Source organism: Gorilla gorilla, chromosome 7 (assembly GCF_029281585.2).
Source record: "Gorilla gorilla gorilla isolate KB3781 chromosome 7, NHGRI_mGorGor1-v2.1_pri, whole genome shotgun sequence".
NCBI classification, from domain to species: Eukaryota; Metazoa; Chordata; class Mammalia; order Primates; family Hominidae; genus Gorilla; species Gorilla gorilla.
In genome coordinates, this window is record NC_073231.2 from 141,260,583 (window position 1) to 141,548,940 (window position 288,358).

Here is a 288,358-nt window from a genome sequence, read left to right on the forward strand (position 1 = left end):
CAGAAAGAGAAGGAAAATTATGCATCGAGGAAGGCCCTGAATGCAAGACTAAACAAACATGCGACAACCAAAACTGGGGTCAGAGGCCTGCTTTCCAAACTAGGTCTTAGGGGTGGGTGGAAATCGCGGGAGCTGCTCTATTGAAATTTGCTCTGGCTTCTGGGAGCCACATGTCCTGTCCAACATCCCCGCCCCCCACAACTCCCCACCACCAGACAAAAGAATTTCTCTTGTAGAAAAACAAGATCAGAAGACCATAATTGTTTAATTGTTTGTTGTTGTTTTCCTTAAGTAAAACATGGCAAGTGTATGTTAATGTATTTGGGGAAAGGGAGATTTGGCTGGAGGGCACAGGAGGCTGGATGTGTATGCTAATTGCATGTTCTCTATTAAATCCTCCAGGTCCCTAAAGCTCCCTCCTCCCTGGCACAATATCACAGAGGTCTCAGAGGCTGCTTTGAGGCTTTTGCAGAGGCTGGAAGACAACCCTTTGGAGTTCAGGTATGATGATGACTGAGTTTTATTCTGGCCCCACGGTGATGGGCTATGCCACTGAGCCTGCCTTCTCCTGGAGAGAAAGGTGCTGATTACAGGTGGCAGGGTGGGGACAGCACAACAGGCCGGCCAGAAGCTCTGGCCCGAGCTAGATTTGGACCTAGAGGGCTGCTCGCAAATGAGCTCAAGCCTTGCATGCGCCTGTCAGCCACCGGCATAGACTGTTAGGGGCTTTTTGAAGTAAGAGAAATATATCTCCCAGCAGCCTGGGATGGAGGAGATAAAGGAATAAAGATTGAAGTGACAAGGCACAAAGTGAACAGCTGCTCCTGCTGGTTTGGCAAAAGGAAGGGTGGAGAGGTTTAGGGAAAGATACACCCTGAGCCTTAAAGGTGCCATCAGGGAGCATGGCCTTCCCACAGCCACGGTTCACTGAGGTATGGCAGCGTAGTGTCGAAGGGACCTTCCAGGCAGCTTGCACAAGCCTCTCCTCCTCCAAGGATGGAATCTCCCTGCCACCCACACTGCCACGTCTCTGCCCGATTCCTTCATGAAGGGCGACAATGCCTCCCGGACACACACCCCATATTTCCAAGGCTCTGACAGCTTTGTCCTCCTCATGCAGCCTTCAGACAGGCGCCCTCCCCACCTTCCTCCCAGCACTCCGTCGCTCCCGCTGACCACCATCATGCTATACCATGCTGGGTTTTGAGGGGTGAGCTGCTAATGGGAATGAGTGTGGCTTGTATCATGTTTAGGAGGAAAGCATCCCCATCGGGTATCCAAAGGCTGGGGTTTAGCTCAGCTCCCATCTGGCTCTGCAGCTATAGGAAAGTTGCTCCTCTGCTTTCAATCTGTTATCCATCTATAATGGTGGGATGACCTGGGTGATCTTTGAGTGCCCTTGTCCCTCCAGCCCCAGTAATTCTGTCTCCCTGGTACCACGATCACAAACTGGATATTGAGCTGATGAGTTTGACCCAGCATGGCTCCTCTGATGCCGGTAGGCTTGGTGTTTAAGGCAAATTTTAATTATAACTCTAGGAGGGTGCAGCACACATCAAAGCACATCACAGATAAAATAGGAAGTAATTCATCAGAAAACAAAAGCTGTGAGCTCTGGAGACAGAGAGTAAGGGCTGTGTTAGTTTCCTCTTGCTGCTATGACAAATAACCACAAACTTAGTCGCCTAAAACAACACGCACTTACTCTGTTATAATTCTGGAGGTCAGAAGTCCAAAACAGGTCTCACTGGCCAAAGTCAAGCTGTTGGCAGGACTGTGTTCCTTCTGAGGGTTCTAGGGGAGCGACCATCTCATCCTTCCAGCTTCTCAAGAGGCCTCCTGCACACCTTGGCTCATAGCAGCTTCCCTCATCTTCAAACCAGCAGCGTAGCACCTTCCAATCGCTCTCTGACTCGGACAATCACTCTCAGACCTCCCTCTCTACAAAAAGGATCCTTGTGATTACATTGAGCCCTCCCAGATAATCCAAGATAACTTATTTATTTTAAGTTCAGCTGATTAGCAATCATGACTCACCAAGCCTCCACAATTGCATGAGCCAATTCCTTAAAATAAATCTCTAGACAGAGAAATGGATAGATAAACAGGTAGATAGGTAGACAGATAGATAAATAGATAGACAGATACACACACACACACACACGCGCGCGCACACACACACACACACACACACCCTATTGGTTCTGCCTCTCTGGAGAACACTGACTAATAGAAACTCCCCCAAATGTATTATAATAATTGTCTAATACCTGTATTCCTCATTAGATTATAACTTCCATGTGGCAGAAAACAGGTTCTGTTTTGCTCAATCTGAAGCACACAGGGTACTAGTCAGCATCTGCCAAGACTCACAGCTCCGTGAGTTATGATGCTTTCTTCAATGCTGCAGGTTGGATGCAGGTTCACCCTTATATGTGTTTTCACATTTAAAGATCCAGCCAATGGAAGAAATGTATAATCCTCTTACAGGGGAAAAAGCAAGTAATTGAGAAAAATACAATCTACACTATGTAGGATAGTGCCTGACATAAATATTATTTATTGAATAGTGGTATAGATGAGCTCCCTCTATAAAAGAGGAGAGAGTTGGGAAGGATTGGGTAGGCCCTGTACATTACCATCTCTTTTAATCTTCATAACAAGTTTTCCAATAAGGACTTGTAATTTCTATTTTGCAAACGAAGTAATTGTGGGCTAGAGTGAACATTAAATCCAGTTCTCTCTGGCTCTAGCGTCCAGACTCTTCATCTAATCTTTTTACCCTGAAGAATTATTGGGAGGATAAAGCATGGCAAAATGTTGTCTTAAAGGATTGACATTTACTATATAAGCACAAATTATCATTAGCAGTGGGAAGTTTGATTAATATGAATATGGACTACAAAAACAGTAAAAAGCTGATAGATTAAAACTCTCAGGCCCTTTATATCTTATGAATGTAAAGAAATGCTTGAAGTGAGAGCTAGAATCCAGGTTTCTCCTCCATCCAGGTCCTTTCCTACCACATCTCTCTAGGCCAAAGCTTCTTTTTCCTATGGCAACATGGAGTAGTTGACATGTAACTGGCGAAAATTGCATTTGCTTTTCACCGTCTACTAGGATAAGAGAGGCAATGATCCAGTAATCCAATTGCCAAGTGTCAATTTCATTTGAGATAATTGCTGATAAAATCAGAAAGAAAACTTCAGCAAATCTGAAAACAGATTATGGCAGAATTCAGTGGCACAATGGGCTGATATTAAATATTGTTTCAGTGCTTGGGATCAGACTTCATACTGACTCTAGATGAACACTGGGCCGCGGGATTTGGATTAAAGCCAGGCAAAGCCAGGTCTCCTGTTATTTATGGTACTTGGATTCTGAGTTGGAAGCAGATTCCTAAAGCAACCTTACCTGTTTCCACCTGAAGCTCACAACTATTACAGATTTGGATTCAAGAATAGCTTGACCTGAAATTGCAGTAATCTCACTGTCTGTGCCACTTATGTACTCCTGCCATCATTCCTAGCCTCACGTCCTAGGAGGTGGATATTACTTTCTTCATATAACTGCTGAGAATTTGATTCTTGCTCAAGTTCACATTGATAATAAGGGACAGAGCTAGAATTCAAACCTAGGTGGTTTGTTTTAAGGGACTTGATCTCCCTATTGGACCACACTGCCTCTTAATACGTTCTGAATGATGGTAGCCATATCATATAATTGAGGGTCAAAAATCTACCTTGGATAATCCTATTTAGCTTTCTACTATGATTAGTTTAATTTTATTACTGCCACAGTCCGCTTCATAAATGCAGCACAGAAAAAGCCGAATGTAATTAAAATAGCTAACTATTGAAACAGATGTGCATCTGCAAAGCTGAGCGCCAATTGAATTTTTAAGCTACATATCGTATTTTATATGCAAAAACATCTCCATTAATTTGTTCATTCAACAAACAATTATTAGTGCCTTGATGCCAGCAGTCACTTTAATAGATCCTGGGAACACAGAGATGAATGTGACCCTGTATCTGTTTTGAGAAGCAGAGACTTTAGTGAAGGGGGATGACCAAAGAAATCATGTGATGACAAGCCTCCTCCTTAGTCACCCCTCTCCTTTCCACCCAAGACCACCCCTCTCACAAGGCTTCTATCCCAGAGCCATCTGCAGTCCTTTCCTGCTCTCTGGCCGTGCGCATCCACACTGTCCTGAGACTGTGGCTCTGTAAGCTCATCCTTGTCTTCTCTGCAAGGGTCCAGGTTAATTCTGAGCATCAGTAGTGGCTTCTCTACTCACATGACCCAAAGAGACCTGGATGCAATAGTCAGACATATTTCCACTGCTTCCCTTGCCTCATGGAAATCTAGCACTTTCCTATGCAATTTCTGCTAAGTCTAGGGGGCTTACTTTCTCAGAGCTTCTTCAGCCTCTTATGCTCTTATTTTATGTGCTGTTTCTGTCCTACATCATGCTGACCTCAACATGAAAGCAAGCTCATTCCTAATTTCTGCATGCATGCACAAACACACATGCATGCATGTATGCACACAAAATGCACACATATGTACACAGAGCACACATATGCTCACATTTGCATGAATACACATACACACAAGCACACATACTATGATGGATACTTTCATGTGTCAACTTGACTGGGCTAAAGGGTGCCCAGATAGTTGGTAAAACATTATTTCTGGGTATGTCTGAGGGAGTGTTTCTTAAAAAGATTAGCATTTGAACCAGTAGAGTGAGTAAAGAAGGTCTGCCCTCAGTAATGTGGGTGGGCAACATGTAATTCATGGAGGCCACAGATAGAACAAAAAGGCAGAGGAATGACAAATTACCTTTATCTCACCTTGTGCTGGGACAATCACATTGTCCTGCCATTGGACACTGGAGCTCTTCAGGACTTTGGACTCTGGGACTTCCACCGGTGGCTGCCAGGTTCTCAGGCCTTTGGCTTCAGACTGAATTACACCATCAGCTTTCCTAGGTTTCCAGCTTACAAATGGTATATGTGGGACTTCTTGACCTCCATAATTGTGTAAGCCAATTCCCATAATATATCTTCTCTTCTATATCTCTCTGATACATTCTGTTGGTTCTGTTTCTGTGGAGAACCCTCACTAATAAATGCACATACACACACACAAACACACACACACACACACACACACACACACCACTTATAATAAGCATTCATGAGTTTGGTAAAATTTACTGAAGATTTGGCGCTGCAGGTGCGGGGGGTGGGGATAGCATTGCACACCACACAGCTCCCAGCTATCTTATTTTCCCACCTGCCCTCCTTCCTGCCATCCCTACTCCCTACTATTCCTCCCAGGATTGTCCTGGGATACTCTGGATTCTTCTTTCCTTTACACAGAATAATTCAGCTCCCACCCCCTGCATGTCCTCACATACCTATCCTGTCAAACCTAACAAGCAGAGCAAAAGGCCTTCCACATAATGCTTTCACCTTCTATACACAGCCCTTGTAATTTTAGCTTAAAAAACTTGTTTTTCTACATGCTGCACTTGTGGATTCATTCACTTAGCAAATTCACTGAGCAACCCTGTGCTAGCACTGTGCAGGGGCAGTGAGATGCAGCAGTCAGTGGGACACTCAGCCCCTGCTTGCTCTCAAGGAGCCCATTGCCTGGCAATTACAGCATTCAACTGCCTTGGTTAGTTTACCACAGGAAGGGGCATTAGATGTCCCAGAACTTTCCACAACCAAGGTGTTGCTCTCATCACAGCCTGACCTTCAGCACAGCTTTGCCCCTACTCTGTCTCTTTCTGCTTCCAGATGAAGTAGTCCTTGGGGTCCCCAGAGTGACTGGCAGGTGCTCCAGATGTCCACTGAGCAGGCCGAAGGTTGGGGCCAGAGGAAAAAAGAAGCAGACAAGTGTTGGTGTCCAGAGTTTCTTGCATAGACAATGAGACAGATTGGTGGAGAGAGTGACAGGGTATCCTGGATGAGGCAGGGAGGCAGGCAGCCTCAGGAAACCCATTACCAAGAAGCAGGCCAAAGGCCGCAGTGGAAGCACCAGGCAGCCCAGCCTTGGGAGAGGGAGGGAGGCAGAGGAGCAAGGGCCACTGGCTGGGTAAGGCCGAGCCACAGATCTGTGTACCTTCCCTCTGCATAGCACACAGGGCCTCTCCCAGCATTCATGCTCATTCTTGGAACAGAGGAGGACTGCAGACGGCATTTTGTGGTTTTAAGGATACTTTGGGGAACCATTTGGAAAATAAATTAAGCATTGGCAATGGGAAAAATCACTCCAGAAGCGAATTGGATTTGGGCCTTCCTAGAATGGACTTCTGAAAGTAGGGCCTAAAGATTCTTTCTAAGAGGACAAAGCTGCTGTTTGTGAAGACAGAAAACTTTGGGAAACTTCCAGGGGAGCCAGGTAGGAAGCAAGTGATGGTTTCTGGGCCCACGGAGGAGAAAGACTGAGTCAGTGTCCTCCAGGAAGATGTAAACATGCACACACTGATCCCTGCATGTAGGGATGGAGAGCAATGTTAAGGGCCAACTTAACGACTGCTAGCACATGTCCTGTGAATTAACCCATTTAATACCCACAGCAACCTATGAGACAGGCCTGGGGCCACAGCACATAGGGAGACCCTTACCCCGTCTTCATCCTTAGTCTGTCTCTTATCACGAGGGGGCAGACATTCAATGCATGGACTGTCCAGTCACAAGTTGAAGCTCAGTCCAGAAACCTGTTGCAATCAGCAGCCCCTTGGACACCCTGCAGGCCTAGGAGTGTCATGGCACTGTCTGCCCTGGGAAGGACAGGCCAGGGAAGAAGCCGTGTGGGCCCTGCAAGGCCATGGGTTAGAGGCTACTTAGGCCAGGAATTCCCAAGCTCCTCACACCTAGAATGTGGTGTGGCAGCGGGTATGGAGGATCCCGGTGAAACGTGCCCCGGTCCCCAGAGAAGGATGTGGCTGAGGAGGCCAGAACAAAGCTCTCCAGAGCGTGGCCTGGGCTGCCCTGATCTAAGGCAGTACAGCTTGTTATCATTGGCTCCATTCTCACAGATGAGGAAACCCAGGCCCCAGAAGGTCAAGTAACTTGCGCAAGGTGAGGGAGCTAAGAGGAGGCAGAGGTAGGATTTGAACGCAGGTGGTCTGACTGGCTCTTACAGATGGCTACCCCTGCCTCCCAAAACCTCAAGGCTCACGATAAGTTTGTGTGGGGAGGGGGGGTGGGGGGGTGCGGAGGGGGGGTTAAGCAATTACTTAAAAAAATTCTGTTTATTCATTTTGGGGGTTACATAGTAGGTGTATATATTTATGGGGTACATGAGATATTTTGATACAGGCTTTCAATGCGTAATAATCACATCAAGGTAAACGGAATATCCATTACCTCAAGCATTTATCCTTTCTTTGGGTTAAAAACAATCAATTAGATTCTTTTAGTTATTTTTAAATGTACAATAAATTATTGTTGACTGTAGCCGCCCTGTTGTGCTATCAAATAGTAGGTCTTATTCGTTCTTTCTAACTAGATTTTTGTACCTATTAACTATTCTTCCTACCCCCACCCCACTATCCTTCCCAGCCTCTAATAATGATCCTTCTACTCTCTATATCCATGAGTTCAATTGCTTTAATTTTTAGCTCCCACAAATAAGTGAGAACACGTGAAATTTGTCTTTCTGTGCCTGGCTTATTTCACTTAACATAATGATCTCCAGTTTTATCCAGGTTGTTGCAAATTACAGAATCTCTCTTTCTCTCTCTCTCTCTCTCTCTGTCTCTCTCTCTCTCTCTCTCTCTGTCTCTCTCTCTCTCTCTCTCTGTCTCTCTCTCTCTCTGTCTCTCTCTCTCTCTCTCTCTCTCTCTCTCTCTCTCTCTCTCTCTCTCTCTCTATATATATATATATATATATATATGTTTGAGATGGAGTCTTGCTCTGTCACCCAGGCTGGAGTGCAGTGGCGCAATCTTGGCTCACTGCAACCTCCGCCTCCTGGGTTCAAGCAGTTCTCCTGCCTTAGCCCCCTGAGTAGCTGGGATTACAGGTGCCTGTCACCATGCCCAGCTAATTTTTGTATTTTTAGTAGAGATGGGGTTTCACCATGTTGGTCAGGCTGGTCTCAAACCCCTGACCTTGTGAACCACCCGCCTCAGCCTCCCAAAGTGCTGGGATTACAGGCGTGAGCTACTGCCCCCAGCCAGAATCTCATTGTATTTATGGCTGCATAGTTATCCACTGTGTATCTATACCACATTTTATTTATCCGTTCACCTGTTGATGGACACTTACGTTGCTTCCAAATCTTGGCTATTGTGAATAGTTCTGCAATAAGCATGGGAGTACAGATATCTCTTTAATATACTGATTTTGCATCTTTTGGGTATATACTCAGCAGCGTGATTGCTGAATCTTACAGTAGCTCTATTTTTAGTTTTTTGAGGAACCTCCAACTGTTCTCCATAGGGGTTACACTCACTTACATTCCCACCGACAGTGTATGAGGGTTACCTTTTCTCCACATTCTGGCCAGCCTTTGTTATTGCCTGACTTTTGGATGAAAGCTATTTTAACTGGGGTGAGATGATATGGCATGGTAGTTTTGATTTGCTTTTCTCTGATGATCAATGATGTTAAGCACCTTCTCGTATACCTGTTTGCCATTTATATGTCTTCTTTTGAGAAATGTCTCAACCAAAACAACCCACCAAAGTGAAAAATGTGTTTGAAATGTCAAGTTTTATTTTAAAAATGTAAAGTTTGCACACTAGACCAAAATATCCCAGTATTTGCTTTAACTTAACAATTATGTTAAATTACTAATATTAAACACAACCCATACTCCAGGAGGGGTTTCTGTGTTGTGCTGTGTCCTGCTCAGCATGCTGCTAAGCTCTCCCAGTTGAGAGCATCACACAATGAGTGACGGAGGTCCACTGAGGGTGTAGGGCAACTTGATTAGATGTCTCTATTGAATTAAATTTTTTTTCTCTTGGATTATCTACACTGATAAAATTAGCCATCAACTTCCTCTGTTTTGAGGAGCATACACCAATGGCTTCTGACCACAAATTTTTATTCTTCAGTCCTATATGAGGCCATATAGGATACAGGAAAATGGTTATTCTCAATAAATTATAAAAAACAATAAAAACTGTGTGCATTTGGCCTGAGTGGAACAGGAATCTCCCTTATGCCCACCTGTCTTTCAGGGAGGGGGTCCCACTCATGGAATTGGTCAGATTCCAGGCAGGTGATTGACTGCACCCTGCAGGTCAGGACATGAGTGTGACCCTGTTTGCTCTCTCTCTCTCTCTAAATGGGTTCTCGCTCCCTCTTCTCTTTTACATCCACAGTAGAAGTAGTAAGAGGTGCTCTTTCCTGGACTTACAGGTGATGGTCAAGAGGTGATAAGATTGGCAGTCTGGTTTGGGGGTGGGGTAGTAGAAACCCCCTGGACTCCTACTTGAGGCCACTTGGCTTAGCTCATTTTATCAGAGTGCTTTGCTTTGGGGGCTGGAGCCCACATCACTAGGCAATCAAATCTCACATTTAGTTTTGCCTCATACTGTTTCCTGTGTGTACGTCTCCCTGTGGATTTTGTGTGTATGTCTTGTGTTTCTCGTGTGTATGTCTCCCTGTGGATCTCACTGGAAGGATGTCTCTGGCTTGGACTAAGATTCCGATGCGCCTGTACTCCTCAGCCATAATATCATCTTAGTGCCTTGGAAAAGCACCCCAAGCCCAGCCTTATTCCTTTATTCAAAACATGTGTATCGAGCACTTACCATGTGACAGGCGCTGGGAATACATTAGAGAAAGAAGGTGAAAACTGCTAGCCTCATTTTAGGGGACAGGGAAGACACTTGATGGCAAGATGAAAAGGTAAATTATATATTATGTTATAAGGTGAAAAATGCTAGTAGGTGTGATGAAAATAAAGCAGGGCAGGGGGACAGGGTCCAGTTTTAACTGGAGTACTCAGGAATGGCATGACCCGGAAGATGACATTTAAGCAAAGATTCAAAAGAGGTGAACCCAGGCCAAGTGAGTTGTGGCTAAGAATCCCTGAGGACAGAAGGCAGGTTCTATGCAAATGCTGGGGGCAGGACAGGGCCGGATGTCTGGGCCAGGAAGAGAATGGAGGGCCAGGCCAGGAAGGGCCTGCAGGTTTTTTCAGGACTGTGGCCTTGACTCCCGGTGAGATGGGACCCACTGAAGGTGAACACAGTCTGAGGTCTGTTTGCAAAGGTGCCCCCTGGCTTGCAGAGTTGAGGAAACAATCTGGGGAGCAAGGTGAAAAGCAGAACAGTTCAGAGACCAGCAATTCCTGAGAGTCTACAGTGAGGTCATGAGGCATGGTTGATTATAAATTAATTTTGAAAGTAAAGGCAACATGGTTTTTTGATGCATTAGGTGTGGAGTATGAGAGAAAAAGAGTTTTCAGCCTGTGCAGTGGAAAATAGGACTCATCCTTGAACTGAGATGGAAAAAATTGTGAAGGCTCAGGTTTGGAGGGCAATTCCCTTATACTTCATCCTAAATAACATAATTGTTATTTACAGGGGTACTGTTTTGGAATTGGAATTGGGCTCTGCCTGTTAGTAATGGTATAAACATGGTTAAATCATTTAACCTCTTGAGGCTCCATTTCCTCACCTCTCACCGGTACAATGGGAATAATACCTTACAGGTTTGTTATGCAGACTGGCCGTAACTTGGTAAAGTGCCTTGCGTGGTGCCTAACACATAGGGGATGTTCGATTAATGCTAGCTGAATGAATGCTTGAATAGAAGAATGAGTGAATGAGTGAAATGCCTGTGGACATGATAATTAAGTAAGGAAAGGCCAGAATGTGAAAATTAAGCAGGAAAGGCCAGAATTATGTATGCTGTGTGTTCATTCATTCCTTTTTCTACTGTGCATTTAAACACATAGGAAATTTGTAGGCAGCTGTGATTCCTAGTTCAGCCAACATTCTGCAAAAAGGTGCACTGCTTTGGTGGTAGATTTTAAACCTGTAAGAAAATGGGAAAGCAGTTGGTGACTTTCTTGTCCTACCTTGTTTGGCGATGAGCCAGGAAGACAAGGCAGCAATTGTTTTTTATTTCTTAACCAATTCTCCAGACAGAGAAAGCAGGCTGTTGGATTAAAGTGTTTTACTCTTCTTCTCATTGGCATCCTGGGCTGTCTACAGCTGGTCCAGTTTGTTACCAAATAATGAGATGGATTAAATTATCTACTGGAACATAATGGGTTAGTTGCTTAAGGGATAGAGCCCTGTTTTTCGCTTTTTCTTCTATCCCACATAACAGCAAACCTGAGCAGGTAGAGTAGGTGCTTAACAAATACACGCATGGAATTTGGTTCATTTAGCAACCACGTGTCAGGGAACAATGCCAAGCTTTGGAGTTATAACTCAGAATGTCACCCTCCAGGTGGTGGAGGTGCTAATATTCTTACTGATTGTAAACAGGTAATGGGCACCTGTTACGTGTCAGATCCTATAGGAGACCTGACTATGATGTAATCTCAAACCTTCACAGTAATCCAATGAAGTATTATTATCCCTATTTTTAGGATGAAGACACAGAGGCTATGAGAATTAGACGATTGGCCCACAGTCCCACCATTACTATGAATCAAAGTCAGTATATTAACTTATGTCAGCCTGACAATTTTCATTACATCATGAAAAGAAAAGCCTCACTCCCGCTTGAATAAATATTTCCTCACCAGCCTGATGAGTACAGTGGGACCAGACTCAAATTCCGTGGTTCTCATCTAGCAAGTCTCGGTTTATTTCAGTTCAATTGGCTTTCTTATTTAAGCAAATAGAGGGCACCAGGCGCTGTTCCATGCACCGTGCAGAGACGAGGAAGAGACTAAGCCCAATCTATGGCTGACGTCGTGTCTGGGTGAGTGGGAACCCCAGCGTCATCCTAAGTCCTGCAGGGGCTTTGCCAGCTCCGAGAGGATACACAACAGACAAAGGTGCAATGGTTTATCAAGCTCCCTATTCCCATTTCCACCAAAAATATTGAGATGTTTTGATATTTTGAGTGAGAGGGAAATGGATAGAAAAATGAAGAGACAGAGGGAAGGAAAGAAGAAAAGAACAGTAAAAGGAAGGAAGGAAGGAAGAAGAGAAGGAAGAAGGAAGGAAGGAAGAAGAGAAGGAAGAAGGAAGGAAGAAGGGAAGGAAGGGAGAAGGGAAGGAAAGAAGAAAGGAAGAAGGAAGGAAGAAGGAAGGAAGAAGGAAGGAAGGGAAGGAAAGAAGGGAAGGGAAGGAAAGAAGGAAGTAAGGGAGAGAGGGAGGGAGCAAGGAAGGAAGGAGGGAAGGAAATAAAGAACAAAGGAAAGAAGGAAAGAAGAAGGTAAGGAAAGAAGGAACAAGGAAAGGGAAAAAGGAAGGAAGGAAAGAAAGAACAAAGGAAAGAAAGAAGGAATAAGGGAAGGAAAGAAGGAACAAAGGAAAGAAGGAAGGAAGGAAGGTAGGCAGGCCTACTGAAGGAAGGAATACTAAATGCCAACTGTGTGAGAGACTCTGTGCTTGGTGACTCATATGAAGGAAGGAAGGAAGGAACGAAGGAAGGAAAAATGTGAGTTACTTCTATCAGAGAATTTCTGTTCAATGTAAAACAAAGCCTCAGGTACAAAGAACAAAACCACCACGGTGAAAACTCAGAGATCAGTTAGCAGAGGAAGACCATATTCAGGGATTTGAGACACATTCCAGAGATAACGAAAATTGTGTTATGAGGACTCTGCCTATTTTAAAAATTCCTTCGCAGCCATGTACCATAGAGGGGGAAAAAAGAGGGATCAGATGCAGGATGGGAAAGCACTTTGCATTGGAAAAATAATGGTGTCGATACCCTTCAACAGATCTTCAAGCAGTTTGTTTCTTGGCTTAATTAATTGTAGATTGCAGAGAACTTATTCTGTGACAAGACTCTGTTCAATTGACATGACTACCTAATGAAATATAGATTATTTTATACTATTTCAGAAATATCATCTACTAGATGTTGATTATATAGACATTAAAACAAGCGTGGGTTATTTGGCCATATTTTTCTTTCCTTGAAATTTTATCCTCATAGGTCTTCAATCAATTGTTTTGTTCTGTGTTTCTTCCTGTTAACACAAACCTCCTTTTCAAAGTTAAATTATGCTGTGGAAGAAGAATGCAGCTTTCAAATATTATAACAAAACATATATGAGATAAATAAATATCTATATATTTAGCATAAAAATAATTCCCAATTATTTTGGGGATGGTAAATGAAATCACCATCATTGTTTTTTGTCAATGATTCATAACGGAATCAGAATAAAGGAAAATATTCAGAGGGTGTCTATTTCAATAGATTTAATAAAATAAGTTCATAGACCATTGGAGGTAGGAAGATCTTAGAAATAGCCTTATTCTATATTCCATCGTTTTGAAGATGAAGCAATTAAGCAAGAGAGGCCTATGACAATGAGTCACAAGCTCTTAGGCCTCCAGTGAGGTAGGTGGAGGACTCATGACAAAGGGTTCTCCCTCTAGCCTGTCCCTTTCCTGAGCATCTGAGTTAAATGGGCCACCCGCTGTTCTTCATTCAGAGCATTTATCACCACTTCTCGTTTCCATATTGATGTGTGAGCTTATTTGTTTCATCTATGTCGTCCTCAGAGAGAAGCACCGGGAAGATTCCATGAAGCCACAGCCATTTCCCTGTTGTACCTCAGGCCAGGCACATGGTGCTCAATGATTGCTGAATAGATAAATGAATGAATGACTGAGACACATTCTGATCATAGTAGACGTAGAGATGATAACCTGAATTTTCTGAACACCAGTTATAGGAGGAAGAAAAATAACACCTTTTTTGGCTCACATAGATTTCACTTTTATTCAAATGGATGTGATTTTTTTTTTTACGTAATTGACTTTCTAGATCTGATATATAACAAACTATTAAGTAATTTCACATTCTCTTTCACACTCGGAGCTGCAAAAGCCCTGAAACTTGATGCTTCTCATGAGTACAGGAAAGTATGCCATGTATTTAAAGCCCTCCCCACCTCCACCACCTTAAAAATTCTCCAGATAATAGCTACAGGCATTTTTTTTTCTAAATGCTGAAACTGATTATTCATAACTAGTTTTCCTTTCCTTTTGTGTTTTAAACTACCACAGCTCAGAACAAATTAGCCCAGTATGAATTTGTTGGATATGAAATGTAGGCAGATGGCTTAAGTCACTTATATTAAAATGTAGTGTTTGAACCTATTAATGGAAATACTTGCCACAAATTCAGGGCTACAACAGTGATGAGTCATTTGTTCATCTGTTCAGCTACCATTTACTGAGAACCTCTGGGCTCTGGCCTCCAGCAAAGCACAGCCCAGTAAAGGGGATGGGTGAGTGAGCAGCAGGCGGCCATGCCATGAGGAAGCCCAAAGCTCTGGCAGCCCAGTGGAGGGGCACTGCCTCCAGGAAGGGCATGGCAACAAGATGAGTTGTGAAGGAACAAGTACAAGTGTGAGGGAGCCACAGGAGGAAGGAGGGGAGTGTGGTGTCAGTAGGGGGACAGGAAAATGATCCTTTAGAAGGGAGAACAAGGGCAGAAAAATGTGGCTGTCCCAGACCCTGGAGTACAAGCATGAAGCAGACAAGCTATAAATGCAGCTATATTAGTCTGTTTTCATGCTGCTGATAAAGACATACCCAAGACTGGGTACTTTATAAAGAAAAAGAGGTTTAATGGACTCACAATTCCACGTGACTGGGGAGGCCTCACAATCACAGTGGAAGGCAAAGGAAGAACAAAGGCACATCTTACATGGCAGCAGGCAAAGAGAGAATGAGAGCCAAGAGAAAGGGGAAACCCCTTATAAGATCATCAGATCTCATGAGACTTATTCACTACCACAACAACAGTATGGGGGAAACTGCCCCCATGATTCAATGATCTCCCACCAGGTCCCACCCACAACAAGTGGGAATTGTGGGAGCTACAATTCAAGATGAGATTTGGGTGGGGACACAACCAAACCATATCAGTGGCTCACAGTCCAGGGGCTAAGGGACAAGTCAACAGACAATTACATTATAATAAGATGAATGCTTTGTCTGGGGAACTTCAGGGAATTAGCCCATGCCTAGGAGGGTCTCCATGGAGTGAAGAGGAGAGATCATGGTCATACATAGACCCTGCTCAAATGAGCGGTTACGTGAGCTCAGGAAGTCTTATGATGGGCCTGGGAAGACAGGCTATGAATACATATAGGGGTAATTCTCAGAAGGAAAATTTCACCATTTAGTGCAATGCCTCATCAACTGAGAAACTGAATAAGCTTTGGCCTCAATTTCTTTATCTGTGAAACAGGAATGATAATATCCTTTGATAGACACTACACAAAAATCCAATTTCAAGTACTGCCCCAGTCCCCAGCCCAAACTCAACATTCCCAATGTTTTGGCCTCTTGACATCTTCTCAGCTTTCTTCTCAGAAATCTGTCTTAATTCTTGTTTCAGAAAACGTGGCTTCTTCAGGAAAAGTACTGTTTTAGCTCAGAGATTATTCAGACATTACTTCCAGCTGTGAGGAATCAGTGCAATGCACTCATGCTGGAATCACTGGAATTGTCTCTCTTCCTCTCCCTTGCCTCTCATGCAATGTCATCAGGACTTGACAATTTACCAAGTCCCCAGATCTGTACAATGCACAAAGGGAGATAAAGGAAAAAGAATAAAAGAGGAGGGAAAAAGGGAAAGGACAGGAGGGAAGGGAGGGAGGGAGGCAGGTGCAATTTCAGCCCCTTGAAAAGGTAAATCTTTCGTAAGTTAACAAAAAGACATCAGGACTAAGTGTGGCTAAGGTCCTGGTTTTTTCAGATCACTTCAGATCTCTGTGGCCTGGAGCAATCCAGTACTTTCCTGAGAGAAGTGAATACGAATCAAGAATAAGACTGAGCACAATAGGTGTAGGAGACTGATCACATAGGAGAATGTCCTCTCCTGAAGGAAGTCCACGCGTGGGCCAGGGACACAGGAAACAGGCTGGGACACCCTGGGCAACCAACTCCTCAGGGATGCATGGGCAGCCCCATCACTGAGCAAGTTAGCACAGCCTCAGTTCTCAGAAAAGAACAGAATGGGGAAAAATAGAATCCTCTTTACTGAGATATTGTGAAGAGTAAAGAGAACATTCATGAAAAAGGCCTGGGTTAGAAGAAGTGCTCCACCCACTGGTTGGCTACTGTGATGATTCTGGATTTGACTGGTGAAACGGGCAGGACCGAGGGTTTGGAGTTAGATCCGCTTGGCTCTGAAGCCCCCAGACTTACTGGTTATGTGTGTGATCTCAGGAGGCAATCGTTAATTTTGGAGGATGCTTAGCATAGAAGAGCAGATGGAGAGATAGAGAGCACCCCAGGATTTGTTAAATGCCTACTGTGTGAGATACTCTGCACTTGGTGACTTATGTGAGTTATTTTATTTAAAATCTTCTGCATTGATAATGTTCTCTCTGTTATTGCTATCCCCCGTTTTTATATAATGAACATTGTAGTTTTCATTTTGTAGATGAGGAAACTGAGCCTCAGAGTGCTGACATGACTGGCTGGAGGACACACAGCCGGACAGCTGCAGAGCTGTTGGAACCGCAGTTGTCTATCCCGGAGACCCAGATTTGCTCTGCCGCATCTCAGATTTGACCCTCAGATTGACCCTCTGCTGGCCATCATGGTCAATTCCTTCACATCTTAATGGTTCCCTCGTCAAAGGGCCTTTCCCTCAGCACTCCACCTAATTTTGAGATGCTCCCTGAATCATCTTTATCATTGCACTTGGTCTTTCCCTTTCAGAGAACTTACAACAATCAGCAACTACATTCCTTTGTTACCATAATAAAAATATGAAACTAGGGTTTATTAAAGATGGATATCATCCGAATATTATTCTAAGCACTTTTCTTGTATTATCTCCTTATATTTCACATCAGTCTTATGAGGCCAGCTCTTAGCAACTAACATGTTAGTTTATTTCATTCCATAACAATGCTGTGAAGATGACACTGATATTTTAATTTCTTAGATAATGGACCTGGGACACAAGAGGCTAAGTAACTCCCTCAAGGCCATAAAGCTAGTAAGCAGTATGCATGCCCCTCCACTAGACTCTATGCTTTTTGAGGGCAGGGAACTTGTTCCACAGCCTGAAATAGTAGCAGGCACATCATAGACAGTCAGTAAACACTGGAGTCAATATAGAGATGAGTACCAACGGAAAAGAACACAAAGGAGTTATGATGCTAGCGATGAGATTTTTTGTGTGCTCAGAAACAGTTGCTGTATCTCTGACTACACTGATTTATTATGCTGATTTACTGAGCTTTGTAAGTGCCCAGGTGCTGGCTTAGGTGCTGCAATCTGGGGAGCAGTGTGGGTGTGTGTACTTGTGTGCATGTGCACATGTGCTCATGTATGTGCATCTGTGTATAAGTGCATGCGTGCATGCATGTGCATGTGTGATGGGAAGATAGGTTAAGGTTGTGGAATATCTGTTGACTCTTAGTTCACCGTTATGAAGTTCTGGCAAAGGGACCAGAACTTGAAACTATATAAGCCTATGCCGCCCCCAGGGAGACAGACCAGCCACAGAAGGAACTGTTTTCTTGGTGCAAAGAAGAGTTATGAAGTAGAAGGAAATGATGGAAATGGGTTAATAGCCTGAGTCAGAGGAATATTAACTTTTAATGCTATGAGCAGAAGGGAGCCATTCCAGGCTATGGAGCATCCATTCAAATCATTTATGATATATTCCCCAAAACCCAAAGTTCTATGTGGCTGGAGTAATAATAGAAGAAATTGTCAAACTAGGCATGGCCAAATCGCACAGGGCCTTCCTGGCTCAATAAAGAGTTTGGTCTTCACCTAAACCAACAGCACTGGAGACCCCTGAAGGGTTTTAAGTAAGGATGAAATAACCAGACTTGCATTTTTAAAGATCAGTCTTGGTACAGTGTAGATAACGGACAAAAGGGAGGCCAGAGGCCATGAGACCAGTGAGAGGACTGTGGAGAAGAGAGAGTAGGAAGAGAGAAGTGCAGTGAATCCAGAAATATTCAGAAGGAAAAGCAACGGGAAATGCTGACAGTCGCCGTGGGGGTGAAGGGGAGGGGTGGTATTCAGGTTTCTTGAATAATGGAGAGGCCATTCATTGAGACAGAGAACACTGAAAGAGAATAAGAGTTGGAGACTAGGAGAAGAAGAATAAAATAAAAGCTATTTGTAAGAGGATGGACAACTATTTTATGAAAGGTAGAGATACAAAGGCAAAAACAAGACCACAGTAATCCTTTAATCAGGGATTTTGTTTGTTCTAAGGGGTCTTAGGCTAAATGGAGGGGCCTGTTATAAGAGCAAACTTCACATCTTGGAGAAACTATTAAATGACTGACCACGACAGCTCTCCTCACACAGCCTCAGGTTCTCGGCTAATTTTAAAGGCCTGTCTAGAAGCAAATTTTCCAGCACTAGGTGTATCTCTGTGGCCTTTGCTTGAAGTAAATTGTTCTCATGTCATTAAAACTTAAAGCTTCTTCAACAGAAGTGGCATTATGCATTTGGAACATAATGTTTTATTCCTCCCTATGTTTTAGAAAATCTAGAAAATAAATCAGTGCAAGAGCAATTCCTGGAGATGTTTGTCTTTATCTACTTTATATATACAGTCTGTTTGATTTGATGAGAAGCTTAATTTTATTCAAGGGGACATGAGCTTACTATGATGATTATCACTTACTGAGCCCATACAGTGTGCAGGCAATGTATGTATAAAATATTACTTAATCCCAATACTTTTGTAAAATCAATATTTACCATTGAGGAAACTGAGGCTTAGAAACGTTGTCACTTGCTAAAGGTTATCCATGACCTGGCACTGAAAAGCTGAGCTCCAAAGTCTGCATTTCCTGCTATGCCTCCGAGGAAGTGACCCTTTTGTTCAAAGTAGAACAGTAGAGACTTCTTTCTGATTAGCACAGGAAGGAAACATTGCCACAAATTGCTTGGTCAGGAAAACAAATAAACCCCGATGGACATTTGGCTTCAAACTTGTTGATGCTTGACTAACTGATGCCTTCTGTGAAATTCAGTCTCCAAAATTAGATTTTATTTTAGACTTTCTCTATATTCATAGACGTTCAAAGATGAAAGGTAGAAGGAAACCACTCCCATTAACTAAGTAACTGCTATATGCCTGTAGGAATATTTGACATAGGAATTATCCTCATTTTATAGTGAGAAAATGGAGGCTCAAAGAAAGGTGAAATAACTTGACCAAGTCATACAAACAAGCCAGCAAAGGCCGGGCGTGGTGGCTCACACCTGTAATCCCAGCACTTTGGGAGGCTGAGGCGGGTGGATCACGAGGTCAGGAGATCACGACCATCCTGTCTAACACAGTGAAACCCCATCTCTACTAAAAATACAAAAAATTAGCCAGGCGTGGTGGCGGGCACCTGTAGTCCCAGCTACTCAGGAGGCTGAGGCAGGAGAATGGCGTGAGCCTGGGAGGCGGAGCTTGCAGTGAGCCGAGATTGCACCACTGCACTCCAGACTGGGTGACAGAACGAGACTCTGTCTCAAAACAAACAAACAAACAAACAAACAAAAACAGGCCAGTAAAGACGGAGCAAGAATTTCATTCCAGTTGGCTAATTCTATTATCCCTTGATCAAAAAATATTGCCAAGGCTTTGTTTTGTCTATGAGAGTTTTAAAAAATCAAATTATTCTCAGGCTATAGAATGTTAACAGTGGATTTGAGTGACTTGTATCAATGTATGGCCTCTTGATTTTGCTGACTTAAGCATTTTCTATCTTTATCCTGGACAGTCAAGCACAATTTTTGTTTGATCTCAGCACCCAAGAGAGGACAGTACTCAGACCAGTACTGAACTCTAGGGAAATCAATTGGGCAAAATTTGTTTACTGAACTGAGAATTTTCTATTCATTTAAGAAATCTTTATAAAGCATTTACTATATGTCTTGCCCTGTTCTGAGCACTTTCAAATATACTAATTTCATCTTCAGTGAGGATGAGGTAGGTGCCATTGTAATCCTCTTTGTACAGGTGAGGAAACTGAGGCATAGAGATGTTAAGTAACCAGCTCAAAATCACACTGCTAGAGTGAAGCTGGCTCTTTAGTTAGGATCTTAACTGCTATGCTAGGCAGCCCTATACTTGGAAGAAACCCAGTTATTTCTTGGGCAGAGGCGTCGGGGATGCAGCTCTTGTGCTTTCCTTTGCCTGAGGACTGTGAGCCATCATCCATGGGCCCTACTGTATCCTTTATTCCTTCTCCAATGCCCCAAACACTTGCTTGTCTTGGATCTAACAGGGCAAAGGAAGTTCTTTCAGAGCTCAACAGGGTGCTGTCCATGTGCCCAGTTCTGATCAGGCCTCACGTTTCCCTTGAAGGAAAGAGGAAGGGAGTTCAACAGGTATTGAGCACACACTGCGTGCAGCTCGGTGCTTTACATATAATTGGGGACATTGAGTGTTGGCAAGTGCCACACACTGTCCCAATTACTTTTCATGTCACTGAACATTTAATTCTCACAATCACATTACATGGCGGGGACAATTTCTCTCTGTTTTGTGGATAAGGAAACTGAGATACTAAAAGATTAAGTAATTAGCCCAAGGACGCAGAGCCTAAAAATGGCAGAGATGGGATTTGAACCCACAAATGCTACCTTGAGAACCTGAGCTCCTAGCCATTGTGTCTACAGCTTCCACAGGGTAGCAGAGGCATAGAAAACACACCACTTTAATATTCACAACTACCTAGTGAGGTGACCACTTTTCCTCCCGTGATACTGATTAGAGAGCTTGGTTCAGAGTGGCCTGTTAACTTGTCCTAGCTCACATGATGAGTTAATGAGAGAGGCATGGAGTGAAATTCTGGGAGAGCCCAGAAACTGTGCTCTGTCTGTGGCACCAGGATGCCTCTCTGTCTCTGGCTTCTCAACCAGAAGCCACGTGTATGCATAACCTGAATGAGGATACCAAACACTGCAGGGAGAAAACATAATTAACTAGAGTAGAAATCCAGTAAGCCAGTGCCAGATGTTTCAGGTAAAATTATTTACTACAGCACATTGCAAAAGGGTTTGGTCTTCTTTGCCTCCTCTAGATCTACTCTCCACCTTTTTCAACCACAGTCTCTACCCTCAGAGGCTTGCCTTTATGGAATACATCAGTTGGGCTCCCCTGATCCCTGACTTCGGTTCCAACTCAGCCAGTGGGAGGCATTCACAGGAGATCAGAGGGTGGAAGAGTGAGGTCAGGGTGTTTAGTGCCTTGGCTCCTTCCTGGACCCGCCCCTGTTCAGCAGGGCTGGTGTCTTCTATATTCAGCCACAGCTCCTGCTGGAGGCCTGCTGCCACCTCCACAGCTCTCTCAGGTTCTGACATCTGCTCTTTCCTGGCCTCTTTAGGCACAGGATGAGAAGGTCTCCCACTGGTGGCCTAGACGGCCAAACTCTTCCCTTTGTATCTCTTTGCCTTACCCACACCTTATAAATAGCTGTTTATGAAACTCTCTTTAATGACTCCTTTTGAGTGCACCATTTGTTTCCTGCCAAGATTCTGACCAATATATGAAATAATACGATACAGGAAAGAAAACACAAGATTCACTGTAGCACGATAAGAAAAAACTCAGAGGCCAGGCACGGTGTCTCACACCTGTAATCCCAGCACTTTGGGCGGCCGAGGCAGGCAGATCATGAGGTCAAGAGGTTGAGACCATCCTGGCCAACATGGTGAAATCCTGTCTCTACTAAAAATACAAAAATTAGCTGGGTATGGTGGCCTGCGCCTGTACTCCCAGAACTGGGGAGGCTGGGGCAGGAAAATCACTTGAACCCAGGAGGTGGAGGTTGCAGTGAGCTGAGATCCCGCCACTGCCCTCCAGCCTGGTGACTGAGCGAGACTCCATCTCAAAAAAATAAAATAAAATAAAAAAGAAAAAGTTCAGAATAGTTTTTTGGAAACTATGTGCTGGGGGAAACAGCATTTTGTATGCATTAGTTCATCTCAGCCTCACAATTGGCCTGTGAAATGGTCATAATATTGATCCCACTGTGAGGCTTAGGTTTTCAGTAACTCTCCAAGAGGAAACAAGACCATATCTAGGTGATGCTGAGGTTCACAGTGCATCTGTTCCGGCTCAACAATGAGCAGAGGCATAGTGGAGAGACGAGAGCACAGGGAGTCAGCATCTCAAGAAAGACCTCCAAGCTACAGCTGAGCCCATGGAAACATCGTTGGTGCCTGTAAGAAAGAAAGGGCCACAACAGGGGGCGCACACCTGCCTTCCATCTAGTCTCCCTCTTGGTTGCTTACAGCTAGTCCCCATCCAGCACTAACTTGAGCCACAGCTTCTCCCTCAGCCCCACAAAGGAGGGACTTCCTGCTCACGCCACACCTTGTTCTGCCTGGAAGACTCTACTTCTTCCTAGTACCCAGAGTCCACTCAGAAAGGCAGTCCCGTCCTCCTGCCCTCCCTTTCCTGTATGTTCTGATTCCCTGGGTCATACCTGGCTGAATTGTAAGATGCAATACAGGAAAGGGAGTTTTGTTTTCTTGAACCAGCAAAAAATGTACAACCCTATTGTTTTATTTCTTTAAAGACTGTGAGTGCCTCCTCCAGATCATCTGAGAATTTGATGGTAGTTGTACAGTAATAGAGCCAGGAGTTGAAGTGGTCGTGATAATTGCAGATGCCACCTCGGATAGAGGCTGTCAGTTGCTTCCTAAACATCAATTGTCCTCTATTCCTTACTGAGGAACTCTACTTTTGTTGGAGGATGCGATGTGCCCAGGGAAAACACTATAGTTACCAGTTCTGACCCTTGCAAATAAGGGTATCCATGTGTGATACAGTTTGGTTAATGATACTTAAGCAAAAGCCATTTGATGAGGCTTCCAACAAGGCGTCCTATCAGCTGCACAGACTCAACAGGTGCTGCGAATTTTCCCTTTAGCTCTTTCCCTTTTCCTTACTCCTGCCTGGAATCAGGTCATGATGCCCATGGTGGAATGAAGACAGCCCATTTTGGCCCCCTAAGTTTGATGAAGCAGAAAGATGGCAGGGGCATGGCACACTAACAACATCTTGTAGCTGCTGCCCCTGGCCTGGGCAGCCTACTCTGGGACTTCATGGGGAGGAGGGTAAGACAAGGGTGAGCCTATTTGGTTAAGCACTTACAGGTGTGTTTTCTAATCCACGTCCCAGAATATCTTCTTCTGACTCTGTACTGCCCAGTACCACAGCCACCAGCCACATGTGGCTAATGAGCATTTGAATTGGGGCTCTCATTAGTGAATAACTGGGTTTAATGTTATTTTAACTAATTAAAGTTAAATTTTAAAATGGAAGCAGTGTAAGTTTTTTTTCATCAAACACAATTTTATAGTTTGGATAGAACCATATTTTACCTTAGGTGTTGAAAATTTTACATTGGATTGACATGTACTGTAGGTGCAAACTACACATCAGATTTCAAAGACTTAGTCAAAGTAAATAAGAATGTAAAATATCATTAATATTTTAAAATTATTGATTATATATTGAAACAGTATTCTGGATATATTGGATTAAATAATCCTATTGAAACTAACTTCATCTGTTTCTTTTCACATTGTCAACTGGCTTCTAGAAAATTTAAAATTAAGCATGTGGCTCACATTAATTTTGGACAGTGCTGCTCTACTGATGCTGCACACATTCTGTGCCCCTGGAGTGTCAGGTTCTGCGATAAACACTTTAAATACATGCCACTCATGGAGGTCCTAAAGTAACTGTTTGCAGGGGAGGGGGTAATACTGCCTTCATTTTGCAAGTGCAGAAAGAGAGGCACAAAGAGGCTGCCTTGCCCTAAAGCTCCCAGATTATTAGGGGCAGGCGCACAGTGGTATCAGACTCCTTAACTTGTGGCCTCAACCGCCATATGCTCAAGGGTAACTTACTCTTGAACTGTGCACAGATCATGATAGTCTGTATATCTAAGTTGCTAATGCTTGCAGACCAACAAGTATGGCTACGAAGACTGAGAGAGAATTTGCTCTCAGGATAAGATTTGCCAGAGGAAGCTGGAGCGTTGCACATGCCAGCTGTCATTAGAGGTGTGATAAAGTTGATCGAGGTTGCCCAGGTATAACCAGTAACCGCAATCTCTCCATTAACAACAAGCAATGGATTTTGAGGCATTCTGTCTCCCCTTGGTATAAATCCAGACATGGTGGTGATGAGGGCTGATATTAGTGGGAAGGCTAGTGCTACGCTAGAGAAACGCCAAAGAATGAAATTCACAGAGACGTTCAGTGAGTTTGCAGTTGAGTCACCAACAAAAGTTGACTTTGATTTTGAGAAAAAATGTTTCTCTTGTAATTCAGTGATCTAACTTAAGTCCACAATCTCAGCTTTATGTCCATTCTTTTTCCACAGCCATTTTTGTTAAGTTTGTTTCTTCCTTTCTTAACTAAAGAAAAACACAAGCCCAAGCTGTCATTTTTCTATGAAACCTGGATGTGTTCACATTTGCAGTGGACACTAAACACTTTATCACCCCCTTGGTAGCTGTTCGGACACTAAGGGTAACTTGACACTGACAGAAATATTTTGTTTCTGATTATTTTGCCAAACTCAGATATGTGCAGTTTTGCTGTAAAACATTCTAGTAATGTGTACAGAATTGTTTCGTGTGTATCTCTATGCATCCTGACAAGAAATAGTGGACTAGGAGATGGACACAGATATTTTTACTACTGTGGCAATAATGTTTTATATTTCGACAGTGCTTTCCAAATCACAGCATCTTCCAAAGCACCAGAGGTGGTGATAACTTGATGTATTGTTGAAATACAGCAAGTACTTTGGCACTCCAGCATCACATATAACCTTTTACACCAGGAAGCAAAGGATGGAGGGTTTTTGCTGCATTGAGAAAAATAATAAAACACACTTCTGTGATGGTTATGTCCAAGAGCTTAGAGCACTTTTCAGGGTTTTCTCTGCAAATCTTTATTATTCTCATCAGAAGTCAACAAACAACTGCTATTATCTACCCTTTACAAGCTCAGAAATAGGGACAGAGAAAGCTTTGGATTCTGAAAATATTACCAAGTCAGGCAGTGACGGGGTCAGATACTGGCCCTGTCCCCTCTCATCCTTGGCTCGTCTGTCCCCACCTGCCTGTGTACAGGATGGCCAGCTGACCCTGGACACACCAGTTCGCGTTATTTTCCATCATTACTTTTTGTGCTTATATTTGAAATAGAGAAAGACTTCACATTGAGAAATGTCCCTCCTTTAAGCTTGCCTTATTTTTTTCTCTCACTCCTCCTATTCTATATACCTTTCTTTAATCTTCCTTTGGTTCTCCTGTCTTCTTTTTCTCCATCACATTTTTCTTTCTCCTCCCCTTTTCTTTGTCTTTTTCCATTTTCACTGTCTTCCACATAAGATCATCCTTCACCATCCTCCTTCCTAGGATGGAGTTGCAATCCTATCTGGGGTTTCCTTCTCAAACTCAAGTGGTTATCAACCCCAAAGCAAACTTTGTGGGGCATGTGTCTCCACATGTGGCCACTAGGGGGTGTGTGCACAATATCTGTGTGTGTGGTTTTTTATTTATTTATTTATTTTATTTTTTTAACCAGAAAGACAGAGCCAGGATGGCTCGATTCTCTTGTCAAAGAAGAGAGCTGACGAGAGAAACTGAGGTTTCCATCCACCAAATACTGACAGGAGGGTATAGATTTGCAGGGCAGATGGATACAGAGACAGAAAGACAGGTGTCTTCAGGTATGTGAGTGACTGGGATTGAAGGTCTGATTGTATCCATCCTCACATTGGGTGGAGTGTGTGTTTGTGTGTGTGTGCACGCATGCGCGTGCGTGTGCATGTGTGTGTGTATACGCATGCAAACATGTGTCCAATTCTCCACTTACTATCTCTGAGTCACTTAAACCTTCTGAGCAACAGTTTCCTCATCTCTAAAAAGTGGTGGCTTGTGACTACCTGAATGAGGGAGCTTTTTGGAGCTTGTTTGAGAAAAATACAAGAGAACCACTCATAGACCAAATAGTCCTTGGTGAAAGCACTCCAGATCTACACTGGGCTTTGAACTGTGTGAAGCCTCCCAACTTTGAAGAGTTGCTTTGTGTCCTCCCCGACTCGTGTCAAGGCTTTTCAGCCACAGTTACAAGTTTTGAAAAAGTATTTCCTGCTGTAACTGACTGGAGTCAGGGATTAGAGTGAACACTCTTGTCTTCCTCCCTGACACGATTTCTAGGTAAGGATGTGCCATCTTTTGGTGCCCGCCTTACATGACAAATGAATTGGCCTCAGATGGCTGGGTAGCATTGCTGTTCCGGGACTGCATTTTGGGAGACACGGATCCAGAAGGAATGCTGAGTGCTTGCTGTGAACTGACCTCTGGACCAGGCACTGGGGCTGGGCAGCTGAGCAGGCTCTGAGGACAGTGTGAAGGCAAAGGGGTCCACAGATGACGAGGACCAGATGTGTTAAGTGTGAACAGGAGCACAAACAATGCTGGTGGAGAGGACAGAGAGTGGAAAAGCTTTAAAATGCACATGGTACCTATGTGAGCTTAATGCTTCAGTTTCAACCTCAAAATGATCCTGTGAGGAGGATCGTAAGCAAGGCAGCTGGGGCCAAGCCGAGGTCTCTCTGGCCTTTGGTACAGTCGGATTAGGACTTCACAGTATGGCACTGCAGAGTTTTGGAGTAACTGGGATAGGATCCACCTTTCTTAAACAAAACGAAGAGGAAGCTTGTAGTGTGAACAGCAGTGAGAAGCTTGTAGTGTGAGCAGCAAATATGAAAACTTCCTCATAGACACACTCCCTACATTTTGTGTCTCCTCTGATGACATTGAGTTTGCTGCAGCTGTGTCTGACTTATTGCAGTTAGTGTCATAAAGGCCAGGGACTTGTCTTTCTCTCCCCAGGAGTCAGTAGGTGGGGGAAGAGGAGACAGGTGTGGATTCTGGCAGACAGCGCTATGGCGGTGGGCTGGGGCCACAGGGACCTGCTGTGTTTTCTGAGATGGCCCAGTGTCACTGAGTGGGGTGGGTTTGGGAAGTACCCTTTTGTCTCTGGGGCTGAGAAGCTAGTCCCAGACCTGGATGTGAGAAGAAAGAACAGCCACAGTTCCTTATTGCAGTGCGGGGCTTCCCGTCCAGACCTGAGCACCTGGTCAGTCTAACCACAAACTCTGCAGATGGAGTAAGCAGCCCCAGTGCCCTGGCCTTAAGGGCCTTTGGAGAAGTCTGTTCTGTCCATGGCTATGTCCCCTGTACCCAGAGCAGTCTCTGCACATAGTACGTGCTCAGTGAGTACTGGTGTATTCTAGAGAGACCTCTTTCGGCCTGGAAGCCAAAAGACCTGAGTGTGAGTACTACCTGCAGCTGCTTGCAGGAAAATCACCGCCTTTCCCAAGACCTGATTTCTCCTTTTCAAAAGAATCAGAGGGTTAGCACCTGCAGGACGGTGATCTCATGAAGATGAGCAGAGTGTGCAGCACAGCATGGAGGTGCCCCACAGCCAATGGGTCAGCCAGGTTGGAGGGTAGGGACAATTTCCTGAGCATCTCACAGAGACATTCATCTCCCTCCTCCCCGGAGGACCCTGCATGAGCACTCACAGCGCTTGGCACCTGCCCTCTTGGAAGGTTCTCAGAGAAGGAGGGTCTGGAGCAGAAGATTCAGTGCCCTTGCTGTCAGTTTCCCAGTGCATAGCCCTCCTCCACAGCTGCTGGTGGACTGACTCTGCCAGCTCAGATCAGGGAGGGATGAAGAGCCAGTCAGGAGTGTCCCAGATTGCTACCTGGGAAGGCAGAACCAGGAAGGGAGAGAAAGAAGGGTCAGAGAGTCAGGTGGGCCTGGGATCCCCGCTGACAGCTGTGGAGCCTTAAGCAAGGTGGTATTAAACTGTCCCGGGCCTTAGTTTCCTTCTTTGTAAGTGGTGATCAATAGAATTTTCCTTACAGGGTGTTGTGAGAACCATAGTGAATCCTAAGTCATAAACATAGGGCTGGCACTTAATAAAAATAGTGATTACTCAAGGTCTGGACTGTCACCGGGGCAGATGGTCTGAATGGAAGACACAGAGGGAGAAGAGCTGTTAGAAGAGAGAGAGTCTAAGTGTTCCGATGAAGCCGCTGGGCATCCAGGCCCCATTGTCCTCTTCTAGCCTCATCCCAGACATTCTCTGTCCCCCTTTCCCCCTTTACAAGCAGCTTTCAGGGAACCCTACCATAGAATGTAAGTCCTGTGACACAGGAATATAAGCCAGAGGTGTATGCTTCCCTTCAGTTGTAAAAGGAAAATACATTGTCCTATGAGTCCCTCCTGTTGTCCGGCAGGACTACTGGCATACCCCTGGTTTTGGGGGTGTAGACTGGGAAGCTCAGGCTCTAAGTTAATTAACAAAGTGGCATAGTGAGGCAGGTAGCAGCCAGGATGCAGCCATCCACACCCCTGCCCTTCTGGGTGAGGGTGGTTTGGGAAGTGCCCTTTTTGTTTCTGGGGCTGAGAGGCCAGTCATAGACCTGGGATTGAGAAGAGCAGCCACAAGCAGCCTACAAGCCTGACGCTGGGCCCAGGTCAGAAACAGGTGCGACGGTCACAGGTCCTTCACTCAGTTGGCCAGGCCGGGGCGAAGCACCATGTCCAGCAGTGAGGAGTCCACAGATGGGTGTCTGCCCAGCGTCCCTGGAGTTACAGCTGAAGGGAAGGCGAGGGAGGCTCAGAAGGCCCAGAGAACAGCCTTGCAGCTGGAAAAAACCCAAAGCAAAGATCAGCTCAGCATTTCCGATAGGCAGAACGCTGTTTTGGGTATTTCATTATGAGTTGACATATTTATTCTCATGAACTTCTTATGAAATAGGTTTGGTTGTCATCTCCACTTGACGGATGAGGACCCTGAGGTGAAGAAACTTGCCCAAGGTCACAGCTAGTGAGCAGCAGACCCATGATTCCAAATCCAGGCTGTTTAACCCCAGAGGCTTTGCTTTTAACTGTGCCATTTTTCTGCTTCTTGCAAGTTGAGACTGAAGAGAGCCACGAAGAAGACTCTTACTGGGGACTCTGAAATGGCACCTTACCCGGGGGGAGGAGTGGAGCCTTGAGAGTGAGGGCAGTTGAGTACTCGGGTCTGGGACTTAGAGCTTCCAAGATTTCTACCACCTGCCACTCACCTCGGGTTTGTAAAGCTGCCTCCATTTGCATTGGGAGTGCGGGGCCTGCCTGGGGGACTGTGGCGATTGTCCTCAGGCTATTGGCTGAGAGTGGTATGCCACTGACTTATTCCTCCAAGAGACATTTCCAGTACCCTCCATCCCTGCCCCCTGTACTACACACTGGTGACCTTCCCCCTCAAAAACAAAACTCAAACTCTGTCCCTGATGCTCATGGTCTACTGAAAACAGAATTACAGCTGTCTGTGAATGACCTCTGACCAAGCTGGGGGGACACAAAGAAGGGACTTGTGACTTGCTTTGCCAGGGAGGTCCTGAGAGGCTGTCCAGGGAAGGTGACATTGAGGCCGGGACTTGAGCTGGGTGTTTGAAGGCAGGAAAAACGGCAGGGCAAGGACTGGAGTCCTTGGCCTTCCTGGGGGACGTTTATTCCACATGCCTCGGGAAATCTGAAATGGCCTTGGAGAGCATTTGCTGGGGGTTGGGGGTGGGCGGAAGGGGACAGAGAGCATTGCCACCGACAGGCGGGGCGTCCCAGGGCCTCTCCCCAGGAGCGGATGAGCTCAGACGCGGCTCACTCAGCTGTGTCCAGGCACAGCCGGTTTATGACCTAAGAGAATGACAACCCAGGAGCAAGTCGGGATGACAAAGACGCCCAGAAGGGCACGCGCTTTTATGTAACCGACCTCTGAGCTGGCTGATCTCAGGAGGTTGGCGCTCTGAGCTCAGGCGCGGAGAAAGGACGGCGCCCCTGCCTTACTCTCTTATAAATACGGGGGGACAGCAACGCGACATAACTTAGAGAAGTCCAGGAAGCTTTAGAGAGCAGGGCGGTACCGCTGCTATTCCTCAGAGCGCGACTGGGGCGAACTGGGGCGCCCTTCCCAGCTCCAGCTCGGCCCTTGTCCCCTCTTCCCAGGATCACTCGCTGGGTGACCTTGGGCGAGCCACTTGACTTCTCTGAGCCCCAGTTTCCCAGTCCGTGCATCTGAAAGGCTGTAACAGCGTCGTGAGGCTCCCCACTCGGCCCTCAGGGCCAAAGGTGGGCGCCGGACACGCGGGAGGGGCCCTCGGACGCACCCCTTCTCGCAAACGCCCGGTTAGTCCCGGCGGACTCGCAGCGGAGAGCGGCCCCAGGAGGCGGCGCGCGGCGGGGTGGTGGGCGCCAGTGCGCAGGCGCGGCGCGGCAGGGCGGGGCGGCGGGCGCGGGGCGGGGCGGCGGGGGCGGGGCGGCGGGCGCGGGGCGGGGGGGCGGGGCGGGGCGGAGGGGGGGGCGGGGGGGGCGGGGCGGAGCCGGGCGGGGCGGGGCCGGCGGCGGGCGCTGGGCGCTCCGCGCGGTGGCTCAGAGTGCGCGGGGCGGCGCGCGGCGTGCAGGTCTCAGCTGTGGCTCGGGTGTTGGCAGGTGCTGGCGGGACTGGCGGGGATCGCCGTGGACTGCCTCAGGGGCGCCGCAGCCCGCTCGGCCCGAGGGCCCGCCTAACCGCGCCGTCCGCGCCCGCTCCTCCTCGGCCCGCGCCCGGAGCGCGGGGGCCGCCGGCGCTGGGCACTCGGCGGCCACCGGGGATCGGGGCTGAGCGGTCGGTTCCCGCCCCCGTGCCGCCGCCTCCGCCTTCCGGCCGACCGCCCGGCTTGGCCGCCGCCGCCGCCGCGTCTGGCCCCCGGGTCCCCGCCGCTGGGGGCGCGGGCGGGGTCGGGGGTTGCCGGGCGCCGCCCCCCGTGCGCCTGGAGTCCACATCCCGGGCCCGGCGGCCGGCGAGCATGGAGGAGAAGTACCTGCCCGAGCTGATGGCGGAGAAGGACTCCCTGGACCCCTCCTTCACGCACGCCCTGCGCCTGGTGAACCAAGGTGAGGCGCCGGCCGTTAACTGCCGGCCGGCGGCGGTTGGGGGCCGGGTGGAAACGCGGGGGCCCGGGGGGCCCCTCCGTGCCCTCTGCTGTCAGCGGACGCGGCGGAGACGGAGGCCCGGGTGGCCCCCGGGGTCGTTTGCACGGGGACCTGGGAGGCTGTGGGACACCTAGGGGAAGACCCTGATGTGAATTTTGGGGACTTGGAAGGAGAAGGCTGGGGTGCATGGGTGAGACTTGAAGGAAATCTTTGGGGACTCGGGGACACCCAGGGGAAACTTCTGGGTGGGGGATAGCGACCATCTGGGGGCTTCGTTGGGGACGAGGTTGAATTATGTCATGGAAGGGGAGCGTGTTGGACTCGGGGAAGTAGGGCGTTTGGTTTGTCGAAGGTACTGGAGAAAAAGCTGGAGGAAAATGGAAGGACTTGAGGGACTCAAATGCAGAAGAGGTGGAGGGAACAGGTGCCTGCATTGTTAGCGAAGTTTGGGGACCTTGGAAGAGGGTTGGGGTCAGACCCCAGCACCTGAGAGGAGAGAAGCTCCGTGGTCCCAGGGGAGGAGCCCAGTTCCCCATCCCAGCCCTTTGTCTGTCCTGTGTCCAGGCTCCAGCAGCCCTGGCGGGGCAGTCAGCCCTCCCAGGGGATGGGCAGCCCATGCCAAGCCTTGCAGGCTGGCCCTTGGAGAAGTCAGTAGGGGAGAAGAGGCCGGCAAAAGAGCACCGTTCCGGAGGGCGTTGGATTGGGTGACCCTCATTGGTGGCTGGCTTGAGGTTCGGAATAGTGGTGAAGGGAGTTCTTGCCATTTTCACGCGGCTCTAGCCAGCTCAGGGTGTGAAAGGTCCTAGGAAGTACTGCGGGTCAGGGATACAGAGGTTTCTGGAGGCACGCCTACCCGGGACAGTGTTCCCCAGGCTTTCTCCTCCTGTGGCTTCCTGAATCATCTGCTGGCATGCACGGTAAATTAAGCCTTCCTTCCCGGGAGCAGTCTCCTACTTTTCCTGGAATATGTGTTTCAGATGAAGATGGGTGTGGGTGCCACTGGTCTGTCTTTTCTCTGGGAAATGGCAGCAACATGATCTGGTCAGATCTGTTACCTTTTGTAGGAATTACTGTGCACTGACAGTCTGTGGTTCCCTAGATGAATCGGATCTGCTGCTCTTAGTGCTCGCCCTGGCTCTTTTATTGTTGGAAGTGAAAGATGAGGCAGACATATTCTATTTGTGTATAGTTACCTATATTTTAAAACAGTGACCTCCAGTTTTTGCCTGTTTCAACCAGTTCTTCAGAGTAGAGTGTGTGTGTGGTTGACCGCTGGTGGAGGAGAGACTCTTTACTGTCTCCAAGAATTTAAGAATATTTGAATTGTTGAACAGAAATAGACTTACGGAGCTCCCTCATTTTATTTTAATTGCAGGCTTATTTTTATTTCTTTAATAAAATGGGCTTGTGAAAAAGTGAATGGGCATGCATTCCTAAATAAAAGAAAAAAATTTAAGTTTTATTTCTATGCCCTCTGAACAGTTCTGCAGTTGAGTTTGTACTCCTGTGCCTGATGATTTACATGTATCTTTTATTGCCTGCTGGGCTGTCATCTCTGTGAAAGACATTTCTTCATACATTGCATGAGATCCGTGGCATTGGAAATATTCTGGACTGTGGACTCAAGTGCATTTTTCCTAATAAAGAAGCTGAATCAAAGTTAGGTTGTACTCAATTAAGGAACAGTTAAACTGAAAGTACAGTGCGTTATCTTATTTTAAAAGTCAGAATTATTTTCTCTGCCGTGTTGCCATAGTATTGTGTTGCTAAAACGTCCAAAATTCTTTTGGATTCTGTGTTTTTACCAGTGTTAATGGCTTCCAGTTACTTGAAACAGATATTTACTGGGGAAATGTTGCCATTTAGTGTTTTTTAGGTATTCAACTTGATAAACTTACTTTTCATAGAAGTAATTCTTATAAGAAGTATATTTCTTGCATGTGAAGGAAGGAGGAGGTGCTGCTCAGAATCTTGTCTTACTGTTAATTTAGATGACTTCAGACCGAAACATTTTTCTCTTAAATCACAGGCTGATATTCGGAATGCAGAGCTTTATCATTTAAAACATTAATTACACTCTTATGTAACTCCAAAATTACAAGTGTTTTAAATCTGAAGCTACATGATTATGAGGAAGCTTTGATTTTAAATCCAACCATCTTGTTATGGGCTATTTTTTCTTATTTAGTTATATTTGTGTTTGCCTCTAATGCAACTGTGTTTTCAGCAGTTATTCACATTGGAGTTGGTATTTCGGCACTACATTGTAGAATGGGCCAGCATGGCAAACCTTAGCGTGCCATGTAATAAATATGTTTTATGGTTTCTCTAAACTCTAACAAGGCCTTACGTTTGCATAGTATTTTAAAGTTTCCAAGGCGCTAGTTTTGTCCTCAAACTTGCATTCCGGTAAGGCAGATGTTCATGTCTTCTCTTTTCAGGAAGGCAGCTGAGGATCCCAGCTATCTAAGCTTTTGGGCAACTGAGATTTAATTTGAAATCTCAGGTCTTCTGTCTCTGAAGACGTTGTTCTTTCTTATTTTGCCTTCCTAAAATGTTGGAATGAAATACTTCTCACTTGCTAACTTCAGACCCTGCAGAAATCAATATAATTAGTATGATTGTTTCCAACTGACTTAAATGTATAGGAAATAATATATATCCTTTAGGAAGTTTATCCTGATTTTTACAGAAAGTTTCTGTCTGCACTTGCCTTCTTTGAAGAAGCAAACATTCACGGTAGATTTATCTTCCAGGATTTTGATGCTGAGGCCAAGAGGTGGTTTTGAATTAAAGCCCTCCTGTGACTAGTGTATTAGTTTAATAATCAATGCATTATGATAATGAAGCAGTTTATAGATGAGGTGTAGTCGTTCTTTAAAAATTCAGTGTTCGTAAAGATTGATCAACTTCCTAACTGAATTACTCTTTTTCTTTCTTGAGCTAGGATGACAATAAGAGATATACTCCTGTCTGGTATACATTGGCTTTTATATTTTTCCAGACTTGTGTTTCATCGTGGGCACTGATTGCTGATTTTATTTTCATTTTACCAGAATAACTGGTTCTCCTCCTCCACCTCCTAAATGAATTTGTTTCCCGAATATTTATTTATTTATTTTTTTGAGACAAAGTTGCCCAGGCTCTGTTGCCCAGGCTAGAGTGCAGTGACACAATCTAGGCTCACTGTAACCTCTGCCTTCTGGGTTCGCGCGATTCTCCTGCCTCAGCCTCCCGAGTAGCTGGGACTGCAGGTGTGCGCCACCATGCCTGCTTAATTTTTGTATTTTTAGTAGAGACGGGGTTTCACTGTGTTGGCCAGGCTGGTCTCGAACTCCTGACCTCGTGATCTGCCTGCCTCAGCCTCCGAAAGTGCTGGGATTACAGGTGTGAGCCACCGTGCCTGGCCTCTGAATTTGTTTCTCTAACAAAATTAGTGGTTAATGTTTATTTGATGTTAAAAGTCAGTCAAAGAAAATAGGCTTTGGGATCCCACTCCGGACCCCGCCTTGGTGCCTGTAGGGTGAATTGACATTGCAGTTCTTGCCAAGGAGAGGTTAATTGGAGATGAAAGTGGTGTTGCATGTTTTATATTTGCTAGTAGGGGATGTGCTGACTCTTACTAAAAAACATCTTTAGAAATGTCTTATGCATTATAATTTAATCCAAGTCTCTGATATTGGTTTGGATGGTTTTCAATACAAACCAAGTAACCATTAAATAAGATTACATAACGCTGTATTTTTAATTATCTGATATAATGTATGGATTGGTGGCTGGCTCACTGCCAAGTTACACTTAGTTGTCGTTGATTACAAGAGAAAGTGGAGCCGAGGATTCAAGATTAAGGTGGTCCAGATTTGTGTCTAGGTTGATAAAAGTTTTTTGTTGGTATATCAAAATGGTTTTTATATCAGTTTCTCAAATATTACAATTCTTAGCATTACTTAGAATAAATATGGGGGATAAAAATATATTAAGGAAGGATTATGATTTTATGTACATCTCTTTGTAATCCACAAAACCCAGGGGCTTAAAACTTGATTTTTGGGGACCCCTTTTGGAAAACATTTCGGATTTGCTTGAATGTCACAGACTTGTAAAGTAGAGAATAAGAATGAGAACTGCAGAACTGTATTTAGGTATGGTGCCTTCATGCTATAGTTTGTGATTTTCTGTTTCATCCAAACGAGGATGTGATTATTTAGTTTTTAGTTTTTTATTGTTTTTCTTTGTGTTATCAGTTTTTTTGTTTTGTTTTTTAAGAAAATGCGATCACTCACAGTGTTAGATATGCCATTTCTGAGTTTTATACAGTGTATTATGATTAAAAGTGACCCAGTGATTGTGAGTTACAGGGTTTTGGTATTGGACATTAGTAACAGGCTTATAGAGAACCTGCCATGCTGGTTCTCTGTGTTGGGTCCCAGGGGTAGGGAGGAAAAACAGTCTGCACTGGTGAGAAGCTCCTGCTCTCCTCTGTGTGCGTTTGAGAATGAATTTTCGGTTTGTAGATGCCCTCTTTCCTAAGGAACATCTTAGTCCTTCAACTATGCTGAAATATTTAATGATTGGATGGCTTAGATTTCTGTTAATAAATCAGCTTGTGGACATTTTTGAGGCACTTGTTGGTACTGGGTCATGTTTGTAATCTCGATACTGGTAACAGCTCAGAGATGGAGAGGTTATTAGCCTAGTTCTTCAGTTGTAGAAACCAAGATTCTGACAGCTAAAGTGACTTGCCCATGGTGACATGCTTATAATAAAATGTCAGAGTGAAGGGTCAAACTTTGTTCTTTTACAGGTCCATTGTAAGCTTTGTTCTTTTACAGGTCCATTGTAAGCTTTGTTCTTTTACAGGTCCATTGTTCTTTTTACCATGTCCTACTGACTCTCAGTAACACTGAGAGTCTAAAGGGCTAAGTTACTGGTCAACCTGTGATGGTATAATTAGTGAATGATAGAAGGAGAATCAAAACCCTGGCTTTTTTATGTGCAGTTTGTTTTTCCTCTAGCCTGTGCTGAATTGAATGATACATTATGTAGCATCCATTTTCATACTTCATTCTTCACATTTCTGCCCTAAGATAAGTCCTCTGAACTTTTTCAAAATGGGTTGGATTGCCTGTTTTCTGGTGTCACATAACACCTGGTGCTCTTACGGTGTGATCCTCATCACACTGCTTTGTTTGGATCTTTGTCTTTCTTGGTAAAGAGTGAGTTCCTCGGAAGACAGGGCCTGGTCTTTCCTCTGTATCTTCAGCACCTAGCATACATCTGAGCACAGGGCCCTTGGGAACTCCTGTCTTCATTTCAGTGTTACGTGTTAATTATCATTAAGGGTAGCAGAATCAGAAAGTGTATTTGGAATTTAGCAGTCAGTAAAGAGCTTTGCTTCTTACAGCTTTAGAGGACCTGAATTGGAGGTGGGGATGAAGTCAACAGTTCTGCCCATATCAATGAAAGAAGGTTCTGAGTGAAATGCAGGGTTGAACAAGCAGAAAAACATCCCAGTGCTCTTTAAATGTGGTTGCACAGTAGGGATCCTTCTCTGGGAGATAATGAGAAGATGTTGTCAGATCTGCTTTGAATCAGATGTTTATTTACTTTTATTCTTTCTTAAGGAATTTATGAAATCACTGCACTCTCATCAATTTGCTCTCCTTCTCTAAACTCCTAATGATGTTTCTCATGACAGATTAAAAACAGAATTTTGGAAGCCCTAGTCACATGCCAAATAAGGTTTCTTACCTGAGAGTTATCCGCAGTTTCAGATGCCAAAGGGAAACTCAGAAAGCCAGAGGAGCGATTGAAACCGCAAATTGAGTGCCAACAGCAACTTTGATATCAAAAGCCCCATTTGCCTGTTGTCACCAGTCCCACTGAGTGAAGATAGAATGACTTATATCTTCTACCAAAACAATAGAAGGAGAGTGTTCCTTGGCGTTGGGGATGATGATTATAAAAGCCACCAATTTGAGGCTCTTCTGTGCCAGCTGCTTTCTGTGCATTCTCTCTCATCCCCTCAAGATCTTGCAAGGTAGGAGGTTTTATTCCCTGCATGCCTCCTTTATTTTTTCAAATGAGGCCTCTAAGGCTCAAAAACACTAAGTAACTTGCCCAGTCAAGGTACACAGCTTATAAGTAGTCAGGCTGAAATTTTAAACCAAGTCTGCAGTGTTTTGTTAAGATACTTTAAGAAAAGAGGTAAAAGGACAGAACTCAACATTGTTGTTTTTAAATAAATGTTTCATTATAGCAGAAGCCTCTTAGGAATTTCCATTGGTGATTAATTTTTAAAAGGGGTTACTGAAAATGTGTTTTACCAAAAAGGCAAGCTCACTTTTTTTCTCCTGTGCTCTCCGGCAGTCTTCAGTAGGCATTCAAAGTAAGGATTTTTAAATATGTATATATTTCAGTGACCAAAAAGAAAATAGAAAAATATTCCATCTAGAAAGCCAGTGAAATTCTTGCTGAAGTTCTGTCTCTTGAGGGAGCCTCCTAGAGGTGCAGTGCTCTTTGTATTTTAATACTTTGCTTATCACAAAAACAGTCGAGAGTATGATATCAGGGATTTGTAGTCAGTTTATGGTATATTTGTGAATTCTTCATTCTCTAAAAATAGGTTCACAAAAGAAAAAAAAGTATTCCCACAGATAATGCTTTTGGCTTTCTGGAAGGGGGGAATATGTTTAAATATACTTGCCCTGCAGTTGCTAATGATAGTAGCTACCATTTATCAAGAGCCTTTTCTGGTTTACGTGCTTTATGTATGTTATTTCATTGAATTAGTTTAACAGTCTTAAAAGAGTAAGTCATTTTACCTTATTTTATAGATGAGAAAACCGAGGTCAGGAAGGTCACATAATTTGCCTAAGAACACATAGCTAGTAAGTGGTGAATCAGGATTCAGATCCTTGTCTGCCCAACACTATGACACTATGTAGGGCACCTGTTAGCACCAGATAGAGGTGGAAGTTTTGAGTATGTCTTGTTTTTCATGTTTTACTTTTGTGGGGAATTTGGATTATGCAGCTCTTCAAATTAAATGCCTAGTATTGGACTGGGTGAGCAGGGCAGTTGCATACCGTACAGAGGGCACACAGGGGCATGGCAAAACGGCATAGGAACTTTCTGACCAGTGGCAACATCTGGTGGGTAGCATTTACTTGGGAAACAGTGTTACTCAACAAGGAATGAGCTGGTGCGGAAAGAGCCATGTGATTACAGGTGACAGCTTTCTAGTCTGTAATCCCCTGCAAGTTACTTTATTTCTCAGAGCCTCAGTTTCCCTGTCTGTGAAATTGGGGACCTTATGCCTTCTTTGTAGGGTTGCTGTTTTAGACGTAAGTACAGTGTCTAACACATAGTAGGTGCTTAATAAACGTTACCTGCAATTTTTATAAAATGTTGTAAGACAGATGTGTGAGTATCGGCATCACTTTTCAGATATAATGTATATGATACAAATTCAATACATAAATCATCTACTTTCATTTCTTAGGGTAATTTTATGTTGTTAGAATTATTTTAGTTTTCCAATCCAGGAAATATTGAAGGAGAAATTCAATCTTTAGGAAGCTTCTTTCATTAATATCATACACAAAATTAGCAGCAGCTCTGATTGATTTTTATTATGCTATTCAAGACACACAGCACCTGAAGCTTAAATTAACAAACGAAGCTTCCATAAACAGTTTTATGACTGCATATCTTAAAACATGTCTGGACACCCAGCAGCCTCTCTCCACAAGCACAAGATACCTTACTCTGAATTGGTAAGCTGTAAATTTCCATAATTTTTTACATTTCCATAATTTTTCACCAATCAGCCCCTGCTGCTATTTTAAGAATTTTAAAAGGTGCTCCTAGCATATTATTGATGTTCTTCCTTGATATGATAAAGGGCAAGAGTATGTGAGGGCACCCTTTTAAATGTCTGTTTTCGATATATATCTTACACTTGGGGTCACTGTTGATTCGAGCTCCCATGGGAGAAAATATAGAAATTATGATGAAGATAAGGGGCAGTTTTCATTTTCATCATTTTTCCTTGTTCTTTCTCTGCTTCAATGTTTGTGCCGTTTGTGCTCTGCTTTTCTTCCACTAGATGGCGCTCCACATAGCTAGGTTACCTTCTTTCTTTCGCATTGGTAGCTATTTCTGAACTGAAATGAGTCTTGATCGATAAACGTGCATTGCTTTTGATTTTCATGCATTGGTATTTTTCATATTATTGATATCTTAAGAGGCATACTTGCTAATCAATATTTGCAGAAAGCCATGCCCTTTTTTGTAGCCACCATTGCTCAAGCGGCTAAGGTATGCCTGGCACTGTAGCTAGGTTCTTCACACATTTCTTCATTTAATCCATGACTTTCACGTGAATTTAGTTTTGTTGTTCTCATTTTACAGGTAAGAAATGGAGGTTAGAGGGATTTATAACTTGTTCGAGGTCACAAAGCTAACTTACATTATAGGGATTAGTGTGCCCTAAAGAAAAGTATACTCCAAAAACATTAAATTAAAAGCTTTTGTCAAATAACTTGTTAGGATAGTCTGACTTACGGTTACTGGCCATGGTAATATGTTTATTTTGGGGGAAAATTATACTCCTCACAGTTAATTTGCTTTGGAATATATAAATCAAATTCCCAAATCTGATTTGTATAAGAAAGCACACAACAGTAACAAAAGATTTGTCAGTTGGTGTGCAAATTTCTGCTTCCTCTTGCCTTCTGTTTACTGACTTGAGTGGGCTGAGACTTGATGAGTACTAGCTATAAAATGTAGGAGGAATTTTGGACAAAGCCAGGCTTCCTGTTTTAGTAACTTTTAGCAGGGCTGAATGCTGTTAACGAGTCCCCAGGACTTAAAAAATTTATCATTTCATTTTATTCATTTATTCAACACATATTTGTTGAATTGCTGAGTTGACCTGTGTGTTCTGGACCATGACTTTACCTCACCGAGCCTCTATTCCCTCATCTGCACATGGCAGGCAGGATGCCACCTCAGTGGTTGTCATACATTTTAAAATAACTAAAAGAGTATAATTGGATTGTTTGTAACAGAAAGGATAAATGCTTGAGGTGAGTGATACCCATTTCCCTGATGTGATTATTATGCATTGCATGCCTGTATCAGAATATCTCATGTACCCCATAAATATGTACACCTACTGTGTACCCCCACAATTAAAAATAAAAATTAAAAAAGATTAAATGACAGTGGTTTCGTATTTGTTTAATTTCACTATAAATTTTTAACATAGAATATATTCGTTGTATCTAAGATGAGATTATTACACATATATTTCTGTTCCTCATATATTATCTTTTACAAATGAATACTTAAATACCTTGGCATGTATTTATTAAAAATAAGGGCCTTCCCTTTCATAACTGTCATACAATGATCCAAATTAGGAAGTTTAACAACCACACAGCGCTGTTATCTCATCTACAGTTCACATGCTGATGGCACCAGTTGTTCTGGTTTTGTCTTTTACAGGACCCAAGTCAAGATCACACGTTTCGTGTAGCGTCAGGTCTCTTTAGGGTTTCAGTTTGCAGTAGCTGCTTTGTCCGCCTTTGCCTTTCGTGATAGGCATTTTGGAAAACTATACAAAAACTATGCAGGCCAGTTTTTTGTAGAATGCTTCTCCATTTAGGTTGTCTGATGTTTCCTTAAAATTAGATTTGTGTCACACACTGTCTTGGCAGGAATGCCACCGAGGTGATGGTAGGTCCTTCTCAGCCCCTCATACCCGGGCACACCACGTCTGTGTTGTTATTGGTGAAAAGTTCAATCACTTGGTTAAGGTGGTGCCAGTTTTCTCCTCTGTGAAGTTACTACTTTCCTTTGGTAATTAATTAATACTTCTGTGAGGAGATATTTTAAGACTATGTAAATAAATATCCTGCTCCTCATTAAACTCTGCCTCACATATTTTAGATGCATTAACATTTCTTACCTGAGTTATTACTGTGATGGTTGTAAAATGGTAATTTTCCACCAGTCATTCCATCTACATTTATTGGTTGATATTCTACTGAAAAGGAAACTTTTCTGCTCCTTCTTTCTCCCTCTTTCTCTTTTTCAATCCCTCTCTCCCTCTTTCTTATTCAGTCGTATCTGTCTTCTAAAGTCATGCATTTTTCTTTAATTCAGTGGGTTATAATCCTTTACTATCACTGTGTAAATTGAAGCTCACATTGTTTAAGATTTGGCCATTGAGGGCCCTTTGCTCTGGCTCCTGGGTCCATTTGAGAGGATCATCCCCTAAATTGGCTTAGTATTTTTTTAATCTCTGTAACAGCAACTTGTTCTATGCTCATCTTGTTCTTGCTCTGCCCTAGCCCTCAAATGAGCCATTTTCCCCAAAGGTGCCCTGGTTTCTTTTAGTGTGGAATGTTGTTTAGAAGCCGAGATCTAGAGTGCTGGTAGTCATTGCTTTCAGGCTGTTTCATGGACAGCTGGGAAGCAGATGCCTATCTGTGGCTGTACCTTCATTGTCTTTATGCTAAACTCTATGCCTAGGGACAGCAAACTTTTTCTGTAAAGGCTAAAGAGTAAATAGTTTGTGGGCTGTGCATTCTACTCAACCTCTGCTGTCGTAGCAGAAAAGCAGCAACAGACAGTATGTGAATGAATGAGAATAGTTGTGTTCTGATAAAACTTTATTTATAAAAACAGGCAGTGTGCCGTGGGCTGTGGTCTGCTTACCCTTCCCTGCTCTCAGCAGAGAAACTAGGAGCCCAGGCTTTATTACCAAACTTGGTAAAATTCATTTGTACCCATGCCTTCTAAAATAGGGGCACAATAAAAGTTATTTGCATGAATGAATGATAATTGTGGGCTCTTTCTATTGCGGACCTCTCATGGCTCTTTTGGACATCAGTCTCTTATGACTTGTCAATTTGTTCAGGTCCTTATTTAAAGATGAGAGGCTTTTAGAAACATAATGTGCACAATATGCAAAATAATACTGAGAAAAATGATTTTATAAACTCGTGAGGGTATTTTTCTTGTCATGATGAAATAGTTACCTTTCCCTAATGAAAGCATATCTCAAGGCATAGCCATACTGCAGGCAGAGCACATGGCCCCTGCTTTGGTCTGGTGTTGCTGCATTCTGCGTAGGGTCAGCTGAGAGGCACGACTCCAGCACCAATCAATTGGGTGAAAAATTTCAAAATTATACCCCTTTTATTGTCTCAGAACTGTGTTTCTTCACAGTTTTCTTTATGTAATTTATTGCTCTAATTCATTCAAAAAAGGATTTTATTACAGCAGTGAGAAATCAGGGAGTGATCCCATTCTCAGAGAAGAGTATGCCATTAGGAAGGACCGTCTGTTTTTTTTGAGACGGAGTCTCGCTCTGTCGCCCAGGCTGGAGTGCAGTGGCGCGATCTCGGCTCACTGCAAGCTCCGCCTCCCAGGTTCAAGCAATTCTCCCGCCTCAGCCTCCCCAGTAGCTGGGATTACAGGCATGTGCCACTATTCCCAGCTAATTTTTGTATTTTTAGTAGAGACAGCGTTACACCCTGTTGGCCAGGCTGGTCTCAAACTCTTGACCTCGTGATCCACCCGCCTTGGCCTCCCAAAGTGCTGGGATTACAGGCGTGAGCCACTGTGCCCGGCCAGGACCACCTATTGTTAATGCACAGAGACTGCCATCAAGGTGATGTCTGACACTGGAAAGAAACCAAGTGCTAGAGTACATCGCAGCCGATGCCAGCAGCTTGAGCATAAAGATGGAGGTTCATTCAGTTTAATGTGTCTCTGATGACTCTAAAATAAATTAGGCTTTAATTACTGCTTAAATTTTTATTTAATTTGAAAAATTCAAAAGTCGATTTTAAACCTGTTGGTGCATAGCTTCTTTGGTGTTCAGCAGGCTATTCATCTTCCTGTCTGTGAGAAGCAGCATGAGGTTCTGCTTGCTCCTTTCTCTAGAATCCGAAGGAGTGGTTTAGCGTTCTGGGTCACAAAACACTCCTTGGATCTGTGGAGCATCCTGGCGTGCTGATAAAGGAAACCGAGCAGGCTTCTTTCCTCCCGTGGCTTTTCTTCTGGGTCTTGAAGTGCCTTATAAGATTTTGATTTAACAAGTTTTACTGTTTTTTTTTTGTTTGTTTTAACATGAGAAGTACTAAAGTGTCTCTTTCTCTCTTACGCTCATTAGGAATGTCTCCTTTTTGACATGCTGCCCATCGTTTGGTGTACCACCAATTCAGAACCAACAGCGATAATCCCCTGCCCTGTGTTACACGGTTTCTAATAGCTTCAGAGAATAAGGAGACAAAAAAAGAAAGTCATGCCATTAACAGTTGATTGATTGTATTCTGGATTGTATTTTTCTCATCCCTTTTTCCCCCTTGGTCAGGGTTTTGCTGCTTTTTTTTTTTTTCTTCTTCTTTCCCTGAGACAGAGTCTTGCTGTCTCACCCAGGCTGGAGTGCAATGACGTGATCTTGGCTCACTGCAACCTCTGCCTCCCAGGTTCAACTGATTATCCTGCCTCAGCCTTCCAAGTAGCTGGGATTACAGGTGCCTGCCAGCACACCCAGCTAATTTTTGTAGTTTTAGTAGAGACGAAGTTTCACCATGTTGGCCAAGGTGGTCTTGAACTCCTGAGCTCAGGTGATCTGCTTGCCTCGGCCTCTGAAAGTGCTGGGATTACAGGCGTGAGCCACCCTGCCCAGCTGGGTTTTGCTTCTTAAATGGGCGAAGGATGTGTTGCTACCTATGGAAATAGTAAGCTTGAATAGCTTCAGTTTCTTCATCTATAAAATGGTCATGAGAGAATCTGTGTAGCATGTCTGGTGTATCTGTAAGTACTCAAAAGTTAATTAGGCGAGTAGGACAAGTTTTCTTGTTTTCCTCCTTCATGGAGCCTAGCATGGAATACTAGGCCCAGAATTGATACTCGTTGTATACTCCTTGAAATGTTAACTTAGAAGAATCTGCGTGAATTCTTGTCTCACCTGTCTTAGGTAGGGCGCCATGTTACTTCCAATAAAAGGTCCATGGCAGAAAGTAGTCTTTTAGGTTTGGAGAGTGAACATTAAGGCAAAAGAGTAGCATAATCTATTCAGGCTTCAGACTTTTAGACCCTTTCAGGAAATCATTATTTATAGACTTCTGGGGGAAACACCCCTAAGAGAAGACTGGTTGGGTGTCTGTTTCTCCACAGTCTTTCCTACTGGATTGGAGGAGTTGCTGTTATTTCTCCCCTTATTCAGTAAGGATCACATGCTTAGGCTGGGCTAAGTGCTGGGATGCAGAGCAAGCTAATACTTTATCCCTGCTTAAAGAGTGTTCAGCTCAGTGGGGAAGTGGCCAAATTAAAAGACATTTATATTGTGGGGTGGAAGGGCTGTAATAAAGACAAGTGCACACGGCACTATGGTGCTGCATGGAGCTTTGTTATTCCGATCTGGTGAGGGAGTGGGGACTTGTGTGTGACTCCTCACATAGTGGTAGAAACATCCTGGGCTCCAGAGTGTGGTGGAACTAATGCAAGTTCACTTCTCAGAGTCTCTCTGCTTAGTATTAAACCATGGCATCTCTGAGCTCGTAGGGCTCCCTGTCTGGCTTACAGTGTGCAGTGAATGCGTCCCTGTTCTCTTCGCTCGCTCTCTGTGTGCCAGCTACTAGTGTAGTACCGTCCTCTGTGCATGCAACATTGCATTTATCACACTGCGATTGTGATGATTGGGTGAGAGTTCTTCCTCCAATGAGAATCCAGCTACCTTACAAGCAGGGAATCTGACTCATTACCTTTGATTCCTTCTCCAGTGCTCAGCGTGGTGCCTGGGAGATAGTGGGCACTCAGTAAGTGTGTGTAGAATGAATAGCCAGTTGGTCTCAGCTTCCTCACTGTGGATGACAGCAATGAATTCATTCTTTCAGAATGCAAGTGAAAGAAGATTGAAAAAGTGTTTTCTCTTTATTAGAACTTCTGGATACTGATTTTGAGGAGAGATCTGCCATTTTTCAGATAGGTGTACCAAGAGTGTTCACTCTATGGCAGTGTGGGTACGAGCCTTGGCTCTGGTACTCAGACTCAATTGGAGGTACCCCTCTGTCACGGAAGAGTTACTGGGCCCAGGTACATACCTTCACTGCTCTAAACTCCAGGTTTTCACTTTGTAAAATAGGCACGACACTACCTCCCAGACACCAGACACGCGATGAGGATTCAGTGACCTGCATCAAGATGGTGCCTACTACACTCCAGGCCCTAGAAAGCTGGGGCATTTATCCTTGCTGGGTCTCCAGTGCCCAGACCTGTGTCTGAAATGCAAAAGACAAACTGTGTTTGTTGAATGAATGACGTATGTGAAAGCTCTTCCTAGCAGTCTTATTTGGAGAATAAAGCAAATGCAGGAATGTGTGGAGAAATGGGACAAGAGGATTAGACAGGGACTAGGATGAAGGGCCTCATGCATGGCTAAGGAGTGCGAATGTGTTTTAAGGTTCTGGATCACAGCTGAAGGATGTCATGCAGGAGAATGGCGTGCTCAGCTCTGTTTTAGATGGATCGCTTGTGGGTACTGAACAGGGAGGTTGAAACGTTTTGTATTATGTGAGTTTAGAATTACATGTGGTCTTTCTAGACACCAGCCTTACTAAAATGCATTGCCCTGCCTTTGAAGTTGTGGCTGAGGATGAGATCACTCAGGGAGTGTGTGGAATCAAAAGGGAAAGGACGGGGGAGGGATCCTTGTGGCTCTATCACCATTGAAAGGTTGGGCAAAGGAAAAGAATCCCTCAGTTCTTCCTTTCCTTGCTTACTTAGCATGACTAAATAAAAAGTTTACTGAATTCTGTAAATTACACCTAGAACTGTTTATTTGAAAAGCTTTTTTTTTTTTTTTTTTGGTGATGCATTTTTTAAGTAGGAATCTTAAAACTCATTACTTCCAGTGATGCTTACCTGTATGCTTCTTGAGCCATAAGCTGATGAGAATTTGGAGGAGAGACCTTTGGTACAGAGAGCTCAGCAAGTATGGTGGAGTAGCTGGGGTGTCACAGGCTCCTCCGTCCGGAAAGCTTCCTGGCTCCTCAAAGCTTCTCTTCATTGGTGACCACGTGGCTTCCAAATTGACTTGGACTTGGTTCACACTTTCCATTTAGATGATGTGCTTTGTGGCTTCCCATCCGCACCAGCATATGCATGCTGAAACTGCTGCTTTCGTTCTGAATGTTTTTGGTTAGTGTTGCTACTTCTTCTGGTAGTGGTTGGACTTAGATCTTCATGTCCTGAATATGAATCCTGTTGCTTGATGAGGTCTAGGTCATGCCTCGGGGATACTCTGAGGATATATGTGGAGTGCAGAGACAACATTCTAGACAGATATACACTTTTTATTATTAACAAACTTTGGCCACAACCTTTGATGTATAAATTGCCGGATTTCCCCAGTCCTTTCATTGCGGCTTTGGACAGGAGCAGGCTCACTTGTCTGCTTCAGGCTGCCTTTCTCTTGGGTTGCACCTCAGTTCTTATTTATTTATTTATTTTGAGTGGAGCATAGGGGCCTCTTCCAAAATGGGTAGAGCTCAGGGGCTTTCTTATTGAAATGGCCACATGATAAAAACGGGCTGAAAAAGGAGAGTTCCAGGAGAAAAGCCCAGAAAAGGGCCCCTCCTCAGAAGACAGCCTTTAAGCCTCTTGCTTACTGCATGGAAGCCCCACCTTCTAGCACTGAGGCCCGGTCTGATCTTCCAGAGGAGTTGGAGGAGTCCATGAGAATGGCCACCATTCTTGCTTGCTGCTGCTGATGTTGCAGTTTTGAGAGAACAGCAGGATCCTTGTTGTCCTCTAGAGACTTGAGTCTATCACTGACATTTTTTCAGTTCCTTTGCTCATAGACCATACGAGGAATTAGTGATGTGTCAATTGAGAGTTCACAATCTCATTGTTCATTTAATTCACTTTAAAGTTGTCAATTTCTGTGTGAGTAACCTGTAAAAGACACCTTTCCAGAAAAGTTTTGCCGTCTGTTTGAAAAAAAAATCTTTATAAACTTTCCTAAGTATCTGGATTTGGATTCCTTATTTGGAGAGAAAATGATGGCCCCAGCTCACATCACATTTACATAAATAAAGCAGTATTTCTTCTGATTAAACCAAATCCCAATATTCACAAGAGATTTCATACCACCAACTTTGCCTTGAAGCCTGACACATGCAGTATGCATGAATCGAACCAGATGCCCAGTGGAAGTATGCAGTATGTCTTGTTTAGTTTCTAAGAATTCAGACTTCATTTGAGTTGGCTGATTCTCCTAAACTCAGGTACTTCTGTGCTATGCGTTATCTCTTTTTGAACACCATTGGCCCAAAATGTTAATGAGCCAGTTTATATTGTTTAATAGTCTCTAAATTCTTTATGGCAAGTCCTTGAAATCAAGCACTGTTAAGAAGATCACTCAATTTAGTTTAATAAGTTATATTCTTAAGAGATTTTATTTTAGAATGAGGTGTATCTGTGTAGGAAAAAAATGCTTTTTCTTTTTTCAAGTTTCAGATTCAAATGTTCTTTGAGACCTATTTGAAATAAGATGGAAAAACAAAGTGAGAGTATATTGGTTTTCTATGGCTGCCATAACAAATTGCTACAAATTTGGTGGCTTTATGACCATGGGGTTCTGGAGCTCAGAAGTCCGCATGGCTCCCACTGGGCTCATGTTAAGGTGTGGGCGCTGCTGTGCTCCTTTCTGGAGGCTTTAGGGGAGAGTCTGTGCCTGAGCTTTCCAGCTCTGGAGGCTGCTCACATTCCTCGGCTTGTGGCCCCTTCCTCTGACTTCATAGCCAGCAACTCCAGGCTTAATGTTTTCGCTCTGCCATTTCTCCGCTCCTCTCTCTTCCACCTTTCTTTTCCATTTGTAAGGTCCTTTGTGCTGACATTGGGCTTGCCTGGATAATCCTGGATAGTCTCCCTATCTTAAGGCTAGGTGGTTACTAACTTGGTTCCATCTGCAGCCCTAATTCCCCTTTGCCATGTGACTTAACATTTACAGGTTCTGGAAGTTAGTATGTGGATGTCTTTAGGGGAGCCATTATTCTGCCTACCACAGAGGTATGACTGTTTGTGGCAAAAAACTGTTTATCAAGTACCTAGTGTATCTTCAGCCTGTTTTGTTTTGGTTTTTGAGACGGAGTTTCGCTCTTTTGCCCAGGCTGGAATGAAGTGGTGTGATCTCGGCTCACTGCAACTTCCACCCCCTGGGTTCAAGCAATTCTCCTGCCTCAGCCTCCTGAGTAACTGAGATTACAAGAGCCCACCACCATGCCCAGCTAATTTTTGTATTTTTAGTAGAGACGAGGTTTCACTATGTTGGCCAGGCTGATCTTGAACTCCTGACCTCAGATGATCCACCCTCCTCAGGCTCCCAAAGTGTTAGGAGTATAGGTATGGGCCACCACGCCTGGCCTTCAGCCTGGTTTTAAATCTCAAATTATACATCAGCGGTCCTAGAGACATTAAATGACTTGTCATTGTCACATAATTATTAATAATAATGATCTGTGATTTGTTGAGTTCTTGCTAAGTGTCAGATACCATACCAGGACATTTGTAGGCCATATTTTTCCCAACCTCAATATATCCCTCTTCGATGCATGACATAAATTCCATTTTACAAGTGAGAACACAGGCTCTTCTGGAAGTTGTGACTGATGCAGTGTCACATGGCTAGCTGATAACCAAATGCTTCGGACTTCATCAGTCTGATTCCCAAACCCATGCTGTTTCTACTAAATTACAGTAGATTAAAATGGAGGGGCCTTATGGGGTTACTTTGTCTTGCCTCCCACATCACAGTGCAGTCTTATCTGGACAATCTGTGTAGTATTCAAAGTGCCTGTCAGGGTATTTGTCAGGTTGTTTGGTATCATATGTCAAAATGACCAGGTAGTTAATTAATTGACTTGACACATTTTCTTTGTTTTCCTTCCATCTTCCCACTTTTTTGTTTTTTTTTGAGATGGAGTCTTGCTCTGTCACCTAGGCTGTAGTGCAGTGGTGCGATCTTGGCTCACTGCAACCTCTGCCTCTTGGGTTCAAGCGATTCTCCTGCCTGAGCCTCCTGAGTAGCTGGGATTACAGGTACGCGCCACCACGCCCAGCTAATTTTTGTGTTTTCAGTATAGATGGGGTTTCACCATATTGGTCAAGCTGGTCTTGAACTCCTGACCTCATGATCCACCCACCTCAGCCTCCCAAAGTGCTGGGATTACAGGCATGAACCACGGCGCCCAGCCCCCATTTTTATTAATAAGAATATATTGTGCTCCTCTTTAACTGCTGCATTTGTTCTTCCCCCAAACACTGTCTTCTCATCTTAATACACTGCAGTTTGGAAAATGGAAATCAGTATCCTTGCACTTGCTTTTCCCTCTGCCTTTTTGTGCTAGGTGTGTTGTATTATCTAAAGCACCTTTTAAGTAATAACACTGTTACCATTGAGTAGATGGGGAAACCGAGCATCAGAAAGGCTAACTAACTCTCAAGGTTATGTAGTATGTAGTAGAGCAAGAACTTCAATTTGTGTCCATTTGGTTTCAAGGCTCTGTAGCTCATGGCCTCAGAAACTTTTCACATTAGGTGGGTAAAAAATATATAAAAATACAGAGTAAGGATAAAAAAGGTAAATGACATTGAAAGATGGGAATAGAGGAAATGTTGAAAGTATAGTAACTTATTTGCCACGTGAATTATACCAGCAATTGATATAGTAGAAGTTCAGAAGAGAAAGATTATTTTAGGCTGTGGTCATTGTTGATGGCTTATGAAAGAGAAGAGATTATTATTTAATTTCCATAAAATTTATTCTGGGATATTCATAATCAGAAATAAAATATGTAATAATGACAATGATAACTACTATTTATTGCACATGCAATTCCAGGATCTGTTTTCCAGATCTTTTCATATATTATTTAATCTTTGCAATAATGTATATAGGTTACATATACAGATAGATAGATAGATACAGCCATATATATTGATAGATAATAATTATCTTATAGATATTGTTTTATAGATAATGAAACTAAGCCTGAGAAGTTAAATCTTAGTGTTTACTGATATGTAGCAGGGCACTATTAAAACTGAGCTCTGTTTTGACTTCAAAACCTGTGCTTTTTTTGCTGTGCTGTAAAAAGTGTATCTTATTTACAGATTTTTGCTTCTGTTCTGCATATTCAACATGGTCACTTGAAATGATTTCATAAAATATTGGAAAAATGTAGAGAAACTTAAAGTTTCTGACATAATAAGTAAACAGATGTAAAGAATACTCAGAGAACACAAATATACATATTTAAAAGTAAGGCTAAAATGTGCTTGACTTATATTGACCCTGATGAGCTCAGTGACATGAAACAAACTAGGACTTGATTCAGTGATTTGTTTCCATTGCTGTCTGCAGTAGGTTGAATTATGGCCCCTAAACATGTCCTTATCCATTCCCCACAGTTTGTGAATGTTACCTTATATGGTAAAAGGTGCTTTGCAGAAATGATGAAAAATCTTGAGATGAAGAGATTATCCTGGGTCATTTGGGTGGACCTGTTATCACAGTGGTCTTTATAACAAGGATGTGCAGGAGTCAGTCAGATAGGAGTATCACAACAAAACCGGATTGGCGTGATGTGGCCATAAGCCATGGATGCTGCAGTTTTCAGAACAGGGATACCGTGTTCAGATGTGTCCTCAGTATCTGTCCATGGCTTGTAAGGAACCGGGTGCTCAGCAGGAGGTGAGTGGCTGGTGAGTGAGCATTACCACCTGAGCACTGCCTCCTGTCAGATCAGCACCGGCATTAGAGTCTCATAGGAGTACAAACCCTGTTGTGAACTGCACATGTGAGGGATCTAGGTTGCATGTTCCTTATAAGAATCCAATCCCCCTGCACTCCTGTCTGTGGAAAAATTGTCTTCCATAAAACTGGTCCCTGACACCAAAAAGGTCAGGAACTGCCGTTCTAGAAGATGGGAAGGGCAAGGAAAAGGATCGGAGCCTCTAGAAGGAATGCTGCCTTACATACCCATTTTAGATTTCTGGCCTTCAGAACTGTAAGATAATAAATACATTTTTGTTACTGTGTTAAACCACTGAGTTTGTAATAATTTGTTATAGTGACAACAGGAAACTAACACAATGGCTTTAAATAATTATGAACTTTTTAATAATAATAGTTGGAGACTTCAATACCCCACTTTGAATGATGTATACAACAACTAGGTAGAAAATTAGTAAGGAAATAGTAGATTTGAACAACATCGTAAGCCAACTAGACTCAACAGACATCTGTAGAATCTGCCCCCTGGTAACCACAGGAAATGCATTTTTCTCAAGTGCACATGAGGTGTTCTCCAGGATAGACCACATGCCAGTTCATAGAACAAGCCTCAGTGAGTTTTAAAGGATTGAAATTATGCAAAAGATATTTTCCAACCACAGTAGAATGGGATTAAGAATCAATAACAGAAAGAAATTTGGGAAATTCAAAAATATGTGGAAATTTACAAACTCCAAAATAACCAGTGAGCCAAAAAACTCATAAGTGAAATTAGAAAATATTTTGACATAGATGAAAATGAAGACACTACATGTCAAAACTTAAGAGATGCAACAAAGCAGTACTTAGAGGAAAAGCCCTATATTAAAAATAAAGGTAAATCTCAAATAAGTTACCTAACCTTCCATCTTAAGACACTGGAGAGCAAATCTGAAATAAGCAGAATGAAGGAAATAACACAGGTTGGAATGGAAATTAATCAAATAAGAGAATAGAAAATTAATGGAGAAAAGTCAACAAACCGAAAGGTGGTTCTTTGAAAAGATCAACAAAATTAACAAAACTTTAGCTACATGGACTAAAAAGAAAAGAGAGAAGACTTATGTTCTGTAGATATCTGTTAAGTGTAAAATTAGGAATGAAAACAGAGGACATTCCTTCTGACCTGATGGATACAGAAAGGATTATAGGGAATACTACGAACAACTATATGCTAATAAATTAGATACCTTAGATGAAATGGACAAATTTCTTGAAAGACACAAATAACTGAAACTTGAAAATCTGAATATACTGGTTTATAAATTGTTAAACAACAACAAAAAACCTACTCGTTTAGAAAAGCTGAGATCCGGGTGGCTTCACTGGTGAATCCTAGCAAACATGTAAGGAAAAATTCTTAATTCTTCACAAACTCTTTCAAAAATCAGAAGAGGAGGGATTGCTTCTGTCTTAGTCCTTTGGCATGCTATAACAAAATTTCTTAGACCGAGTAATTCATAAGCAACAAAAATGTATTGCTCAGAGTTCTGGAGGGTGGAAAGTCCAAGATTAAGGTGCTGAGAAATTCCGTGTCTGGGGAGTGCCTGTTCCTCATGAATGGCACCTTCTATGTGTCCTCACATGGTAGAAGAGTGAAAGGGCAAACAGGCTTTCACAAGCCTCTGTTGGCATTAATCCCATTATTCATGAGGGCAGAGCCCTTCTGACTTAATCACCTCTGAAAGACCCTACCTCTTTATACCATCACCTTGCAAGTCAAGTTTCAACATATGAATATTGGGGGGACACAAACTTTTAGACCATAGAAGCTTCCCAACTCATTTGAGGCCATTGTAACCCTGGGTCCCAAGTCAGAAAAAGACATCAGAAGAAAACTACACATCAGTATCTCTTATGAATTTAGATGAAATCATCTTCAACAAAATATGAGCAAACCAAATCTCAGAACATATAAAAATGGAGGATTATGCATCATGACCATGTGGGATTTATCCTAGGAATGCAAGGTTGGGTTAGTATTCAAAAATCAAGTAATAGAATACCTCATATCAAAAGAATAAAGGACACAAACCTCATAATCATTTCAGTGGATAAAGAAAAAAGCTTTTAACAAATTCTGACCGCTTTCATGATTAAAAAACACCCAACAAATTAGGAATAGAAAGGAACTTCTAAAAGCTGATAAAGTACAATATATGAAAACCCACAGGTACCATTATATTTGTGAAAGGATCAGGAACAAAGCAAAGATGTTGTCTTTACCACTTCTATTCCACATTGTCTTGGAGAGTCTAGTCAGGGCAGTTGGGCAAGAAAATAAAAGGCATATAGATTGGAAAGGAAAAGGTACAACTAAGTATTTGTAGGTGGTAATCTTGTGTGTAGAAAACAAGGAATCCACTAAGAAACTACTAAAACTAATTAATTTTGGGACATTTCTCCTTCCCCCTCCCCTTTGCATTTAAATTCAAAATGGAATATTTCTTCTGATAATAAATGTAGTATATACTTTACTGGATTATAAGTTTCCAAGATTCTTGTCTGTTTTGTAGAACCCTGTGTAAGTACCACCTGTACAAATGTCTAGTACATAGAAGGCACTCTTTACATACTTGAATGAATGCTTATTATAGAAAAAAAGTGGAAGATGTAAAAAAGGTAGAAAGAAAAAAAGAGAAATGTGCTTTCCATAAAGCAATCAATTTGAGATAACTATTGGTTATATTTTAGACAATTTTCTTCATTCTCCATATGAAATTTTATATTAAGTTTAATATTCTGTCGTAGTCATTTTCTTAAGTCGTCAGAAAGTTGTGAATACTGTTTTTCATAGCTGTGTAGTACTTCATGTTACATATGTCATCATATTGTTAACTGATTCTTCACTAATGAGCATTTCCAGTTTGGGAATTATTAATAATCCTGATTTGTCTGTCCTGTCTTTACACTCTGTCCATCTCTGTTCTTACCTTGATTAGCTTCCTAACCACCAGCATTATTCTTCTCCCTTTTCAGGTTTGCGATTTAAAAGGTAGCAGTGCAACAAGCAAATCCAATGAAGTCATTCTTTTGTTTAAAAATTTTTCATTAGTTATCAGATTAGATCTTCAAGATTGTTTTAGGATGGTATTCACTGCCCTGCTTACCTGTCCAGTCTTATTTCTGCCACTCCTCTCTTTGACCCTGAGGTTACAATCATGCTGGATTTCTTGTCTGATTCATGAAAGCCACGATATATATATATATATATATATATATTTAATGTAAGCCTTTTGTGTACTTTTTTTTTTTAATCACAGGTGCTTTTTTATCTTATGTGCATATCAACTCATATTCTTATGGACTCAGTTCAGGTGTTATCACCTACAGGAAACTGCATTGTCACCCACTTTAAAGTATGGCTTGAGTACCCACTTCTGATCTCTTAGAGCATGCTGCATACCTCTGTCATAGTCTCTGTCACACTGGATTGGAATCTTCTTTATGTCTCCCCTGTAGAGGGTATGCTTTGTGAAGGCAGGGACTGTGTATGCACGGTGCTTGAAACGGAATAGGTCTTCCATAAACGTTTATTCAGTAAATTCTGCAGTGAAGCTGTTTGTACACAAGTCTACCAGCCAAATAATTTCTTTAGGAGAGCTTTTTAGAAGTTGAATAACTAGGTCAGATTTAATCAACATTTTAAAGGTTCTTGACTTACATCGTCGACTAACGTTGTCAAATTGATTTATAGATGAGTTGTATTAGTTACACTCTGCCATCATTGCATGTGAGCACTTAAGTGGGGCCTTCTAAATCATATTTTGTAGTAAGATCTGTTAAGATAATTGGTGCTGTCACTGCTTGGGCCATGGCTGTTTAGGAAGATACCAAGTAGAAAGCATTTATTTGGCAGGCTTGCAGCCTTTCACCGTTTACCAGTGCCTGATAATGGGAACAAAATGTGCCAAACTAGAAAACTGAAGGTTTGGTTTTCCATTTCCCGTCCTGGTGTTTGGTTGCCTTTCAAATAGAATTTGTTGTTCCTTGATACTGTTAAATGGGCAGAGAGCTTTCTTTGGCACTCAGCATAATGATCTAAACAGTAATAGGCACACTGCCAGAATAAATGCTTTTCAGAATTTGGAAAAGCTGTTGGAGAAGCACTTCTTTCTGGTTTTCTTCTGGGGTTTGTGAAGTTAATAAAAGATGTCATTAATGTCACTGGACGTTACATTAATGTATAACCTCAGAGTTGCTGATTAACTTATTATAGTGGCTAAAGTTGTCCGTAGGCAGAAAGAAAAATAATTAACAATAATATATGCAGTCTTTGGATTTGCATTTGATAAAACCTGGAGTAGGATTACAGAGCATTTCCCAGTGTTGCCCTGGGAAATGGTAAATGGTCAGATTTTTCTTTTTTAAGCCTTAGTACGTAAGAAAAGAGGGGGAGGGTAGAATGAGCTCTTGGTTACCAGACTGGTTTCTGGAAGAAACCTCATGTCCTCTGAAATAATTCTTTATCAGTTACATGCTCAGATCGTCCTTATGCTTCTGCAGACCCAAATGTACCTACGTATCATCTTTTTTTCCCCAATCTCCATTTACTTTTTTGAGTTTTTGGGCGTGTGTGTATGCTGGGGTGGGTGAGAGGTGGCATTAGAGACTGGAAGCTTGCTGTTTGAGATGATGATTTCATTGTTTGGACAAGGGGTCTGATAGAATGGATATAAAATGGGCTCTGCACCTATTAGCTGTGAGGATTTGGGCAAGTTAGTCTACCTCTGCAGCACTTTGCACCTCTGAAAAGTTGACTAACACCACCTAGTAGGTAGCAGGGATGTTGGGAGGTGTGTGTGAAGGTCAGTGGCAGTAAATGAAGTATTTGTGAAGCACCTTATTAAACTAGTGCCTGGCCAGTAGTAGGTGCCCAACAAATGTTAATTCCTTTCTTTTTCATAAGGCTGTTTCCATCAGAACATCTAGGAAAGAACGATGTGCGTAAAATAACAGGTAGTGCTTTGTTGTTCTCATGCTTATTCCTGGAGACAATATCGTTATTTGTTTTTTTTGTTTCTCAGCATTTCTAGACATCAAGTATCTTTCTCCGCCCCCCAACCCTGTATCTCTTTTGCATTAAAAAGAAAGGTCAAAACTGAAGGGTTTTCTCTATGGAATTGTATTTATTAATTAAATACTCTTTGCAACTGGCTGATATTTGAAAGTTGCTGATTATATTTATGGACTCTTTTCTTTTACATTAAACATGTGGCACAGTGGTCTGACCTGTCTGAAAATATCTTCTTCTCAAACCAGTAATTATTACAGTTGCGTGGTACAGCACTGAACCCAAAGCATGATGGATTGTGGCAAGTAAACACATTCTGCTGCCATTAGTGGTTTGCTGTGGTTTGTAACTGCCCATGCTGGCTGTCATTGCCGTCAGATTGGGGTGTAGTAAGATGTTGTCATGGTGGCTATGGGAGAAAATGGAGGGAATTTTCTGCCCTTCGGAATCTGAAACTAATTAGTCCCTGGAACTAAATAGTATAAAGCATAGACTTCAGATTCGTACTCTGAGTTTGCATTATTCTTTACTTTTCCTTTATGAACAGAGGAGGATATTCATGTCATGAGGGTATCATATCCTTATGATAGAGGATATTTGTGTGATGAGGGCATCAGCCTTAGGTGCCTGGTTCTGTCCCCTGCATGGCTTCCTCCTGTCCATCTGCCGTCTCTTGCAGGGCTGAACTTACTCTTCCGGATTTGGAGATACTTGGAGTGTTTGATGCTTGAATCCTGTCATGACCTGCTTATTCTCTCTCCCTATCTAGGGCTGTTGGGACTGTCTGTTTCTGGGCCTGGACAGGACATTTTTAGATATGCTTAGAGCATAAATGAAGAATTCCCATTGGTTTTGATGTAAGATGACTTTGAATGTTCACTATTTTTGGAAGACAGGATAGCATGGTGATGAAGATGAGGCCTCTGGAATTGGACCGCTTAGGTTTGGGTCTGTCTTATCCCTGTGGCTTACTAGCTGTATGTCCTGGGGGAAGTAATTTAACCCCTCACTACCTACATTTCCTCAGTAAATTAGAGGTAAAATGTGGAATACGTAAAAATAACCACCACAAAGAGTTAATGTGAAGTAATATGCTAACATATGTAAAGCACTGAGAAATAAAAATAAAATCCTAAGCCACCCAACTGACTGGGCAGACCCCTCTTGGCCAACGGGACCCTAGAAAAACTTTAAAAACTAAGTTTCCCAGCCAAGATAAGATGGAAGGCCGATCACGCCTTAGTACACTCCCTTCCTCACCATCGCTAGACCTTCTTGCCTAAGAGTTAAACAGGAACCAGCCCTGGAAAATGAAGAATGGAAGACTTTGGCTGACTCACTGCCTGACACCTGGGCTAGGCCCCTCCTCTCCGCCGGCTGTGCCTGGCAGCCACCTGGTTGTGGTTACAGAGCTTGCCTCCTGAGACCTGACCATTGCCATGAACTGGCTCTGGCCAGTTTCCAGAGGTTGCGCACAACCCGCCTCTGTGTCTAAAACTTCACCTTTGGACATTTAGAGCCTAATTTTACTGCATTTTAATGTTAACTCTCTACCGCAAAGTGAACATGGCATTTATGTAACATGTATGTTTGCTCATTACACATATGTGACTCCCCTTTCATGAATATTCACAGCTCCTCCTATAAGCTGTTAAATATGTATGTTTGGCCAACTTGCTTAGCATAAAACTTCTGTTCTCCCCTTTCTTCCTCAAAGTCCTGCTTTAGATTTCAGCCAGAGGCTCAGCCTGCAGGTTGCAACCCTTAGAAAGTTCTCCTTTCCAAATTTATATATTTTAAGTTGACAATATTTATTGCCTGGGAGGTAGTAACATTTATTAAATGCTAGCTATTATTATTATTATTTTATAGATGCTATTTGTCGAGTGCTGTGCCAACTGTGGAGCACACGAAGATAAGAAATAGCTCCTGACATCAGAAACTGCAGTTGACCAGGATGTGTACAGTGGCACTGTATACAGTGTGATAAATGCTGTGTACAGAAAAAACCCTCTCTCTCCATCTCAATTATCCTTCTTACTCAGTTCAGTTTTCTTCAGTGCGCTCCTTTGCCATCTGACACATGATCCATTTATCATGTCTGTCCCCACTACAATATCAACTGTGTGTAAACAGCACTTTGTCTGTTTATTGCTATATCCCAGCACCTACAGCAGTGACTGACATGAAGGAGACATTCAATAAAAGATATTGAATGAATGAATATTGAAAGTGCTCTGGGAAGAGAAAACAATAAATTAATGTGGATGAGACAAGAAAAATTACACAGAATGGTAGTTTTTAAGTTGGGCCTTACAGGATGAGTAAGAGTTTGCCAGGTATCTACACGGTAGAGAAGGACATTTCAGCCAGAAGAGCCAAGGTTTAGAGATAAAGTATGACAGTCTATGGCATGAGTGAGGGGAACGGGTCACACATGTTGTCACATCGGATCATTTGAGGGCTTGTTTTCCTGGATATTCATTTTTCTATTTGATTACTTTTTGTCAATCCCATGTTCTCATCTAAGTTCTTGCTTATTGCAGGAATTTTTTTATATGATAGGTTTATTTTTCTGTGTGAAGTTAATTTGCAAAATACCAGCTATTCCTCAGTGATATAATCACGCACAAATAGGACTAAATAATGATGATAAAGATAAGGGTGATGACGATGATGATGGCATTTGCAAAGTCCTTCACAGTGCCTTCACCCAAGCATTTTCACCTGTTACTTCATTTTAGCATCCTGGTAACACTATGAGGTATGCAGGATTGATTGGCATTTCAATGGCATTTCAAGTTTATATATATATATACATACACGTATATATATATATACGTATATATATATATACACATATGTATATATATACGTATATATATATACACATATGTATATATATATATACGTATATATATATATATATTATTTTTCTAGAGCCTCAAAATATAATGTTTACAAAGATACACCAGGCAAGAATCCTTTTAATACTACCAAGGGCCTTAGCTCCCATCTGGTGTCTTTGTTGTTGACTTGTGTTAGGCAGTAAAGCAGTCTGGACCAGAGGGCATAGAGCAGCATGCCAGAGACTCCATTTAGGTTCCCAGTCAGCTTTCTGAGAGTGGCCGTATGCCCAGTCATGAGGCACTCCTGGGCTCATCCTCTTCATGTGGTCTAATGGTTTGAGAAGCGAAGTAGAAGAGGTCAGTGAGACGGGGGTGACGAGGTGAGTCTCTTTCCAGTACATTTCTAATCACTTATTTTTCTCTTTAAAGGTACCATTTTTTTCTCTAGAATGGAAGCTCTATGAAGGAAGGGTTTTTGTATTACTCACTTTTGATTCCAGATAGTCAAAACAGTACTTGACATGTAGAAAATAGCAAACATTTTGGAGGAATGGATGCTAAATAGGTGGTAGCTCAGTTTGTCTACAAGTAGTAGTACATTTTGCCCTAGGGCTCATCTGAGCTCCAGTTCTTGGATAAAGGGGAGATGAGGGAAATTTACACACAGCCCAGAGATTAGAGGTTTGCTAGTAGGAAAGGCAGATGCTATCTTCATTTTCTAAGTGAAAAGACTGAGACTTAGAGAGGTTAAATAACTTGCCCAGGGTTATATGACAGGTTAAGTGGAAGAACTATTTTCAATCCCAGGTGTCTGATATCCAGTTGAATGGCTTCCTCAGCTTCATTAGAAAGGATTACTAATATTTGTTTATATGGAATCTATGCATATTTAGATATGTATGTCTTGTGTTTTGTCTCCCAGATGTTTTCAGCATATTAACACAGTTTGAATAATATTCCTTGGTGTTGTGTACATTCATTAAAAATTGACATGCTTAATTGTGACAGAAATTGATGTGGAGAAATATTGTTATCAGATAAGATCAAACATGAAGCATACTGCACACAAATACTTATTTTAAAAAAATATATCTGATGAAAGATACATGTTTAAAAGACTCTTGTCTTTTATTTTATTTTCTTAAAGAGGATGGTTTGAGCTAATGTTTGGACAAAATTATTTTTCTCTCCTATCAGGTATTTTGACCATAAACCTTTAGACCTATTTAAAACAAATTTTCTTCCTTTATTCTTTCCTTTATATTTCTTTAATTTTTCTCAGCATTCTATATCTTTTAAATGTCATATATTCATTGTCTAAGTATATTTGTTATTTGACACCATTTGTATTTAACATTACATGTAACACACGCTTCTTATGTTTGCTAGGCTGTAGTATTTGTTCACAAAAAGAAAGATATTTTAACAGCTCAATAAATGAAAGAAACGTGGTTCCTCCTGCAACCTATCATGTATAGCTGGTAAAGCTACTTATTTAGTAAGTAGCTTAGAGGTGCTGCTGGTTCCCAGGAGGGCCATTCTTGTGCCTCTTTCTGCTCATTGTTGGTTTCCTAGCACATGGTGGGCTTTAAATGTCTGTGAAATAAGTGAATTTATTAAATACCTACTATAGTAGATACTGTTCTGGGCTAGACAGAGGAGAGGAGGGGAATAAAGATGATATTCTGCTTTCAAGATGTACATAGACATGAAAAATACATTAAGAGAATAAGGTGTTACCATGGTGATCCTATCATGGTGGAAGCGTGCCCCAAGCATGGGGAGAGCCTTTGGAGAGCACAACTCATGGATATGTTTGGAGGGAGTTTTCACAGGAATGGTACATTTGAGATTGTGTTGAAAGTGTAAATGGGATGGAAGGAGAAAAGGGAGACAGGATAATAGCACATACAGAGTCCTGGAGCCTCGATAGTCCATGGTGGATTTCACAATGGTGAAGAGTTATGGGTGGATGGCTGCTGTAAGGAAGGGAGAGAGTATGAGCAAGAACGTTCAATGTGACTAACTCCACCTGGGTATCTGTACTGATTAATGGAATGTGGACATTGCTCTAAAAGCAAGCAGAGTAATCTTTGTAACTCTGTTGGATTTAAGGGATTGTTCATAAGATGATTAGATCTTGTTACACAGCAGTGCTTCAAAAATTATATCAAATCATTGTTAAAAATTTTAATTTTAATGTGTTTTATTGTTTTCACAAATTGGTGCTGTGTGTGCATGTGCATAGGTGCATATGTCTATATACATGTGTATGTATAAGTGTGTATGTGGGACATCAGTATTCAGAAAACATCTCTATATAGTATATAAGTATGTTTATATGTAAAATTGCATATATAGTTATATGTAAAATTATGTATTTTATATAGTTAGATATATTTGATTTTAACTGGTACATGTGCTGATACTGATCATGCTTTGCTTAAAGGAAGATTACTACCGTATTGATTTCAGAAACAGAACTAAGTGGGGAATGAATTTTTTAGGTCTTTGGGTTGTTATTGCCAAATTATTGAATAAGTAGCATTGTCAGGTATACGTGATGAGTTGCAGGAGGAACCATATTTATTTCATTTACTGGGATGTTAAAATAACTGTCTTATTGTGAATAGATACTGCAGCCTGGAGAGACAAAAAGTTTGCAGACCAACTTCAGATTCAGCTTATTAGGAGAAACACTTAAAAAAAAAATTTATGCTCTTATGCGTACTGGTGTTTGGATTCAGCATCTAGAGATTAGAGAAAGTTAAGGATAACAATTCTCAGTGGAGTTCCAGGCATCCTTTTGAAAAATTATGTCATCCTTAACAACAGGGTGGGTTGAGAAATAGACCAATATGAGGAAGCAAGCCTACTGATATTCATAGTATAGATTTCATATTTGATCAGGAGTCTGGCTGTTACCAGAAGCATAGAAAGAGTAGATGTACAATTTGCAGCTACTAAACAGCATCCATGATTTGAATACTGTATGGCATCATAACTTAAGGAAAAGGGGCTTGATTCTTACTGTAGTCAGCATCAAGGTAGTTCCTGCCTTGCTTAATAAGTGATGCTTATGCTTAATAAACATTTTCTGAATGGCTGTTAAATGTTTGTTCCCAGCTAAGCCTGGGTTCTTAACCCAGCACTGCTAATTATTAGTTGTGCAATGTTGGTTACTTTTTTAAGCCTTCTGTATTTTTCTGAAAAATAAAGGAACTATTGTGTGTAAAAGCCCAGTAATGTACCTGCTTTTAGTGAATGACCATCCAGTAAATGGCAGCAGCTGTTAGTGTGATTAATATTTTTAAATTATTGTCAAATTTTAGCTAGTAATATACTTAGAGAATTTCTTTTTTCTTTTTTAGTAATTCTGTCCAATGCCTTCCCCAACTCCTTTCAAAGTTTGCCTTACTAGCTAGACTGTAAACCCCAAGAGGACAGTGCCTGTTTTTTTGTTTGGTTTTGTTTTAAATTTACCACCATATCTGTCATGGTGCTGGACAGATAATGTGTGTGTGGTAAGATAATGTGTGTCTGGCCTAGACTTAATATGTGTGTATTTGTACTAGTTTTTAACAAAAATAGTTTAAAAAGTAAAGCTATTGGCCAGGCACGGTGGCTCACGCCTGTAATCCCAGCACTTTGGGAGGCCGAGGTGGGTGGATCACGAGGTCAAGAGATCGAGACCTTCCTGGCCAATATAGTGAAACCCTGTCTCTACTAAAAATACAAAAATTAGCTGGAAGTGGTGGCACACAGCTGTAGTCCCAGCTACTCAGGAGGCTGAGGCAGGAGAATCGCTTGAACTCAAAAGGTAGAGGTTGCGGTGACCCGAGATTGCGCCCCTGCACTCTATCTAGCCTGGTGACAGAGCGAGACTCCATCTCAAAACAACAACAACAAAAAAGTAAAACTAGAGTCAAAAAGTTAAAAAACAAAAGTTTATAAAGTAAAAAAGTTATAGTAAGGTAATATGAATTATTTATTGAAGAAAGAAAAATATTTGTTAATAATTCAGTGTAGCCTAAGTATACAGTGTTTGATAAAGTCTACAGTAGTGTGCAGTGATGTCCTAGGCCTTCACACTCACTCACTCTTCAGAGCAACTTCCGCTCCTACAAGCTCCATTCATGGTAAGAACCTTATACAGGTGTTCCGTTTTTTATCTTTTATAGCATATTTTTACTGTTCCTTTTCTGTTTTGGCTAGATTTAGATACACAAATACCATTGTGTTACAGTTGTCTGCAGCATTCGGTACAGTAACATGCCATACAGGTTTGTAGTTTAGGAATAATAGCCTACACCATGTAGCCTAGGTGTGTAGTGGACTGTACCCCTAGGTGTGTGTAAGTGCACTCCATGATGTTCCCACAGAAACAAAATTGCCTAATGATGCATTTCTCAGGACAGATCCCCATCATGAAGTGACACATGACTGTTTATGTTACCAGTATGGATCTCCCCTTGCCTCCCCTTCCTCTCTAGTGGCTTTTAGAGGAGAATTGCTTGCTTTTCACAATACTCTAGTGATGAGAAGTGATTGATCCCTAGTTCCTGGTCATCAGCCTAAGAACACATCCCCTTTTTTCTCCTGTCTCCCTGCCTCTTACCTGGCAGGGAGAAGCTCCTGCCATTCCCGTCTTAATAGTGTGAAAGTCACTTTTTTAGGTTTATAGGCTGCCTGTACATATTGAAGGTTAGAGCCAGTTTTTGTCCTCAAGTTTAAAATTCAGTAGGGACTAAAGTGTGGACAGTTGGTTATCAATATTAATACCTGTATCTTCAGAGTTAATATACCTTTTCAGATAATAGTAATAAATGAAAATAATATGACTTATTAAAAATCAAATGGGAAGTTTCTCTTTTTGTTTTAACCAAAGTTGTGTTTGTTTCTGAAGCTCCCATCTGTAGGTAGTGTAGAATATGAATCACAAGACCAATTTCTGATTTTTTATGATTAAAGGGATAAGACAAAGCTTAGATAATACAGAAGAGAGGATAATAGCTTGAATATGGAGTCAGTGGGCAACATGCTGATAAAGTGTTCCTGGCCAGATGAACCTGCTCTGTGGAAAGAATTTGTACTCTGTATTGTGTGCTCCATTTAAAAATTGGTAATACATGTAATTCAGAAATCAGGAATTTTTATGTTGGCATTGTTAAACATTGCTTGTCAGAGATACGTGTGTTTCTTTGCGTTTCTTTGGTAGTCACAGACTTAGGTATCTGTTTCATTCTGTTGCTGAAAATGTGACTTCAGCCTTAATTTATGTATATTTTTCTCCTTTAATTTTAATAATGCTTTTTCTGCATTGATGCTTTCTTATTTTGTACTGATGGTATTGCTCTCCTCTGCCTCATTTCTCCAAATAATTGTGAGCTTTGGAGTTGGGTTTTTTTGTATGTGTTTCTATGCCTGTCTGTATCTCTTTCACCTTTCTTGAGAGGAAGATGGATAGAAAGAATATCTTCAGTTACTTTTCATGTCCCTAGATAATTGTGAGGTATCTATTTTTGTGTATGTGGCACTTTACTTCTCCAACCACTGTTAGGTACCTAAGGAGGGAAATTCTTTAGGTTTTAGGAAAAACCAAAACAGCCCCCACACCAAAAAAAAAAAGAAAGAAAGAAAAATGAACTGGAACTCATGCATTCAGTTAGCTTTATTCCATTTAGGTAAATACTTAGGGCTGGATAAAGGTAAACAATTGTACTGTGTGTATGTATGTGTGTATACATTTAAACTACATGCAGGAAAACTGCCCTGGTTTACAAAGCTAAGGACCAGAGAGCCCCAGGAGAGAAGAAGGGGCAGTGGTTTTCTTGGTTGGAGAAGAGAGTTGACATTCATATTCATAGATTAGCGCAGTGGTTCTCAGTGTGTCATTCATGAAGCCCTGGAGGTTCCTGAGATTCTCACAGGGGGTCTTCAAGGTCCAAATGATGTTTTATAATAAGACAACGTTGTTTTAGCCTTTTTTACTATGTTAACATTTTTACTTATAATTCAGAAGCAATGGTAGGTAAAACCTAAGCCTCTTAGCAGAAATTAAGGCAGTGGCAAATTAAGGCAGTGGCACCAAACAGTACTGGTAGTAATTTTCTTTTTCACTGCCTGGTGCCAAATTCTTTTTTTTTTTTTTTTAAGCCAATTTTACTTAAGAATGTTCCTTGATGGAGCAATAGAAATTATTAATGTTATTTAATGTTGTTCTTTGAGTACCTTTTTAAAGAAAAATATTTGTTTGTGACAAAAAGAGAAGTCCATATGTATTACTTCTTGTGGATACCATAGTACTAGATAGTTGTCTCAAGGAAGGTATCAAATAGAATGCTGATAATTGTTTGGCAAAATTCAGGGATCCCTATGATCCAGTAATGTGAGATAATGGATATGAAAGTACTTTAGGTAGTAGATTATTAGGATTATTAGCACTAGATACGTGGATTGTAGTACTTAGCTTTGCTTTGTATTTTTTTAGCTGAACTTTGTGTATCTTAAAATGCATTTCACATTTACTTTATGACAGTAATTCAAATACTTGTATATCTGTGGAACTAATCAAGATAGAGACAGCTTTATGTCTGGAGAAAGGTGTAAGATATATTAAAGAAATTGGGAAGCAAAAAAGGAATATTGAGATATATGTTCTACTTCCAAATTAATCTGCATATGGTGAGGATCAAAATTCATTAGTTTACATATATATATATATTTCCTCTAAAATATATATTTGTTCATTTGTTAAATGATATTGTTATATATATTTGTTAAATATATTTTACAAATATATTTTAACAAATATATTTGTTAAATATATATTGTTCATTCATTTGTTAAATGAATGTATTTTCTCCACTGAATGCCTCTCTGTCAAAAATTGATTGACCATATGTGTGTGGGTCTAATTCTGAACACCATTCCATTCTGTTCCTCTGTTTGTTTTTCCTTAAGCCAGTACCAAGTTATATTGATTATTAGAGCATCTTAGTAAGTTCTTGAAATCAAGTAGTGCAAGTTCTTCAACTTTGTTTTTGTTTTTCATAATTTTCCTCCCTGTTTACATAAGGACCTTGTATGCAAGATCCTTTTGCACATGTATATGTGTTTTAGGATCAGCTTACTGATTTCTGCAAAAACAGTCTACTGTGCTTTTAATAGGGATTGCATTAAATTTATAAATCAGTTTTGGAAGAAATGATATCTTAACAATATTGAGTCTTCTGATCCATGGACATGGTATATGTCTTTATTATTTACATCTTTTTAAATTTCTACCAGTGATGTTTTGTGGTTTTCAATGTATAGGTCTTACACACATTTTATTAAATTTATCCCTATTTCATATTTTTTGATGTTACTGGATTTTTTTTTTTTTTTTGAGACGGAGTCTCACTCTGTCCCCCAGGCTGGAGTGCAGTGGCACGATCTCGGCTCACTGCAAGCTCCGCCTCGCGGGTTCACGCCATTCTCCTGCCTCAGCCTTCTGAGTAGCTGGGACAGTGGGTTTGTTGTAGACTCCTTTGGATTTTCTGGATAGTTTTTTTTTTCTCCCAAATCTGAATTACTTTTATATTTCTCTTCTCTTATCATACTGGCTAGGACCCCACTACTGTGTAGAGTAGATATGGTAAAAGAGGACATTCTTTCTTTTTTTCTGATCATAGGGAAAAATCATCCAATCTTTCATCATTAATTGTGATATGTGTAGGTTTTTCATAGATGTTCTTTATTAGGTTGAAGAAGTTTCTTTTTATTCCTGTTTTGCTGCAAGTTTTTATTATAGTAGTTGTTTAATATTTTAAAATACTTTTCTGCATCTCTTCAGTTGATGATATAGTTTTATTGGTCTGTTAATGTAGTGAATTACATTGAATATTTTCCAGTGTTAAGCCAGTCACCTACTTGGGGTGAGCCACACTAGGTGATCATGTATTATCCTGTTTAAATATTGCTAGATTTCAATTTGTTAAAAACTTAGTAATAACTTTTTCATTTTTCTTTATGAGGAATGTTGGTATGTAGTTTTCTTTTTCTTGTAAAACTTTTGTGATTTTGGTATTAGGCTAATAAAATGAGTTGGGTAGTATTCACTCTTTATTCTGGAAGAGTTTGTGTACAATTGTTATCATTCTACCTTACATGAGTTCACCAGTGAAGCCATTGGGCCTAGAGTTTTCTTTGAGAAAAGCTTTTAAACTATGAATTTAGTTTCTCATATATAGAAGGCCTATTCATGCTATCTTTTCCTTTTTGAGTGAGCTTTGGTGGTTTAAGGAAATAATCTCATCTGAATTATCAAATTTATTGGTGCATAACTATTAATAATATTCTCTGATTCTTATAGTGAATGTAGGATCTGTGGTGGTGTCAGTGTTATTCCTGATACTATTAATTCTTTACTCTTTTTTTTCTTAATCAGTCTGGCCAGAGGCTTATGAATTTTATTGAGCTTTCCAAAGTATCAACTTTTGGTTTATTTTTTTCCAATATTTTGTACTTGTAATTTCATTGGTATCTTCTCGTTATTTTTTCCTCTTCTGTTTCTCTTATTTTATTTTATTTTTTTTTTGAGACAGAGTCTCACTCTGTCACCCAGGCTGGAGTGCAGTGGCGCGATCTCGGCTCACTGCAAGCTCCGCCTCCCTGCAAGCTCCGCCTCCCGGGTTCACGCCATTCTCCTGCCTCAGCCTCCTGAGTAGCTGGGACTACAGGCGCCCGCCACCACGCCCGGCTAGCATCTTTAGTAGAGACGAGGTTTCACCGTGTTAGCCAGGATGGTCTGGATCTCCTGACCTCGTGATCCACCCACCTCGGCCTCCTAAAGTGCTGGGATTACAGGCTTGAGCCACCGCGCCCGGCCCTCCTCCTTTTGTTTCTTGAGCCTGATTTACTAGTTTCTTCAGTTGTCAGCTTAGATCATTGAACTGAACCATTTGTATCAATGCAGGATCCTGAGCAAGCTGGTTTTCTGCCCTTCCTCCAGAGGCAGATAACCTTTAGTGTTGGTGCTGTGTGTGTGTGTAGGCTAAGTTTTTAAATCTTCCATCGTGGGTTCAAGAGAATGTCTTCTTATCCCCTCCACCATCGCCATTCTCTCACCCAGGTGACCTATGGCTTTGGTTCCAACCCTTTGGCTGGAAGCTGTGGGGAACCTGTGGAGGTGGAGGAAGGCATTGATTGTGAGGGTTACTGACCTTGCCCGGGAGTAGATGGTTTTTGCTTTGATTGAGAGTCTGTGATAATGCAAGCAGAGTTTGTTGTTGTTGTTTATCTAATCTCCACTTGTACCACCTAGAGGAGCTCTCTTAAGTACCCTTTCTTCTCCCCTAGTCTTGCTTGTGAGCATCTAAGTGGAATTCTGTGGAAAATGTTGGAGAATGAGTGTTTTCTCCCAGGTGTTTTAAACTATTACAGGAGCCCACATTTAGCCTCTGACGATTTGATAAGATTTTGATTGTTTTCTTCCTGCTTTCTTTTGTAGCTGCCACTTCTGTGCTCTGCCAAAGGTGAAGCATTTCTTGGGTCTCATCTCTCTTTGGAGGGGCTTCAGAATTCCACTCACCTGTTTTTGTGACCGTAACTCTCTGATGAGCTCAAAAATTATTTTGTCAATTATCCAACTTTTTGTCATTATTATGGGGCAAGCTATGTTCTCTTGCTGTTTTCTAAATCCTAAGTAGAAGTTGAATCTCAGCCTGCCAGGCTTTTAAATGCAAGCAGTTAATTACCTTTAGGACTCAGAGGAATAGCTGAATTAGAGGTAGGGGAAATATATCATGACAAGAATTAATTATATCAGGCAGAACATGATATCAGTGAGAAGACGATATTTTCTTCTTCCAGAATTTGTGCCAGTAAACAGCACTTTTACTCCCACTTCACCCTAGCGTCTGTTGGTCCTTTGCAACTTCTTATTTCACTTATCATATTCCACCATGATTTTTTTCTTTACAAGTTTGTTGAAGCTACCAAAATCTGAATTCCTAAAGGTTAGGGGCTTATTTTAATCATTGTTTCCCTAGCTGCTGCAGTTTAGTGCCAGGTCTATGGGCCATCACTGGATGGATAGGTAGATAATTGGAGTGAGAAGAGTGGTGAAGAGTGGAGAAGAGTTGTGTAGGAAGAGCTGATCTTGGCCTCTCCGGAGGTGATTAGAGAATTGGGGGAATGAATCTCTGAGATGGAAGTAGTTACTTGGGTTTTAAGTGTAGATATGTGGCATTTTTAATATTTTAGAAAGTGTAGTTTAAGCAAGTAAATATTACTTTTGAAATGTAAATATGTGCTACAGAGATATGTATTCCCTTTTAGGGAAGTAAAAGTAGACTCTGCAGATGAGCCAAGAGCTGTGTGAGATAGAGCACACTGAATCCTTGAGCTGAGGGGTGCGTTTAACTACAGCTAGAGAGATATATGGGCATGGATCTAGTATGAGAAAGCAGAAGTAGGAAGGAAAACTGTAGAGAGAGGGAAAGGTCACGCAAAAAAAAAAAATAGCAAAAGATAATCAGTGACTTGAAGAAAACTCTTCAGAAGCATTTTTTTTTGAGACGGAGTCTTGCTCTGACGCCCAGGCTGGAGTGCAGTGGTGTGGTCTCGGCTCACTGCAGCCTCTGCCTCCTGGGTTCAAGCAATTCTTCTGCCTCGACCTCCCAAGTAGCTGGGATTACAGGCACATGCCATGTCACCCGGCTAATTTTTGTATTTTTAGTAGAGATGGGTTTTTGCCATGTTGGCCAGGCTGGTCTCGAACTCCTGACCTCAGGTGACCCTCCCGCCTTGGCCTCCCAAAGTGCTGGGATTACAGGTATGAGCCACCATACCTGGCACAAGCATTTTTTAAAACAAGTAATAGGGGTTTGAAAAAAAAAAATCTGTAAATATCCACTAGGCTGAACATGAAGGAGGCTACTTAATAGGCAGGTGGCTGCCTTGGCAATTTCTTAACTTAAATTTCCATGTCCTGATGTATATATTTTATTTATTGCTATGTGATCAACTACCTCAAACAAAGTGGTTTAAAACAGTGTGGTGTTAACCCAACTGGGCCAGACACTCAGCATGGCTCATCCCATGGCTGCTGGTTGGCTGGTGGTCAGTGGCTGGGAACTCAGCTGGGAGCTTAGCTGGAGTTCTTGGCCAACTAGCTTGCCTATTGCTTGCCCGTAGCTTGCCCATAGCCTTATCATGGCTTGGGCTTCTTAGAGCACAGGGGCACAGTTCACAGAGGGACTGTTGCAAGGGTGAGCAATCAAGAGGCTAAGACAGGATCGAAATGCATCTTATGACCTAGACAAGGAAGCCCCAGAATGCTACTTCTGCCACATTCTTTTGGTTCAGTCAGTCAGTAAAGTGAGCCCAGACTGAAGAGGAAGTGAATTAGACACCTCTGTCCTTGGAAGGAGTAACAGAGGGAAGTTGGGACCATCGTCGTCATTTGAATGGTGATGAGCACAAACAAGGCTTCACTCTTACAAGGCAGACTAGCCTTTAGAGCCCGCTGGTGTCGTCCAGTTTGAATATCCCCACTTCATTCCTGGACTGCTCTGAGTACCAGTTGAGTCAGAAAATCAGCTATGCTGTTAACAGTGGATATGTCGGAAATGCTCCGGCAGTCCTAAAGGCAGGTTTAGAGGAATATTTCCGACGAGGAGATTGTGTCTTATGACCTCAGCAGCCCCTGCTTGCATGTCTTTTCTGCCTCTTCATCGCTACATTTTAATGGCTGTTTTCAAGGCCTTTAGGGTTTGTAAATGTTTCTTTTCTGCATGAATTCAGCCTTATTACCTTTTATCACAAGTATCACAAGCATCACAAACATCTCTTGTGGTCTCTTACTAATAGGAAGTGACATACCAGAAAACTCTTTTCTTGGGCGTGAAGGGGGAGTCACAGGCACAAATTATAAGGTTATGAGGACAAAAAAAGTAATATATCAAAATAAATTGATAATGTTTTACTATAAATGCCTAAAACAGCATACATTTATTAATGTCTTCCATATATCAAGCACCGTGCTTAGGAGTTGCTCTTTATGCACTGAAGTTATTTAATTTTTTTCAGTAACCATGGTATGTAAATAATATTTTCCTCCCTTTTACAAATGAATAAAGTGTTAACCAAGTGGGTAAGTTACCTATCTGAGCTCGTAAAAAGCTAGAAATTGGACATTCTGTTTGTATTATTCCATTTGACTTCTCAAAAATACATTCTTATTCTGTTAATAATTGGGCCACTGTTAGAGGATTTACATGTGATAATAGGAAGCAGTGCTGTCCTTTTGCACTTAATTACCATGGCATGATGGTGCCTTCCTTCCTTGATGCTGCCCTGTGAACCTAGGTTGGTGGCTGGATTCTTAAGCTAATGTGTTCATTAAAGGATGATGCGTGGCTCTGTATGAAGGGGATGAATGGGTTAGAAGATGTTCTCAACCTCAGAGATGAAAAAAAAAAAATACAGTTCTATCTATATTGCACTGCTCCAAGGAACTGAAGCTTTAATACATAAAACACACTTTCTTTGGGGATTCTTTTGGGGATGACAGATAAGAGAGCTTTTTAGTTTTAATTAAGGAATGCTTCAGCAGCAGTCTTCTAAGTGGTTCAACTACCGTACTGCATTACTTCTCACGAAGCAAGCCATCCTCCCTAGGGTGGCCAGAATGATCTTTTATCAGCCAGACCTGATCACATAATTCTTGTGTTGAAAACTTTTCAAGAGATCTTAGTTTACATGTCCTTTCTTTGATCTGAAGTGGACTAGATTGAGCCCATCTGCTGATAGATTTCATAGCCCTGCCTACACACCTGTTCAGAACATTCATTAACCTTTGCTGTAATTGTCTCCCTAATGGCTTCCTTCCCTGCCTGCTTTGTTTCTTGAGCATCAAAACTTTGTTTTTCTTGTTTCTGGAAGAATTCTGCAGCCAGTATATAGTCTGTAAAATGTTAGAGGCATTCAATAAATCAATGAATGAAAATGGTTTCAAGTAATGGTGAAAAGTTGTTTTTTCTTCTTTTTTTAAAAATATCATTACGTATGCATAGATTAACCATTCATTTAGTCATCTAAAGTACGTTAAATATATACTCTGAAATACGGAGGGTGCAGAATTAAGAAAGCCCTTGATCTGGTCCCCATGCGCACAATCAGGTGTGGAGACAGCACTAATACCTGTGGTGAGCGTCGTGGAAGCATTGCACAAATGTACCTGTCATGGACAGAACTGGGTATTGTTTTAAACAAATCTGCATTACTGTACATTTGAGTTAGATCCATTTTAGAGTGGTTTTGCTCATTTTATATACTCTTAGAATTGACTGACTTAATATTTCTCATACCCTACAACCACAGATCAGTTTTGGTGCCTATTCTAGTGGACAGGCACCTGATTATACAGGTAAAAGAGGTGAAACATGGCAAAGAACACGAGAGAGTGCAGTTGTGGTTGGGAAGGGTAGGTATTTTCAGTGTCTTTTTTTGGTGTCATTGTGACGTGCATACAGGAAATATAATGACAATACATATAGGTAATACCAGTATCTTCTATGAGGCATTGTTTGTATTTGTTTTCTGTTTTAGCTCCTTAACAACAGTCCTGCATATTAAGCATATTATTACGTATATTTTGTCAGTAAAGAACCAGAATGTCAGAAATTAATTTTGCTAAAGTTACGTGGCTGCTAAGTGGTGGAGCTGTAATTTAAATCCACTTCTGCCTATTCTTGAGTCCGTCTTTCTCCTAATCCACCTTAATGCTATTAAAACTTCTGATAGATTTGGCTACATGTGTATATGTTCTTTTATCTACACAAAATGCAAATTGCAACCCTTTTCTTATCTGGAACTTGGTCTTTCATTTTAATTTCCTCTTTTTGGAGATATAAAATCTTAGATACGGGATATAGCCAGCAAGCAGCATTTTTGTATGACACATTATCTACACATCTCAGTTTGTTCTTTCATTGCATTTTTTAAGTTATTCATTTTCACTCTAGAAGCATCAGAATGTTTTAAAAGGCATTTATCTTATTTACTTTCTCTTTCTGAGTTTTTAACCCTGCCAGGAGGGAGGAGGTTGCTCTGAATTTTATTTGATCAAAGAGACTTTTTATATCATGTGACAATGAAAACTATTTTTAAGCAATTCCATTTTTTCTTTATTTGGTCATTCCTGTGCTAGAGTTCTTACCCCCTTCTAACCCCACAAAATTAAAAATAAAATATAAAGTTGTTTTGTGACATTTAAAATAAAGTTTCCAGTTGTTAGCCTATAACAGTTACAGTTTACAGTTGCAAGTTTATAGGAGTTAAGACTATATAATGGCTATAATTACCTTCAGGAGTTTAAAATGGAAAATCATGTTTTCCTGTTTAGTGATTTTTTTCATATCATTAATTGAAGAAAGTATATCACTCATCCCAGAAAATCACTGCAGCTGCTGATAGACTTAGCCCCCAAAACATGGATTTCAAGAGGAGATGAAAGTTTAGCTCAGAGGTCAGAGGTCAGCGAGAGAAAATTCAGTTCATTGTGAGGTGTCATAAGCCAGAATTTGGTAGTTTGGTTCTTTTTTTTTTTTTTTTTTTTGTAACTAAAGGGGTTAGAGGTAATAGAGTGGAGCACGTACTGTGCTTCATATTGTGTCTCTTAAAGTTTTTTGTTTCCAGAGAATAGAAACTGACTTTGGCCAAACAACAAAACAAATTTATCAGAAGGATTTGAGGAACTCCTAGGGCTGATGGAAGACAATGGAAGTAGGTTTTTAAATGCGAGAACAGAGGCTACTCTGAAGAGGAATTATCTGGAAAGGAAGCAGAAGTTCACCTTACTCTCTTCAGGGAAGGCAGTTAGCTCTTAACTACGGGCCTTGGCTGGGCTGGGTGGGAAGAGGCAGGGAGCTCTGAAGATACTTCCTAGAAGAAATGAAAAATAAAGCTCAGAAAACTTGTGGTTTAGTTAAGGTCACTCAACTAGTTTATGACAAAAACCAAAAGAGATCTCACATCTGCTGATGGTTTAAGATTCTTTTATGTATTCATTTCTTCATCCGGTACTTGCCACACTCCAGGTGCTCTGCTGAGGGCTGGCATTTAGCCACAAGTAAGACAGATCTAAACAATTTATGGTAAATGCTACAAAGTAATATGGGGTGAATGCTTTTGAAAGATGAGTAAAATGATTAACTAGGAATTAGTGGAACCTTATATTAAGTACATCATGCTTGAATTAAATATTCTCACTAAAGAATGTGGTGACCATTGTTTTAGCCAAAAAACATGGACCTTTTATCAGATACAGATTCAGTACCTACTTGTTCTACTTAACTTGATAGGGAAAAAAAAGACCCTCCTGCATTTGTTTCCTTCCTTTGAAGATTAATTAAGATGGTATATTGAAAAGTGCCTCAACTGTGTCTGCTGTTTGGTAGGCTCTCAATAAATGCTGGTTCCCATCTCCTCCTGTCTTTAAACCATAGCTAGAACAGTTTATGGTTGAAAGATATTTAACTTATAAAACAAACAGAAGCAAAATAGCTGAATTCTGAGCTCTTTTTCTTTATTCTGTTATGTTTTCTTAGAATTTAAGGTCTTCAAACATATCCAGTTGGTGACCCTTCAGCGTACATAAAGGCAGGATGCTTTGGCATTCAGACTTTTAAAAGGCTACATAAAATACCAGTCATGATATGGATCATGTTTTAGACAAAGTTTTTTTCTTTTAGCATATTGTTTCTATGAGTTGCAAAAATTATTTCCTGAAGAATCAAATGTAGCTATTTGTCTGACAAACAAGAAACTTAAAAGGTATCAAAGAATGCTTAAGATATCTGAATACATTTGAAAGAACACGAATTAATTCAACAGATTTGAGCTGGAAGTAAGATTAGAGGAAAAGAAACATAAAGTCATACTATATTTTTTACCTATTGTTTAGTAAGATTTATAACTTTTACCAGTTATCCAAAAATGTAGCTTATCAATTTTTCTCTAGCTCGCAGAAAAGTTTGAGTGTAGGGATTTTTTGTTCTTCTTCTTTCATAGATATCATATAAAATTTTCTTTAATGTCTTACATTTAGTCTCAGAGAAGTCTTGTCCTTGCGAAATGACCTTGTAATCACAAGAAGACATTTTCATATGCTGTTGTATAGTAATTCTCGCTTTTTGCACTCTTCGGTCCTTGGCCTTATAATGTATGAATTCTTTCACTGAATTCACACTGTCACATCTTGCACTTTTTGCACGCATTATTGAAGCCTTTTAATTTGCTTCACTCTGCTAACATAGGTAGTTGCAAGACCTGTAGAGGATTTTAAAACCACTTTAAAAAATACATATATTTTTATTCCTGACATCTTGTTGAGATATTCTTGTTTAAGTTGTTTAACCTTAATAATATTAATAGCATTTGACACTAAGTCATCAGAACAGAACAGTCACAGGGCATTGCCATTAGGTGCAGTTTTGTGTCTTTCCGAGCCATGAATCTTCCTGCTACTGCCCTATATAAATGTCTCCCTAGACTTCCCAGTCCTGTCATAAAGGAACTTAGCATAGCGTTAAAAGTCCTTCCCAATCTGTCTACCTTTTCACTTTATCACCAGATACTCTCCCCTTGTACCTTTATGCTTTTGTCTCACCGCTGTTCTTTATTCTTTGAGAACATGGATATATCTATGAAGTTTTGCCAATGCTGTTCCCTATGCATAGGATACCCCTCCGCATATCCAAGCCCATTTGTTTGGGCTCTGCTAAAATACTACTCATTCTGAAGTTTCCCTTGATTTTTTGACCTAGAAGTGTTTGTCTTCTATATATATTGTAATATTTTATTTGTACTTTTTATGAAAGTGCTTACAATTTAAATTTATACTTTACATTGTGAGTATCCACATGTAGTCTTTATTAAATCTATGTTTCTTGAGAATAGGGTCGGCATCATATTACACAGTAACATAACTACCGTTTATTGAGCTCAGCGATGCCTGTCTCCAAAGTCCATGTGTGCTTTTTCCATCCCGTCGAGCTGCTGCTTAGAATTATTATGTATTAGGGAACATTGAGAGCATGTTGTAAGCACTCAGTAAATTCTGTTCAATGAAAGAATAAATGTCTCAATTTCAGTGGCATCTCTTTCTGCTGGTCACCTCTTTTCCACTTCCTTTTTGTTTTTTAGGTGTATTCTAGATGTATTCTGTAGTAACCTCTAGCCACATGAGGCAATTTAAATTTAAATTAATCAGAATGAAATAAAACTAAGAATTCAGATCTTCGGTCACACTAATCACCTTTCAAGTGCTCACTAGCCACGCATGTGGCCAGTGGCTGCTATATTTGACTGCACAGACATAGAGCATTTTTGTGATCATAGAAAGTTATCTTGGACAGTGCTGGTCTTCATGTTTTGATTGCCATCAAAGTCATCACTGCACATCTGTGGTATGACTGTGTGATGTACTTTTAGGACAGGAATAACATAGTAGACAAAAGCATCATACAGAAATATACCTGTGTATAATATAATAAAACACTTTTCAATGTTAGGTTATTCCAGAAGTACATTTTTCTGTAGACCTTGGGCACATGCACAGTTCTCTTAACTGCTTTAGGGAAACTGCTTTATCCAGTTGCTACTGTCACGGCACTATGGAGGGAAGCCAACATATTTTTTCCCTGAAGCTTTGAGCTTAAGAGAGCTAGCCAGGCTACAAAAGGCCTAACTCTGTAGCCCTGGTTTAGTTGGAAAAGTTCCCTGTAATGACCCTTGTTCTGTAACTTACATCTGAGGATTAAACGTGGCCTCCTGTGTTGGAATTGCCTTGGGACCCTTGAAATGGTCACACTGACACAGGAGTAGCTCTTTCACGTTCTGAAAGTTGTTTTTTTTTTTCCCCCATGAACTCATTTAGTTCCACCTCAGCTAGTGAGGTAGTAGGTGATCTTCATGTTACAGATGCGAAGCTGAGTCTCGGAGAGGTTAAGTAACTCACCCAAATAAACCCAAAGTATAAGTTATGATAGTAGAGTTCTGGAACCTCCAACTTCAAGTTCAAAATTCTTGTAATTTTACCACGTCCATACCCTTGTCAATGGTAGGACTGCCACAATTGATTGGTTTTCTGAGTCAAGAGAATTTGGAGTTACTATAATGATACTTTAATCTTTTTTTGTGATCAGCATATTTAATTCTAGTTATATTCATATTTAAATTTGTATTACCTCTTATTAGCTCTCATAAATATGTAGAACTGTAGGGTGCAGTAAGTTAGAGTTTGTTATGTGTGGTTTCCAGACATGACACTTGAGGTGTGCTGTTAATCACAACTCTAGAGGTAGACCTCAGCTTGCCTAAGTGATTGTCAAGAGGACCGAGAGCCTTCTGACTTGCTTTTTGCTTTTTGCTTTTTTTCTCAGTGTCATACTGTAAGTGCTGGCCTGTGATTTGAACTTATGTTTTTATTAGTTTTTATTACTTCATGTCTCACTAAATTAAGCTCCTCTTTCCATATCATTATTAATTTTGACTCTCTTACTGCAGGTGTCAAAAAGCTAGACAGTTGTGCTTGTCTGGAGGCTGTAGGTTAATATGCTGTTCTGGGAGTGCCAAAGCAAAAACAGGTGACAAAATAGCTCGTTTAAACGGTCACTTAGGGCTATTTTTGCATTTTCCTCTAAGGAACTTAATTTTACATTCATTTTATGCCTCCTGTTTTGGCTTCATTTGTTCCCAAGCTTGAAATCATGGAATTTAACTTGGCTGGTTGTAGCATTTGTATGTAATACCTGTAATACAGTTTCTTTGTCAGAGGCATAATTAACAATATGATTTGTACATCTACTGCCTTCTGGTATTCACAACACAGTTTGTAAACTTAATTAGTTCTTGGAATAGCAAATGTTTTGAAGATGATAAACACTTTCCCTCTGAATAATGTGTTGAATGGTTATATATTCATAGAAATTTACTCTATGCTACTCAAATTAGAATGCTGATAGGTATGCTTCTCAAGGTAAACATCACCTGCAGTTGCATATTCCCAGATTATATTGTCTTCCTGTGCTTTTCACAGGGGAAATCAGACATTTAGCTCAGATAATTTAGCCTCCAGGAATATTCATTATGGCTTCATTGTATAGAGAACATCTATGCTAATGTCATTACATAGATGCCATTTTCTCAAACTTTGATGTTGATCATGATGATATATAGTAGGGGAGGAGTGGGTAATAACCAGGCACACCACTATAGCAGTACTTCGCTTATTCTCTGCTCTCAGCTCTTCAAGATGTAGTCGAGACCAAAGAAGTAGCAAGAAAGCACTCTCAGCAGCTCAAAGAGATGCTGCAAAAAAATATGCTGATGCCCAGGAAAGCTTGTCTCGCCTTTTCTTTAGGGCCTTATTAACCATCAGTACATCACAGTTCTTAAAAAGTTTAGCTATTTGGTTTTCCAAAAAGCAATATTGAAGTAGAGGGAACAAATTAGAAAGACCTCAATGCCATTAGATTAGTGATTTTCAACCCTAGGCGTTGGGGATGGGTCATACATGCCTGCATTTTCCCCCATTTTTATGCATGGAGAAACTAGAGCTCAGTGAGGCCAAGTGATTTGCCAGAGGTTCTCTAGTGCTGAGGCTTGGTCTGTCCTCCAAAACCTTGGCCTGTCTACCACTTCCCTGCCCTGCTTGTGGTCCCTTGGGACCCTTGAGAGATCTCCTTCAGGGCTAGCATAGTCTCTGGCACATTGTACTTAAGACCTCCCGCCTGCTGATTCCCAGGTACTTTCCACTATACTTCAGGAATTTACCAAGAGGGTATATCAATCAGGTAAACAGAAATCATGCCAGATATTTTAGCAGAGAGGATTGAATAGCAGGAATTGGTTAGACAGGTGCTGGTTGACCCAAAAAGCAAATGGGGAGTACTGAAGTGATACAGAAATAGTAACAAAAGGTTAGCAGCAAGCCATCACCCTCAAGGCTGGAAGAGCAAAATAAGTAATTTGGAGGAAGTAGGACCAAGACCCTGTTAGTATTGTTACCTCAGGAGCTTGAAGAGGGTCCTCACAGGGCTGGGACTCAGACCTCCGAGAAATGGGTCCTGGCTTGCTGAGGAGGTATGGTGAGCGTGGTTCTGGGAATGTAGGGTAAAAAAATCACTGTAACTGCTAGAATTTAGAGCCATCACTCTGATCTGCTGCCAGGAACTGGAAACACAGTGGGAAGGAACAAGTCCCCTACCTCACATTCCCGATTCGCAGAACCTCATAGGGAGCCACTGGCAGAGGAGAAATGAGGTTTTCCGAATCTCTACCCAGCATTCCAGGATAGCGTATAGGCGGGTAGGTGTGGAGCTAAGAGACCATAGCTTAATAACTGGCATAGATGGCTTGTTTGTGGAAATGAAAGATGACTTCCACTTTTGTTAATTCAAACCTTGAGTATTCTTAAACATTCATCAAGTCTCACCATGCCTTTTCATGAAGAATATCATCATTTATTCACTTGTATTCACTCAACAAAAATTTCAGAATGTGTGTTCTATTCAAGGTGCAAAACTAGTGACGGGATAAGATGATGAATAACACAGTTTTACCTGTCAAGCTAGTCAGCAGGACAGATGATAAAAATGTGTGTAACTCTCAGGGTTGAAAGGAACCTCCAAGTCCAACCTTCCGTCAGATGATTGGATCCTTCCTTCTGTAACATTCCTCTTTTTTTTTTTTTTGAGATGGAGTCTTGCTCTGTTGCCCAGGCTGGAGTGTAGTGGCGCTGTCTCGGCTCACTGCAACCCCTGCCTTCCAGGTTCAAGCAATTCTCCTGCCTCAGCTGCCCAAGTAGGTGGGACTACAGGCGCCCGCCACCACACCTGGCTAATTTTTGTATTTTTAGTAGAGACGGGGTTTCACCATACTGGCCAGGCTGGTCTCGAACTCCTGACCTTGTGATCCTCTCGCCTCGGCCTCCCAAAATGCTCGGATTACAGGCGTGAGCCACTGCGCCCAGCTGAACTTTAAAATATTTTAAAGACAGTTCCATCCTTGGTCAAATTTATTGTTAGAATCTTCAACTCAGTAATTTGTACTGGACCTCTTTTCTCTATAATTTCTATCTTTGGTCCTAATTGTACCATTGGTTTTTTTAGTGACAAATCTAACCCTTTTTTTACATAATATACAAAACTACTTGTGTTATAAGTTTGATTCTCTCCTGAATCATTTATCCTGTAGGATAAACATTTTCGTTTATTTCAGCTGGCTTTCCTAGGCAGTGCTCTTCAACTTTTTTCTATTATTGCCTCTTTTATGGAGCCTTTTAGACATCTTTTTTCCTAATTATCTGCCCGCCCCAAATAAATAGACTGCAGATATATTCTGTATTTGTTTATGTATCATGGACCTTTGGTGAGCTGGCAACCGTAGTTCCTATAATTATTGGCAGATTCTTCAAACGGATCTAGTGGAATGCTTTTCTAGATTCCTGGCCCTGTTATTAGTCTTAGTGTTAGTATCTTAGCTAGTCATGTGTAATAAAGATCATCGAATTATTCCACCTCCTCTTTTTAAGATGAGAATAGAAGACCGTCAGATATCCATCTAAGGTACTTATTGTTAGTTTTAGTCAAAGTAAAGGTCTGTATTTATTCTTTGATTCTGTCTCATTTGCCCAGACGGGCAATGTGAAATGACTAGGAATCTGTATATTCAGCCCTAAAGTAGATCAGTCTGTTTTCAGTAGATTTGGCAAGTGGAACCCTCTAGAATGTGTAATTTTTTAACTAAACACTTTATGGTCGAAGGACAAAATGAAAACAAATGCCATTGACTGGCCATGGTGTACTTATTTTTTTTTTTAACGAAATCCCTAGGTTTTTAACGTGTAACTTGCTTCAGAACGTGAATGTCTACATTTAACTTGACAACATCCCTTAAAGGAAACCCCCAGTGGGAATGTCCACTGTGAAGAGATAGCATCTGACTCTAGGCGGAGCAATATATAAAATGTGACTGGAGAGTGACCTAGTGTGCATAACACTCCCTGTCTTTAAATTGATATGAGAAGACAGGTCTCATTTTCAGTAATTCTGTAGCTCTATGCTGAGATATTTCATTTCCACAGAGGCTGTGACTATTAAAGTCTGTGCAAACTGATTTTTCATCAGTGTCTTAATTTTCTATCATGAGTAATAAATCTAAGTGACAGGATGTATATTTCTGCTGTAATTGTGTTTTGCTTTTAAAAAGTGTTTTATGCCTGTTTGGCCGTTTTCAGGTGGCTTAGAAAAAAACATTGAGTATGAGTAGAATTCTTTATATAAAAGTGACCCCCTTTAATATCATCATACGGAAAATATGATTTAATGTCTTAAGGTTCTTTTCCCGCCCTGAATTTACTCTGAGCCTTTACTGTGTAAATAGGGACTGGTTCAGAAACTGATGTAAAAATGTATGGACATAGAATGATAAATCCTATTTTGAATTTATTTTAAATAGTGTCAGTGTATTATGGTACATCTAACCAATAGAAAATATTCGTTTGTAGTTCTATTAGATATGAAAGTAATAGAGAATAAGGTGCTTGTATTATATGGTTGTTATAGAATATCATTAGTACAGTCATATTTCTATCCCAAAGTGTGATAATGCCAGCGGGATAAATGAGAAAGACATTGAATCTTCACACAAAGGAAATGGGTTTTATAATGAGTGCAGTCTGAACAGAACTAATCTCTTTCTTGGATCATTACTTCACCAAATCATAAAACCTTTTTTAATTCAGATCCTTGCAGGATTCTAATTGGTGACCTCTGGAGCCTGATAATTGTTTAAGGTAGCTGGTCTTTTGCAGTATACTTAATGATGTTTGCAATTAAAAGTGAGAAATGTGATTTAACCCATAGGTGTAAATAAAAATGTAGATTTTCCTTTTTCAGTCTTTAATAGTTACTCCCATCCCCTCCTTCCCAAAGTTAGTGACTTAAGTCATTACTAACTTGAATTAGTCCAGTGCACTGGTTACCTTGTTTAGTCTGTGGACTTACTATTTATTTGATAAATGCATTGGGTTATATTAAGAATAATCCTCAATTATTTAGAATAGCTAAGGGACTGGTCTGTTTGGGAAGACAGGAACTCCTAGCCTCTTTTTTCCTGTTGTTTAGGCATACTTTCCTGCTTCATTCTTGATTTAAGTAAAAACTTAGCCAGTCTTTCTAGCCAGTTTCAGTAAATATTTATTTCAGAACTTTCCTGACTACCAGATAAAAATGAGTCATTAGAAGAGAAATTCACCAGTATTCACCATTGGGACCAATAAATCTGTAGGTGAACCTCAATCTCAGTCATTTGTTGTCCTCACCACTGTGCATAATAGCATGATATAATTTAGTTTGTACTATTGTACATTTATGATGTTTTTGAGTTCCTCTTTTACATGTCTTAGTAAATGGGGGGTCATTAAATGAATACAGTTGACTATCCCAATAGAATTCCATATATTTATTGGAGGTGAAACTTAATTTGTTTCATTGACTTGTTTCTTGGAAGGTTTTATTTTGTTTTGAAGCCAGCATCTTGTAATTTGGTGTCTGGGGAAACAAGCAAAACCTTTGAGAGTCGGACAATGCTGGAACCGAACTTTAGTTCTGCCATTTATTAGGTGTGGGAAAAAGGGAGTGGTAATTTCTGTCCCGGCACTCTGAGAAGTTGTGAGGACTGAATGTTTATAAAGCCTCCAGTATAGAGTCTAGAATATGATAATTATTCAACTTGTTAGATTCCTTCTACCAGTTTTAGGGAACATCCCATCTTCAATTTCTACTCTTTGGTCCTTATTGTTTTAAAATTTTAACAAACCTATGAAATTTACGAATGTATTTAAAATTGTTAGAATATAGTACCAAAATCCAGTAACCTACTCATTTGTGAAGACCTTTGAGTATTTCCTCTTGTTTAAGGGATACATTTATCTCATTGAAGCATTGAATGACTATGTCTTATCTTTGTGTTTCTCTTTCCTGTCTTAATGCCTTTCATTTTGTGAATGACTACGTATAATTAAGGAGAAATTAATGTGACAAATGCTACAGTGGTAGCATTAGTTTTCTTAAGAACTGTACAAAATTTTAATAATTCTGAGTAGTGTTTGGAATTTTTAAATGTATCTGGATTTGGTTCTCTGGAATCATTTTGGTGTCAACAAATTCTTCTTGAAATCCATTCTATAAGATAAGAGCTATTGAGAGATAAACTTAGGTACATTGAAATTTTCTTTTTCCCGTTTTTTTTTTTTTTTTTTTTGCTTAAAGACTGTCTCTCTTTGTGCAGGCTGGAGCGCAGTAGTGCAGGCATAGGTCACTACAGCCTTGACCTCCTGGGCTCAAGCGATTCTCCTGCCTCAGCTTCCAGAGTAGCTGGGACTACAGGCATGCACTACCATGCCTAATTATTTTTATTTTTTGTAGAGACATTGTTCAGGCTGTCTTGAACTCCTGGGATCAAGTGACCCTCTTTCCTTAGCCTCTCAAAGTACTGTAGTTACAGGTGTTAGCCACAGTGCCTGGCTAGGCACATTGAAATTGTAATGCCTTTATTTGAGCAGACGTGAATTGGGCAGCGTCGGAGCTCAAGTGGTTCAGGGTTTCACCGAAGGAGAGTGAGGGCAGACCTTTTATAAAATGTTTGTAGAAACAAGACAAAGAAAATATTTGATTGGTTAAAGTGGAAAGTCCCTAGGTAGAGGATAGTTGATGGTGCTTTTTCTGAGACGGAGTCTCACTCTGTCACCCAGGCTGGAGTGCAGTGGCGTAATCTCGGCTCACTGCAACCTCCACCTCCTGGGTTCAAGTGATTCTCCTGCCTCAGCCTCCTGAGTAGCTGGGACTATAGGCACACGCCACCATGCCTGGCTAATTTTTATATTTTTAGTAGAGACGGGGTTTCACCGTGTTGGCCAAGATGGTCTCAATCTCCTGACGTAATGACCCACCCGCCTTGGCCTCCCAAAGTTCTGGGATTACAGGCTTGAGCCATTGCACCCGGCCAGTTGATGGTTTTTGATTGGTAGTCTCTAGTTCCAGGTTAGTTGGTGGTTTCTCATTGGTTAAGCTTAAGTATTCTCTTCCTAGTCTGTGGTCATTCACTCTAAGTTGGGTTTCAGTTTGCTTCCGTATGAACCCGAAGCTCTGGAGCCATCTCAGTGTACTGGCCTCCTCTCTCACCTCCACCTTTTTTAACAGTATAAATAAATCATCACAAATTAGGAATTGTATTTTAAACCTATATTTGCTTTGTGTGTTGTAGTTTCAAAGCACTTTCATAGGCATTTCTTTTGATACTTGTAATAACTTGGTGAGTTTCCCCAAAATGTAATAATCCAAAACATTTTTTCTCACCCCAAATCAAGATCTTTCTGCTACAGTAATACTAAGAAATAGAGGAAGCATGGACATAGGAATCAGATAACTTGGGGCTGGAATCCTGAATCTCTGTTGGATGTGGGACTCTAGCTTAGTCACTGCATGTCTATAAATAGTCATCTCCTTTCTGTAAATGAACATTGTATCTACTTTGCAGCAGTGTTAGAGATTGACTACTTGGAAGATAGCCGTTAAATAAATTCCAGCTGCTAATATCATTGTAATATTTTTGTTAATTAGCCATGATGGGTAGAATTAATTAATTTCTCCTTCTCTCCATCCTCCTCATTATTATTCTTCCTTTCTTTTCCTCCTGTCTTCCTTTTTGGAAATTTGACTGTCATTTTCTCGTGTGTATGTTTTAATCTTATGTGTTGTATGTATATTTAAGGACATTTTACGCACAAATATTTGCTCTGTGTTTTTTTGTTTGTTTGCTGTTGTTGTTGTTGTTTTTGGAGACAGTGTCTAGCTCTGTCACCCAGGCTGGAGTGCAGTGGCGCGATCTCGGCTCACTGCAAGCTCCGCCTCCTGGGTTCACGCCATTCTCCTGCCTAAGCCTCCCGAGTAGCTGGGACTACAGGCGCCTGCCACCACGCCAGGCGAATTTTTTTGTATTTTGAGTAGAGACGGTGTTTCACCGTGTTAGCCAGGATGGTCTTGATCTCCTGACCTCATAATCCGCCCGCCTCGGCCTCCCAAAGTGCTAGGATTACAGGCGTGAGCCACCGCACCCAGCCCTGCTCTGTGTTTATAAAAATCAGTTTTCCAAGCGTTTGTAATATTTAGAGTATCGAGTGTTTCTTTCTCCCTAGATGGTATATTTATGCGTATTTATGATGAGCTTATTTGTCCTTATTAGACTGATATGTGTCTCTACTCTGCTGTGCCATTTGTTCATGGAATATTATTTGCAAGATTAGGCACTGTATGAATCAATCTAGTTTGGGTAGTTATAGTGTGTTCAACTCTGGTTTGAATGTAATGGGTATTCAGTTAGGTTTGGATTGCTTAAATAAAATAATTCTTTAGTGAAAACGTTTGTCATGTTGGAGGTTAAAAAATTCCTTTTCAGATTAGCAGCTACAGTAACATTTTAGTAATTTGTCCAATAGAATTTACAATGGCTGTAAATACTCTTTTTATTTCTTTTAAAAACAATTTAAATACTCCAGCTGGACTGTTGTACTATTTTGAAATAGATTTCTGAATGTTGAGCATCTTATATGAGCTTCTCATTTTATTATAGATTTGGGCCAATGCCTGTCCTTTAATTAAACTTTACACAAGAGTTAAGGTGTTTGGAAAAGTCGGGGGGGTGGTAATAACTCTATTGATTTTATTAATTTCCACACTAGTAGGTCATTGTGCAGGCTGATTTGAATTATTCAGTTATTTTCTGACCCTTTTATGAACTTCTATTAATAGTTCTTATAAAACAAGTTACAGTTTTTAGAAGAGCAATTTTCAGCAGTGACTGCTAGCTAACTCTTTACAAACTCACTGTACTCCTTTAAATTATTTTAAACATTCATTCATTCATTTATTCAACCATTTAGTAACCATTTGTGCAGCCGTTATCCTAAATCACTATGCTAAGTGTTAGAATATAACAAAAATGAATAAATAGATGTTCTTAACCTTCCATGAGCTTACCATCTTGTTGTTGGGCACAGGAAGTGTGAACAATGAGTATATGAAAAATACTCTGTTGTGGTACAAATTTTATACAGCAAAACAGGTCATTGCGAAGGATATTATCAATTCATCTGTGGGGTGAAGGGGAAGTTGATGTTTTAATTAAGAGCTGGAGGCTGGGCGCAGTGGCTCACACCTGTAATCCCAGCACTCTGGGAGGCCGAGGCGGGCGGATGACGAGGTCAGGAGATCGAGACCACGGTGAAACCCCGTCTCTACTAAAAATACAAAAAATTAGCTGGGCGCAGTGGCAGGTGCCTGTAGTCGCAGCTACTCAGGAGGCTGAGGCAGGAGAATGGCATGAACCCGGGAGGCGGAGCTTGCAGTGAGCCGAGATTGTGCCACTGCACTCCAGCCTGGGCAACAGAGCAAGACTCCGTCTCAAAAAAAAAAAAAAAGAAAAAAGCTGGACACAGACTTGTAATTTCTAGGTTGCTCAAGAGATATAAAGTTAAATTAGATAAAATCTCACCCCTCAAGAACTTACTGTCTAGTATAGGCATGTACGGTATTTGGCAAATGCCTATATAGAACTTAACTGGACCAGGTATTGTTGTTCTTTGCAAATATTAAATTATTTAATCCTCATAAAAACCCTATGGGGGGCAGGCGCTGTTATTTCTACATTTCTTTGATGAGGAAATTGTGACTTATAAGTTACTTTCTGACAGCCATATAATTAAGTACCATAGCAGGGATTCAAACTCAAGCAGTTGGAGTCTTGCTGCATTATTTCAAAGACTCTTACTCTCTGAGGTTTTATGTTTTTGTTTTTTTTTTTACTGAGAAAGTTCTTATTACTTAGCAGTTAAGAATTCAACAATCAGCAGTGTTCAAAAGGTGTCTTGGATGCAGAAAGTGGACCCTTTTGCCATTATTTTTATCTCTTCAATTTTGGGGGCCAGAGTACCAATTTTTACCTTAACTTAAAACCATGGAAATTGACCGGTTACATTAGGGGATAACCATGCAGGACCTTGGAGTGTTTTTTGATTTAATCATCTTAGGCTTCAGCGACTAAAGAGCTATAGTCATGTCTCCTCTGCCCCTCTTTTTTTTTTTTTTTCCTTCATCTACTTTATGCAAAGATTGCTTCTGTTTGACTCCTTTGTAGTCACTTAACTCTGTAATTTGCTTATTTTGACGTTAGTGGAATTTATATTTTCATTTGGATTTGGACCTAGAACTGTCTCCTGATATCACACAAAATTCCTTCAGCTGTTCCTTTAAGTCCACTTTGAGAGCTCACTAAAGATCACCAGTACTGAGGTTCTGTAATTTCAAGCTGTTCTCTATACATTGAAGCAGTGCTTCCCGCAGAATGACTTGGCCGTAGGAGAACAAAGTGAAGGGATAAGCAGATGTGGCTACATTAAGAACGTCCAATGCTTGTGATTTACAGCTTTAGAACATTTTCACATCTCACTTCAGGAAAGAAGGAAAAAAGAGATTAAAGGGTGTAGTCTTTATTCACAATAGCTAAGAGGTGGAAACACTCCAAATATCTGTCAGCCAATGAATGGATAAACAAAATGTGTTATATAGCTACAGTGGAATATTATTCCTCCTTAAAAAGTAAGAAGATACTGCCACATGCTGCCCCGTGGATGAGCCTTGAGGGCATTATGCTAAGTGAAATAAGCCAAGCATGGAAAGACAAATACTGTATGATTCCTCTTATATGACATAGCTAAGCAGTCACATTTATATAAACAAAATAGAATGGTAGTTACCAAGGGCTGGGGGGAAGGGAAAATGGGGAGTAGTTTAATGTGCATAGGGTTTCACCTGTGCGAGACAGAAAAGTTCTGGACATCTGTTGCACACAGTGTGGATGGACTGAACAGCACACTTAAAAATGGTTGACTATAAATTTTGTGGGGTTTTTTTTATAACAATTTAAAAAATAAAAGGTATGGGCTTGAAGTCAGATATATCTAGATTTGAATTCTGACTGTGCTATTAGCTCTCTAACCTTTGCAAACTTCTTAACCATTTCAGTCCTCAGGATCTCACTGTAAAATGCAGGCGGTGGAGCATATATTTGTTAGCATAAAGAGATAATTTAAGTCAAACACACAGCCCTGTACTTCATGAGTCGTCATCAACAAAGTAATAATTATAATTTAATTACTACTGGTATAAGTGACCCCTAAAATAATTTTCATTACTTTTCAATATTTTGCTGTGTAAATTTATGTATGGTGAGCTCAGATGGATATTTTTGTATGTAAAGGAGGTATTAGAAATTCCTTTTAAAGATTCCTTGTGGGGCTGGGCGCGGTGGCTCAAGCCTGTAATCCCAGCACTTTGGGAGGCCGAGGCGGGCGGATCACGAGGTCCGGAGATTGAGACCATCCTGGCTAACACGGTGAAACCCCGTCTCTACTAAAAATACAAAAAATTAGCCAGGCGTGGTGGCGGGCGCCTGTGGTCCCAGCTACTGGGGAGGCTGAGGCAGGAGAATGACGTGAACCCGGGAGGCGGAGCTTGCAGTGAGCCAAGATCAAGCCACTGCACTCCAGCCTGGGCGACAGAGCGAGACTCCGTCTTAAAAAAAAAAAAAAAAAAAAAAAAAAAGATTCCTTGTGTTTGCTAAAGATGAAGGGTTGGAGTTTTATTGTTGTCGTTGTTGATTTTTTTTTGTTTTTGCCTTATCAGGTCCTCTTTCCACCCTTCCTACTCTGCTCTGTGCCCAGAGGCTGATATGCATGGTACAAGACCTGTATCATAGATATATTTACCCTCTGGCTTTGAGCTGGGTTAAGAGCTATCCACTAGTGGTCAATAGCAGAAGCTTGGCAGGAGAGAGAAGTGAGCTCAAAGTGTATATTTGCTTTGGCCTTTCCTGCTGTGTCACCACAAATTAACTGCTTTCCTGTGTGCAGTCTGTAGCCCCATCAGGCTACCATATTAGTCTCTTTTTCTTTTCCTTTCCTGGCCCCTGCATGCCATTTTAGATGGGTAAAATATTCACGTGCTTAAGAGATTTAAAGCAGTGCAAAAAGAGATACAGTGAAAAGTATTTCTGTACCCTATCTACTTTGTCCTCTCCATGCCAGATAGATAACTAGTTTCTTATACTGTCTTTTGTTGCTTAACCACAGGGATGTGTGTTCTGAGGAATGCATCCTTAGATGATTTTGTTGTTGTGGACCATGATAGATTGCACTTAAACACACCTGGATGGTGCAGCCTGCTTGCTGTACACATAGGCTAGGTGATATAGCCTGTTGCTGCTAGGCTACAAACCTAGACAGCATGTTGCAAAGCCAGAGTATATGTTACCATACTGAGTACTGTAGGCAGTTGTAACACAATGGTAAGTATTTTGTGTATCTAAACATAGAAAAAGCACAATAAAAATATAGTGCAAAAGACAAAACATGGAATACTTACATAGGACACTTACCATGAGTGGAGCTTGTGGAACTGGAAGTTGCTCTGGGTGAGTCAGTGGTTGAGTGGTGAGTGAATATGAAGGACTGGGTCATTACTGCACACTTTTATACATCTGGCAGCATGGAAGGTTTGTTTACACTATCATGGCCACAAATATGTAATGCTTTGTGCTGCGAGGTTACCACAGCTAAGCCATTACTAGGCAGTAGGAATTTTTCAGCTTCATTATAATCTTACAAGACCACTGTCATATATGTTGACTGTAATGTCGCTACATGATGTAAAACTGTATATCAATAGGGAGATGTTTTCTGTGTGTATATAAGTAAACATTTGTTTCTTACATTGTGTGTGTGTGTGTGTGTGTGTGTGTGTGTGTGTGTGTGTGTGTGTAAGTAAACAGTGCATTTGGTACCGATCTTTGACTATCAGAACATGAAGTTTCCTCATTTTGTGCAGTAGCCACATGCTGTTTTATTCCAGGGTGTGCTCTAGCCTACTTACCCAGCTCCTGTTGATAAGACATTTAGGTGGTTCCCAGTGTTTTGCTATTAAAGACAATGCTGTAGTGGATAATTTTGTGAGTAATATTCCACATCTATCTAAGTATATATGTAGGTTAAATTTCTAGAAATGAAGTTGCTAGAACAAAGGAAAAATAATCTGTGTGTTTGATTATATGAGAGAAATGAAGCTTCTTTAAAAATTTTACATTACTAAAATTTTTATATTGGAAACTTATTTAAATGCAAAGATTATTTAGCTATTTTTAGAAGATTAGTGGACTTTAGTATATCTGGTACCTTAAAAAGGAAAAGAGGCCGTTGCTTAGGAAGTTCTGTACTAGACCAAAGCAAAACAAATGAACAAACAAAAAACAATACAGATATTATTACTGAAAACAAGAATTCTGCAGTGAGAGGTTTGGTGTACATGGTTTGAAAACATAGCATTTTAATACCCTACATTATCTAAAACCTTAATCACACATTTGCTTATTATTTCTGAGCTAGGAGATGGTATTGGTACCTTAAGCTGTTTGGTACCAAATGTAATCTGGGGATTAGTGAAAGTCAAATCCCCTATGCATTCGTCCTTGAAAATCTGATTGGGTTTTCTCTATTGGTGGCCTCAGTTTGCCACAGTTAACTAGAGGGTCACATCCATCTTGGTGGATCTCAAGCATCTTTCCTCCCTCGGGGAAGATGAGAGGGGTAGTAGCAGGGGTTTTTGAATATGCAACTCTCAGTTAGGGACAGGCATAAATCCTTGAGACAGCTGTCTCAAGATTTCATAGATAATTTTGTGCAATTCTCCATTTTATGTATTTCTGGATTTCAAAAAAAAATTAAGCTACTTATAATGCTCATTCAAGTAGAAAATAAAAATTGTTGATTGAACAGCATCTGCTAAAAACAAAGTTTCTACCAGTTTTGAATTGTATATTGGAAGGCACAAGGGCCTGAGAAAAGTACAGCATTCATGATTTAAACCAGGTCTGTTCGACTCCTGCGATGGGGCTCAGGGCTCTTTGCATTGTTGTGTGGTGCTTTAGGCTTGTTAAATGCATACCTATATGCTTCTGATATGGCATCAGGCTTAAAAAATTAAAAAAAAATCTTAAAATATTCCAACGTCATTCAAAATTTAAGATAGAAACAGTGCATTCTAGCAACTTAAGATTTGTAGGATGCTGTGTATATGTAGAGAGGAAATTAGATATTTTATATAGATTTTCTTTCATTTTCCTTTTTAAAATAATAGATGATCTGAAACTGTAATATGTGATAAAATACGTAATTCCTAATTTTTAAAAGCTTACCTATATGATTTTCTTACGACAAAATGTTAAATGACACTGACACAAGGAAGAACATGTGGAATTCTGAATTAATGGATTTAAATATTGTACATCTGGTGTGAGTTTTCAACAATTACTAAACTACTTTGTTTTTTGTTGTTGTTGTTGTTTTTGAGACGGGGTCTTGCTCTGCCGCCCAGGGTGGAGGTGCAGTGGCACGATCTCACCTCACTGCAAGCTCCGCCTCCCGGGTTCACGCCATTCTCCTGCCTCAGCCTCCCCAGTAGCTGGACTACAGGCGCCTGCCACCACGTCCAGCTAATTTTTTGTATTTTTTAGTAGAGGCAGGGGTTTCACCTTGTTAGCCAGGATGGTCTCAATCTCCTGACCTCGTGATCCGCTCGCCTCGGCCTCCCAAAGTACTGGGATTACAGGTGTGAGCCACCGCGCCCGGCCTAAACTACTTTGTCAGTTGAAAAGGAGGCAGTTGAATCTATTTTGACACACATACACATACCATACAAAAAAAATTTTAGGACGTTTCAGTGTACCTGATTTTGTTGAATCGTCTAACTATGCCAAAGGTATTTCTAATTGTTGCATAAATAGATAATGAAAGGTGGGATTTATTTTCTTCTAATTAAAGCTGAAGTCATGAATTGTTATACCCAGAGCAGCTGATGTGAGACTTACTGCTCTTTACTGAAGAAAACAAAACCAGTGTAGCTCATTGATACCATTGGTGCTACAATTTTCAAACTGTGTGTGTGTGTCAATTCTATTCATGGAAAATTTCTGAAAGAGTATATAAAAACAGTTGATTATAATTATTTCTGAAGTTGAAGTGATAGGAGAAACCTTAAAAAAATTTTATATCCTGTCATGTTGTTTTAAATTGTTACCGTGTTCATGTATTATTTTTATAGAAAAAATCAATAAAATTAAAGGTACTCTTCTATTTCTGTGTATATTTTTCCTTTACAGGTTCCACTTAAAATTAATTTTTCAGGATCAAAACATAGTGTAGTACAAGAAAGCAGACAAAATGACAAATTCATTATTTGGTGACTTAGTCTTTATCTCTTCTTGGAAGCTTTGATTAGAAGCTGCAGATATAATTTGCTGTTTCCTTCTCTTAGCCATCCTTTCTTATCTTCAGTTTCTACCCTGCTTCCTTCCGTCTCCCCCACCTCATCACTCTTAATCCCTATTGTATAGTGTTTTCAGACACTTACCAATTCTTTGATGCCAGCTGTGTATCCAGTAATTCAATTCTGAAGCTAACTGCGGGAGTTAGCATCAGGCCTCCTCCCCTCCCCACAGATCAAGGGCTTAATCCCACAAGACTGCTGATACTTCAGATGCCAGCCACAATGTAATGCTCAGGCTACCCAGATTTCTGCCTAACTACAAATTTGGAGGCTCCAGGATCCTTCCTCAGGTTTAGTAATTTGCTATAATGACTCACAGAACTCAGGAAAGCGCTTTGCTTACTGTTAGTGACCAAAGTTTCATCAAGGAGTGAGAGGCTTTGTCAGCATTTGTAAGTCACATGAGATCCTAAGGTTTTAGAACCAGATCGTTGGATATTCTAGTTCCCTTTTCTCATTTTAAACTTGAAGAACCTGCATCCTAACTGATATACTTTTTTCTAATTGCAAAGACAATTGTTAGCAGATCTGAGACGAGAATCTAGAATTTTTATGTCCCATTTAGTGTCCTTTAAATTGTAATAATTCTTTGTTGCTCATTCAAAACCTTTGTTTAATAGACAATCATTTAGTTCGAAATGGGAGGCTGCATATTATGATGGAGTGAAAGCTCCTCCATGGTATTATGAAGCCCATTGGCTGTTTCAGTGGTGACAGAAGCCCCAGGCCCAAAGCCTCTAGCTTAAATAAATCTTTCATTTATCCCAAGATACTGTAAAAATCCTTCTTACTTGTTTTTCTGATATGACATAAAAATGGTGGGAGAGACTGCACAGGCACCTTGTCTTTGGAGCCAAACAAATCTGAGGGTAAATCTTAACCTTTGCCATTTATTGTGAAGTCACCTCTTTGAACCTCCTCTTTGTCATCTGTCTTGAGGATTGAATTACGTCATGAATGTGAGGTATGTTGTTCAGGGATGGCACATATTAAATTCTTAAATGTTCCTAGCTTAACAAGCAAAATGGATAAATACGTGTATTCCTTTGTATAGCTGATGCCGTCTTTGATACCTTCTCCAGGCTGTTCTTTATCCTTCGCTGAACCTGGGTGTCTATAGGTTGGTGCTTGGAGGTAACAGTACTCATTCATTCAGCATTCATGCAAGCACCTAATTTTGTATCTCTTGTGCAACCAAATACTATGGGCCATAGGGTGGATGAAACTTTATGCTAAAATTTTCTAGGATCTGGAACTTGCTTAGTTTAAGATATTTAAGAGTGAATAAATAGATTTTTACCTAAGAGAAATTTATGTTCCAGAGGGAGAGGTAGCACTTTTTTTTTTTCCATCTAAGGGTAGCAGTAGAGTTGCACGTAAAGTGCTTTGTGAGTATCAAGGTGAGAGTGATTGATTCTTCCATTCTTGCCACCCCATTGAGGAAAGAAACACTTGCACAGAAAAGGAGATTTAATGTGGTTGAGTCTCGAAAGGAGATGAAGATGAAATCATCATAACAAGTAGAGCGAAGAGCATTAGTAAAGACATTAGCATATAGTTGATATGTGTCACATACAAGGAGGGAAGATTTGACTGGGGAGGTGGGCTACTGGAAGGTTGTCTAGGGTGTTTAATGCCATCGTAGAATCAGTTCTTGGTTGTAGAAGCCTTGAAAAGCCAGGCAAGATTGATAACTAGGGATGTTTCAGCACTTTGTATCACTGAACTGTGAATACTTAATGGCTTTTCTTCTTTGTTTGATCAGCCTTATCTAGTTATCCAGAAGACCTGAAGTAACTTATTTTTGTGTTTGTTATCTGGTCTGTTGTTCTCCTCTGTTGGTATGAGCAGTTGAGATTTGACTTTGTAGAGCCATGGTACATGCATTTATTCCATTTATGAAGAATCATTGATGAAACTGGAAATGTACTTGAAAACATTTGCCTCAATTTAATAGTCCATACTTCAGTAGTAGTTGATTTCATGCCACTACAGAGCTAACCAGAACACCCAGCCCCTGCATTTCTGAGTCATACACTTCATGGTTATCTTTTTGCCTCCACAGAAATAGAAAAGTTTCAAAAAGGAGAAGGCAAGGATGAAGAAAAGTACATCGATGTGGTGATTAATAAGAACATGAAGCTGGGACAGAAAGTGTTAATTCCCGTAAAACAGTTCCCTAAGGTAAGACAGTGAGGTCTACACTGCAGGTATTTTAACCTGAATCAAAGGGGAGCAGATGTTTAATTTATATTCTGTTTGGTGTTTTTAGAGATGTTTTCTCTTAGCATCCCCCTACACACACTTTTAAAGTTAATTAAAAACTTAGTAAATTTAGTCATTCTATCTTTTCGCTTTAGTGTGAGTTACAGATTCCTGAAAATACATCCTTTTGAGTCAAACTAGCAGTGTGACTTTGGGAAGCCTCTTCAACTTCTTTCCACTTCAGTTTCCTCATTTGTAATATGAGGTTGGATGGTTTAAAATTAAATGAGATAATCTGTGTTAAATGCTTGGTACATAAAGGTTCAAAAATACCATTGTTTATATTTTATTTAAATGCTATTTTTCTTTTGTCTTCTGAATGTTCATATACATGATTCTTGCATACTGTTCTGTATATTAGTAGTTCATTTCTTTTTATTGATGAATAATAATCTGTTACCTGAATATATCATTGTTGTTTATCCATTTGTCTAGGCACTTTTAATTTTTTGGTTATTATAAATTAAATTTCTCTGAACACTTTTATACAAGTTGTTTCTTTTTCTTTTTCTTTTTTTAACGTTGTATTTTGTTTTAAGTTCTGGGATACATGTGCAGGACGTGCAGGTTTGTTACATAGGTAAATGTGTGCCATGGTGGTTTGCCCCATCACCTAGGTATTAAGCCCCACATGCATTAGCTATTTATCCTGATGCTCTCCCTCCTTCTGCCCCCATGACAGGCCCGACTGTGTGTTGTTCCCCTCCCTGTGTCTGTGTGTTCTCATTGTTCAGCTCCCACTTATCAGTGAGAACATGCGGTGTTTGCTTTTCTGTTCCTGTGTTAGTCTGCTGAAGATAATAGCTTCCAGCTCCTTCCATGTCCCTGCAAAGGACATGATCTCATTCCTCTTTAGGGCTGCATAGTATTCCATAGTGTGTATGTACCACATTTTCTTTATCCAGCCTGTCATTGATAGGGATTTGGGTTGATTCCATGTCTTTGCTATTTGTACAAGTTGTTTCATAACCAGATATGTTTGTTACTCTTTATTAAATATGCAGTATTGAAAATTGTTGTGTATTTAGTATTACAAGAAATTGTCATACTTTTTTCCAAAGCACTTATACCTTGTACCATTTCCACAAACAATGTGTGCAGGTTGTAGCTGCCTCATACCCTCATCAGTATTTGGTGCTGTCAGCCTTTTTTATTTTAGCCATTTTGATGGTATATTGGTATCTTCCTGTGGTATGAAGTTGCATTTACCTTATGATTGATCATTTTGTGCAATTTTTCATATCCTTGTTGGCTATTCATGTATTTGAATCTTGAAATCTTTGCCAACCTCAAGGAAATGTTAGAGTTCTTTATAAGTTATACTCTTCTGTATTTTCTCTAAAAGTGTTATTGTAGCTTTTACTTTTAGGTCTATGATATATCTCAAATGAATTTTTGTATATGGTATGAGATAGAGGCTCAGGTTCATCTTTTTTCCAATATGGTTATCTAGTTTTTCTTGCACTATTTGTTGAAAGACGTTTCCCTCCACTGATTGTTTTGGTGCCTTTGATGAAACAATCAGGTGAGCATGTAAGTGGGGGTATATTTCTAAGCTTTTAGTTCACTTCTTTTAATCTATTTATGAATCCTTATGCCAGTACCACACTGTCTTGATTACTGTAGGCTTTTACATAGTGAGACATGAGTTTAGGTAATGTAGTTCCTCCACCTTTGTCCTTCTTTTTCAGGATTACTTAGGTACTTTTGATCCTTTACAATTACATATAAATTTAAGAATTTCTTTGTTAATTACTACAAAACCATCTGCTGGAATTAGAATTGCAATTGCATTGCATCTGTTGAGCAATTTGTGGGAGATTTGACATCTTAACAAAATTGAGTCTTCCATTTAATTTCTATCAACAGCGCTTTGTACTTTTTAAGATAGGAGTTTTGTATGTCTTTTGTTAAACTTATTCTTAAATATTTTGTGTTTTTGACACTACCGTAAATTGAATATTTTTAAATTTCTATTTTCCAGTTTTTTTCTAATATAAAATTTTGTATGTTAACCATGTCTCCTGCTACCTTGCTAAATTTAAATTCACTTATTCTAGTAAGTTGTTTTGTAGACTTCTTAGGATTTGTCATGCACACCATTATACCATTTGCTTAAATAGTTTACTTCTCCCTTTCCAGTTTCTATGCATCTTATTATTTTACTTGCATTATTTTGGCTAATATCTCCAGTGTAATGCTGAAGACAAATGAGGAGAGTAGGAATTATTCCTGTTTCTAATCAAGGAGGAAAGCATGCAGTTATTTTAACATTAAGAACTATATTAGTTACTGGTTTTTTTTGGTAGATTTCATTTGCTAGGTAGAGGAAGTTCCCTTCTGCTTCAGTTTTACTGAGAGTTCTGATCCTCAGTGGGTGGCAGTTTTTTTTGAGTGCTTTTTCTACATCTATTGAAATAAACAAAATGTGTTTCTCTACACTGTTTATATGGTAGATTTTAACGATTGATTTTTAAAACTAAAACCTTTGTATTCTTGGGTTAAACCCTACTTAATAGTGATATATTATCTGTTTTATGTAGTGCTGGATTCAGTTGCATCTTATTTTAATGAGTGATACTGACTTACACTATTTTTTTTTTTGAGACAGTCTCGTTCTGTTGCCCAGGCTGTAGTGCAGTCACGCGACCTTGACTCACTGCAACCTCCGTCTCCTGGGTTCAAGTGATTCTCATGCCCCAGTCTCCCCAGTAGCTGAGATTACAGACATGCACCACCATGCCTGGCTAACATTTGTATTTTTGGTAGAGATGAGGCTTCTCCATGTTGACCAGGCTGGCCTAATGTGATTTGCCCACCTCTGCCTCCCAAAGTGCTGGGATTACAGGCAGAAGCCACCACTCCCAGCCTGACCTGTACATTTTTTAAAATAATATTTTTGTCAGATTTTAGTGTTAGTGTTATGCTAGTTTCATAAAATGACTTGGGAAGTGTTTCTTTCCATTTTCTCAGAGAACATATATCAGATTGGTGTTACTTATTCCTAAATATTTGATAGATTCACCAGTGAAGCAATCTGGGCCTGGAGTTTGATAATGAATTCAGTATCTTTGGTATGACACTAGACAGATTTCCTATGACATCTTTTGTGAAAATTTGTTTTTAAAAGGATTTGTACATTTTATCATAGTATTTCAGTTACTACTTCAATTATTTTTCGGATCGTTTCTCCTCTCATTCTTTTGAGATTTCAGTTACACATATTTCAGCCTTTTGTCACTCTCACAAAAGTTTCTCTGGCTCTGTTTTTTTTTTTTTTTCCTGTCCTTCAGGTTTTATAACTTTTACTGCTGTATCTTAAACTCATTGATTCCTTTCTGTCTTCATTTTGCTATTAACCCACCAAGTAATTTTTTTTATATCAGGAATCGTAATGATGTGTTTCAGAATTTACATTTGAATCATATATACATGTATGTATGTAAAAATATTTTTTTCTCTCTTGGGATTTTCTATTTTTTAATTCATTGCAAGTGTTATTTTCCTCTCTGTCACTGAGTACGGTTAAATAGGTCCTTGAACATCTCTGTCTACTAATTTCTAAGTCTTCTAAGTCTTGGCCATCTTAGATTTATTTTGCACTGGGAGTCTTTTATCTTGATGAAGAGCCATGTTGCTTCAGCCCTTTGCATTTTGAGTAATTTTGGATTGTGTGCTGGCTATTGTGAATGTACATTGTAGAAACCTTGGATTCTGTTACTTTCGTGGAAGAATTTTGATATTTTTGTTTTAGCAGCTAATTAACTTGGTTGGATTCAGGGTATAAACTGTGTCTATTGGGTAAGAGTTCAAGTCTCAGTTCATTTCTTTCCTTAGTTTGGCTTTTTGTGTCTAATTTTTGTCACGTGATTCAGAGGCCAGCCAGAGATTTCAGAAGATTTTATACATAATATTTGGTTATCTGCAACTCTGACCGTCTTTTCTAGTATTCCCCCCTCACATTTCAGCACTATGGTTTTCTCAGTCTCTGCCACTAAGGCCAAAAGCTCTAAAACGAGTAAATTCACCCCAGGGTATTTCCTTTGCTGAAGTCATAACTTTCTTTCAGAATCCGCCTGTTTTCGATCAGTCTTCAGTGCTTCAGATAGTTAACTTTTATATTTTGCTGTGAGTTTAGGAGTTTACAGTTGATATTTATAGGTGAGCAGCCTGTTAGGAATGTTCTCAGCCATACCTGCAGAACTCAGGGGAATATATGTGTCTTGTAAACAGAAAATTACGTTATGAACATTTCATAGACAGACTCGTTACTCAAACAAAACATGACTGGTGGAAACCTTTGTATATTGATTCTTTATGCTCAATATGCTCTGTATACTTAATATGCAATAGATAGAAAGATGACCAGATTATAGACCCTGTCTTTAAGTAGTTCATAGTCTAGTTGATGATGATTAACCTGAAACTAATACTTTGTTGTCTCCAAGTTTGTAAATGAAATAAAATAAAGTGCAGTCATGTGCTGCATAGTGATTTCAGTCAATGATGGACTGCATATATGATGGTGATCCCATAAGATTATAATACTGTATTTTTGCTGTATCTTTTCTATGTTTAGAAATATAAATATTTACCATTGTGTGACAATTGCTTATAGTACTTAGTACAGTAGCATGAGGTACAGGTTTGTAGCCTAGGAACAATAGGCTATACCATATAGCCTAGCTATACAGTAGGATATGCCATCTAGGTTTGTGTAAGTGTACTCTTTGATGTTTGCACAATGAGGAAATTACCTGACAATGCATTTCTCAGAATGTGTTCACATCATTATTGACTCATAACATCAGTAAAGTGTATGAAATAAAATCTCAAATATTGTTTTTCATTGTCAGCTTTGAGGTAAGGGAAGAAAAATTATAATATTTAAATTATAATTTAATTTAAAATTTAAATTATAATTTAAAAATTATAATTTCTGTGTTTGAGATTAGAGTCCATTTCAAGTATTTACAATGTCTGAAGTAGACCATTTAGAAGTTACTGCCTTCAGGATACTGAAAAACAATATTTCTGCTTAGCATAATGGAGCATACAGGTTTCAAGCCAGCCCTGTTTCAAGCTAATATAGCACTGCAATCAGTCCTAAGAAGAAGCTTTCATGCTTGTGTCAGTTAATAGAATGAACTGGAGGAAACGAAATAGCTGGAATAGCTGTGAGTAGAGAATAGTGTAGTGTGGAATTAATGCTGATGGTACACTTCCAGCTTCTGGGGCAAGAGAGAACTACTGTTTGTGAAACTCCATCTGATAAAGTGATTTCCATTAATTGAATAATTTCTCTTCTGTTAATGAACCATTTTCAACACTCTTTCAATGGCACAGCATTGGACACATGAATCATTTAGTGTTCATACCTTAATGTATATTCACTTTCTTGAGTTATGTATCTGAGCTTGTAAAGGGTGAAATTCTAAATGCTGTTTTATGATTTTTTTAGAAGTTATTTTTAGAAGCTATGGAAATTGTTCTCCATGGGTTTTTTTTGCAGATAAACCTTAACCTTTGGTGCTGATCAGCGCCAGCTTGGAACATGGTCAATATAAACCCCAAATCAACATTGCAACAAGGTACCCTGTCTTTGAGGACCTACAGATACATTATGGTTTAGGGTTTACATTTATTTTTTTATTCACTGGTTCATCCGTCAGTGGATCCGGCTCTGTCTATACCTAGCATTTATTAAGAGTCTTCTCTGAGCCAGACATTGTTCTGGGAAAATCGAAGTGGTTAAGTCATGGTCTTTGGGCTAAAAAACTGCCAGTGTTTTTGGTGAATGCAGATGAATAAGTTAATATTAATAATACAGGTTTCCCTGAAAGAACAGAGAAGAGGATCCTGGTGATAGTCTCAAAGGAGGCTGCCCTAAGGAGGTTGTCTCTAAAGAGTCTGGCTGGCTGGGGTCAGAAGTGAGATAGTGAAATTGAAGGGTGGTGACAGAGGAGCACTATATTGAAGCACAGAAGGCATTTGGGGAATTACAAGCCATTTAATTTGACTAGACAGATTTTTATAGAAGACATAAATGAAGTTGTAAGGGAGCAGAATGTGGGTGGCATTGGCCAAAGGTCCTGCAAAGTTAAAGTAGAGAATGACATTTGAACTGTTGTAGACGATGAGGCTTCTCCAGGTGCTCAATGATGGCAGACTATTTCAGGAGAGGGAATGCCACATGCATAGTCATGCTGGAGTGAAAGAATGCTTATGGACCATTTTAAAAAGTGAGTTGTAATATGACGTTAAATACATTATATCTCTATGCATAATGCTCTGTTTTAAGTGTCTGTGCTATAATATTAAGTGAAAAAAGAAAAGTCAAGATACAGAAAATCCAGAATCCAAGTTGGGGAATTATTTGAAAAAGCGAACCAGAAACTTAATAGCAGTTGTTTTCTGGAGTATAGGTTTTCGTGATAGTTTTCTACTTCACATGTTTCTGTACATGAATGTTTTAATAACTTAGTGTAACCTTTATTAATATAAAAACATTTTCCATTTTTTGGGAAAAATGTGCCTGAGGTTTTTACTCAGGAGGTATTTTTGTACTGTGATTGTGATTCTCAAGGTTTAGTGTGCTATGTTAAGTCTATAAGTTTAAATTAGGTTTATTAAATTTATTAATTTGATAATTGTTCTTTTAGCCTCTAAGCATTCTCATCTGTGTACATACTATCTGCAGTAACTTTGTCTTAACCAGCAGAAGTTTCTTATGTTAAAAGTTTTTCTAGAATCTGAATGTTGGGAATGTGATATATTTGTTCTCTTCATATAAATGGTTAGGTCAAGGATCTTTGAGAGATAAAACATGTCTGTTCCTGGTGTTTCAGGGAAACTTTCTTTTTTGAAGTGGGCTTGCATTTTTTCCTTGTAGTATGTCATAGACAATTTAAAACCCTTTAAATTACTACTTGGTAGAAGCCTATTCCATGGAAATCATCATGGATTTACAGATTTCCTAGGATAGTAAATATTTTACAGTCATAGAGATATGTTAAATGTTGCCATTTTTGTTGCTCCTGTTTGATTTTCAGAGACATAATATTTTTTCAGATAATTTATGTGAAAATGATTTTTGATGTTCACTTGGTAATTTACCTCTAGAAATAAAGTGATAATGTACATGTAGGCTAGTTTTTTGTATCTACAGTGCCAAAATTAATTTGGTTGTCTTAGACCTTTGTGGTGCTATAGCAAAACACTGAGACTGGGTCATTTATAAAGAACAGAAATGTATTTCTTACATTTCTGGAGGCTGGGAAATCTAAGATCAAGCCACCTGCATTTGGTGTGTGATGGGGGCCCTCTTGCTGCCTCCTCGCATAGTAGTAGGCGGAAGAGCAAAAAGAGCCTCAGCTAATTAATTACCTTAGCCCTTTTAAAAGGCTTGAATCCATTCATAGGGGCAGAGTCCTCATGACTTCAGCACTTCCCAAAAGGCCCCACCTCTTAATTACCCCCACAGTGGCCATTTTCAACATGAATTGGAGGGGAAACATTGAAACCATAGCAGCTGGCTAGTTGGGATTTTGAATCTTGTTGACATCAAGGCAGCCTGATATTAAAAATAATCACTTAAGGATACATTTAGTTACTGTGAGTCACTCCTAGTATTCATTAAATCTTGGGCCTATGATAAAGTAGAAAGGCCACTATGGATTATATAAATTTAGAGAAACTGGTTGGCGCATAATGGCCATTGTTTTATGATGGACGGTTCTCTTCTACTTTCTCATTTTGTCAACCTACATCTTGTAGTGGGAACTGGAAGGAAGAGAACCGGTAAGCGGCAGCAGGAGGAGTGAATCTTCAGAAGCTACATTTGTCCTGTTCTCAGAGGCTCTGGACTTGGGTCTTGTGACACAGCCCCTGTCTGTGAGAATTGGGAAGTTATTTAGGTTGGTATTTACAAATATGACAGCATTTCAGATGTGTTGTGGAGGGAATTAAAATCTTAACGTTTGCTCTCCTTACAGTGCTTGATTATTGAGGCAGAAAGCAACACTTGAACTTAAATTTGAAACTTAAAGTGAAAATAAAATTGAAATTTGAAAATAAAATTTTCAGTAAAATTGAAAATTAAGGTGAAATCCAAAAACAGCCAGGCATATATTGAGGGGTTCCTGAAATAATCTAGTGATATGGTTTGGGGGCATATTATTATCATTGGTGTTATTTTCCTGAGCCAATGAATAATTAAAAATTTGATTATAATCCTTATATATAGGCCCCCTAAAATTTTTATTACATTTAAAAGACTAGAAACAGTCTATTACATGTATGTTTGTCACAAAGCAGTAAATTTAGAAATTAAAGTGTGTGGGCTGGGTGCGGTGGCTCATACCTGTAATCCCAGCACTTTGGGAGGCTGAGGCAGGCAGATCACGAGGTCAGGAGATTGAGACCATGGTGAAACCCTGTCTCTACTAAAAATACAAAAAAAATTAGCCAGGCATGGTGGCGGGTGCCTGTAGTCCCAGCTACTTGGGAGGCTGAGGCAGGAGAATGGCGTGAAACCAGGGAGGTGGAGCTTGCGGTGAGCCGAGATCGTGCCACTGCACTCCAGCCTGAGCCTGGGGGCACAAAGTGAGACTCCCATCTCAAAAAAAAAAAAGAAAAAGAAAAAGAAATTAAAGTCTGTGATGAATTTTGTTATATTTAACTCTTTAATTACATCTCTGCTTACTTTGAGGGTACATCATAGAGGATATATCTCTATGTCTATTGCTGAACCAAAAAGCAAAAATATTTTTAGTGGTTTAGCAATATACTGCTGGGCTTATATATTTTGAATATTACTATACTGATTATTTTGGCTCTGGGCTCCATAAGGATCACCAAATTGGACCAACTGAAAATTGCATGACTATACTGGTATTGGAGATAGGAAATGTGAACAGAACATAATCCCTCTTTTCTAGGATGCAGTCTTTTGGAGGAAAATGGCAAAAATTCATGCTGTAGATTGAACTATAAATTTCCATTAAAAGAAATAATCAATATGTAATTACATGAAAAATGGACACATAATACAAAGGCAGACTGATAATCATGGTTACAGAGAAAGAAGTCAGGCTTATGAGCCAGCCTGACCTGTGCTTTCTGGCACTGGGTGCATCACCTGTCTCTGTTCTGACTGTTAGACCAAATGGCCACTGAACACTTCCACTTGGATATCCCACAAACATCTTAGAGATTTGCCATGTCCATATCTGAACTTCATACCTCCTCTTCTTGGCCAACCTTGACTTTTTCCTGCATTTTTTACTTGAGTAAATGACAGACAACAGTGTATTTGAGTACTCATGCCAGATACCAGGACATAATTTTTGTCTACGCACTTCTCTCTCATTGACCTGGCTTGCCTCCATCCTTCAGATATCATTCATTTACTTTCTAAATTATCATCTATCTCTCTTTACATTTCATTTCACTTCTTAATTTAGAACACTATCACCCCTTACCCTATCTATTGCAATAGATTCTTTGCTGTATCAGTTTCTTGCCTTTGATTTTAAATCTTTCATATCATTCTCCCCACTTGCAGCCTGACTTTTGTAGTCTGGGATTTTCTGAATTAACGGTTTCATGTTTATGGGCTTCATAGCTTGTCCTCCACACACTTCCTCCTGGAATATCCAACCTTAAGCAAATGCAGATAGCAAGTATGTAAGTTAGCTTATTTCAGATTGTATATTACTTGCGTGTGCCTGTGTGTGTGCATGTCTATGTTTTTTTTGCTCATATTCTGGAAAAGTTACTTGTACACTTCATTGATCTTTAGAATTATTAACGTCTAAATAAGTTGGGCTGTTTATCATTTAGAAATAGATATTAGGTTAAAATTACAGTCAATGGAGTAACACCAAATAATCTCAACCACTACTAATAATACCTAGTGATCTGTAGTTGGAAAATTAATATATTTAAATAATAGTATTTATAGCTTTAATATAGTAATCTCTGCAACAACAACAAAAAAATCAATAAAAACCTTATTGAATAGTGCTATTCAATTTGGAGAAAAATAAGCTTTAAATCCATAAGTATTTATTGAGAAACGATTATATAGGAAAAATGCTTAATTAAATGTGGGTCCTACTTGCTCTCAAATAATTCGTAATCTAATAGGGGAAACGATAAATTTTACTAAATAATATAGGATAAAGATTGAATTAATATTACAAAGGTTAGAGGCACAGCATAGAATTTAAGGACGTGATGGAGAGTTATTTCTAGAGAAATAATTATGGATGCAATTAAATTTAGTCTTTAAGGATAAATTCAGGACATTAACAGACATGAGGGAGAAAGGTAGAATAACTGTTGGGCTAGAATGACTTCATTATGGGGAATAGTGGATCATAACATTCGTTTAAATCATAAGGAATATATTCTGGAATGCCTTCAGTGCTTTACTTGGGCATGGAATTGTATATATCTCGAAGAGAATCCTGAAATATTTGTGATATTGAAATAAACACCTAAACACAAGTTTGGAATGACTTACTCTTAGGACATTAAAATGCCCACGTAAAAAGTGATTGTTATTTTCAGGGGTGATTATCAGAATCTTGAAAATGATTATCAGTAATGCAAAGCTTGACTCAGTTAGCAACTATGCTAAGAAACAAGTGTTTTGTTTCTGAGGAGGCTACTCCGTTTCATGTGAATGCCATGGTCCCAAGTCCGTTGTTAGGTTTACTATTGTTTAGAGTTTGGCATTTACTACACTGATATAATTCAAATGAGATCAAAATCCTGAATACTAAGAATGGGGATTTATTTAAGTAATCATTGTGTTAGTGGTCAAATTATTAAACTTAAAATGTCCCATTGAGCTAATAAAAGTATTGATCGGTTCTTTCAAGAGGATAAAGGGAAAATAAACCTTTTTGTTCTCCCTTTGTATTTTTGTCCTTGGGCAGGAAATAGGTAAGTGTAGATTATAAACTAAAGATGTTCTTTGAAAGCTTTTGTTCTCCCCAGTAAAGTACAGAAAGCAAGTGCTTGAGTGGTGTTCTCCAAAGAGGGGTGCATGCTAATACGTTTGGGTGCTGGGAAAATACAGTAGAACTTCTGTTTATGTGTAGACTTCTGTTTATGTGTGTGTACACACACGGAGTGGTTTTTTGTGTGCGAGGCATTATTCTAAGCACTTTACTATTAACTCATTTAATCTTTATAACATAAGATAGACATTATTATTTCCTGTTGACATGTGAAAAAAAATGGAAGAACAGAGAAGTTGAGTAACTTGCTAAAAGTTACTAAGTATCGGGCACTTGAATCCTAGAAGTCTGACTCCAAGGCCTATGCTTTTAAGAAATTAAACTTTATTAATATTTAGTGCATGGATTAGTACAGTACCCTTACATGATTCATCTAAGTCCAGTTATATGCACTTTGAGAGAGTATCCTGAAGTGAAAGGGGCTATTCCACAATGCAGGTCTCACAAAGGTATTAGTATTAGATAAACAATGTAAATTTATTTCGCTAGATGTGGGTCTGAAGTAGAATGTAAAACGGAGGATATAAAGAATTTTTTAAAAAATGTTTAGATACAGTGCAAGGTACAGTTCTCGATTTACATTGGTTGAACTCAAGATTTTTTTACTTTATGATGGCGTGAAAGCAAAACACCATTTATTAATTCATTTGCTTTCAGTGTACTGGGGCATACAGCTATTTATATGTGCTTGGTTGCAGATTTATGGATTATGTTAACTAGTTTTAATTAAACATGTCCTCCAGTGGGCAAATATTACTGCAAAAGACACTGTTAATTAAAGGTTGTAGATAAAGACAATCTAAATTAGTGACAAAACCAGAGAGCTGATCCTTCTTTTGTGCCTAGTACAACTCAGCCTTATAAAAAGATTAAAAACAACTATGATCCAGTTGGATATGACAAGAACAGTCTTCTCAGTTGGAGCTATTTCTCTACGTATAGTAGTGTTAATGATGAATCTCTTGGCCTAGATAAGTATTGCAGTATTAACCAGTGATAGAACAGGCATATGATTTTTAGATAGATAAATATGTGTGTGTATACACACACAGTACCCATTGAAGGAGCAAAGGTGTAAATATGGGTGGGGATAATTCTTACATTGCCTAACTTAAGACTGTGGAATATTTGAGGTAATAACCTGTAGGTAGTATTTACATTTGCTCTCACCATGGAATGTACTGACGGACCTGCTTTATGGCCTTCTTCCTTTCTCACAGTTTCTTAGCTGTTAAACTGATTTGAGATATATACTGATCCTCACTTACAGTGGGGTTTTGTCCCAATAAGCCACTTGTAGGTTAAAAATATTGTAAGTCAAAAATGTATTTGACACACCTAAGCTACTGAACATCAAAGCTTAGCCTAGCCTACCTTAAATATGTTCGGAACACTCAACATTAGCCTATAGTTGGGCAAAATCATTTAACACAAAGCCTGTTTTATAATGAAGTCTTGGATATCTCATGTAATTTATCAAATATTGAACTGAAATTGAAAGACCAGAATGGTCGTATGGATACTGGAAATAAAGTTTTCTACTGCACGTGTTTTGCTTTCACACCATCATAAAGTCAAAAAATCCTAAGTTGAACCATTGTAAGTCGAGAACTGTCTATATCTTGTACTGTATCCAAACATTTTTTTAAAAAATTCTTTATATCCTCCTTTTTACTTTCTACTTTAGACCCACCTCTAGAGAAATAAATTTACATTGTTTATCTAATACTAATATCCTTTATTTTACTATTCTTCTCAGGTTTTTTTTTTTTTTTAACATTTTTAGATAAACACTTAGAGCTTAAGCTCAATTACAAGTCCTTGTTGGCCAGTTGGACCCCATATACCAAAAATGTGCTTCCTTTCATCTCCCTGTGTGGTATATTCTAGGTTTTGTTTTAATTAACATCTTGGGTAGTGATTAATACTTTTGGGGCATTAATTTCAGTTGGCATTTGTCATTCACTTTTGTATGCATGAAATATTGCTTGCCTGTCATAAGTTACATGCTGTTCTAGACAGTCATTGAGGTACAAAGATGAGTAAGACAGGGTTTCCACGCTCAGAGAAATCACCACCTTGCTTCCCAACTTAGGAAAAAGAAGGCAACAGGCAGGTAGCTAGCCAGGCCTTAGAAAAGACCATAATGTTTGAGGGTATTAAAATTTGACTTTTTGATCAGTGACTGCTTTGTCATTTTTATCAGTGGTGTAGTGTGTATATTGTGCTCTGCCCCCATGACCATACATGCAAGCCTTCAGGCCCTGCGTGGTGCCCTTCCCGGAGTTTGTCTGACTCTGCATCTCGCTTACCTGATTGCATGCAGCAGAACTGACACAATGCCAGTTCCAAGCCTGAGCTTTAAGAAAGACTTCTAGCTTCTGCTTTTCTCATCTTGGAAATCAGACACCATGCACAAGCCTATCACGCTGAGGCTGCCATGGTAAGTGGAAGCTTAAGATACTCAGGTGAAGAAGAGTCAGGCAAACCAGCAGGAACCGAGGTCCCCGCTGACAGCCACCATTAACTCATGAGCCTGTCTGCCCCCAACAGTGCCGAAGTTGCTGAATTGTGAGCAAATAAATAAGACGGTTATTTTTCAAGACCATTCAATTTGGAAGTAGTTTGTTATGTAGTAGTGGATAACCAAGATAGCCTTAAAGTGGAACTTTTCTGTCCCTAATTTTCTCATTTGTGTGAAAATCAGTCAAGGTTGTGTGAAAATCATATAGTTTATACCTGTTAATATACCTGTTTATTATATTAACTATAATAAACTATTATATACAGTTTATATACAAACTATTATATACAGTTTAACTATATACAAACTATTATATACAGTTTAACTATATACAAACTATTATATACAGTTTAACTATATACAAACTATTATATACAGTTTATATACAAACTATTATATACAGTTTATATACAAACTATTATATATAGTTTATACCTGTTACTTGCAAATAGGGACTCATAATTTCTGTAGAATATAGTTTGTTCTGAAAAAAGTTTTGATGTCTTTAATTGAATATAACATTATGGTCTTTATGGGATAGAACAGTTATTATATATTTATATGTGTGTTGGGTCAAGAAGTTTAACTCAATTGCAAAATGCTGTATTAGAAATTTTCTTTTTTTATCCTATGGGTCACTTAACTTTGCAGAATGTGACTTTTCTTTTTAAATACCAGAAGGTATCCCAGTCCATTTGTGCTGCCGCCATGAAATATTTGAGACTGAGGAATGTATAAAGCACAGAAATTTATGTTCTCACAGTTCTGGAGGCTGGGAAGTCCAAGGTCAAGGCACCGGCAGGTTTACTGTGTGGCGAGGGCATGGTCCCTGCTTCTAAGATGGTGCCTTAAACACCAATTCCTCCTGAAGATTAGGCTTTTATTCAGGAGAAGGACATAGGATAGGTGGCTCTGGGCAGATTTCAGCAATCCCTTATCCCCCACTAGCTCCCCAGGGGAAGTGGTTTCTTTATTTTCTTTAATTTTCTCTGTGAGTGCCTGGGGGTAGGAGGGATTTTTTTGCAGAAAAAGCTTTTAAGAAGGTTTCAACTTTTCTAATTGGGTGGTTTCCAGGGCTTCATACTCTCATGCTAGCCCACCCCAGATGAGCAAATGCTTGAGTTTTATTCCTCCCTGTAGATTCCTGGACAGAGATACCTACTGGGAGAAATAATTTTTGCCCATGGACTTCAGTGTTAATTTGCTTTCTGTCCAGTTTTTTTTTTTTTTTTTTTTTTTTATTGTTTAAAGGGTGGATGTGACGTTCCTTCCAACTCTGTACGTCTGAACTGAATGTGCAGTTCTTGGAGCACAGCAGTTTTGAGAAGCTGAAAGAAATCCAGAATGGCTAAAATTAAAAGCAGAAATGTGGTGAGACTAGAGAGGTGAGCCAGAGCTAGCATGTTTGGGAAGGGCTTTTCACAGCAGTAGCAAAACACTAGCACTCAGGTTCGCAGGACAGTCACATCGTTGCATTTTAAGCAGAGGTGTAATATGGGCAACTTGTGTTTTAAAAAGACCTTTCTGTTGATTGAAGGAGATGGAAGTGGATACAGAGAAAGGACTCTACAGTGGTCCAGGGAGAGCAGATGAAGGCCTAGACTAGGGTGGTTGTGGGAGGACTGAAGAAAATGGACAGATTTAAGAGATGTTTAGGAGGTAAAATCATTAACATATAACTAATTAGATCATTAACATGTATTAAACGCCCTCTCTATTCATGTCGGAGAGATAAAGCAGTGAACACACAGGCCTAGTCAGTGCCCTCATGCAGTAGGTGGCAGGCTTCAGGCTTGAGTTGCTGCGAAGACAGTGGCACCATTTGCTGGGCTAAGGGATTCTGGAAGAAGAGCATGTTTGAAGCTATGGTGGCGGAGTTTCCAAGTTCAGTGTTGAGTGTTGTGTTAGAGGTCAGTAAGATATCCCTTTATTATACTAATCAGCTTTTTGGTGAGCACTCAGTTATGGGAAACCTTTTAATGGAGACCGTGACAGGTTCTTGAGATTTAGTTGTTTATGAAATGACAGCTTAACTGTAATTGCTCCCCAAGGAACAGTGTCATGTCACAATTATAGTTTAGATCAATTAAAGCTAGTTCAGAAAGGCACTTGGTCTTTACCGGTGAATAATATAATTATTGTAGCTTATACATCATGCAGTGAAACTCATATATACTTACTATATGTTGTTGTACCATCTTCCTAATCACTTGAAAACCAACTCAGGGTATGTGACTTTTCCTGATTAGTGGAAACAAGCAGTTCAGCTAATCTTTAATGGAGAAAATAATGGGACTTTGGATGGTTTGTGTTTAAAAAGGTAACATTTGTGTGTCTGTGAGAGATACAATAATTGACATCTGGAGAAAAATTATTAGTCTTAGGAATGATAATTTGTGAATTTGTAAAATGATAATTTCCATGTAAGTGAACAAATAAAATTATTAATGAATATTAATATTAATAAATGAATATGTATTAATGGACAAATGAGGTTATTTATACAAATGAATATTAAAATGTATTTTCTTATTTCTGTCTTGCAGATATAGTTTTTAAAATAAAAAATCAGGACATGGATAAGGGGAGATTTTATTTGAAAAGGTGACTGCAAGAGCACAGAAAGGGACTACTGGCAATAGGGAGAGGGAATATTAAAAAGTGAGAAAGCACTGACCATGAGAACTGTAAGTTATATCTCAGAAGTCAGGCAGAAAAAGGCTTTCCTTTCATGGGTGAAATGATTGAGGCCAGAACGGTGTGGGGCAGTGCGATGAATGGGTGGTAGTGGCAGGATGGGACAGTGATCAGAGAACACTACCCTGAGCTTGGCCTGTTTTCCAAAGGGGCTTTTGGGTAGAGCTTGTCTGCTGGTTCAGATTGAAGATGGGTCAAAGTTCAGGGGTCTGGACAAAGGAGAGAAGTGGAACCAAAGTTTAACTAACTCAGGACATATGTCTTTTTCTGATTGACCAGTGGAAACAAACAGTTCAGCTAATTTTTAAGGGGCAAAATAATGGGAATTTTGAGGGTTTGTGTCTGTCCTTGCTGTAGGTAAATAAAGGATCCTCTGTGAGTCTTATCTAAGTTATGTGGGTAAGAGTGGCCCTTTGCAACAAGCACTTTCCAGAAACACAAAAGGGTGGGGAGATTTCATAATCATCACTGTTTTTAGGTGCACAGGGCTGCTCAGGTAAAATTCAACGTTGTCACCGTGCTTAGCACTTTATCTGATATTTTATTCTTCATAATGACCCTGAAATGTAATGACTTTTATAAGCCACACCTGGTAAATGTGAACCTGAAAACTAGAAATGCTAAGAAACCGCTGTGTTCACATTTCTGATAAGATGAGGGCACTGTATGATGACACCCCTTCAGAACCCATAGCAAGTGGGACATCAGGAGGTGTTATGGGACTAATGGCAAAGAAGACAACTATGCCGCCTTCGTTGTTTATTATTTATATCATCCAGAAAGTCCAAAATACATACTCAGTCCATCTATTGGTTAGGCCTTTTCTTGTTGCGAATACCGACTATGACTAGCTTGAAGGATTTTTTCTTTAAACAAAGGAAAACAACAAAAAACAACAACAAAAAAAACCTACCTTCGGGTGTCCTATAGAATGCATGGAGGAATTGAACTTGCAAACTGAAAAGACAGTAATAAGGGCTTTAAGCCTAAGAAATTGTCTCTGGCTTTTCCCTCTAGCAGTGTTTCTTACCTGGGCCACAACTGACATTTTAAACAGGACACTTTGGTGAAGGGCAGGACCATCTGTTTCTGATGCCTGACATAGGCCTTTGCCCCTGAGTCCCAGTAGTGACCCTAGTCATTGTGACAACCAAATAAACATGCTAAATATTTCCAAGTGTCCCACAGGGAGGTGATGCAACATCTGCAGTTTGAGAACCTGCCGCAGCAGCCAAGCACGTTACCATTATTGTGACTCAGCTCTCAGGACATTCAGTATCCACATAATCAGTTCTAAATTTCAGAATCTCTTGACTTCCAGTCAAAGGCCAATTCGTTGGCCGATCTGGGTGGCCTGGGCCAGGTCATGCCATTTTCAGTGTGGTGGCTCCCTTGGTAGCCTTGTCCCACTTGCCATAGGTTCTGAAGGGGATGCAGTTCCACAGTACGTGGGTCTTGTTCAGATAAAATTGTATACATCCACAACAGTTAAATTCATCTGTTTATTACTTACTAATTTGGCATCAAGTATACGCAATCTGCTGGCTGCCCTCTTAGGTGATTTTCATATACTTTCTTACTTAATTCATGCGACCTGCACCCACAGTAGGTAATATGGTCTGTGTTTTGTGGATGAAAAGTCTGAGACTCAGGAGGGTTAATTTGACTCAGGAGATAGAAGTAACTTGACTAGGGAGATACATGGTTGAACAGAGTTGAGAGGAAAAAGAAGGGAAAATAAAAGTGTTTCTGGTTGTCACAGTATTCATTTATGTACTTTTTGTGAACAAAACACTAACAGAAGTTAAGTGGAAAAAAGAAACCCCTAAAGGTACATAAAAGTCATATAAAATGCTTTTTCTTTTTACCTGGAATGCTGTCAAGTGACCTTTAATCAATCATATCTTTCTATGGACTTCAGATTCTTCTGTATAAAATTAGATGTTTGGATTGGATGATTTCTAAAGCCTCTTAATTTTTACCACTTGGGAACTATTTGACCTAACTTAAGATGCAAGATAAATATGACTATTTGACTATCAAAATTTATTTTTGCTCCATTTTTGAAACCTATTAAAATAAATATAAATGAAATAAAAAGGCATAAATTTATGAAGATCAGAAGAATGAGAGAGTGAGACAACAATAGGCAAATGATGTCTGTAAAATTTTGGTGCTTGCAAAATAAATAGATAAATGGTAACGGAGACCAGAGAAAGCAGAACCCTGAGCTGGCAGACGGGGAAGAATTCAACCAGAAACATGTTCATTACTGTGGGAAAACTTGAGAGCGCTCAGGAATTGTAGGTAGCAATTACTGTAAAGGTGGATTTATGGATTAGAACTGACAAGAGTAGACTTGGTTGAAAGGTATAAGAAGTAGTTAGATCGCAAGATGTTCTCATCTTATAAAACCAGGCATCTGCCCCTCCACACTCTAGCAAAAGACCAGAGGTTTCCTGAAGAGGTTGAATTGGACAACTGTGAGGCTCCAAGATACAGACAGATACAACTGAAGATGGGGGTGAGATATCACACTGAAAATGAGGGAATTGTTTCCTTTAAATAAAAGTGTGTGTGCTTAGTGGTGGGATTCCCAGTATTCTGGCAGCTGGGCTTACACCTCCTCTTAAGAGACTGAGGAGTTTCTCTTCAGGGAAGTGCCTCGCCCAAGTGAAAAGAAATACAGATACTGATATTTCAGTAGCTCTTGATAAAATAACTCAGCTGCCATATTTGCAATGAAGACTACTGTTGCCAAGTCCCATGTATGAAAACAGAACTTCCAGTCAGCAATCTGGAATTTTTAAGAACAGATAGTAGAGGATTACCAGACATCTGAGGAAATCCCATAAAAGAGAAAGTGACCAGCTCACAAAATGGGGGAGGGGAGACTCTTGGAAGAAGCAGATACTTTAAACTCCAAGGCGGGGACAGGCTGCTGTCATCAATATCTTCAGAAAGGATGAGAAATTTAATTGTTTCCACAAAGTATAACAAAACACCATAAAGAAGAAACAGCTATAAGACAGTCCTATTCGTAAACATTTGATAGCAAAAATGAAGGAATCAGTAGGTATATAGGAAATGTATTTAAATTCTCCAGAAAGTAAAACAGAGAGACACAAATAATAAAAGAGAAATTTAGAGATAGCAGTCCATCTCAGGATGTCCAATGTCCAAATAATAGAATTTTCAGAAAGATAATAAAAGTAAATGGGGAGCTAGAATCAGGTGGGATTGTATGGGTCAGTACCCAGTCCCACCTGATTCTTGCTCCCCATTTACTCCACTTTTTCACTCTGTAGTAGTATTAGACTTTGTAAACTCTGCAAGTATAACTTTTATATTTAAAAATATTTTACTGAAAATGCCATTTTAACAAGCAAAAAATAATTACATGCAAAGATTAAAAATATATATTTGAGTTTTGGTTGAAGACCAATAAAATTAAAAGTTGGAAGGAAAAAATACCATTTAGATTTTTTAAAGTGCTAAGTACTTATTTCAGGAATATTACTTCAATTGCCATAGTTAGGTAAATTGAGGAACAATTTTCTCTCAGAAACAGCAGCACAGCAGTGGCATGGATCACGGAAGAAGTGGCTGCTATGTGAGTTTGTAATCAAGCATCTTGCCAAGGCGAACAGCTTCCTCCCTGCTGATTTTCTATTTGGTAGCAAGAAGTAGTCATGATTTACCTTAATTATAGCAAGGCTTTTAAAAATTGTGTGAAATTCCTGATTTTTTTTTTTGTATTCAAGGTGTATGTATTGAGTGTCTGTTACCTGGCAAGCATTGTTTTAAACAGTTTATTTATATTGACTCATTTAATCCTTAGAACAGCCCTATGAAGGTAGGTCTTGTTGTCATTCCTATTTTACAGATGAAGAAACTGAGGTATAGACAGGTTAGGTAACTTGCCCAGGTTTACTCAGCTGGCAAACAGAAAAGGCTACGTTTTAAATCATGGTAGGCTGGTTACAGAAGGCATACCCTTAATTAATTCACTACTATTCTGCTTGTTAAGGAACCACAGACATCTAAGGTTAAATAAATTGCCCACATTCCCATAGCTAGTTATTTTAGAAGCAATGAATTTTATTGTAAAGCTTCCATCAACCACCGAATGCTTAAAAACTCATCTAAGCCAGTCCTCTCATTGATTGAATAACTAGATCTAAGGGCTGACCAGGTAGAAGAACCAGGTATTCCACAGTGACCAGTCTAGTGCATGTTAGAGGCACCTGGTGTCATTTTTTCTCACCTACATTCTCATCCTAGAAGTGTTCATTCATGGTGATATTTAACGTGTGCTGAAACTGTTAGGATAGCAACCGAGGAATTCTGGGAAATTAGCTTCATTCACAGTTGTGGAATATAGCCATTACTGAAATAAATATAAAGAAATATATCAGGGTTTTTTATTTTACGTTTAGCCCCGTTTTATGTGGTTTGTGGGAAACATCATATTTTAATGCATGTAGCAGGAGCTTAAATATTTGCCATTAATCAATGATGTGTAGCACAGTACAATGTTTCTTAACATTCAAGATTAAGAAATTACTTTCAGATATAAATGCTACAAATTTGGTTGTTTATTTTTCCTAGTTCAACTTTGTGGGGAAACTTTTGGGTCCACGTGGCAATTCTCTGAAGCGTTTACAAGAAGAAACCTTGACAAAAATGTCCATCCTTGGGAAAGGTTCCATGAGAGACAAGGCCAAGGTAATATTAATTATAGAAAACGGCTAAGTTGTGTATCATGTTATATTATGTGCTCTTATATTATCCACTGTATTCATACATAGTTACATAAGGGGATATATTTGTGATACTGTTTAGAAAATTGAGTCACTCTGGTCAGCTTCAGAATATGTAGTAACTTAAACCTGCATCTGTAACCTTTATAGTCATACATTAAATAAAAACATAATACTTAAAGTTTTGATTGCAGTTGTAATATGTCACCTTGTAGGAAGTAAGGTAATATTAAAATTATCATGAAAAGAAATAAAAGCTATCTATAGTCTCATCATTACTGTTTGCATTTTAGATTAGTGTTTTTGGAGTCTTTTCTGTGCAGACCTTACATATAGTTGAGTTTATAATGTATATGCTTTTATTTCTTCTTTTTGTCTTTTATTTGATATTGTGTGCATTTTAGAATGTTATTAAAATTGATTTTAAGTGTTTTAGTAATTGCTTATTGTTCTAACACGTAATTGTTCTACTTAGATGTATTCACATTAATAGTCATGTTTTTTAACCAGCTAAAAATAGTGTTATTTTTGTTGATCATTTTCTTAAATATGCCAATTCTGAAAATTTTCTCATATCATAATGTGTGTCACATTGTTTTCTAAGGACACGTGTTGTTTTCTCATTATTAAAAGATTTATATTGCTGAGAACCAAATCCACATTGAGTGATCACATACCGTGAAATGTTGAACAATGATATTTTAAACACAGGTGATTTAAACACAATCCAACATCCTCACAAAAAAGCTATCTAAACAATAGCTTTTATAATGCAAATGGACAGTATTTGTTTATTCAGCTGCTACTGTGAGTCAGGCACTGTGTGAAACATGTTACATGCATTCCTTCATGTTATCCTTGGAAAAATGATGGGAGATAATATTTTCCTCATTTTACATGTAAGGAAACTGAGATTCAGAGAACTTGAGTATATTTTCTGGGTTAATTTGAGAAATTTTTTGTTTTTGATTAACACGATTAATAAAACCATGGTTTTCTGACAACAGCACCTGTATATTTTCGACAGCATTGGAAAACATGACATGTTTCAGATTTGTGTGGGATACTGTTTAAAAGTACAGATTCCCATACCTCTACTTGTTTAGGGTAGAAACTCAAAATGAATTTCAGTAGGTGTTTGAAATGATTCCAGTGCATGGCCTGGTTTTTTTAATTACTCACTAAACATTGCTGTCTTAAATTATGACTTCAATTCTCTGACTCATCTATTCTAGCAGTAGGAGAAAATGAAAACATATATTTGGCCAGTTGGTCAGAAATTATGTGTATTTTGCAGGAAAGTACTCTACCCTTGCTGATATCTTAGTTCACGCTCTAATAAGGCCATCTGGTAATGGGCTGCACGATATGAGCAGTGAAACCTACAAGCAGGATTCCACTGTCCCACTTATTTAGTTTGTTGTTAAGGGGGTTGGTCAGAACCACTGCTTGGTCAGAAGCAGTGTTCTGTAGCATACAGTGGTAGTTATCAGGGCATCCACCAAGAATTTTACAGGTAGAAGGGAAACAAGGAAGGCAAAGCTTTATCTGGATTGTATGCCCAAGTTAACAGCAAGTGCCTGACTACCCATGTAATGAAAGGGATCCTAAATATTATCAGCTTGGTGTCAGGGCTTGGTGGGCCTTCCAGATGATATTGTCATATCAAGGCTGTCTGCTGTTGGCATATTGGACACACAGCATGTCAATAGCCAGTGATCCTTTTTGAGGGGAGTCGGTGTTATGAAGTAATGCATGACTTCCCTCCTGGCCACCGTGGCCGTTTTGCTGATGAGCACCTTGAGTTGCATGGAGACTGCTGGGGATTAAGGTGCTCTAGCATCTGCTGCAATGAGTCCTCTTGACTACCTGGCTGAATGCCGGCTCTGCATTTGCATGGGACACCCTGTTTTTACATGATTGACCCTCTTTTCCAGATCACCCATTCACTGGTTCTTTCATTTCTATGTCTTTGGAAATCAGTATGGTGATTCTGCAAGTGGCTGATTGTGTATATTTCATCAAGGCACTCAAGAACCAGGGAGGGGAGTAGCATACATTGCGGATTTACAATCCACTGAACCCACTGTCAGTGGACTGGGACGAGAAGTCTCCTTACCTTCTAATCCCATAAGCCCCACTCTGCTTGGTGGCCCTCAGTGGAGTGGCATTAGGTCAGAATCAGTTCTGTTAATTCTCAAACTGTCTAAGTGTTTCCTCTGCTCGGTGTAAAGTCACTCTAGTAAAATGTCCAAGATCCTTGCTGGGATCTGAGATTCAGAGAATTTGAATATATTATCTGGATTTATTAGAGAGATTCATTGTTTTGGGAGGACTAGGAGGAAGCTCACACACTAGGAAATATCATAGTTACTGTATGCAAGCAGCCTTTCCCCTGGGTTTAACATAGCTCTCTTATTCTCTGCATGTTTGGTTAAGCAGAGATTGATCGTAGGCCAGGAGATGATAAGGAGGAGTAGTAGTGAAGCATGAGAATTGTCGTCTCCCTTCAAGGAACTACCTCGGCTGTGTAAGCAGCATGGGAAAAGCATCACCAGGCAGGCTTTTGCCGTGTGGAAGGCTCTGTGGCATTTCAGTATTTGAGTACTCAGAGTTGTTTGAATCCTCCCAAATGTCAGTGTGTTCTCAGGTTTAATTTATTCTTAGGTTTTCACTGTTATCCAGACACTGTCCTGAGTCTCACGTAAGAGACGGCTGAGCATCTGTATTGTTATTCAGCCACACACAGACTTGAACTCTGCACCTGTTTGTTGGCCCTGTCAACCTGTGGCTGCAAGCAGTGCACCCTAGCTTACTTCTGGCTCTTTGGGCTTGAACTGATAATGTAAAGCCCCAGTCTGTCATTTTCTCTCTGAACTCTTTTCCACCAGCTTTGTCTATCTCTTGTCCACCTGTACTCCGCTTCCCATTTTTGTCCCATACTGCGCTGTAGCCTCTGTCACATGATCCATCAGTTATTCTTTCAAAAGCATTTTACTGAGGGTGACCACAGATGATCATTTAAGTAACAGGTTTGCAACTTAAATGGATACTGGCCAGTCATGGTGGCTCATGCCTGTAATCCCAGCACTTTGGGAGGCCAAGGCGGGGGGATCACCTGAGGTCAGGAGTTCGAGACCAGCCTGGCCAACATGGTGAAACCCCATCTATACTAAAAATATAAAAATTAGCCGGGCATGGTGGTGCACGCCTGTAATCCCAGCTACTCCAGATGCTGAGACACAAGAATTGCTTGAACCCGGGAGGCAGAGGTTGCAGTGAGCTGAGATTGAGCCACTGCACTCTAACCTGGGCGAAAGAGCGAGACTCTGTCTCCCAAAAAAAAATAAATTAAAAAAAAAAAAGATACTACTAGTATCCCATCTGCTGTATTATAATCAGATCATCACTGTCTGAATTCTTGAATATTGATTTCAGTTGATCCTTTTTACTAGTTTTAGTTTTCAGAAGTTATCAGTTAATATGTTTATTTCTAAAGAGATTCCCATTGCTTATTATTTTAATCTCATCCATTTAGATTTTCAAAGGGTTCACTGTTAAAATCTAATGTGAATATAATTTGTTTTCTGCATTTATTTGCTACATTTATGAAATTATGGGAGTCATTATTGATGTATATCAGTTGGTTACATAGCATAATAATCATGACAGTGCTCCGGTCTGTTGAGCCTTCAGCTTGTGCCAAACTTCATGCTGGATGTTTTGCCTGCATCATTTATACTATACAATAATAGAATAAATAAAATGATAGTGATATAATAATTATCATTACTATATTTATCATTTACTGAGTGCTTATTATGTGCAAGGCTTCATCCTAAAGACGTTTTGTTCGTTAACTCCTTTATTACTATAACAGCCTTATGAGATAAGTACTATACTATTATTTTCCCCACTTAAAAATCACCCCTTTAAGATGAGGGTAATGTAATCTGCCCAAGTCATACAGTTAATGTTGGATTAGGGGTTTAATGCAAAATTTCAACATCTGTGTTTTTCTCCAAATAACACATTGCCTGTCATCATTAATCTATAGAGTAGTTTGGTAATAACTCCCCTCTCTGTGGGATTGTACCATGGCTACAGCTATGATAAGAAATCCTCTCTGTCCAGCTTAAGTTTGTGATAGAAATAAAAATGCTTGAATAAGAATGAACAATTATAATCTTTCATTAACATCATTATTTTGGTACTCTATTACAAAAGGATAAGTGTTTGTTTCAATAATTTGTGCTTTCAGGGATGAATTGCTGTACATAGAATGCGATTTTTAAAACTTGAGCAATGAGAGAGATTCAGATCAGATGGTTGAAATGTTCTGATTAGAACAATGAAGAGTTGGCGTAAGATAATGTTTTTTATAGTCAAAACAAATTTAAAAGGAAATTTATAGAATATTATGGCAGCTTATATTTACATATATTCCCTTATATTTTTTCCTTTCATTCAGTTTCTGGCCTACTTCTGTTAATGTGATGGAAGCTAGCATGTATTGGTGCCTGTTATATGTTAGGCAGTGTACTAGGTAGTATATACACTGTCTCCTTTTGCCAGCATTTATATAAGGCTGTCCCTTGTATTCTCAGTAGTTCTGCATTAATATACATGTGCTACCAATAAACAGATTTTGCAAATTAAGTATTAGATTACATACAGTCTGTCTAAACTCATATGGCTAGTGACTGGCATAGCTGAGATGAAATTATAGCTGACTAAATCCCATGCCCATTTCCTGCTCTGTGTATTAGTCTTTCTTTTCTTTGTCAGAGTTCAAATTAGTCAAGTAACAGAAGTTGAATCCTTCAAGGGTGAAGTCAAGGGTTATGTGCCTCTAGCATTTATTTTATCATTGGCCTCTTGCTTAATTGTGAAATTAAAAGGTGGTATTGCCAGGAATTCCTGGGGTTCTCTTGGTTATGGGATAGCCTTTATGAGAGACTAGAAAGATTTCTTATCTTTTGGAAATTAGCCTCAGATTCCTGTTAATCTTAATCTGTCTGATACTAACATTGGAAACAGAGACTAATGGAAGACCCAGATTCTGAAATCAGGACCTAAAATTGAAGGTTAGTTAGGAAAAGGCAGTGGAGCAAAATCAGTAGTTCCTTAACGATCTGTTTTTTCTCCTCCTAGTTTTCCTCCTGCATTTCCTTATGGAAACAAACAAAGATTAAAAACTTTTGTCATAATTATGTAAAATAATGTAATAAAGTCTTTCATTTTGTTTTATTCACTGTTTTATTCTCGGATAGAATATAGTGGTTGGTATGTAGAAACGTTTTTTGAATGAATATGTGAACGAGCAAATTGACATAGCAATGAATGAATGTTTAATCATTCATTCAGCGAATCTTTGTTGAACATCTGTATACCAAGCACTTTTCTAGACATGGAAAATGCATCACTAAGCAAAGCAGTCACAGTGTCTGCTCCATGGTAATCACTTTTTACTAAGAGAAGATAGAAAATAGACATGTTTTTTAAAATAAGGTATTTCAGATAGTGATAAGTGCCTTGTACCAGCATCACAGAGACGCACATAGCTAGTGTAGAAGTGAGCACGTGAGCTCAGCCAGGTTGAGAAGCACAAAGGAAGCGTGGGCAGTGGCTGCGGAGGGTTGAGCAAAGGAGACTGGAGAAGGTGAAGACACCCTAGCAGCAGAAGTGAGCAGATGATGGGGCTCCTACAAGTCAGCGTCTGGAGTGGGACATTATTCCAGCAGCAGTAGGAAGCCTTTGAGTGTGTGTAAAAGCCTGGGAATATCAGGATCACATTTATAGCTTAAACCTTCTTTTTTAGAGTGTTGTCTACTGTTGCATGAATTTTCTGTGACAACCGCATGCCAAATGGATTGTTTTTATTTTGGGGGGTTAGTTTTTATTTATTTATTTATTTATTTTTCATTTCTTATAATGACACGTTTTTAAATGTGATTTCTTTTTTCTTTTTTTCAGGAAGAAGAGTTGAGGAAAAGTGGAGAAGCAAAGTACTTCCATCTCAATGATGATCTCCATGTTCTCATTGAAGTGTTTGCCCCACCTGCAGAAGCTTATGCCAGGATGGGACATGCTTTGGAAGAAATCAAAAAGTTCCTCATCCCTGTTAGTACCATTTTTCTTGATAGTTAACTTGTACTTTAAAGTCTTTGCTTTAATCCTTGATAATTCTTGTCTGTAACTGTTATTTGCATAGCTCCTTTTCTGCTGAAAAGCTGTATGGACATCACCTCAAGTAGACCTTACAGTGTCCCTGTGAATTACTGGGCATTATTCCTTATGTATATATGAGGTGTTAGAATTTCAGGAAGATTTAATCATATGGCCAAGGTTACATGGCTAAAAAACTTGCATAGCACAATCACTAGTTCAGGTTTTGAAACGCTTTTCCTACGATTTTATGTGACACTGTACAATTTTTTTGTTCTCCAACACAAAACCATTAGTGCCTCTGTGTGCCATGCACTGTGCTTGGTGTTGGCATGCAGACTTGAATAAAAGCAGCCCCTGCCCTCATTTAGTATAATATAATATGTAATTTAGAGGAAAAGAGAAACATCAACAGATGATTTCAGTACAACATGATAAATATAACAGGCATAACCATAATGAGCCCAGAGGGGATGGGCTATTTGCCAAGTATTTTGGATGTTTTGTTAAAAATTGACTGTTTTAACCCTTTCAGACACGTTGACATTGCTAAGGATGTGACAATTTAAAGGGAATACATCTCTACCTCTGTTACCAAAGTTGATTTAAGTCTTTTGTGTGATTTGTATGCTCTTGATAAAAGGACTTTTTATGTCATTTGCGTGCTCTTGATAAAATGAATTGTAAAGCGTCAACACTTTGGCTCTGCAGACAATTTATTTTAAAGAAGCTGACACATCTGCCAAGTAGTTCTCTGGATAAGACTGTCTTTGGTTATCCCAGGTTAGTTTGGTGGATTGACTTACATACTACAGCACATGTACTGTGATTATATTATCTGTGAGGAAAACAATTATTATATTTATAGGGAAAGGATATTTAAATCACTATTGCCTTTAAAAAGCCAGGACATAGAATTGCATTAAGTATGTAATAACCTGGGAACTGAAATGGCTGGTATTTTCTTTAGTTCCCATGAGCAAATATGACAATCTATTTCTTCTTTTAGTTTAAAACAAAATTCCTAAGGGCTTACTATGTGGTAGGCAGATGTGAACTAATAAAATACATGATCCCTCCTGGAGTTTAATGGCAAAGTCAGATATGAGTCAGTTTTTCATATAAATGACTACAAAATTGAAACTATGGCAAGACCACAGCTAAGGAGAGGAGTACGTTTTGGTGATCATGCAGTGTGGACCAGGCAGTGCAGATCTAGCCAGGTGAAACAGATTCTCTTTTCCAAAGATGGCTGCAGTAGCACCATTTATCCCATGACCCTTACAGTTCTTCCCCAGAGGTAGACTCTAATTTACCTCACACAGAATCTGGACTGGCCAAAAGAGTCTTTGCCTAATGAAGGTCACCAAGATTTTCTACTGTTTTCTTTTAAAAATTTTTCAGTATTCTTTCACTTAAAATACCTTTTGAGTTAGTTTGTATATTTGAGGTTAGTCTCTAAATTTATTTTTTTCTAGATGGATATCAGTTGTCCTAGCACCATATGCTGAAAAGACAATCATTTCCTCATTCAGTACCTTAGTACCATTGTTGAAAATTGACTAAACATAAATGTAAAGGTTTATTTCTGCATTCTCAAATTCTTTTTCACTGATTTGTATGCCTACTCTTAATGCCAGTAGCATGCTCTTAATTACTTTAGCCTTAAGTAAATCTGGAAATCTAGGTTGTGTAAATTGTCCAACTTTGTTCTTTTTCAAACATTTTTTGGCTTTTCTGGCTTCTTAGCATTTTCATATATGTTTTAGGATTAGCTTCTTAATTTCTATTAAAAAAAAAGCTGGCTAGGATTTGATAGATATTATATTGAATCTATAGATCAGTTTGGGGATAATTTTCATCTTAACAATTTTGAGTTTTCCAATCCAGGAACATGAAATGTTTCTTCACTTTTAAAAAAGATATTTTAAAATTTTTCTCAACAGTGTTTTATAGTGTTCAGGGTGTCAGCCTTTTCCTTTCCTTTTGCAAAATTGATTTGTAAATATCGTATGCTTTTTGATACTATTGTGAGTGCAATTTTTAAAATTTCATTTTCAGATGGTTACTAGTGTATAGAAATACAATTGAGTTTTGTGCATTGATTTTGTATCTTGTGATCTTGCCAAACGTGTTTATTAGTTCCAGTGTGGTGTTTTTTAATAGAATCATTACAATGATTAAGTGGAATCCTAATTAGTGGAATACAGGAGCAAGTCATCTGTGAATAAAGACAACTTAACTAGTTCTTTTCCAATATGGATGCCTTTAATTTTTTTAATGTAATGTTGTTATTCTACTCTATTCCATTCCACTCCATTCCGTTCCTTGTTACACTGGCAAGAATCATCAATGCAGTGTTGTTTCTAAAATTGGAGGGGAAAGCATTCAGTCTTTCACCATTGGCTATAGGGTTTTTTTATTGCTACCCTTTGTCATGTTGAAGAAGTTCTCTTATATTTCTAATGGGTGAGAGTTTTTATCATGAATAAATGTATAAACATGGGTATTTAATTTTGCAAATCTTTTTCCTCCTGAGATGATTGTGTGGTTTTATTCTCCTTTATTTTGTGAATAATAGTGTATTACATTAGTTGATTTCAGATGTGAAGCCACATTTGCATTCCGAGGTTAATTCCCACTTGGTCATGGCATGTAGTCTTCTTTATGTGTTGCTAGATATGGTTTACTAATAGTTTGTTAAGGATTTTTACATCTGTAATTATGAGGGATATTGGTTTGCCGCACAGTATTTTTCTGGAGTCTTTTATATTAACTTATACTATTTTGGGTGCCCTTCATTTCTTCCTGTGGATAGAGCTGCCATATGGTATTATTTCTTTTCAGCCTGAAGGTTTTTCTTTAGACTTTCCTGTAACCTAGGTCTGCTAGCAAAAAGTCTTTTGTTTTTCTGGGAATGTCTTTATTTTACCTACATCCTAAAAAATAGGTTATATAATTATTGATTGATCGTTTTTGTTTTTTGTTTCTCCAGCACTTTGAATATGCTACTATGCTACCTTCTGACCTCTGTTATTTTTGATGAGAAGAGTCATTAATCATTTTGCTGTTCTCCTGTGTATAATCTGTTGTTTTTCTCTTGCTGCTGTCAAGATTTTTTCTGCCTCTGTTGTCCGCAATTTGGGTGTGATGTATGTTTATCCTATTTGTTGGCTAAGCTTTGTGCATCTATAGGTTTATGTTTTTCATTAAATGTGGAAAGTTTTCAGCTACTTAAACTTTTTCTGCCTTTCTACCCCCCACCACACCCCCTAATTCCAGTTACGTGTATGTTGATACACATGGTGGTGTCTCATGGATTTCTTACATTCAGGGTTTTTCATCCTTTTTTCTCCATGTACCTCAGACTGGATAATTTTAATGGACTAGTCTTCAAGTTAACTAATTCTGCCAGCTCATAGCTGTTATTGAACTCCTCTAGTGAATTTTTCATTGTCGGCAATACGCTTTTTAAATTTTCTTTTGTTGCAATTCCAACATCTGGGCCCTCTCCAAGACAGCCTCTTTGTACTGCTTTTCTCCCCCTGAGTATAGGTCACGTTTTCCTGTTTCTTTGCATGTTTCTTAATTTTTTGTTGAAAAGTCTGTATTTTCAATAACATAGCAAACCTGTAATCTGTTGTATTTTCTTCCCAGAGGGGTTTTTGTTGCTGAGGTGTTTTTTTTTATTTTTTTTATTTTTTTGGTCTTCTATTTCTTTAATAATTTAGTTGGAATAAATTTGCAGCCTGTCTTCCTCGTAGTTACAGCTAATAATATCTCTGTTAATGTGTTTTTGTCTTGCTTTTATTTTTAAACCTGGCCTGCTAGGGATGTTGTCTGTGTCAGCACTGCTTAGTGGACAGCCAAGGGGAGCTCGTGTTCAGACAGCTGTGTAAGTGAGGTTTCCATCCTCCGATGATGGAGCTGTGTGTGTACATAGGGGAGTGGATCCAAGAAGACTCTCGTCATGTCCACCCTGGCTTTTCTGTTGCTCTGGGATTCCTCCTGTCTCCGCTGCATATATGTGCACTCACCTTCAGGAAAGGTTGTATGGAGAGCTTTGCCTCACTCTCTTCTTGCTGTCCATGCATATAGCCTTCCATCCAGCCAGAGGTGTGTGGCGAGCTTTTCAAGACTGTCTCATTTTCTGAATTATCTGTCCAATTTCTGGCTAGCCTGATGGTCAGTTTCTTGACGCTACCCAAGATGGCAATACTAGGTGCATCCTTAGGCAAGCAGGCCAGACTCTTATATTTCTTACCTGAAATGTAGCACTTTTTAATGAATAAATATATTATATTTTCAGTTTATTGTGTACCATTAGTCAGTTTTCAGACTCCTAAAATGGTTACTTTGAACCATTTCGTCAGTTTTTATTTTGCTTTTTATGGGGGAGGCTTTGCTGAGCTCCTCCCTTAGCTGTACCAGAAGTCGCATGTCCTATTAGTACCTTTTGTTTTTAACTTACGTGATTTTGGACCTTGTTCCTATGAGCATATGCAGTTTTATTTCATTCTTTTAATGTCTGCATAATATTTTATTATATGCATGTTCCAGAGTTTATTTAATTGGCCCTCAAATAATGAACATAGAGGTTACTTCTTATAGATCACAATACAAACAGTGATCCTAGGATTAACCTTGGACATAACTATTGGCCTATTTTGGCAAATATAGCTGAAGAGTAAATTCCTAACAGAGAGCCCACTGAATTTTTATGAGTTACTTTTAATGATTTAATTTAAAAACTTTTTCTCCATTCTTCAGGCTAACATACATTTGAATAGATTGTAAGCTCACTGGATAGTCAAGTCCTGCTTACACATATTTACTCAAAATTTTAATGGCTTTTCTGCTCTTTACAATTCATGATGGTGTTACTGTTGTAATAGTTTCACTTTTCAGACGGGGAGTTAAAATGATAATTTAAAATGCAAAATTACAGAAATAAGTTAGTCTGTAAGCTACTATGAATGATTTGCATTCTCTACTAATTTAAAAGCATTTTTCAAAGACCAAGAAAATACTAACTATAATGGTTATATCAACAGTGTCCATTTGACACCAGGAGAAACAGTCACCTAGAATTTTAAAAAATTGTCTACAATCACATAGCTGTTAAGTTCAGGTGGTTAAATTTAGTCTTAGCCTCAGAAGTGATTGACTCAAATTCCATATTTCTTTCCCTACTACGCTATTGTTAAATGTAGTTTTTCAAAGATGATATCTTAAATGGACGTTATAGTTTTTGTGATACTGTTATAATCACCTAACCTTACTTAGAACAATACTTTTTAATTTTTAATTTGTTTTCGAATAGGGCCTTGACTGTGTTCTTTTTGCATGAATCTATTTTTAACTTCATACAATTTAGTATTACACCTCCTAACACTTTTCAGCAGGTCAAATATTTACCATTTGTATAGCATATTATATTTAGAGCTTTACAAATCACTTATTTAGAATGTGTTTTACAAATTATGTATTAATCTTCACACATTTTCAGTAAAATGGCTGGGAACATACTAATAGGCTTATTTTAGAGAGGTTGAAATAGTGATGGAAAGAATCAGATGTTTCCCCTGAGGTCACAATACCTGAAATAAGTCAGGGAAATAATTTATATTTACAATAAAATATTGACTCCATTCTTAATTTTTCCTGTCAGTCACAGTTACTTGTATTGGTCATTATTTGCCTTCTCTTCTTCCTGCTTTGCAAGTGTTAGCTGATTATGATTTTAACTTTCTTTTTGATTGGTGTTCATATATTTTTAATTCCAGAATGCCTTCTACTACAAGTTTCAAGTCATTTTTTGCATTCTGCTTTTGAAAATTTTTTTTAAATAAATATCCTGAATTTCTTTCAGGTTTTTAATTCTAAATAATAAATAATTCAGGAATCTGTCTCCTCTAAATGTTCTATTTACACTCGAATATGCTCATGTTTCTTCTGTCTTAAAATCCTCTGTTCCTCCCTGCAAACTATGATCCTTTCTGTCTTGTTTTCATTGTGGCCATACAGCTGGAAGAATCTGCCTGCCTTTAATTTCTGTGGCTTACTGCTATTTATTATTTATTCCACTGAAATGGATTCCATCTCCACCTTTCACCCAAACTATTTCTGACAGTAGTGGCTTTACTGTTAATGAATCCCATAGAATTAGGACTTGCTGTTTTGACAGAATGTAAATACAACACTGACTTCCTGTGGCTTTTATAATGTAATATCTTCTTATCCTCCTCAGTTTCTTGCCACACCTTTTCAGTATACTCTGTGAAGATTCACTCCTTATGTTTTCATCTAAGACAAGCTTGTCCAACCCATGTGCCACATGTGGCCCAGGAAGGCTTTGAATGTGGCCCAACACAAATCCGTAAACTCTCTTAAAATACTGAAACATTGAGATTTTTTTTTTTTTTTTTTGGTAGTTCACCAGGTATCATTAGTGTTAGTGTATTTTGTGTGTGGCCCAAGACAATTCTTCCAGTGTGGACCAGTGAAGCCAAAAAAATTGACCCCCCAGAACTAAGAGCTGTATAGTTTTAGTTATTTACAGTTAGGTTTCTTGATTCATTTTGTTCTAATTTCTGTGTATAACATGAAGTATGTGGGGCTCTCACTTTATTTTTTATTTGTTTATTTGTTTATATTTATATGGCTTTCTAGTTATTGCAGTACCAGCTGCAGAAGAGACTACTTAAAAAAGCAGTTGACTGTAACTTATATCTGAGCTCTGTCTTCTATTTCATTGATCTTTTTTAAAGATCTTTTTTAAAATTTATTTTTCATTGTACTTTAAGTTCTGGGTTACATGTGCAGAACGTGCAGTTTTGTAACATAGGTATACACGTGCCCTGGTGGTTTGCTGCACCCATCAACCCGTCACCTACGTTAATTCTCCTAATGTTATCCCTCCCCTAGCCCCCCACCCCTCGACAGGCGCTGGTTTATTATGTTCCCCTCACTGTGTCCATGTGTTCTCATTGTCCAGCTCCCACTTATGAGTGAGAACGTGCGGTATTTGGTTTTCTGATCTTGTGATAGTTTGCTGAGAATGATGGTTTCCAGCTTCATCCATGTCCCTACAAAGGACATGAACCCATCATTTTTTATGGCTGCATAGTATTCCATGGTGTATATGTGCCACATTTTCTTAATCCAGTCTATCATTGATGGACATTTGGGTTGGTTCCAAGTCTTTGCTGTTGTGAATAGTGCTGCAGTAAACATACATGTGCATGTGTCTTTATCCTAGAATGATTTATAATCCTGTTGGTATATGCCCAGTAATGGGATTGCTGGGTCAAATGGTATTTCTAGTTCTAGATCCTTGAGGAAACGCCACACTGTCTTCTATGTAGTTGAACTAATTTGAACTCCCGCCAACAATGTAAAAGCATTCCTATTTTTCCACATCCTCTCCAGCGTCTGTTGTTTCCTGACTTTTTAATGATCGCCATTCTAACTGGTGTGAGATGGTATCTCATTGTGGTTTTGATTGCATTTCTCTAATGGCCAGTATGATGAGCATTTTTTCATATAACTGTTGGCTGCATAAATGTCTTCTTTTGAGAAGTGTCTGTTCATATCCTTTGCCCATTTTTTGATGGGGTTGTTTGCTTTTTTCTTGTAAATTTGTTTAAGTTCTTTGTAGATTCTGGATATTACCCCTTTAGTTCTCATCCTGAGGCAGGACTTCTTGTAACAAACTTAACTATTTCCTTTTTGATCCTTTAGACCTGAACTTTCCCTTTTTTTGTAAAATAGGTTACATTTAAATTTACCCATGTCTTAGCTGATGATTGTTGAATGGAGTTTGGGGTGCTAAGGAAGCAGGAGAAATCAAGGACGACTCCTAGAGTTTCTTAGTTGAATATTTTGATAATAATTTAAGATGAAAGAGCAAATTTTCAGGAATAAGATTATGTGTTCCATTCTGAAAATGTTGAATTTCACAACTTGTATAATTTTCTACTGGAAATGTACAAAAAGCCTGTGTCCCTGTGGTTCTTAACTACATGAAGGCTATGCTGTTGTATATATATATATATCCTTCCTCTTTGCTAGAGTGAAGTCCTTGGGTGCTGGGCTATGGCTTAATTCCTCTTTGTTTCTCTGTTACTTGGTTCATTATAGATAATCAATACCTGCTAGTTGAATTGAGTTGTAAATAACAACACCCATATATCAGTTTTATGGTATTTTAATTTTATTATAAATGTCTCACTTGCAAAGTATGCCCAGAGAAAGGTTAGTGGCTGATCATAGAAAATTTTAGCTTGAGGAAAAAATGCTGTAGTTCTTTTCTTCCTTTTTTACAAAAATTTATTATCACATTTTTATTTTAGCAAATTTGTATTTTGTTTTGTAAATTCAACTATTTTCCTAACCCTTTTTTCTATTAAGAATTACTTGCTTTTTGTTCTAAATATTTTTGCATTTCTAATATGAAGTGAATTTTGCTATCTTCTGTCTTTTGTGTAGGATTATAATGATGAGATCAGGCAAGCACAGCTCCAGGAGTTAACATATTTGAATGGTGGTTCAGAAAATGCAGATGTTCCAGTGGTTCGAGGGAAACCCACCTTGCGTACAAGAGGTGTACCAGCCCCAGCAATAACCAGGTAGGTGTAATTTTTTTTTTACTTTAACATACCGTGGCAGCAGTTTTAATATTTCCTTTATTAGTAGCCAAAACCAGTTCTATCTGAACAAAACTTGTATTCATGTGGGCATGGTGGCACATGCCTGTAGTCCCAGCTACTCGGGAATCTGAGGCCAGGAGTTCGAGGCCATGGTATGCTACGATAGTGCCTATGGATAGCTGCTGCACTCCAATGTGGGCAACGTAGTGAGCCCCTATCACTTTAAAAATCATAATCATAACTTTTTTAAGCCTATGGTCAAACAATGTGGTGTCATATTAAGGGGATTTACTTTGGAGTGAGATATTCCTGGGCTTAAATATAATCTGTGACACTTATTAGCTGATGATTCTAGGTGAATATTATTATTCACTGTAATATTACTTTTTTAATTTTTTTAAATGAGACTTGTTTTTTATGTAAGTAATCGCATTGATATGAAGATTGGGCTAGCAGTCACTTGTGTTTTGCCATTGAGTAAACCATCAGGCTAGTTCATTGCAACATCACCAATCCTAAGCGCAGTGTCAGACACCAAGTCAGTGTCCACATGCTTGTTGTCATTTTATTCACTGTAAAAGCTCTGTGGCATCTGTAAATTCCTGAGCTGGTCTAGGCACACACATTTTTTATTTCTCTCCTTGGACTGGCGATTAATGTTAACGGGAAAATGTTTTGAAGAAATCATAAATCTGATATGACTATCTCAAATTTATTTGAGAATTATTTTTAATTTTTCAATCTTTGAAGTCAGTGGAAAGAATAATGCAAATTTTTCAATTAAACTAGTGACTATGGATAAATTTTTATTTTAGATAGAATTTTGCATGAAGTAATTTAAAATAGCATTCTTGTATATCTCTAAGTTTATTTGGGAGAATAAAAAGTCACTTCCTCAATTATGCATTGCTGATTAGAACAATGTCAGAGCAGTTATGCAAGAAACAGATATGGGTATGATACCTGTGGATTTTCTCTATTAATAAAAAGAGCTAATAGTAATAGGGTTGCTATTGATGATTTTATGAGATAATTTATGTAGGTACTCAGTAAATGGTAAATCCCTTTCATTTCTATTTTTTCTACCATTAAATTTACTTGAAATCTTAGGAACTTACTTACCTGCTTCATTATTTTCATGTGGCTGCTGTGACAAATTACCACAGATTTTTTTTTGGCTGAAAATGATAGAAATGTATTCTGTGATCGTTATGGAGGCCAGATGCCAAAATCACTATCACTAGGCCAAAGTCAAGGTGTTGGCAAGGTCATTCTCTCCCTGGAGGCTCTAGGGGAGATTCCTTTCATGTCTCTTCCAGTTTCTGATGGCTACAACATTCCTTGATTTGTAGGCACGTCACTTTAACCTCTCCATCCTCACACTGCCTTCTCCTCTTATATCTATAATCTTCTGCCTCCCTTTTACAAGGAGACATGTGATTATATTTAGGGCACACCAGGATAATCCAGAGTAATCTTTCCATCTCAAGATCTAAATCACATCTGTAAAATTTCTTCTTCTAGATAAGGTAATGTAACTAGATAAGGTAACCTTGTCTAGAAATTTCTTTTTCTAGATAAGGTTCCTGGGATTAGGACAGCATAATTTTGAGTGACCTACTAGTCTAGTTAGTTTTATCTTTGCTGTGATAGGAGCTTGTACATTTACAAGCCAAATACAACAAAATATATTTTATTTTATTTTGTTTATTTATTTATTTTTTGAGATGGAGTGTTGCCCTGTCACCCGGGCTGGAGTGCAGTAGCACGATCTTGGCTCACTGCAACCTCCGCCTCCCGGGTTCAAATAATTCTCCTGCCTCAGCCTCCCGAGTAGCTGGGATTACAGGCACCTGCCACCACACCTGGTTAATTTTTTTTTTTTTTTTTTTTTTTTAATAGAGACGGGGTTTCACCATTTTGGCCAGGCTGCTCTCTAACTCCTGACCTCGTGATCTGCCTGCCTTGGCCTCCCAAAGTGCTGGGATTACAGGCGTAAGCCACCATGCCCGGCCAACAAAATATATTTTAAAAACTCTTCTGAAAGTCTCCAAACTTATCCCTACATTACCAGTTTATGTTTGTTTGTTTATTTGTAAATGCAGATAAATAGTGCATGTTCATTCATAAGTGGCTAGGTGCATTATTGATGCCATTGCAGACAGCAAACCTCCCAATCAAGAAATTATCTCCTACCCCTTTGAAATAATAGAGACTCAAACATCTGTCCTCAAATCTCACCCAAAAAGTGAACAGAAAGTACATATAGATAAGTAAAAAGAGAAACAGTCCAGGCACAGTGGCTTATGCCTGTAATCCCAGTGCTTTGGGAGGCCAAGGCAAGAGGATTGCTTGAGGACAGGAGTTTGAGACCAGTCTGGGCAACACAGACAGACCCCATCTCTGCAAAAATAAAAATAAACTAAAAAGAGAAACATAAGTCTCCCACACATGACATTTATATGTCAGCATTCCAATCTTCTTAGTGAAATATAGATAAAAAGGTATCTCTGTATATATATACAGTTTATTTTTAGTGATATATATATATATATATATATATATCTCTTATGATGAACACTATATGTAGTATTCATCATAAGAAATTATTTACCTGGTGTATTAGTTTCCTGTGGCTGCTGTATATAACTTTATGCAAGTAAGAGTAGTACACAGAAAAGTGCATGTTACAACATTTATTTTATATATATACATATCTTTATATATGTGTGTATGTAATAAAATTAACCCAGTGATATTTCACTTAAGATTAAATTACTCTTACACCTTTTTGCAGAATACCAGCACAGAATGAATATCCCCTCCAGAATACAGTGTGGAGAATCGAGCACATCCGCTGCTGTTGTTTAGGGGATACTGTGTTCCTTACACTAGATCTGCCATTTTTACTGAATATAATTTATAATTCAGTTGTTGGTTTCTAAATTAAGTTGTTGAAAATGTTATGAACAGAGGAGGAAGACAGAAGTAGTTTTTTTGTTTATTTTGAATACAGTACCTGGACAGATACCTCCATCTGCACAGATGAAAACTCATCCCTTGTGGTTACAGCATATGCATTGCTTGTCATTTAAAGCTGTTTTTAATATCTTGATGGTTAATATTCTGTGATAGCATTATTTTTAAGTTCAAATTTTAGACCCTAGTTTCAGTTTGTGGTGGAGTAATGATTGGTTCAGTGCCAGAGTTAAATACCTTTATTTGCGTACTTATGGTTACCACCTGTGTACTTGAAATCATAAGCAGCTCATATGCTAGGCACCAGCAGGGCACTGAACACACAACCCACTTTCCTTCCTCCGTATGATTATGGTCTTCCTTGGTCCCAAGTCCTTTAAACACCTTGTTTCTACAGTACAATGTTTATATTCATACGGCAGGAATTCAAAGCCTTCTCTGTACGTGTTTTCTCAAATCCTTTGTACAGTTTAGTCTTTACTGATTATTTTGCCATATTTCCTGTGTATTTAACCAACCCTAGGGTAGAAGCTTTGTTTCATAAAGTTGGTGCTTGTATTCTTCTATATCTTTGCTCACTTGTTTCTTCTGTCTCGCCTTTTCAAAATCATTGTTACCTTCAAGTCTGAATTGAAACTCATTTTAACAAACACTTATATTGCAGCTACTATTGGTTGAGTACTTTTCTAAGGACTTTACAGATATTAACTAAGTTATGCCTCATCATAGTCCGATGAGGTGGGCACTGTTTTGTTAACATCACCATTTTTCAAATGAGGACAGTGAGACCAGGGAGGTAAATTCTTTGCCCAAAGTCATGCAGCTAGTGGTTGATAGAGCCAGGTGGAATCCAGGCAGTCTGCTTTCATAATCCAAACCTCTCCTCTCTGCTTGGTCCTTCCCTTGTGTTTTGATCCAGAATAAGTAATAAGTTTTTTTATTTTTTCCCATTCCCTTACTGTAGTTCTCCCAGATAATTTTCATTCTAGCACTTTTATTGTGTTTTCATTATGGCACATGATCACACTTTTAATACAAGATGAAAAGACTTAAATAGTCATGCACCACAAAATGACATTTTTGGTCAAGGACGGACAGAACATGTAACAGTGGTCCCATAAGATTATAATAGAACTGAAAAGTCCCCATTGCCTAGTGACGATGATGATCTTGATGATCTTGATCCTATGTAGTCCTAGGCTATAGGCTAATGTGCGTTTGTATCTTAATTGCATACGAAAACAGCTTTAAAAATAATTTAAAAAGTTAACAGAAGAGTACTGATAGAATAAAGATATAAAGAAAATATTTTTGTACAGATTCACAGTGTTTGTGTTTTAAGCCAAGTGTTGCTAGAAAAGACTCAAAAAGTTTAAAAAAAAAGTTAAAAGTTGACAAATTTTAAAAAATTACAGTAAGCTAAGGGTAATTTTTGAAGAAAGGAAAATATTTTTAAAATAAATTTAGTGTAGTCCAAGTTTATAATGTTTATAAAGTCTACGGTAGTGTCCTAGGCCTTCACATTCACTTGTCACTCACTCACTCACTCACCCAGAACAACTTCCAGTCTTCCAAGTTCCACTCATGGTAAGTGCCCTATCTAGGTGTACCATTCTCCATCTTTTATGTTGTCATGTCTCCATCTTTTATTGCGTCTCCACTGTACCTTTTCTGTGTTTAGATATGTGTAGATACACAAACACCTATCATTGTGTTATAGTCACATACAGTATTCAGTACAATAACATGCTGAACAAGTCTGTAGCCAAGGAACAGTAGGCTGTATCATATAGCCTAGGCGTGTAGTAGGCTACGCCACCTAGGTTTATGTAAGTACACTCTGTGATGTTTTTACAATGACAAAAACACCTAAGGAGCTGTTCCTTAGAAGGTATCCTCATAGCTAAGCGACTGTATTTATTTACTCCTTTTTTTCATGAAATCACACGCGGTAACTAATGATAGGTGGTAACTAACGCCCAACTAATATAGTCCACAGAATAAAACTAAGGTAAATATAAATTGATGAGCAAATTAGGGTAGAAAATTACAAAAACCCAAGGGTAAGGTCAGTACACAAAAACATACATATTACAACATTCCGTAGTGTTGGCAGAATTGGTCTTGAAATTATACCTTGAGTTGCCTTGTGGCTAAAGATGAGGGAAATATGGCTACAGAATTCAGTGTCTAAATGTCCAAAACCAGTCACAATACATACAAAAGAAAAACAAACTTGTTGGAGCCTATGAATTTCTACTTAAGACTTGTGAGAAAAATCTCCAATGAATAGCCATAAATTGGCCTTCATATGATATGATAATATCTTCAATGGCATTCTTGTTTGCCATATTCAGTTCCTTAGTAAGTCATTTTTCTTTTGCCTTTAAAATCAACCTCAAGTCATTTTTTCTTTAATCATCTCTGCCATCCTTCCCAGTCTAATCCACACTACTCTTCCATTTTCAGTCACAATGATTTTTTCAAATTAAATGTGATCTTATATTTTCCATACTTAAAATCCTTCAGTGGCTCCTTTCCAGTTAGAAGGGAATCCACACTTCCTCATATGCACTTACATAATCCAGCACTTGGCACTCTCCTCCCCTATCTGACTCTATCTTATTCCACTTTTCCATTGTCTTAACTCCAGCGTTACTGGTCTCCTTTCTGTTGCTCCTTAAATAGCCGAAGCTCATTTCTTTCCCAGATCCTTCACATTTATTCTCCTTCTGGTTGAAGGCTTTGTCTCCAGGTGTCTGGCCGCCTCCCTCTCAGCATTGCATCCTCAGCATACATGGTCAGAGAAGCCCTTGCCGAGCACGCAGTGTGAAGAGTCCTTCCTTTCAGCCAGAAGCTGGCTCAGAACCCCCTGTCCTGGTGGAGTAGTATCATTGGTCAAGCCAATTTACCTTATTTATTCACTTTGTCATTGGTTATTCCTTATGGGTAATGCAAATCCATAAAGACCCATGTGTCCCTAGTACCTTGCATATAGTAATTGCTCAGTAAACAATAATGTGAATAAAGTGCTATAGCACATTCTTTAGCCTCTTTCTGATCAAGTGTTGAGCACTGGAAATATTCTTTTGCTAATGCTGGTCTTATTTGCCACAGGACTGAGTATGTGAAGGTACTGGTTTTGTCTGATCAACAGTTGTGAGCCGTCCAGGATGCTGCCTTCTGTTCCTCTCCTAACACTCGGCGGCTTCTGTGCTGCTTTTCCATTGACCTTTGCTCTGGCTCTTCTGGCCCTTTCTTGCACGTAGGAGCAGTCCTACCTTCCCACATTTGATACCAGAAGCAGCAAGAAGAAACATGAACAAAGGAGATTATGCCCTCTTTTTAAGTATTAAGTGCGTGTTCACAGATATTGGTGCTTAATGTAGTGGTTTTGTTTTAAGTGAGAACATTAGGCTAACCCAGTCACCCAGGGTCGTTTATCAGTTTTCATCGAATCAGGGAAATTTTCAGCTACTGTTTCTTCCGATATTTTACTTGCCCCTTTCCCTGTTTCCACACTATGGGAACTCTCAGCTTAAGATAATCCTTTATAGTTTCTTTTGAGCATTAGATCATATGTTACTGATTTTCATGATGTCACATCTTTGTGACGCTGGTATTTTACCAGATGCTGTGGTAAACAATAAACATTATCTGAAAATAAGTGTGGATCAGGAAATGAGAGTGACAGTGTCCCATCTGATCCCATGGTTTGAGAAGTTACGTAGCACCCAATATGCATAATTGCTGTTATTTAATAATGAAATAAAATATTTCCTTTCAATTATGATACATCTTATAAAATAATGTGTATTATTTTTCAAACAGCTGCAAGGTTGTTGAGAAATAAATATGTAAGTTGTTTGGTACTCACAATTTAATTACCAAGTTTGTTCCTTATTGGTTTGGCCTGGGGTAAATATCATGAAAAAATTACTGAAACACTAAGGACATTGTGAACTGAGAAATATGGGGAAGTGTCTTTATGATATTGTCCTACAGGCTGAGTCTCTGCTCATTTTTCATTATTTTTTGTCTGTTTTCCAGACTGGTCTATGTCTTGACCTAGCCTCAAAGTTCACTGCCTCCTTCGTTTGTATTTTGAAGCCAATCCGATGATATTTTCATTTGAGATGCTTTATATTTTCAGATATAAAATTTTCATTTGATATTTAATAGTTTTTTATTTGTCTGCTGAGATTTTCTATCTTTTTGTTCATTACCAGGATATTTTCTTTTGTAATCACACCCAGGTTTGGCTGCTGGCTGCTCACTGCTCAAAAGCCAGACACAAGAGGCAAACACAGGAGGTGAGGGTTGATGGGAAGAAAAGCAGGTTTAATTAGAGAGCCAACAAATTGAGAAGATGACGAACTAGCGTTCTAAATGTTAAAATTTACCCTAGGGTTTTTAAAGGGAAACTTGGTGTGGGAGACACGTGGGAGTGCTGCAGAGTGTAGGGGCTGCGAGTCTTGTTCCATTGGCTGTCGTGGATAATCGCCTACCCGGAGGCCTGGCTGGTGTCACCTTGACTTCAGACCAGTGGCGGTGGACTAATTGTTCGTGATTCCCGCTAAGTGGAAGGATTCAGCAGGAGCTTCTTGCCTGGTTTAAGATTAGCCTCTGGAATTTCTTAAGCAAGAACATGATTTGATAAGCATGCATTGCTGGAGGGGAGTTTCTTTAGAGGGAAGGAATGAAGATGTGAGAGGGGAGGGAAGGAAGAAGAAGTGGGTGATTTTTGAAACTGAGCTCCCTGGTTATACTTTTACACATTATAAATTTTTGAGAGTTTAATTCCTTGTCTGCTAATTAATCTGGTTATGTTGGAGTAAATATTGTGCTTTGAAAACTCTAGAATTTGCTATATTCCTCCAAACAGTGTTGCTTTTATTTATTTTTTTAGACTGTTTAAGCAGATAGCTTGATTGAACTCTAACTGCAGACTGTATCTCTTGGTAAGCAGCTAAAATCTCAGATGAGCTTCTTCATCCTTTTCAGGGATACTTGCAGTCTGCCCTGTGCATTTGTGGTTCAGTTGTCACTAGAGAGTTGGTGAGAGTTCATACACAGAATCTGTGGCTCCCTATCTCTGGCTCTCTTCCTTCTACAGTTCCTTCCTCACTTTCCAGCAGCTGTGGTTGCTGGAAACTTTGGCCTGTGATTCTTCAAGCGCAAAGACTCAGAGCCTTCCATTGGAGTCTTGGCTGCTCAGCATGCCCCCTGCAGCCTGTCCTCATTGGAAACACCATAAGAAGTCACCTCATTCAGTTACCTTTCTTCAAGCGTCATAACCCTTTGGAATCTACCTAGTCATTACCCAGTAACTTCAAATAATTGCTTTTTGTATTTTATCCAAAGATTAGTTTTTTGCCTAAGGTTTGATTTGGTTTGAGCTTATGTTGTTATACCAGAAGTAGAAACTTGTGTGTTTTGAGAAACACAAGTGCCGGAAATTTCATATGTGTGGCTCTTCAATGCCTCACAACAGCCATGTATAAGCGAAATATTATCATCTCTATTTTATATATGATGAAAGTAGACTACAAATGTAGAGTTATACATCTTCTTCAAGTGTTAGGCAGTTAGTTGTTAGTGGAGTCAGGATTAATACCTAACTCCCTCAATTGAGTTGTTGCTCTCCTCGGTTTCCTCTGTAGTTTTATATTTGAAAAATAATACTCCCAGTGTTTGCTGAATATACTAAATTTCTTATTAGCAGGCATTCTCTCTGAATATAAATGTAACGTTAAAGTCGAAGTTCTTCACATTAGAGGAGGAACTTGATTTTTTAATGTTGAAATATTATAATAAGCCAAAGCCAAAGTATTATAATAATATCTTCATAATTCAATCAAACACGGTACATTCAAGCCTCCCAAGAATGTAAAACTAGAAACAGTAGAGGATGAAGTAAATCAGTTGATGAAAGAAATGCCGAGATAGAGAGGAATTAACAACGAAACCTTCATTATTAAAGTTTTATTTTGGCTGGGCACCATGACTCAGACCTGAAATCCCAGCAGTAGCGGAGGCCAAGGTGGGAAGATCACTTGAGCCCATGAGTTTGTGACCAGCATGGGCTGTATAGCGAGACTTTATCTTTACAAAAAAAAAAATTAAAAATTAAAAATCAGCCGAGTGTGGTGGCACATGCCTATAGTCACAGCTACTCAGGAGGCTGAGGTGGGAGGATGGCTTGAGCCCAGGAAGCAGAGGTTGCAGTGAGCCGAGATGGTTATAAAAACAAAAAGTTCTGTTTGAATATTCAAACCTAGTAGTACATCATCAGTTGTACTTAATCCGGACATGCATATTACAAAGCCCCTGCTTTGGCTGGTAGAGCAATAAACAGTTAATAGAAGAAACAGTCACATTTACTTCTGCTAAATAAAACAGCACAGATCCTTTAATGGACCCCAAGTGGTGGCAGTCTTCATTGACTGCATAATTACTCCTGAACGCCTGTGAATTAACTGCCTGCATATTAACGCCCTTGGACACATCTGTAGCAGCTGAGTGGGGTTGGAGTTGACCACTTGTCAGGATGATGAGGAACTGCGTTAACTGCTGTGCCAAAGAGCTTTTAAGCTATTCCCTTGTGATTGTTAATAGCACTGTTAACAATGGTTTGGGTCAGAAAACTCTGGGTGCAACTCAGTAAAACTTCATCCTAGATACAGAGAATAAAGGCGTTCTCAGATGTGGAAAACACGTCAGTTCACACTTGTGTAAGCACTTCCTGAAGGCCCCAGAAGAGAGATTCCATCAGACATTTTCATTAGTATATTTTCATTAGTATATTTCCCCTATGTTTGATTATTGAAATGTACTATTTCCAGAAGTATGGAATAACTCCATTTTGGGTATTATACATCTTTTCTGAGCATGTAGCACCCCGTGCTATACTTTGCTGTTACTAGGACCATATGGCAATGCAGTTACTAAGTGTGTTAATCTCCAGACTAGCTTGGGCTCATAGTAGAGAGGGAATGTGCCTTTTGCCCTTTGTATTGTTGGGTCCAAGCATGGTGTTGAAATTCAGTGTGTGCTCAATAAATATTCACTGAAATAGTAAGTGGAGATCAGGTTTTTAAAAGTCTAAGAAATCCGTAACTGCTTCTATGTCAGGATTACATTTACCACCACCCCAACACCACAGATTATATATTCCATGTGGCCTTCCCATTACCCAAAAGACTAAGAGCAAAGTACTATGAATTTAGCTTTGGACTGAATACATGTTTAACCGTTTAATTTGCAGGCCTATTGCCTGCTGGAATTAAAAAATTTCTTTCTTTGCCCCTGAAGGGTAGCACATAGAAAAGAAAGCTTTAGAATCAGACCTAAATTCAAATGTCACTAACACTACTACTTAAGGGGCACAGGAAGGCTCCTTCTCTACACTTTAGTCAGATGGGGGCAGCACTGCCAATATTACAAGTTTCCCCTGAGGAGTCAAAGCATGCCCTGTGTAATGCGGTTACTGCCTTACTTGCCACACACACAGCCCCAAACAAAAGCTGCTTCCCGTCTTCCATTTCCCTCACCCAACTTTAATTTAAAGAATATTAAAATACTTTAATTCCTTATGCTGTCTCCATTCTGGATATTATATATTTTCTTTAAAATTTTCAAAGCCTAAAACCATAACACCATTATACAATAAAAACTATAAGCATGATTGGCTGCTAAAACTGAATTTATTCTAAAAAATAGGGTAACTCACTGGTTTTCAATATAGAGCTTTTTCAAAAAATAACTAATCAAGAACCTTACTTTCAGAGATGCTTATTCATGTACCCTCCTTTCCCCTAAATTCCACTAAATGAGTGAAAAAAATGTTTTAAAATCTATAAAAGTACTGGAAATTATTAAATTACTAAATGTAAGACATTTCTGGAAGAGAAAAAGTGATGGGACTGAAATGACAAGAAACATCGAGAAGAATGCATTATAAAAGGCTGCCAGGGAGTTAAGAGTGTTTATAAAGAAGCCCAAAAGAAACTCTGAGCTAAGAGAATAAACACGGAGAAAAGAATTAAAATGACAAGTAAACAAATATACATAGCTGTCAAGTCCAAATATAAAGATTCGGAAGAACTAGTGAAAGTAATAAACATGTGCTCTCTGAAACAATCAATGGAAACCTGTTTCTTAAAACAATTTAAGAGCTTAAAGAAGACTGACCGGTCATCTGAATTTGTAGGAATTCTCTTTTCCAGCCCATTTGCTGACCAGCTTTTGAATGATCATTTTCCTGTGCTCTGCTCTTGCCTCCCCCTGTAACTGGTGCCTACATTTTATAGTCAGTTTTGTCTACAAAGCAGCCTTTCATTATCAGTTTATATTGAAGGACCATGTTAAAATCTGGGCTTAGATTTTTTTAACTTCACATTTTTTAAATTTTGTGTTTTTATTCGTTTGTTTAAACCATGGTATCTTCTAAATTTTATGAGACAATTGAGTTTTGCTGTTTGGAAAACTAAACCAATCACCATTAGGAGCCCTGTAGTTTAAAAAAAAGCAATAATGCCTCAACCGTTTTTATTCATAGTTGGTTTCATTAAAAAAAGAATAGCAGAATATTTTAGGAAGAAGTTGTCTGAAATTCATAAATTATTTCATCTTTTGAAATATAATGCAGTACTTAAGAAATACCAAACCTGTATGTAATTCTGACGTGCACTGAAATGAAGATTTAGAATCATTAACTCTAGGCCTTGAGATAGAGAAATGCACATTTCAGGATTCAACATACATAGAAAAACTAGTGTTAAATTGGCTGCTATAAAATTACTGGGCAAATTGGCAAGTTAATTATAGAATTGTCATTAAGGAAAACTTTAGGTAAGGACCAGGTAAGAGGTTTTAAATTAAGTAGCAACATCAAATTCACCAGGAGTTTTTCTAAGTTTGGATTGTCTTGAGATACAAACTAACTTGAGAGTTAGTAATTTGAAATTATAACAAAAAGTGAACACTTACAGGAAAGTTATACTTTCCTTCGTTGTAATTTCCTGGAAAGAAAAAATATATATATTTAACCTACTGTAGAACGTGTGAATCTACTTACAAGGTGAGCCGAATGGTCTCTGGGCGACACTCCTCTCTTGGTTACTGTTACATTCCCACTGCCCACAACAGGGCCTGCGGCACAGCAGTCACCCAGGGCAGGTTCTGTGGTGGAGATGAAGGAGTGAATGCTCTCTAGGAGGCCTTGCTCAGTGCGGAGTGCCAGGCTGCAAAGACCTTGTTTCCTGTTCCCCCTCACCCAGCCTGGTCCCCTCTGTCTTTTTACTCCTAACACCAAACCCAATTCCATACAATTTTTTAAGAAGAAAGAAAAAAAAAAAAAAAAAAACCTCTCTGCCTCTTACTTTATTAAAAAAGATAGTTTTTGTCTATAATCTTTAATTATCTGTGATTCTTATAAGCCAGCCTTACGGGGCAATTCTGTATCTGTTGATTATGAATTTATATCTCTATATATGTAGACTAGAAGGCAGAATGCACTTATTTTGGCAAGACTTTCTTTTATGCATACACATTTTAGGAATTTAATATTGTGTTAATTTGATAATATAAAAATAAATGTCCTTAACTCCACTGCCATTTGGAATGTTTAAAGCCTTCCATTTAAAAAAAATCTTTATTTTTAGAGGCATAAACACCAAAGTGTTACATACTGAATAGAAATGTTACAAGATATTATCTTTAAAATTGATTAAGAATATTATAGATGCTAAAGATTATCTTCATAACTGCAAATGATGTACTTTCCTTCTATAGTGTATGAAGTTATGAGAAATTTTATTAGGAAAACTGAATAGTTAATATTAGGGCCATAAATGTTTTACCAGAATATGGTATGATTTATATTAATGTACCAATCAATATTAAAAAGTCCTTTTTTTATTAAGGAAAGGGTAGATATAGGAAAATGGTAATATATTTCCTAACTGGATAAAATTATAGAAATTTTAAATAAAAGAACACTCCATTGGGATGTTATTTAAATTGCTTGTTTCTCTACCGGGTTTACCTGCTCAGGCCATTCTCCCATCCAGTCACCCTCTTCTCCTTCCTTCCAACTCTGTGCCTACTGGGTAGTCTGTGTATTTAATCCCAGCTAGGCTTGTTACCTGGCATGAGTACCCCACATCTCAGGCAGAAAACTGGACGACTTACCATGGAAATGAGTTTCTGTGCTGTTTCTTGCTGTAAGGTCCACCGAATTCCTTCTACTGAAATCAGCCTTCAGTATTCAATTACTTTTTATTAAAGCACTTTCTGATGGTGTGTTAATGAGCAACCACACTGGAGCTGATGAAGGGGAGACAAAAAGCGGAAAATCTTTGGTTTCTTTTAAAATCACTTGCATAGGCTTTGAGAAGACAATAACAGAGGCAAATAGTGTTACAAATTGGGTAACTTCTGACAAGAACTTGTAGTTGAAATGCTAGCCAGGGATGAACAGACAAGAAATGCAACTAGGCACAGATTCTCTCAGTTACAGCTCAGCCAGCACTTTTACATGTCCCATGCAACATAAAGCTGGAGAAATGTTCTGCGCCTGCTGTAGACATCACCAACGGGAGGAAGCTTGACACCTGGGTTGCCAACTTATTTTTTCCTAAAGTTTAAACAAGATCCACTAATAAGCTAAGACAGTTTAGGGCAAAAGGAATCGTGAGTATGTTTATGTACCGTGGCTCTCTCTTCCCTACCACACTTCGGTTTTTCAGAACTTGTAATAGTTTTACTCAAAACCTCTTTGAAAGTCATCTGTTTCTGAAGCTAGGTCATTAGTATCACAGATTTTCCTTAAATCCCTTTTGTGATAAGAATTGAAGTTCAGCAATGAGGAAGTCATTGTATTTACCTGAGTAAGTCTAGAGTTTAAAAGGGGAAAATCAGAGACAAACAACTATTACAGAGTGGTTATAAATAAAGGAGAAGAGACATGAAGAAAAGAGTGCCATGAAAATACAAATGACCATGCAAGTAATTCCGCAGGGGGAGAGCAGATATGAACAAACAGAAGAAATCAGATGGGATAGTGCTGGCGGGAAGTCATCCCAGTTAAGGGTGCAAAGACTTGGAGGCAGAAAAGAAGCAGGGCGTTCGAGGCTGGGGATTAGAGTGGGGGAACTCTGGCACTGGGGAAGCCAGAGTTTCCAGAGTCACCCCTAACTCTTACTCACTGTGTGGCCTTGGGGAGCTTGGGGTTACTTCTCTCTAAGCCATAGTTCTGTCTTCAATAAAATGTGTAGGGGTGGGTTGCCCCTACACACCTGTGGGTCTTTCTCGTAAGGTGGAACGAGAGACTTAGGAAAGAAAAAGACACAGAGACAAAGTATAGAGAAAGAAATAAGGGGACCCAGGGAACCAGCGTTCAGCATATGGAGGATCCCGCCAGCCTCTGAGTTCCCGTAGTATTTATTGATCATTCGTGGGTGCTTCTTGAAAAGGGGGTTGTGTCAGGGTCACAAGACAATAGTCGGGAGAGGGTCAGCAGACAAACACGTGAACAAAGGTCTTTGCATCATAGACAATGTAAAGGATTAAGTGCTGTGCTTTTAGATATGCATACACATAAACATCTCAATGCTTTACAAAGCAGTATTGCTGCCCGCAGGTCCCACCTCCAGCCCTAAGGCGGTTTTTCCCTATCTCAGTAGATGGAGCATACAATCGGGTTTTATACCGAGACATTCCATTGCCCAGGGACAGGCAGGAGACAGATGCCTTCCTCTTGTCTCAACTGCAAGAGGCATGCCTTCCTCTTATACTAATCCTCCTCAGCACAGACCCTTTACGGGTGTCGGGCTGGGGGACGGTCAGGTCTTTCCCTTCCCACGAGGCCATATTTCAGACTATCACATGGGGAGAAACCTTGGACAATACCTGGCTTTCCTAGGCAGAGGTCCCTGCGGCCTTCCGCAGTTTTTGTGTCCCTGGGTACTTGAGATTAGGGAGTGGTGATGACTCTTAAGGAGCATGCTGCCTTCAAGCATCTGTTTAACAAAGCACATCTTGCACCGCCCTTAATCCATTTAACTCTGAGTTGATACAGCACATGTTTCAGAGAGCAGGGGGTTGGGGGTAAGGTTATAGATTAACAGAATCTCAAGGCAGAGGAATTTTTCTTAGTACAGAACAAAATGGAGTCTCCTATGTCTACTTCTTTCTATACAGACACAGCAACAATCTGATCTCTCTTGCTTTTCCCCACAAAATGGAGATAGAAAGATAAGCACACACTTCCAAATCCTACTTAATTTTTAAAATTTCCTTTTCAAGGAATCAAACTGTGCTGTGATTCCTTTTTTGATTACTCAAAATAATTCGATACTAAAAACTGAATTCCTGTAGCACAAATACTTGATCAGCCCCTCAACAGAGGACCGTAGGCAAATTACTTCTCTGTCTTAAACTTATCTATTATCAAATGGATCATTGTTTCCAGAGAGGAAGGAATTTTTTGCTGCATAGTTCCAAAAGGCAGTAGAGCTGATAGTTAGAAATGACAGAGAAAGATTTTTGTTTTTAAATGAAGGAAAAAAGTAAAAGCATGCTAAAAATCAGAATTGGAAGACAGTGGGTGATACAGGCTTCAAAATAAATAAGGAGCTCTCTGTTATCAGAGACTTCGCTGGGTGCAAAGAGAAGAAAAATAACTCTCTTGCACTTAAGAATGTACTTCCTTATACACTGTCTTATTTGTCAATAATTTTACCAGGAACCAGTTTGTAACTTGTTAAATTGTATCTTGTAAAGTGCCTTGGATTTCTTTTATACTCTATACAATGTAGGATAAGGAAGCAGTTGCTCAATTAGTTTTTTTTTTTAATTGCATTGAAGATTGGATGAAACACAGAATAAAGAAAAGAAATAACCAATAACCTGCTTCATAAAAGGGCTACAACCTCTGGATCTAAGACTCAGCTCATCAAAAGATGGTTTGCAGACCAGCAGCAGCGCTTGAGGGCCTGTTAGAAAAGCAGAATGTAAACCCCACTCTGGCCTAAAACAAGGTCCTCAGGCGATGTGGATGCGCATGAACGCGTGAGATGTGCTGCCCTAGAACCACGTTTCGGGTGGTCTCTAGAGTTGCTCAGAGTAAGAGCTGCCAAAGTCATCTCTTCAAAAGTTTTAGTCTTCATCAGCTCTGACAGTTTCTTCCCTGTGTTGTAAGAGACTATAACTGTAGGCTGTTTCGCCTTTTCCTTTTGTCAGCCTTCTTATTTGCATAGCAACCTTAGGCAAGGAAAACACTCTTAGAATGATTAAAGTTTATTCTCAGAAAAGCTCTCTCACAGAAATGAAGCAAGATTGTCAAATGTATTAGGAATGTTATAGGAAAGATACAGTTACCCCTCAGGTGCTTATTGCATCAGGACACAGACCTCAAATGGATCTCTGGGAAGGTTTTTCTCACTGTGACCCCTGATAGAAGACTAAGGCCCTGTCACTAGATCTTGCAGGCCCCACTCTGTAGTCAGCATGGGTCCTGCTGCATCTGAGTGAACTGGAGTCAGCTGTATTTTCCCAGGTCACCAAGTTAGCAATGCTGGAGCTCGCTTAAGCAGTCAGGGCATCTGCCACTGAATTCATTGTTCTACCTGCTGTACTTGGCTGCTTCTCATAAAATTTATAGACAAAAGCCAAAAAATTTAGTATGTGTTTACAAACTCTTATCAGATCACATTGCTGTTGCTAAATGTGTAAAATGAGAACTGACATGAGTTGTACTTTCTGTCTCCTTCCCTCATCTTTCACTAAACAGCCAAAAGGAAAGTATCAGGACAGAGTAGAAGCAGAAGTCTGTGTACTAATTACCACTTACTACATGCCTGTTTTAGGCTATGCACTTTACATACCCAGGGTGTACACATCGCAGCTATTCTGCCATAGGATTTATTAACCCCAGTTTACAGATAGGAAAACTGAGGCTTAAAGATCAAATGACAGAACTGCATTTGAGTATTAATGTGTTGGAACCCAAAGTGTATGCTTTTTCATTACATCTTAAAACTTTGTATTAGTCTGTAAACTAAATAATTCATTTCTGAGTGACTGTTTTTTTGTTTTTGTTTTTGTTTGGTATTTGTTCATTCAAAGCATTCTTCCCATGGCAGCTCACTACAAAAGCCTTCCTGGATTTTTTTCATATCTGAGTTTCAAGACCAGAAACCGTGTCACCCTGCTGAAAAACCCAAAAAGAAAGAATTATTGCATTGTAGACCATCCATTAATCTGCTTTCAAAACTCTATGCAGATGTGTTATCTTTTTGCTCTTCTGTTACACTCAGTTTGTGGTACCCTATTCCTGTCAATTTGGATCTGCTTTTCTGTTTTTAAAAAAAGTGTCATTGATTATCAAGTTCTCACTAATAGATGCTTTTTCTCTTCTCATCCCCATGTTATCAATCCAGCTGTTCAGCCTTGCCCTGAATGTTATTTGTAGCACTCAGTGAAAACTTTGCGATAAGACAGGATTCTTGTGTTAGCACGTCACCTCCATCATGTTAGCACGTCACCTCCATCATGTTAGCACGTCACCTCCATCATGCCTTTCTTCCACCAGTGTCATCTAAAGCATTGTTAATGCTATTGCTGCTTAATACCACTCCTGTGGAATTTCAGCACCTAAAAAACTAATTTTCAAAATATCTTTTATAGATAAGTGTCCAGAACAACTAGATATATATCAAATGACTTGTCTAAAATTCCATAGCAGATAAAAATACCTTAGTGTGATTTCATACACGAGTGGGGCATAACCAACAATGTCAATGATCGTGGAAGAGAAGTGTGAGCTTCTTGAATATATAAATGTATGTCTTTCAATTTGATGAAAGGCATACATTTATATATTCAAGAAGCATATTGAATATTTTGTAATTCATAAAGTACCTTGGATGGCAATCATGGATATTGGATAAGGAAAACAGGAAGCATTAATTAGTTTAAATATAGACTAACTAATGAAAACGTCAGAAAGGAGTTAGGTGCACTATAGCTACAAACTACTCTTTAATCATGTTAAAGATTTCTCTAGATATATATACTGGAGATATACAAAGATGAGTAAGACACTACAGAAATTATATCATCATCACCGTTCAGAGTGATTGAAGTTTAAATAAACTGTTGATTTTTATTGAGTCAGTAAAAATTCTAAACACTTCACGTGCACTGTCTCATGTTTCTCTCCTAATAACACAAAAGTGGGCTCTATGTTTAGCCTCATTTCATAGTTGAGGAAACTGACCTGGACAGTTCAGACTCTTGATTAGTTTCAGTGCTAACTGGCAGGTAGATGTTAAGCTAGTAAGTACATGAAGAATTGAATCCAGATCTGATTCCAATGTTTTTGCTCATGACAACTATTTTTACTGTACCAATTGTTATGGTCTAGGATTTTAAAGAAAAAGCCTAATTTACAATAGTCATTAAAGGTTTACCTGAGGGTGAGATGACGAAAAAGTGTTATTTTTTTCTTTTTACTGCATTAGACATATTAGGATTAGGTTCAACTGCTAATACCAAATATGCACCTGTAGTGGCTTAACCCAGTAGAAATATTACGTCCTTCTCCTTCCCCACTTAAAACCTGTACAGCGATGCCACACTGTCCTTCCCCAGCTCCATGGAGCCTGTGGCTCATTGCGGCTCCCCACTTAAAACCTGTACAGCAATGCCACTCTGTCCTTCCCCAGCTCCATAGAGCTTGTGGCTCACTGTGGCTCCCCACTTAAAACCTGCACAGCGGTGCCACACTGTCCTTCCCCAGCTCCACAGAGCTTATGGCTACGCTTTTCTTAGCCTTTCACTTTTTCCTTCAAGCCTGCTGCCCTTACAAACATGTCTGCATCCTATGCAGGAAGAAGAAAAGAGTGAAAGGGAAAAGATAATGCCAACTATGTAATTTTAAAGAGTTTCCCATAAATCGCAGTCAGTGCTAATTAATATCCTATTGGCCAGTATTGGATCACAGGCCACCATAGCCGCAAGAAAGCTGCAAAATTGAGATTTTTTTTTAATGTACTTAGTATTTTAGAACAGTTGTGGCTTTACAGAAAGATTGTGAAAATAGTACAGAGAGTTTTCGTATATCCTGCATGTGGTTTTTCTCTATTATTAACATCTTACATTAGCATGGCTCACTTATTTCAGTTTATGAGCCAATATTGACACATTGCTAACTATTATTGACAATACTGGTACAGTATTAACTAAAGTCCATTTCAGGTTTCCTTAGTTTTTACCTAGTGTCCTTTTTCTGTTCCAGAATCCCTGGAATACAACATGACGTTGAGTTGTCCTGTCTCCTTAGGCTGCTCTTGGCTGTGACAGTTTCTTAGACTTGTTTGTTTTGATGATCTTAACAGTTTTGAGGAGTACTAATCAGGTTTTTTTTAAGATGTTTCTCAAATGGGATTTGTCAGATTTGTTTTCATCATTAACCTGGGCTTATGAGTTTGGGGAACTAAAACCACAGAGGTAAAATGCCATGTTTGCCACATCATATCAAGTATACGTACTGTCCACATGACTTATGCTCATGTTACCTTGATAACATAGCTGAGGTCATACTTGTCAAGTTTCTCCACTGTCGAATTCCTCATTTTTCTTTCTTTTCTTACGATATCCTTTAAAAGGAAGTCACTATGGGGAACCCCTGATTAAGAAGTGGGGAATTACTGTTCACTTCCCCTAGGTGGAATATCTACAAAAATTATCTGGAAGATTTGTGCCTTCTCCTCTATTTATCTATTGATTGATTGATTCAGTCATTTCTATCAGTGTGGACTCATGGATATTAATTTTATACATTGTGTTACAATTTGGTACCACTGTCTTTTCTTGCTCAGATTGTCTCAGCTTTGGCCATTGCGAGTTCTTTCAGTTGGCTTTGACACATGCTCATAATTTGAGGGTTTAATTCAAACATAATTTGAGGGTTTTTTTTTTTTTAACACTTTCTTACTTTCTGGCACTACACATTGCTCCAGACTAGTCTTAGATATTTCTACTTCCCGTCCTAAAATCAATCATTTCTCCAAGAAGCTCATTTTCCATTTATTGGAGTATGGTATTAGAAACCAAGATCAGGCTGCTGGCCCTGCTTGTTGTTTCTGGGATATGCTGAAGTCTGCGCTTTCTCAGCTGACATAGAATGGACATATATGTGTATGTACTAACCTATGTATATACACATATTTATGCATATTTAACCATCTGTAAATATATTAAACTAAACATGAGTTCATAATGATGTCTCTGATTTTAATCTGTCCCCACATTGACCATTATAGCCTCTTCCCTTTGCTTATTACTCCACTCCACCGTGAGAAACTGGCTCCCACCATTCTTTTATTTAATTGTTGAGTTCCAGGATACATGTACAGTGACATCAGAATGGTTAACCTGTACTTACACTTCTTCCTGTAGAAAGTAACTTCATCCACTAGAACAGTGCTTATTTATGGGGTTTTTTTTCCCTTTAGTCTAACAGACTTCTCTCATTTCTAAGTTTACTTTTCTCCAATCCCTTCAATAAAATTGTTTTCATATGCTTTAACCTAGTTAAAATGTTTGTTCACATTCAGCATTGCATCCTGAGAGTCTCCTACTTCCTCAATAATATTGTGGTTTTTAGTGTGCAAACATGAAAATTCACTCTCTGTGCCGTGAAGTTGTTTGGGTTTTGACAAGTGCTTTGTGTCATGTATTCACCGTCATTTTGGTATCATACAGAATAGTTTTATCACCCTAAGCTATAGTTATTCAACCTTCTCTCCACCCCTTAAACTGTGTTAACTACTGATTTTTTTTTTTTATCATCTCTCTAGTTTTAGTATTTTCAGTATGTCATACAGTTGAAAGCATACGGTATGTAGCCTTTCCAGAGTGGCTTCTTTCACTTAGAAATGTGCATTTAAGGTTTATTCCTAGTTTTTGTGGATTGTTAGCTCATTTCTTGCTACTGCTGAATCATTTTCTACTGTATGCCTGTAACCCAGTTTGCTTATCTGTTCATCTATCGAAGGGCATCTTGGTTGCTATGAATAAAGCTGCTATAAACATTTATGTGAAAGTTTTTATGTAGGCATAAGTTTTCAGAACCATTGGGTAAAAACCTAAGAATACAACTGCTAGATTGTATAATAAGGCTATGTTTAGCTTTGCAAGAAATTGCCAAACTGTCTAAGTGGCTGTATATACTATGTTGCATTCCAGGCAGGAATGAGAGTTTATGTTTTTCATATCCTCACCAACAATTGGTATATTCAGTTATTTATTTTAGTCATTTTAATAAGTGAGAAGTGGTATCTCACTTTTGTTTTGGTTTGAATTCCCTAGTGACAAATGATGTTGAACATCTTTATTTGGTTATTTGCCATCTGTAGATCTTCTTTGGTGAGTTGTCTGTTCAAGTATTTTGCCTGCTTTTTAAATGGGTCATTTGCTTTCTTATTGTTGAGTTATAAAAGTTTTTTCTGTGTTTTGGATACAAATCCTTTATCAGCTAACGTGTTTCCCAAATATTTTCTTCCTTTCTGTGGCTTGTCTCTTTATCTCTTAATAGTGTCCTACACAAAGCCGAAGTCTATAATTTTAACAAAGTAGAACTTACCAATTTTTCTTTCAAGGACTTTTTTGATACTGTATCTAAAAACTCATCACCAAACTAATATAATACAGATTTTCTTCTGTGCTTTCTTCTCTAAGTTTTATGTTTCATATTTGGTTTTAAGATACATTTTGAGTTGATTTTTGTGAAAGATGTCTGTGTCTAGGTGTCTACTTTTTTTTTTAGCTTATTGATATTCACTTGTTCCTATACCATTTGTTGAAAAAAACATTATTTTCCATTGAATTGTCTTTGCTCCTTTGTCAGTAATCAGTTGACTGTATTTCTGAGGGTCAGTTTCTGGGCTCTGTATTTTGTTCCATTGATCTGTCTTGATTGTAGCTTTATAATAAGTCTTGAAATTATATATTATGAGTCTTCTAACATTGTTCTTCTTGTCAGTATTGTGTTGTCTGTCCTGGGTCTTTTGCCTTTCCATGTGTACTTTAGAAAATGTTTGTCAGTGTCTAAAAATATATCACTTGCTGAGATTTTGATTAGGATTGCATTGAATCTGTAGATTAGTTGGGAAGAACTGGAGTCTTAACAATGTTATGACCATGAACATGGATGTTTCTCCTTTGAGTTCTTCCATCAGAGTTTTGTGGTTTTCTACATAGGAATACTGTACATATTTTGTTAAATTTGTACCAAAACATGCAATTTTTTTTGGCTTCAGTAAATGTTTTTTGTTCTTAAAACTCCAATTATTTATTGCTGGTATGTAGGAAAGCATTTGACTGGTGACCTTTTATTACCTTGTTTTACTAGCTTATTAGCTATAGGAGTATGTGTAGGGTTTGAGGGGTTTTGGGGACTATTTTGGGGGATTTTTTTACATTGCCAGTGATGTCTCCTGTGAACAAAGGAAGTTTTACTTTTTTCTTCAAAATCTGTATGAGTTTTATTTACTTTTCTTGTCCTATTGAAGTAGGTGGGACTTCTAGCATAGTGTTGAATAGTAGTTGTGAGAGTAGACATCCTTGCCTTGTTCCCAATCTTAAGGGGAAAGCATTCAGTTGCTCACAATTCAATATGTTGCAGGTTTGCTGTACATGTTCTTTCTTTTCTTGAGACAGAGTCTCGCTCTGTCACCCAGGCTGGAGTGCATCTAGGTGGCACCATCTAGGCTCACTGCAACCTCTGCCTCCCAGGTTCAAGTAATTCTCATGCCTCAGCCTGAGTAGCTGGCATTACAGGCATGTATCACCACGCCTGGCTAATTTTTGTCTTTTTTCATTAGAGACGGGGTTTCACCATGTTGGCCATGCTGGTTTGGAACTCCTGATCTCAAGTGATTCACCCGTGTTGGCCTCACAAAGTTCTGGGATTACAGGTGTGAGCCACCACTCCTGCCCGATGTTCTTTTTCAACTTGAGGAAATTTACTGAAAGTTGTTATGAATGAATGTCGCCATTGGCCGCATGCTTTTTCTGCTCTATTTATATGATCACATGATTTTCCTACTTTGGCCTTGTTGATGTGGTGGATTACATTGATTTTCTAATATTAAATCAACCTTATGTACCTGGAATAAATCCTACTTGGTTATGGTGTATATAATTCTTTTAGCACATTATGGAATGGAGTTTGCTAATAGTTTTGAGGATTTTTGTACCTGTGTTCATGAGAGATGCTGATTTCTAGTTCTTCACTTTAGACTGTCTTTATCCACATTGGTTATGAGGAGGCCTTGTTCTTGTTCCCCCTCAGACCACATCTCATTCTAAGGAGGTCACAGAGCAGTTGGGCTGGTCACAAATCTGGCACCTGTTAATGCTTTTCCTCCCCATCTCTGGCCAGTTGTAGCCTCTGAGGGTGATTTAGTATTTTGAGAGATACTTCCTTTGTCAGGTCCCAACCAGTGCTCAAGAATAGGCGGGGGACAGTCACCTCTGGCCTCCCTGGCTGGCCCAGGCCCCAGCCTCTGACGAGTAATGTAGAATTACTTTGAACGAGACACTTCCAATGTCCAGCCCCACAGATTGGGTTAGGAAGTGTTCCCTCTGCTTTTATTTTTTGGACAAGATTATAGAGAACTGGTATCATTTCATTCTTTAATGTTTGATAAAATTCATTGAAACCATATGGAGTTGATGCTTTCTTTTTTGGAAGATCATTAACTATTGATTAAATTTATTTAATAGACATAAGCCCATTCAGATTATTTAATTCTCTTTGTGTTGGTCATTATGAATCAGAATCAGTCACATTCATGTAAGTTAAAAAATGTGTGAGCTTGGAGTTGTTCATAGTATTTCTTCATTATTCTTAAATGTCCTTGAGGTCAAAAATAATGAAATCCTCTTCTTCCCTCTCTCTCTCTTTTTTTTTTTTTTTTTTTTTTCTGAGACAGAGTCACTCTGTCACCCAGGCTGGAGTGCAGTGGTGTGATCCTGGCTCACTGCAACCTCAGCCTCTTGGGTTCAAGTGATTGTTGTTGCTCAGCCTCCCAAGTAGCTGGGACTATAGGCACACACCACTGTGCCCAGCTAATTTTTGTATTTTTAGTAGAGATGGAGTTTTGCCATGTTGACCAGGCTGGTCTTGAACTCTTGGCCTCAGGTGATCCACCTGCCTTGGCCTCCCAAAGTGCTGGGATTACAGGCCTGAGCCATCACACCCAGCCAAAACCCTCTTCATTTCTGATATTGGTGTTTGGGCTTTTTTTTTCTCTTTAGCCTGTCTAGAGGTTTATCAATTTCATCAGTCTTTTCAAAGTCCAGCTTTGGGTATTGATAATTTGCTATTTTTGGAAAATGAGTCTTTAGCTGCATATTTGCTATCCCAGACACACTGAAGAAGGAGGAAGCTGATCTGTAGGCAGCCAGCCTGCCAGCTGCAGTTCTTCCTGGAGGGCCTTGTCCAGATGAGGTCATCATGCTGTGTCTGTATTCTCTGGGATAGCCACACTTTTCTGTCCTTATGTTTTCTCAGGTTTTTGCTTCTGTGGAGCCATTCTTGATAGAGCCATCTCCTTCCTTCCTGACTTGAAGTCTTATGATTTACATTAGAAATACATAAATATGTTGAATTCTACCTCAGAAAATGCCTGTGTTTACTTAACCTAAGAATGTTGTTTTATTACCATGTGGTTGACACATTATTCAGGAAAGTACATTTTATTGTCTCTCTGGTGGAATTTTGGCATATATTTTGGCCTCTGGCTTTGCTCACAGCTGTTCTGAGACAGTTTTAAAATCTCTCTGAGCCTCAGTTTCCTTGTCCTGAGATAAGCAAGAAAAGACACACCTCATAGTGTGGGAGTGAAGTTTGGGTGTAATCCTGGCATGGCATTATATAGAAGTCTTGGGTGCATGTGGTTTCTCCTAATATCACAGTTTCCTACTCTGTGTATCGACCAGAGATTAACTCCAGACTTCTATATTGTTGCTAGACGAACTGCCTAAATGCCTTAATTTCCTTTTGGCAGACACCTGTTTTGTGTTTGCTTTCGTTCTTTGCTTGTGACTTCCTTCTTCCTTTTTACAAAAATATAGAACATTGATTTTGTTTCTGAGGTATAAATATATGTGAATAACAGAATGTTAGAGACTATGATAGATATTGCTAATTTGACCCTCTTGGTTACAGGGGAAGGGGAGGAGTTACAGCCCGGCCAGTTGGAGTTGTAGTACCACGAGGGACACCAACTCCCAGAGGAGTCCTGTCCACCCGAGGGCCAGTGAGTCGGGGAAGAGGACTTCTCACTCCCAGAGCAAGAGGAGTCCCCCCAACTGGGTACAGACCTCCACCGCCACCCCCGACACAAGAGACTTATGGAGAATATGTAAGTGAAGGTGTCAGACAACAGCCTTGTTCATCAGATTGACTTAATCCAGACTTAGCACTGGATATTGTACCCACGTATGCTTCCTCACCTTGTTTTGGTTCTTGAGTATTCTACTTTGTTTCAGCAAATATTTATTGAGTGCTAAAGAAGTACTTAATACTAGAGGTATAAAAATGGCCTGATCTTTTTCATCAAATAGTTTAAATCTAAGGTATGGAAGAGGAGTTTGGGTGGTGGGGAGGTGTAAGACTAAGGTTCAGGAGACATATTTTCAAGCCCTTACAGGAATTTAATGTAACATTCTTGCATATTTCACTCCTGAATACTTCAGTCATTTAAAAAATAATTGCCTGCGTATACCAAGATGGTTTCAGCCTTAACTGTTTCCTTTTAAGCTACTCTGCTGAGTATGGATTCTTAGTGGAAATTCTTTTCAGTAGAGAAAACAAAAGTTCTCTATTTTCAATTAGTGCAAATCGGTTTTTCATTTATCATTCAGTGATTCTTTGATATAATTCATAGACTGACTTAACATAAGAGAGAATAATAACCGTGAAAGTTGAGGGGGAAGGGAATTCTTTGATGTCCTCATTTACCATAAATGAAGAAAATAAGAAGCAATGGATAGGTGATTCATATTAATAATTGAAATTGTTAAAGTAAGTGTATGTGAACCATTGTCAATGAAAGGGAAGCAGTAACAATGATAAAATGCAAGTATCAGTAGGTTTTCATGTTTTACTTTAGGAGAGATCTCTTGCTAGGTGCTCTGTGCCTCTTTGCATAGTTTCTAGAAGGTTGCAATAATCCCCTGTGCCTCAGACAACCTCTTCAGCCTCATCTGTGTGGCCACTGGTAAGATCAAAGTCTTTGTCTTGGACATATTTAAGTTTTTGTAATTCCCTGAACATTCTGTGTCATCTTAGTCTTCCAGACCTTTGTTTATACTGCCTCCTCAGCCTAGAATGGTGTTCTTATGTTTCATTTGACTGTCTCCTTGTGTCCTTCTACACTTAGGTCAACCATTGCTAGGGAAATGTAGAGGCGGTAATAGCTAACCTGTTGAGCATTACTACAGTTCTTACATTTCTCTCTCCCACCTAGCTTGTGAACCTCTGGAAGGGCAGGAATGGATAGCTTTTATCTCTTTATACTTGGGAGAGAGTGCATACTGGGAGCTCACTGAATTATATTTTAACAAATCCCGTAATAGTTTTACAAGTTTGTTATTCAGTTGAGGAAGGATGTGGTTCCTCTCTTTGAATTCGTTACAGTTAGATGTGTTCCTACTTCCTAATATTCTTACCAGATGACAATAATAATTATGCCTCAGCTCTTCCATAAATGCTGAGTCTCCTGAAAGTATCAGGGACTCTAAAGGAGAGGAAATCTTAAATTCCTTTTAGGTAGGCCCAGTGTCTGTTCATTTCCACTTTGGCTTACATTGATTTCTTAGGTTTAGATTTAATACAGATGTGGTTGGATGATGTAGTAGAAATTGCCAGGCAGGTTGTGTGGGAAACCTGGATCCTATACCCCATTTTACCATAAATTTTAATATCAGGCAAGATATTTAACTTTTTGGGCTTCATAATCCACTTATTTCAGAAAGAACTATTGCCTTCATTACATGTATTCATCTTTCCATTCAATAAAGATTGGATTTCTACCATGTGAGCCAGACACACATGTTGTCTGTCTCAGCATGTATACTCTAATTATTAGAGTCCAAAGGAGGAAAAGCAAAAGCAAGAGACATTCAAGACATTTGGGTTTGCTGCTTGTACTTTTGATTGGTTTTATTTATTTTTTATTTTTGTAAATGATAGGAAAGGCATTAAAACAATTGAATTGAGAAGTATTCTGTAAGATTAATTTACTCCCTTTTCCATCTGCTACCAAGGATAATGGGATAATGGCCCTGTAGAAGATTACCTGTGTTTTTCCAGAACCAGACAAAGGTTTAAGAGCTCTAAAGGAGGGCCGGGCGCGGTGGCTCATGCCTGTAATCCCAGCACTTTGGGAGGCCGAGGCGGGCGGATCACGAGGTCAGGAGATCGAGACCATCCTGGCTAACAGGGTGAAACCCCGCCTCTACTAAAAATACAAAAAATTAGCCGGGCGTGGCGGCGGGCGCCTGTAGTCCCAGCTACTCGGGAGGCTGAGGCAGGAGAATGGCGTGAACCCGGGAGGCGGAGCTTGCAGTGAGCCGAGATCGCGCCACTGCACTCCAGCCTGGGTGACAGAGCGAGACTCCGTCTCAAAAAAAAAAAAAAAAAAAAAAAGAGCTCTAAAGGAAAAAGTCAACCTTCATTGTTTGATTCCCACACTCACTCATGCCTGGCACTCTTCCAGGCACTGACTGTTACTGCAGCTGTGATTTCAACACAGAGCCAGTGCTCTTTCTGTCACATGGTAGTGTTGCCTTCAAATAACTGACAGCCATATCCGCCAGTGTTCTAATTTGGCTGGAATGCAGCATTTGCAATTTTATCAACTTCATACAAGTCTTGCATACATAAAACAGCTGTGTGCTTTCCAGGTGTGCTTTGGGTGGTGTAGTGGGACACCAAAGGAAAAGAAATACCATCATGAGTGCACCTCCTTCCCCGAGTTGAATTACCGTCATGAAGGGTTCAGATTACAAACGTTATAGCTTTCCCACTTAATTTAGCATCTATTATTCCTGGCAGTGCCTTTTAAGATTACTAGTCAAGAGAAAAGATTTTCCTCATTTAGCCTAGCATTTTGTGAGCTGCCTTGGCACAGTTATAGTAAAAGCTTCAGTGGCTTTTTCAGTATAGTAAAAGCTTCACTGTATATAACAAACTTTGCTGGTACTTGGTATAAGGAGTAGATAAAGCCCTTCACCTTGCTTACAGTGGCTTGCCGTCAGTAGCACTGCCTTGCAGATAGCCGTTTGACCTCATCTTCCTCCACTGACCCGGTTTTCTACTTCCAACTTTTCTAATACAGCTTGCAACCTCTGGCATAACTTCAGACCTTGGCCATTGGTCTCAACTGTTTGAAAACCTAAAGAATACTCACCCATCATGCTTAGTTTTGCAACATGGTAGGGGGAGTGGGAAGTAAATTCTTCTTAAAAAATTTTTTTATGTTGGGCTCGGCACAATGCTCACACTTGTAATCCTAGCATTTTCAGAGGCCAAGGTGGGCACATCACTTGAGGTCAGGAGTTCAAGACCAGCCTGGCCAACATGGTGAAACCTCATCTCTACCAAAAAAAAATACAAAAATTAGCCGGGTGTAGTGGTGTGCACCTGTAAACCCACCTACTTAGGAGGCCGAGGTGGGAGAATTGCTTGAACCCGGCAGGTGGAGGTTGCAGTGAGCTGTGATCGCCCCACTGCACCCGAGCCTGGGTGCCAGAGCGAGACTCCGTCTCAAAAAAAAAAAAAAAAGAAAAAAAAATTGTTTCTTTGTTTCTTGGATTTTAGATAGGGTGGGTGTATTATAAGATACCCAATTTAGAAAACCAAGGAGCTTGTAACACAAATAAATGGTTATTCATTCATGCATCAAATGGGAAAGTTGGCCATCTTTGAATATACTGAAATTATTACATGGAACTAGAACATCTTAAATTAGATTCTAAATTCCATGAGGGTAGGCACTCTCCCCCTCCCTCGCCTTCCTCCCACCCACCACACTTCACCTTTTTATTCCCAATAACTAGTATATAATGTCTGGCACATAGTAGGTCTTTAGTAAATATTTACTGAATGAATGAATGAATGAATGGTCACAAGATGGTTTTTAAAAATTGTCTCCTGCAGAGAACCCACCACAGATGCCTTCTGTGTGATTTTTCAGTTTTATTCACATAGCAATTTATATGTAACGTAGTATTTAGCATATAGCTGTGTAGAACAATCATAATATGTCTAGTTTTCAAAAGATTATTAACTTCTAAGGAAAAATTCTTTATCTCTAGGTTAATCTCTGGCTACTAGCTCAGTTTTTGGCACATTGTAAGCACTTAGTAAATGTTCGTTGGACTGAACAACCCTATACAGAGACTTGATAACATTGTTCAGATGAAGATTACCATTGATTTTTTCTAAGTTACTGGTAAAAGCATGTGATGGGAAGAAATATGATAGTATTTGAGAAAATAACTTTGCTAAGTTACTGTTGTCTTCTAGCACTGGACGGGTAGTCACAGGTTACAAATGAATAAGATTAATTTTGTTAGCTCCTGAAGGAAACAGAAAAACCTACTGTAAATCTCATCTCAGTATAAAAAGGGACTTTCAAGAAGGATGTAATATTTGATGAGAAACTGCTCTCTACAAGGCACTGTGATATATGTCACGTTTTCCTTATAACCACCTACTATGATCTCTACTGTACAAATGAGAATTTAAGGTCAGGGAAGTTAAGTGCCTTGCCCAAAGTCACAGGACTGGTAAAGAAGGAGCAGATTCAGGATTCAAAGTTCAAGGCCTATGTTCTGTCTTGAAAAACCAGTACTTTAAAAAACAAAACCAAAAAAAAAAAACAGTGTTCCACTAGCTGAGGTTATAAATAAAATCTCTTCATCTTTGGAGAAAGTGTAACAGATGCTGCGTGTTCCCTTCATCAGAAATGCCATGAAAGGGATTATAGGACACTGAATTAAATAACCTCTGTGTTCCTTGCGATTCAGTAATTCCCTGGTTTTAAGCTACCCGAAGTAGGTGAATGGAAATAGGAAGAAAGGGATGATGTTCGAATTAAAAAAAATGAACACATGAACAAAGCGCTACTAATACATTTGTTGGCAAAAATAAGAATAACACTTTCATTTAAGAATTTCTCAACATCTGTATCTCTGAAAAGGGCTTGTCATTTCTTTGGAACTCAGAAACGTAATTTTTAAAAATCTCCTTGGAATATATCCAGTGATAAAGGTTTGATTTCTATACAATGTGTTTGGCTGTATCAAACCAACTCAGTTTACTTTTCATCAACTTTCATTTAAAATTTACTATCTGAGGCCATTATTTCCAGAATACAAGATGAAAAAAGATCACATCAGTGGTTTACTTAAACAAAATGAGGAAAATTCTATTTTTTAAAATCCTGCCACAATAGCTGCATTTTTCAGAAAGTATGCATTTCAATCTTTAAAGATACTCAGTGATTTTCAGATTATATGTACTGCAAGTATTCTGATACAGTTTTAGGCCCAAGAAAAATTTAGTCAACGGTATCTGTTCTAGTTCTTTTTAAATACTTATATTATGCCCATTTTAGAAAATGTACTATTAGCCAAAGTGAGAAAACTTGACAATTCGCAGGTATTTCCTTGTAAAATGTGCCTATTGAAATTCGTCTGATATTTCTCAAGGTGAGTTGGTGAAGATATTGGATCATTTATACTGTCATCTGAGCCAACTGTTCTTCATCGGAGTCACTGTAACAAAATATTCCCTGAGTGTGTGTCATTGAGATGAACATCTGTTAGCAAATACATCTATTTGACTTTGTGATTATTATTACGGGAGTACGTATGACACAGCCATTTGAGTAGGATAGGCTAGCCATTGGTAACACCAAATCCATCTCTCAGTAATTCTCCTTTTCAGAATAACTCTCAAAACAAGATAATTTAATGTGGTTAGCTTTTTTCCAAAATGAAGAAAACAGATAGTGGATGTTTTTTCAGTTATTTAAGTATAAATTTGGGACCTTCCGCTCTACTTTTAACTTAGTAAAATTAGATATAATTACAGTAACTCCTCATCTCTTTTTGGAGAACAAGAAGTACCTTTTTTCCAAAATGACATTGATTTATTATTTATGTCCAAATAATTAAATAACTGACAAATTAATTAGGATAACCCAGTACACATTCAATGAGAGCACTTTAATAATTTAAAATGCTGGTGTAATTACACAGGAAAGCATGCCTGATGTGTCCTGGCAGAGCCCAATTTATGAATTTCTAAAGTGAAACCATTTTTTATAAATTGTTTTAGGGTCAACATGCAAAGAAAACACACAATCTGAATAAATCAGCATCCCCCTAACACTCAGTATGGTAGTTTTATCTATTATCTCTGTAAGATCTTTTTCATTTCCATTACTTCACCTAAACACTTGCATGTTATTAGCTACTGAAAAAAAAACTGTTTCCTCTTTAGTGCCGCTCTCAATACGTCACTTTTGCACTGTATGTATAGGTCGTGTTCGTTCTCTGCAGACATCGACTGTGTGTCCTGCAGTTTAATTCTGACACCATTTACCAGGATTTAGCACAGACCCTACAGTTAAAGGCTTAGTCCCACTTGAGGTGCCAATTGCAACTGGTGGGCGCCCAGGTTACCCACAACTTGTATCAGACTTGGATGGAAATTGGAGATTCCCACAACCCCTTTCTTATGTTTGATAATTTGTTAGAACGGCTCAGAACTCAGGAAAGTAGTGTACTTACTACTGCTAATTTGTTATGAAAGGATACAGGTCAGGATCAGTCAGATGGAAGAGACGCATAGGTCAAGGTGTTGGGGAGGGCATTCCACGCCCTCTCCAGGCAGCCACCCTCGCGGCACCTCTGTGTCCTCACCCAGCCTGCAGGCGCTCCAAACCCCTTCAGCTGGAGTTTTTAATGGAGGCATCACTACATAGGCATAATTGATTAAATAATTGGCCATTAGCGATTGACTCAATCTCCAGCCCCCTCCCCTCCTTGGAGGTCAAAGGTGGGGCAGCAAGTTTCAACCCTTTAATCACAGGGATGGTTCCCTTGACAGCCAGCCACCTCTCCTCTATCCTTAGGGGCTTTCTGGAAGTCATTTTATTGATGTAAACTCTTCTGTGATGGAAAGGGGCTTGTTATGAATAACAAAAGGCCCTCCTTTCATTTTTATTGCTCTTATCACTTAGAGAATTCCAGGGGTTTTATGAGCTGTGATCCAGGAGCTGTGGAAGACAAGCAAACTATACATTTCTTACTATATCATAGTATCAAAACTACCAAATCTAAATTTCTAACTCTGGTGTCATCTGTTCACGGTCCCCTCTCCCTGAATGCCCTATAAGCACTTTGAAAGCTGTGATATAGACCAACACAAAGGGCCTCATTCTTCCCCAGAGTTTCTTGTTAAGATGAATGGCACTACCATATAACCAGACTCCCAAGTTCTAATTCTTTCATCTTCCTTCTCTGTATTCAAATAGCTACCAAGTCTTTTCACTTGTTCCTCATGAATAGCTGTTTGATTTCAAGCTCATCTACATTGCCGTTGGTTTTGTTATGATGCTATTTTTGTGCACTATTTTATTCCCAGCACCTAACATATAGCAGTCACTCAATAAATACTGGTAGTTTGGATGGATGGATGCACAACAGACAGAGGTTGTCATAGCCTCCTCAGTTGCACCTTTGCTTGTAGTCTTGCTCCAGCTCATTCCTTTCCTTCAGTAATGTATTCTTCATACTACTTCCAGTGTACTTTCTAATATCTAACATCGGTTATGCTACTGCCCTCCACCTCCCCCCATAAGGAAGAGAACTAGTTGAAAATTCTAGAAGGATCTTAGTCTCTTCGGGATAAAGTTGAGACTCCTCTGCATTGTGTTTAAGGGCCTTCCTGAGACCTTTCATCCTCCTGTTGACTAACCGACTGTGATTTTGCATTCAGTCTATCCCAATTGCAGTCCCTTAAATATAGCAGGAACTGTAAACTGTTTTCCCGAGCTCTTGGCTCCCTTTGAATATGCTTTCTTATTTTGTCCATGCCAACTCTGTTTACTATTTATAGCCTTAGATCATGGAGCCTTCTGGACCTAATCAAGCATAGTTAGCAGCATCTTTCATGTCCCTTTAACAAACTGTACCCACCTCTGTGTTTACTTACTTGTCCTTGTCCTTGTCCTCAGTAGACTGTGGGATCCTTTAGGGAATGAACTATGTCTTTGTTTTATCGTAGTATACGCAGTCTCACAGAACCTGACATTTTGGAGATACTAAGTAGATATGTGGAGGATGGACAACATGGCCTTTGTCAATGCCAACTAATTCTGTGTCATGCCATGTGTTATGTATACTTTTCAGCACACTTAGTGAAATAAAATTGAGTATCTTAAACAAGTTTTAGCAAACATAACATGATCCACTTAGTGAACTAATAAGTATGAAAGACAATGCAATTTAATATAAAGATTATTATTCTGAGAGGCAAAATACAGTCCTGTATCCCTTAACAAAGAAGATACATCCTGAGAAATGCATCATTAGGCGATTTCATCATTGTGTGAACACCACAGAGTGTTCTTAGACAAGCTTAGATGGTAGAGCCCACTACCGCCTAGGCTATATGCTTTTAGGTAACAAACCTGTACAGCATGTTACTGTACTGAATACTGTAGACAGTTGTAACACAATGGGGCATCTGTGTCTGTAAACGTGTCTAAACATAGAAAAGATACAGTAAAAATGTGGTATTAAAATCTTACGGCTCCACTGTCCTATATGTGGTCCATAGTGACCAAAATGTCATTATGTGGTATGTGGCTGTACTTGGTTTCTAACCTCCTTTCTCTTCAGAGTGACCATCTGTTGTGTTTTTATGCAGACTATTTAACCTTTCTGGGCCCGAATTTTCTTTTAACCTGCAAAATAGTGGTGATGATACATAGGTAGCAGGTTAGTCTAAATGACGTTCTTAACCTCTTTCCAACTTAAAAAGTCTGCAGCGGTTTGAGTGTGTTTGTCAAAATTTGGTTTCCACTCTCACCCTAAAGATGGTTTTTGAAATAAAAAATTGTGTTTTCATCAAATAGAAACCTTTAATTGAAAAGTAAGTTACAGAATAAACAAATACATGTTTTAATGATGGTAGAAACAAGCTAAAAATGAGTAGTTGTGAGCCTTTTGAATTCTAAAACATCTTGAAAAATGTTTTACAAAATGAGATTTAAAAAATACAGACTTGCCATCCCTTAAGATGTGTAAACTAAAATTGCCTTAGGAATTCTAATCGTACTATTCTCTAAATCATTTAATTATGATTGCATCAGCTCTCTATTCATAGGAAGTACTTATTCACTAATATCTCTTGATATCTCAATGTTGTGTAATCAATTCTAAGCATTTGAGGCTGAGCTGATGGCTTAATCACCTTTAAAGGTAAGTATGGTAGGGCATTTTAAATGTAGTCATACAAGCTCATAAGAATACAAAAAACTCCTTTCTTCAGCAGATATTTTTTATTCTTTGATTATCTAACTATAAGAAGTTTGTTGAACAGAGTGTGGAATCATCCTTAAATCATCTCCTGAGGCTTGGTAGTACCTACTTAAGAGAGGCACTAGGTGCCTTTTCAAAGTCACACAGTCTATTAGGGCAGAGCTAGAATTTAAAGCCCAGCGTTCTGGCTCTAGAGCCCATGCTCCAGCACCCTGTCAATGTATTCTAATGGAGAAGCTAACAAATAAATGGGAAAAATTATTTAATCTTTTGGACATAAAAGTTATTATACAGAATTTTGAGCAAGTGATACTAAGGAATAATTGGTTTTACCAATCCTTCTGCAACTACTGCAGGATGTGTTATTTCCTCATAGGACAGCTACCTTTGGTTAACTTAATCCAGGTTTAAAGAGTCAAAGAGATAGTTTTGAATAGGAGCAGAAATATAAACCTCCTGTTGTACGAGCAGGCCTCCCTTGTCTGTGTGTTCTCCAGCTTCATGACTTACTAAGGCTGTGAATAAAACACTGTTGCTACCATAAATGGTGCCCTCATCTGTACGTGGGAATAGAGGGACCACTGTTTTCTCTTTGTGATAAGAATAAACTCTTCTGAAATTTTGATGACTAGGAACATCAATGAAGGACTTTAGGGGAAACGAAATGTATTTTTTAGTATACATGTTGTTATTTAATGTGGATTTTATTTAAGGACTCAGTGAAGTCATCCTTCTCACTTTTTTGAGAAAGCTAGAGCTCACCTGAAGCTTTAATTGTGGCTAGGTTTGGGGATTTTTGTAGAGACGGGAGTTGTACTGACGGCAAATTCCCCCAATGCAGTGACTACTCACATAATTTTTGACAGTTAACTAATCTCAAAACTGCTTCAATTATCTTGTTTTCCATAGTGAGAAATTTAATTAAAACAGAGTACAGATTGTGAAAAGGTTATTTATGAAAATGCATTTTAAATGTGAATTGAAAAGCCTAGGGACACCTTTTTATTTTAGATAAAAAGATGAAGGTTCTATAATTTTTCATATTCATTTTACCAGAAGCCAGGGTAAGAGCAGTATGCAATTTACTTGAAATGTCTTATCAGGAGTCTCACAAATCAATCTTTTGCCTAAATTGCTTGAAAGGTTGACTTATTTTAGGAATGTAAGACTTTAGGAAATAAGTTCAGATTTAAAATATATGAGTATGGAAGTTTTTTTTTGGTTTTTGGTTTTTTTTCTTCCTACGTTAAAACAACAACAAAACACCTTATCAAGGAAGTGGAAAGCTCTAAAATGAAAATGTCATTAAGGCATGGAAAGCAAATTGTGCTGTCATAATTAGGCTTGCCTGTCCAAGTTAGTTGAGCTATAATGGTTTTATGTGAGCTGATGTGACAGATGTAACATATCCCTCAGGTGATTTAGGGCTGAGGCAGAGAAAGGAACTTGTGAACCACTAGATTATTCCTTTGTTATAATGGATTATCTGCAAGAACCTGCCATGTTTGTTTTACAGTTTTCAACCAGCATTCGTAGAACACGGTCTCTGCCTTTAAGTAGATTAGCATCTAAGAAGGAACATAATGTTGGGGAGGAAAAGTAATTTTCTGTCTACCCTCTGAGTTCTTAGCTGGAATGTACCCAAAGGAAAAAGAAGTTTTTTGACATGCATGTTTTATATATATGGGAGAGATACCCAGGGAATTAGTAAATCTCAAAGAGGGGGCTTCGAACTCTGGTTTATATAGCATCTTCCGTAAGGAACAGTAAATTTTTGTAGAAATGACTAGATAGTCTCTAGGGAGAGCAAATTCTGGAAAGGCAAATAAATGGAAGTTTGTTATGTAGATTCCTCTGTTGCCATCTCAGGCTAATAAGGGTCCAAAGTTATCTTGATGGGCCTCGGTGTCTCCCTCCTGTAATCCCAGCACTTTGGGAGGCCGGAGTTGGAGGTTTGCTTGAGGCCAGGAGTTGAAGACCAGGCTGGGCAGCATATTGAGACCCCCGTCTCTGCAAAATTAAAATAAATTTAAGAAAATAAACTTGTGTTCAGTAATCAACCTTGGTCCCTCCTGGTAGATAGGAGAGAAGGGAAACCTTTGCCTTTATAAATTTATGTCTTGCTTTGATGCAGATATAAGAGGGCGGAGAGCTTTTTTAATCTGCTGATTCTCAATTAGCTTCAGCTCAAAATAATCTTTATGCTAAAGTAGCATATTTTGGGTTGGCATGCCTGGTCTCCTGGAGTAGTTGTCACCCCCACTTTGAATTCTTTCATATTTACTTGTTTATTTTAGGTGGTCAATCTGTTATTTGGATCCACAAGTATACATCTTATTTAAGGTACTTATCTTAGAGTAATGTAACTACTTTTATTTTTCTTATTACTCTCCATTATACTTTAAGTTGTTAGTGGTAGGTAGGAGCTATGTCTTTTGATCTACAGGACCCAGTATATTTTGGTTGAGACAGGGTCTTGTTCTGTCACCCAGGCTGAAGTGCAGTGGTACAGTTAGAACTCACTGCAGTCTCAACATCCTGGACTCAAGCGATCCTCCTGCCTCAGCGTTCTGAGTAGCTGGTACCACATGTGTGGGCCACTTTGCCCGGCTATTTTTTTTATGTTTTATAGAGACAAGGTCTCACTTTGTTACCCAGAATGGTCTCAGACTCCTGGCCTCTAGCAACCCTCCTGCCTCGGCTTCCACAAGTGCTGGGATTACAGGTGTGAGCCACTGTGCCCAGCCTGGATTTCCTGATGCAGAGACGAAACAGAGTTAACCTTGAGAATTAGAACACCTATAATTGACTTATGTACAAAGAATAGGGAGGAACAAACAGGAAAGTACAACTGCTTGATGGAATGTGGTAAGACTTTAGAGGAGACAACATTTAAACCAAACAGGAAGGGGATGAGTAGCACTCAGGTAGGAGGAACCAAGAGGACTCTGCACAGACTCGATGTGATATTTAAAGGCATGGACACAATCTTAGTGTGCTGCAGTCAGCCAGAAGAATTTTGGTGATGTCCATTATTGATGAGGTTTATTGTCATCTTTATACATTTTTATTCTATTTATTTTGTTTATAGGTAGAATAGAGCATGAGGTACATAACAGGATGTGGAATCAGGACTATAGTGGTTAAAAGTAAATAAAATAAAAAAGCAATTTTAAAATAGAACTACGTTGTTGGGTTGGGTGACAGAAGTGGAAGGCCAGTTGGCCATCTCGATATGTTCTTATAGTGTGGCATTATCCAGGAGAGTTCACTACAGTACAGGGTCTGGCCCTCAATTTTATAGGGCCAGGCAGTATATCATAGGGGTTAAAAGCAAAGTTGGGAGCCAAACTGACTTTCGAATCCTTGCCCTGTCTTTAATTGCTATGTGACCTTACTCAAATTGCTTAACTGTTCTGTGCCTCAGTTCCTAATTCAAAGATGGAAATACTAGGGCTTATCACATGAGATTGTTATAAAGATGAGGTAAGTTGCCATGTGGAAAGTACTTCATACCTGACACATGAAAGGTGATACATAATTTTGTTTTTGGCTCAGAAATCTAATTCTTCAGTTTACCAATGTAGCTCAGTCTTTCAGAGCATACTCTTGCTGTATGTTGGACATTAATATATAAAAATTGTAATATCCAGTACTATTCACATGTGCTAGAATGACTAAAATTAAAAAGGTATTTTGAATTGTGGACTGGGATGTGGCACAATAGGAACTCTGATGCACTGCTGTGGGAATGTACACTGCTCCAGCCACTTTGGAAAAATGTCTGACACATTTGGCTGTCTGTTATGAGCACAGGCCTCCCCAGGACCTAGCAGTGGGTAATTCCTCAGCAGAGATGCACACTTAGATGCACTGGAAGATGTGTGTAAGAATCCTGTAGGCAAAACCTAAAAGAAGCAAAATGTCTATCAATAGTAGAATGGATGAACAAATTGTATAATCATTCAGTATTTTAAAGCAGTAAGAATAAACCAATTGTTGCTACACACAGCATTGATGAATCTCACAAACATAATACTTAATGAAAGAAAAATGGCACAGAATAGTAGATATTCTGATTTCATTTATATAAACTCAAAGCAGGCAAAACTCATTGATGGTGCTGAGAGTCAGGATGGTGGTTACTTTTGGGGCAAGACGGTGATTCAGAGGGAACAAGGGCAGCTTCTGGCAACTGTTGATGTCCCATTTCTTGATCTGAGCATTGGTTACTTTTTTACTCCTGCTGTGTGGCTTGGTTGTATTCACTTGGTGAGAATTCACTAAGCTGTGTACTTAGGATTTGTACCTTTTTATGACTTATTTTATGCTTGAATAAAAAGTTTAAAAATATGACCAGTTTGTGAATTAAGAGAATTGATAAGACTAAATAGACCAGATGCTCTCATTTATAACAGAATAACACATCTTCCTTCAAGCAGATCTGTTATTAGACCACGTGATAATCTGAAGGTTTCTCAGTAAGTCTAAAAGCAGATCAGAGAATAATCTTAATGCAAATATTTTAAAACTCTGATAGCTTGTTCTTAACATTTTCCCTGTATAGAAGCCTCTGCACTGTGAATCACATGTGCCTTCTGGTGGGCCAGTAGCCATTTCCCCTTCACGGTGGGACTAAAGACACTTGGCATCTCTCATCTGGCACATCATTCCAAGAGGGGCTGTTCTCAAGGAAGAGCACTTGGAAGAATGAATGAATCAATATAAATCCATGACTAATTGAACGCTCACCCTGTGCCAGGCACTGGGAACACAGTGGTCGACAGGCAGATGAAGCCCTTGTTCTTGTGGAGACTCCATTTCTATTGGGAGACATGGACCATAAATAATACATATTGGGTATTGATGAAAGTCAGCTTCCAGACTCTTGCTGAGCATGACTACAAAAGATGAAAGAAACAATCAACAAATAAACCAAAAAATCTTTGAAGGCATGAAAGCTAAAATGGTTAAAAAAATAATAATAACTGGGCCAACAGCTTGGAGGAAAATGAAAATGAAAGGCAATTTTCCTCTGAATCACAGAGAATGAAAAATGACTCACGTGACTGTTTCCTCAACTGTCCTAAGAATGGTACATAGCTAGTATCATTCTAGATACAAAGGAAAGACATTAATTCATGTTATACACAGTGGATGTCTTAGGACATCAGGTTTCATTCTCTGGTGGAACCCTGGTGAGAAAGACTGCAATGAGCTTCTGCCAATTTCTAAAGAAGGTAGGTGAGAATGTGAACTGAGTCTTAAAAGAAATCTAGAGCCCGGAGAAGTTTTAAAAAATGGGCCTTAAGGGTCCACCCAGCTTAGGTGAAGGGACTGATAAATCCCCTTGGCTGTGGAATGGATCCCAGAGAAGCTATACTTCCAGAGAATGCACTGATGGTCAGCTTCCAATCATAGCAGTCCTTTGTGGGACTAAGGTTAACCTAGACTTACTAATTCTCCTGTCCTGGAGAAATATAGCAACATAGTCCTGAAATTATTTTTTTCATGTGTAATTGCTGATATTCAATTAAAAAAATTACAGACATACAAGAAGGTACTATAATAAACTAAGGAAAAGTACAGAAGCAGACACAGTGGATTCAGATAGCAAACATTATACTCAATTATAATAAAGGAATTAAAAAATAAATGTGATAATTTAAACAGAACTGGAATGTATGGAAAAATAGACATTTTGTAACTGAAAAGAACTAAATGGATGGGTTCAGTAGCAGATTAGACAGAGCTGGAGAAAGAACTAGTACGCTGGAAGTTAGATCAGTGAAGCGTGAAGAGAAGAGACTGGACCACATGGAAAGGACCCTGAGCACAAAGTCTCTCATGTCCACCTTGCTCATTTAAAGCCCAGAGGTTCCACATGGTCTGGTCCCTGCACCTCTCTCCCAGCTCACTCCACTTTTACTTCTTGTCTTACTGTATTCCTGCTGCTATAATAAAATTATAATATTAATAAACTATAATAATTAGATGTAATTAGATATCTTAGATGGATAATTTATAAAAGAAATGTGTTCTCACATTTTTGGAGGCTGTGCAGTCCAAGATCAAGACACCTACAGATTAAGTGGTGAAGACTTGCTCTCTGATTCATAGATGGTGCCTCTTGCAGTGTCCCCACAGGGCAGAAGGGCAAAATGGATGGCAGGGACTGGAGGGCCAGGCAGCTCTCTGAAGCCTGTCATGAAGGCAGTAAACCAGTTCACGAGAGCCTGCATGTCTTAAGCACTTCGCAAGAGGCCCAACTTCTTAATTCCACCACAATAGACATTAAGTTTCAACATAAATGTTGGAAGTACACAAACATGCAAACCACAGCACCCCTCTACCTCATGGCCTTTATGCTTGCTGTTCATTCTATCTGAAATTCTCTCCCCCTAGTCCCCTAAAATCCGTGTGACCAGCTCCCTCACGACTTTCACATTTGTATTCAAAGTCTTGTCTGTAAGGATTTCCCTGGCCATAGTGTCTAAAATCTCAAACCTCCCCAACACTCTCATTATCTTATATACCATATATTTTGCTTGGTTTTGTTTCTCTGCTTCCCCATGAGGACAAAGATACTTGTTTTGTTTTGTTTGTGTTGAATGCTATGTCCCCGGTGCTCAGCACGGTGCCTGACACCTAGATGGCATTCAACAACATCTGCTTCCCAGGATAGATGGAAAGATGTCCATAAAAATCTGTAGCATGATGCAAGGTTAATATGGACCCAATGAAATTTAGTTATTCCCCCTTTTTCCTATCTTTGTGGAATTTCTGGTTTAATTTCATTTTCTTTAATTTTTTTATTTACAGTTAGTTTTCCCTTCACTTGTTTGTAGGATTTCTGACTTAACTTCATTGTTATTTTGTTTTTCTTTCAGTGTATTTTTCAGCACCTTGACAAATTAAACAAATGAAATTCTACCTCAGCTGGATATGAACTAAGAGAAGAGATCCTATGAATGATTGACACAGACATATTTTAAAAGGCTGTATTCAGATGTGGATAGAATAGCAGCTAATCTTGGTCAGTTATTACCTAAAAACCAAAGTAGTTAATACAAGTGATTGCAGGATGGAAATGTAGACATCACATTTTAGAGAAAGTTTTAAGAATTCATCATATTCTATAAAAGTCAAATACCTTGGATAGCTTTGATTTTTCTCTGATCTGACAGCTTGAGAGTGTTAAAAGGAATAATAGGTCTTTAGCTAAAACAAAACTACCTTTATTAGGTGTGAACTGTGCCAAACAATTTTCATAAATATTTTTTGGCTAATCTTCCCACAACCACTGGTAACAACCAGGAGGTATATTATGATTACCATTTTGCAAATTTTAAAATTGGGATTCAGAGAGATTAGTGACTTCCCCAAAGCCACACAGCTAGTAAGTAGCAGAGCTGGAATTTGAACATAGTCATCAGACTCCAAAGACTGACGCAAGGAAGTTGTATTAGTCTAGAAGTCACGTAATATTTTCCTCACAGCCCTAAAATAAACAACTGGGCATGTGATTTAATTCTTAAATGATGACTTATTTAAATGATATGAGAAAGATTCTTATTTAGAATCGTTGTTAATATGGTAATTTTTATCTTTAGTTGACTTTGTGATATGCTCATAGTCTGAGTCTCAGAGGTGACACTGCATCGACCCGGATACTATTACCCAGAACCCCAGTGAAAACTGAATTTCTGAAAAGACTGTTTTCAGTTAATATTTGTTTTTTAAACTCAATCAAATTGTAAGACTAAGCTTTTAACGCTGCGTTTTATATGAAAACTTTTTACGTGTTGAAGTGACCAGTTATTATCGCAATTAAAGTTAGATGTCAGATAGCATAATTACAGTCTTTTAAAATGCCTCAAAACTGAAACAGTATTTTAAAAATCACTCTTTTGTAAATTCATCTGTTCACTTAAAATGAGTTTTCCTGAGTTTAAATGTGAGTTTACTTGTAACAGAAATAGAATTAAATAGGTCATACTGTTTCCTTTATCCTGGAAAATCTCTTCTTTTTAAAGCAAGATTTCTCTGGTGTTTGGCCACGTGTTGGTTTGAGTTTTATAGGTCGGGAATGACAAATGAAGAATCTCCACCTGTGTAAGAACACATCTTCCCTTCCTGTAGCCTGGCATCCGCCAAGCAGACAGCTCACCCCTGCCAGCTCAGTGCCGTTTTGAAGCTAAAAAGTCAGACTTGATGAATAAGCAAGTCTTTTTAATGAGGCAAATATTATTTATGTTTATAATAACTAATTTCTCATCCGTGTTTGTTCAGTTTTTAATAATGTTCTGATATCAAAAGTAGAATACAGAGTTCCATAGGCAATTTTCTGCTGATGGCAGGGAATCTAAGACTGATACTTAATGTTTGACAGAAAATGATATAGGTGAGTTCTTGTCATCAAATTTTACAGTATTGTAATACATACTGCATTTCATTATACAGTATTTCCTCAAGTTGCATTCTTCTTAAAGAAGCACTTAACTACATTTCCTGCCACTTGTCATTAATTAGTTCTTTTCATCATTTATTCAACAAACATGACCACATGCCTCCTATGTGCTAGACACTGGGAATACAAGAGAAAGGGCCTGCTTTTTACCCTTAAGGACCTTACAGACTAGTGAGAGGAGAGGAGGCAAAGAAATAATTACAGAAGCTATGAATATACAACTTATTGGTTATCATGGACGCAGGAAGGAGAGAGGGATAATTCAGCCTGGAGTCTTCTTGTTGGCTCACCAAAAAGGTGATGTGAGAGGAAACAGCCTGTGCGGAGGAATTGCGAGTGAAACGACACAGCTGCTGCAGGGCCGTCACGCAGGTGCTGAAGCACACAGCACCAAGCAGCAGTGGCAGGCACCTCCCTCACAGCACCAGGCAGCAGTGGCAGGCACCTCCCTCACAGCACCAGGCAGCAGTGGCAGGCACCTCCCTCACAGCACCAGGCAGCAGTGGCAGGCACCTCCCTCACAGCACCAGGCAGCAGTGGCAGGCACCTCCCTGGGTGAGTTGCTGAGGGCAGAACTGTGACAGGCTTAGGAATTTGTTCTTTATCTTGTATCTTTATTTATTGGTTAATCTTCCCCTATTGTTCTCAGGACAGAGGAGTGCAGAGTGGAGATTTTAAGCAGGGAGGGAAGGGGTACAAGTGGGGATTTGCATTCTAGGTGTATAATTTTTGGAGGAATGTTTAGATAAGGAAGCATTAGAAATCCAGGATCAGTTAGGGTCTCTGACTAGTCCAGTTGAAGAATTCTGAATGATTCTGATGAATCTAATAATTCTGAATGAAATGATTCATATTAGGAATATAGAGGAAGCGGGGATGGGTGTGAGATAGATTTAGGGAGATTAAAAATAGACTCATGGGCTAGTTAGATGACAATGGGATGGTAAAGCAGAAAGCACTGATTTTTCTCCAGATGTTGATGCCTTCCTAGGTGTGTGTGGACTGATGGATTCTCACGACAGTATTAGAGACCTCTTGTATCTCCTGCACTGCCTCGCTCACAAGTGCACAGTCTGATTTTTAAAGTGCAAGGAAAGGGATAAAACATCTTTGCAGTACATTTTGACAACATAGGGATGCGTTATATATGTATGTATTTGAGATAAGGTCCTCCTCTGTCATCCAGACTGGAATGCAGTGGCCTGGTCTTGGCCCTGCACAGCCTTGGTCTGCAGCCTCCGCCTCCCGGGTTCAAGCAGTCCTTCCAACACAGCCTCTCGAGTAGCTGGGAATACAGGTGCCCATCACCATGCCTGGCTAAGTTTTGTATTTTTTTAGTAGAGACCAGATTTCTCCGTGTTGCCTAGGCTGGTCTCAAACTCCTGGGCTCAAACAGTCCGCCCACCTCAGCCTTCCAAAGTGCTAGGATTAGTAAAGGAGCTTTATTTAGCTTCTTCCAGAGGAAATTCCTTAGGTTGCTTGTGACTTTATACTGCCAGGTTTCCTCACTTTTGATCATCTGATGAATGGCTAGAGGCTCTGGAGATATATGAACCAGCTGAGGAAAATTCAGGAACGAGGTGAGAGGACTAAACAGAGAAGGATTTGGCCTGCTTTGCCTCTAGAGGCATTCAGTCCAGCAATGTAATGAACATCTTTTAAGTCCTCATTATGTTCCAGGCACTGTTGCTACTCTGTGCCTGGTGTGATAGTGTGAAAGAATGAATAAGACACAATCCATATTCAGAAAGGTAGGTGAAGCAAAAAGCAAGGCATATTGTATGCAGCCCAGTAATGGAAGTACATATATTAGGTCCATTGTTGGCATAACAAAGGTGTCATGGACAGTTTTCATGGGACTCAGAAGTTATAACAGAATTGGAAGCTCTCATTTGAGCTTCACCTTGAAAAATTCACTAGACAGAGAGAGCAGGCCAGAGACTTGCGGGAAACAGCACATGAACTAGAAATAGTCATTGCATGGGAGGCACAGGACACATTGCAGAAAAATGAGTCTGACATGTAGACTGGGGCTTGTCACAATGGGGTCCTCTAGGAGCAAATATGGAAATGTGAAAAATTACGCAAAAATTTCAAATATAAGGTAAACCTTCCAGCATATCTGAGCAGTGCCAGCACTGAAGTGTAGTGAGTTCCTCATCCCAGGTCTTGGCAAGCTTTTTAAGAGTAGATTCTAAGCTTAGATGTTTGCTTGATCTAAATCTTTGACATCCCCTTCTATACTTTGATTCCACTCAATTATCTGTTGAGTTATAGCAAATAATACATTCACTATTTTTTAAATTTCTATCTTAGCCTCAGAAACATCTACTGAAGAATTTTATAATATAAAACTATGTAAATAAGAAAAAATGAGCAACCAGTGATTCAGAACACTGGAAGATAAGAGCATTAGGGAAAAAAGGGAGGCCTGCTAAACCCTCAGATCACCCAGTCCTCAGATAAAAAAATCTTAAGGTTTGGAGGCTCTTACTCAGCTCCACTACTCTCTCCTTTTCCTCGTTTTAATCATTTGCTGAGTCATTTGTTTATTGGTTAATCCCCCTTCACTGTTGTTCTCAGCCAGTGACCTCATCTCCTACCTTGTGATAAAAATAGTAGATGTTCAACAAGAATTCCCTGTGCTCCCTACCTGGAACCTTAGACACTGATTTGCAGTCACACTCAGCTTTTCCTCCTTTTCTCCTATTGCACCCTGCTTCATGCTTCCCTATATGTTTCAAGCGTTGTCCACTGAACAAATAATACTCGTCATAATGGAAGTACAAAATATTCACCACCATAGCCAAATCGAACTGTGAAATTGAAATCCTCCTGAATGAAATCTTGTGAAAATTGCAAATTTAATCTCTTAAAATCTTCAGTATAAAAATATCGAAGTCAATAACTCAAAGACCTAAACAATTTGAAAATTCAGATAAATTGCTAGTATTGTAATATCTGACAGAATAATTGAGTAAGGAATGAGTGTCATAACTGTAGGGTTAAAACAGTATACTGCTTAATATTTTAGTTTTTTTTATAATTCTAGTCATTTACAATCTTGATTCTTCAAATAAGCACAGAAATAGAATTATTTGAAGAAGCATATTCTTTTCAAGCTAACATTACTAAAGTAACCATGATCTTTGCATTTTGCCCAACTGTGTGCACGATACAGTGACCTAGTTGCAAGTCTCAACTTCATCTTCACCCTTTCTGTTTCGTGCCCACACACCAAGAGATATTTCATAAACCCAACATGAATGATGTCATCCAAATTCAAATCCTTATTCCTTAACTTGGTCCTTCATGAGCTAGTGTATAATTTTCTGGGTCTCCTCTTCCATTTGCACCATACAGAGGAACCATAGCAAGCTATTTGATTCCTTGAATGAGCTTAGTTCTTGTCTTCCTGTACCTCCATTGTTTTGCACCTGCTGTTCATTCTGCCTAATTTTAATTTTTAATGACTATTTTAATGGAAACTTCTACTTTCTGTGCTTTGAAGCTAATTTCTAGCATTGATACACCTGGGAAATTTTCTTCCACTTTTCTCTTTCCTAACTGGGCTGGTCTGTCCCACCTCAGTGCTTACCCTTGACATGGCAATTGACTTGTAGAATTATAGTTGTCTCTTTAGTTGTCTGTCAGCTGTCTCCCATTACACCTCATGTCATCCTGCTTACTAGACTCCTTTCCAACCATGGTGTCTAGCAGAGTGCCAGAAATGGCATAGGTGCTAAGTGATGAAGGTTTCATTTAATAGGAATTTTCCTTCCATTAGGAGCCTCCAGCTTCTTTTAATTCATAAGAATTATTTGTAATGTCTGCATTTTGCTACGTACCTGATAACCAAAATCATCTCAAAGTATTTGTTTGTTGTCTGATAGCTTTCTCTTCCTTGACTGACTATTGGAAGATCATACTCAAATTAGTAATCTACCTTCAGCTACTATGAAGAACACTGTGGCTTGCAAATTGTGTTATAATCATATTCATGACTTCTGTTATTCCTCTGCCCCCATTTAATGACTATCATTTTATATTATACATTCTCATCAAAGTACAAAACATATAGCTCTTTGACAAATATTCAGTTGCTCTTTTCTAAAAAAATTTTTTTAAATATTAGTGATCATATATAAATTATGTCTTACTCCTACAAAGACAGCACCATGCCTTCATATTAATATTTATTTTACAAAGTTGAAAGCTTTATAGTAGCACACTATTTTGATTACTGTAGCTTTATAGTAAATTCTGACTGGGGAAGACTTGTGGTCTATCCTGAAGAATGTTTCATGTGCAATGGAGAAGAATGTGTATTCGGTTCTTTTTGAGTAGTGTGCTCTATAGATGTCGATTAGGTATAATTGATTTGTATTGTTGTTCAAATGTTTTTTTTTTCTTTTTTGGCCTTCTTTCTAGGTATTCTACTTATTACTGAAAGTGTGTTGATGAAGTACCCAACTATTATTGTTGAATTGTCTATTTCTCCCTTTAATTCTGGTAGTTTTGCTTCATGTATTTTGAAGCTCTCTTGTTACATATATTTTTTATATATGCATACATGTTTATAATTATTTTACCTTCTTGATGGATTGATCTTTTTATCATTTTTTAAAATGTCATTTTTCTCTAATAATTTTTGTCTTAAAGTCTCTTTTGTCTAATGTTAGTATTATAGCTACTCTAGTACTCTTTTAGTTACTATTTTCATGGAATATCTTCTTCCATACTTTTCCTTTCAACCTGTTTTTATGTTTGAACCTAAAGTGTGTCTCTTGTAGACAGCATGTGGTTGGATCATTTTTCCCATAATGCTAATTTCTTCCTTTTAATAGGTGTGTTTAATCCATTTACACTTAATGTAATTACTGATAATGTAGGATTTATGCCTGCCATCTTGCCATTTGTTTTCTACATATTTTAGGTCTTTTTTGTACCTTACTTCCTTCTTTTGTGTTAAATGTTTTTGTTTTCACTGCACTGCTTTATTTGTTGTTTCTTTTTCTACATTTTTATTTTTAAATTACTTATATTGCTTTCTCAGAATTAAACCAACACAAAAATGCTTTTTAATAGCTCCATTCTCTCCACTCATTTTTGTCTTATTACTATCATACAAATTACATCTTTGTACATTGCATACCCGTCAACATAGATTTATAATTATTTCTTTGTGTATTTGTCCTTTAAATCAGATAGAAGGAAAAGAGTTACAAATAAAAAAAAAGTTTATACTATCTTTTATATTTACCTAAGGATTTACCAGTGTTCTTTGTTTTTTTTAATGTGGATTCAAATGACCTTTGTCTTAACTTCTCCTTCATTTTTGAAGGATAGTTTTGCTGGATGGAGAAATTTTAGTTGACAATCTTTTTTTTTTCCTTAAGAACTTGTTAATATGGCTTCCTATTGTCTTCTGGCCTTTATAGTTTTTGTTAGAAATCAGCTGCTAATATTATAAAAATCTCTTGCATGTGATAAGTTGCTTCTCTCTTTCTACTTTCAAGATTCTGTCTTTGTCTTTCAGCAGTTTGGCAATAACCATGTCTACATTTGGGTCTCTGAGTTTATCCTTTTTGGAGATTATTGAGCTTCTTGGATGTGTAGATTACAGTTTTTCATTAAATTTTGGAAGTTTTCAGCCATCATTTCTCAAAATAATCTCTATTCCTTTCTATTTTTTCCTTTGGGTCTGTCAGTATTTATATGCTCATGTATTTTCATACATTTGATGCTGTCCCATAGGTCTCTGATACTCTGTTCATTCATCTTTTTTTCTCTTCCTCAGACTGGATTTTCTCCACTCATCCATCTTCAAGTTGACTGACTTTTTTCTTCATCCTAGTTCTATCTGCTGATGAGCTTCTCAAATGAATATTTTACTTTTGTTATTATACTTCACAACTTAAGAATTTATTTTGGTTCTTTTTTATGTTTTTTATATTTATATTAATATTCTTTGTTTGATGAGACACTGTTCTTATACTTTTCTTTAGTTGGTTAGAAAGGGTATTGTTTGATTCCTTGACTACACAACTATCCCCTGTGTATACCAAAATCCACACATAATCAAGTTTCATAATCAGCCCTGCAGAACATACATATTTGAAAAGTTGGTTCTCCATATATATGAGTTTCACATTCTATGAATACTGTATTTTTTAGTTGAAAAAAATCTGCAGTAAGTGAACCCACACAGTTCAAATATGTGTTGTTCAAGTGTCAACTGTATTGAAAATAACCAAATTAAAGTCTTTGTCTAGTAAGTCCAATGTCTCAGCTTCCTCAAGGACTGTTTCTATTGACTGCTTTTTTTCTTGTGTAGGGACATACTTTTGTGAGTTTTTTTGCGTGTCTCAATTTTTTGTTGTTGTTAAAACTGAACATTTAATATGTAAACTCTGGAAATCAATTTTTTCCATGGTTTCTTGTTTTTGTTATTTAGTGACTTTTCTAAACTAATCTTATAAAGTCTCTATTTCTTGTGCATTGCTATTGAAGTCTCCTCTGTGTTAGTTTACTAGTCAGCTAATGATTGGGCAGAGATTTTAGTAAATGCCTAGAAACTTTCTAATCTTTGCCAAAGGCCTCTGGGTGCCTGTTGGGACTCATGCTTAACCTCAAGGTCAGCCAGAAGAGAGAGCTCAGAGCCCTCTCGGGTCTTTTCTGGGCATGGATGTGGCACTGTGCATGGTTCCGGCCTTCTAGATTGCCAGGAATAATTCAGAGCTTTACAAGACCTGTTTTGGACACCTCATTCCCCACTTTTCTTTTGAAGATTTTTGATTAGCCCATTGTTTGTTCAGTTTTTCTTCACTACTTCAGGCAGCAGAAATGTCAAACAATTGCCTTTAAGTATTTTCTTCAGATACCCTGAGGAAAAAGGCATTTTGCAAGGGGTGAAGTCTGAGTCAGGTCAAATGAAGACAGTTCTCTAGGAATGGGGTTTTGTCAGCCTTGTTCTGCCCCCTCCAGCAGCATCTAGACTCCTGGTGATTGTGGCCGTTGGTTTTCAAGGTTCCTTCAGAGCTGGGGAGTGGGGCATGGGAATAAGACAAGTTAGAATAGCGCAAAGCTCACTGTTCTTACCAGGATTCAGCCATTTAAAAAAAAGAAAAAAGACAATGTTTTCTAGAGCTCTGCAATCTTTTGGTTAATTTCCAGGGTTCTGAAAATGGTGATTCTGACCATTTTTACCAATTGCTCTTTGCTTTTGTAGAGAGAATGTGTGGAAGTTCTTCACCATTTTCACTCCTATATTTTTCTTTACACTATAAGTAGACATATAATTAAATGCTAGCTGAATTAATGGAAATTCACTAAAAGCAGAATGCTTCTTTCTTTTTAGAAACTTCTCTGAATGTTTTTGTACTTCTCCTGTTATGTTTTAGGACTATGATGATGGATATGGCACTGCTTATGATGAACAGAGTTATGATTCCTATGATAACAGCTATAGCACCCCAGCCCAAAGGTAAGAGTCAGTCTTTATTACCAGACCCCACAACAGAAACCATTCCCTTCCATATTCATATATTCTGGGAAAAGTATGGCAGTCAGCTAGAGAGGGTAATTGGCTTGCCCTGTTTTTGTATTTGTTTAAATGGAGAAGCCCTGTCTGTTCTAGCAACCAGCATGTATTACCCTACCCAAGTTTACTATAATGTTAAAGAAATCAGGCTTGGGAAATAAAAACTGAAATTTTAGTCTAAAAATTCAACTTAAATTTTCAGTATATTTTGAGAAGGAACAATGGCCTCAAAGCCTGTGACTATTTAGTCTTAAGGCCCAAAATTACATTGGAAATGTGTAAGTATCCTGCATTGTCAGTGCCTGGAGAAGAAAGTGTCAAAAGTTTTGTTTCCTATTCATAGGACATTTCAATTTCTAAATAGCAGCTCTCCTGTTTTCTATCAACTTCAAACTCCTACCTGTGAATAATGACTTAGTTGTGATTTATTTTCCAAAGAAATATTTACCCACAAATAATTAAATGTTACCAGAGGCAAAACAGAGCTTCATACTTAGCTCTTCTGATAATATTACCTTGATGTTCATTGATACATGAAATTAGTGTTTCTTATGTTGAGAATGTTTTCCTAAATATGTGGAAACCTTTTGTTTTATGTTTAAAATTCTAAGTGGAAGACAAAGGTAGATATACACATAAAACAAAATATTGGCTTTGTAGTGATTCTGAAGCATAAGAAAATATGGACTATGAGGTGATTTAGATGAAACACAAATTCACTTTTGAACTCGTCCAGTGCCAGTCAAGCTTTGAACACATAGGTTCTCTTTATTTGTTAACTCTGGTACTGAGGTAGATAGGGATATAAAAAAAACTTTTTGTTTTTGCTCATACCAAATTTTATTCTTCTATAACTTGTAAGTATTGAGTAGCCTTCAAACTTTGACTCTCAACTGGTCTTTGTTGGTGGAAGCCTGTATATCGTGTTTGTGCCCTTTAGTGTGTTGAGGGTAGACCTAACACTTACGGAGCCCAGTGACTGGCATGTGGTGAATGCTTGATAAGACTTTGTATACACCGTCTCATTTAGGTATCCCAGCAACTTTATGAAGTATATGCCATTGTTTTCATTGTATACATGAAGAAAAGGAGCACAAAATTAAGTAATTTGCCAGAAATTGCACAGCAAGTGAAAAGATGAAATTCTAAGTCACATATTCTAACTCAAAGATATGTACCCTTTATAAATAAGTCCTCAGATTTTGTTTAAAAACAGAAATATCCACAAATATTTCAGTATGTAGTCTAAATATCCTAGCAAAGCAAGTCTCCCATCCCCACAGCATTTGCTGAGTGCATACTATATTCCTGGCACTGTTTCCATAAGTTCTGTAAGGCCTTACAGTGTAGGTTGTCTGAACACATCAATCCTGACAACAGTACTATAAAGTTGATGGTATTGCTGTAGATGAGGAGATCACATAACCAAGAGATTCTGGCACTTGCTTGTGACCGAACAGCTGATAAAATGGTAACAGGTGTGTGACTGTCAAGTGCGTATTCTTAACCCTGATACATTTGTGTGAGAGGCTCACTGCACATTTCTGTTAGTTCTGTTCCCGTATCTGTTATGGGATGTATATACAGTTATGCGTCATTTAACAACTGGGATATGATCTGAGAAATGTGTCCTTAGGCAATTTTGTCATTGTGTGAACATCATAGAGTGTACTTACACACCTACATGATACAGCCTGCTACACATCTGGGCTGTATGGTCTACCTGAACAGCATGTTACTATACTGAATACTGCAGGCAGTGGACACACAATGGTATTTCTGTATCTAAACATGTATAAACATAGAAAAACTTCAGTAAAAATATGGTATAAAAGATAAAAAGTGGTATACCCATACAGGTCAGTTACCATGAATGCAGCTCGAAGGACTGGAAGTTGCTCTTGGGTGAGTCAGTGAGTGAGTGGTGAGTGAATGTGAAGGCCTAGGACATTACCGCGCACCACTGCAGGCTTTATAAACACTAAACGCTTAGGCTACACTCAGTTTATTAAAAAGTCTTCTTCTTTCTTCAATAGCAAATTAACCTTAGCCCTCTGTAACTTCTTTACGTTATAAACTTGTAGTTTTTATTAATTTTTGACTCTTGTAATAATACTTAGCTTAAAACACAAATACATTGTACAGCTCTACAAATATATTTCTTCATATCCTTATTCTATATACTTTTATCTATTTTAATTTTTTTTTTTTTACTTTGTAAATTTTTTTTTCCCCTCTGTCACCCAGGCTGGAATGCAGTGGCGTGATCTCAGCTCACTGCAACCTCCTCCTTCCAGGTTTAAGGAATTCTTGTGCCTCAACCTCCGGAGTAGCTGAGATTACAGCCATGTGCCACCATGCTTGGCTGATTTTTGTATTTATAGTAGAGATGGGGTTTCGCCATGTTGCTCAGGCTGGTCTTGAACCCCTGGGCTCAAGCAGTGTGCCCACCTTGGCCTCCAAAAGAGCTGAGATTACAGGTGTGAGCCACCACACCGGGCCTACCTTTTTGAAAATTAAAAACAAAGACATAAATACACACATTTGCATAGACCTACACAGGCTCAGGATCTTTGAGATGTCATAGGTGACAGGAATTTCTCAGCACCATTATGATATCATAGCGCCACCGCTATACCTGCAGTCTGTTGTTGACTGAGACGTCGTTATGCAGCACATGACTCTATTCCGTGTGTTGGACTTTCACATGCAAGCATGTTTTTTGGCTTGAACTGTATCACAATATAGTGATGTTTACGGTTCGATTCATTCTGTGGAGAAAAGAGATGCGACTTAATATTTATTGAGTTTTTAATGTGTTTCAGATACTATGCTAAATGCTTTTTGTATTTGATTTCAGTAGATCTTCACAGGCATCAACCCAGTCCTATACGATAAATAGAGTTTCCTCCAGTTAATAGATGTAGAAACCAAGATGTAACTTTTTTTATGAAGTATATTTACAATACAAGATTATAGTCCATGTGATCTTCTGGTTTTTGATATTTGATATAAAGAACCAAACTTAAAGCATTTGCCCTATTAAATGCTGTGATCTGTCAAGGAGAGTGATGTCAAAATGTGACTGCAGGTAAACTGATAGATCACTAAGGGGAGCTAGCATTTACTTAGAGCCTGCTCTAAATCAGGCATGGAATTTAATCTGTTACTTACATGTCTTGTTTTAATACAAATGACAACAGCAAGAGTTAATATACATGATGAAACTGAGGCTCAGAGAAGTAGGTGACTAATCCCAAATATGAACCTAGGCTTTTAAAGCTCATGGTCTTTCTACTTGAAGCTCTGATTATATATTTATATGACAGATGATAAGCATTTATTCTTTGGTTATTTATTCAATCAGTGTTTGTTGAATGTCCATTTTGTGCTAGGCATTATGCTTGATGCTTGGAATACAAAGATTATTAAGACGGAGACTCTATCCTTGAAAAGCTTACTGGCTAGAAAAAAACAAATGTAAATATTTTAAAACAATGTAATATTCTAATTATCGTGAGCGGTCTGAGGAGAAATTCATTGTTTTCATAAGAAGACTGTGCTAAATTCTGGTTGGGAATACTGTGGACATTTACCTGAGAAAGTGAAGGATAAGCAGTAGTCACCAGGTGACAAACAGGGAAGAGCAGTTCACAGAGTAAGGCCAGCAAGTCACAGAGGCATGAAACAGGAAGTTTTGTGTGGCAACTACACATAATTGTGTAGGGCTGAAATATGTGGCACACAGGAGCTGTGGGGAGAGAGGGGCCAGGAGGAGTGACAGCATGTTTCCTCCACAAGGAGCTGAGACAGTGCCATTGAAGGGTTACATGTAAAGGTATGATGTGTTTATACTTGAATTTAGAGAAATTAATTAGATGACAGTTGTGAAGGCTGGATTGGCAGATGGTGAGCTCAGAGGCAGAGACTAATTAAGATACTGGTATGTTATAAATTATAAGCCCTTTAAATATCAGGAAAGATTCACTAAAAGAAGCATCTTTTGTGACAGCCAGTCTACCTTCTTTGAAGTGATCTTTTCTGTGCTACAACTTGTGTTACCTGAAGGAGTACAGAGAACTGTATGAGAAGTGCTCACATGGACAAGTGCAGAAGCCACTGCTAGATACTCTTGAGTGTTCATTTAATCCTCATAACATGTCAAATATCTGTCCCTTTTAAAGAAGAAAACAGTGGCTCACACAATTAGATAACTTGCTTCAGATCGTACAGTTGACACAAAGGAGACAAACTTTGAACTGAGGTCTGACTGTAACTATATATTAGTATCTTTTCCACTACAGCACTCTTAGCTTACACTGAGTAACTGCTCTGCTATAAATTGAAAGGAAGCAGCTATATATAGTGTGGGGTGAAGAAATGGTTCTATGCACCATATTAGTTTACTATATGGGGCTGCCATAATGAAACACTCCAGTCTTCTTAAGTCCTCTCTCCCAGGCTTGCAGATGGCTGCCTTCTCCCCATGTCCTTCCATGCTCTTTTATCTGTGCACCCACATTTCTGGTGCCTCTTTTTGTATCCAAATTTTCCTTTCTTTGAAGGACACCAGTCAGATTGGACTAGAACCCACTCTAAAGGCCTCATTTCAATTTAAATCAGCTCTTTAAAGGCATTGTCTCCAAACACGGTCACAGTCTGAGGTACTGGACTAGGGTTTCAATACATGAGTTTCAGAAGGCAAGGTACACAATTCAGCACATAAAATGCACATACTCTAACACCGGTTTAAGCACAACACTGCACGTTTCAGAATTAGGAACCTGGTATGAACTAGTTAGGAGAGCAGATTTTCAGATCATCCCCAGCATCAAATAGTAGACATTAACAAGGAAATCATCACGGCCATCATCTTAGATTTCCTTTGTGCTTGGCATTATTTCATCTACTTTACATAAATTATCTCCCCTCTCTGCATACCCTTCCATATTGCTAAATTCAAGTTTAAAAATGTTATTCCCAAATTCAGAGAAGTGAAGTTCCTCATTCCCAAATTCAGAGAAGTAAAGCCCAAAGAAATCACCTCGGTGCCAAAACATTCTCTTTTATACTGTCTCCATTGCCTTTCAGCTCTCCTTTTGTCATGGTTTTGATTACAGTTGCTGGGACTAATTCCTGTTTATATTTCCCATATACAGTATTCAAAGATCTAATACTTTGTGATGTTTTAAAATCTCTTAGGAATTCTGCTTCAGTATGCACTAGAAGTTTTGCCTTATCAAATTTGGACTACCTTAAGCAAATAGGGAATTTAATTTATATTAAATATACATGTTACAGTCGTAGGCTTAGACTAGTGAAATTAAGCAACTTGTTTTTCCACTTTTACATGAGATCCCTTCAGTGAATAGCATTTACTTCCACTGCTGTCAAGGAGCACCCAGTTTTCAGATGCACTGGTGGGCAGTGCCATGTAGCACTTGATGTCTAATCTAACATGTCTTGATTTTGACAATTCAGGTTCCGTAAGATTTCATACGTAAATAGTTCTCTCAATTCAGAATTTGAAAGTACGTGCAATGCTACAGTTATAGTTCAGTATTAGTGAAGAATTCTTCACTTGGCCTCCTTTTAGAGTACAAAGCTGCTCTGCAAATGTTCTTTGACATTTTGTGCGGTAGGAGGGAGCACAGAGCAGAGGTAAAAGCTGCTCAGTCCCCCATGGCAGCCACTAGACATGGAGCTGTGGACCCTTGACCCGTGGCCCGTCCGGAATGAGATGTGCTGGAAGTGTAAAACTCACACCACATTCCAGAGACTTTGTATGAAAAAAAGAATGTTAAAAAAAATTATTAAAATTAATTTCACCTATTTCTTTTTACTTTTTTTACATGTGGCTACTGGAAAGCTCTCTATTACAGTGTCTTCTCATAGACAGCACTGAGTTAAATGATTCTGGCTGTGTCTGTCTCTGGCACATACTCACTTAGGGGTAAGCAAGACAGCAACACAGTCCACAAGCCTCAGAGAGAGAACTGGAAAGCGGCCCCTCATATTCCTACTTTTTAAATTCCTATTTTAATGTTTGTATGTTATTTAAAATATAGCTTAGTAATATTATAGTATGCATAAGCACATTACAGTTACAAGTTCAAAAACATTTTTATTTATGCCGATGTAGTATCAGAAACAGAGACCGGTGCCACAGTGGTTAAGTCTGACGGATCTATGGTCAGACACCAACTTTAACATTTACTGGCTCTGTAATTTGGGGTGAGTTATTTAACCTCTCTAAGCCTCCTTTTATAAAATGTGTAACTGTTTCTACTTGTGAGAACAGTGTAAAAAGATTCTCGTTTAGAGGGCTGGCCTGAAGGCTGAGAGAGACAGAAAAGCACGTAGTCTTTGTAAACTGTGTAGAGGGAAGTCTGTTGTCCACTCCGTTGTCTCTGCTTGAGGACTGAATGAGATGGTTTGCATAGGGAGGTAGCACAGTGTGAGCCCGAGTTCCTGCCATCCTTCTGCAGCTCTAAATTCCTTCTGCTTGTTGTTTGACACAAGAGTGGCTACGAAGAGCAGGTTCTGGGAAACCTGCAAGGACTGTGTGAGCAAATGTTTTATAGTGAGAGAGGAAACCTTGCAAAGGGCTTCTTTCCTGTGGATGGTCAGCGTCAGTATTTCCTGTACACTGAGAGTCGGTAAGGTCAACAGCCATATCTCACCTGAAAACAAAATTGAGTAAGACAGCAAGGCAGCCTGGCTACCGTTGGGTATGATATGTTGTGTGGAAGGGCTTCTTTCCATAGTGACTTTTAAACTCCTGAGGTCCTCATTATTATGACACTGTTGTGTTACAGAAACAAGTTTATCTTTGGAGGTTTTACAAATTAGGAATTTTTTTCTTCCAATTTTCAAATACCTTGTATTCAAATCAGGGTACAAATGAGAATTCCCATAAAAAAATTCAATATAGTTCAGGTACATTTCCCCATTGATTTTTGTAATGACCTTGATAATGCTAACATTACAGTATAAAACAAAAGTATTGTTTATCTAACTTCACACATTTAATGAGTAACAAGATTTTGACACAGTTACTATGAAGAAAAATATAAACTTCTTTACAATATTGGAATTATTCTAATACACATTGGCTCAAAAATAGATGTTGATTACTTCCTGTGGATACACAGCTTCTGAATAGCTAGTATAGTGAATCAAAACGAATGGGTGATAATGGCCTCAGCCCTCAGAGCCCTTCCTCTGCCCCGACATGGCTTGAATCTTCACAGACCATTTCTGACTCCTGGAAACCCCTTGTATATGTCTTTATTTTATTCTAAGCTAAGTGGAATTAGTTTATATTTGATGTCTTATTTACAATCCTAATAACTATCATAATATTTTTAGTCTATGTTTCTGAAAAAGTATAAATTCTCCAAAGAACTGTTTGGCTCCTATAGTGATCATAAACTGAATAGAATATAAAGGGTCTCAGAAAGTGCTAATAGAAATTGAGCATTATAAACTGTCAACAAAAATACTTCTAACAAAGTACTATGTAGACATCAACAAAAAACAAGAGATATCAACCCAAATTACCCCCATAGACCTGTAAATACTTAATTCTCAAGACCCCATGGTAAGAAAAAAAACCAAAAAAAAGAGTAGAGACAGGGGTGAAAAAGTGAAGCTACAACCCTGTAAAGAAAAAAAATTATTTGGTGACACTTGTTAAAGCACAGTAAGGCAGACTTTATTCAGGACCACTGCAATAGATACATGGACCACTGCACTGGGACTTTGCAGTGGGGAAGAGAGACCGGGCTCCACTCTGCATCTAGCATTGGCAAGTGGGAATTCATAGCCAAGAAGTCGGGCTAGGGTCAGGAGATAGAAAATTACTGAGAGGAAACATCAGTGGTAGGGGGGATTTTGGCTGAACTGACCTAACAGGATTCTTGCCGGAGGCAGGCCAGAATGGTCAGACATCCCCTCCCCTGGGGAATGATGGAGGATAAGGAACCTGATCAGATATTGAGGGTGATCAGATATCATGGGTGGCGTGTTCTTGCTAAACTGACTCAGCAAGGTTCTTTTTTAAAACTGGATTTTACAAGGAGCTCCACAGATGGGCCTAGGAGAAGGATCAGGAGGCTGACTAAAGTTTAGCCAAGCAGAGAATCTTTGTCAGCTCTGACAGGGAAATGGGAAGGAACAGCCCAAGACAGAATGTTAGCATGTGTAAGTGTTGCTGTTTATTATAGTTATTATATATTGACCGTCTGCTGTAGTGTATCAGACACACACACACACACACACACACACACAACCACCCTCTGATCTTAATTTTAACCATAAAAGGTGGATATTATCCTCAATTTATTATTGAGAAAACTGAGACTCAGAGTTTAAGTAGCCTGAGTGACACTCTTAATGACACTATTGATTTCAAGGTCCATTTTCATTCCATTATACTAGTGTTTTTCAAAGAGTAGTTACCCATATCATTGACGTCTCACAATGCGATTTCAGATGCTACATGGGCAGACTTCTTAAAAATTTTTAATGATTAGATTATAAAGTTATTGGAAGAGTGTGGTTAGCATATCAAACACATGATTTTATGATTATTGCTGTAATTCAGTGATGTCAAGTTTAAAGTAAAAGAAAATTAACGTGGAGAGTTAGTATGAAGTCACGAACAGGATAGGTGTGTATGTAGATGGCAAGTACACTGCATATCCTGAGAGTTGTCCCTGAATGGCTGGGGTTTGGTGAATGCTGCACTGAGCATTTGTGTCGCCAGTCAGTGGACAACCTGAAACACTGCTCATACTGAAAGTTTGATTAGATGAGTCTGAGAAGCAAGACTGAGCTTCTCACTAAGTTACAGTGTCCTACCAAATTTGATGCCTTGATTTTATTGAAAATAAGAAGTTTTGTATCTTCACCAGGAATTTCTTTAGAATTAAACTAATAAAAAAGGAAAATGTTTTTCAAGATTCATTTACTTAACAAAGTTTGAAGGAATGAAATATCTATTGCGTACTTACCAAGTGTGAGTTACTATGTATCTAGGTGCTCTCATACATATTGTGTCATTTAATTCCTAAGAATTTCTGTAGGATTGTCATTCCTTAATTTTACAAAAGGAGCTGACATTCACAGAATTTGAACTTGACCAAAGTCACATAGCTAATTCATATCAGTTAGTCCTCATACTGTTCTCTTTGAGATCAAGCTTACATTCTTTTGCCTAACTCAAAAGCAACTAGTAAGGGGGAAAAAAATTAGGTTCCTATAAATGTAGAGAAGACCACCACATGGAATCTTCATGCATGATCTCCACAAGTGTATGACAACACGGTAGCGGGGCAAAGGCAAGCTAGTGGCAATAAATCAATTGCCACTGTCACTTTACTCTTTAATGTTCTTGAGAATACATGAGATTTATCACTGAGGAATTGTAGAATAATGGTAGTAAATGAAAACAAAGTCCACCAGGGAGATGTACTACATCATTTGGAGTTAGCGCTGCCATCTGCTTAATAGCATTGAGAAGACTACAGCAGTACTTATGATCAACCATTCATAGCAATGACAGATGCTGCAGAGAGTGAACATACCAGGGAAGCGGGTTCATTACTAAAATGTAGATTATGTGACAGGGTTTCTAAAAAGCGCTTGTGTTGATGACCAAACCTCCAGTTTTAAATCTTCACTATAGAATTTTAAGTCTGTAAGATAAAGACCTACTCTAAAGTCTTCCCATGTTTCATTCCTCGTGTTTCATACATTCTTAAAATGTATTTATTTATTTTTTAAAGAATTTTTTCTACAAATCTTGCATATATAATCTCTTTTTGATGGAAGAGAATAATAACTTTTGTATAATTTCTGACTTTTAAAATGAGGTAGCATTATTGTTAGTAAAAAAAAAAAGACAGTGACTATAAATCCACAAAAGCTTGGACTTGAATGTCAGCTGTACTACTTTCTTAGCTCTACGATGTTGACTAGGTTGCTTCTTTGACTCTTTTCTCTTCTGTAAAATGATGACTGTTTGACTTACAACATTGTAATTAAGTGAGATAGCAGATGTAATATACATAATAGTTCAATAAATTTGCTGTAGTAGCCTGTAGTAGGTGTTTACCATTGTAAGCATTTTATAGCCTTTTTAGCTACTTTTATTTTATTTTATTTTATTTTATTTTATTTTATTTTATTTTTCAGAGACAGAGTCTTACTCTGTCTCAGGCTGGAATACAGTGGCACCATCTTTGCTTACTGCAACCTCCATCTCCTAGGTTCATGCGATTCTCCTGCCTCAGCCTCCCAGGTAGCTGGGACTACAGGAGTGCTCCACCACACCCAGCTAATTTTTGTGTTTATAGTAGAGACAGGGTTTTGTCATGTTGGCCAGGCTGGTCTCAAACTCCTGACCTCAGGTGATCTGCCTGCCTCAGCCTCCCAAAGTTCTGGGATTACAGGAGTGAGCCACCACACCCAGCAGCTACTATTATTATACCATTTTATGGATGAGGAAATTGTGGCACAGAGACAGTGGAACTTCCCTGAACTCATGGAGAGTGAGTGCTAGAGCTGGCATGTGAACCCAGGCAGTCTAAGCACTCTGCTATACTACCTCTCTATGTAACTGTTGTTATTATGAGTTTAAGTATTATATCCAGAAACTATTATAGTCTTTTCTGAGAATGTCTCCAGTCAATAAAATCCCAACAAATAATCTGAATAAAATTATGCATGCCATTTTGATACCTTATTTGTGCAATAAAAAGTTGTTAAAGGCTCATTTAATTTAGATTGTTTAGAGTCCTAAAATGTGTCAGAAGCACAGACTTGAGGACAGAGCTCTAAGTTACTTGTTGCAGGTTGACTTGTAATGGAGAATGTCGGTGCCTGAATTCCCCAGAATCGATTGATACCTCATCGTTAGACGCACAACTTTAGAAACTGAAATAATATTCAGACATGGTGTGGATCATATTTTTCCCTTGTATTTGTCATCATGAAGGGATATGTTCCTTTTGGAAGGTAATTTATGAGTGTGCATTGAGAGCCTTAAAAATATCTGTGACTTATGAACCAATATTTTTACAATAAGTGCCTGAACTTACAGTGTAACAGTGAGTGTCTGACAGTGCGAATATATTTAAGAGCTCTTTAATTGAAAAGAGTAAGCAATTTCTGGAAGAGTTCTGGGAAAGAGGGGTTAGGTGATAAATTCAGTTTCTCAACCTGTTGGATAGATAGTGATATAATTAATTTAAGTGGCAATGAGATTTAGGAAAAAGCTAATAGGTTCATTTGGGATGTGTTGAATTTAGGTTGTCCACAGAATTGTAACAATTACATTAAATAATTGATATAAAAATGGTTTACATACTAATAAGTCATTGTATCAATGGTAACTATATTTCTCTCCCAGTTTTTCTTAGTAGTTACAAAATGTATTATGGTTAGATTTTTACCCCAATTTTAGTAAGTAACTGAGTTGTAGTTTTATTTTTTGTATTCTCTTTCATTGATGTCTTTAAGTATGTGTACTCAGCGTTTTGACATGGTTAATCTCCCAGAAATTAGAGTAAGATAGTCAATTCCAAAGTATATTAAACAAGATAGAGTGAAAATACTATATGATTAGGAGTCAGGCCGACCTGACCTTTCCACTTCACTGTGTATGTGATCTTTCACTAACCCTCAATTTTCCCACCTACAAAACATAGTGAGAGAATATACTTGAACAGTTTAGTATGGAGCCTGGCACGTGGCACTTGGAATTTGTGATTGTGTTTTATGTATCTGTCACTGCTGGGCATTTTGCTGGTGCTCTGTAAGTAGTACTGACTGTGGAGGGATGATCATGGGCACCTTCATTATCACCTGGTGATAGATAGCTTCCAGCTCACCTCGTATCTGCTCATTTTCTGTGCAGAGTATCACAAACATAACTTGGAGCACACTGCAAGTGTAAAGGCATAAATGCTTTGCTTTTTTGTTTGTTGTTTCTTACTCTGGTGCTTTTTTGTTCAGTGTTCTGTAAAGGACCAAAAAGTAGACATATACATTAGAAAGTAGGAAAATAATCATTAAAACTTCCATGTATTTCCTTCATCTACCATTTATAAGGATTGCTGTACCACATGAAAATGAATTTATGTTGTTTGTAAGTTTATAAAATAGAAGTATTTCATCCAATTGCAACCTTTTTGAAATAGTTTATCAAAAGTATTGGATATAGTCTTAAACATTGCTAAATTTTAGAGACATTGGAAATAAAAAATACATGTAGGTATATAGCCCAATAAGACATCTTACATAGAGGAAAAAAAAAAACCTATCCATATTGTCTTAGCCAAAGTAATATAATTAAAACAGTGTCTCAATTAAGGCTGCATAAAGATGTAGTAAATTAAAGTGTGACCATGGGCAAGTTATTTAACCTGTGCTCTAGAGTAGAATGGGGATGACAATAATAGTACTGACCTCATGGGGTTGTTGTAAAGTTAAGCGAAATGGAAAGCATGTCATATATGGAAAGCATGTCACACATCGTAAATGCTATCAATAGCTATCATTAAAGTTCTACAATTCTTTATCTAAAACTGTCAAAGCTAAATATGTCTTACATTCCAATTTTTGGAATTTTGGAAAAACAATACAGGATACATACACATACCATATGTTAGTACAGCTCCAGTGGAGCCCTGCATGTGCTTCTCCAGGATAATGATTGCCCTTTGGATTCTTTGAAGTTTATGGTCAGGGAAACTGGTTACAAAGGGGTGTAAAGCATATGTGGCAATTTGAAAATGAAGGGGATTTCTTAAGGGAGGTGTGTGGCATTCAGCCTTGGCAGTTTCTAATCCCACCAAATATAGCAATATTGCTAGTGCTAGCAAGTTATTTTTAAACAGAGTAGATTAAATAATTGATACAAGACTGTTTCTTCTGTTAGAAGTCATCACTTTAGCAAGGTCTTTTTTTTTTTTAAATTGAGACAGGGTATCAATCTGTCGCCCAGGCTGGTTTATAGTGGCGTGATCTCTGCTCACTGCAACCTCCGCCTCCTAGGCTGAAGCAATTCTCCATCCTCAGCCTCCTGAGTAGCTGGGACCACCGGCACGAGATGGTGCCACTGTCACTTTACTCTTTAATGTTCATACTCAGCTAATTTTTGTATTTTTTTTAGTGATGGGGTTTTGCCATGTCGCCCAAGCTGGTCTTGAACTTTTGAGTTCAAAGCAATCTGTCCGCCTCAGCCTCCCAAAGTGCTGGGATTACAGGTGTGAGCCACCACACCTGGTAGCAAGGCCCTTCCTGACCTGGCCCCAATTCCTTCTCTGCCTCATCTAAGGTCACTCACTCATGTAATGTAACCTGATACTGAGTTTCACAGTTATGGCTCATTTATACTTGACTCAGTAACCTATTAAAATGTGAAGTCTAACTTGTGAAAGTACATTGTCATCAAAATCTTCATGGCTCCTTAGTTAATCTCAAATATACCTTTTGAAGATATTGTGGTTTTTAGAATTTTCTAAAATGGTGCAAACAGGACAATTTGCCTTTCTTTGTATTTTAGTCTTTGCCAGATTGCTTGCAACAGAGCTACCAGTTTCTTGGATGAGTAGTTATACCATCCAACAACCCTCAGTGACTCTCCTCACCTCACATCCCATTCTTCCATGTCCTATAAATACTAAGGCTTCTGTGTTTCCACAATGCTCTGTGCTTGCTCTGTCCTCCAGCAGAACCTGCTGGACTGTTGAGAATCCATCTCCTTTTCATAGAGTCCCGCAGCAGCAGGGACCCTTTTGTACTCTTGTTTGTATCACCAACACCTAATGCAGTAATGATCAGAAAGGTGATCTATGTGTATTCTTCAGTTGAATTGATAACGTGTAAGTCTGCATCTGTTTTAAACATTTCTTTATTAGAAACCCAGTAAGAAATCTGGTACCATTGTAAGTCTAATGTGAAAATTGATGTAGTCTTCAACTCTGGCTACATAGAAGAGTCACCTATGCAGCCTTAAAAAAAGAAAAAAAAAAAAAAAGAGTGCCGAGAAAATCACCTCTTATTTTTTATTCTGAGTCTTGGTGTAGCGCAGCTATCTATAAATTCTTTAAACTCTACCGATAATTCTGATAAGCAGCCAAAGGTTGAGAACTGCTCTTCTTGAGTAATAAGTACTAAATAAATTAGATAATATGTGTAAAACACTTTGCACAGTGCCTACCAGATAGTTGCCAAGGAAATACTTGTTTCCCTCAAAAATAAATTGTTGGCCTTTCTGTAATGTCTTCCATACATTCATTCCGCAAACAACTATTGAAACCTTCAATGGGTCAAATTGTTCAAAAGTACCTTTTTCCAAAGGGAAATTTGACGTTTTCTATTAGAATATAAGTGCCCAACATACTTAAAACTGTCACTATTCGAATGTAAGCTCTGTGAGGGCAGGAATCTTCATCCTGTTTTGTTCATCAACACTTCTTAAGCACCTGAGATAGTGAGTTGTTGTTTAGTGGGTAGATTCTAAACTGTTGTCAGTAATAGATGACCATTCTACCAGGCAAACCAGAAGGAGGTTTTTGTGCAGAAAAGCACAAAAAAAAAATGTGCAGAAGAGATTGACTTGGTGTGCATTGGTAGTGACCAGTTTTTCAGTGAAGCTGAAGCCTACGGTGCCTAGGAAGGAAGGTGCACTAAGTGTCTATAGAAAGATCCATAGAGAACATTTTGTGATGGACCTTCATACCAGGCTCAGGAGTTCCACAGATTTTTTTTGTTTCGGTTTTTATCAATGAAGGTGCTCCCCATGTCTGTAACCCCCACATTGGTCCAAGTGAATGTCACCTTGCTTGTGGAGCACCCGGAGCCTGGCTGTTGCTTGCCCCGCCTCCACTCCACTCCTGAGCTATCATGTCTCCCTACTGCAGCCCACGTGATATTTTCCGTATAATTACATGCTCTCATAATACCCAGCAGTTTTCCATCATAACTGCAATTTTATATTGAAGTGATTATTTAATCAATGTCTGTCTTCTTTTTTCAGTCTATTCACTGTCCCCTCCCCCAGTGCCTACCACAGTGCTAGAACATACGTAGTGCTCAATAAATATTTATTGAATAAATGTGGAGAGGTAGAATTTTACTTTACATCAGTAATGTTAAAACAAAGTAGGTATTCTTATCACAATTTCTTATCTGATTAAAATACAATACTGTAAGTATCATAGTTTAAATTCTTTTAATGCTGCATATTTGAAGAGTGAGGCTGTATAATTTGATATGCAGATTGATGTAAGTTAGTGTGCCACCAGATTCCCCAGAAACACTAAAAACCATTTGCTTCCCTAACATTGTGTCAAAGGAAGATGCTGACAATCCCATAAAAAATCAAAAGGGATAATTATTTCACATGTGTAAATATTGCAGATCACAATCAGTGTTTTCCTAAAGAGTAATAGATATGGCTTTGAAATCTAAATATCAAATGTGTTTATCAGAAATCTCCTCAAAAAGATACGTTGGTATACCAGATGGAAGGATTGGCTGTAAAAACAAATGCAAGATTAACAAATGATCCAGAGAAATACTGTAACCTGGCTCATAACATGTTGATGGACCATTTCTAATGGTATCGGAAGAGCCAAGTAATCCAATACCAAAAGGTTCCATGCCTTGACACCCAGTGTAGTTGGACTTGGGGAATCAAAAACAGAAATACAAAAAAATAGGCTTAAGGAACCCAACCTTGATCTTGGTCTTTCCCCAAAGTTGTATATTTTTTGAACTTCTAAGCACATATTTCATTTGCGGCAGCCTTCCCGGCCTTCCTGCCACTTGGTAACCAATCTCTGACCCCTTTTCTACTCTCCAGACCTTCCCCGGAACCTCAGTCTGTGCTAACAGTTCTCCTTATTACATGTCCCCAGTATTTCAACCTGGTTTTTCAATGTTAGGTTCCATGAAATTCTAATATGTAGTTTCAATACTTCATGCAAAGAATTGTCATTAAAATTACTCGTGATGTCTAGTGACAGTATCTGTAATTGATAGTATTTTGTAAGTCATCCTTTGCCAGAAAAAAATAAGCAATAAGGATCTGTTCCCTTGTGTGTCTTCATAAGAAATCTTAGTTTTCTTGTTAGCGTTTCTGAGAAATTAATTGATATTTGAAATTAACAAGCTACAGTAAAAATACTGAAGCTTGAGTCAAAAGACATGTCTGAATTTGAATCCTGACTGTCATTTAATGTGTGACCTTGAGCGAGCCGCACAGTAAACCTTATGAAACCTTACGCTTAACTAATAAAGTGAGTAGGCAAATTAATGTTCACCTTCCTGAAAGTTAAATAAAATTATGAAGTTGCAGAATACTAAGCAAACAAAAGGAAACTGTTGTTGGTATTTTTTTAGGGTTGTGTCACCAAAGCTAAGTTCCTTACTTTTTTTTTTTTTCTCTCTTCAAATACAGAATTTTATTTAGAAACTGTTTAAAGTAGAAAAAAACCCTGTCAAGAAAGACCAGGTGGAAAATGGGTTCCCAATAAAATGGAATTTTAGGGCAACAAAAGTCTAAAAGGCCACAAAAGAGAAATAGCACCACTGTCATTTGAACAATGGCTAGTTACTCACATTTTTTGGCATTGTTAATCACTGAATCTGGGTTTTCCTCTGAATTCCGCACAGCATGCACTACACAACAATTTTATCATAAAATACTTGTTTTCTACACACATTTTAGGACAAGCTACCACCAGAAACAAATCAATGCAAATACGTCAGGGGCTGAACAATCTCAGTAGTGAGTGAGACACATTTTGCAGAGTCCTGCAAATGAGGGAGAGTTAAGGAATGAAATATTTTAAATATTAATTTTTAGACATGGTACTATATTTTCTGCAAAAGAAAATTAACATTTAGCCACACACTAATGCATTTTATCTCCAAAGAAACTAGTGTACTGGCAAAGTATTCAGATTACAGTGGACAGCAGATACCGAAAATACCCCAGCCTTGCAGATCCCAAGGTAACAATGGCTTTCACTGACCACTCCCTTTGCCAGAGGTCCAGAAAGAATTGCAGCATGGTCACCTGCCTGCTTTACTTCCAGCTCTAAGCAGCAAACTTCAAGGAGCCAAAGAGGAGTCCCCACTGGGCAAAGGGAGCAGAGAAGAGAAACATGGTAAATGTAAACCTAAAAGACAGTAAAATGGGATACAATCCCCATTCAAATCCCAGAGATGTGGGCAAGTCCCCAAAAGTAGTTGTTAGATTAAAAATCTGGGCACACCTCACTTCCCCAAAAACATAATACATAGAAGTTTTGGGGATAACTGGAAAAATAGAAATGCTTAATGAAAACCGAGCTCTTCAACTGGAACATCTCAAGGCTAAAACACATCCTCTGTTATATCCAGGCAATGATGCCGCCTGCTTTTTAGCACGGATGCAGTTGGCCAGTGACACCAAATGGCTTCATAGGGCAACTTTTTAGACCAAAGTCTAGGCCTATGAGGCTTCAAGCAGCCCTGTAAGACAGAAGTTTCCAAAGGTTCCAAGGTCTGGCCCTTCCTTCCCCAACACAATGTCAAACACAGTATCTCCTGTCATGTTACATTTTATATTTTGAAATATGGAAGCATATTTTAAATACTCTTAAGGCATTTATTTATTACAACATTCTCTGATTTCACATTAGCTTAAAATTCAATTCAGTCTTTACATTTCTCCACTGAGGTCGCCACATCAGCATATTATATAACACCTTCTCCAGCACTCAGTGTGACCCGCATCTGCATGGTGAGCCCCATGGTCAGCCTCTTTGTTTCCCAGGTGAACCAACTAGATGTTAATACTGCTCTGCTACAAGGTAAAAGCTCCTGACTCAAACTTATTGGAAAAGGAGTGAAACGTCTGCAAAATGCACTTTAACAAGAGGCACTTTTTGCTTATGAAAAGAAACCAGTGAGTCCTCTAAGGATAATAAAAGGGAATATTTTACAGTTAAGCACATGATTTGGAGTGAAGAATTCAGATGTTGCTCTGCTGGTCCAGGCTGTTAATACTCTTCTTGCTCCTCCTGTGGGCCTCCTTCATCAGATGTCACAAAGCCTTCATCTGTGGCATACAGAATGTCTACAATCCTCTGCAATACAGGGTCGTTTTCCCCCTCATTCTCCTGGCAAATCAATTCAATGTTCTATAGCTTTCCGAAGTAGAAATCCCTCTCTTTCTCCAAGTCTTCAACAGTAAGTTTCAATACATTGAGTGCTGCATCAACTCAGCTGCCTCGTTGTCCCCATTGCACACACCAGGGTTCTTTCACACCACGCCAGGGCAGCCTTAGGAGCCACAGCAGTTCTCTGTGTTGAGATGGGCCTCTGGGGAGCTGCACTGCTAGAACTGAGAGGTTTCTTGGGTTTATTCAGAGCTGGAGCAATGAGAGAGGGAGCCACTGCAGTTTCTTGACCTTGTCTGGCAGCCACAGGGTCAGTCTTTTCCATCATAATTTGCATCAAAAAACTTCTTGAACCACTGAACGAATTCAAAATTTTCCTGAAACGTTCCTTTTGCTAATTTGTCCACAGGAATTATTTTGTCCACACCCATCCTCTTAAAACCTACTTGTAGTATTTTGAAGTTCTGGATGCACCCATGTTCTAGCTTAGCTTAGAATTTCACTTTCTTCAAGGCGGTGGAGCCAGGGAACAGCATGTCCATAAACTGACACTAGGCAGCCCCTGAGCACAGCTGTTCGATCTTTGTCACGTTCAACTGCAGAGACTAATTGATCCAGGCCAGCATGTCATGTCGACTTAGGTTATCACTGGTCACTGACGTTGAGTATACGTTCACTGCCATCTTCAGCTCTTGGCGGAACCGTGTCCACTGCCTGCACCCAGCTCCGGTTCCAGTTCCTTACTTTTTAGGCAAGAATGAATGTTTGCTGAATAGATTGTATGACAACAAAAATAAGGACTCATTTAAAAAGGACTTCTGCTTTAATATCATTAACAGCTGTCCTTCATATATGTATATAACACATTATTTCATTTGAACTTTACAACAGTCCTATGAAAGATTTTTTTTTTAAACTTTTACAGATGAGAAATTGAATTAACTTTAAGCTGACAGAGAATAAATCCTAACGTCTAATTTCTGATATTTGTTTGGCTTCAAAGCCTGATTTTTAACGATTCTATGCCAGCTTCTAAAATGATTACAGTAAGATGGAGAAACCTGCTTAAAAATGAAAACCTGAGCCTGTAAAAGTAAATATGGCATTGCACAGACCTCACACATGGACATCAGCATGTCCTCTGTGAGCTGCACGCCCGGCCATTGGTGAGGCTTCCTGGCATGGTGGACTTGGGTGTGTTGGAGGAGTAAAGAGGCGCAGTGGGAACTGAGGCAGTTCTCATAAGGAAGACATTATTCTCCTTGTCTCCTTTTTCTTGGAATCTAATAAAAATTAATAATTTTTTTTCAATTATGTAGAACCATCTGCAACCTTTTAAGCAACTTTGTAGTAGGAAGGAGTAGCAGGACATTGCCGTTTTCTGTTAAAATAAGAAAATAAGGTTAGCTATCTCTATATCAGAAAAATACAGGGATACTCACACGCCTTATTTCCAAATGCATTGCTCTGTCTTTTAGGGACGGGTTAAACTCTGAATTAATCATAAATTCAATCAAATTAGATGTTTTAGTTTTCTCTCATGCAAGGATGTAATCAGCTCCAAGCTCACGTGACAGCTTTCTATAGTTACTAAGAATCCAGACTGCTTCTGCCCTTCTCTTCCGCACTCCTTCACCCTGGCTTCTATCCCAAGGCTCTTCTCATTCACAGTGGCTATTATACTTCCAGCTGCCAAGTTGAGGTTCAGGCAGGAAGAAGGGGGAAGAGTGGAAAGCCATGCCTCCTAGGTGAGTTGGCCTTCTGTTAGGAAATTTCCTGGAAGCTTCAGTCCATAAATTTTGCTTCTATCTCATTGGCTACTTCATCTGCAAAAGGATTGATACATTATCCCTAGCACCCAATCCCCAGCCTTATAAGGGATCTGTTGGTAAGAAAGAAGGTGAAGATGCATGTTAAACAGGCAGCAACAAATGCCTATTGGTTCTTACCTTTTAACAGACAAATTAGGGATTTTTCTTTTAGATTTTTTCCTTTTACTGAGATATAATGTACATACAGCAAAGAGCATAAATTTTTATTTATCTGAAAAAAAATACTTCAGTGAAAGTTAACATATGTATACACCCACATAACCATGAGGAGAACATTTCCAGCACCCCAGAAGTTTCTCTGGCTTTTTCTCTTAGATGTTGCTTATCAGTTATCTTACCTCTAGCCATCTCCTTTTGATTCTGAATTACATGGCTTTTTTTTAGAGTACCCAAACATATCTCTTATTATTCTGAGAATGTAGTGATTGACAGTTAAATTAGATGGTAGTGAAAAACAGGTGGTGTTGAAAAAATCTACACTTGGCATTCGGAGTAACTAGACTTCTATCCTGATTCCATGTATTCTAGCCATGTGACTTAGACAGTGTCTAAACTTTATGCCTCTGATTAGCTGCTTTCTTATTACTAAGCCAGAATGAATGCTGTTGTTCTGCTTAGAATGATTTTTTTCTTCATCTTTGTCTGGCTTTTCTGTTGTCAATTGAAGCATTTCTTTTTTCAGGAATCTTCTCATGTCCCCCAAAACTTGTTCAGGTATCCCACCTCTGAGTTCCTACAGAACTCTGGGTTTCTCGGTATCATCGTGTTCCATTCCCTGGTTGACACTTGTCTCACTTGTACACTAGACTCAACATGGTTTATCACAAAGACCAAATCTTGTTTACTGCTGCATTCCAAGGCCCAGCATATAGTGGGTGCTCTGTAAATATCTGCTGAACTGATGTCAAATGAAAAAGATGGTCTCTGAACCTCCTAATTTCATACTAAGATTATTTCACAAAACACAGTAGAAATGGTGAGAGCTTGTTTTCTTAAATGGCAGAAAAATGTTGTTTTTAAACCTAAATTTATGAAATCGACATAAGAGCTTTATTGCAACTTTATTTTAAAGATGAAAGATAAATTGCATAGAATACATGGCTTATAATAGGTATTTGATAAGTGATATATATTATTAGTGTGATATTAAATTTTATTTGCATGTCTTTGTGTCTCATGTGACTGTGAACTCATTGTCTCCACATGCCCATCATCTAGCATCAGATAGTAGTAGTTGCAATAGGGTCATCTCTAAATCAGTCTTGCCAGAAACTTCCAGGGCACATGCTTCCTTATTGCTTCCTCTGAGTAATCTGTCTTCCTGAGTTTTCTTACACAGAAGGTTGTACTCAAGCTTTGTGGAGAATAAAATAAGAGAAAAAGGATTCTGAGTGTCTCGTGAGAGATTAAGGTTAAACACAAAGCAAGAACTTTCTGGCAGACCTGTTCGAGGGTATTACTGTGACAGGTTATTCACGTTTCATCCCTAGAAGTCTTTGAAAGTGGAGAGATAATCATTTCTCTCAGATGATTAAGACAGTTTAGCCTGAAGGCCAGTAGATGGGCCACATGACCTCTGAAGATCGATTTCTTCCCTTTGATTCAGCCAAGTACCAGTAAGTTCCTGCACTTTGTAGTGGAGATAAAGTTTAGAAGTATTTCACAGTAGAAAAGGGAAGGGACCAGCTGTAAAAGACAAAAGTTTGTGTCTTCAATTCTCTGGCAAACCTGTGTTAGCATTTGAAATCCTTTTATTTGACAAAGTGATTGTTATATCTGAGGTTTTGCAAACTTAGTTACAATAGGGTTAAGGATAATAGTCACCATTTATTTTGTACTGACTAAATGGCAGGCCAGTGACTAGTGTTTTGTGTAGGTGAACTCATTTAATTATTACTCATTCATTATCAGCCTGGCTGTAAGACAGCTGCAGCAGACATTTATTGAGCAGAAAGTATAAGCCAGATTCCTTCATTCATCCATTCCTTCTATCAATGTCTTTATTGAGCACCTTTTATGTCTGAAACACTTCTAGAAACTGGAACTTAAAAGATTTAACTGCCTGCCCAAGCTTACCCTGCTTCGAAGTGGAAGAAGAGGATTCAAAACTCAGAGAGCCTTTAATCCAAACTCTGGGCTCTTAATCATTACTGCATGCTAGGTCTCCATAACAATAATGGACTTTGTTCATAAAATGCTTTCACATACAATCGTAGTTGATCCTATAGCAGCCAGTGAAATACCTAGAAGGTGAGATGGAGAGGCATTGGATTGAGGTGCAAAGAAATACTGAAGTTATTGATCGGGACATCTAGAATACTGTAGGACTGTTAGAACCCATGTTCTATGTCTGAGCTTGAATACTTCACCTGATAGGAGAGCAAATGCTCCAACCCCAGTAAATTCAGTAACTCCTGTCAGGCTTCTGACTGTTTCATGGCAGCAGACTCCACACATATAGTAACTTCTGGAAGATTATGGAAAAAGCCGAGACAATGGGCAGAAACACCTCCGGAGGGGAAACATTCTGCTGCTGGGCCCTGTTAGGAGATGGTTTATGGTGGGAGTGAAGAGATGAAAGACAAGCCACCAGCATTTACAGCGACATGATCTGGGGCAGAGAGGGAGTAAGGAATGTCTGGTACCAAGGCTAGAAAACCTCCTGGAAGAGAACCTGGAACAAGTAATTGCCTGTGGAGTCCCACCTGAGCCTGATGGAGCATCAATGCCTGTGCTTTCCTGAGGAAGGAGCCCTTGGGTCTGGAATTCCTGTGGTGGTCTGGGTTTCAGCAGACTGACTCCCTGGGGAGTATCTGGGTACTCTAATATTGCTAATTTTGATAACATAAAACCTTGGTCTCAGAGAAATTAAGAAGAGCATTGTTGTATTTACACAGACCTTTGTTCTAATCCTGGCTTCACCACTTAACCAGCTATGTGATTTTAAATAAGTTTCTTAATTTACCAAACCTACTTTTTTTTTTCTGTTTTGTGAAATGGGGTAATATCTACCCACAATGAGTTATAAAGTTTAATGTATGTATGTATGTATGTATATACAGATGTGTTGCTTAACAATTGGGATACATTCTGAGAAATGCATCCTTAGGTAATTTCATCATTGGGGGAACATCATAGAGTGACTTACTCAAACCTAGATGGGATAGCCTAATGCACACCTAGGCTAGATGATACAGCCTCATGCTTCTAGGCTACAGACCTGGACAGCATGTCATTGCACTGAATACTGTGGGCAGTGGTAACGGTGGTCAGTATCTGTGTATCTAAACCTATCTAAACATAGAAAAGATACAGTAAAAAGATGGTATAAAAAAAGATGGTACACCTGTATAAGGCACTTACCATGAATGGAGCTTGAAGGACTGGAAGTTACTGTGGGTGAGTCAGTGAGTGGGTGGTGAGTGACTATGAAGGCCTGGGACGTTACTATGCACTATTGTAGACTTCATAGACATTGTATGCATAGGCTACACTGCACATATTAAAAAGTGTTTTTCGGCCGGGCGCGGTGGCTCACACCTGTAATCCTAGCACTTTGGGAGGCCGAGGCAGGTGGATTGCCTGAGGTCAGGAGTTCGAGACCAGTCTGGCCAACATGGTGAAACCCCATCTCTACTAAAAATACAAAAAAGTTAGCCAGGTGTGATGACGTGCACCTGTAATCCCAACTACTCAGGAGGCTGAGGCAGGGGAATTGCTTGAACCGGGGAGGTGGAGGTTGTGGTTAGCTGAGATCACGACACTGCACTCCAGCCTGGGCAACAGAGCGAGACTCCGTCTCGAAAAAAAAAAAAAAAAAAAAAGGATTTTTCTTCAATAATAAATTAACAGCTTATTATAACTTTTTTACTTTATAAACTTTAGTTTTTTAACTTTTTGACTCTTTCATAATAACACTTAGCTTAAAACACAAACATATTGTACAACTATACAAAAATGTATCCTTATTTCATAAGCTTTTTCTGTTTTTAAAGTAATGTTTTGGTTTTTTTTTTTAACTTTTTAAACTTTTCTGTTAAAAACTAAGACAGACACACACTACATAGTGTCAGGATCATCTACATCCTTGTCTTCTACCTCCACATCTTGTGCCTCTGGAAGATCTTTAGGGACAGTAACATGCATGAAGCTGTCATCTCCTAGGATAAGAGTACCTTCTTCTGGTTACATGCTGAAGGACCTGCCTAAAGCTGTTTTACAGATCAAGTAAACACAGCTAAAACAGCTTCGGGCAGGTCCTTTAGGAGGTAACCAGATACGTTTTCCTTTTTAATAAGTAGAAGGAATATACTCTAAAGTAATGGTAAAAAGTATAATATGTTAAATACACAACCACTGGCATAGTCCTTTAATTTTATTTTCTAGTATGATGTACCATACATAATTGTATGTGCTAGACTTTTATATGACCGGCAGCACAATAGATTTATTTACACCAGTGTCACCAACACAAGTAATGCATTGCGCTATGATGCTACCACGGCTACAGCGATAGAAATATTTCAGCTCCATTATAAGTTGAAGGGACTGCCCTGGTATATACAGTCTGGCATTGAGTGAAACATCATTATGCAGTGCTTGACTGTTTATGTATACACATGTGCACACACTTCCTCTACAAAACCCAAAGCCAAAGTGTGCAAAAGTTGTCTCAACTCGCTGTCTTCACTTGATCTTCTTCTACTTTCTCTTGAACTTGATCTTTTGGTCCCCACCCTGCTACTGAAACAACTCTGTTCAGGTCCTCAGTGACCTCCTCTGAGCACCTTTGCCACACTTAATGAGGGAATCCGTCGTTCCTTCTGAAGAGCCTTAGGCCCTCACCATCTCAGAGCCTCTGGGCTCCTCTCTCTCTGGCTGGGTGTTCTCCATCTCTTGCTAGACCCTCCTCTTCTTGCCCTCTGCATTCTGGAGTCAAGGGGGCTCACTCCTTTGACCTCTTCTCCATTTGCTCTCTTCTCAGTGGTCTCACTGTCTCAGGTTTTAACGACCAAGAGCAATGATGATGACTCCCAGATTTATGTCTGCAGGTCAGACCTGTCTCCTGACCCCTAGATTCTCTTTCCAGCAACCTCCTCTCCAGAGGAGGGTCTCTCAAACCTAACGTGTCCCAAATCAAACTCTGGAACTCTCCCTGCCCTGAAAGCTGTTGCTGCTATCCTCTTCCCTTTCTCTATAAATGATAATTCTGTTTTTTTCTTGGAACCAAGAAAAATTTCCCATTTCACTCAACCGGGATTTTAAAAACACACACATAAGAAATGAAAGCCTCTCAGTGGCCTGCATGACCCTGCATGGTCCACCTGCCTTCTTACTGATTCTGTGGCCCTCTCCCTTGTCCTCTCTGCTCCAATTGCACTGCCTTCCTTTCTAGCCTTCAGCTGTACCAAGAATGTGTCCCCTGAAGGACTTGACATTTGATGGTCCCTCTGCCCACAGTACTGTGCCCCCAGATAATATCTGCATATCTCCTCCAATTCCTTCAAATCTCAGCTCAGATGATACCTTATTAGAGTTCTCTGACTAAACTATAAAGTAACAATCTTAGTTCAGTTCTTCCAATCTCTTAGCTGCTCTTCTTACTCTCAGTAGCACATCTGATCATGCGGCGTATTATTTACACATATATATAGTTTATTGTCTGTCTTTCCCATTAAAGACAGCTCCATGAAAGTAGTGAATTTGTGTTATTAAATATATTTTAAATAACTTGAATCCATGCATGAATGAATGCATGCATGATATGATTGTCTCATATTATTTGATTTTGTGCATGGCCACTGCTGAAGTTGGTAAGTGGCAGAGCCAGGACTCAGCGTGGTCTCACTAGAGCAGGAGCTCTCTCTCCTGCACAGTGTGGTGTTCATGCCCTCACCTCCCACTGGGTGATGCAGAGATACTTAACAACAAGGCTTCACTGCTGTGCACCCCAGTTTGCATGTAAATGCAAGGGTAAAGTGGATAACTTTCTTCTAGAGCAATGGCAAGACTTAATAAATCAGGTGAGTCTGCTTTCCTTGTAGAATTTATAGAAATATAAGCTCATGTTAATGCCACAATAAGGTTCAGATTTTAATAGTCTCTGTCTTATGAAATATAGGGACTGTTAAGTATTTAAATAAAACCAGTTTCATTTTTTTAATTACTAATTTATAAGAGGAAAGGATCTGTTTTCTCAGCTATCATTTTAAAATTCTGTTTTGTCCCTGGGAGATAAATTTTCAGTTATGACTTTTTTAAAGATTTTATTTTTGCCACAGTCCTAGATTCACAGCAACATTGAGAGGAAGGCACAGATTTCCCACAGGCACCCTGCCTCTACACATGCACAGCCTCCCCATTATCCACATCTGCCACCAGAGTGGTGTGTTTGTTACAATCAGTGAACCTACATTGACACATGATCATCACTCAAAGCCCTTAGTTGACATTAGAGTTCACTCTTGGTGTTGTAGATTCTCTGGGTTTGCACAAATGTATAATGTCATGTGTCCACCATGAGAGTATCACACAGAGTACTTTCACTGCCCTGAACATCCTCTGTGCTCTACCCAGTCATTCCTCCCTCCCCTCAACCCCTGTCAGTTGCTGACTCAGTTACATGTGTATACACTTGATATCAACCCATTTCTTAAAATAGGATTCTGTTGTAAACTGGGATTTTTGTTAACTCTTAATTAAATGGGGAGCAGGAATGATTCCTCAAATTATTTTAAGTCCTACTTCCCACTGTTTTTCCCAAATCACATTTTATAGCTTGAGAAACATGGTGAAATTATTTTTTAAGTTTGCCCTTGTTTTCCCTCCCCTGTCAGCACTGTGATGGATGTTCTCCTGAGCAGTGAAATGTCTAACAGTCAGGTTCACAATATCAACTCTGAAAGCTCTATCATTTAGAAAGCCAGACCTTCAATTTTTGTAAGCTGATGGGATTGCTGAATCTTTCTCTTAGAGGGGGATTCTCTGATTAAACTGTAAATTTGGTTTGGCATTTTCAATGGAAAATTATGTAAATATTCCAATTATTGTCAAATGAATGTGATTTTTAATTCCTAAAGAAAATTATTTATTTGAAACTTAAGTTTGTTTCTCTTTTCTTATATTCTTGGCACTAGTAGATAAAACATGCCAGTTAGGGAACTGAAGCTATTCCCATGTTAAAACTGTTTCTAAGGATTTGAGGGTAATCTCTATATTTGCATTGCTTATTTGACATGCTAGTTTCTCTGACTTTTTGCTGTCTGCCCCAGAAGACCAAGCTTTGTAGTCATGGTGTTATGTGAGATCTGAGACTAAGCAATTGTGACATCGGGCTCTGTCCCCTGGCTAACTAGTTAGTGAATACTTCCTCCCTCATCACTGCTGGACAAGGAGACAGTTTTCCAGATAAAAGAATAATTCTTCAGGCAAGCGTAATGCTCACTCTGCCGGCCTCCTAAAATTTACTGAAGCCATGTGTCCTAGGCCAGTGGTTCTGAAAGTTTTTGATCTCACAATCCCTGTATACTTCATACTCTTAAAAACTAGTGAAGTACATTGGTGTGGTGTGGGGAAAAAAATTACTGAGAGCCACAACATGCTTTAATGTATGTGGTTTATATATATTAATATTTATCATATTAGAAATTAAAACAGAAACATTTAAAAAATTTATCAATCATTAAATGTAACAGTCAACCCATTGCTTGTAATCTATTTTTATGAAAAATCTCTATTTTCTTAAAAAATGGTAAAAATTGTGGATTCTCATTTATGCTTTTGCATTCCTTCTGATGTGATATGTCGTTTTGATTGAAGTAGTTGGAACAACAGATGTGTCACTGGCAAGGGGAAAGCAGCCCTTTCAAATAATAGACGATATTCTTCTTTGATACGACATCAAAACTTGGCAGGTAGTAATGTTTGTTTGTTTGTTTGTTTGTTTGTTTGTTTTTGAGACGGAGTCTTGCTCATTGCCCAGCCTGGAGTGTAGTGGCGCGATCTTGGCTCACCGCAACCTCTGCCTCCCGGGTTCAAGCGATTCTCCTGCCTCAGCCTCCCGAGTAGCTGGGATTATAGGCATGCGCCACCATGCCCAGCTAATTTTGTATTTTTAGTAGAGAAGGGGGTTCACCACATTAGCCAGGCTGGTCTCCAGCTCCCAACCTCAGGTGATCCACCTGCCTCGGTCTCCCAAAGTGCTGGGATTACAGGCGTGAGCCACTGCACCCGGCCTGGCAGGTAGTAGTTTCTTAAAGATTAGTTGTAACGTAGACTCTAAAACCATACCAGTAACCTTTTCATACTCTGTTACATTAAAATACCTTGGTCTGCTGTATACTTGGGTTTTTTGGCATCATGCATGCATCATTTGAAAAATGTCACTTCGCTGAGTTATGCGTATCTTCAAAGTGCTGTTAACACATTTCATTATGCAATATCAAAAAAGTCATATTATCACCACTGATCTCAACAGAGATAAGTATTGACTTGGCCATCAGTTTACAGTAGCAAATATTGGTTTTCCAAAATTGCAGTTTTTACTGGAAAGCTCAGATTCTGTCATTGGTAATAAATACTTTCAGTTGTTTTACTTAAAGTGACAGGCTCACTTTATTCATTTTTGAGAAAATGTGAACCAGATACCCAAGTCTGAGTAAGCCTAGTTCATTGCTGTGAGTTATTTCACGTAACAATGATGTTTATGGAAAAGGCAGCTAGTTGGCCTCACAATGTAAGAAATGGCCCCAGGTGCTTTTCCTTGAGATCACCCTTGTACTTCAGTGTGCCCCAGAATTGCTTTCAAGAGCACTCTTCCCGTCATCATACAGAAGTTAAGAGTGTCTTTAATAGTTGAGATTTAATAAAATTAGTAAATGTTTACTTCATCAAGGACATTGTTAAGTGAAAATGCCTTAAAGAAAAGAAAAAGAATTCTCATGCAGCTTCGTGCCACTGCCTTGACTTTTGGTCAACCACCAACAATTTTACCCACCACATAAAAGGTCAGTATAGTGAGAAAGACACATAACATCTTAGTGTTATTCTGAAAACATTTTGACTTGATGAAACCCTGAAAGAGTTCGTGGGTCACACTTTAGAAACCACTACCCTAGGCTATTTTGAAAAGTAAGATGCAGTAACACTGTGGGAGAGATGGGCTCATGATGGATCCAGCAGCAAGAGAAGAATAAAGCAAGCTGTCTGAAACTTCTGACACGTCATGCAGCCTTCCCATCAACTGAATCGTCCTCACATTGTAAGGCCCTTGAGGGCAGAAATATCATCATTGCCTGCGGTCACATGGACAGCAGTCTGTGCATGCCAGGGACACCCACAAAGAGAGGCTGAGCTTCTGCCTTACTCATCAGAACTGGCCCCATGCAGCCTCGGAATTCTCAGGGGAAGAGGGACAGGCTAACCGTAACGTATTTACTCTGAACACATTTAACAAAACAAGACGAGAATGAAGTTAGTGCCATCTCTTTTTCCAGATTAGATGACAGTAGTCGTAGCAGTGGCATTGCCCTAGTAGGAGCACTAGTGAACAAGGACCAAGGAAAAGCCAAAATTCAGCAAAGTTGTGGTCAGGTGACTGGACTTTGGCTGTAACTCTTTTTCCACCCAACTTGCGTAACCTAATTCTGGAGCATATTATTCAATACCCTCCTGGGGAAATATTGTTAAATGTTATAAAAGAACTATTAGATAAGTAAGGCTCTTATTGAAAGCAGACTGGAAATTTTTTAGTCATTTACCTTAAAGGAATTTCAAATCTTCAGTTATGTATGATAATGTGAAAACAAGAGTAGTCCCAAAGTTTATTTTAAATATTACATTTCATTTATTTTGCTTTATTTATAAAAATTCCTAACGGTTATTGTAACAATTAAAGGCTCCTTCTAAATAGAAAGGAAATACGAAACTAGGTCAGTCTAGAGCAATTACCTGGATTATGCATGACTCTTTACATTTTTCCTATCACATAATAAGCAGTTAGTAGGTGTTAGCTGAAGTTTTAAATTTTATCATGATGACTACAGATAAGATTTTCCTTAAAGGAATGGGGCAGAATAATCAAGAAAAATTTTTGCATTAAATTTAAATAGTACAGAACTTAGTAATGTGACTTCCAAAGGAATTTACTACCCCTTCGCCCACCCCCCCAAACTGTCACAGACATGGCAACAAAACATTATTATTACAGGCGAGTTACTGAGACATGGACAAAGTTTTCAGTCCCAGTGTTTGTATGAGCCATTCGTGTATCTGTTGCAATGCTGCTACATGCTAGATGTCAGCACTGTCCAGAACAAATATGAATGAGGTGTCATTCCTGTCTTCTGTCTCAGTTTTCTTACCTGTAAAATTAAATAATATGTCTACCTCAAATAATATATTTTGAGAATTAAAAGATTATCTAAGTGCATTGTAAACCGAAAAGGACTTTTAAGAAACAGCAGATTGAATCAAGAAGATGGACTAAGAGCCTATATCTGGTCCACCCACCCCTCCTTTTTAAAATCCCATGAAGTGACAGAAACAAGTTTTGAAAGATTCCTGAGAAAGAGGAAGTAGATGAAACCAAACCTCTGAAAAAAAACAAAATCAGACAAAACCCCATTCAAGAGAAGGGTGCTACAATGGTAGAGTGGCTTAGGGAAGATTTAACCCCCACATCAATGGCTATAAAGGATAGAAAGAAGCTCAGGGTGTTCTCATAACTGATTGAAGAACTGTCTCTGAAACAGCAAGGCTGGTCTGCTCTGCCTCCAACTCAGTGGTTCTGAGTGCAGGTAATGGTGTTGGATCCCAGAGTAAAGCTGTAACAATGCGAGGCCAAACCTCGGGTAGTCCCACCCTCTGGAGGACCCAGGAGCCCCCAGAGACAAAGCATACGTTACTCGCACATCCCACCCAATAGTATATTGTGTCCTTCTCCATAGCCACCAGAAGAAGCCTGTTTTAAATAAGGGGTAGCTTTTATACACAAGCAAACTGAGAACCTCAAAAGCAAAAACTAACACATATCTAAAATTTATAAAGCATTTAAGAAACATCATACTCAACAAACTGGAAAACTAACACCTTGAATAAACAGCTCACAGAATAGAAAATGATTATAAAATAAGTGACTAAATCTTAGATGGATAGGAAGACATAGCGTTCATAAAGTCCAAACCAGTTATAGAGTTGGGAATTTAGAAGTTAGTAGATGGCTAGCTGGGCGCCGTGGCTCACGCCTGTAATCCCAGCACTTTGGGAGGCCCAGGCAGGCACATCACAAGGTCAGGAGATTGAGACCATCCTGGCCAACATGGTGAAACCCTGTCTCTACTAAAAATACAAAAATTAGCTGGGCATGGTGGTACGCGCCTGTAGTCCCAGCTACTCCCAGCTACTCGGACGGCTGAGGCAGGAGAATTGCTTGAACCTGGGAGGCGGAGGTTGCAGTGAGCCAAGAGCGCGCCACTGCACTCCAGCCTGGAAACAGAGCGAGAGAGTGAGACTCCATCTCAAAAAAAAAAAAAAAAAGAAGTAGCTAGTGAGGTAGGAAGGAAACCAGGAAGTATAACATCCTGGGAGCAAAGTGAAGAAAGTATATCAAGGAAGAGGTGTAGTAATCAGCTATATCAGGTAGTTACTGATTGGTCACATAACATGTGGATGAGCGTTGACCATTGAATTTAGCAACTTGAAGTTCAGTGGTTACCTTGATAAGGGATGAAAAGTTTAAGAGGAATAATGGTGATGATTGCGATGAAGTTGAAAGGCTAACTGGTATAATCCTAGAAACTAAAAGAGAGGAAATCATACAGAGTGGGATATATGAAGTTGAAGATTGAAGTTATTGCTAATGGCAAGATCCTAGAGTGTGACGTGGAGGGGTTGGCTAAAGGAGGCCAGGTCAGTGGACAAGAGGAGCCAGAAAGTTGAGAGGCCTGCATGTTTGAAGGATCATCTTCCCATATGCTGAAATCACCAGGACTCAGGACAGTGATGCTGTTGGGAGATTGAAAGCTGGGTGTTTGTTCAGAAGAGTGAAGCATGATGGTCTGGAAGAGGCAGAGGTGTCTGTACCTTAGGGGAGGGAGGAGTTAGCCGCAAAAAGAAAAATACTCTCCTTTCCTCTAGGCCCATTGTATTCAAGCCATTTTTGCATTGCTGTAAAGAAGTACCTGAGGCTGGGTAATTTGTAATGAAAAGAGGTTTAATTGGCTCACAGTTCTGCAGGCTGTACAGGGCCTCAGGGAGCTGTTACTCATGGCAGAAGGCCAAGTGAGAGTGGGAGCAGAGAAAGAACGGGGTGGTGCCACAGGCTTTTAAACAACCACATCTTGTGAAGTGAGCAAGAACTCACTTATCACCAAGGGGATGGTGCTAAACCATTCATGAGGGATCTGCCCCCATGATCCAGTCACCTCCCACCAAGCCCCACCTCCAACACGGGGGATTACATTTCCACATGAGATTTGTAGGGGGACAAACATCCAAACCACATCACCCAGTGATATCTCGGCTGTGGGAGTTAAAGAAAAAAGTGGAGAGGGTTGCTGGGGAAGAATTTTCATTAGAGGTAAATCAAGTTTTCATTGAGCAAGAAACTTTCAAAGAAGAGATTGAGACTATATAAGGGATTTTTGCTAGTGATGGAGCATGAATTCCAGAGGGTGCAGTGACAGAATTGCAGGGGAGGGTAGGAGATGAGGACAGATGGGGGTATGCAGAATTTTAGGTGTGCTAAAGACAAAGAGCAACGTAGTGATTTAGAGCTTCCTGAGCTGACATAAATACAAGCAAAAGGCCTAATGAGATAGTTCCAGTGAATTTAAAGTAGAAATTGGTGGAGAGGCTCAAAGAGGTTGCAGGAGTAGAGGAAAGACAAATGTCAGGAGTTTCTTCTTAACCCCACTCATAGAGGTGGGATGACCTGGGGAAGGGAGACTTCATTCCACCTGAGTCCTTGCTCAGGGTTTGTGGTCTTCCTGTTGACCTCTGTAGATGTAGGGTAGAAGGCCTAAGTAGACATGAACTTGGTCTCAGTGCTATGATTTGTTCCTTGACACCTATCAGGAGAGGGACAGAGGGACATGCTGTCTCCTGATGTTAGGGGCTATTTCTTGACTCAAGTTGATGGAATTGATGTAAACCTCTGGGAAATCCAGGAATGATGCTGAGCACGCCGGCTTCCTTTGACCCGTTGTAACGGGGTGGGTCATGGAGAGAGGGTAGAGACATGGTCCTGGTGCCAGGAAGGGAAGCCCCCCTCTTGATCTGTTGAGAGAGGGGCCTCCCTGATCCCTTTGATGGAGTTGAGAAGTATTTGGCCTAATGTGTTTTCTTGCCTGTTATCAATATGAAAAGTTGTGTCCATAAATGAAGAGATTTTTAGTGTATTTTCCCTTTGCCATATGTTGGGGTTTTAGTTTATCGCTGGGAAATAGGACATGTCTTTGGTTAATAGACATTTGAGGTACAAGAAATGAAATGCTGTGAAAGCAATTCAGATGGAACTGACAGGTATGAGAATGGGACCCAGCTGCTCCCAGCTCCTCGGCTTGATGACAGTCTTGCAATAAATAATCAGAAACTGGGTGAAATGATAGCAAATGTCAGTTTTAAGTTTTCACTTGTCAAAACTAAGATTGTCTCATCACCAAACCATTGCTGGACCTAATCCTGCTACCTTTTATCTTCTTGTGCATTAAAAAACATTCTTTACCCTCATTTTTATTATGCTGAACTGTGTTATAGCACCTCACAGTAAATTTCCAGTCTATGCTCATGTTCATCACTGCTCACTTCATTTAATAAAGGAGGTTTAGTTTGGTCAGAAAGGAGTTGTTAACTCTTCTGTTTATTAGTCACAGGACCTGTCATTTACAGTTCCAAGTTAAACAATTGGGAACTGTCTCAGTCAAGGAAATCCCTTTCAGTTTTATGGTGAGGTTACTCATTTATCTGTGCAACAGAGATAAAATTCTCAAGAACATCAAGGTTGTATTTGTCTGAGGAGCCATTATGAAGTAACTTCTGACCCTTGGAAAGAAGACTGAGGTTCATTTAATTTAGCACTGAGTTTCCAAGAAGCATTTGCCAGTGTATTTTCAACAAAATGAGAAATTATGTTGACTACTGTGGAGCTAGATGCTGTGAAAGAGCCATGGAAGATGTTAGAGCTGCCAGGAGACCTGAGCAGCGTCTAGACCAGCCCCTGATTTGGCAGATGAACAGGAAGACTCCCACGTGGAAGCCACACTCCCAAGGTGGCACTGCGGGTAAAGGCCCAGGCCTTGACTGACAGCTGACAGACATTTTTGTCAAAAGCTTTAATTGAGTCTAAATTTCAATTCTCAAGACAAGAGAAATATTCTATTAATACTTTAATAGCATTCTCATATTTAAAGCTATCATATCTTAAGAAGCAGGAAAGCCGTGTTTTTTCTTTTGTTGTTAGTTTCTGCTGGTTTATTATCTTTTTGAATATGAAAATTGATCTGCTCTCTTTTCAGTTAGTCCCTCTTCTTCTCACCATAACTGTATATTATTCCGTGAGGGAAAATTAGGACTACAGAAAGGAAGCCAGAGAGAGACTAAGGCAGTCACAGATCACTATGATCATGTGGCAGCATGTTTCATGTGGGCCCAACTTCTGTTTCTGAGCATGAGGAAGGATCATTAAAGCCCTAGGGGGAGCAAACAAGAGAAGTTCTGGAAGAGCAAAAGGGCATGTCAAAGTGGGAACCAATCACATAAGGTGTCCACCCATGGTGAGCAAAAGCCACCTGTAGCATTTGTGTTCAGCACATAGCAGTGATAGTGTTCTGAGCTTTGAGTGTAGGTGCTGCCACTTATAAGTTGAGTGACCCTGGGCAGATGGCTCAGCTTGGGCCTCAGCTGCCTCGTCTATAAAAGCATAGAGTTTTTTTCGATTAGGTGAGCTCATGCACGTGAGAAGTTGTCGGTAGGGCAGTGGTGTAGCTCACAATAGTTGCATTCCTCTCACACTCCTTTTTCTTCTAAATTTTTTTAGGAATGCCAGCCCTTAATTTGAAGACCATTTTTTAAAACTCTGTGGCTCCATGTACCTCTGTGGAAAAATTGCACATTGCTACTTGGTATATTAGGTCAGCTGTAGTAGTGACTATTCTGTAATGTGTTAAGCCAGCGGAGCTTAACACAGCCCATTTCAGAGAGCTTATTTTATACAGAGAGCTCAAATCATAACCTCCGTGTTATACCGTATTTAATTAGCTTGTAAGGATATGATTAAGCCAGGATAACAAGGTGGGGCCTATATTCTATGTGTGGAAGAAGTATTCTAAGGAATATTCCCGTCCAGGCATTTGTCTTTTTTTTTTTTCTGTGATGGAGTCTCGCTCTGTCGCCAGGCTGGAGAGCAGTGGCACGATCTCAGCTCACTGCAACCTCCGCTTCCTGGGTTCAAGCAGTTCCCCTGCCTCAGCATCCCAAGTAGCTGGGACTACAGACGTCACCATGCCCAGCTAATTTTTATATACTTTTTTTTAGTAGAGACAGGGTTTCACCATGTTGGCCAGGATGGTCTCGATCTTCTGACCTCGTGATCCACCCGCCTCAGCCTCCCAAAGTGCTGAGATTACAGGTGTGAGCCACCGCGCCTGGCCTGGTCCAGGCATTTTTCATCAATACTTACTATATTTTATTGAACTGCTTGTTGACACCTAGATTTTCCAACCTGTTTCCTGCCTCTGCTTTGCATATTCTGTTTCTTCTGCCTGGAAGACCCTTGCTGCCATTGCCTCTGTCCATTCCTTCTCCACCTGTCTTCACCTTCATCCTCAGAACACTGTGCAAGCACTGCAAGCTCCAAGCCATTCATGACACACTACACTAGAGTGATGGAGGTGCCCCTTCTCCGTATACCCACTTAACATATGTAACGTGAGGGTCTCCTCCAGGCCAAAAGAATGAGAACCAGGGCATGCTGTCGTGGGAAACCAACCTCACTCAGGGATACCAGCAAGGTTCTCTTTGGAAGTGGCATTTAGGTTAAGGGCTTGAGTTGGAAATAGCCTGGAGGAGAGAAGAGAAGGGCCTTCTGGCAGAAAGAGTAGCAAATATAAAAACTCATGCCCACATGTTTGAGATAAAAAGGAACATAGCTCCATTGCTTACACTTTTCTCATAGGAATGGCCATGCTGTGCCGTAGTCATTAAATGTGATGATTAGTCTCTGGTGTCATTTTCCTGAGAAAGAAAACCTGGGGGAAAAACTCCGTGTGGTTGTGACCACAAGTCTGGCCTGTGTAGTCACAGAGATTCAGTTATACTGTTCTCCATGCAATTTAGCCTGGCTTCTTAGCTCTTCTGGTCTGCGGTATCCTTATCTGTCAAATGGGTATGGCAGTTTTACTATCCGAGGCCGGGGGTGATGTGGGATCTCAGCGGCTGGTGTTCAGTAGACATTCACAGCAAGCATCTGTGCTCCTCAAACTGTGACTTCCTGAGGTGTTAAACATCTGAGCTGGATCATTTTCCATTTTGATTAGAAACCTCTTGATTTTATGAAATTGGAAGAATGGGGATGTTTATTTCCATGACAGTCTAAGATAACAAATTCAGGATAGTGGTTTCCCTACAAAATTGAGTGGGAAAGAGGAAAGCCTGAGAGGGTACATGGAAACTCTTTCTCAAATACTCAGAATGGTTATGGCTGAGTAATCTAGACTTTTCACAAGTCTATTCCTGTAAAAAAATTATTCCTAGTTCAAATACATTGTATATATGTAGGCTGTTTTGCATCATCTGCAAAATGGCAGTGAGAACTCTTCCCTCTTGCTGTCAGTGATGGCTCTTTCCTCGTGCTCTCTCAAGGATGTTGTACGTTGGAACGTGGATTTGCCTGTACTTTGAAAAGATCCTTGGCCTCGTGTAACCAGACTTGTGACTGGATTGCAGAGATCCATTTCCTTGCTCTCCTGTCCCATGTGGCCATGGCTGCTGAGTCCTCTTTTCCCAGCAGCTTCCAGATGGTGATGCAACAGTGCCGGTCAAAGAAAACATTTCATCTGGGCATTTGTTTTTAATGTACTATAAAGTACAGCACCCACAATTCATGCAGCACCAGGTTCTCTGGTAGACGAGGGTGTAAGAAGAAATAAAGTCTTTGCCTTCTGTAAACATCCCATCTATTGGAAAGGAGGTGTTTACCTCCTCCCCCACTCCCACAGTGCCTTGCACAGGCCCAGCCCTAGCTCTTGGCACACTGGGCTAGAATTGTCCACACACATCCTCCCTCTCCGCAGACTCCCAGTCTTCCCAGGTCAGGTGCTGTCTTTGTATTCCCTCGTGCACTTTTAGGCACTTACTGTGTGTTGCGTGGCCAATTGTTGTGGTTAAAATGTCAAAACATATTTATTATGTATTAAAATTAGGGAGCTAGACAAGGGGCCTTTGATAATCCTAAAGTTAACACTTCTGCTTTAGAACTCTGTGATCTCGGTGGGAATTTCTTTGAATTTTCAGTCCTGCCCTTCATTAGTTGTCTTTAAGTTTTACAATACGTTATTGAATACTGTTGAAACTCACAGCCAGATGATTTTGTCCTTTGTTTTGTTTTGATCACTTGCAGTGGTGCTGATTACTATGATTACGGACATGGACTCAGTGAGGAGACTTATGATTCCTACGGTGAGTGACTGGCCAGAGCATGTGAAGAGAGGGAGGAGAGATGGCCGTAGAAAGACCTTAAAGATATTAATGGGAAGAGAATAAGGACATTTGGACTCTGAAACAGCAGCTTCCTGTCAATTCATTTGTGCATGTCTAGCTATTTTTAGGGCTCCTTTATTATTTAAATATTTAAAGAGGACTAAAGACTTGCTGAAGATTGCATGAATCCAGATTCTGAGCTTAAATTTTATGTTTGAGTTGGTTGCCGTGTGCTGATTGTCTCACAGAGTAGTTTTTCAAACTGCAGACACTTGATAGCTGGGTCTTTTTGAAGTGTCTTTGTTTCCTGACAGTGAAGGGAAATGAAGCAATTGAGACTACAGCTCTAAAGTGATTCTCCCACCTTCATCTTTATGTTTTAATTCATTTCCAATCTCAAACCCTCTGAAAAAAATTACACTGGGAGTCATTTCATAAAGGTTACAAAAGCACTGAGCCAAGGAGGAGATACAGGGTCTGTAAGCTTTACAAAGGGCAGCAGCTAAACCCCTCTTAATTCAGTGGAGCTGGTAGAGATGCTGGGGACTTCATGTCCAAAGTCTCACTATGCAGAACGATGACAGGTTTAATAATTAAAAGAATTGGCAGCAGCAGCATAATGGTAGTAAGAAGAGCCTTTGCCGCAGGGCAAGGAGATCAGAGAACATGAAGCTTCAATCAGTTGCAAAGCTCTGATGAATCCCTGGTACCCGGTGCAAGTATATCAGGATTGTGGTTAATGGATGTTAGGACATTCCTCTTAACAGAACTGAAAAACCATTTTCCGGTGTTAAACCTTTTGAAGTACATTTTGTTGTATCACCTGCCCGAAGCTGTGATGGCTGCACCTTGGATATTTTTTTTTTTTGTTATCCGTAACAAACACTTAAGAGAAATATGTTGGTTTGCTGAATGCAGGCTACCTAAATTGATGCAAGTTAGCTTGAGGGAGTGACGTTGATTGCATGTTTTGTATCAAAAGAAGAGGTCATTTTAAGCATTTTTCCTTCACAGCTTTTTAAATTGGTCTCTGTGGACACATGGCTTTTAAATTGCTGTATGTTGCAGCAGGGATGTTAACTGTTTGATGTCCAAGACTTATAGATAACTCATTAAAAGTTATCTTCAGACTGAACAGGTGTTTAATTTCAGGAGATAAAGATGATAGAATGTCCCTGGTTATTAATACCATTGTCCAGTACGGATTTAGCATTATGATGAATGAAATCTGACATTATGTCGTTAAATTCATTTCATATTCATGAAGTGCTATTGAGAAGTGAAGTTCAACCCAATGCAACTTTCCTTCAGTCTTTCCGTGAAAGCGCCTGTGAAAAGTGAGGTCATATTTCCCTTTCTCAGTCTGCCCCTTCCCGTTTTGCTCTCCAGTTTTCTTCTTTGTCTTCACAGATGTTTATCTATGTTTTTTCTTTGTTTTTGCTGTTGGAAGACATCTAAGTGATCCTTTTCCCATTCTCTTTTTCACTCATAAATGTCCTGATGTTTAGCAAAAGGCAGTTCTCTTTGCTACTTGAGCTTGTAAACTGTTGTTAAATGAGTAAGCAAAAGGAAAGTCCTTGCGAAGTTGGTTACCATTTCAGATACAAGAACCGTTTATCTTCCCATGCTGACGAATTTTGCGAGTGAGATGATTATTTTTCCTTGTGTTTGTAATTTATTTAAGTAAATTCCTTGTTTGTTTTTCTTTTCAGTACACCAGGGGTATATATTTTCAATATGACATGTACCTTTGGTTCAGGGCTAAGTTAGAGTCTGAAAAATGAAGCCTGTGGGATTCATGGCAGTGATCTGATTGTGATTCATCTTACTGATTGTAGGGCAAGAAGAGTGGACTAACTCAAGACACAAGGCACCTTCAGCGAGGACAGCAAAGGGCGTCTACAGAGACCAGCCATATGGCAGATACTGATTGTACTGTCTGATGTTGTGAAATAGCCAATCTCCACCAGTCCTGTATACTGTTCAAAGTAATTTTTTTCTATGAACAATCCCTTTTTAAATAAATAAAAATGCTTAAAATCTGAATGGATGGAACTTAAAACTACTTTGTTGAAACATCAACCTGGGCAGAAAAAAAAAAAAAAAGACATGTAAAATTTTGTTATTTCCAGTCTGTATATGAAAAAATAGGTCATCAAAAGGAAAAAAAATAACTTTGATTAACTAGTGTTAAACAAAAAATAGGTTTACTAAATATGTTAATCTATTCTTTTAACATAAGCCTCACCTTTCATTTTAAAGGTTTCCATAGAATTTAGTTATTTTATCTTTCAGCCATATGCTAGTTTTTTTTTCTCTTGCCAACATGCGTAAAAAGGGAAGCCAATTACAAGTGCAAATAATGTGGTATTCTTTTGTAACTCAAGTCTTGAAATGTTCTGTAGTGTTAAGCAAAGTCTCCTCTTGCTTGATACTAAATAAACTTTTGAAAGAAATTTTGTGTGTGTGAGCTAACAATTTCATGGGTTTTTTTTTTATTTAAAAAGGCCTTCATAAATAGTTGTAAACAGGGAAAGAATTCATTTAACAATGCTTGTCATAAAAGGGTCACACTAAACATTGTACAACTTATTTTAAAAATGGTATAAAATTAAATGTACCATTATATACTCACCATAGATTTAAATGCTGTTTAAAGAGTCCAAATGGTATCGAGCTGCTTGAGTGGCACGTTAAACTACGCAAAACCAAATCTTGTTTAAAAACTGGTTTTAAAATAACTACTGGATTTTCTGAAAAAGATGTGATCAGTTTTCATCTTGTTGAGCGTTTTTTCACTAGTGCAACTTTGGATTTTTTATGAGAATTTTGGTACCTTAATGAACACCTCGCTCCATGCTGGAAGCACTAAGCACAAAGCTTTTAAAGACTTTCTGGCTTGACTAATTGAGGTCGCACTCGCCAAGGCTGAGGATGTGTAACCCTTAAACGGTCTTCATTTTCAAAGGTAAATAAATCAAATAAGATTTTAATCTCACTTAATTTATCTTAATATAACTAATAAAACCAGGGAGATTACAACTTAGCAAGTTTCATTATCCATTTTAGAGAAGTTTTAAGATCACCTAAATTCTCATTTTAAAAAGTTTAATTTGTTTTAGTAATCTAAAAAGCCTTAGTTTAGTCAGTTTAATTGGGGCCAATTACTCCCTATTAAACAACTGTAAAACCTCATAACTAGTTATTTGTAATACATTATTTGGTTAGTAATTGAGGGCACTTCTTAAAACTGACAAATATTTAATAAAGTTATTCTTTAATCATTAAGCTTTTTTAATTGTAGATTGTGTAAAATGTTTAATTTTTATTTCTTGGGGGATTTTTTTCTGTTTATGTTGAGTAAAAAGGTCTTTTCTTTTGTTAGGAAATGTCAGCCATCTTGGAATGTCACAGGAACTGGTTGAACACCTGAAGCAAACAAAGGTAAGTTTGCCTTTTTGTTCCAATTATCCTGACCTGTGTGGAAGATGAAGACAATTTCACACTTATCTGAAGTCACATGGAAAATTTCCTCTGCTGGTTTCCTAGTACAACACTAGTGATTGTGTCAGATTAACTCCAAAGGTCAGAAAAGAAGCTTCCTGAATGTAAACAGGTCAGACCCAGGAAGCTTCATTATAAGCGGCAGAGATTGGAGGCTCAGGTCATCCTGATATTTAAATATTCAGATTACTTTCTTCAGAAAATATCTAGCAGTCTAGTCAATAGCATGAAAAAAAAAATTCCAGATTATTCAGTAAAAAGAGCAGTTTGCCAAATTTAATATATAATATCCCAATTTTAGTTTTCTATGTGCGTGCATAGGCAAAAAAATTACACAGATATGCTGGAAATTTTTGACAGTATTTATCTTAGTCTTATGGAAGCATGGTTTTCTGTGCTTCTGAATTTTATGAAACAAATTATAAGTATTATAAAATGTATTTTATAAAAATTACTTCATAAAATGTAAAAATCTGGGGACCTATAAAGGAAAAGTATTATTTTTGTCTCTCTTTTTACATTTTCTTGATTTTTTTTCTAAAGCATCAAAAAATACTACTTAGGCCTTGATCTTCCAGAGAGTCTTACTTTTTCAGTGTTTGTATTTGAGCTCTGCCACTTAGCTGTGTGACTTTGGGCAAGTCTCACTTTCTCCATCAGTTCAGTGAAAATGATGCTTATCCCATGCAGTTGTTAGAAGAATTAAGATAATATCATCAGAGTGTTTTGTAACCTGAAAGTGATACAATCATGTAAAGTTTAATTGTCAAAGTTGTATTCACATATTTAATATATATGAAAAATATGTGAGCTTGGTTTTCCCTAATAGCCAAAATTAGCCTGAAATAATTAAATTGCTCTTAGAAAGAAAATAATTCTCATCATTTTTGTAAACCAAACTAAGTTTATTGTATTTTCTGTTTGTTTGTCTGTTTGGATTTTTGTTGTTGTTCGTTTTTCTCTTGTACGGAATGGGAATGTGACGTCCACCACATCTCTGTAGTGTGTGATGTTATTGAAATTTTTCACAATTTTTTTCTTTATTAAATAATTTTTTAAGGAGTTGGCATACAGAATAATAAGAATTATGCAGAGGTAGAAGGTCAATCCTCAGGTGCTATTCAGAGTTAATTAACAGGAAATACTTTACAATTTTATGTTTATTGTCATTTTTTCAAAGCTTCCATAGCTTTATCAGACTGTAAAAGGAATTGTGATCCAGAAAGGCCCAGATCACTATCGGACAGGAACTTTCCTACTTGGCCTTTGAGATCTTCTCTTATCTGGCTGATGCTCCACCAGACCTGATTTTTTTCTATTTCCATGGGAAGACCCTGCTATAGATAAGCCAGTCTTCTCATGTCTCTAAGACACATTTCATTGTTCCCAAATCGCTTCCCCCAACCTTTGTTTTCACCCCCTTGGGATTCATTTATTTTCTCATATGGCAGCATGTATGGAACATGAGCTCCATACTGGACACAACAGAGGCACTGGTCATACAAAGACTGATAAGACATGGAACCCGGTATTCAAATACCGCAAAACCGAATGGAGGTGACAGCCCCATGACACACAACTTTGCTATTGCCTGTATCTTTGCATGAAGAAACCATTCCCGTCCTTCAGAACTCAGCCCCATGCCCTCTCTTCCATGATGTCCTCACCAGTTAAATCAGGCTGTGATCCTCCACCCTCTCTAAAGAGCATGCTTGGTTTATATTTCCTCATTTTAGTATTGGTATCATATGACACATATTGGTTGTAAGTTGCCATAAAAGCCAAGCATGTGCTTATCACTTTCTGTAGATTATTTTATTGAATCCTCACAGCCATAAGAAGGTATCATCTACATTTTTAAAAAGGAAGAAATTTAAGCTTCAGGAGGTGAATTTCACACTTACGTTGCTCATGTACCTTATAACTGATAGAGCCCGGATTTGAACCGATTGACTTCAATCCAGAGTCTTTGATCTTAACCATGTTGTTATACTGTCATTCTTTATATTACAGTGGCTCCTACCTTAGATTAAAGGCTCTTTAAGAGCAGAAGCCTTTAATTTGTGTTACCTTGTATCCCAGAGAGTATCTCACACAACACTGAGCATTGTGATAACTGCCCCCTTCTCTTTCTCTACCCCGCCCCTGCCCCAGATTCCTTCATGGAGAGAGTCTTTCACTTGTTTAGGTTCTGAATCTTCTTGTACTCAGGTATTCCAAGTCAAGTCAGTATCATTATTTACTCAGATATATTTCCTGAACACCTGCTGTGTTGCAGATGGTAGGAAGACAGTGATTAAAGACATCATTGTTGTCCTTGCAAGTGCCACAGTCTACTGGGGAAATGGGCAAAGACCACGTCTGTAGAGCTCTGACAGAGATACATGTGCTTTCTAGGCACATGGAAGGGAGATGTGTAACCCAGGCAAGTTGGTCAGAGGTAGCAGAAGGGGCCCATGGAGATATTAAGACCAGTAGAAGATAACCACACAGGGCAGGTACTCTCAGAGCATCCATACTTCCGCTCTGCCCTTCACCCGCTTTGTGACCTTGAGTCAGTGAGTTAACCTCTCTAAACAAGAGTCTAAACTGCAGGTTCCCCACTTATAAAATAGACATAGTCTATATATATATTTATATATATATGATATATAAAATATCATAGTCATGATACCTTAGTATTGCTGTGAAGATTAGAAGCATGCCTGGGACAAATAAAGGTGTTCACTCATTGGTTGCTATATGTAAATATTTGCAGTTATAAGAAAACATGATCATTGAGGAAACTTCAGGTATATTAGATAATTAGAGAAAGTAAGAGACAATGCTGGCTGGGTAGGACAAGGGACATGTAATGAAGGGTCTTGTAGGTTCTGCTAAGAAGCTCAAATTCAGTGCAACCATTTTCAAGTGTAGTATCCTCTTTGCCTTTAAGCTTGGCCTACTCCATTCCCTTGGGCAGATATAGTGCCTCATTTAGTCTGTGTTCCAAAAAGAACTCTACAAACTTCTGTTTCCACTGGTTAGTGATTTTATAGCCAATCAGTGCCTTAAAAAATAGTTGCTCTCACTTTTTCATCCTCTTGTCCCTATCTCTTCACATAGTTATTTGACAGTGTAAGGGTTTAGTAAGTGAATGGCATTGTCACTGTGAGCAAGATGATTCCTAACAGGCAGTGTTAGGAACGGTTAGCCCAGACCCCAAAAAACCCACACAGTCATGTTAACAATACTATAATTTAGATAGTCTAGCTCCCTTGTTTAACTCAAAATGAAAGACTCTGGTCACTGTATACAGAGACAGGTTCCAGAATGTAAAACTAATGATTTGAAGAAAAAAATAAAATTGTAGAGTCAAAAGTTAAATGAAAATATGATACATTTTATAGAATATGTGACAAATTTAAGGAATAAAGTTATTTTCTGTGCAAACAATATCTACTATTTATATTGATATTCAGTGTTTTGTAGGGACAGAAAGGAAAAAATCCATCATTATTTTAAAATAACAGTCTATTTTATGCCTGATTCTGTTTCTATTTCTGATTGGGAAAGGCTACAGATCATTTTTCAATCTGAATTTCACCCTCCCTTATCGATGGAAAATCCTGTCCAGTTGAAGTTGATTCTGACTGACATTCCTGTTTCAAAAATCTCAGTTATGTATTTCAGTGATTAGCATCCATTGCTGAAATCATTTTTCAGATCTTAATGTGATGAGTCCTTCAGTGACTTTCAGGATAAAGCTCAGCCTCCTTGGCTCTGAACATCAAGCCCTGCATGATTCTGCTGCTGGCCTCCCCAGCCGCCTGGAGCACAGCATGCTCTGACCCCAGCCCACTGTGGTCTAGCCCTGATAGATTGAAAACCATCTAGAGCTTTTCTATCAGTGCCATTCTCTGCCTGAAGTAACAGTTCCTTACCCCACTCAAATAAATGAACACAAATGAATGAACACAACTCTTACCCAGCTCTTGGTCTAGCTAGCTGTTGCTGGCCTGTCCAGACTTCCCAGTGGAGCTTGAAGCATCCCCTCACCCTGGAGGCCCTCCCTAGCCTGCCATCTTCGCAGCTCTACTGTGGACCCTCATCTTGCTCTATGAATTCCGCAATACAGTATCCTGAGATTGGCTGTTTACCCTCCTTTCCTCCCACCAGATTGTAAATATCTTTAGTGCAGTTACCATGCCTTATGCCTAGTAAGTGGTAAATGAACAAGTCGTTGGATGTATGAGTGAATAAAGTGGATGTGGTAGCTCAGTGGCTGATAGTACAGGACAATGTACTAGGTCTTGTTTGGCCTTATTAGATTAAATTAGTCATCCTTTCATTTGAGGAGAACTTACCAGGTTATTAAGTTCTGTCCTGTGTGTTTATCTCATTTGAACTGCTGCTGGCAGGATTTGTGTGTCTGCTACCTAACACAGGTCCTAGTACCTAACAGACAGTCAAAACAAGGAGATAGAATAAACAAACAGGTACCATTGTGAAGTGTGCAGGGATGGTGGTGTTATCCTGAGGCTAGATTTCTGTTCTGCTTGTTGGTGGGTTTTTCTCCCTGACTGCAAGACTTGAAGTTCCTTAAAGATAGAAGAACCATGTCTTATTGGACTTGTACTTCCAAATCCTAGCACACTGCCTGGCACATAGACATAGTGGGAACTGACAGGGTGTTCAGTGAGGAACGAATGAGTGAACAAATGAACCTGTAATTCTCGAAACACTGACACTGAGCACTTTTCAGTACAGACAGTCCCTACTACAATAGTTTGACTTAGAACATTTCCCCTTTACAATGGTGGAAATGTAGTACATGTTCAGTAGAAACTGTACTTCAGATTTTGAATATGTATCTTTTCTGCAGCTAGCCATAGTGGTATGATACTCTTGCCATGCCAGGCAGTGGCAGTGAGCCATTTTGTTTTTCACTTTGAGTACAGCATTCAAAAATTACTTGAGATATCAAACTTTATTATAAAATAGGCCCTGTGTTCGATGATTCAGCCCAACCGTATGCTAATGTAAGTATTTTGAGTATGTTTAAGGTAGGCTAAGCTAAGCTCTGATGTTTGGTAGGTTAAGTGTATTGCATACATTTCCAACTTAATGTTTTTGACTTACAGTGGGTTTATGAGGACATAACCCCATCCTAAGATGAGGAGCATTTGTATTAATTTGTTTTCTTAGTGGAAGTGTGATATTTCTCTAACCGTTAGATTTTTTTCAATGATAAATGCGAAGTTGGAGAACCAAAATATGCCCTTTATTTAGTCAGTAATACATGTGCTTGGTACAAAATATATACACACAATGGTGTTAATTCCCACCTTTACCCCCACACACCCACAGGTAACTATTTGTATTGATTTTCATGTATCTTTCCAGAGATAGTCTGTGCATAAGTAAAGCATTTTTTTAAATTATCACTATTTTTTACATAGAAAACAATATACCATTTTCTCCCCTCGTTTCACTTTGAAGTATGTCTTAGAGCTCATTTTCTGTTATTTTATACTAGAAAGCTACCTTTTTCTTTTTATTGGCTGAATAATATTTATATGAAAGAGCCATGATCCAAACAACTACTGACAGAGATGTAGTTAGTTTCTAATATTTTGCTCACATTAAAGGCAATGCAAGAAGCCATGTTTATAAACATCTGTGGAATGAATTTTTAAAGTAGACCTACTGGGCTTTTATAGATGTTTCCCATAGAGGTCATGGTGCATCTTCATATGCTTTTGTAAAAGAAACCTATCTAAATGCTACATGTATTCATTATGATCTATAAGATTAGCTCCTGTGGCCACACCAGAAACTCATCTGCTCAAAAGTTGGTTTAAAATGGTCTTTTATACACAGCATGACGTCTGGCATGTGGCAGGCTGGTTACCCTGTGTGATTTAGCGAAGAGATGCAGGGCGTGCTGGGTCCAGTAAGGACACCTCCTGGACACTCGTCTGTGTCTTATGGGGAGAGCTGAAAGTCCTGCGACCCTTCCTCAGACTCCTGCTGGTCTCCTCGCATTCCTGGAGCTTATTTACATCAGCAAGTGTATTGTTAAGGCCTGGCCCGTGGTGGGGCAGGCTTCCTGGAAAGTAAAGTGGCCACACCAGGGTAGCAGGAGAGGCCGACAGGCTCTCTGAGGAAACAGACAGGATCTCCTCTAGCACTCCCCTGCACGGGCTCATTGCCCACCCTCTCTTCTTCTCTGGTTATCCAGATCCTCCCATTTCTTCAAGATCTTTTATCTCTCTCAGCCAAAAGAGCCTTCTCTTCTCTCCCCATGAGAGCCCTGGCTGAGAGGACTGGATTGGCATATGTCTCATTCTGACCTACCGGTTGATGGGTTGGTGCTGTGTAAATGTCCTTCATCCCTAGTATGCTCCTTGAGGGTCACAGGTGTGTCTGTCACGTTTTATAAACCTGAAAGCATTCAGCACAAGCCATTCAAGAAATATTTATTGGTTAATTAAGGCAATGCCCTCATCAATAGATTTACTGTATTAGATGTTTAACTTTTTAAAGGATTCACCTTTAAATAACAGTTTGCATCTGATTCATCCTAGCAGTACTGATGCTTTATGCAGGTGACACTGAGACGCCCACCGTGTCCCTGGCACTCTGTGGCAATAAAAGGCTAGAGAAGGGCAGGGATGGTGCAGAGGAGAAAGGGATGAACTTGCTCCGAGGACAAAGGAAGAAATAAAACCTGAATGGAGTTTTGAAAGTCGAAATCTTGCAAGCCAGGAAGGGAGGAGAAAATGTGAAGACATAATAAGCTAATACAGGTGGGAGAGGAGGGTGTCGACCAAGACATGAAATGGCGTCACGTGTTTTAGGAACGTATAAGCAGCTGCTGGAATATAACATGCTGGGAGAGAAATGAAAGAGATGCATCTGGAGACAGAGGAAGGGGCTGGGTCCTATGGAGCCATCAGCGATGTCCTGAGTTGTTTTGAGCACACTTTGTGGTATGGAACAGTTACCTAGGGCCTGGGACTTGTATGACCAGAGTCGTGAGAAGTCAACATCACCACAATGGCCATTTCTCCGCTGCGATTGGGTTTTTTGTTTGTTTGTTTGTTTGTTTGTTTTTCTGATCACCAGCCAGTTTTTTAAATAACAGAGTTTTGTTTCATATGACACATCAAAATAGGTTCTCTGGGGTTAGGTAATACAATTTAAAATATATCTGAAAGTTCAGTCTCTTATCAGGTGACAAGAATGCAAGGACTCTGCCAGGGTGGACCCCTAGGAACTCATAGGTTAATATTTGAGGTTTTATGTAAAACAAGGCATTGCCATGCTGAAATCACTCCATGAATATCATAATGGATAGTAGTGTAATCATCATTAAACCAGTTAATCATTTGTCTGTCTTTATTGAACACAAATATTTTATGTCCTTAATTTTAACTATTCTGTTTTGCATTGTTTTCCATAAACATCCTTATTTCTATTAAGTGTCTACTTGCCTGAATCCTCTAAACCCTGCCATTCCCAACAGAGCATATGGTTATTATTAATTTCTTGATATATACAAATATATTTCATTTTCCTCTCTTTCAGGAACTTTCCTTCTATTTATGCACTGTTTAAGAACCGTCAACTCACCAACGTGCCTAGTCAGCAAATGAATCCACTTGGGAACTTGAAAAACATCTTAATTAATTTTTGTTTGCATAATTTTGTGTTCTGTGACATGTTTTTATTATATGGTATGCTTTTAATTTGGAGAACCTACTTTTTTAGAAAACGGAAAGAAAATCTATCTTATTTTGTTGTCTCCCAATAACAAAAAGAGAATGATTTGTATAGTAGTTAATAAAGGCTGCCTATTGAAATCTCTTCTACTTTAAACCTAGAAAAACAAAGTCTTGTTATTTCAGCACAGCTCTAAATTGTATACACTTGAAAACCCTGTACAGCTGCAACTCACTGCAAGAAGTCAAGATTCTACACATATTCTACATTTGAAAATGATTTATCCATCTCAGTTATGGACTAATAAATATGAAAGCATTATGCAAAAAGTATTCTGTCACATAAAAGGTTAATTATAAAGGCTTCTGCGGGAAGCAGAGTGGCACTGTCAGAATAGAAATGTGATTTTCATGCCTCAGTGTAATTTGTTATGGAACATAAAGGTCACAATCCCTGTGGACAGTATTATTCTCTTCATTCTCTTTTCATCATTTACTAGTGCATTGTGATTTTAATTCAATATGCCCCGGGAGGATGTGTTGTATTTCTTCTGTTAGAAGCTCGCACAACATGTTCCCTGGACTTGGAATTTTAAGAACTGTTTTGCACATTGTTAAATTGTTGCTTTCTTGCCTCAAAGACACATTTTTTTGAGGCATTCACTTTTTACAGCATGCCATGTTTGGAGCATTGTGTTAACGACAGAATGACTTCAAATAGCTTAGCTTTTTCTTCTCCTCGTATGCATCCTAAAACATAACTCTTTTGTACCTTTTAGATGTGTCCAGTACACATTTCTCTGTCTCAGAAACGCGTAGAATACAAGCCTGTGTGTTAGAGCGGTGGCTCTCTGCAGCGAGTCGAGGGTGCGAGAGTGAAGGGTAAATGTCTGTCATGAGGGCGAGCTCAGGAGGGCTACGGACAGCTAGGAAGCAGCTTCAGGCACCCTTTGGTTCAGAATTAAGTTTAAACAAATAGGAACTTTAGAACATAAGTCAGACTGTGGTAAATTGAAAAGAATTTGAACTTTTTTTTTGCTTGCTTCCTTTTTACCTGCTGAGTCACTAATACAAATCACAAATCTACAAGTAAAATCCCATGGATTCAAAGCTTCTGACTTAACTTCCATCTGTCCCCTTCTTCTTGATCCCACTCCTACAGCCTAATTTTGGCTTCTTACTTTACTGCCTACATTATTTAATTCATTAAGCACATTATTGAGAACTTAACTGCTGGGTACCGTCTAACATACTAGAGAGAGAGCGGAGAAAAAAAACAGAGGCGGTCTTACCCTGGAGAAGCTTAGATCTGCCTGGGAGGGACAGGCCAAACACCATGAGAATGTCAGGTGCTGACGGAGCCATGGAGAAAATTAGACCATGGTAACAGGAAGAAGTGCTAGACTTTAGTTTGAGTAGGCGAGGTAACATTTTAGCAGGGACCATAAAAAGTAAAGAACTAAGCTACATTAAGAGACTAGCAAGTGCAGAGGTCGTGAGGTGGGAGCATGCTTGGGCACTTGAGGACCGGCAGCAAGGATGCCAGAGCAGAAGTAATGGAGTGAGCAAGGGACAAAGAATTAAATGAAATCAGTGGGCTGGTTGGGGGCCAGAGAATAAAGTGCCAATATTGAGCTTTAATGGGAGCTGATGGGCAGATGGGAGGAGGAGTTGACAAGCACAGGAGTCGTGTGATGCAATGTGTATTTTAACAGAACCACTCTGGCAATGTCTGAGAATAGCCTATGGGGCAAGGTGGAGAGACCCATTGGAGGCCACTGCTATGAAGGTAAGAAGGAATGCTAGCATAGTCCGGGGTGGTAGGGTGTAAGCACTGAGAACTGGCCAGACTTCATGTGTATTTTGAAAAAGTAAAGCCAGTAAGACTTAGTGCACAGATTGGTTGTGAGATACAGAAATTAAGTTGGATGATCCGAAGATTTGGGTCCAGAGGCACTGGAAAACTAGAATTGCCTCTTTCTGAGATGGGGAGATTTTAGGAGGACAAGGTGATTACGTTAAGTTTTGAGATACAGATATGGAGGTGGGAGAGATCTCAGCTGGAGATAGAAATTTAAGAACCGTCAAAATATAGATGTCATTTAAAGCTGTAGTTTGAGTGGAGATCAGAGAACAGACCATGGAATGTCACATCACTTATAAGTCAGTGAGATGAAGAGGAGCCAGAAAAGGAGACCAAGAAGGAGCTGCCATGAAGGAAGAAGAGAACCAAGAGTAATGCCCTGGAAGACAGCTGAAGAAAGGATTTCAGGGAAAAGGAATGTGATCCTTTGCTGCAGATAGATAGGTCGAGAGAAATGAAGAGTAAAGATTGGACACACACAGTAATAACAGAAAAGTCATCGGTAGTCTTGATTTACTTCATAGAGCGAAGGTTTGGAACAGATTCAAGAAGAATGGGAGGAAAGGAATTAGTCTAGTCAACTCTTTCAAGGATCTTGCTTTAAGGAATTGTTGGAGAGGGTTATAGAGTTGAGAGAAAAAGCTTGAGTATGTAGGAGAGAGAAGTGAGGGTTGCTGGAGACATGTCCATGAGCAGGTCTGTGCACATGCATTTTGTGCACGCACGGCCTAGGTGGGTGCAGAAGCAGGAAGGTAGATAAGACAGAGGGCATAGCACTCATCATGCCAATCGGTTCCACAGTTCTGCTGCTGCCAAAGCTATATGACGTAGACATTAAATGGCGCATGTTCTACCATGACCAAAATACTTCAGAGCCTCCTACAGCTTCCAGGCTAACTTGCAGATTTCTTCGGTTATCACACACGTTCCTTCATGATTTTCCTCCTACCTACCTCTTTAGCCTGAAATTTCCACTAGGGTAACTATCAGGTAAATTCTAACTTCTATGCCATCACGGCATTGCTATCTGTCATTTTATTCAAGATTTTCCTGGTCTCGATAGAATGAGTGATTTTCAACCAGAGCATGGACATTTTAGGTATTAGGAGATTCTGGATCATATTTAGATGGCCTCCTTAGGGCTTTGGTGAGGGAAGGGAGGTGCTGCCTTGTTCCTGCCAGGTGGAAGGAGAAACAGTCCAGGTTCCCCATTTGGCGTCTGTTGACAAGGGGAGGGGGAAGGAGGGCCTTCTTGTTACTGCTGGGTAGGTTGCAGGTCTTAAAAAGCTGCCACTGATACCACCCTGACTCCACTGGCATGACATGTGGGGGTGTGACGGCCTCATTACCACTGAGCAGTGGATGATAAAACTGACTCTCCACTACGCCTCTCTGACACCACCCCAGCTGGGAGGGAGTAGGGTGTCTCCTTACTGCCAGGTGGAGGTCCAAGTTTTTCCCATAGTGTCCATTGACACTATTGGGTATCATCGCCACCAAGCCGACATGAAAGTCCTGGCTTTCTGCTTGGCATCTCTGGCAGCAGGCACTGTTCCACACCCGCATGTGTTCTTCACTAGGGCCACTAGGAGCGGCTTGTAGCTCTTCAGATTGGCTGATCTTTTTCTCTTCTTCACATGTATCCTTTAGCTGGTCCACCTCACTCGGCTTCCTCTAACCCAGTGATTCCCAACTTTTTCAGGGCATGGCACATAAAGAAAATTATAATATATACAAAACTCATTGGGGTGAGTGGAGGAGACCCAGAGCTTATTAACCCTAACCCAGCCCCAAGCTGCCCCAGAAGCTGAAGAAAATCAACGTTTTTGTACACCTTTCACCCATTCACAGCACAGTGAAGCTCCCAAGATTTTAGCCAACTCATTCTTCAAGACTTAAACCCCAGAAACTCTAACCCACAACACCCCATACCTACGTCATCAGACTATGTTAGAGTCATCCTAACAGTTTCTGTCCTCCCGCTAGGCTTTACAAGCCCTTGTCTCAGTCCCTTAGGGCTGCTATAACAAGATACCTTAGCCTGGGTAATTTATTAACAATAGAAATGTACTGCTCACAGCTCTGGAGGCTGGGAGTCCAGAGTGCCGGCAGATACAGTGTCTGCTGAAGGCTTGATCTCCGCTTCAAAGATGGCACCTTCTGTGTGTCCTCACATGGCAGAAGAGGATAAAAGGACGGGAGCTTCTGTGACCCTCTTTCATAAGGGCACTAATCCTGTTCTTAAGGGCAGCCTAATGACCTACACTCTTTTTTTTTTTTTTTTTTTTTTTTCTGGATACCGGGTCTTTGCTCTGTCACCCAGGCTGACACGCAGTGGTGCAGTCATAGCTTGCTGCAGCCCTGAACTCCTCAGGTCCCACCTTTCAATACTATCACATTGGATACTAGGTTTCATCATATGAATTTAGGGGGACATCAACATTCAGACCACTGCATTCTACCACTGCACCCCCAAAATTCATGTCCTCACATGTAAAAATATTCATTTCACTCCAGTGACCCCAAAAGTCTTAACTTTTTCCAGTACTAACTCCTGAGTCTGAAGTCCACAATGTCATCTAAATCAGATATGGTTGAGACTCAAGGTACAATTTATTCTGATGCAAATTGCTCTCCAGCTGTGAAATCAAATGTGGTTCCAAAATACAATGGTGGGACAGGCATAGGATAGGCTTCCATTGCAAAAGGGAGAAATAGGAAAGAATAAAGGGGCAATAGATCCTGACCAAATCCAAAACCCAACAGGGCAAACATTTAAGGCTCCACAATAATATTCAACTCAAAAGTTCTACATTCTGGACACACTGGGGTGGGAGTTGGGCCTCCAAGGATCCACAGGGCTCTACCTCCATGGCTTTGCTGGGTGTAACCCACGTGGCAGCGCTCACAGGTTAGAGTTTCACGCCTGTGGCTTTCTCGCTGGAGTTTCATGCCGGTAACTCCACCAGTCTAGGGTCTCCAGAGTGGCCCTGCTCCCATGGCTATCCTAGGTATTGCATTAATGGGGGCTCTCTGCTGTAATCCTGCCCCCACCCACAGCTCCACTAGGCACTACCACCTCCCAAGATCTTCAAATGCCTTCAGGGTCATTCTTCCATTGTCTTGATGAAATGCACCAGACTTTGCCCATTCATGCTAATCTCCTTATCAAGTGGTCTCTTTGCTACACCTTTGGTATGAGTCTCTCATGAACACATTTTCTCGTTCTCTGCAGGCTGAGATTTTTCCAAATTTTTGTTCTGCTTCCCTTTGGATTATAAATTTCACCTTTAATTTTTTCTTCTTGCATTTTACTATAAGCTGTCAAGAGAAGTCATGCCACACCCTCAATACTTTGCTTAGAAATATTTCTTCTGCTAAATATACAATTTGATCACTTGCAACTTCTACCTTCCCCAAAACACTGAGACATGAACACTATTCAGCCAAGTTCTTTGCCACTTTGTAACAAGGATGGCCTCTCCTTTAGTTTCAAGTAATACATTCCTCATTTCTGTTTGAGACCATCAGAATGGCCTTTTCCATCCATATTTCTATCAACATTCTGTTCACAGTCATTTAGGTCATCTCAAGAGGATTGAGGCCTCTACAGCTCTCCTCTTCTGAGCCCTGACCAGAATCACCCCTAAGGCTCCTGTCATGGCAGTATACCTCAAAACTCTTCCAGCCTCTGCTCATTACCCAGTTCCAAGGCCACTTCATATTTTTAGGTATTTGTTACAGCATTACCCCACTTGTTGGTATCAATTTTGGTCTTAGTTTGTTGGAGCTGCCATAACAAAATACCTTAGGCTGGGTAGTTCATAAACAATAGAAATGTATTGCAGTTCTGGAGGCTGGGGAATCCAAGATCAGGGCACCGGCAGATTCTGTGTCTTGGTGAGGGCTGCTCTCTACTTAAAGATGGCACCTTCTTCGTGACCTAACATGGTAGGAGGGGACAAGGGAGCTCACTCAGGGCCCTTTCAGAAGGGCACTAATCCTGTATGAGGATGGAGCCCTCATGACCTAATCACTTTGCAAAGGCTCCACCTCTGAATACTGTCACATTGGGTGATCCTGACCCACAGCCTCTCAGGAGGTAGTAAACTCAACTGGGGCTGCAGTCATCTGAAGGCTTGGCTGGGGCTGGAGAATCCACTTGCAAATTCAGCTTCCACTCACAGGGCTGTTGGCCAGATGTCTCCACTCCTTGCCACACGGGCCTCTCTGGAGGCTGCCTGAGTGTCCTCACAACATGACATCTGGCTTCCCCAGAGCAGGTGTTGCAAGGGAAGGGAAGTCCGTGTGAGGGGCACACAAGACAGAAGCCACAGACTTTTATACTCTCATTTCAGAAGTGACTTCACATCACTCCTACCACATGCAATTTGTTAAACACCACTCCTGTGCCATGTAGGAGAACACAAGGGTGTGGATGCCAGGAGGCAGGGCCACGGAGGACTGTCTTGGAGGCTGTCTCCCACCTGGGCAAGGTACATTACATCTCTGCCTTAGTGTCCTCACTACAAAGCGGGTATAGTACTGCCTACCTCAAGGGGTTGCCAGAATTTAGTGATATGCATGTCAAGCCCTTAAAATGAGGCCTGACACATAGTAAGCACTTGATACATATTGGCCATTTCTATCAGGGTAATACTCCCCCACCACACACACACACACACACACACAACCAGTGAAGAATGTTGAAGCCATCCCTTCGCCTCCTGCAGTTCTGCTGCTCCACCGATCCTCCATGCCGGATCCACATCTTCCCCTCTTTCCTGCCTTAGCTGGGGGCCACATCATTTCTGCAAGATGATTGCAGCATCAGCGACACTCCTCAGGTGTCCACTCCATTTGTAACCCATCTGTAATTTGCCCTTTATCATGCCTTCTACTAATCTTCCTAAAGTGCAAATCATTTTCCCAACCCCTTACACCCTTTTAATTGCCTCCAGGGTAAAGCTCAAGCTCCCTGGTTTGGTCCTCATGCCCTTCACCCTCTGGCCCAGCCTCCCTCTCCACGCTGCTCCCTCCCCATATTCCATGCCCACTGGACTCACTGTGTTCAAACGCTGCAGCTGGCCCCACGCACCTCCATGGTCTATACTTTCCCACGGCGTCCAGGTCCTCCTCACCTGCAGTGTCACTCGATCCCAAAGGCGTCCCTGACCCTGTCAGAGATATTCCTTCCTCCTTCCAATATGTGCCCCCAGAGCCTGGCCCTTCCATCTAGTGGGTGGTTTCACGCTGCGGGGAGGTGCCTGCCTTGCGTGTCTGCCTCTCCCCCAACCCAGCGCCTGGAACCTGGTTCTGGATGCCCCAGTGTCCCCATCCCCTGCATCTGCCTCCCTAGGTGCTTCCTCTTGTCCAGGCATAGAGAAAGGTAGAAATCTTGCAGGTGGGAGGGTGTAGTGAGGAGCAGGGAACTTACATTTCTTAAGCACCTCCTAAGACTCACTGAAGTCGGAGCATCCTCCCAGAACCACATAAGGTGGGTGTGTGGAGCCTGAACTGGAAGATGGCGAAACAGACTGGTGATGAACAGCCCCCCGAAAACCTCACAGCCACTGCCTGTGGAGCTGAGGTCTGAGCCCCAGGCTTGCCGGCCACCGCACAGCCTTCTAGGAGTGTTAGGCCATCAACAGCAGTGCAGAATATAAAAATATAAAACACATTTTTATAGCACAAAGGAGTACAGTTTTATTAATTAACATCAGAAGATTGCATTGACAAGAGAAATGCTTCCCTTGTTCCCTGAAGGCATTTAGATAATTTTACAAATGGAAGAAATGTTGCAGTTTCAGATATTGGCGAAGCTCACTCTCTGCTCTGAGTCCCTTTCAAAATCCCAAACTCTCGTAGCCAGTGAGGGGCCCGTTAAGAATGGTCCATCCACACAGCCAGCTCACCAGGAAAACAGGGACATCTGCTAACGAATGCAGGAAACTCAGAAGTCTCTTCTACTAGGTTGCATTTTTGCTATTTAGGTATCTTTCTTTTGAGGTAACAAACAGAGATACAGAGATAAAATAGGTACATACATAAAATTGAAAAGGGTTGGCATCCCTCCATGTGCCACACAGCAGAGGCTTTCTCTGGTTACCACATTTCAGGAGCTACTTTGGAGTGGTGGGGTTTTCATGAACCCAGCGTTTGCACTGGGGCTAGAAATGCAGTCTGCTCGCCGGCACCTTGCTGGCTGCTGCAGGAGCAGCTGCTGCTGGGGGTGTGGGGGCCTGGCCTAACGTTCCCTATGGGCTGTTGGCTGTGGTTCTGCAGAAGCTCAGCATGGACTTGCAGGCTGCAGCTTCCTCCTGGCTGGCTGGCGTGCGTGGATCCCCTTGGCATGCCACGAAGACTTTTCCTTTTGGAAACTGCCCCTCCTTCTCTCACAGGTACCCTTTTGTGTCCCCTCTTCCTCTCCTGAGGCAGCAGCAGTGTAGTGTCTTCATTCAGGCACTCGTACTGCAAGACCTCCTCTGTGCTGACACGCCTCCCCTACGTCACACAGCTAGTGGGTGGCCCATCTTTGCAATGAAAACCTGGCATAGCACTGGCCTTTTGAGGCGTGTTCCCTCTAAGGCAGTGACCTCCAAGGGCGGTGTGAGGACACTTACACACCAGCAGGAGCCGAGCGAAATGCTTGCTAAGGGAGAGAATGTGCCCATGGCTTCTCCCCTTCCACCAGCACATGTGGCCAAGAATCCGCCAGCGGCCGCTCCTCATGCCTGGTGCACCTGTTGAGCATTTGCCACCACATGTCATGCGAGTGAGTCACAGCCTGCCTGAAACTGCACTGTCTCTGCTGGGGCTTTAGCCTCGGTTTCCTTGGCTGGTTCTCCATCTCCCTACCTGCTGCTTCCTGAGCCCTTGCCTGCCTGGCAATCTTCCTAGCCTTCTTCCCTCCAGAGGATTCCGGCCCCCTCTGGAGCTGCTTACCAGCCTTGGTCAGCTGCCTAACAGCAGGAACCGAGAGGCTGACCCCAGACACTCTTCTGCCAGTTTCTTCCAGTCTTTGGCCGCATCAGTGTCAGATACAGAGTGTGTCCAGGCCGGCCTCTGATGTCCTGTTACTGGATTGGTTCTCCAGAGCCAGGCTATGCTTTCAACTTCTTTTCCCACCAGTCAGCTAAGCAGCGTGGAAGATCCCTCTCTGAGCCTCAGTCCTTTCATCTGTAAAATGGAGATACTTCCTTACCTACTCTAGAACGTTATTGAGGGACTCTCAAAGCCTGAGATTGGTAAAGTGGGCCATGGGCAGTAGAAAAGTTACATGGAAAACAGACAACTGTGGCTCACCTATTCATTCACCAAACGCTGGTGCGCACCTCCTATGTGTTGGCCTCTGCTGGGTGCAGGAGATGTAGGGAGGAAAGACATACCCCGTCCCGAGCAGCTCACAAACTCAGAGGGAGGGACAGAAGAGGGGAAGGTAGACAGGAGAGTCACAGACACACACATATTCTAAAAACCAAAAATCAGACAAAGACTGTTTAGCTCTCTAGTCTAATGTGGTATGTCAGCTGAACAAAATTCAGGGTGATCTCAAACAAAATGCTGTGATGTGCTAATTTGTTCTCTACCCCTAACTTCCCCAAACCATGCCCCTGGGGAAGCAGCCTGGAGCTGTCTAGGGGAGATCAGCATCCCTGGCCAAAGAGAATTCATCCCTGTCACGAAAACACTGCAGACAAAGGGCATGGTTTCCAAAAATGTCAAAAGATGATCACAGAAGTAAGATCAGAAATCTTCAAAAGCAGGAAGCAAAAGGCAGCACAGCCCAGGCAGCTGAGGCTCCTGCTACCTGGGCCTCTGGCCGCACAGCACCGTCTGTGAAGCATCCCTAGAGGAAGCTTAAAATCCAAGGCAGTTCCTGGAGCGCTGGGCAGCACAGGCCTCCGCCTGCGTACTCTGGGTTGGGAGGGATACGGTGTTCATAATGGAAACCAGGAGCTTTCCACATGAAGAACACAGGCCGCATTAATCATTCCAAAGACCACACTGGCTTGATTGAGGTGAGCTGTTCCTTCCACCCCTTAATTCCTCCAGCTCAAACTAACCGCTGCAACTGTATTACAGGATATTTATTTCCCCAGATCTTTTTTTTTTTTTTTTTTTTTTTTTTTGCCTACACATCTATTATACTGAATAATTGAGGTCAAATTGTAGATACTTAAAAGAATTCTTTCCTATTGAACAGTATTAAACAACATGCCTATTTCTCTGCTTCCACATAGCCAACAACATGTTGCTTTTGGGCCACACTGTGTTTTAGGTTTCATTTATTGCCAAACAAACACACAAACATCCAGCTTTCTGGCTTCTCTTGGGAGAGCGGATGATCTGCAACTGCGGCCTGCCTTCCACGTGCTCGTGGGCGGCTGGGTGGCGGGCCATGTGGCCGAGGCACAGCCCGGGGTCCCCCCTGTTCTCTGTTACCCCCAGCCAACCTGCTTCAGATACTTGCTGGTAACTATTCAGCCTCATTTTCCATTTGCAGTTGACGCCTATGGCCCAAGCAGTGAGGCCTTGTCCCATACATTGTTTTGTGGCACAAGGGAGTCAAATTAGCTAGAATAACTAGCAACCCAGTCCTGTGACTGTACCACAGTAAGATGGCTGCATGAACCACTCAGCAAAACGTCTGCTTATGCCCGTCTCCTAGTCCACCGTGAGTGAATGGGAAGGAGGGGGGCAGGACTCCAGATGGCTGCAACGCCTCCACTAGGTTCCCTGGGTGAGCATCTGCCAGCCCTTCATTGATAACCTGCAGCAAGCCCGGAAGACAGAGTCATCCCCTACCTCCCAGTCCTTCAGGTGAGAAAGGAGGGGCCCTACCACAGCAGCTACAGGTGACAGGAGAAATCCCACACCTGAGCAAGGGTCAACAAACAGCTGACCCTTCCCCCTAAAGCCCCCCCGCACCCCAGTCTCCCCCCAGTGTGGTTCTCCCTGCCCGCTGGGCCTCAGGCTGTTCTGCTCCTTTCTCATCTTCACGCCTTGCGTTAAGGCTGTGATGGCTGCACTTCTGCGGATGCGGGACATTTTGGGTCTTGGGACCTTCCTCCTGCTGGTGCTCAGTCTCTCTCCATCCTTGCATCCTCAGAAGGCACAAGAGATGACTCCCCCTGCCAGAGAGCTGGCCTCTTTATCCAGGCTAAAGATTCCACCAGACGCACAGCAGGTGCGCCAGGCATTCTCAGTGATCAAGGGAGTGAAATCCTGAGCAAACAGGCGTATCGTGGTGAGACAGGACCAGGATCCCCAGTAAGCCTGGACACCCCAAGGACACAGTGAGTGTGTGGCCCCCCAAAGCCCTGAGTTACAGACTCAGACCAGCCACTACCTAAACCCTTCCCAACGAGTCATTTCCACCACGCTGAGTACATCCTTGTTGGTAATGCCTGGACAGGCGGGGGGATGCTCCTGGAACACAGCAGGTCCTCCATAGCTGCTCAATGTTCCTGGGAAGAGGAGGCCAGGGAGAGGGAGAGCTATGAAGGGTAGAGTGAAGATGAGGGCCAGCCAGAGGGCTGGACCCATGGCCTAATTCAGATTCAGGCACTGCCTATGCTAGGCCTAGGTCACAGACATGCATTCAGGGTGGTCTCAAAGCACCCAGCACCCTGCCCTGTCTCTACTAAGAGCAGGGCCAGACTCCGCAGAGGAGAGGGAGATGCATTGCCTGTGAACCCAGGACCATGCAGGTACAGGCTGCACCAGGGAGATGCATTTCAGCTCAGGAAGAGGGCAGGAGAAGGGTGCCCCTACACTCCTGAACCGCCCTTCCAAGTACTGGGGTACATGCCCTTGTGTCTGTGATGGGGTCAGTGCGGTGCGGTGGGCCTGGCTTTGTGATTTGAGGGCAGTCCCATAATCCTCTGAGCCTCTGTTTTCTCAGTTAACAAGTTGGGATGATAGCAGCAGCCTCATGGTGTTTGTGGAAAGAAGGAAAGAAAGAAAGAGAGAGAGAAAGAAAGAGAAAGAGAGAGAGAAAGAAAGAAAGAGAAAGAAAGAAAGATGAAAGAAAGAAAAGAAAGAAAGAAAGAGAGAGAAAAGAAAGAAAGAAAGAAAGAAAGAAAGAAAGAAAGAAAGAAAGAAAGAAAGAAAGAGAAAGATAGAAAAACCTGGGTAAAGCTGGCCCCAGTCCTCGCACAGAGCAGGCACTACCCCATGGCCTGTCTCCCTGTCTCTGAGAAGTGCCCCACGGTCCCCTCAGCCTATAGGCAGGGGTGGCAGGGGGAGTGGAGTGCAGAGAAGCAGAAAGGGGAATAAAGGAAAGCAGAAGCTGCCCCGACTCTTGCAGACAGGCTCCTCGTCTGCTCCGTGATGACTTTCTATTTTTAGGTGACAGCGCTCTCTGCGACCTGCTTTGTAAATAGATGCTTTGCAGAAATAGATTGGGGCCATCCTGTGGGGGGTGAGAAGAGAAGTGGGCAGGGGACCAGGGCACACCAAGGGGCTTAGCCTCCCTTCTTCCTCCAACATGAGAACTGGGCCTTGAGAAATGAGAGCCAGGAGGACATCAGTTGTTGGACAAGGGTTATGGAGTGGCAGCCCAGGCTGTGCCCCCTTTTCTGGGGCCATTTTGAGGGCATTCACTGCACAAAAGTTGTTTCCTTCATTTTATCAGAATTGCAATAAATTCAGCCAGAAAGAAAAGAGGATTCAGCTGGTCACAGCAAGCCCAGCATGATAAAAAGAGCATCAGCCCAAGATCCACAAGGAAGAGAAGGGACCTAAGCTCAGGTGAATTTCCTGCGGGAGGTGCTACACTGGGGACCCATACACAGGGAGTGTGGTCTGCAGTCCTGACAGCTGGGACCCATGGCCCCACTTGACTCCTGAGGGATATGACCCTCCGAGATTCTAGGGCTTGCCTGCGATCCGCAGCGGGAGGGGGCAGCGTTGGGATGGAGGGTCCCTCTGCCTGGCCCTGCAGCAGGGGCTGCTGTAGCTGCACCTCCCAGGTGCCCTCTCACTCCCGATGGGCATCGCGTCCCAGCCCTGGCCCCTGGCCCTCCCTGATGGCAAGCGAGGCCTGTGACAGACACCACCTCTGGGCCAGGTCACTTACAGATGATGTGCCTTCTCTGCTCAGCTCCTCTCTGGGGGGACAAAGCCACCTCTTGCACCCAAGGAAGGGGCTGAACAGCTGCCAGGACTCCCCACAAACCCTCTGGGACCACAACATAAGTGGAAATAGTTCTTCATGAGGTGATCCTGGAGACAGAGGACTTTTTATGTTTGGTTTTGCTTTTTGGATAGCCTGTTCTCATGAGTGCAGACTCCTGGGTCTATGTTGCTCCCCACTACATTTTGCAGTTATGGGTCCTAAGAATGTTCTAGATGAGCCACATCCACCCTCTAAACCTCAGTAGTCTCATGTGGAAAATGGAAGGATTGCTATAAACCTGTCCCAATCCCTTGCATCTTGTGGTTCTGGGGTTCTCAGGACCACTCTGCCTCTGGCCCAGAGCCCTGGATGGGCACAGAGAGGACACAGAAGGTGGGGCTGCCAGGTGGGTCGGGGCTGGTCCACCTCTCTCTGCGTAGGCGCCGGCAGACCTAGTGGCCCCTCCTCACTGCCTTTCATTTCCTCCCTTCCTCTTCTGCCTCACATTTTAGCTACAAAGTCAAGTAACCTCTCCAGGCTCAGTTATCTGATTGAAAATCTAACAAACACTCTCAGTGTCCTACTGGACACTCTCTCGGCCACTTTTGAGAACATCAGAAGCTTCTGTGGGCAACCCCTACACATGTTGGTGGCTTCTTGCCTCAAGTACTGTGGTTTTATCTGCCTCAGGAATGTGCTTGTGGAATGGCACCCCCAGAAGAAATGCTCAGCCAGTGAGATAGGGCATCTGGTGGGTGGCACTTGAATGCCCTGGGTTCCTTGCCTCTTGCTGTGAGAATTCAGAAGCATGTTCCGCCCCCACTTTTCAGAGGGACCCAAGTGGGACTGAGCCCCAGGCTCCTGACCAGCGACTGCTCACAAGCACACCCTCTCTCGGCCTCTCTCCTGTCCCCCAGCCTCCCCACTGTCCCACTGTGCTTCCCCGGATCACCTCCCAAGGAAACGGTTTGTATCCTGTCTTAGGGGCTGCTTTGGGAGAAACACAAACTAGTAGACAGAATGATGTCCATGCTCTAATCCCTAGAAGCTGCAAACATGTTATGTCACCCGGCAAAGGGGACGGTGTAGTTATGATTGGTGAAGGATCGTGAGTTGGGGAAATTATTCTGCATGATCCAGCCGGGCCCCAGTGGAATCACAAGGGTCCTTCTAATGGGAAGGCATGAGGGTCAAAGTCAGAGAGAGCAGATGTGAGTATGGATCCTAGGAGTGGAGTGATGTGCTTTGATGATGGAGGATGGGCCCATGAGCCAAGGAATGTGGGCCGCCTCTAGAAGCTGAAAGAGACAAGGAACAGAATCTCCTCTAGGGCCTCCAGAAAGAAACACAACCCACCCACAGCTTGGTTTTAGCTCAGTGAGACCCATACTGGATTTCTAACCTACAGAACTGAGAGAAAATAAACTTGTGTTTCATTCAGGTCCTAAGTATGTGGCAATTTGTTACAGGAGAAATAGGAAACAAATACACAGAACTAAGACAACTTGGGCAGTCCTTGAGCTCAAGTTTTGGAGCAAGGTGGCCTGCTTTGAATTACCTGGCTTTGCTAACCAGCTGGAAGGCTTTAGGTGAATTCTGCAACCCCTCTAACTCTTGATTCTCTGACCTGGGTTTTCTGACAGATTTCTGAGGTTGCTTAAGAGAAGACTCAGCAGGAGGTGGGTAAGAGGAAGAAGCCAGGGCAATTGATTTTTCATTTTCCTTAAATGCCAGCAACATTTTGCATTCTGCATAGAGAAAACATACCATCTCATTGCCTCTGAGGAAAAATGTATTGGTCCTGTTAGTTACATAATTGGATTCATAGAAGTTGGTGGTTTTTTATCATTTTTATTTACTTTCATGCTTTGTCTCACCCCTCATAAAAGGATTTGGGGATGGTTTCCTGCAATGCATGCATGCTATACATAAGGATGAAAGGAAGAGATGAGGACGTGTGGGAAAAAGCAACTGGGGCTGAGGAAATGAGATGCAGGCAGAGGAAGGTGTGATTGGAGGGCATCATGCATACCATAAGGCCTAAAATGGTCCCCTGAGCATCCCAGCAGCCAAGGCAAAAAGGACAGAGGATAGCTGCAAGGTTCAAGTGTCCAGAAGATACATCCTTTGGGGTGTGTGGAAGAACACACAGGAACACCCTAGCAGCCTGAGGAGGCAGGGGCTGGAGAGAAGGTCAAAGGCAAAGAGCAGGAAGGTGTCACCCAGGAACCTTCCTGGAAGACGCAATGCATGCTTCCTCTTGCGGAGGAGAGTCAGAGGTTAGAGGAAGAATGAAAGACAGTCCAGGCGACGAAAGCAGTATGCCCCATGCCCTGGGAAGAAATGGAGCACGTATGCAGGGCATGCAAGCAGGCCACGCTTTGGGGGAAGGGTGGAGCTGAGGCTGGGAGGTAGCAAGGCCTCCATGTCCTGCAGCACTTTGCTGCCATGCTGAGGAGCTACAACTTGGCTTTCTGGACTGTGAAGGGCGCTTGGGGGTTTGAGTTGGAGACGCAATGTCATGAGATCCACACTTTAGAAGGAGCCAGCTGCTATGTGGAGGGGATCACCGCAGCTGGAGGTGGCTCAGGGCTCTCGCAGCAGTCCTTGGAGAGAGAACACATTTGTCGAATCCTCAGCTCGCTCCTTTCCCACTGCCCCAGGCACTGTGGGGAATTGTCTAAGGGAGGTGCAGGAAGGATAGAGATGCAGGGACTGGCACAAGCCGTGGAAGCCAGAGCTCTCCCCTGACCCCATTCATCAGCCCCCCTGGCTCATCTGGTTTCTGCAGCCCCCAACCCGAGGGAGCAGATGAAGCCCAAAGCATATCCCCAGCAATATGGAGGCCACCTTGTCGAGCTGTGTTGGTCCAAAAAGCCTGGGCTACTCTCAGACTCTAAACCACCTCGTGCCTGGGAAGCTCCATCCATAGGAGCCCTGGTTTCCTGTGGCCATAGAAGTATCTCTCCTCTCTCCCTCCAGTCTCCGCAGGATGACCAGAGGTGCTTTTCTAAGATAGGCCAACCTGCACCAGCTGGCCCCACTCACTCTTAGGCACTCCTTCCCCCCCTCCTTCTGAGCACCCTCAGTCCTGGCCCCAGCCTGCCTCTCAGCCTCCACCCCATGCTTTGAATGCTGCCAACAAAGGAAGGTGGGTGGTCAGGCCCTAAATGGGAGATGAGGACGCTGAGGACAGCAGAGGGGCCTGCTGGCCCTTCCTAAGCAAGTGTGGGCTGGGGCCAGGATCTAAATTATCTCTAGGACTCTGCGAGCAGCTCTTTCTGCTCTCCCAGCTGACGACTGCTGCCATGCCCTCGCCAGCCCTGGCACCCAAAACAAAGGCAGCTTGTGATGAAGAGCGCAGGCTCCCAAATGGGACTCCAATCCTGGCTTCACCTCAGGGCTACCCACATTGCCTTGGGCAGGTTATGCCATCTCTGTGTCCTCTCGGCAGGGCAGGCTGCAAAATAGCAGCTCAGTCAGAGTTGGTGTGAGGATCAAATGAGAGAACAGGGGAGAGATCTCCGCCCTGAACCTGATTCTCCAGCCGGGGCCATGCTGGCTGCTGTTATCATGATCATTCCCTTATCTGTTTAGCTGCAATGAGGGCTGTGGTGAAGGCTAAGTGGAAGCGCCCTGCGGACCCCAGAAGGGGAAGGAGAGCCGAAGTCTCAGGGGATCAGCAGCGTGCCCAGCACTTTGTGTTTGTTGAGACGGGACAGGCTTGCTGGACTCTCACTTTTCAGTGCCGGTTTTGGAGATTTGTATCCGTTAGAAGCCTTTTGTTTCCAAGCCTCAGAACAACCCAGAACACGCTGGCTCTCAGCCAAAGGGAATTATTGATTCAAGTAAGCCAAAAAGTCCAGAGGATAAAGCTAGCTTGTCTCTTAAATCTGGTCCCTTGGGGCTGGTGCCATTCCTGACTAACTGCTCTCTTCCGGTCTCAAGACAGCCAAGCCTTCTTCCAGGTGAGATCTGGTCACCCTTACCCAGCCAAGACTCTGTGGTGCATTCTGATTGGACAGACTTGAGTCACACGCCCCAGCCAAGACTCTGTGATGCACTCTGATTGAACAGCCTTCAGTCACATGCCCCAGCCAGGATTCTGGGATGCATTCTGATTGGACAGACTTCAGTCACATGCCCCAGCAAGGCTCTATGATGCACTCTGATTGGACAGACTGGGGTCCCTGTGCTAGTCCAAAACCAAATTGCTGTAGCCAGAGAATGAAGACTTTGAAGGGCTCCGGAGGTCTTGTTCTCCAGCCCTGGGTCTGAGGCTGAGGTGAGGATCACTTGTACACCAGAGGCAGAAATGGGGCACAGATGCCCTCTGGGTTGCTGTGGGCTGAAGTTAACAGGAAAGACTCGGTGGAGGCCATGGATTTATGAAAAAGGCGAGGTTAGAAATGGCCCAAAGGATGCCAGGGAGAGAAGAGAACATTGCAAACGGATGTTCAAATCACACCCCTTTCTCAAAAATCAGTGCAGCCCATCTGAGAGTTTGGAAATTTGGTGCCTCTCGGCTAAGGTTGCCAGATTAAGCAAATAAAAATATAAGATGCCCAGTTCAATTTGAATTTCAGATAAGCGACAAATAAATCTTTATGTATAAGTATGTCCTTTGCCATATTTGGGACATGTTTTACAAGAAGAAATAATTCATCGTTTAAAACTCAGATTTAATTGGATGTGCTGTATTTCACTGGGCAACCCTGCAATCTGGGCTCTCCCTTTGTTTTGAAGCATCCTCAGACCCTTCAAAGAGACTTGTTCTGTGTAAATGCTGGTAGAACTCACACTCCCTGGCATCATCCCCCAGAACGGAGATTTTCCAGCTCAGTATAACGTCAGTATCATGAGCAGCTTCCAGCAGTCAGAGCTGTCCCAGGAGGCAGAGAGTCTTCTCACAGTGGAACAGTTCTCTTCCCACTGCAAATTCCCAGGGGCAGAGAGCTCCCCTGGCCTTTGTCAGCTGGGCAGAGCTCGTCTGTTAGAAGATTCCATGTGCTGGAATCCTCGCTTTTTTCTCATCTCTGGTTGGGACCAGAGGAAAACAGTTATTTTGGAGGGTGTGTCATCCTCGTAAAACTAAACTTGCCCATGCAAGGGGTGGTGGGGAGGGGGCTCTCTCAAGTTCTAAAGTTGGGTTATGGGGAGGCAAAAGTGTTGGCAAATCCTTCTAGCCCCGTAGCTAGGTCACATGATCCTTTAACCAAGCTTAATAATGAGCAGCAGACTTAGTTGCATGTGACAGAAAATTTCAAATAATTGTGATTAAACAATAGTTTGTTTCTTTCACATACAAATGATGTCCATAAATAAGTCAGATAATGCAGGGCTGATACGGGGACTCCACAGGGCCATCAGATCCCGGCCTTTCTCTCCATTACCTGAAATGCAAGCTTTCATCTTGAGAGTCACCTCACAGGCCAAGATGGCTGCTGGAGTTCCAGCTATTGCCTCCACATTCCATACCGCAGAAGGAAAGACAGAAGCAGTACCCATCCCAGCTAAGTTAGCTCCTCTTGTACAATCTTCTTGGAAGTCTGACACTACATTTTAGTTTACATCTTCTTGGCCCACACTTGGCAACCACTTCTAACTGCAAGGGAGGCTGGACAGTGTTGTCTTTTGATGGAGAAAGAGAGAAGGAATGTCAGATGACCACAAGCAGTTTCTGCTACAAATAACAGAAGGTGCCATTTTGATCACTCAACTGACTTCAGAGTTCTCAATTGCTTCTGTTATCTTGGATGGGGCAAGGTAGATTTTTTGTTTGTTTGTTTTTAATTGAGACAGAGTCTCACTCTGTCACCCAGGCTGGAGTGCAGTGGTGCGATCTCAGCTCACTGCCAACCTCTGCCACCCAGGTTCAAGCCATTCCCATGCTTCAGCCTTCTGAGTAGCTGGGAATCCAGGCGCCCACCACCATGACCAGTTAATTTTTTGTATTTTTAGTAGAGACAGGGTTTCGCCATGTTGGCCAGGCTGTTCTCGAACTACTGATCTCAGGTGTTTTGCCTTCCTCGGCTTCCCAAATTGCTGGGATTACAGCTGTGTGCCACTGCACCTGGCCAAGGTGGGGTTTTATATCAGTTCCCTGAACACACAGAAGTTCAAGCAGATAAGCTGCTCCCTCTGGCCTGGGAAGGGAGTCCTGCTTTTACTGATGGTTGTACATGGCCAGCAGTTTTCTAACCCTTTCTCCCAACAAAATCTTACCAGTATGAAGAAGAACTGGTGAAACTGGAGCTGCTCCAGCTAGGACCAGGATCTTCCCCAGGACAGCTCCTGGGCTGAGCCCTGGCAAACCCCCAGTTTATAAGGAACAGAGTTGGAAAACCACTAAACCAGCCAACCTTGGAAACCCCTTCCTGTTCTGAGGTCCTACTACTCTCAGGGTTGGTGACGACCACAAGGTCCCCTTTCTCCAAGGTGACCTCAGACACAGGCCTACCAACTTTCTTGAAGATTCTATCATGGAGTACTCTGCTTAGAGTTAGGGAATCCCTTAAGGATCAGCTTTGGATTTGGGAATTCACTGTTGCCAAACTGTCATTAAAGGATAAGGCTCCAGGGGAGCTCAGGGCTCCCTCCCCTCACCCAGAGTCTGGGTCAAGGCCAGGCAAAGCTGAGCACAGCACTGGGGGTGGGATGGTATCTGGTATCTCTTCCTACTGCGAGAAGGGAAAGGACTTGGAGACTCAGTGTCAGCCAAGGCTCCTACTCATTTACGTCTCCTGCCTGCCCTCTGGGCAGCACCTATCTCCATGGCTTCCTCCAGCTTGAGAGAAGGTGGCCTCCTCCCCACCCCACCCACTTGGAAACCAGTTAGGAAGAGGATGAAGACTGGTATGTCCCTTTGTGTCTGCTCCTGAATGGTGTATTTTGGGTCCTACCTAATCCAGCCCTCGGGTGGTGGTCCAAGCCCTCATGGGTGGTCACGGCTGTCTTCATCAGTTTCCCTTGACCCAAGGCATTTCAATAGGCTGGTGAAAGAGGTTTATGGAGAAGGGACTTGGGAATCCTGGAGCCTTAGCCATCTCTAATCTTTTCACCAGAAAAGACTCAGCAGGAGAACCAGTGAAGAATGACTTCCTCCCACACATGCACACTTCAGGAGAGTTCATCATTGAGGGGGTGTGGCCGCCTCCCCAGGGAGAGCCCCTCCTTCCCGTCTCACTGGGCTGCTGCCTTGTCTCTGGGCACCTGTGCATCCTCAGGGCTGGGCGCACTCACACACAGCAGATGCTTCATGCACACTGGGTGAGCTGAGGCCTGGAAGGGGCGAATGGTTGGGGCCACACAGTGAGCAGTGCATTTGCCATGAATGACAGACGCCCACAAAGGAATGAAAAATTGCTTTAAAAAAGAAGCTGGTGTCTGCCTTACTTATTGATGTGTTTATTCATTTATCACTTACATTCTGTCTACCTCTTGGAAAGGATTTGGGAAGTCTTACAATATTGAAACACATATGAAAGAAGCAAAAAAAAAAAACCTACACAAAATAAAGATCATATAAAAGAAACTAGAAAAAAATATATATGTATAGACTACTTGTGCTGAAGTCGTTTCTGCCTCTGAGCTATTAATTTAGCTCCGAGGTGCCTGGAGGTAAAGCAGGAAGGGAAACATAGTCACGTGGGCTGTTCAGCTCACCAGGTCGAGGGGAAATGACACTCGTTCTCTCTCATCTCTTCTCTCCCTCACCTCTTCTCTCCCTCACTCTGCCTCATGGTGTCCACACCCACAGCCTCCTCTTTAGCTTCATGAATAATGGTGAGGATCATAGCTTGGTCCACTCTTCAGCAGACATTAAATGCTCAGTCCAGCAGTTCTCAGCTGTTGTCACGATCAGCTAGGGGCGCATGTGACTGGTAATAGTTTGCATATCAAAGTATATGAATGTATTTGCTTTGTTAAAATACTTAGGAATGGCTTCAAGAGCATCCCCAAAGCAGCTCTCAGAAGCAGCAGGGAAGGGAGGGGAAGCTCCAGCCTCTGCCAGGCCAAAACCCTTAGCCTCTGCCAGGCCCTTCCTCCCAGCCTCCCTGGGTGTGCTGGCACTGGAGAGCTGCCAGAATGGCCTCTTCCCAAAGGCACAGCTCCGTGTGACAAGGAGGGTGAAATGGATGCCCCCCATGCATCTGGGTGGGGAGAGGAGGAGGAAGGGACGGGGAGATGGTGAGGATCATCGCCACCCTGAGCGACGACCTCCAAGTGCTGTAGGAACGACCTTCTCCCCTCAAAGCGATGCCAGCCACACAGCTGAAGGAAAAATATGGGAGCCATTAGGACGTCATGAAGATGGGGCAAAGGGTCTTGCAGTGAGGGGTAGGTGAAAGGAGCTCGCTGGGTCTGTGGAGGCCAGGTCTGCTTGCCAGTCAGGGGATCTGATTACTATGAAGACATGTGTGGGAGAAGGGATATTGCCCATTTTTGACCACAGCCCTTCCCCTTGGAAGTGACCATGCTGGGCTGGGTGCAGTGGCTCATTCCTATAATCCCAGCACTTTGGGAGGCCAAGGTGGGCGGATCACTTGAGGTCGGGAGTTCGAGACCACCCTGGCCAACGTGGTGAAACCCCATCTCTACTAAAAATGCAAAAATTAGCCCGGCATGGTGGCAGGTGCCTGTAATCCCAGCTACTTGGGAGGCTGAGGCAGGAGAACTGCTTGAACCCAGAAGGTGGAGGTTGCAGTGAGCTGAGACAGTGCCATTGCACTCCAGCCTGGGCGACAGAGACTCATCTCAAAATTAAAAAAATAAAAAATAAAAAGAAGTGACCATCCTGTCCCATCTTCACTGTAAGAATACCACCTCTCTCCCTCCTCTCCTCCTGACAAATAGTTCTGATTTTGCTTGCATACTTCTGATGATGGGCAGCTCACTGTCTCTCCGAGGCAGCTCATTCCTTCTTAGACAGCTCTGACAATACAGTGTGAAAAGCGTTAAAACAGAGGTTGACGTGGGAGATCGGGAACCAGAGGAGGGGCTCACTTAGTTCTGTCTTCCTCCACTGGACTGTGGGCAACTTGACTGCAGGGAGTGGGTATCATTAATATTTACATCTTCAGCCATGGGCACAGTGCTTAGCACACAGCACACACATACTATACACGTGCAGATAGGAGTAGGCAGAGCGGAGATAGAGGGCAGAAAAAAATCAGGGAAGGGAGGATAGAAGAAAATTCATACTTGGCCGGGTGCAGTGGCTCACACCTGTAATCCCAGCACTTTGGGAGGCTGAGAAGGAGGGTCGCTTGAGGCCAGGAGTTTGAGACCAGCCTGGGCAACATAACGAGTCCCCCATCTCAGAAATAAATAAATAAGTAAGAAGAATTAGTACTTCCTCTTATTGATCTAAAACTTGCTTTCCTGTTGCTTGTACCCACTGGCTTTTGCTCTGTGCTTTACATCATAGAGAGTGGATACAACCTCTCCTCCTGACAGCCCTTCCAGATATTGAAAGTGACAATCGCACTATGGCCCCAAAACACATGTTCCAGGCTAAGGATCTTCAGGCCTCGATTCTTTTCCTATGCCTGAATTCTTTCAGTTCCCGGGCTGGTCAGGGGCAGCACAGAAACAACAGCAGTGATAATAGCCCACAACCCCAACCCAGACAACGTGAGCTCATGGAATCCTCACTGCTCACACTCCGTGCCAGACAGCATGAGCTCATGGAATCTTCACTGTTGTCAGTTAGATTCCATCATTGCCGGCATATTACAGATGACAGAACGAGGCATAGAGGATGAACGGGTGTCCTGGGTCACAAAGTGAGTAAGTGTCAGAGCAGGGTTTGATTCCAGGCAGCTGGGCTTGGGGATGGGTGGGCAGGAGCTGCTTCCATCAACAGGCACTGGGCATGGGGAAGGACGGGCAGGAGCTGCTTCCAGCGACAGTCACTGGGCTTGTTCCTTCCACCATGTCTTAAGGCCCCTGATACCCTGGGGTGAGCTGGAAACTCTCATTTAGAAGGTAAGGAACTAGAGCTTCTGAGGCTAAAGAACTTCCCAAAACTCAAAGACAGTGCTTCCTGGCAGACCTGGGACTTCTCTCTCCTTGCCCAGGTCAGGACCTGGATCCCACCCAAGCCTCTGACCCATGGTTCCTGCAGGGCTGAAGGTACAGGCTGTTCATATGCACATGCTTTGGCTCACCCTGCAAGATTCGATTCAGTGTGTCTGGGGTAGAGCGCAGGGCCCAGGCATCCGTATTTTTCAACAGTTCCCTGAATGATTCTGTATGCCGTCAGGTTGAGCATCCTTCTAACCAGAGTAGGGAATCCTATGATGGTAACTCTTTGGTGTTTGTCCAGTCTTTGCTGAGAAATCTCCGATGACAGGGAACTTGCTCCCTCTCAGATTGTCCAGCCCATCCCTGATGGTCAGCTTTCACTGAACTCAGACAGCAGCTGTTCTCCTCCTACCCTGGATCTTTCTCCCCTCTGCTCTACCCTGCTCCCTCCCCCAGGAAGCTGACCTCTATGGCTTCTGGTTGGGTTCCATCAGTGGGGGACCTGGGTCAGACTCTGGGGTGTCTGCTCAGAGAGTTGGTCCCCACATTCTTTTGGGGCAGTGGTTCTGAGCATGACAGTGCTCTTCTGCCTGTGGCCACTGCTCCTGTCTGGCACCCTCATTCATGACTGTGCTTCTCACCAGGTTCTGGAAACCAGCCTCTCCCCTGATCTCAGGCCCGGCTGGCAATGGCTTCCAACACTGCTGGTCTCTGGGGACGTCAGCAGCTTCTGCTGCTGCTCTTACTGTGCCCACATCTTTGCCCACAGTCCCTCTTGTGAAAGCTTGGAGCATCATTCCTGGCAGTCCACTAGAGGAATTCTACTGCCTCATCCCCAGGCAGCTCCCCAGTCATTTCAGAACAGTCTCTGTGCACATGGAGAACGCTTCTTCCCGCTGAAGAGCCACCTCCGGCGTCTTCATCATCTCCCTGCTTCTTCTCTTATTGCCGGGAGAACCTAGGCGAGGCTCACGGCATCCTCCACTTCCAGACAACTCAAGGCCCACCATGATGACTGGAGCCCCATTGTCTAGAAGATGAATGTAATATTGGTAAATTTAAAACCCTAGTACTCAGAAAGCACTCATCAATTTTACATTTTGAATGAGTTCCTCGAGGAGCTAAAGCTTTATATTTATATTAGCCTTGTAGAAACCTGAAAAGTGGGTTTAAACAAGTTAGTCTTTCATAGTGCCTTTTCTAGTGCTGACCCTGGAGGCCCTGGTCCCAAGGTTATAACAACAAGCTCCAGAGAGCACCAACTAAGCCTGGCACTGGGCCGAGTGGCTGATACCTAATCATTTAGTTTAATCCTTGGAACGAGTCTGAGGAAGGTAGACTCACAGCCCCACCCTGCAGATGAGGAAATGCAAGCCCAGAGAGTTTCAGGAACTTACCCAACACCGCACAGCCTTGTGGTGCAGAGCTGGGGTTTTTGTCCCAGGCAGTCAAGTGCTAGGTTCCAGACTCCTCCCTGCAGTGCAGCAGCCCCACGTGCACTGGTGGGCCCAGTTCCTTCCATTTCTCTGCTCTGCCATCCTCAGTGGGGGCTTCCATTCTCAAGGTGGCCACAGCAGTTCTAGCCACTGTGTCTGTGGTTCAAGCAGGGAAAAGGAGAATGGCCAGGGGCAAAGCTCGTCTGTCAGTTGAGACAGCCCCATTTAAAGAGCTTTACCAGAAGCCCCACCTCGTAACTTCTAACTGAAGCCCATTAGACGAGACAGGAACAGAGTGACCCCAGCACAAACTTTCTGAGAGTCTTAGTCTGGGTCTTTCCCAGAACAGGGCTTCAGACGCAGGTTTGGCTGCAGGTAGAATATACATGAGGGAGCAGAAAGAATGAGACTGAGAAAGGAGAAAAAGCAATAGCGTGTGTGTTATTGCCTGGGAGCAACTAGGGCTCAGTCTCTCCTGCGTCCCCCAAAAAGGATGCCTTCCAAAATTGCCTCCCCAGAGGCGGTGGCTGGACCTTGTGCACTGACACCATCCCCACTAGTTGGAGGTTGCCCTGCACTGTCATGTTACTCTAATCCAGCCAAGCAAGCTGGTAGAGGGCCCCAATCCTCCCCGTCGAGGGGCTATGTTCTGGTGGCCTTGACCTCAGGTGGCAGTCACACATTCCCTGCTATCTCTGGGTGTGAAGCATCAAGGGCCATCCCAGTGAGTCCCCTGAATTCCAGACATGCTTATCTCTTCTGCATCACATGGGGCCAACCCTACCTTCTTGTGTCATCAGGGTTGAGTGTCCCCACTACTGTAGGAACTCTTCTCTCTGTCTGCTGGCCCACCAGCTTGAGGCCCCAAAGTGGCCAGGCAGCAGGCACAGGGTTAGATTAAGGGTAAACTTTACCTGTGTCCTGGTGGGACCATCTTGTTCTGGGAACCAGGACATTGAACCCAGCACACACTAGAGCTGCAGGGACGGGAAGCCATTTTCTTTGACGAAGTCACCAGCAGTGACAGTGAGGGGACCAATCCTCCTTCCACCTCCTGTTCCTAGAAGTGTGTACTCCAACTACCGGCTCTGAGTCCTGCACACTGACCACGGGCTCACTGCACACACTGCAGCCCCCAGGACAGAGCCCTGGCCTGCTGTTGGCTGAGCTGCCATCTCAGCTGAGCCTGCTGCCTCTGGGTGATGTGGTGTCGGGAGGAACAGTAGATCCCATGGTCCTGCATGCATGATTGTACTGCCTTGGCCTGTGCACCTATCTGGTTCTGTGTGGTGCACAAACAAGTTGTCCCCAAAGAGCCATCCCCAAATTGCACATAAAAGAGCAAAATAAATGTTGTTTTAAGTCAGAGGTCAGCAAACTTATTCTGTGAAGGACAAGGTAGTAAATATGTTAGGCTTTGCAGGATATACAGTTTGTCACAGCTACTCAACTTGCCACTGTAGCATGAAAGCAGCCTTAACACATGGGCATGGCTGTGTTCCAATAAAACTTTATTAACAAAAACAGGTGGAGGGCCACATTTGGGCCCAAGGGCTATAATTTACTCACCACTGTGTTGAGCCACTAAGTTTTGGTGTGGTTTTTCTGTGCCGCAGTCAGTGGCTGGAGCATCTGTGCCTTTCCTCCATCTACCTCATCTCCTATCCCCTTGTCATGGCAGTACCTATCGTGCGCTTGTTACTGCTGACCAATGAGGGACCCAATACTAGAATCTCATCCGGAGTGCTGCCTCCCGGGGCCACTTTTGGTACCATCTGTCTTAGTCTGGGTTCCCCCAAAGCAAATCCCAAGACAGACTTAGCCACTGGCAGACTCAAGGGTGATCCTGGGAAAAGAAGTAAGGCCAGAGGGCTTGTGCACCATGGATGGAGAAGGCACTGCATAGACTATGCACTGAGCTGATGATGCTTGGAGCTGTGGCCATGTTTTGCAACTGTCAGGGCAGGGGGCTGGGCTGAGGCTGGGGCTGGGCCACAGACGCATGCCCTCCAGTGGGTGAAGGTGGCTCCAGGGATGTGAATTCCCCCATACTCTGAACATCCCTGGGTGAGCAGCTGCAGCTCTGGACACACCCTGGGGTCAGACAGGCTGAAAGATGTGGCTGATATAGGAAGTGGGATGCTGCCAGGAGACACTCAGCCCAGCCACAGCTGAAACCCTAGGTGGGCTGCGGGGAGGGGTGGAGAACACAAAAAGCATCCCCTTCAGCAGTGGTTTTCTTTTCTTTTTCTTTTTTTTTTTTTTTTATTATACTTTAAGTTCTAGGGTACATGCGCACAACGTGCAGGCTTGTTACATATGTATACATGTGCCATGTTGGTGTGCTGCACCCATTAACTCATCATTTACGTTAGGTATATCGCCTAATGCTATCCCTCCCCCCTCCCCCTACCCCACGACAGGCCGGGGCCTGTGTGTGATGTTCCCCTTCCTGTGTCCAAGTGTTCTCATTGTTCAATTCCCACCTATGAGTGAGAATATGTGGTGTTTGGTTTTTTGTCCTTGTGATAGTTTGCTGAGAATGATGGTTTCCAGCTTCATCCATGTCCCTACAAAGGACATGAACTCATCCTTTTTTATGGCTGCATAGTATTCCACGGTGTATATGTGCCACATTTTCTTAATCCAGTGTTCTCAAACTTCAGCTGCATCAGAATCACCCTGAGGCTTGTTATAATGCAGATTCCAGGGAACCACCCCCAGGGTTTCAGATTGATTTGGTCTGAGCGGGGGCCTGAGAATTCACATTTCTAATAAGCTTCCATGCCATGCTGCTGCTGCCGGTCCCGGGTCAATATTTGGAGAACCACTGGATAGACAGAGTGGATGCTGGGTAGGCAGCTGCCAGTCTCTCTCGTACTTATCAAGTGGGCTATCCTTTGTGCCTGCTAAGGGTGTGAGTCTGTGTGTTTGTGTGTGTGTGCGCATGTGAGAGAAAGAGAGAGGGAGAAAGGGGATTGATAGAGCCTGGTGTATCTATCACTAACTAAAAGTGTGATATTGCTAAAGTCTCCTTGCCTCCAAGCCTCCAAGTTTCCCTACCTGTACACTAAGGCTGGGCTGCACAATGGCCCAGGGCTCTTCCAGTTCTGATGTGATGATTGTTTACAAAAGGAAAGGGCTCAAAACCAGGCTTCACAGTACACTGAGATTCAAATGCACCTCCCTTTCCAACTTTTGCAATGGAACTATCTCCCAGAAATGTTTAAAAGTGCTTAGGGGATAAAAAAAGGAAAGAAATGGAATGAATTGCCCAGTGAAGGGAAATCCCCAGCAGGTTTTTCTATAGACAAGTGCTGCGCATTCCCACAGGGAGCTGCCACTCTCAAAATGCTAGCAGGGGAGGTCAAGGCTGGGGATCCGCTCAAAAGTAAATGAGGTCAGAGGCTCCCAGGGCTGAAAGGTACTCCCGGGGCTCAGCCCCACAGGTTGGCTTCCAGTCCTCTCAAAACAGAAATTCAGCAAGGCCAAACACCCTGTGCCCCTCTACAGCGGCTCAGCTGGGTGTTTTGCAGAAACTTGGGCACAGAACCCACACAGACTTCCCTTTGAGTCCTGCCTCCCACACTCAGCGCTGGGTGGCCCTGGACAAGCCACTTGGATCTGCCTGACTCGGGGCCCCGCGCATGCATAATGGGAATGGGAATGGAACCTCATGTGGAATTTACCCAAGAAGCATTTGTGGCACACCTGAGTTCCTAGGATTTTAAGGAGGATTCCATAAAATAACATGGTGGGATTATTGTAACAATAATTGTTTTGTCAGCAGTAACACGGTCTACAACAGCTACCATTACCAATTTTTATTACTGTCGATTTTCTACTCTCAATCTGCTATGAATTTCTCTGGAGTTGTTCCGTTAGGTTTATCTCCACCGTGGTGGGGGAGGGACCTTGCTGTGTAACCTCGAGCAGGTCACCTCACATTTTTGAGCTTGTCTTTTCGTGAGTTACAGGGTGGCTAATTATGTTTATTTGCAAGATTGATGTGAGAACAAAATGCGAAGGCTGCTCACGTGAGGACATTTAATGCATCATCGGGTCCCCAGCAGAGAGGAAGTGCAGACGGCAGGATGGCTGTGTTCGCCGCAGGCCTCCCTGCCTATGTAGGCACTACATTTGTTTTTTCTTTTTTAGATAAAACTTGTTCAGCCCTGACTATAAGCCAGGCACTAGGCTAAGAGCTTTCCTTGAATTATTTCACTTGACCCTGATTAGTTTATGGGTTAAGTATAATCATTATCATCCTCTTTATGCTTGTGAGGAAGTCAAGAACCCAGAGCAGGCAAGTGGGGGGCAAGGCAGATTCACACTCAAGTCCTGCAAACCCCCAGGCTTGTTGTGCACCGGGGGCCTGCTCCAGGGACCCCAGACCAAAGGCCCAGCTGTGTGCTCAGGGCAGAACAGAATGGATGGACTTGCGTCTCCTTGAACGAGGCTCTTTCTCCTGCCTGGTTCTCTCCACAGCCACTGCTCTGTCCCCAGGTTGTGAAGATGCATGGGCTTGATTAGGCTGGGCTCAAGCCCTGTTTATCATCATCTGCACACCTTTCAGAAAGTCCCTTGCATTTTAAGAAGAGCGGACTTGGTGTCATGCAGCATTGTTCTGATTAGAAAGAACAGGCATGGCTGTAGAATCGATTCAGGAGTCGGGAGTCCGGCTGCTTTCAGAAGCTTGCAGGGCAGGGCCTCGGAGAGCAGGACAGCCAGTCTGTAATGATGAAGGATGACCCAGCCTGCGGCACCGAGCTGAGGGGCGTCTTCAGGGTCTGAGGGTTCTGGTCGGTTCAGTGAGATACTGACTGCAGAGCTCCCTCCCCATGTGGCATCTGGAACTATGGTGGCATCTCAGAGTGTCAGGAGCAAGGATTCTGAATACGAGTGACTGTGGAAGAATCCTGGATTTCTCCTAGACTAGCAGCCATCCATCCACCTGTTCCAGTGAGCTTATGGTCAGGCATGGACACGGCACATGGCACCGCCTGTGAGCAATGGTTCTTTTTCAAGAAAAGGCTCAGGTTTCATGGCACAGCAGCGGATGTGCGCCACACGTGGGTGTGGACTTCCTATCTTAGTCCTGTACTCATGTATGCCACCTGCTCATGGGCGGTGGGTCCTGTGCCTATGTCACTCAGCCAACTCCGCCCCTTTCCCAGGAACAGTGAGCATGAATGAACACTTGAAACTCTTAGCTCATTTAATCCTTGCAACAGTTCTGTGAGGCAGATATTATTATTAGCCCATTGAACAGTTGAAGCAATTGAAGCAAAAGGAGATGTTGCGTCAAAGGTTACTCAGCTGGTAAGTGGTTCAGAGTGGATTCAAGCCCAGGCCTCCCATTCTAACAGACACACTCCCCAGCCTCCTCTGGACTCCCAGGGCTTATTAGCTCAGGTGCCACCAGCTCCAGGAAGACCTCTTGCCCCTGCCAATGGAGTGGCCCTGCCTTGATTCCTGTTTTCCCCATTAGAATGACATGAGGCCCTTCTGTATCTGCCTCTCACATTAGACTTTCACCTCCTCTCGGGGGAAAAACTGTGTCTGATGCCTCCCTGTTTTTAAAGCCCCTGAGCTGAGTCCTTGCCTGAGGCCGCAGCCTCCAGTGTTTATTGTAGCCTTGGGCTAGTTCCTCACACTCTTTCATCTGACTGTATTTGTCAAGGTTCTCCAGAGAGACAGGACCAGCATGATATAAATAGATATAAAAGAGGTATTTATCAGGGGAATTGGTCACACCATAATGAAGGCTGAGAAGTCCAATGACTGTCTGCAAGCTGGAGATCCAGGAAAGCCAGTAGTGTGGCTCAATGCAAGTCTGAAAGCCTCAGAACCAGGGAAGCCTATATTATAACTCTCAGTCTGAGGCCAAAGGCCTGAGAATGGGAGTGATGGAGTGAGTCCTGGAGACTAACAGCCAGAGAACCTGGAATCTTGACGTCCAAGGACAGGAGAAGAAGGGCGTCCCAGTTCTAGAAAACAGAGAGAAAGAATCCACCCTTCCTGTGCCTTTTTGTTCCATTAGGGCTCCCAGTGAATTGGATGGTGCCTGCCCACATTGAGAGCAGATCTTCCTCACTCAGTCGACCAGCTCACTAGTCACAGCTTAATCCAGTGAACTGGATACCTGAGGTTGACCACAGGAGATGATGAGGGCTCCAGAAGATGATGTTTGCAGAATCCTCAGCACGTTGCAGGCAGCTCAGAGCCTGCCCAAGAGATGGATGATGCCCTTCCTAGCCCAGAGTTCCAGTTCCAGTTGATACCCCCAGGCTGGCATTGATGCCCACATCACACACGCATCCTCTGTGGGTGGGATCACACCAGAGCACTATTAAGTTGTGGGAAATTCACAGTCCCCATCCTGACCCTGGGCCTGGCTGGCATTCAATGAGTGTGCTATGAAGAGTTCCATGGGTGAAGGAGGGCATTCCTAAGTCAGTTGGCTGAGATGAGTTTTGAGCTCTTGAAGGCCCAATTCACACCGCACCATTTCAGTAAGCTCCAGCTGTTTACCGACCCAGTGTGGACGATGCTGCTAAGCATCCTGCACGCCGGAGGGCCCAGAAAGGCTGTGCCCCTGCCCCTGTCCTTGAGCGAGTGGTTCTAGGGTCTTAGACACAGCAAGAGAGGCCTGTATGCATGACCTTCCTTGACTATCACAGCAACCATGCATGATAGATACCATTATTCTCAACTAGCATATTAGCACAATTAGGCACCGAGAGGTTAAGTGCCCTTTTGGAAGTCAGAATTGGGTGCTGACCACTCCAACTGGGCTTCATACCAGCTACTCTCCAGTGGCCACTCTGCTGTATGCTCTTCACACAAACCCTCATTTGGAATTCCTATTTCCACTGACCAATGGACTCTTGGAATGCAGGGCTCCTTTGAGGCCAAAGGTTCCTTTGAGGTCCACTCCCTGAGAACAATCTGCAGGAGAGGCAGCACAGGGGTGAGGGTTGGAAAAAGTGTGTCTAGAGCACGAGGTGGGCATTCCACAGACGCAGGCCTTTTAACACAATTGTGTGTGCCACAGCCTAGTTCTGTGACCTTGGGGCTGTCTCTTCACCTCTCTGGATTTCCATTTCCTCATCTGTAAAATGCATGGAATTATACGATTCACGATTCCCTTCTGGCTCCAACATTCCATGGGTCTGTCTGTCCAGCGGCACTTGGTCATCCCTGTAACACCAAAAGGCAAGCAGGGCAGAGTAGAATTGCAATTGAGTAATTAGAATCATCAGAATTGAAAAACCATCATCAAACCATGGAAGCTGCTTACAGAGTGTTCAGTAAATGATCTTCATTTATTGCTATAAATTGTGTCTGCATATAAGATTGGCAAAGCCCCCTAACAGCTTAATACTTCTAGAACAGAGGTTGACAAACAATGGCCTGCCCCCTAAATCCAGCCCTCAGACTGATTTTGTAAATGAAATTGCATTGGTCACACAGCCATGCCCATTTTCCTTCATACTTGCCCTGGCTGCTTTTGTGCTACAGATTGAGCGGTTGGGACAGAGACCATGTTCCAAAGCTTAAAATACTATCTGGTCTTTTACAGATAAAGTTTATTGATATTTGTCCTAGAAGATGAACAGTTAACTTAGCCAAAGAAATATCTCATATGTGAGATTGTGTCTTCTTGGCCTAGTCTCAATGGTGTCTTCTGACATTCCTCTACACATAGCTTAAAAGTTTCAGGTGTAGACTGGGCACGGTGGCTCATGCCTGTAATCCCAGCACTTGGGGAGGCCGAGGCAGGTGGATCATGAGGTCAAGAAATTAAGACCTGGCCAACATGGTGAAACCCCATCTCTATTAAAAATACAAAAATTAGCTGGGCGTGGTGGCGCGTGCCTGTAATCCCAGCTACTCGGGAGGCTGAGGCAGGAGAATCACTTGAACCCGGGAGGCGGAGGTTACAGTGAGCCGAGATTGTGCCATTGCACTCCAGCCTGGGTGACAGAGCAAGACTTCATCTCAAAACAAAAACAAAAACAAAAACAAAAAACAAAAGAAGTTTCAGGTGTAACAACGTACATACTTGTGGTTCCTTGAACACTGATATCTTTGCACCTCCTTGCCTTTGCCTGTGCTGTTTCCCCTGGTGGAAAGGCCATTCCTCCCAGCCTTCCCCAGCTCTGCTCCCACTTGGTCTTCTCTGTGAACCTTCACACACATCGCCTGGGCTGTTTTGAACCCCGGAGCCCACTGCTTGCACTTCTCTGGCATTTAAAGTCCTACGTTCTTTGTGGAATCACCTGTCTCTCTCTTCCATTGGACTGTGTGCTCCTGAAAGACCAGGACCTTGCTTGTGTGGGTCACTGAAAATTTCCCATGCCCCAAGCAGGGTCTAGTGTGTGGTAGGTGCTCAGTAAAGATTTGAGTGTATGACTAATGATACCCCGCCCAAACAGGAGCACCTGATTAATTCTAACATCTGTCAGTGCTTAAGTAGGAGCCTCACAAAGACCTTGTTATCCTTTTAAAAAGTTAAAAATATGATTGCCAGCAGGTTGGTACACATCTGCAAATAGCATTTCTAAGCAAACAATGGGAGTCTATAACAATTGCATTATACAATTGCACCGCGTGGAGAATTGGAAATGGCCTAGCCTTTATTCGGCATCAGGAGAACCTGGTGTACACCAGGAAGCTGGAATCTTAGGGGACATCTTAGAAGTGTGGAAGGAAAGAGGAAGGGTCCCAGTTAATTCCAAGAAAGACCATAGCGCCAGTAACTCCTAACATCTAACTTCTTAAACCTTTGAGAATTTTAAAATCTTGGAATAGAAAATAACTTGGAGGGTTTTTAGTATTTTCTTTTTTCTTGAGACGGAGTCTCGCTGTCTCCCAGGCTGGAGTGCAGTGGCGCGATCTCGGCTCACTGTAAGCTCTGCCTCCCAGGTTCACCGCATTCTCCTGCCTCAGCCCCCGCGTAGCTGGTGTGTCCGGAATTGGTGGGTTCTTGGTCTCACTGACTCCAAGAATGAAGCCGCGGACCCGTGTGTGGTAAGTGTTACAGTTCTTAAAGGCGGCGTGTCCGGAGTTTGTTCCTTCTGATGTTCGGATGTGTTTGGAGTTTCTTCCTTCTGGTGGGTTCATGGTCTCACTGGCTCAGGAGTGAAGCTGCAGACCTTCGCGGTGGGTGTTACAGCTCTTAAGGCGGCAGGTCTGGAGTTCTTCGTTCCCCCCGGTGGGTTCATGGTCTCGCTGGCTTCAGGAGTGAAGCTGCAGACCTCTGTGGTGAGTGTTACAGCTCGTAATGGCAGTGTGGACCCAAACAGTAAGCAGCAGCAAGATTTATGGCAAAAAGCGAAAGAACAAAACCTCCACACCGTGGAAGGGGACCCGAGAGTGTTGCCATTGCCGGCTCTGGCAGCCTGCTTTTATTCTCTTATCTGGCCCCACCTACATCCTGCTGATTGATCCATTTTACAGAGAGCTGGTTGGTCTGTTTTACAGAGAGCTGATTGGTCCGTTTTGACAGGGTGCTGATTGGTGCATTTACAATCCCTGAGCTAGACACAAAATTCTCCACCTCCCCTCTAGATTAGCTAGATACAGAGGGTAGACACAAAGGTTCTCCAAGTCACCACCAGAGTAGCTAGATACAGTGTCGATTGGTGCATTCACAAACCCCGAGCTAGACACAGGGTGCTGATTGGTGTGTTTACCAAGCTTGAGCTAGATATAGAGTGCTGATTGGTGTATTTACAATCCCTTAACTAGACATAAAGGTTCTCTAAGTCCCCACCAGACTCAGGAGGCCCAGCTGGCTTCACCCAGTGGATTCGGCACTGGGGCTGCAGGTGGAGCTGCCTGCCAGTCTCGCGCGGTGTGCCCTCACTCCTCAGCCCTTGGGAGGTAGATGGGACTGGGCGCCGTGAAGCAGGGAGCGGCGCTTGTCAGGGAGTCTCGGGCCGCGCGGGAGCCCGCCGCGAGGGGGAGGCTCAGACATGGCGGGCTGCAGGTCCCAAGTCCTGCCCGGCGAGGAGGCAGCTAAGGCCCGGCGAGAAGTCGAGCACAGCAGCTGCTGGCCCAGGTGCTAAGCCCCTCACTGCCGGGGCCTGCGGGCCCGCGGAGCCCACGCCCACCCAGAACTCGCGCTGGCCCGCAAGCACCGCGCGCACCGCTGGCAGCCCCGGTTCCCGCCCGCGCCTCTCCCTCCACAACTCCCCGCAAGCTGAGGGAGCCGGCTCCGGCCTTGGCCAGCTCAGAAAGGGGCTCCCACAGTGCAGCGGCGGGCCGAAGCGTTCCTCAAGTGCTGCCAAAGTGGGAGCCCAGGCAGAGGAGCGAGGGCTGCGAGGACTGCCAGCACGCTGTCACCTCTCACTGGGACTACAGGTGCCCACCACCACGCCCGGCTATTTTTTTGTATTTTTAGTAGAGACGGGGTGTCACCCTGTTAGCCAGAATGGTCTGGATCTCCTGACCTCGTGATCCACCTGCCTCGGCCTCCCAAAGTGCTGGGATTACCGGCGTGAGCCACCGTGCCTGGCCGGTTTTTAGTATTTTTAAGTGGTGTCATTTATCTGCTCCCTTCCAGCTCCACGAAAGATTAATCCTGGCTAACAACCCCCTCCCTGCTCCATTCAGGTAAATATGCTCATCTTTCCTGCCCAAGAGCAACTATTGTCATGTGTGTGTATTTGTGTGTGTGTGTGTGTGTGTGTGAGAGAGAGAGAGAATCATCTTTTTGCATTACTTTATACTTCCAGTAACTTATTTATATGTCTCCAAACAACATATTGCTTAATTTTGCCTTTTTAGAAGCTTTACGTAAGTGTGATAATATGAGATATATTCTTCTGTAACTTGCTGCTTTCACTCAACAGCGCGCATTTGAGATTCATTTGAGTGGACCTGGTTAGCTACCACACCATTATTTTCTCTCCTGGATATTCAGTTATTTTAATAAATCAAAATGTGTTTATCTTTAAAAAGTAAATCAATCTCATCGGGGGCATGCTGAACAATTTATTTGCCGAAGTATAAAGGAAGTGATTACTTAAAAAAAAAAAAAAGAAGAAGAAAGAAAAGCCCATTTGAATCTCTGAAAAGACCGGCAGTGGAGGCTTGGCCTGTGTCTTCTTATCTTCTATTTATACTACAAAGTCTTCCCTAAGACCCAGTCCTGCCCTGTAGGAGCTTAATGTCTACGACAGATCATCAGCCCATGTGGTGCCCCAGATGCACTCAACTGCTTCTATTCTGAGCTCTCTATGTCTTGGAGAGTCTTAGAATTTTATGCAAACACTTGGGAACAGCTCAGAGAAGGGTGCACAACACCTGACTAGAAGATGAAAACTGTCCTTGGAAGAATTCCATGGAGAATTTGTTGCCATCATTATGCTGCCCCATTTATTCTCACATTATTCTCTCCCTTTTCATTCCAGTCTGGGTTTTTTTTTGTTTTTTTTTGTTTGTTTGTTTTTTTGTTTTTTTTTTTAAATGCACAAATCTTGACTTTTCCTCTAAGAATGCCCACGTGGCTCCCCACCCTGGCATGCTGAGGGCTGCCCTCTGAGACCCTCACTGTTGCTCATCTCTGCTGGAAATTTACTTTAGAACTGGAGTGGCTGCCATGGAGTCCCACTTTCTTATGTCACCAGTGGTTTCAATACATCATCATTAAATCGACTGACTGTGAGGTGTGGGGTGGGGGCAGGTGAGAGAAACTCATCAAATGCTGGTTGTCAGGAAATGTAGGAAAAAAGCACATCAGCAGAAGTGGCCAAGGCACATTTGGGAATTGACTTTTTTATTCTTTCTTTTGCTTAGCTCTGGCTTGAATTTCCAAACTCACTTTTGAATTTCAATCTCAATGTTAGTTGCAACATACAGGTTGTAAGGAACTAAGGGGAGAGAAAGTCAATGTTCAATCAGGTTTCTCTGTGTACGTGTGCTTTTATTTTAAAAAATGATAAGTGCACAAATAGAGAGAAAAATAACAAAATAAGATTGAATTTTTGTTTTGGGCATCGGACAAACATGTTGGGAATGAATGGAGATAATTCTCAGTATTGTTTTATTACGCATGCTGGGCACGTCACACTTGGGGTTTTATTACTATTTAGAACTTTTAAGTTGAACCATATGAAAATGCTGGCTTTGGGCCGGATGCGGTGGCTCACACCTGTAATCCCAGCACTTTGGGAGGCCGAGGCGGGCAGATCACGAGGTCAGGAGATGGAGACCATCCTGGCTAACACGGTGAAACCCCGTCTCTACTAAAAATACAAAAAAATTAGCCAGGCATGGTGGCGGGCACCTGTAATCCCACCTACTCGGGAGGCTGAGGCAGGAGAATGGCGTGAACCCAGAAGGCGGAGCTTGCAGTGAGCTGAGACTCCGTCTCAAAAAGAAAAAAAAAAAAAGGAAAGAAAGAAAATGTTGGCTTTGTAAGTTAAGATGACCTAGCACTGGCATTTTCATATGATTCAAATTAATATACATTGATTTGCATTGCTACCTGATGAATGTCTGTTTCCTGCACTGATCTGAGAGCTCTACAGGGACAGGAGCCATGTTTGTTTTTTATACTAGGACTACCAGGATGTCTAGTAAACAGTAAGTGCTTGTTAATTATGTCATTGAAAAAATGCAAAATGACCCAAGAAAGGGGAATCACAGACGTGTGGGCTATGAGTAGGGGCCTCGCCCATTTAGCTGAGGCTGGAGTTTGTGTGATGCCAAGTGTCAGAACGCCAGGATGAGTGTGTCAACTGCCAGCAGGAGGCCGGCATCTCAAATAGAAAGAGGTCCTTGGCATCAGCATTTCAGAGGGACAAATGTAGGAGATTCCTGCAGGTATTTCAGGGTAGCTTCTTTGGGAAGCAGACTCTGAGATGGGCATGCACATGCAGGAATTTATTAGGGAGTGCTCTGGAGGTCACTTCTATGGGAGTAAGGATAGGAAGAAGGGTTAGACAGTGGGAGGAGTTGAGTGGTGCAGCCCCAGTAAGCCTTCAGCCAACCCCACCAGGAGCTCTGAGGCTGGGATGGCCCTTCAGAGTAGTCCTGAGTTGGAGGAAGGGGACTGTATCTATTCTTGACCAGTTATTGAATGTGGGCTGACCAAGAGGGGGCATGACCTTGGATGAGGTAAGTCAGCACTTGTAGCAGCTGGGGGAGTAAGTCCTTTCATTCTGAAGGGGGATCTTGGTGCATCACAGCATCCATTACAGGCATAATGAGACAGTGAGAGTCATGTGGAATGGATGGAGGAGAAGTACCTGCAGCCCACAATGTAAGTGCTGGGGGAAGTGGAGAACCTGGATCACAAGCGGTGCCAGGGATGCCTGAAGCTCCATAGAGACCTGAAAATCCAGAGGCTCTTGGGAGCATGGTGGAAAAGCTCAATGGATGAAAATCCCAGGACTTAACTCTGCTCCGAGCAGGTTAAAATTGGTCAGAGTTGCAGTTCTAGCACTTCTGGAGGTAGGGAAAGAGCCTTAGAAGTTCTCTTTTGGTATTTTTTCATAAAACCTCATTTCATAACAGGTAAGTGTACTATGAAACATGACAAAGTTACAATTCTGTATTTATTTTTCATTATGAAAATAATACGTCTCTGTTTAAGGAGGTCAGAAAAATACAGAGAAGAAGAAAAATGAAAATCAGTTATAGATCCCCTAATCAGAGATCACTATGAACACTTGGAAATATTTTCTCCTGTTTGCTATCATTCTCCTCATAGTTACCTTTGTTGAGTTATAATCAAACTGTTCTTGTAATTTTATATCTTGATTATTTACTCTAACATAATAAAGCATTTGTATTGGCCGTATCTTATTTCCTTGAGTACCATAATTTTCCTATCCAATTTGTTTTCATATTCCTCCTATTGTAAACATTGATATGTTAAAATTTTGTATGTCAATGTCCACATATTCATCATTAATTACATTACTAGAAAAGCTTTCTAATATGGAATAACTTGATTAAAATATATGAATATGTATTAGTCTGTTCTTATGCTGCTGATAAAGACATACCAGAGACTGGGTAATTTAAAGAAAAAGAGGTTTAATGGACTCATAGTTCCACGTGGCTGGGGAGGCCTCACAATCATGGCGGAAGGCAAAAGGCACATCTTACATGGCAGCAGACAAGAGAATGAGAGCCAAGAAAAAGGGGTTTCCCCTTATAAAACTATCAGATCTTGTGACACTTTTTCACTACCATGATGACAGTATGGGGAAAACCACCCCCAAGATTCAGCTGTCTCCCACTGGGTCCTTCCCACAACATGTGAGAATTATAGGAGCTACAGTTCAAGATGAGATTTGGGTACGAATACAGCCGAACCCTGTTGGAATATTTCTACTTTCTTTGATTGGAAGAGGCTTTGCAAGATACTGATTTATCTCCACCCCCAAGCAGCACACTGAAGGAGGGCTGTGGTTGGCATCACACAGGCTGTGCCTCATTGTGTTCATTGCCTTTCTCCTGGCCACTCCCTGAAGTTCTCATCATCTCACAAGGCTCAGCTCTTGACTTAGCCCTGTCTCCTGCAAACTGAATTGGTCTAGCCCTTCCCCAGAACACCTATCAACTTTGCCTGACCTCTTCACTGCCCATTCCCTCGTCCCTGTCCTATGGCAACAAAGAGTAAGCATGTGCGGGTTTTGGTCTTTACATTGCTCACCACCCATGGGGGAGACCCATACACAGAGTATATAACAATGTTCTTAGTTGCCTTTCTATGTTAGTGAAGTTACTTTCCATGTTCTAACGATCAAAAAATAATGGAGTGGACATTTTCCTTGGTTTCCTAAATCGCCAATATAAAATTCTTCATGGAAGTTCATTTTATTTGTGTTTGTGTGATATGTTCCATGCAAGCCTGAAGACCAGATGGTGTTCAGAAAAGCTGTGTGGAATAAATGAATGAGTAAGTGAATGCTGTTGGATGATTATTATTTTGTACAGTTTTTTTAGATTTGCCTATATATTTACCAATGTAGTTGCTCATTCTTTTTTCTGAAATCCTTTTTTTTTTTTTTTGAAATGGAGTCTCTGTTGCCCAGGCTGGAGTGCAGTGGCATGATCTCTGCTCACTGCAACCTCTGTCTCCTGGGTTCAACCGATTCTCCTGCTTCAGCCTTCTGAGGAGCTGGGAGTACGGGTGCATGCCAACATGCCCGGCTAATTTTTGTACTTTTAGTAGAGACAGGGTTTCACCATTTTGGTCAGGCTGATCTTGAACTCCTGACCTCGTGGTCTACCCGCCTCAGCCTCCCAAAGTGGTGGTACTACAGGCATGAGCCACTGTGTCTGGCCTACTCTGAAATCCTTTAAGCCTTCAGAGGATGATTTTTCTTCTGCCTGGAATGTTCCCTTCAGATTTTTTTTTGCAGTGAGAAGCTGTGGGTCACAAATATTCTCAGTTGGTAATTGTCTTTTACTGTGCCCTACATCTTTATAGATTGTTTTGCAGAACGTACAATTCTAGGTTGACATTTATTTTTTCTTCACACATTGGAGACATTTTACTGTTTTCTGGCTTTGACTCTTGCTATTGGAAGTCAGTTTTACATTTATGGTTATTCCTTTAGAGGTAATCTGTCTTCTGTCTCTGGATGCTTTTAGATTGTTCTCTTGGTTTTTGGTATTGTTCAGTTTCTTAATGGTTGGGATGGTCTATTTGTGATGTGTTGGGCTTCCTGAATCCTGACCTGTCTTTCATCATGTCAAGGAAATTCTTTGAAATGCCCTATTCACATGTTCCCTCTTTGCCATTTTCATCATTTGGAAATTTGATCATAAAATGACAAGCCTTTTCACACTAGTCCCATTGTTGTTTTATTGATACATAATAATTGTACATATTTATGGGGTATATGTGATATTTTGATAGAGGCACACAATGTGTAATAATCAAATCAAGAGTGAGAATATTCATCACTTCAAACTTTTGTCATTTCTTTGTGATGAGGACATTTTAAATTTTCTCCTCTAGCTATTTTGAAATACACAATATATTACTGTTAACTATAGTTACACTACTGTGCTATTGATTACTAGAACTCATTTCTTCTATCTACCTGTATTTTTGTACGCATTAACCAACCTCTCTTCACTGCTCCCTCATTCTTCCCAGCCTCTGGTAACTATCATTCTAGTCTCTACATCCATGAGATCAACTTTTTAGCTTCCACATATAAGTGAAAATATGTGATATTTTTCTTTTTGTACCTGGCTTATTTGATTTCTGGTTTCATTCATGTTGCTGTAAATGACAGGACTTTATTCATTTTTGTGAATAAATAGTGTTCTATTGTGTATATATGCCACATTTTCTTTATCCATTTGTTCATCGATGCACACTTAGGTTTCGTTTTTTGAGGAACCTCCATACTGTTTTCCACAGTGACTGTACTAATTACATTCCAATTAGCAGGGTACTAGTTTTCCCCTTTCTCTGCATCTTTGCCAACATCTCTTATTTTTTGTCTTTTTGATAATATCCAGTTTAACTGTGGTGAGATGATATCTCAATGTGGTTTTGGTTTGCATTTCCCTCATAATTAGTGATTTTAAGTATTTTTTCATATGCCTATTGGCCATTTGTATGTCCTCACTTGAGAAATGTCTATTCAGATCATTTGCCTATTTCCTGAAGGATTATTCGTGTTTTTTTTCCTATTGAGTTGTTTGACTTCTTTATATATTCTTGTTATTAATCCCTTGTTCAGTAGTTTGCAAATATTTTCTCCCACTCAGTGGGTTATCACTTTACTCTATTGACTGTTTCCTTCACTGTGCAGAAGCTTTTTAGCTTGGTGTAATTCCATTTGCCTATTTTTGCTTTGGTTGCCTGTGTTTTTGAGGTCTTACCAAAAAAAATCTTTGCTCATACCAATGTCCTGAAGCATTTCCCCAGTGTTTTTATTTTTCACTAGTTTGATAGTTTCGGGTCTTACATTTAAGTCTTTAATCCATTTTGATTTGTTTTTTGTAGATGGTGAGAGATGGGTGTTAAATTTGATTTTAGATATCCAAATTTAGATTAGATATCCAATTTTAAATAATGTGTGTTTTAAATATAAATTAAATATAAAAATTTAAATAACTTGAATATTTTGCATTTAGGTATTTCATTTTCCCAGCATCATTTATTGAAAGACTGTCCTTTCCTTGATGTACATTCTTGGCACCTTTGTTAAAAATAAGTTGGGCATAAATGCATGAATTTATTTCTGAGTTTCCTATTCTGTTTCATTGGTCTGTGTGTCCTTTTTGTCTGCCAGTACCATGCTGCTTTTGTTACTATAGCTTTGTAGTATATTTTGAAGTCAAGTAGTGATGACTACAGTTTTGTTGTTTTTACTCAGGATTGCTCTGGCTATTCAGGGTCCTCTTTAGTTCTAAATAAATTTGAGAATGATTTTTTCTATTTCTGTAAAGAATGACATTGCTATTTTGATAGGGATTACATTGAATCTGTAAATCAGTTTTGGTAGTATGATCATTTTTACAACGTTAATTTTTCCAGTCCATGAACATGATATATCTTTCTATTTTTTGGGTGACTTCTTTAATTCTTTTCATCAGTGTTTTAAGGTTTTCCTTGTAGATATATTTTATATCCTTGGTTAAATTTATTCCTAGGTATTTTATGATTTGTGGTAGCTGTTGGAAATGGGATTGCTTTTCTAATTTATTTTTTCACTAGTTTGCTGTTGGCATATAGAAATACTACTGATTTTTGTATGCTAATTTTGTATTCTGCAGCTTTACTAAATTCACTCATCAGTTATAAGAGTTTTTTGGTGGAGCTTTTAAGGTATGTGTATATATGATCACTTCATCTGAAAACAGGGACAGTTTGTCTTCTTTCTTTCTGTTAAGTGAAAAGGTCATATACACAAACTGGCCCCCAAAAGCTGAAGGGGTAGAGGAACCAAAAAACAAAACAGACAAATCCAGTTCGTCTACAAAGTGTGTTTTATTGGGGAACTTGCAGACAGAAACATGGTCTTGGGTTGCCACAAGACAAGTACATCACTGCACTGTTACTCTGCAGACTCAAGGCTTATATAGCATAGGAAAAGGTTAAACATGCTCCAGCAAGACAATTAAAGACAACCCTCCAGAATGGGCAAAATGCTGTATGTGTAATAGCCTATAATTTGTGCAGTAATATCAAGGTTGACATATACTTACACTAAGCACAGTAAATAAAGTAGAAATCAGGAGGCTTTCACACGACTGGGGCTATTCAGAAGTCAACATGGCAGATTAGCATCTGAGATGGAGTCACTTTTTTCTTCCCACTTTCCAGTTTGGATGTACTTTATGTTTTCTCTTGCATAACTGTGCTGGGAAGGACTTCCAGTTCTATGTTCTAAGAGTGGTGAGAGTAGGTATCCTTGTCTTGTTTCAGTTCTTAGAAGAAAAGCTTTCAGCTTTTCCCTATTCAGCATAATGTTAGTGGTGGGGTTTTCATATATGGCCTTTATTATGTTGGAAGTATACTCCTTTTATACCTACTTTGTTGAAGGGTTTTATCCTGATACAATGTTGAATTGTATCAAATGTTTTTCTGCATGTATTGAGATGATCATATGGTTTTGATTCTGTTCTGTTGATGTGATGAAGTATGTTTATTAATTTGTGTATGTTGGACCATCCTTATGTCCCTGGGATAAGTCCCGCTTTATCGTGATGAATTATCTTTTTAATGTACTGTTGGACTCAGTTTGCTAGTATTGTGTTGAGGATTTTTGCATCTATGTTCATTAGGGATATTGGCTTAGTATTTTTTGATGTTGTTGTTGTGTCCTTGTCTGGCTTTGGTATCAGAGTAATCCTGGCCTCATAGGATAAATTTGGAAAAACTCCCTTCTCTTCAATTTTATGGAAGATTTTGAGAAGAATTGTTATTTGCACTTATTTAACTGTTTGGTAAAATTCATCAGTAAAACCATCAGGTCCTGAGCCTTTCTTTGATTGAAGACTTTTTGTTATGGATTTAATCTCATTACTCATTATTAGTCTGTTCAGCTTTTTCATTTCTTCTTAGTTCAGTCTTGGAAGGTTTTATGTGTCCAGGAATTTATCCATTTCTGTTAGGTTTTCCCATTTGTTGGAGTATAGTTGTTTTCAATAGTATCTAATGATTCTTGATCTTTCTGTGGCATCTGTCATAATGTCTCCTTTTTTTGTTACTGGTTTTATTCATTTGGGTCTTTTCTCTTTCTTCTTTGGTTAGCCTAGCTAATGGTTTGTGGATGTCATCATTTCAAAAAATTAACTTTTTGTTTTGTTGATCTTTTGTATTCTTTTGTCTCAATTTTATTTCTGCTCTGTTCTTTTTTTCTTTTTTTCCCTTTTTCCATAGGTTATTGGTATACAGTAGGTATTTGCTTATATGAGTAAGTTCTTTAGTGGTGATTTGTGAGATGTTGGTGCACCCATCACCCAAGCAGTATACACTGCACCCTATCATAAAAGACCCTATGAGTCTTTTATACCTCACCCCCTTAATGGTGACTCATAAATCTTTCTTCACTCTTTTTTATTCTAATTTCTTTTTTTCCCTCTACTTGGGCAATTTCAAACAACATATCTTCAAGTTCATTGATTCTTTCTTCTGCTAAATAAAGTCTTCTATTGAAGCTCTCTGTTATATTTTTATTTCATTCAATAAATTCTTCAGCTGTGGAATTTCTGTTTCATTCTTTTTTATGATGTCTCTCTTTGTTGAATTTCTTATTCATATTATGACTTCCTAATTTTGTTGAAATGTCTTACTTGTATTTTTGTATATCTTGTTGAGTTTCCTTATGATCATTATGATCATTATTTTGAATTCCTTTTCTGGTAATTCATTGATTTTATTTTTACTGGGGTCTATGACTAGAGAGTTATATTCTTTTGATAGTGTGATGCTTCCTTGCTTTTTCTTGCTTATTGTGTCCCTGCATTGATGTCTGTGCATCTGGTGGAACAGTCACTTCTAAACTTTCTAGAGTGGCTTTTGTAGAGAAAAACTCTCACCCACAGTTGGGTCTTAGTATGTCACTTGGGAAGGGCATGGTGACTCTGTTTCTGGGTAGGTGAAATGGTACAGTCTTCATGCCATTTCTTAATCTATGTTCAACATCAGCAATAACTGTGGGCACCTCACTGTTTATGCTATAAATGTCTGTGGTGGCAGTGGTGTTAGCATAGGTGTTTAATGTCCTCAGTGGCAAGGGCTTTTAGACTTCTCCTATTCTTATTTTTCCCACAATGGGGAGACGTAACTGAGGGGATCCTTCTTGGTGTCTGGCCTCATATGGTCTAGAAGCAGCTGCTGTGATTCTGTGTTTCAGGTACAAGTGCTTGGAGTGGCTGTGGGGCCAGGGTCCCAGTCTCAGGTTCTCAGGAACCTATGTGGCACCTGAATTTTGGGGTACAGTTTTGCTCTGTGGCATGGTTGAATGTAGCTTGCCTGCAGCACTAGGATCTGTGATTCTGAGATACCACCTAGCAGTTTGGGTCCAGGCGGTTGGGTTGTAGCTATGATTCTACCCTGGCCCAACTCCAGGGAAGAAAGGTTGCTCTGGAAGTTTGAGCCCAGGGTGCAGAGTATGGCTGTAATTCTGTAGCCTGAGCCAATAGGGCTGAGTAGCATCTCAGGTCCTTTGGGATGAGGCACTGTGTAGTGGTGACTCTAGACCCTGAGATGGTGGGGCTCAGCAATATCCCAGACCTTATGGAACCAGGTAAAGCAGCAGAAAGTTCCCCAGAGTGGCCAAACACAGCTGTCATTTGGACTCCAGAGGACAGGGAACAGTATAGTGATGACTCACTGCAGAGAGAGGGGTGTCTCAGTAGCTCAGACTCTAGAGTGCTAGTCCAGCTCCAGGGAAGCAGGGTGCTAGAGTTGTTTGGCCTGTAGTGTGGGGTGTCTCAGCTCAGCCACTGCTCTGTTTTCCTGAGATGCAGGGTACTATGTCAGCTTAGCCCTAGGATGTGTAGCTGCTCGGGTCAGCGAAAGCAGCAATTTCCCAGAAGGTGATGTGCCACTTCAGCTCAGGCCTAGGAGTGCGACTATTCTGGATGGCCCAGATACTGTTTCCCTGCAATGCAGGGCTTTTCCAAGGCACCATTTCCTCAGGAGGCAGTGTGCAGTTTCATCTCAGGGCACTTAGGGACAGGGCACAGCTACAGTTGAGAGAGGTAGATGGAGCTGTTTTACCACAGCACCATTTACCCAAGAAGATCTAGCCTGAGGGGGTGAGAGTGGGGTAAATGAAGCAATTCCACCTCACTTGGCCCCACGAGGAAGGGAGTAGCAATTGCTTACAGCTTGGCTTGGGGATGGGTGGCCACTGGGTGGGGGTAGTTTGATGGCAGTTTAGCCTCAGAGATGAAGGGGTACCATAGCTACTCACCCTCAGAGTAAGACACATTCCGGCAGTTCTTCTAGTTCCTAGATGGTATAGCACAGTAGCAGATTAAACCACATGAGAGGGGCACAGTGCCAGCTCCTTCCCTGAGGGGACCACAGCTATGTGGCCTCCAGGAAGCTTCCCATCTCGGCTTAGTGCCTGTGAGGACTGCAGGGGACCCCAGCAGTGAGGTCTGAGATATCCAAGGTGTAGGTGGGGGCTGCTGGGATCCTCTTGCCTACATTTCACTGTAGGCAGCAGTTCCTCCTGGTTCCCAGCTGATCCTGGTTGAGGGATGAGGTGGTGTCCTGGTGTTTCCTTCCATTCTCTGTGTGGCTGTCCTGACTTTCTGTGCTCACCAAAGTTTCTGTTACTCCTTTGACATGCTCCAGTGCTCTCCTTTAGTTACTTTTGTTAAAATGTCATTGTTTATTCTTTGTTCTGGTTGTCTTTGTAGAAGGGTTGAGCACTAGGGGCTTCTAGTCGGCTCTCTTGCTGATGTCACTCTCCTCATTCATTCTACTCTCCTTGATTTTTAACCTTGTGTTTATATTTTTCCAGCTTGATGTCTGTATGCTACACTCAGGGTAATTTCTCTACAATCTCTTTCATAAATTCTTCCTTTATCTGTAGCCAGTCTGTTCTTTAGCCTACACATTAAGTTTTAAATTTCAATTATTTTATTTTTATTTAGAGAAGTACTACTTTTTAGGTCTGCTTGTTTATTTTTATCTTCTCCTATTCCTTATTCATGTAGTTTTCTCTTTTTTATGTCTTTAAACAGTAAATGTACCAATTCTATATTGCATGTCATTATTTCCACTTCTGATTCCACATTCACAGTGTCTTGTTTCCTCAAGTGTTTTGAGATTTAAAAATATTGTAAACTCATTTTCCTTGGATATTTATCTGCAGGAATTCTTTGATTACTGGAGTGAAGTTGTATTCTTTTAGAAACAATTTGTATTTGCGGCTGGGCGCGGTGGCTCACGCCTGTAATCCCAGCACTTTGGGAGGCCAAGGTGGGTGGATCACGAGGTCAGGAGATCGAGACCATCTTGGCTAACATGGTGAAACCCTGTCTCTACTAAAAATACAAAAAATTAGCCAGGCGTGGTGGCGGGCACTGGTAGTCCCAGCTACTCAGGAGGCTGAGGCAGGAGAATGGCGTGAACCCAGGAGGTGGAGCTTGCAGTGAGCTGAGATAGCGCCACTGCACTCCAGCCTGGGGGACAGAGTGAGACTCCATCTCCAAAAGAAAAAAAAAAAAAAGAATTTGTATTTGCTTCATTTTAAAATAAATGTCAAACTTTGAGTCTATTATGGATTGAATATTTTTGTACCCTCCAAATTCATATGTTGAAGTCCTAACCCTCAATGTGACTGTATTTGGAGATAGGTCCTGTAGGGAGATGGGTAAGGTTAAATGAGGTCATAAGGGTGGGGCTCTAATCTAATATAATTTATAAAAAGAGGAAGAGACACAAGAGCACTCTTTCTGCATGCATACACAGAACAAAGGCCACGTGAGGACACAGGAGAGAAGGGGCAGTCTTCAAGCAAGGAAGAGAGACCTCACCAGAAAACATCCCTGCTGGAACCTTGCTTTTGAATTTCCAGCCTCTGGTACTGTGAGAAAATGAATTTTTATTGTTTAAACTGCTCAGTCTATGGTATTTTGCTGTGGCAGCCTGAGCAGACTAGTACAGGGTCTTTTAAACAACACAAAGAGTAATAATTTATTCTGTAAATATGCATGACAGCTTTCTAGTGGCTATGAATTCTCAGAGAGGTATTGTTTCCATCTACACAGTTTTGAGGTAGCGATGGGGAAATTTTCCTGTTGCTTCTATGCGGGTTATGTTTTCCGTTTCTTCCCTCATCTCTCCTGTTCACACTTATGGAGTAGATTCTAGTCCTTTGGGATTCCAGCTTCATTTGGAATCTCCTGTTGGGCTTCCTACCACTGCCCAGCTCCATTTTTATTCTCCCACATGGAATGTGGTCATTAACACGGAAGCTCAGATGCACCAGGGCCCAGCAGACAGCCCTGGTGAAAGCAGACTTCCCACTGCCTATCTCTCTGGCTTCCTTTTCCACTTTGATTTTTGGCCTCTGAGAATTGTTCTAATTTTTTTCCAAGTTTGGTAATACATTGAAAACATTACAAAACTGTCTCCAGCATCTGTAGTTGTTGTCCAGTGAGAGGATAGTTCGGGGTATTCAGTCTCCAACACTGCCAGAGATAGAAGCTCACTTAGTTCAGGACCATGTCCAGTCAATTTCTTCCTGGTGAGGCACTGGGGAGGGGAAGAACTTGTCTGTTCTGTGGGGATAGTGAATGTGGCAGACAGGTACATGGATGTCCCCTATGAACTACACTTCCTGGTATTCATTTCCTATCTGACATTGACTCTGAGTTTGGCCATGTGGCTTGCTTTGGCTAACGGGACATTAGTAGCCATGATGCAAGCAAAGTCTTTAAAAGTGTTCAGGTATTGGGGCTTTTCTTCTGGGAATCCAGTTGCCATGTTCTAAGGAAATCTAGGCTATGGGCTGTCAAGGAAGCCACGTGAAGGAGTTGTAGAAGATAAGACACCACAGAGAGTCGGGTTAACTGAAGCTCCTAGACAAGCTCGCAGCTGAATGCAGTGGCCTGGATGAGCCACAGAGACCTGTAGTGCTACCCAGTAAACCCAGAAATAGAACCCCCCCCCTTAGCCCAGGGCCAGATATCATGAAACTCTGTGCCCCAAGCACGACGAAGCCCTGGGCCAGGCACAGAGGGAGATTCATGCAATGCATGTCTGTTTGGTTGTGGAGGAAGAATGATGAGAAATAGTGAATTGATGCTATTTTAAGGCACTAAGTTTTGGGGGAAGCATACGCAGCATAAATAAACCAATGAGGATTGACCTGTGTCTCCAGTTTTCCCCAGGCTAGGGACACACACGTAGGAGAGTTAAATCAGAGAGTCTGGTTGAAGAATTTCTGTCTTGGCTTTTTATTTCAATCCTCGTGTTGTATGTAAGCGTGAAGGCTGTCACACATTCCCTGGGGGATTTGGTGCAGCATCATCCTCCCTTGAGGCCTCATTTTCTTCATCTCTGACATGAAGGGCTCGGGCCACTGGTTCCTTGAGTTCCTCAGGTCCTTTGCAAATCTAGGTTTCAGTGTTCTATGTATACTGAACACTGGTTTGGATCTGTCTTCCTACTAGGCCCTCAGGGAGATAAGAACAGAAATAAAAAGCACCACCTCTAACCTTGGGAGTTTGGATTCCCAGTGGGGAACACGCCTTATAGACACATCCACTAGACTCACATGATGGCGTAGAATCCAGGAATGCCTTTCAGGTTCTATTGCCTTTTCCTGTGGACTGGGCCCGCTGTTTGATGTATGAGTCAGGCAATAGGTATCCACTGCTCTCCTCTATCTGCCTGGATATAAGCTAGATTCTTGTTTTTTAAGAGACAAGGTCTCGCCTTGTTGCTCAGGCTGCCCTTGAACTCCTGGGCTCACGTGATCCTTCTGCTCAGCCTCCTGAGTTGCTGAGACTACAGGTGTGCATCACTGTGCCCAGGCATAAGTTAAATTCTGTAATCAGAAGCAAAGTGAGTGGGCAGGTCTCTCTGGGATGGTGCTTTGCGGCTGAGACCTGTGGTGTAAGATGAAGTTAACCCTTAAACAGCCAGGAAGTTTGCTCCAGACCACAGGGCCCTGCACATAGAAAAGATTTGGTAGTTTCAGGAAGAGAAGGAAAGCCACTGTGGCTTTAGACTCAGTGAAATGGGGCTGGGATAGGGTGAGGTCAGAGTGGCAGGCGGGATTCCACGTCATGAAGGGTCTGATAAACCATGGGGAAGCGCCAGGACTTTTCTCTTGATGGTGATGAAAAAGCAATGAGGAGTGGCATGGTTGGTTTTATGTCTTTGAAGATCACTAGTTATTGCTGTTTGGAGACAAGCTTTTCGGAGGGAGGAGTTGGGGCTGGGATCAAGAGATTCAAAGGAAGCCAGGACAACCGCAAATGAGGGGCCTCATTCAGGCCTAGAAATCAGGTCAAGTGTCCACTCCCACACCAGTCAACTTCAGGCAGGCAAATGGAGCCTCAGCAAGGGTTTCATCAAGGAGTTTAAAATGGGAATTAGGGTGTCTGTGGATGTGGGGATGCTGGGGAAGCCAGGTCTGGAAGGGGATGTCAGAGAGTCACCCTCGGGGACTAAACAAGTTGGAGCTTGTGGGAAATGCAAGAGGCCGAAGCTATCTGGCCCCTAGAATGTGGTCATGGAGGGAGAGTAGGTGGGAGGGCCATGGAAACGCTGCTGTTAGGCAGTGTTCCCCCTCTGGTCACCGCTGCCTCTGTGACCTTCATTGCCTCTGTGTGCCTGGTGGGATCAGATGGTCAGCAGGGCTAGTGGTCAGGACATGAGCAAGGAAGGCTGGGGCCCACCAGACAGCTCTGCACCTGCTCATACCGGAGAATGGCCTCTGCCTCCCTCCTACCTCCCAAACTACACACAGGTCCTCCCTTCTTCACCTCTATCTGAGAGCCACTCAGGAGGGACTTGGGGGGTGTAGACCTCTGCAGGCAGGAGCACAGTGCCAAGGTGACAGCACCCAGCCCAACCCCTGCTCCTTCAGCTTGCTAGAATTATTTTCATTTGCTGAAATTGGCTTTCTTCCCACAGTGTGAATTTTGTCTGCTTTCAGCGTCTTCATTTCATATTCTGTGGACCCTTTACCTGAGAGAGATGAAGTCTTGTTTCAGTTGAAAGTTTCCGGGAGAAGAGCTCTGATGAGGCTGGATCTAGTCGGCTTCTCAGGCATAGAAGAGGGGGTGGGGAGGGTCTGAGGAAATATGGCCCCTATGGTGACCCTGGAGAGGGATTAGGGGTGGGATGGGCAGTTTCCAGGGGAAATGGGTAGGGGTGTCCTAGGTAGATAATATCACAAATCTGTTGCTATGTTTTGCATGTCTGTGTGTCTCCAATATTCATGTTGAAACTAAATGCCCGGCGCGACAGTATTACGATGTGGCGCCTTTAGGCCCTGAGAGCTTAGCCCTTGCAGGTGGGATTAGTGATCTTATAAAAGGGCTTGAGGGGCGAGTTCACCTCTTTCATCCCTTCTGCTCTGTGAGGACACAGCGTTCATCCCCTCCCAGGATGCAGCAACAAGGTGCCACCATGGAAGCAGAGTTTGGGCTCTCACCACCAAACCTGCTGCTTCCTTGATCTTGAACTTCCCAGGCTTCAGAACTGTAAAAAATATTTTTTATTGTTTATAAAGTACCCAATCTGTGGTTTTTTGTTTTAGCAGCACAAACAGACTAAGACATCAATGTATCACCATTGAGCCCAGGTTACTCAGGCTGGGGGAGGTGGGAGGTGGTTTCCCTGAGAACGTAGGGGCAGACAGACTCAATAGTGACTTCTGAGAAGGAGAGAGAGAACTGAAGGTCTGATTTGGAGAGGCCACAGATGTTATCAGCCTAAGGAGCAAAGCTGAGAGCAGGCTTGGGAGAATGGATGTAAGTTGGGAGTTGAGTAAATACTGGAGGGAGCTGGAGGTAAGTGTGGACACCAGGTGAGGGGTCCTCAATACATGCCTCTTCATAGCAGTCTGGGTGGTCTGACTCAGATGGTCACTGCTGTAGCAAGCTGGAAGGAAGAGGTTAGTTAGTTGTCCCAGAGAAGCTGGGGAGTGCTTCCTGGAGGAGGCAAGATTCTTCTGTGTTCCTCATCATTTTACTGAGTTGGGTCTGCTCTTCTTTCCTCTCTTGATTCACTTCCCCCATTTTTGGTGTTTATCACCTCTGCTTATAAGAGAAGAAGTTAGGACTGGGCGTGGTGGCTCATGCCTGTAATCCCAGCACTTTGGGAGGCCAAGGCAGGAGGGTCACTTGAGGTCAGGAGTTCAAGACCAGCCTGGCCAACATGGTGAAACCCCATCTGTACTAAAAATACAAAAATCAGGTGGGTGTGGTGGCACATGTCTGTAATCCCAGCTACTTGGGAGACTGAGGCAGGAGAATCGCTTGAACCTAAGTGTCCCTCAATGGATAAAGAAATTGGGAGATAGATAGACAGACAGGTAGGTGGATAGATAGATAGATAGATAGATATTAATAGATATTAATAGATGCAAATATATAATGGAATATTGTTCAGCCCCAAAAAAGAAGGAGATCGTGTCATCTGTCATTGGAGACAGATGCTTCCATATCTTGGCTATTGAGAATCATGCTTCAATGACCAAAGTATATAAGGAGTTCATATAACCCAATAGCTAAAAAATAACCCAATTAAAAATGGACAAAAGACCTGATATTTGCATCATTACATTTATTTTATAGGAGAGAAAACTACGTCTCAGAATAAATCAGAACTTTCCGCGGTCTAGCTGACTAGTTAAGTGTGGTGACAATTCACAAGCAGATCAGCCTGTGCTTGTACCTCCTCTCTGTGTTGCCACTGACTGGGGGTGGAGACCATTTCTCTCTCTTTGTTGGGAGCAGAATTTTGCCTTTCCCTCTTGGGACTAGAAAAGCCTGCAGTCATTACTGCAGGTGTGATGTTGTTTCTTAGCCCATATCAAGATCAATTAGCCCTTCTCCATAGCTCCAACTCTCTGAACACTTCAGCCATCTGGCAATTATGAAGTCTTTCAGCCCGGCAGTTATTTCTTTGCTGGCACCTTGAATTTCTCCAGTTCCCCTGGTGACTTTGTTAGAGGTGTGGATGAGGTGACCCACAGTAATGTTAAATTGCATGTCTCAGGAGGCCTGGGCAGGTGGATTGCTCAGTGAAGCTCTTCGAAGTGTCCTTTTGCCTGGTACCCACAGGGAAAGTCAGGCCAAGGTATTTCAGGGACCCTGGGTGGAAGGCAGCAGATCTCGATCTGAGTCCCTCTTACTTTCTGCCTCTTAATCTCAATGGACATTTCCTCACTTGTGAAATGGTGATGACAATAGCTCCGGAAGTTGGGTGGAGCTGAGGAGGTGACAGCTGTGGAGTGGCAGTAATAAGTTGGGAGCATTTCTCAAACTTCAGTGGGCACAGGGTCCTCTGGGGATCTTATAAAAATGAAGATTCACTTGAAGCTATTAGATCTGGGATAGGGCCTAAGACTCTGCATGTCTAATATTCTCCAGTGATGCTGACGCCTGACAGGAGGACCACACTGTGTGTAGCGAGGGTGTGAAGCACTGGGCAGATGGCAGGGATGAGGGTGGTTATTTGTCTAGACAACGAGATCCCAAACACAGAAGTTTACTAACAGAAAACCAAAATCACCAAGGGATCCCACAGTGGTAGAGAGAGTAGAGAGAGAAGCACGGCATCTCAGGCTCAACGCAGGGAGCACACAGGTCCATGGGCTGGGGTGGGTGCCCACACTTCCTAAGCTTGTACCCTGGTATGCATCCTAAGCATGTTCCAGGGGCTGTGGCAGGTGGTGCACAGTAGATGGAGAGGGAGATGCTTTAGTTCTGTTTCACCACTGACCAAACTGATTCCGTAGAGATTCGGTGCCTTGCCCAGAGTCACACTGTAACAAGGGATAGAACTGGGATAGGAGAACCCAGGCTGTCTTGCTCCAAGCCCATGGCATCTTCTTATTGAAGGGCAGAGGGAGTTGAAGGGGGTGTATGTGACAAGAGGCTCTGGCACCCCTTGGGACACTGGGGGATGGGAGCCCACAGTCTCCAGTTGCTGTCCCCGTAGAGCACTCTCTTCTCCCACTCTGTCCCAGAGACTCACTCGGTTTTCCTGCCTACTCAGAGCAGCCGTTAACCTCATCTGTCCGTGACACCCTCTGCCCCAATAGCCCCCAGCTGCAGGGCAGTGTGGCCTCCCAGCAACCACAGGCTTGTCTCAGCGTATCGAATGCTTATAATTTTATATCATCTCAGTGTCCATTTTTAAATTGAAGCTTAATTTTTTATACCAGAAGCAGGGCTCAGTCCCCATTGGCACAGTTGTTAATGATATCCCCAATCCAAGTGGCCCCAGGCGATGGCCAGAAATAAAACTGAGAGGTCTGCCTTACCTAGCAGGCTGGGCTCCTGGCTCTTCTGCCACTTCCTTAAAGGAACCATTCAGACATTTGCCACCTCTCAGACACAGCGTGACCTCCTAGAAATAGTGCCTGCTTGCTTTAAACCCAGCATTAAAGCTCCCCACGGGAAACCTGTTGGGATAACACCCTGGGCCCAGTGAGGACGTTGGCCCATGGGTCACTCCCACCACCCACTGTGCCATGCTCCCTGACCTCCCTGTGTGCCTGTGTACGTGAGTATGTGTGAGTACGTGCATGTGTGCGTGTGGCCTCTATGCATGCTGTGTACTTCCCAGGGTCTGTGAGTACTAAAAATGCTTAAAATTTCACATTGTGGTTGTGTCATTGAAGCTGTGCCCGCCATCTGACCCCTGATGGGGACTCACGCAGGTAGGTTCCTGCTGGCACTCTTTTGTCTGGGCCTCTCAGCTGCTGGCGACAGTAGTTACCGGCTGAGTTGATAATGGAACTCAAAGAGTTTCATTCAAAACACCCTCTTAGTGCCTCGCCCTGGAAGCAGATCAGAAACTAAACTCACAGAATCAGCTGTGGGACACAGTGAATGCCCTGATCACCCCCTGAGAGTCTCATTTCCCGTGGGCCATATGACAATGTTCCAGCCAATGGGTGTGAATGGAAATGCGCAGCCGACCTCTAGGCCACACCTTTTATTCGTTTATATTTATTTATGGATTCATTATTTTAGAGACAGGTTCTCACTCTGTTGTCCGGGCTGGAGGGCAGTAGTGTGATCACAGATCACCACAGCCTGGCATGCCTGGGCTCAAGTGACCCTCCCATCTCAGCCTCCCAAGTTGCTGGGGCTATGGGCTCGTGCCACTGTGTCAGCTAATTTTTTTTTTTATTTTTAGTAGAGAGAGGGTCTCACTATGTTGTCTATGCTAGTCTCAAACTCCTGGGCTCAAGCAATTCTCCTGCCTCGGCCTCCCAAAGTGCTGGGATCCTGACAGACGTGAACCACTGTGCTCGGCCTCTGCATCTTTTAAGAAGAAAATGGCTTGTCTCCCAAGACCTGATTTCCTCCTTCCTCCATCTGAAACTCAGATGTGGAACAGAGGAAGTGGCTTCAACTGTGCAGGTGAGGTCAGTGCCTGAAAGAAGCAAAGCAAAAAGAGGGAAGGTCCTTGGCACTGGGATTCCCTGTGGGGCTCAGCAAAGACCCGCCCTGGACCCACACACCTCCAGGCTGTTACCAGCAAGAGAGAGAACTGGGTATTGTTGGACTTCGATATTTTTGGGCCTCTCTTATAGCAGCTTAGCCTGTCCCTTCAGGAACTCATAATCAGTGGTTTCGAATCTTAACTCGGAACCTTGAGTTATTTTAGTCATTGAAGTTTTCCTTTCCTCAGAGATTGTTTTTAACCTTCCTGCCCAAGTCAGTTTCCATAATGTGCTTTCTTCTTTCCACATGCCTCCCTGTCGCAGCACTTATGGTTATAATTTTGCATTTATGGTTGTGCATCTATGGTCGACATCTAGCTTCCCTGCCGGGCCTTGAAGATGAAATTTGTCTTTCTTATTTTTGCTTACTCATGTAAGCACCTAATCATGTATCTCAGCACCTAATACAATGATGCCATGACTTTTTTAAAGCATGGATGAATGAATGAATGAATAAATGAGAGAGAAAGGGAAGGAGAAAGAAAGGACAGAAGGAGGGAAGAAAGGACAGGAGGAAGGAAGGAAGGAAGGAAGGAAGGAAGGAAGGAAGGAAGGAAGGAAGGAAGGAAGTGAGGGAGGGAGGGAGGGAGGGAGGGGAGGAGGGAGGATCTCAGTGATTAAAGCTTTCGGAGATGTGAAACCTCAGTTTGGAGTCAGTGTGAGATAGAGCTGGCACATAAGAAGATGGAAATCTTCTGTTGGTGTGCTCATCCCCCCACCTCTGTTTCTCCTAGATCACCCCTATAGAAAAAGGGAGCTGCCTTTCTAGAGGTATTGGGTCCCTGAGATCCAGAGAAAGAGAAAGGACTGGGCACAAAGGGAAGTTGCTGGTGCACTTTCTCGGAATCCTAACAATAACAAGACACCTTATCGAGCATCTCGGAAACTCAGAATCAGTCTTCAAGCTGCATTTCATGTGCCACCTTCTCCTGGCTCTCAGAGAGCCTTTCTGTCATCCCTCTGTACAGTGCACCTCTTCTTGTATCTTTTTATATCAGCAACTGCTAACTTACAGAAGGCTGGAAGTGTGGGACATTCTTCTGGAACTCTTTGAGAGTCTGTCCCTGACCTGCTGCCATCACCTGTGTGTCCTGTAGTGTGTGTTTCCCACAAACAAGGACATTCTCCTGCATAACCACACTGCATCCATCAAAATCAGCAGGCTGGCACTGATGCATGGCTACATCCCATCCTCAGACTCACCCGAGTTTCCTCAATCGTCCCGGGAACATCCTTTGTATACCAAAAGTATAACCTATTGCTTCAGTTATCATGCCCCTTTAGAATTCTTCTTTCCCTGACTTGGAGGGCCTTAACACTTGAAAATTTCAGGCCAGTCCTTATGTAGAATACTTCTTGCCCCAAACTCAGATTTTCTTGATGTTTCTTCAAGATCAGATCCAGGCCACCAGATTGTTGCCAATATCCTTTGGCAAGGATATTGCAAAAGCAACATGGTGCTTGTGTTGTCCCATCCCTTGAATAAGATAGAATGCCCTGTCCCACTCCACTGTGAAATGTCTTTTCCTTTACAAGTACTAAGTATTATTTGGGGAAGTTACATTCAAAATATGTTCATATTCCATTCTTCAAGATATGTTCAATATTATTTATCAGTATAAACTAGCAGTTTCCTGTTTTATTCTATGAATTATAATCTATTACACTCATTCTGATGCTCTGGTTTCTCTGATTTGGTCAGTGGGAACCCTGTTAAGTTGGCTCCCATGTCCTATGGACATGTTCCTTTTATTCTTTCTACACTACTTTGATCTCTGGCACAACATGTGCCAGGGTCATTTTGTACATTCCCTTTCTTAGCCTTGGACATAGGCATGGCTCAAGAAGCCCTGATTCCTTTTAGAAGAGAATGGTGTCTAGAGGCCAAATCAGGATGTGAGGTGTGCTCCTCACTAATGGAGTGTGGCTGCTTCCAGGCGCTGCCATTGGGCATTTGTGTCTATGTCTATTTCTGTATCTATCTGCATAGACTGAAACCATGAGCTGACTGAGATGAGTGATTTCAATCCACCATCAGAGAATGTATTCTAGCTTTCACCCCTTCTGTATTGTAAGTCCTTCTCCCACTGAGAAATCTAGCTTCTCTCCCCCTTCATATATTCACCCATTCAATCAATCCTCCTGTATATGTCAAATCTTCCATGTCTGTTGCCACCACCTACCCCACACAGACGCTCCCCTCCTCCAGCTTAGGTTCTGAATTCCTCTTCCAGCTACCCCATGCATGGCTGCCCAACTCCCCATGCCTGGGCTCCAACACTTCACAGAGAAGGCATTCAATAAATGCCTGTTGTGTGAGTGAAGGAAGAACATCACGGGTAAAGCACAGAGGGAAGGAGGGAGGAACCAAGTGGGTCAGTACCGCTGGAGCAGGAGCCTAGGACTAGCTTTGGAGCAGGGAAGATGGAGAGGAGAGCTCAGAATTCTGTGGAAAAGAGGCTCTCTGAGTCCTCAGAAGAGTAGGAAGTTAAGAGCCATCTTTTGGCTGGAGGAGAATAGATAAGACCTGTGTTTTGGAAGCAGCTCTCTTGCCAACCTATGAAGGAGGAGCTATAGGGAAGGGAAGAGAAAACCGGAGGGCCACAGGGTGACTCAGGAAAGAGGCAGTGCTCTGTGTGTGTGTGTGTGTGTGTGTAGAGGGGCCTAGGGGTCCAATCAGAGGCCATGTCATCTGGTGACATTGCGACCTTCTGTTCCTGACTTTCAGTTCTATAGTTACTTCTGCAAATGGAAATGCAGTCTCTCTCAGATGTGATATTTTCGATGCTCTCATGTATAAATGCATAAAAAAGAGAGATTCTTTTCATACTTCATCTACTTTCTTGTCAGTCTCAGCTTCATTTTCAATTCCCTACTTCAGTGTCCTAATTTCCTTCTTGATGGATTGCTTGATTCCATCCTTGTCGGCTCACTGCTTAAGAAAAGCAGCGTGAGCGTGGGGTTGGGTTTTCTCTCTCTCTCCCTCTTTTTTCTTTCTTTTCTTTAAATTCTAGAAGCAGCTGGGGAATGTGGTTAGTTGTACTGAAGGCGGGATCTAGTGACTGGATCCATTTTTAGATCCCACATGCTGTTATGGCTGGTCTTGGGTGGGGGTGACCACTGGACCCCTAAAAACAACTCCAGGATGGGAACTAATGGTTGCTGAGCATGCATATAAACCAATATAGGACTATGTACTGTGAACATTTTCTCACCTCTG

The 288,358-nt window shown here is 40.8% G+C and overlaps 1 protein-coding gene, 1 long non-coding RNA gene and 1 pseudogene across 10 annotated transcripts; 1 reads left to right on the forward strand and 2 right to left on the reverse strand.

The window, feature by feature from the left end:
- Positions 1–24,817: 24,817 nt before the first annotated feature.
- Positions 24,818–30,423, reverse strand: LOC129524339 (uncharacterized). Its single transcript, XR_008668125.2, has 2 exons — positions 29,981–30,423; positions 24,818–28,871 (listed from the first exon to the last, which is right to left on the reverse strand). It is a non-coding gene; the product is annotated as an uncharacterized lncRNA (long non-coding RNA).
- Positions 30,424–30,637: 214 nt separating this feature from the next.
- Positions 30,638–230,497, forward strand: KHDRBS3 (KH RNA binding domain containing, signal transduction associated 3). Of its 9 annotated transcripts, none has more exons than XR_002007132.4 (11): positions 30,886–31,140; positions 94,451–94,569; positions 115,513–115,629; positions 121,641–121,787; positions 130,323–130,462; positions 155,706–155,901; positions 180,974–181,056; positions 218,742–218,800; positions 220,660–220,809; positions 222,207–222,265; positions 229,898–230,497. XR_002007132.4 is itself a non-coding variant. In XM_004047562.5 (9 exons), the coding sequence occupies exons 1-9, from the start codon at positions 31,053–31,055 to the stop codon at positions 220,749–220,751; spliced, it is 1,041 nt and encodes a 346-aa protein (XP_004047610.1). In that variant the 5' UTR covers positions 30,638–31,052; the 3' UTR covers positions 220,752–220,867. The 9 variants fall into 9 exon arrangements, 4 of the variants coding, with proteins under 4 accessions (XP_004047610.1, XP_018888139.1, XP_055205691.1 ...); XR_008668127.2 differs by lacking the exon at positions 30,886–31,140 and adding an exon at positions 31,191–31,369; XR_002007135.4 differs by lacking the exon at positions 218,742–218,800.
- Positions 198,891–200,004, reverse strand: LOC109027918 (microtubule-associated protein RP/EB family member 1-like; annotated as a pseudogene).
- Positions 230,498–288,358: the final 57,861 nt, after the last annotated feature.

What these genes read in the sequence shown, in the direction of transcription:
- KHDRBS3 (XM_004047562.5), top strand. Translation starts at nt 31,053, where the DNA reads ATGGAGGAGAAGTACCTGCCCGAGCTGATGGCGGAGAAGGACTCCCTG. An exon ending in CCTGCGCCTGGTGAACCAAG is followed by an intron (nt 31,141 to 94,450) that starts GTGAGGCGCCGG and finishes TTGCCTCCACAG; the next exon opens with AAATAGAAAAGTTTCAAAAA. An exon ending in CCAGCCCCAGCAATAACCAG is followed by an intron (nt 130,463 to 155,705) that starts GTAGGTGTAATT and finishes TCTTGGTTACAG; the next exon opens with GGGAAGGGGAGGAGTTACAG.